Source organism: Macrosteles quadrilineatus, unplaced genomic scaffold (genome assembly GCF_028750875.1).
Source record: "Macrosteles quadrilineatus isolate MER2022 unplaced genomic scaffold, UCM_ALF_1.0 Scaffold_3__2_contigs__length_128488019, whole genome shotgun sequence".
NCBI lineage: Eukaryota > Metazoa > Arthropoda > Insecta > Hemiptera > Cicadellidae > Macrosteles > Macrosteles quadrilineatus.
Window position 1 is genome coordinate 96665135 of NW_026542596.1, and position 288358 is coordinate 96953492.

The 288358-nt window shown below is 35.4% G+C and overlaps 10 protein-coding genes across 14 annotated transcripts; 4 read left to right on the forward strand and 6 right to left on the reverse strand.

The window, feature by feature from the left end:
- Positions 1–12198: 12198 nt before the first annotated feature.
- LOC128989810 (invertebrate-type lysozyme 3-like) lies at positions 12199–26798 on the forward strand. The gene is made up of 4 exons (XM_054411866.1): positions 12199–12321; positions 25195–25383; positions 26155–26228; positions 26494–26798. The coding sequence occupies exons 1-4, from the start codon at positions 12243–12245 to the stop codon at positions 26647–26649; spliced, it is 498 nt and encodes a 165-aa protein (XP_054267841.1). The 5' UTR covers positions 12199–12242; the 3' UTR covers positions 26650–26798.
- Positions 26799–28734: 1936 nt separating this feature from the next.
- On the reverse strand, positions 28735–35188 carry LOC128989590 (elongation factor 1-beta'-like). Its single transcript, XM_054411508.1, has 4 exons — positions 35018–35188; positions 32377–32632; positions 30042–30231; positions 28735–28911 (listed from the first exon to the last, which is right to left on the reverse strand). The coding sequence occupies exons 1-4, from the start codon at positions 35098–35100 to the stop codon at positions 28757–28759; spliced, it is 684 nt and encodes a 227-aa protein (XP_054267483.1). The 5' UTR covers positions 35101–35188; the 3' UTR covers positions 28735–28756.
- A 736-nt stretch (positions 35189–35924) lies between these two features.
- LOC128988547 (syndetin-like) lies at positions 35925–66141 on the forward strand. Its single transcript, XM_054409932.1, has 18 exons — positions 35925–36205; positions 37414–37608; positions 38675–38811; positions 40071–40248; positions 51031–51219; positions 52649–52840; positions 53768–53894; positions 55223–55397; positions 56177–56366; positions 57035–57235; positions 58392–58465; positions 59110–59302; positions 59770–59877; positions 60439–60621; positions 62275–62433; positions 63502–63623; positions 65268–65457; positions 65877–66141. Exons 1-18 carry the CDS (start codon positions 36161–36163, stop codon positions 65991–65993), a joined length of 2775 nt encoding a protein of 924 aa, XP_054265907.1. The 5' UTR covers positions 35925–36160; the 3' UTR covers positions 65994–66141.
- A 4265-nt stretch (positions 66142–70406) lies between these two features.
- Positions 70407–75953, reverse strand: LOC128989930 (stress-associated endoplasmic reticulum protein 2-like). The gene is made up of 3 exons (XM_054412083.1): positions 75748–75953; positions 72465–72537; positions 70407–70950 (listed from the first exon to the last, which is right to left on the reverse strand). The coding sequence occupies exons 1-3, from the start codon at positions 75829–75831 to the stop codon at positions 70913–70915; spliced, it is 195 nt and encodes a 64-aa protein (XP_054268058.1). The 5' UTR covers positions 75832–75953; the 3' UTR covers positions 70407–70912.
- Positions 75954–79765: 3812 nt separating this feature from the next.
- On the reverse strand, positions 79766–98511 carry LOC128990717 (protein quick-to-court-like). 3 transcript variants are annotated; one of them, XM_054413250.1, is made up of 9 exons: positions 98418–98511; positions 95382–95543; positions 91591–91848; positions 90815–90990; positions 90030–90254; positions 88776–89577; positions 87795–87893; positions 85764–85838; positions 79766–82198 (listed from the first exon to the last, which is right to left on the reverse strand). In XM_054413250.1, exons 2-9 carry the CDS (start codon positions 95529–95531, stop codon positions 81995–81997), a joined length of 1989 nt encoding a protein of 662 aa, XP_054269225.1. In that variant the 5' UTR covers positions 95532–95543; positions 98418–98511; the 3' UTR covers positions 79766–81994. The 3 variants fall into 3 exon arrangements, with proteins under 3 accessions (XP_054269225.1, XP_054269224.1, XP_054269226.1); XM_054413249.1 differs by having other exon boundaries at positions 95382–95532; positions 98418–98510; XM_054413251.1 differs by lacking the exon at positions 85764–85838 and having other exon boundaries at positions 95382–95532; positions 98418–98510.
- Positions 98512–100547: 2036 nt separating this feature from the next.
- LOC128988658 (BOS complex subunit NOMO3-like) lies at positions 100548–156097 on the forward strand. Its single transcript, XM_054410153.1, has 20 exons — positions 100548–100745; positions 101341–101440; positions 102204–102332; positions 103833–103999; positions 104494–104662; positions 105089–105143; positions 132884–133092; positions 134280–134448; positions 136214–136490; positions 138241–138413; positions 138913–139091; positions 139529–139803; positions 140590–140794; positions 141064–141215; positions 146038–146161; positions 147047–147240; positions 148417–148591; positions 150188–150271; positions 154951–155182; positions 155679–156097. The coding sequence occupies exons 1-20, from the start codon at positions 100600–100602 to the stop codon at positions 156026–156028; spliced, it is 3564 nt and encodes a 1187-aa protein (XP_054266128.1). The 5' UTR covers positions 100548–100599; the 3' UTR covers positions 156029–156097.
- Positions 156098–157937: 1840 nt separating this feature from the next.
- LOC128989389 (DNA mismatch repair protein Mlh1-like) lies at positions 157938–177016 on the reverse strand. The gene is made up of 26 exons (XM_054411279.1): positions 176576–177016; positions 170742–170805; positions 170363–170562; positions 169063–169219; positions 168447–168586; positions 167708–167841; positions 166733–166959; positions 163977–164149; positions 163312–163404; positions 163181–163273; positions 163050–163142; positions 162919–163011; positions 162788–162880; positions 162657–162749; positions 162526–162618; positions 162395–162487; positions 162262–162354; positions 162129–162221; positions 161996–162088; positions 161865–161957; positions 161734–161826; positions 161520–161693; positions 161021–161084; positions 159277–159475; positions 158594–158742; positions 157938–158186 (listed from the first exon to the last, which is right to left on the reverse strand). Exons 1-26 carry the CDS (start codon positions 176686–176688, stop codon positions 158028–158030), a joined length of 3162 nt encoding a protein of 1053 aa, XP_054267254.1. The 5' UTR covers positions 176689–177016; the 3' UTR covers positions 157938–158027.
- Positions 177017–178228: 1212 nt separating this feature from the next.
- LOC128988802 (bone morphogenetic protein receptor type-1B-like) lies at positions 178229–201523 on the forward strand. The gene is made up of 10 exons (XM_054410457.1): positions 178229–178601; positions 187017–187201; positions 188077–188297; positions 189904–190030; positions 190520–190712; positions 192612–192716; positions 193249–193441; positions 194816–194974; positions 197742–197910; positions 198411–201523. The coding sequence occupies exons 1-10, from the start codon at positions 178517–178519 to the stop codon at positions 198543–198545; spliced, it is 1572 nt and encodes a 523-aa protein (XP_054266432.1). The 5' UTR covers positions 178229–178516; the 3' UTR covers positions 198546–201523.
- A 2630-nt stretch (positions 201524–204153) lies between these two features.
- On the reverse strand, positions 204154–217599 carry LOC128990155 (SET domain-containing protein SmydA-8-like). Of its 3 annotated transcripts, none has more exons than XR_008490494.1 (5): positions 217531–217599; positions 210831–212101; positions 205722–205906; positions 205070–205252; positions 204154–204408 (listed from the first exon to the last, which is right to left on the reverse strand). XR_008490494.1 is itself a non-coding variant. In XM_054412427.1 (5 exons), exons 2-4 carry the CDS (start codon positions 212086–212088, stop codon positions 205130–205132), a joined length of 1566 nt encoding a protein of 521 aa, XP_054268402.1. In that variant the 5' UTR covers positions 212089–212101; positions 217531–217599; the 3' UTR covers positions 204155–204408; positions 205082–205129. The 3 variants fall into 3 exon arrangements, 2 of the variants coding, with proteins under 2 accessions (XP_054268402.1, XP_054268403.1); XM_054412427.1 differs by having other exon boundaries at positions 204155–204408; positions 205082–205252; XM_054412428.1 differs by lacking the exon at positions 204154–204408 and having other exon boundaries at positions 205038–205252.
- A 31787-nt stretch (positions 217600–249386) lies between these two features.
- On the reverse strand, positions 249387–249915 carry LOC128990691 (nuclear cap-binding protein subunit 2-like). Its single transcript, XM_054413211.1, has one exon. It carries the CDS (start codon positions 249871–249873, stop codon positions 249388–249390), a length of 486 nt encoding a protein of 161 aa, XP_054269186.1. The 5' UTR covers positions 249874–249915; the 3' UTR covers position 249387.
- Positions 249916–288358: the final 38443 nt, after the last annotated feature.

Below are 288358 nucleotides of genomic sequence, written 5' to 3' on the forward strand. Positions count from 1 at the left end.
AGAAATGACACAACTAGCCCGCATCTTATAAGCCTAAGGCTACGGCCACACACCAGATTGGAATGATTTTTAACATCAATCATAATAATACAAACGTGTTTGCTTTCGGGCCAGTGGCGTCATTTGTTTGTGTTTATAAACCATAGAGTTTTTGTTCTAATATCCATGGTTCCATCAAACATAAAATACAACTCGGAATAGTATTATTTCATCACCGGAGTAAGTGACTCTTTTCGATCCGATCTTCGGAAATGAGCGAGGGTTGAAAAGGCACTTTTGCCCGTGTGATGAACTATATTTTTCGTCATATTGCACAATTTTGAACAAACTATGTTACAAAACTAAAATAGTTTTCATTTAAAGATAACCTCTCAAAACTACTTCTAACTTGTTTCAAATTTAATTTGCTAATGGAAACAGCTGTTTGGTAAGTGATTCAATAGTTTCGTTTATTACGACTGTGTTATTTCTTGTACGTTATATTATCGATAATACGTATATGGCAACAATAAGCTACAACCGATACATACTCTCGATACATGTGATTTTTTATAATCGAAATTTACAACAGCTGATTTTTAAAAACGCAGAGAGTAAAAATGCTACTTTAGACCCACATGCATGAATAAAACGGCTGTTTTTCCTGCGGTATGACGAAACCCCCATTTTTTATCAATCCACTTCCCAGAGAAATGTTGGGATAGCATCATCAATATATCAAATTCTTGGACATGAAATAATCCCGAAAAAAACTTGGAAACACCAATTTTTATACGGTTTTTAGAGTTGTGTTTAAGTGTCGAAATTAAACGAGATGGGGACGCCACCTAGGTTCATATTTTAACCAAAAAAATATGAGTGAACGATGAGTGTAGAATGGTGAGAGCTGTGTAGCTTTGTTACTGACAGAGATCAACTGTTTCATCAGCCAGGATCATTTATTAAGAGCCCAATGATCAGGATCAGCTGGTTCCAGTTTTGAGCCACCAAAAAGCTACTGTTTTTTTTTTATCAGGATCAGTAATGGTAAGCTTTTCTTGGTGACATGTAGCTGGAACGAAATAATTTATCGCTTGGAAGTGTGTAACATTTCAATAGAAAAATTAAGCAGGACAATCCTTTCGTACAGGCCAAACCTAACCTTATCTGGCAGTTATAGTACGACCAATTTAGTCCACAATAAGTTACTTAATAGAGCCAGAGCATCATCCAGGATGTAATAAAACACATTCTAAACAGAAAAACATGTTGAAGAAAAATTAAAACCACAAACGCTGTATTTGTATTGGGTCATACATTCTTCCCACTATCATTTTATTGTTCGTGTCCTCGTCATATATTTTATCCTTTTCCTCTGGTCTGCAGTATAGCCAGGTTCAAGGCAAACGCCAAGGACGTTTTCCTTTGTAGAAGATGCGTTCATAAATTTGATAGTATCTAGAAAAGCAAACAGATAAAATCCAAGATTTATGCAGACAAACCAGCTGAATAGACTAGAGATGATATAATCAAGTAGGCTCGTGCCAGCAAAAGAAACTACATTATCGGAAAGCAGACTTTTATATCGACTACAACTAGAGTTTGTCGTGGAATTTTTTGACTGTTTATTTTACCCGTGATTGTAGAATCTCAATTTTGTCAATATTTAAAAACATAACATTTGCTTTATTTCATTCAGCTATTTTTTGTCAAGTTATTTAACAATCATCCCCATGTAAGTGCTACTTTTTATACATCTTTGTATAAACTAAACAAGTGGTTATTTACTTTTTTTATGCATTAAAGCAAAATTGTTCTTCTTTTTATTTTTGGTCCTTCTCTGTACATTGTTTCAATGAGTTGCACTTGGATTATAATATATTTTGCTTCATCCATATGCCTTATAGGGTGTCATGATCCCCCCCCCCCCAAAACAAAAAGAATTAGGTGCCTTGTGGTTTATTAATTTTTCATATTTTAGCGAATTTCCCTATAGGGAAGTAGCTATTACCGTAGGTCTCATGGTAAGACCTAGGCCCGGGACCGATTTACTTTTTCATTTTGATGTCCCCAGAGGCCAAAAACACCATTCGTTCAAATTTTTATATATCTATATATAGAAATATATATATATATATGTGTGTGTGTCCATCCGCACGATAACTTGAGTAGTTTTTGTCCGATTTTGTTAAAATTTGGTTTGAAGGTGTAAGGCGGGATAAACTTGAATGAGTTCGCGAACCAGCATGATCGGACTATGGGAACGGGGGTTTATGGGGGGGTTTTATGGGGTAAAAATAGGTTTTTCCCATTTTTGACCCTAAAAACACAAAATTTCACAATTTCTTTCTAAACCATTTTGTAGAGCTTAAAAAAACAAATAATTTAGTATATTGAAGCGTTATTATGCGCCTAATTGTTACGGAGAAAATTTAAAAAAATTGTAATTTTAAAATTCCCATGTTATTCTTATGGAGAATAAGTCAACTGTTGTAGTTTGCTTGTTTATGAACATATTTTGATCAAATTTGGAAAATACATTAATTTCTTACTAAACTACAGTACCTTTTAAAATTCACATTAAAAAAAACTTTTTTACTCTCCCTGTTGCAGCAAACCTAAGTACTCGTTAAACTAATTCTGTTTAAAATTCTGTTAAATTCTGTCTAATTCTGTTAAATAGGGAATAAATGTGATATTTTAAAGGAGGCATTTTAGTGTAAATCCAATCAGGCAAATGGAAATTCGATAAGTCTGCAGGTTTGCTGCGGCGGGGGTATTGTTAATGTATTATTGTCGTTCGTTGTTAGTGTTGTCTATTGTTTTAACTGTTTGTTGAAGTTGAACGAGAAGAGATATTTTAGAATTGAAATCAAATAATACATAATAGGTCAGTTCAAAGATCGCTTGATGTGTAAAACTGGACGTGAGCAATTTACATTGCAGAGTTACTGTAACAAATAACTATTAGCGACTTTGCACAGCAGCCAGCAACAATAGCAGGCGTACCATCCTGTCAACTGGGCAGTGAATAGATTTGGGAACGGCTGGCTGCACGAGCTAGTAGTATACATTAGATACAGGAAACACAAACTGTGACTCTATTACTACAGGACATGTGGTGGATAAAATTAGAACGCATTTAAATTTAACACAGGTAGTAAAATCCACGAAATGTGATGTAACGTTCCACTTTTATAAAAGGCCAAGTGGTAGGACTTGACTTATTTATTTTGACATATTTGTACCCATAAATAATAGGCTATGTTAGGATTAGGCAAAGTTTGATTGATTGTAATAAAAGAAGGCCCAATTTCACATTTTCACACTTTAATATCGCTTAATATCCTTTTATTAAATTATTGGTGTAATAAAGAGTTTTTAAACGTTTATTTAGTCCATAATAGTGGTAACTAAGAATAGGTCTACCCACATTCCGTATCTAGGTTAGGTTATCCATTGTACGTATTTCAGCAACACAATAAAAATTATAAAGTTTCATTACTATTTTATTTTACAAACAAAAGGATAAACATGTAAATATAACACAACAGTCATAACCTAAACCACAACAACAGTAACGTAAATCTGACAAAATATAATCAGCTGTATAATTTAATTGTTGTAAATATTTTAGTTGAAATTTAAGGAAAAGTGTGCTACAAACATTTACTGACTTGGTTGAAATGAAGTATTTAAGATAGGCTATTTACAAGAAATGTTGATTATGTTATATCGAACTTTTATGTAAATCGTGAGTATTTTGCATAATCTTTGAGTCGACTCTTTTAAAGTTATCGGAAATTATAACTGTTGTTCGTTTTAAAATAACGCCTTTAGCAGTAATATTTCACAACTGCTCGAATTCGAGCAACAGGTACATTAGTGTTATTTAAATTGAACATAAATATGCCTTATTTATGGAAATATTTGACTAAAAATGTAATCAGACAAGTTGAAATTAGCTTAGTCTGCAGGTTTGCTGCGGTGGAGGTATTTTAATAAAGAGTGTTCTTATCATTTCATCTCAGAGATCCTTGGCAACAGCCTTTGAAGGTATCAAGTAATAAGATTTATGATGGAGTATATAGCCAATAAACTATTTATACTCGTTTTAAAACATAGTCAAAACTAACAAAGGCGTTCAGATTATAGTCGATTGATAAGATATAGTATTGGATAACGATAGATTTTCTATCAAAATTGATCAAAGAGTATAACAGAAATTTTGAAAAGTAGTAAAAAATAAAGCCTTTGTCGTAAAAGACAAATCCAACCATGCTAGGACGTTCAACTTTCTGCTAATGACAAAATAATGTCCACATCTTTATCTCTGTGCCTTTCAATGAAATAACTATCTAAATGAATCAGGATGTTGAAATGGCACACAGAAAATTTGGATTGTTGAAACTTTTTTTCAACAGAAGAAGAAACTGGTGTACGAATAAACATCTTTCAAAACAATTTATAATTTAACAAGCAAGATGTCCGTATTTTTAATTCAATGTAAAACCATGTATGCTGTATCAAGTATCAGCAAACTGACACATACATTCTCCAATCAGCTTGTCAAAACTCCTTGTAATGAGCAAACGTTGGGAGTAACTATAATACTTTATAGGGGAAATCAGAAAATTTGCAAAACTTTAGAACCGTAATTTTACAGCAATGGGTATTGTACATTTTGTTTAGAGTTTAAAGGAATGTAAAATCTTCAATTTTAATAAAACTCGTTTGAGCCGTTTATGTGAATATCCTATTTTCCTTAATAATACATAGAGTTTCAAAGGGAAATCAACATTAAAAAACAATATTTTAAAAAGATTAAAGGAATATCATGGAGACTCAATTAAAAACTCATGTTTAGGGTTCAGAAGGACCCAAAAAGTATTTCCACCCAAAATTAAAACTAAAAAATGTTTACGAAAACAATACTTCCTCCATCTCCGTGTGGAGGGAGAAAACACAAGTAATTTCGTCCAATTAATCCATTGACAAAGACAGAGTGTGCTGAACTAGGTACTGTACACCGTTACCAGTACTTTATCATATTACGAGTATTAAACTATTTTTTTATCTTTATTCTGTGTTTATGTTAAGCAATACAGTATAGTATTTATATTTCTATCAGCATAATTCAATGATAATAAGTCAATAAATACTAGTGTACTTACATACTACACTACTACTTAGTGTACTTAGTGTACTAGTGTACTAGTGTACTTTGTGTGTAGTGTACTAGTGTACTTCTGTATCATGACAACTAACAGTGAAAATATAACTTTGCAGCAAACTCTATAAGTGACTAATTTTAACTATGTTCTAGATGATCCATCCATTAATTCTGGTGTCTTCAGTATCCAATATCAATGATTTAACCCCTACAAGTCCTATACAGTTAATAATTTGAATGTTTACAAGCCAACAATCAAAATCAGCTGGTTTTGTAAACAAAGTTTAACACCCATCTGATCAGATGTTAGCTCTGATTAAAAGATAACAAAGAAAATTGTAACAGACTGGTTCAATGTTTTGATTCCCAAAACTCTGACCTAGACGCAGTTTTGACCAAATTTTTCGAACTTTTAATACAGCAATTTATATAATTTTAAAGGGCATGAAATTCAAATATTTTACATAATTTGACCAAACATCACATTAGTGTTAATATTTGTAACAGCACATTGAAGTTGTAAAGAAGTAATTTACAAACTTCTTTATTTATGTTATGTGAGACATACATAGGTGGCAATATGGTTGTATGTTAAAGGCGTTGCAATGATTTAGTAGGAAATTTAACGCTCTTTTCTTTGGTGTAGGTTTTAATGCTGTGCGTGTATTGGTTTAATTTATATGCTCGTTTTAGTAAAGCTACTACAGGTAATTTTAAAAATACACATAATCGGCCATTACAGCTTAACGGGTGGGGATGGAAAAGTTTTGTTTGACATTTTTCGTTTCTTTTAGTGAGTAGAATAACAGGTAAAAATTAACGCACTTAGTAGAAACATGCCATGTATTTTATGAAAAAATTCATGTTTATCTCTTTTGAAATAGCTGAAGGCATACTACCACAGCCATAATAGACCAATAATAGCCTATTGTCTGTGGTAGTACCATAGACTAAGCAACACGATTTATCTATGGTAGTACGTACTCGAGATTGCCTACTTCTCACTTATGCCTACCTTAAACCATAGCCAAAAATTATAGTTATTGAAATCATTAATGTTACTATATAGGTATATATAACTACATTACAATAAATGCATGTTATGGTTGCATTAAATTTTATTGTAGTTCATACTTATACAGTACTTTGTTATACTAATAATCGTTGACACGTACCGACTCCTACAAATAATTATGCTCGGAGTTTGCAGTTGTGTTGAGCAAAGAGTGTTCAAACGTATGAAGGCGCAAATAAATTATGGCTGTTGCCTATTTATGCGTTTAGAACAATTATAAAAAAATACGAGAAATAATGCATTTTATATTTTATCTGGTCATATCTTGTAAAAAGTGTTTTACCCTTTAAACACGTACATGTCACTATTTTCAATAAAAGGTCAAGATCAATAGGCCTAGTATTACCAATTAAAAAATATCAGGTTGGGTACTTTTTTGCCCTAATCCATGTACCGGTATTTCGCTTATGAATTAACAAGCCATTCATCCGACAGACACAGTACTGGAAAATCATACTACCAATTGCTAGAAAACATGTTGTCTTTATACAGAACTAGGGCTCGGGCCTTCAAAGTGACTATGTTAAGCTATTCTATTAATTTGTTTGAATGAAAACAGTAAGGAGTCTTAAACTCATATATGATCAATGTTTGCTTGTATGTATGTACCTATGTACCTATGATTTCTTGCACAAATATTTCAAAATGGTTTCGACTATTTCCGTCAAATGTTGTAAATAATTAATTTATGGCCTAAAAACGTGTTTCACGTAGTTAAAACTGCCAACAAACCCCTAATACCCCTTCTGTGTTACTAATCGTCCTTTGGCAAATCTGCAAACATCAACAAAATAAAATAAATAAATATAACAGCTGATTAAAATATATAAACCTTACAACTGGAGTTAGCGCGTAAGGTAAACAGTACTGTAGTAAGCCGGCGGCACCGTTGATTTTATTGGGCTGGAAAGCCGAGCAACAATCGCCCCCTGGTACTAAATAAATAATGAAATTTAAATGTTTTTGTGGCAGCTTCTAAATGCTTATTTAAATTATAGCTACTGAGCAATTATCAATGAGCAATTAATTTGGCCGTTTAATTACATCAAGCCCAGTTGCTTACGGATATTCAAAAGTATTTGATGATTTCAAATTAAATACATACATACACATCCTCTCCCGTTTCGGTTATCTTCGGGTCTGGGTGTTCACTATGCCTCTCCATCTTCTTCTGTCCCTCCACAATTCCTCTTCTTCCACAAACTGCCACTGCACTCCTCTTGCTTCCACATCTCATCTCACCTCGTCAAATCCACCTTCTTCAAGGTCTTCTTCTTGACCTTCTTCCATTCTTGTGAAGCTCGCTCATTTTTCTGGGGGTTCTATCATTTCCATTCTTCTTAAGTGACCAAATCTTCTCAATCTCGATTAATCTTCTCGTTATCTCAAAACTTCTTCAACTATTCCTCTTTTCAACTCTGCATTTCTAATTCTATCATATCTTGTTTTTCATTTAATACCACTTACAAACTTCATTTTCCCTGCCTGAACCCTACTCCATGCCCTCTCTGTTATACATTCCAAACTTATGCTCCATAGGTATATAATGAGTTTTATACAAATAAAATATTATACAAACTAAATACAAATTAAAAACTCAATAGCTCGTAGAAAATTTACTACTAAAATATAGAACATTTAATGACATCAATGTACCGTGTCACCACGAATGTCCTGGGAACCGTATAGGTACGTCAGCATAGTATATCTCTCATAATGAAAATGAGACTGTACAGTTTAGTGGGCTGTACCGTGATGTCATTAGTGTGGTTGGGCTAGTTTAGCGACGTCACGTGTTAATGAGGACCGGTATGTGACGTCATTATATATGTACCGCTTGCTAGTACTGTGTTGTTCTGCAAACTCATGAATGTGTTTGGCTAAGTTAAATGATGTCATGGGTACCTCCATACTGAGCGTGTTAGCTCTGTACTATGACGGCACAAGTTCGGACTCGACGTAATGGGGACCAATATGTGACGTCATGTTCTATGGACTTTTCATGCTCAAAGTAGTGGTGTGCCTGGGTGAGCTGATCTGGGACGGCACACTTGAGTTTAATGACGTAGGGACTTCTCGTTCTTGCAGAGAGTGCGGGACCTCCCGGATTATGACGGCACGAGTGTGGGCGGTCTATGTCTGTGACGTAATAGGGGCTATGCGACGCCATGCTAGACGGACTTTTCGTAGTGGAAGATGAAGATGAGAGTGTACCGGTAATATGTGTTGGACTGAACCATCACGTCGTGATTATGTTTGGTTTACGTTTGTCACATAAACACCAGTATGTGACCTCATGCTCGATGTGTTTTGTACTTGTTGTAACATTATGATGGTTTATGCCATCACGAGTAAATTTGGTAGCGACATGGGTACTTCTGGTAATAGAATGTGATGGTTTGAGGGTACTGTACTGTATTGTGATTGGTTTAGCGTCATGTTGTTATGAAGACCAAGAAGAACTTTCCGTCATGTTCGATGTGATTTTCGTAGTAGTGTTTGACAAGTCGGTGATATCACGACTGAGTTTTTCATAGTAAGGTTGACCTCATTAGAACCAGTTGATTCTATTCTTGTACTAGAAAATAAGAGTGTGTACTGAGTGGGCTGTACCATGACGTCTTGTTTGAGACAGTAATGTGGCGTCATAGGGTCGACTCCCTGATGTGGATTAACGTCCGCACGGGTGAGTACTACGACTATCCGCAGTACTATCCTGTTAATTAGACCAATTCGTATATACCAAGGGAAAAAAGTGGTTCGGATTCCACTATAAACTGTAGGTCCCTTAGTCGCCATTAGCTGTATGGGCTATTAATTAACAGCTGTGTCAAAGAAATATGTCGACCTAGTCACTAACAAGACTACAAGATCGCGCCACTCATCATACACTCATCTCCATTCATACTTGGCTTAAAATACCTACTTTGAATGGTTGCCATTTCAAAGAAAAGTATAAAGTTTAAAGTTTTGATGCGAGAACGTTGGTTGCAGCTCTTAAAATGGCCATTGGCAATAAAGACATCATCCGATCAAATATCACATCAGGGAAGTTAATTGTCCCGTGGGTTGTGGTTGTGTCCGGCAGTCCATATAGGGTGTCCGGTGATTCATGTCCTCCTACTAGAGCGGTTAATCTGGCAGAACCTGGTCAAGAGACTATCTGGGAACTTGTGAAGTTCAAGGAGACGAGATCAATAGCAGCTCATAGACTTTGAGTTAAAATCATCTTTCAGAATTGTCGAATATAGCTTGTTGTGGTTTATACCTGAAATTTTTGAGTACGGTTGAACATATTGAATAAAATATTGAATTCTACCAAACGTGTACGTAAATTTAATATATGATGTTTTATTTAGCTTGTAAGTGCTCATAGTAAACTTACTACAGAATCCCCTGCCTTGGTAAGAGCCTATCCAAGATGATAAGAAGAGATCTAGTATTTTAGTTAACAACGATCAGCATATCCAGTCGATTGTTGCTCTGTGATCAAGTAGAGACATTTAGGTATCGCTGTTGAAAACTGTATAAAATAAAATCCATACTACATATGTTTAAAGGCAAGATTACTAAGTGTCTCCTATATAAATTTCTACTCATGATAGGGAGGCAACTAGACGTATTTCTACCCGAATGAAGGGTGCAAATAGAATGGAGTGAGACGCCTTGTAGCTTTGTTGATGACCAAGCCCAGCTGTTTCTTTTGCCAAAACCATTAGAATGGAACAAGTTTCACGAAATTCCCAGATGATCCTGGGATTTTGCCAACGATGTTGTCACATTTACTGGATTCTTCTGCGGCATCTGCATACTCCTGCAACAATGAAACCTTTGAAGACCTGTTGTGAATTTAAGTAGGTAGTAATTTTATATTGTATTAGAACTCAGTATTTCAAAAGGTGATTTTTCTATAAGAAGTGTTTAAACAATATAGAAATGAAATAAAAATAAATTTCTGTTCATTTTTCTTCATTAAAGCTGGTAAAATCTATACAGAACAATGGCAAATTTTGTGTACAATATTCAAAAAATTTGAAATATAACTTTACACACTGATTATAAATATACTTAAAGCTACAGGGGAATTTTCCCAGCTTTTACTTATTTTCTACAGAGTTGAGTTAAGAGGAGACTCTTACTACGTTCGTTCATCCAATTAAACATAATTATCTACCTCACTGCCAATAATTGTCCACACCTTGAAGTAGCCACGAAATTACTGTCACGAAGGACTGTTGTTTCGATAGTTTTCACATAACAAATCGAGATGTTGTTGTTCATGCAACCTCCTTAACAAGTTGTGTGGTACAAGTCATACTATAATACTATATGAGAACAAATATAATCGTGCTAAGATGCAAATCGGTGTTCTTGGATTTCAAAAGTTAAGTTTTTATTTCTGATTGAAAAAGTATATAGCTGGATAAGAATAGTAATGTAGGTTGACGAAAGTGAACAAAAAGAGGAATAAAATAAAAATGTCATCAAAAAGAGTATACTTTACTTTTATCATCATTATCAATTGAGATGGGGACGCCACCTAGGTGCGTATTTTAACCCACATTTGAGTAAAGAACGAGTGTAGAATGGAGTGGGTAAATCTGTGTATCTTTGTAACTAAGGTCAGCTGACTCAATTGTTAGGATCATTTATTAAAATCCCAATTATCTGGGACAGCTGGGTCCAGTCACAATTTTGAACCATTAAAAATCTACTGATTTCATGACAGTTTACAGATTCAAAAATATCTGAAAAGTTTTGCAAGTACCTAAATGTATGACTAGTTACTAAATAGAAATGTGGATTCCTTTGTAATTAAGTCTTAGCAAACTGAAGATTTCTTAAATGCGTTTTCCCCTAGGTTTATCTGGTGAACCCAAGATTAGAAGGTGAATGTGTGAGTCACGATTCGTCGCTTCAACAAAGTAAGTAGAGTTTGTATAGAATAATCTAAAACTGCTTCTATTGCTTTTGTTGCTCCACACAGGGATTTTGTGAAAAATAAATTATTTTTAGCGGCAAAATATTTTATCAGCATTTTATTATTTAGCAGAATAAAGTGTGTTTTAAAGATCTGCCTACTTAGCTGAATGTCATTAGTTGATGTGTATTTTAGATTACACTCATCTCCATTCATACTTGGCTTAAAATACCTACTTGAAATACATTTTGATGGTAATTATTAAGTATTTAATATTATACTCGTATTTTTCTATAGGAGGATTGCTTCCTAACATATTTCTCAGAAATTATTAATAATTTAATTTAATTTGATATACAGTTCAATAAAATATGTGTCTTAGATATTTTATGTATAACGCATTTATAACTTGCCTACACGAATCAATACAAAGTCTGATTGCGGTAAGTCGCGTAAAAAGTCAATTTCTATGCGTAAGCTACTATGTAGAGTTTCCTCCGATGCTCATGACTTCCTCCCTAAAAGCGTCTTGGACGATAATTAAAACTTTAATTCATTTCTTAAAAAGCGTACATTGGTCAGAGATAAATTCAGAGATTTTTATTCTCAAGTAGACGTCTCGTCCACAATTCTTTTTTGACCCAACTGTATAAAAATTTTTTTGTCTCAAACAGAACACAGTTGATTGAGCATTTTGCTAGTATCAAAGTACTATTATTATATTTTTTAAGCTCTTAAAATTCTTAATACTTTGATGCTTTAGTTCACGTTGACAATACCGTAGTGAATATTCTCTTCAGATTTGCATGAGTAAGAAAAAAATTTAACTTACAGTAGCTCAGTCGAACTGAGATCCAGTCAGAAAAACACAGTCATATTGTACAATCTATGAAGTGGTAGTTCAATTGTGCATCCTTATGTTTCATCGTCTTGCTCCACTTGTGGTTGATATGGGGAAAGACTAGTCACTCTTGGATCGGCACCTATGGGTATTCCAAAGGAGATGGGATATCTACAACGCCGGTACAGTGGTGGTGGTAGTAGGTGTGATATACGCACACTAGTGTAGTCAGCTCAGTACTCCGTCCACCACCATGGCGTCAACACACTGCTGTATCTGTGTGTTAGTGTGTGTCGTTGTTAGTGTGTCAGCACTACTGTTGGAACAGCCAGGTAAACAATGTTGAGTAATAACAGTGAAAAGACAATTTAAACCATAAACAAAATAACTTATTAATTTGATACTGCAGTAATTCAATTCAAATTTGTTAGAGGACGTAATTAATTTAATTTGTAAAATTTAATTAATTGTCAATAATAATCGATGGAATGGAATACAAGTTACTATAGTGTTACTGTGCACTTCATGTAATTAAAATGTATCTATTTCCGTGCGTGCCCTGTGTGACAATTGGGAACTTTTTATTGCATGAATGCAGAATTTTGAAGCCTGAACTTGAATTTTAGAAATAAAAGAATGTTATAAATGTAAGAATCACATATTTCCAATACGATTATAACAAAAAATACTGCGATTCTAATAGGCATTGTTCCATTACTAATTCAACAAGTTTATTTCATCTCCAATACAATTTGTGTGTTAATGTTGTAAAATGAATACTGGAAACGTAACTTAATAATGATCTAAAAATATAGACTAACTTTTAACTTAATGCTAATTTTTTAGCGAATTTCCCATATAGGGAATAAGCTATTACCGTAGTACTCATGGTAAGACCTGGACCCGAGACCGATCTAATTTTTCATTTTGAGGTCTCTAGAGGCCAAAAACACAATCCATTCAAATTCATATATATATATATATATATATATATGTGTCCGTTAGCGCGATAACTCGAGCAAAAATGATCCGATTTTGATGAAATTTGGTACAAACGTGTAAACCTACGTTTATTCGAACGAGTTCGCGATCCAGCATAATCGGACCATGGGAACGGGGGATTATGGGGGGTTTTATGGGGTAAAAATGGGTTTTTCCTATTTTTCAACCTAAAAACAAAAAAATTTGCGATTTATTTCTAAAAGTTTTGTAGAGCTTAAAAAAAGAAATAATTTAGTATATTGAAGCGCTGTTGTATGCCTAACGGTGACGGAGAAAATTCAAAAATAGTGTAATTAAAAATTCCCATGTTATTCATATGGAGAAAATGAAAATTGTTGTAGTTTACTTGTTTATGGGTATATATTGATACAATTTGGCCAATTTATTTATTTCATCCTAGATACTATTGATGTATGGTCAAAAAACACTTTTTACCTTCCTCGTAGCAGCAAACCTAAGCACTTGTTAAATCTAATGTTATTTAAATAGGGAATAATATGTCTTATTTATTGAAATATTTTAGTAAAAATGTAATCAGACAAGTTGAAATTCGCTTAGTCTGCAGGTTTGCTGCTGCGGGGGTATTTTATGAATCGCAAAGAAGCGCTATTTGAAGGCCCATATTGGCCATGGACCGCGGAAGACACGATTAAACAATATTACCATAGTGGCGTTATTGAAGTTGTTACCGGCACCGTACACTATTATAAATGCATTGATTTATTCTAAACGTAAACGTAGATTTTTAGGTAAAGAGCTAATTATTTAAAATTAAATTATTAGATACGAGGTGTTAGCCCGTCCTACGTACGGGAGTAGTCAGTTAAAACTGTGTATAAATCAGAACAGCTAGCTTACACGTATAAAGACAAATTGTATAGCAGCCTACAGTAGAAAGAGTAATTATCAATTGAGAAAGTGTATAGGCCTAGTCAACGATATCACCTTCCAATTACATCGCATACCTGCCTCTTCCATAATCAATATCACCACAATACAATTACTCATACTATACACAATTTCCAGTAGGTATGAATAGAAACACCCTAAAATAAAACAAAAACATCCAATAAAATTCACAGTACACATAATTATAACGTTGGTGTCCTGACATCATTAAACGAATCGTCCACACATATCCTTTATATCAATTTCACTGCATCAATTGCTAAATGAAAAAGTAGAGAAAGACCAAAATAAAGCATAATTTGCGTTTCTTTCATCCTTCATTGATTTGAAAAGTTTGTATTAAAAATACATTTTGCATCAATTTTTGTTTTTGGATTTTCCTTCAAAAAATCAACTAAACATTTATATTTAATACTTTTACAAGAAACAATATTTAGTAAACAATTGACTTTACTAAGAATTTAAATTAGTTTTATGTATAGCTATTAATTTGTTTAGGATCTACGAATGAATGCAATTTTATTCAATAAATCATTTCAAGAAATAAACAAACAAATTATAATGACCACTTATAAATACAGTGCAATGTATTAAGCCACTCTAAATAGTTTCTTGACATTGTTCAGTATATCACATAAAACTAATATCAGAAGAACGGAAATTATTGTAATCGGATCTTCCTGGTCAGTTGAAACTTTGTAGCTTTAATATCAAAGTAGGCCATTTAATCGTTTAAAAAGTTGATTTCTTAGGAATCCAGCGATTACATATCTCTTCGCAGCTTGTTTTGACCAACAAACTGTTTGGAAACGATCAAGGTTTGATGTTGCTGAACATTGTAGAGTTGTAGTAAAGCATTTCAACAATTACACGGCAGTTTCATGCAAATTGCAATTGAATTATTTATTTCTTTGTTTTAACAATATTTAATACTTCCAGAATTCTTTTTGAACGTTAGAATCGGTTAAGTGCTTTTATCTTGTTAAAAAACAACTATGTCCATTAAAAATTACCCTTATACACGCTGTAAAACAGCTATCATATCTCATAAACTTGCGTATAAAAAAGTAAATACAGTACTATTAATTAATTGTGATTTTAAATCCAGCAACGGTGTGTTTTTATTTAATACCTTAAATAAAAACACACCGTATACCACCGTCCTCGTACTTGTTTTTATTAATTTTTTTTCTATTTACAACAAAACTATATATTAGTTAAATAATTATATTGGACGAAACATATTACCTGTACATTGTGCCGTTACACAAATTACAATAAATTTACAATGTCCATACAAATACAGTTAAAGTTGGTTGTAAAAGCGGGCATGCTATTTAATAAAACCGCGATAGTTTGATGATTTCATTTAATGTACATTAAGTACTTTTTTATGGCAAATATTTTTTTTTTAATCCCTTTGCCACACCAAACTATTCTGATAATACACTCTCCCAATGCTATGTCTCATGTATAAAAAAGAATTTGTAAGAGTCAAGTTTCATGAAAATGTAGCGTTTTACGAAATGTATGTCAACGTCAACGTTTGGTTTTCCTCCGTGATGAAATGCACGTGTAGGACTTCCAGGACATGAGAAAACGCAATATATTCGTATCAAGGTCAAATACAATATTTGTTACCGTACTGTAATTAATTTTTTAATTTAGTTTTTTACAAAAAGTAAAACGTTCGTGATTTTAACGAAAGAATATGATTACTTGATTGGTGTAAATTAATTGCAACGTTCAAAATAAACACAGATATGTGATTTCCGTACCCACTAATGCTTGGAAATTCCTCAACATAACACAACTTTTAAAAACCTTATTTTTTTACATTTAAACTCCTTACCCTAATCTTCAGCATGTGACCGATGTTGACATTATAAGGAAACCGGCAAAAGATTTTTTTCTGGGGAAATACAATAGCCTAGTGTTTAGAGTACTCAATCAACTAGAGTCAATTTTTGTCGAATTAGCTGCACGATTGAAATGTAACATATTTGATTTTTACCGGTCTAAAGATTTGTTTTGATTTTACCGGCCACATTGTCTGGGAGTTGTTAGTGCTATGTGAAGTAGTTGCATGACAATAAAGATTAAATGATTTCAAATTATACAGAAAGGTGAAAGAGTTGGTTTAGTAATGGTTAGTAGTACCGGTAATGTTCTTTTCTCATTTTACTTAGGTTCGATTATTTTTGTGAAATGAAATGTCATTTTCTTTTAATGATTAATAACTACACACCTACCGTTGCACCCTTTTTTAAACTAAAATCTATTAAGTATAACTTTTGTAAGCAACTAAAAATCCGTCTGATCCTCAATCACTTAAAATCTGGTGATTAATCAAAGTTAAATTTACATGAATGGAGCTTGAACAAGATGACAAAAATTCGATCACATAAAGGTAAAAATGTTTAGTCTGAATAATAACTAAGGAAGTTTTATTGTCGGTCTTTTCGCTGACGATGCGTTTCTGAACCAGCTGACTCAGGAATCATGCATGTCAAACCACTCAAGTCAAATCAACTTTTGGCAATACTCATGTAAACAGTGAAATAACAAAATACCTCGCGTACGTTCTATGGTTGACAAAAACAAAAATACTGTAAAACTGTATCCAGTGTTACTATGATAATACTAAAACGAGGAAATCACGGCAAACATACATAAATAAGTTAATATTCAGATTATTTATTACTAAGCGGAAAGGAAATGAAATCTATTGTATTCTATGTACTATATTATACGTGATTCGCTAATTTAAACAATATGCAGCCAATGCGTTGAAAAAAAAACATCAACACCAGTAAAAACGCGTTTATTCGTGCGGAGATATTTTAGCACTTGTAGTTACAAATTATATCTTATCGCTATTTATTTCTATTGCGCTTGACATTTTATTCATGGTCAAATTGTGACAATAACACCACAGCCAAAGGTGGGTACCACCACTGCCCTATGATCCAATTACGGACTTGTATGAACTTTGATGACAAACACTAATAAAACACACCAGGGACCCTGACATTACGGAAGCCACGACTATGACAACACACGCATGACATGTGCAATGACATACACTGACATCTTATGGGGCATATGATACACGCCTTCGTGAAACATTTCAACATACCGCCATTTATATGGGTCTAGTTCTTGCTGATTAGCTTAGGAGGTGATTAGTTTATGTTCTAAATTTATCTACATTATTTGTGTTATAATGACTCGTGTTATATATCTGTTTATGTGGTTTGAGGAAAAATCTTTTACACCAGTTTTTTTTTTTAATTTTTATTTTTACCTAATGTATGTTGCAGCTGACCAACGTTTTGGTAAACCTCAGCTGTTAGGCTATTGTTTTAAAAGGTATATTACTGTACTACCTAATATTAAGTCTACTCGTCAACGCAAAGAAACAATATACTATGGTGTCATACAAAATGTCGTGTACCAAAAGAACTCTAACATGTTCTGTATTTGAGTATGCATACGATAATACGAAAAGAAATCATTTGAATATATAAAGTTTAACGCACGAATGTTCGTCTTCAGTCTTGTAGATTATCTAGTGGATTACTAGTTTCAGCTCAATTTATCCACTATCAAATTATCAAATCTGAGAGAGTTTATATAAAAAAAAGTCTTCGTCAATACACACATATCGACTCGAAACAAACATTCTAACATTTTAAACGACATCAAAACACAAGGCTGGCCACACTTAAATTCGGAACAGATAAACCGACGGACGCTTTGCTTGTTGGTTATATCAATTTGATATCTGAAAGTGAACTGAACACTGAGAGAGATTGAATAAGGACAATGTAGGCCTACATCTAATTTCTTCACATCTAAACAGTTACAGGATCGTCCAGGACAGGACCAGCACATACAAACTATTGTGCGTACGTATATCTTATGCTAACTTTATTTCGTTTCTTGTTATTCAAAGTAATCTTGACAAATTTTTACTCTGAAAAGTGTCAAAAAAATGTTTGCAAATATGTATACTTTACCGCATTGTTTTGCCGAAAAAAAATTACCGGAACTTTAGGTATACAACAGCTGTGATGGTGTTACATGATATAGGCTAGTTCTTTCTCAAACACGGGTTAATTTTGTGCTAACCTTGCAAACAAACGTTCACTCCACTTTTAGACAATTGCAATGAAGAGTGTTTGAAACGACATATTCAGTTTTATTTTAATTATAATGCTATCCCGTATTCATTTCTCGCTGAGAACAAAGAGGACGGACTTCAAAATCTTCTCTTGTTGCGGAATTGGGGTTGCCCTCGACGCAATAACTAGTGACTTGTTGGGATTTACGTCTTATGTATCCTCGCGGAACCAAAAACTATCTCCAGGATGTCTTTGATTCTTCAGAACCCACTCTCTGCCATGGTTCAACTGGACTGGGATGGTTGGCGAAGAACAGATAGCTGACTAATAAGCTGTTTTGTAATTCCTCGAAGTTGACGACGTCATGCATTTTTTGGACTTTATGGTGTACTCAGGAAGAAATATTCGCAGTCACTTCAAACTAGACGGAATTTTCTGACCGTCAAATGTATCATTTCCCTCAAATTTGTTATTATAACGACCCATAATAAATTTCACCAGAGGAGGTTGTCAACATTATTCTTGCGCCCAGTATAAATTTTGAATGTGGATATAAAGCCTATAAGATTTTTGAATGACTAAAACTGAACATTGAACATTAGGCTTATAATCATAGTTTTACCTGAAAATCATATGGTGTTGGTAGTAGCATTGTCGTAGCAACAAAGAAAAAATACGTCTTGCTCAATTCTACACTCCCCCTGTATTTATTTCTTTAGGGTTTACACAAAGTTTGTTTCAATCACTGGCACAATATAAAATGACACAATCGTATGGGGTTTGAAAAATACGTTAATTATCGTGTATTATACATTTTAGACCTTTTAAAAATATACGGCAAATAATATAAGTAAGTAACTAAAGATCGTAAGATCAATAATTATCAGCAGACCTTGACCGCTGAGTGCATGGACCACTTAGTTCGGATGTACGGGAATTATCGTATTTGTCTGAGTATTTACAATAATCATTCTATTAGCACAAGCCATATTTACTATAATTCCCGTAAATTTGAACTGGTGTCGGCACCGACGGTCAAGGCTGCATGCCCAGAGTATGAGCCAATCTACAATTGGTCCACCCGCGACAATGGGTTTGTATCCGTATGTGGGCAATCCCAAGGCCAATTCAATTTATGATGTTTGTTTTCTTGAGTGGAATGCACATCTACCATCAATACGGCCTACGATAGGAATCTGCAGGTAAAAGAAGAGTGGGAATTCTGTAGAAGGTTTTGTCATTGTTCTTCGCACCGGGTTGTATGATTTTAGGAATGTGAAATGAACTATATCAGTATCTCTTAGCTTAATTGAAGTTGCGAAGTTATTTTGTGGCAGTTACCGGTAATAGAATATTATGGAATCTTTCTACACTACTTACTCTTCACGTCTTGTAAGTGTTTAAACTCCAGATTTAACTGGTTTAAAACCTGTTGGATTTCTTTACGTAAACCCATTACGATGAATACTGAGTTTGTGCTATTATCTTTAGTAAACAGCGATTGTATTCTAAATGAATTCAAATCAGTAGTGGAAAAATTCCATTGTTAATCAAACAGTTTGAAAATTAAATAAAGCTGCTGTGCTGAACATGTTTTATACACCACATACACATAGGAAAAAAGGTTATCATGCATAATAAGTAATTTTAGTTATAACCTACTATCACGCAAGATTGAAATATTGTTATTAAACGATTTACCATACATACTCTATTACGAGGTAAAGAAAACCCATAATCAAAGCAGAGAAGCGTTACAAAAGCTATTTAAACTTTTTGTCAATAACGTCCAACGATAGCAATAGGCTCACCCCGATACGGTACAGCATATTTTACTTTTTACGAGGTCCTTGCTGCCTATAAAACGAGCGAACGAGATCGCGCACACGTATCAGAGATGAACCCAGGTGATAAGCAGGAGATATATGTTGAGGATACGCGTGTGCCAAGCTTACAATTATTTTTAGATCCATAAAAGACGGTGGAAGACATATTAAAGTGGTTTTATTTATAATAGAAGGTCGTCATATTGGAAAAAGGCTTCTAGTTATCAGTTTGGTTACTGATTGGTAACAAAGTGATTCAATTCATTTATCGCCATCGATTCATCTTTGGATTAATCAACGTCCAACTACCAGCTTTGATTTTGGATCCTACTAGTAAGCCTATTGTATAATCGGAAGTCTTTAATTTTGTTTGAAGTCTTCACTTTTGTACGCTAGACGACAAAATGTTTCCTAATATTTAAGTTAGAATAACATTCGCTTGCTGTAGTGCTGTAGTTGTGTGCATTGCTTGCTTTTGTGTTACGTGCTGATAGCTAAACTTGGAAGGTTGGATATAAGTTGTAATAATTACGATGGTTATGCGTGTATAGCTTAATAGGCAGTTAAGATGGGTTGATTTCGATTTTAGCGAATTTCCCATATAGGGAATAAGCTATTACCGTAGTACTCATGGTAAGACCTGGACCCGGGACAGATTTTTTTTTCGTTTTGAGGTCCCTAGAGGCCAAAAACACCATCCGTTCAAATTCATATATATATATATATATATTTATATATATATTTATTAAGGAACGCGGCAGCGTTCCGCCCCGCCAAGTCCCCCAGCGGTACACAGCTGCTGCAGTGTATATATACATGACGTGACAAAGTGGCTTTTTTACTCGTCTATAGCTCTGAAGAAACAAAAGCTATTAAAATAATTGTTCATCCACTGGATAGGGGCAATCATTCTTGGCAAAATAAAAAAAAGAATTTAAAAAAAGGTTGTGTTTGAGCCAAGAAAAACTAGTTTGAAAATTCACAAATTTTCCGTGTTCTCCTTCTTCTCCTTAAATGTTGACGGACCTACAGCCCAAACCACTGGCTCAATTTTAATGTTTTTTATGTTGTTTGAAAGCCCTTAGCGTGTAGATGTGCCTTTTGAGGTCACAAGTCGGTGCGTTGACCCATAAACCCTTGGCAAGCCCTCAAAGTACGATTTTGGCCCATTTAAATAACATGGGATTAAAATCAAAACAAAAGAAGGATCAGCTGCGATTGAATCTCAATTAATTTAAAATGTTAGAGAAATTCATAGGATCAGCTGAAAAATTATTTTAAAACTTTTATTAAGTATTTTTTTCAGGTATACCGAATGATTTGAGCTACTTACTATATAAAATTACTTAGAGCAGTGATATTCCCCGATACTTTCCATTGAAAAATGCAGTGTACCGATGGTACACTGGTACAGCAGCTCGTCATTTTTAACAGTTTAATACTACTTATCAAAACATATGAAACCTAGGAACTTGAAACTTAGTACTAGTACTAAGGTTAGTTTTAACATTGTTTCTTCATAATATTGCCAAAATTTATTTAACTAAATAAGGTTAGTTTTATGTTTTGATACACTAAAACAAATAAAACAATCGGGAAAATTCGTCTACGTATGTTAAACAAGCAAAAAAGTGAATGTAAAAAGTGACATGTAAATTTAGGATAAAAATGAGTTTTTCAATATTTGTTTTGCCTTATGCTATTTCTAACAAACCTAATCTGTTTGATTACATTTTTACTTCTCTAATAAGGGCTCAATTTACACTAGTCTTTAGATATACGGGTTTAATTATCGGAACACTTATGTAACACCAATGCATTTTATGTGTAGTTGTGCCCTGGTCTATATAAGAGAAAAGAGGATTTTTATTTTAACTGTTAATTTTCTACAAAAATAAATACAATCTAACAAAAAACCACTAAGTGGTAACACTTCCCCCGCCAAGTCAGCAACCCAAAAAAGACAATAAATCACCACTTTTCCGCCAAGTAAAACAATGTAATGTATGTAAGTTTGGCCACTTGGCGGCAGACTTTTGCTTGATCACTTTAAAAAATACCATAAAATTAGTTTCATTGAGCAAGTATCTCTCCCAATAGTACATTGCTAGATGAGAGCTTATTTTACAAAATTTTACCTTATTTGTGTCACATTTCATAAAATCATAATAGTGATGGTTTTATATTTACTGATTACCTCGAAATTATTATACTTAGTTGGACTAATTAATTAGAGAAGTTGATTTGTGAAATTATCCACCAACGTAACTTTAATGAAAAAAAAACAAGCAAAAGTCTGCCGCCAAGTTGCCAAACTTACATACATTACATTGTTTTACTTGGCGGAAAAGTGGTGATTTATTGTCTTTTTTGGGTTGCTGACTTGGCGGGGGAAGTGTTACCACTTAGTGGTTTTTTGTTAGATATATATATTGTATGTGTCCGTTAGCGCGATAACTCGAGCAAAAATGATCCGATTTTGATTAAATTTGGTACAAACGTGTAAACCTACGTTTATTCGAACGAGTTCGCGAACCAGCATGATCGGACCATGGGAACGGGGGTTTATGGGGGGTTTTATGGGGTAAAAATGGGTTTTTCCCATTTTTGACCCAAAAAACATCAAATTTTGCAATTTCTTTCTAAACTATTTTGTAGAGCTTACAAAAAAAAATAATTTAGTATATTGAAGCGTTATAATGCGCCTAATGGTTACGGAGAAAATTCCAAAAAATTGCAAATTTAAAATTCCCATGTTATTCTTATGGAGAATAAGTAAACTGTTGTAGTTTGCTTGTTTATTAACATATTTTACCCAAATTTGGAACATGTTTTTATTTCTTAATAACAATTAACATTTTACATAAAAAAACACTTTTACCCTCCCTGTTGCAGCAAACCTAAGTATGTGTTAAACTGATTCTATTTAAATAGGGATAAATGTGATATTTTTAAGGAGACATTTTAGTGTAAATCCAATCAGGCAAATGGAAATTCGCTTAGTCTGCAGGTTTGCTGCGGCGGGGGTATTATTCTTTTAATTACCGTATTTAGTGTGTGCTTGACTCCTTTTGTTAAAAATATTAGATGACAGCTTACGAAATCGTTCTAACAGTTTTAAAGTTTGTAAAACAAGGATTCAATATCATAGCCAACATTAATCACCCTTAACAGTCATAAATATACCTTAAACTGTTTTCAGGGCTCAGTTTCATAATAAACTACAAGTTACAAGCTGTAACTTGTAGTTTCCATTTAGATCTGCATTGGACAATCGCCAATCAGCTGATTTACTAATAATATTAGTTTGTAGTTTATTATGAAACAGGCCCCAGCTGATCCACGAATATGTGTGTTTTATCATTGGCTTTTGGATATTGAAGGTTTCTATGGCAACGGTGCGTCATGGTTTTAACGGATACAGGTGTACCAACTAAACAAGACTGGGTCAGACGTCGGCGGAAGTAGTGGGCAGAACAGTGATGCAACACCGAAGATCACTGTCAGTGATGCAACAAACAAAACTCATTGTTGTGATCGCCTCTTCAAACTTGACGAAACAAGACATCTAAGTGGCTGTGAAGGGTTTAGAATCTTTGACTATGAATGTAACTAGTCTCACCCATGTTGCAGCTGGTTTTAGAATCAACATGTGCACAATTGAATTGACAAGGTGGGCTGATGAAAATTACTGATTTCTGTAGATTGTTTTGATTGTTCTGAATGTTTAACCAAGTCAAATTGAAAGAACTTGTTGTAAGTTATACTATATTATCTTTTATGTCACAAACTATGACAAACCAAAACAGAGATACAAAATGGAATTTTAGACTCTCTATTTCATGATGTCTTGTAAAATAAAACCATAGCTACAGTTGGTCTAGATGGGATGTCCACTTCCAGTACAAAAGCCAATTAAATGGGGGATTTTTAGTTACTCACGACCAGTTTATAGAGCTAGGACAACTATGTTAACGCCCAATGACAGCTGAATACAGTTCAAAAGTGCCATAAACCATTCTCAGGGTTGAACCATAGATTAAACATAGGTACTCAAGTAGTACTCCTACATTGTGAGTATGTTTAATCTATGGTTGAACCATAGGTAGGATTGGTAGAATGGTAGGTAATTGGAGCACCATACACTGGAATGTTATAACCTTTCGTAATTCAATCTCAATGTGACATGACATCATACACCAACAGCGCTATGATTCCTAGGAGCGAAAGCAAGCCCGAAAGTCCCGGGGGTCGTATTGTTTGAGACTGTCGGGAGTCATTAAATTCATTGTTACAAGACAATATCATTCTGAAGAAGGCATCACAGCAGGTGTCAAGGACAGAAATGTCATTAGAAATACATCATTCTTTTCCTAAGACAAATGAAAAGAAATGAATGACAGCTAAGAAACAATGCTAGTGGATCTTGCAAGAATTGTAGATTAATTAATTTCTGAAGTAATGGCGAAAGGGATAAGTTATTTATGCTCCTACCTGATAGGACTAGGTAACATCACAGAGCTTATGTGGTAACATGCACAAAATAGCAGCTACAAGTTCTGATTCATCTCAATAAATTGATAAAATTGATATTGGAATGGCTTATGAACAAGTCAACAAAAGTAAATACACTGAGAACTAAAAATAGGAAGGTTGGTTACATCATGCAATGCTACTGAGCATATAATTACATACATTGTGTAGTCAATATTGGTTGCATAGTGTATACTTTGCATAAGTAATCTTGGGTTTTACAATGAGACAGTCCTGTGTATAATTCCTTACTGGCTAGTATAATCAGCACTTCATAAACAACAGTGTTATTAGCTTTTGTTCTTTCTTTTTATTTTCTAGTTTTAGGTGGGAAGATTAAAAATTTAAAGGCTTTTAAAAGATTAATCAATTGTAAAGTACTGTAGCGTTAATTTAGCATTGAAGTAGAGACCTATAAAAGATTTTACACATAACTTTGTCTAAATTTTGATTAGATAAAAGTAAAATGTTGATAATTTAGTGTAGTAAAAATTTTTATGTTTTTATAATAGGAACAATACAGTATACGATCATATATTTTTATCAGGACCAATTTCTACGGCTAATCCAGCAGTAAAATTTTTTAAAGACAGAAACATTAATTTACAAATGATGTCATTGACTCCAGTAGATTCATTTTGCCTTCGTGGTAAATAAAATCTAAAAACTACACGTAGCGCTGTACACATGTATTGAATATGCCTTCTCTACCTACTGCCTAATAGCTTTAATGCTACTGCTAAACTAAAATATTGAAAACGGCTGTTTTCACTTGCAGTATGTTAAATAATTCTTGATTTGGTTTCAGATGCTCGTAACGTGTTCCTGCCAGACTTCACAGAAGACTGTGTGGCTTGTATCTGCGATGCCTCGTCTGCATGTAACCTGACCATAGGCTGCTTTGCTGGTCTATGCGGCCCCTTCCTAATCGGCCGTCAGTACTGGCTCGACGCCGGCGCCCCAGTCCTACCTGGCGCCACATGGCAGTCCAAGAATGGTAATAACAAAAATGTATACCTTAATCATGTAAAATGTATAACTATTTAATCATTTTTGTAGAACACATTTTTCTGCACAGTTTGACATGTCTAACGTATTCATATGACTCTTGGTTATCGAGATACAAGTAATTTTGATTTTGTGTGCGGTGCCTAGCTAGAGCAATCACCGCGACGCGTGTTACGCCTTCGCCTTGTACTGTACTGTATTAGGTTTATTAATTTCTGGTTAAACTTATCGTTAAATTCAAAAAATGTAATTTTCACTAATATCTCGTTGTTTTCCGTCAAACTACTACACATATAAGCTATTTTGTGCGCGGCAGCCCCCCCCAACTTCACCCCCTCCCCTTATGTTATTAACCACCTAGGTATGCGACAACATTGATTTTCTTCATCTACTAGGTGGGTATAACCACAATCAAAAGTCAAATTTCGGTACACTTTTATGCATGCTCAAACCACCTCAGCACCTTAAACCCTCAACTAAATGATGAGGAACAGCTGGGTTTAGTTTCAAACCATCAAAAAGCTACTAACTTTTCTCAGGATATATCCGGCAACCTTTTGATTGCTAAGCGACCACTCAGCTACTCAGCCAGCAGTCTTACTAGATCGTACTTTGGCAACATCTTGTTGACCTTGTAACTTTAATAGTGTACTGCTCTTTTCTCCAAGGAAGGTTAGGTTAACCCAATAAAAATAGCTATATCAAAGAACAAATAACACAGATCAGAAATACAGTTATTAAGTTATAACTATGATTTCAGCATACGAGTCTTGTACAATGGACCCCAACTGTGCAACAAGCACCATCTTCAACTATATGACTCGTTTTGCACGGGTAAGAAATTAATTTATAGTACAGTATGTAATTAGTTGAAAAATTAAAAATTACCTATACAGCAAGAATCTTCCAAGATATAAAATATTATTTATTATTTCAAAATATGTAAACATGTTGAATTTTCATCGCATTTACTGCTGGGGGTTAAGCCAAGACAAATCAATTGATTTAAAGCCCGACATAATCGAGGATAGCTGGAAGTCTATTGTATTTTCTCAGTATATTTAGGATTCCTTTATAACGTAATTTTTCTCCGCAACAGGACTGCAACGGTGATGGCCAAATATCGTGTGACGACTACGCAAGAATCCATTACCTCGGGGGCAACCAATGCTCTGTGCCGATCAAGAACTACGCTTACTACAGAATATTCCAACAATGCAACTCCAGGCAGCCTCCACAAGCTCCCCCTCTGTAAACTACCGGACCGTCAGTCAGTGCCGAGTCTAACGATTCAGTGAAAAATCATCTTCTGTAGACAATTTACTTCATTGATCACTATTAAATAATAAGTTAGTGGAAGTAAAAGCCAAGATGATTATATTGTAAATAAATTTTATTTAAATACTTAGTACTCCGCAGCTTATTATACTATAAACTGAATTATTGGAAAAGTAATTGATATTGTATTGGTAAGGGACTACTTACTAGCTTTGCAGTAAGCTATATAGTTTGATATTTTTATAAAATAAATATTTTTGGTGGTTAAGGGACCACCAGGACTTTGCAGTTTGAAGTGCTCAATAAGTCTTGCACATACGATCATTTTCACAACATTACAGAGTTAAAAATAATTTAGGAAGTGGTTTGTGAATCACTTCCTCTGCTTTTCTTTCAAACAACAATGGTGTAGACACATCCAATTCAGTTGGTGAAACGATAAAAACCATACCGAAGGTTAAGTTGTTAAAGGAGGAAAATTGTCCAATGCAAAAAATGTTACTTTTCACTGTAAATAAAATAGACTGCTAGGGTCTATATGTAAATGTAATGTTTCGTAGGATGAACAAAATATCGAAAACAGCTGAATTCAAAGTAGGCCTAGTTAAGTGAAAAATTAATTTTTTGTGAGGATAGCAGGCTTAATGCACAAATAGTTCTAAAAGCCTAGGTCCCATATTAAATCAGATGAAATTGAGTTATATTTGAAGTTTTCAAGCTCTTTATTTTGAAATTAAATTAAATTATCTTACTTTTGGTACTTCAGTTATGTTATGTTGAATTAAAATTTACCAGTAGGAGCCTTCCTAACTACCCTAGTTGTAAAATTAATTATAATATGTTTACTTAATATTTATATATTCAACTGTGTAAATAAAGCATAAAGATTTATACTTAAGTATTGACTGACCTGTGGTATTCAGTGATTAATCTAATATTATTAGTTACCTACCTAAGTGTAAAATATGGCGATGAAAAGACAAGCATTACACTCTTTACCTAAATCTTACAGAATTGTAAGGAACAGAGCAACTTAGTTTCAGTAATATCAGTATCTTTTCCCCTGAGGCAATAGCCAATAGAAAAACAGATCACTATAACTAATCTTGTTTTGTCACTGACTTATATAGTCTGTTCACGAAATTTAGGTGGTTTGAGGGTGAAGTTCCCCCACTACTTTTTTTGTTAATGTATATGTTGCAGCTGATTGACCTTTTGGAATACCTCAGCTGTTGCCTCCTTTTTTAAGGTAAGTTCAAGTTGAGGAGATAGATTTCTTCGCCTATAACCACCTAAATTTTGTTTATAGTTTTGTACTGTATAATATCAATAACATTTGTTCGGTAAACCATTAATCATCCATTGTTTTCTTATTTTGTGGCTTTATAGTGTTCCTTGTAAATAATAGAATAGTTATAATCAAACAGAAATGGACGCCAAAGAAATTAGGGAAATCATTATTTTAGCACTTGTATAATTACATCACTACAGTTACCATGTTATCAAAGTCTTATTAAAATCAAAAATGTTGAGCAACCATGCTTGTAAAAGATGAAACAGATTGACCCAAAAATCATTTTGCGGGTCCTGATATCCTATCTCAGCTAAGTTGAGGCAAACTACTTGACCAAAGGGTAGTAACTTTGACTATTTGATACTGAAGGTATTAGTGACACCTCGCAGAGCAAACTTCTTGGAGGAGGTGGAAATGTAATGAATAATTTGCAGAGAAACAGATAGATAGTGTATTGATAGTTAAAATAAAACAACATCTGTTTATTTCATGTAAATAAGCCGAATTATAGAAACTTCCTGGATTTTTTAATAACTTTAACAAATTATAGTTCAATTAATTAAATTAATCAATATTTTATGATCATATAAAATACCCCAGAAAACTACGAATATAATTTGTCTTAACTCATTTGTAAATAAGAATGAAACAATCAATTAATAAATATTTTATTAATAAAACTTTACACCAACGTCAGATACAAACATTTTATATTAGTTCTGACCCTGTAGTTTAATTGGGTTCAAAGGTTTTATTAAATGGACAGTCTTTCAAAAACAAACATTTTTAATTAGATCTTGTTAAACGCAGCAATATCAACGGATTGTACGAAGTCTTCGAAGTTGGTGATATCTTCTGTCAGCTCATCAACAGAAACTTTGTCATCTTCAACGACACACATGATTTGGAGTTTCTTAATACCGTAACCAACCGGAACAAGTTTTGCTGGAAAGATAGATCAAAATAATAATCACTCTAAACTGACAGGAATACAGAAAATAAAATGCAAATATTGTGTACTGGCAGAACCAAATATTAAATAAACCACTTTCTTAAACTGCAAATTCCTCATCCTTTCTTTAAATGAATTTCAACAAAGATGTATCTTAAAGTGAATAGGCCGATACCTAGATATATATATTTTTAAATATTTAAAATCCTCAGGAAATAAATCCTTTCCATTCTATCAATCATAAACTCTTTGAGACAGCGACACAAACTTGAGTGCATATTTCAAGCTAAATAATAATATGAACGCAAGGAGAGTGTAGAATGGAGTGAAACGATCAGTGTAGCCTTGTTACTGATGTAAGACCAGCTGTTTCATCAGTAAAGTTGACTATCATTTCCTCAAACACTAACAAGAAAAATTAAAGACAAAATTAAAATAGGCAGAGGCTATTCGTATGTCAGACGTGGGCCGCTACCGCGCACGTCTGATCCAAATGACGCCACATTACGTTCCTAATCCAGTTACTTTTATAACTGTTTGAGAACAGATTGCACACAAAGAAAACCTAGTATTAGGAACGGTAGTATACCTCTAAACCTCATTGGCCGAAATGGATGGAATCAACTTCACGTTATCTAAGTTACCCGCAACTATATATGGATTGAAATGAAAGTGTTCTAAACTAACCTAACCTAGCCAAACTTGCTGTAACATTTCAAAATTCCATTTGGTCTGAAATGAAACTGTTCTTTACTAACCTAGCCAATTTTTTTGGAACATTTCAAAAATTACTTTCGATAGCAGAAATGGCTTCCATGCTCCATCGACTGTTCTAGAACGTTTAATCCTTAACAGAATATGCTCGCCTTTTTCTTTTTAAGAAATAAATTCTTTTAACACTCAAAATAGCAAAATTTAAAAGGAACCTCCATCTTTGCCGAAATTTAATGTGAGTGAGTAAGTAATTCAAAATGGCTTCTAGAGGTAACTGTTTCCTTTGCATTATTTTGCAATACTGGAACCGGAACTGGAACGTTTGACGTTTGAACGTTCATTTTGACGTTTGAATAGTCACTTTGATTATCCTAAAACAATGAGTTTTAGTCCGTTGACAACTACTTACATGCTCCCCAAACAAGGCCCTCCTTCACGATGGTTCTGACTTTAGCTTCCATCTCCTTCATGTCGGTCTCGTCGTCCCAAGGCTTGACATCCAGGACGATGCTGGACTTGGCAATGAGTGCAGGTTTCTTGGACTTCTTCTCTGAATATGCCTTCAGCCTCTCTTCTCTCAGCTTTGCTGCCTCTGCGTCCTGAACAAAAGCGATAATAACGATTAGAAAGAAGGGGGTCGCTCACAGGGAAGTAAAAGATTAATGTAAGATGACCAAATGGTTGAGGACGTGTGGGGACTAGGACAAGTAGAAATGGTGGAGGACAGACACGTCTGGAGGTCACTAAACGTCTAGATCAAAATTCAACATTGGGATTGGAGTGGCCACAGGACAAAAAAGAGATGTATTACCACCCTAGAATGTCCACATGGAGAAAATTTTACCCAGGCTCATTTTAAATTAAAAAGGAAGTACGTGACAGGCGCCTCAGTGCTTCCTCCCCCTGAGTACCTTCCAGGTGACTCCATTACTGGATGATCTTGAAGTCTAATTTGATAAAGGGCCAGTTTTGTAATGGTAGATTTAATATCAAGTCAGCGCAGTATACTGTCAGGAGACTTTATCCCACGCGGGCATTGGGGTTAGTTATCATGTTATGTATGCAGTGAACAATAGAGTCTACTATTGAGATGTAATATAGTAATTATACTGAGTGAATAAAAAGTCAAGACCCCCCTTCTAATATTTTTCTAAGTAAATATACAGAGCTATCTTTTTGGTGGTCGTGCAATATGTCCAAAATGGTAGCCAATATTACAATTTTGAACCAATATTACCATTGATTTTCCATAACATTTGACAGACTAACATTTTGGATAGAGATGAAATAGCAAACTCTGGTTTTTGCCATTCTTTAAGTTTTTTGTAAACACTTTAAAATGAGGTGTCACTTGAAGGGGGTTTACATTTAAAATTTTTAAGTTGCCCCCAAAATCCCCCCTTTTCAGGGGACATTTAAAAATTTCAAAATCATAAAATGAAACTTCCTGCGTAGATCGCACAACCACCAAAAGGATACCTCTGTATATTTACTTAGAATAGAATAATATTAGAGAGGTGGGGTCTTGACTTTTTATTCACCCTGTATGCTACTTTGATTTTAAGAACATTTGTGTTGTATTCTAATAAGAATATGTATTATTAGTGAAGGCGACTTTGTTTGGAAACATTTCACCCCGTGAAAACTGTGGTGACCAAAATCATTCAATATGAACATTTCTAATCGATAGTGAACACTACTTACTGAGTTAGTGAGTTTATATTTGTATATGAATATTTATTTATATTGCAATAGCCAGTTCCAGTAACCAACGTTCTTTTGAACAAATTTAACAGGTTCTTGAAGGATACAGGAAAAGATATTGAAACTTAACAATTCTAAAGAAATTGCAACAAGATAGCGTACATAGAATTTGAATATATAGCCAATAATGTTTCAGACCACTGTGCTTTTGGTTTGGGGGGGGGGGGGATGGGCAGGAATGTTGAAGCCGAGAATGGAGAAACGGGGACTTTTGGGAAAATACACGTCTTAAGTGAGTTCTATCACATAAAACCAGCTTTCCACCATTTAGTTTTTAACACTTCACGGCAAGTATTGTAGAAAAAGCATGGTACTTAGGCTTAAGCAGCTTAAGACATATTGTGTGTAGGCCTAGACTCTGGCGCTATCCCCACTGCTACACTAAGATAAGTTGTTTGTTTAATGCTAGACAGTTCTGATACATTTAAACTTTAAAATACATTTTGGTGTGTTGTTAGCCCAGTGGTTAGGGTTTCATACTTTGATGCAAGAGGAACGGATTCGATTCCCAGACCAAAAACATATGAGTTTGAGTTAGGACCTCTCACGTTTTAAGTGTTAAAGTATTCTGTACACTCCTGTATAAAGGCCAACAAAGTAGGCAAGGGGGAAAAACGTTGAGCCTGTAATCTAGACAAATTATGTTTCTATGTGTACAGTAAAAGTAGTGATTATTAAATAATTAATATGAAAATAAAATATTGACTTATGAGCAGCATGTAAAAGGTTAAGAAATAATCATAAGTTACTGAATCCGAATATATAATTCGGTGTGAGTTCCCAGTGTACAGGCCTATTAAAATCATTAAAATCTATTGAAAAATACTGTAACCAATGTAAAATATGACGAAAAAGAACATTTTATTTGTTAATTTGATAGCCAACTTAAATTATCACCTATCATCATGATCCAAAAATCAAACATGCTATAGGCTAGGCCTACTACCTATCAGATGAAATAATTAGTGATATATATTTACCTCTTCGTCATCTGAGCCAAAAAGATCGACATCGTCATCATCATCAGCTTTCGCGGCGGGCTTGGCAGCGGCTGGTGCAGATGCAGCTCCAGCACCTAATGTTGTTGGGATTTTCTTATCACCGGTAAACTTCTTCTTTTCATCTGCAGTAAAGGATTTGATGTGATTGTACCATCTTAGAGCATGAGGGGTAGAAGAAGTTGGAGCCTTGGAAAACGCCTCAAAAACAGCAACATCAGCATTGGTTGGTTGGTATCTAAAATTTAAAAATAGGCAAGTTAAGGAAAATTTTTACAACCAACAACTCATAACTTAATAATATGTTAAATAAACTGAAGAGAAAAGCAACCTTTTAATGATAAAATCTGCAAAAACTTCAAGAAACCAATGAGCCCATGGGCTATGTTCATTCAAGAGCTCGCTTGCGAAAATCGGAAAAAAAGGAATCTCATAGGTCTATGCAAAATGTCTAAAAGTTATAAATCATTCAACCGCAGATAGCAAAATGGTGAGATTTTTCAGGTAGGCCTACTTAGACTAGTATAATAAGGTGTTGCTTATAATGGGTGTGTTGCTAGACTTGTGACTAGAAAGACAAGTTTGATTCCCTGAAACGCTCACAAACCATATGAGGGGCACAGTTCTGCAGAGAACCCGCGATAAAGCTTTTTCTTTATTTCATCCTTAGTTTTTTTCTTGAATATTTTATTTAGAATAAAAGTGGAAGAAACCTTGAATTTTGGATTTGTAGCCTATAAGGTTGGGACCACACATATCAACAGTATTAAAAATTGAATATGTTTTTGTGAAGTACGGTATTGTTATTAGTTTTATTAATTTACTAGCAGTTACTATTGCTGCTGCGCTAACAACTATTATTGAGCTTTCTTTGAAAGTGCATCAGAATGTAATGGCTTGACCAATTGATATGAAATTTGGCCAACAGCTAAAGAATACTGAGCACAATGTTTATGGTAAAAAATATTTGCAAATTTCCTTCTGGATTTTATTTTACGGGTCACGCAATTTCGCTTGTTATTTTAATGTAAATTGAAAGAAAAATTATATTGGGTTTATGACATAAGGGATTATCTCGTTTCATTCAAATAAGATAAACATAATATGTTATTTGTTTGTAACTGTTTTGTTTACATTTCAATGTTTACTTTCATCCTAGGTTAAAGTTGGAATGTAACAGTTTATCAATGGAAGTAACAGTTTTGCTATATTTGTTTTGAGCATGCCTCAAAGGCCACGTCATAATATTGGTCGTCGCACCAATAATGCAAATGTGGACATTGGATTTTCAGAATATGGCTTAGGTTTGTCCTACGTAGGCCTATCAAGAGTTAAGACATTTGAAGGCCTGCTTCTGGATCCACCATTTTCACTAGACCGATTGATGTCCATTAACAGACATGGATCTTGGGCAAAGAAGAAAGAAGCTCTTGACCGTTTAAGCGAAATGTCAAATACATATGTCTAATAACCTTTTATCAATTCTTATTCTTAACTAAATTAAAAAACATCAGATAAATTTGTCATTATTTAGAAAATAATATCGGGCAAACGAACGGTGAATCTGTTGAAAGGGAACATATTGTAGGTTGTTAGCTGCTTTAACCATTGACAATCTTTAAATAAAGCTTCACATTTATGCGTCTACAGTATAACGGCAGACCACCCTAGTTTTAAATGGTAATTTGTTCTTTAGGATTTAAATAATAAAAATGTATACCAAAAACACAAATAGAAAACGGTATTTTACTTAATTTGCCAGTGGATAAACAATGTTTTTTTTTTTCGTTAGGTGTAAGCCTGTAGGTATATATATAGAAGTTTTTAGGTGTATCTACCACCACGTGAGCACGTAACATACAGCTGTCCGAGTGAAAAGCATGCATTTTTTAACCGGCGGTAAACAGGGACTACACTTGAGCCTTACAATTGTGATTTCGAAAGCAAAACGCAAAGGAAATTGTAGCCGCTTGAATTCAAAGGGTAGCCTAGGCCTAATTCAGATGAAATCATCAATATTCTCGGGATTAAAGCTAGGCCTCTTGTAAACTTTGATGATTGTTGCTTCGATCAAGATTTGTGTCTTTATTAACACGTTCGCTACCAAGCGTCGCATATATTTGACACCACAATCATTGCCACGGACCGAGGCATGCAATTTATGTAATCTTACACATAGACCGGCTGTCATTTGCTTTACAAAGTACCGTAGCTTTGTATAGCCTAACTTATTTTCAAAATTTGCAATCTTTCCGCCCCTCAAAAAATGTTTTACTTAAAGATTTTACTTAAAGACCCTTTCAAACTTTAGGGTACCACATAATTAGGCATAGGGTCCTAAAAATAGGGGTTGAGTTCCACCTTCAAAACACAAAACAAATTGAGTCATACAGAGGAACGGTGACCATATTTTATTTTAAATAGAGGCCTATACCTAATTTAAGATTTGTGAAAGATAGCGTAACACTGTTCACTGTATGATTACTTTTTTTGAACCCAGTTTAATATAACAACACACCCGACACAATTCTTACAAAATTTTATCCACTTTTGGGCTATTATAGTAGGCTATATAACCTAAATACGTCCACGTGGAGGTTAGGTTATTATATTCTCAGCTCACCCTTGAATGTAGCTGCGTTCACTTAGATACGCATCTAAATCCTTCACGCCCTTCTCTGAGCTCACGGAAATTGCAACAGTCATTTTATAATTTTTGATAATTTAATAAATATTGTAAAATAACTACAGGAAACTCCGAGTCGAGGGCGATCAGGGAGAATTGGAGGAGTTTGGAGAGAGAGAAAAGAAGAAAGAAAAATGAGATGGAGGAGGACGAGGAATAGGAATTTGCAGGCTGACAAACATAAAACTAATTTCATATCTGAGTGTATCAGAGTCTCATACTATAATATGTTGGTGATTTTTGTTGACAATTAATTATTGTTTCAATTTCAAGAATTAGCAGGAAAGATTTAAAACTCAATTTACTTTTATGTTTATGATTAAACCAAAGAAATAACATTTACATGAATTGAATGAATTATCTCTTCTAGATAGATACATGTACTACATATCATTGATTAGACCGTGATTGATTATGTTTACTCAATAATGCAGGATATATAGCCAATTCAAATAGTATAAATATATAAAAGACACACACAAAACGCATTAAGTCTACACATACACACGTAGGCTTAGTCAAGTGTTTTTGAATATATTTTTCATTTTCAGAATAAATTCATACTTAATAACAGGTCCAGGGGCCCTATTTATTAATGCTACATTGCTGGTATCATAGATAAAACATACTTATTTTCTGTTGGTTAGTCTATGCTAGTATCAATCAATAGCAAATTAAGCACACGACTAACGTATGGAATGTGTGCAAAATCTGTGCCTCTTCGATGTACAATCCTGTTGCTTAGTATCTAATTTTAAACCGCTGTGACTCTTTTGTCCGATCCTTTTTTACATTGCTGTGCTGTCTGTTCGTTGTCTGTCAAAATTGTCTTGTCAAACTTCAACTCCTACTTTGTATGACAACTGTGAATAGTAGAAAACGATTTTTAGCAATTAAATTAATCTACCCTAGATGGTCCGTGTATATGCATCGTAATCTGAATTTATGTTTAACATTTACAAAATATATAGTTTTGATTTCTTCTAGTATTGCCTCCCTATTCGCTTTTCATGTGTGTTGTCAAAATATTTGGTTAAGTAAGTTAACTTACATAGGCTAGTCCTGTTTTGAAGAATCGTTATGGATGATATCAAACACAAGATTTTTGAATTTATTTCCAAGCAAGTATGTATATAATATATTTTTTTAATTCACTCCGACTGTAGACCTTACATTTAGCTATGCCTAGTCTAATTAGCTGCATGCAAACCACATCTAAGTTACCTATGTTAGTTGTAAGGCCCAAGTCTAATTAAACTTATTGATTGATGAACTGATACAACTTTTTATGGCCAACATCTGATCACTTCACCATACATACTCCTAGTTAAAATCTAGGCCTAGTGTAAACATTTCTAGCTCATTAGTTCATCTAGGCTATATACGGTATTAAAAGTGTGTCATTGTTTTCTGTATATATTATGTGGAAATAAATAAACATTTATTCATTCATATATAAAATCCAATATGTATGTTTGTTTGTTTGTCCTTTATGGACTCCGAAACTGCTCGACAGATTGTAATGAAACTTTCAGGCATTATTAAACATTATTCAAGGATGGTTTGTGTGAAGTTTGGTGCAGATCCGTCAAAAGGGCTCCGCCCCAGTGGCTCTGGAGTTTCCCATGTTAACGTTATGAGTACTCATATTTAAATGGAATTAAAGAATCTTAACAGCTGGTTCAACTAAACAATTTGATTCTATGGTGTTCAATAGCATTAAAAAGTTAATAGGTTTACCAACAGGGTGCAGCACTATTATTTTTTTTAATTTATGACAACAGCTAATTATTTGCAACTAAAAGGTGAGTGAGTGCAGCGAACGAGCTCCAACCTAAAGGTGAGTGAGCGTGGCGAACAAACTTCAACCAGGACGTGATGGAGCCATGCGAACGAGCTCATCTTGGAAATGAACGAGCATTTGACATAAAACCACATTAGGACAGGACGTTGTCTGTCGGGCCAGCTTGTGGTTTATAAGACTGGACCATAAATTTGCATTGGGACCATTGCATTATGCATTAATTAATTGAAATAAAAACTTAATAAAATTAATAAACTTTGATTTTGTTTAGGACACTCAGGGGGTAACTTATCGCAACAAAAAACAAACTGGAATTGGATTTTCCAATTTGAAATTGGATCCAACATGCTTAGAAATGTTTATTAGAAACCCATTAAATAAAATGTAAATGCGTCAACATTTACCCCAATTCATCAGGTAACTGTACAACCAGTAGGCTATTACTAAGTATTGTAAGTTGTTACATATTTGGAATCTTAGTTAATCTCTGAGCAAGATGTTGTAAGTTATAACTAGGTACTTTTTTCAGAGCAATCCTGGTAAAGTCCCAATAGTTGCAAGATCATTTGAAACAAACCATAGCAAACCTGATGCAACAGAAGATAAACCTACTGTAACACTTGAAGATAACAAGAATGCACCATCAGACAGTGAAATCTTGGAGACAATTCAACCAGAGTATTTCCAAGAAAATGAATTTGATTCTTCTTTGTTTGAACTTAAGGTAAACCTTCAGACATTACACAAATTAGCCTACTTTTTTTTGTCCTTGGACGCTAGGCATGAGCCCGAGATTGTTTTTCACATTACTTCAGGTTAGACTGGGTGGTTGCAGCATTATCACTTGGATAAAATCCATTGGTGATTTGGAGGGATTTAAACCTGGGACCTTTGGGACAAAAGTCCCTCGCTCTAACTACTAGACCAGCTGGCTCCCCCATTAAAATTACAATGGAACAAATGGATTCTTAAAAGTGTACTAACACTCAGGCACTCAACAACCTTTCACCCAAATTTATGTTGTTTAAAAGTATAAAAAAGATGCTTGTTTTAAACATTAGGGTATCTGATAAACTGTGATGAACAGTTAATTATTTTAATTTTATTTATTGACTTTAAGTCTTAAATCCTTTCTTAAGAGTCCTTAGAGGCTAGCGGCCATCTTCGATAGTTTTAAACAGCTGCTGAAGAGTTATCTATCGTCAAAAAATATTTTTTTCAAATACCAAAGTGATTTGAATTTAAATATATAGTAAACCGTGATATTAGAAATGTTCTTTATAGTTTTTAATTGTTCTTAAAGGGAGTCCATGGAAGCTAATGGCCATCTTGGATTTCCCCGATATAAGAGCAATGCTATTTAGGTACTTAATTTCAAACAGCCGCTGAAGAGTTATATTTACCATCTCAGAATATTTGTTTAAACACCAGAGTGATTTTAATTTGAAAATCTAGTAGGTAGGCTAGACTGTAGGTAGTAGGTAGTAGGTAGACTGTGAGATTAGAAATTTCCTTTGCTTTTTTTTATATTTATTTAAAAGCTAGAACATCTAGGCTCCAAGGAATCTTATAGCTAATATTTTAAGACCATCAAACAACTTTGAAGCAGTTTTAATCCTTACCTTTTGGATAATATTTGTGGATTACGGGCAGAAATAACATTACGCTTAGCAGCCGATGACACTAAAATCATGAAGATAGGTGAACAATTCCCCAGGGACTCCAGTTACAAAAAAATCTCAGCATATTGCATGGGTATGGATGGATTACTAATCTGAATTTTGTTTCAGAAACTTCCAGATGAACTGTTTAGTGAAGTACTGGAAAAGGACTTGGCTCAACTCAAAAAACAACAAGTTGTTGTATCAAATCAGGTCCTTCAGTTAATACTTGAAAAACAGTCAGCATGTGAACAAGAATTTAACCGGTAGGACATTTAAAGACAATTTAGGCCTAAAGTAAATATCTTCAACAGTTTCACGCTTAAGGTAGTCTACTGTATATCATTACTAGTCTCATAAGTAACATATTCCGAGGTAATATTTCACTTTTGTAATTAAGTCAAAACTCAACGGTAGTATGGGATCAAGCTTTGGATATGCAGACTTTCATAACAAGCTATTGGCTAGGTTATACGCTCTTTATTTGTATGCCAAAATTGTGTTATTTTGGTGAATTTTGAAGTCTTAAAAGATTTGTTTTGATCACTGGTCTCAAACTCAACTGAAATTAATGTTACCATAGCTAATTTTAATCAATATCAAACAGCCAAAGAAATAGTCCTACTGCATTTTCATTCCAGTTTATAAATTTGTAATATTTAATAAAGAGTGCTGCTTACCTCTGGGGGCCGTAACTAACATGTAACTTATCAGAGTCTGGAAAGAAAAGCTAGACACAAATAAATAATCTTACTTTCTGGTACATGTAGGATAAAGAGTCAAGTTTCCATATTCCAGCTGGAATAGAAAGTAGCCACCCTTGGCACAGAATAATGTAAATCATGTAAAAGCAATAGAATTATATCAAGTTAAGTAAAGTTGGATAAGATCAAGAACAATTTGTGCTGTTTTAAGGGCAACCAGTATGTGTTTGAGGCGAACATGAAAGAAATGGCGGTCAGCGAGAGAATTTGATGATGGAGCTGGGATTCCAAATTTTTTTGTGTAAAAATTAATTGTCAATTTCTAATTTTTTTTTAAATTTCTATTATAATTTCTATTAAACAGGCTAATAAAAATAAATAAATAAAAATTACATCAAATTGGGCCTATTATGCCATTTATTATTCTATTAAAGAAATGTTGATTGTAGCTGTACCGCATAGCATTCCGTCTGCACATTCTGAACCAACTCTTAACTTAACCTTCAGAACCAAACAGCAGTAGATCACAATGTGTTGCAGTTAATTCAAAATGAAGTTGCCTGGTAGCTCCATTTGACCACATGTGTGAAGTTTATGTATTTTGGTTAATGAAACCAAAATGCCACATAATTTAGAAGTAGACCAATTCTGTTTAATGGTGGGATATTTTTTAATTTATGAAACCCTTATAAACCAAAAGACACTCTCATAGTATAATTTCCTTTCATTTATGATTTTACATTTCGATAGAGATGGTATGACGTTTTATGTGCTTTGGTATGATATTTTTTACTGTATGATGTTTTGGTTTACTGTTAAAGGATCGTAGAGGTGCAGTCGTTGGTTGGAGAGACTCTGGAAGTCGTGCAGCGTGGTAGGCAGGATCTAGAAATAGCTCGGAAGCATTTCACAACCGCAAGCTTAGGTATCCTGGCAAACTATCGGAAGCGAACTATTATCCAGGATCTTCTTAGATCTTTGAATTCCATCAAAACAATAGTAAGTAGTACATATTAAGAACTGCAGGTATATACAAATTCTCTTCCTTGCTGATCAATTTATTTTTTAACAAAGTAACTGCTATAATCTATAGGCCTATATTGATATTAATTATTAATAATTTTTTTTCTAATCTAATAAAAAAACCTTAAATTTATTACGAGGTGCAGCAAAGTAGTTTACACTTTAGTGTGAAAATAAAACCATCAAAATATATTTTTCCTACAGCCACCCACAAAGTGGGCTTCCTTTCACAGATTATAGTACAGACAATACCGTCATATCCACTTACCATAGATTAGCATTTTATGAATAAAAACCTTCATATATTGGATCAAAGTTCTTACATAGACTTCCAAATACGTTAAAAACTGAAAATAACATCAATAAATTTAAGAATAAGTTAAAAAATTACCTTTTTCACAAACCAATATATACATACTTGTTTAAGGATTTTAAAGTTTTTTAGTACTGTATTAAGTTTTTCATTTGACACTATTCTCATGTACTGTGTGTGCATATTGTGAAGAAAGATGAGTTGACTTGACTTGACTTGAAAGCCTTACTTTGGCGCACAGTTTTTATTTTGGGGCACACCAGTATTCCAACCTAACAACACAAAACAGCGTTCTTTTATTATGCACATAACGGATTATGTGCAAGCGTACACGGATGTACTGAGCCGACCCCTCGCACCGCCCCCAGACGAACAACTATTGGAAGCATGCCCCCCATAGTGACAGTGCGAGTGGCCGCCCCACATCCCTAACAAAATGAAAGGCCGTGGGTGAATATCAAAAAACAAACAGTTGTCAACAAAGCCTATATTAATTCCAAAATTCAACAAATAACAATAATCAACAATGTCAGCCATCCAAAGAATTCATTTAAAAATCTTTCAAAAAATTTACCCTTCTGAATTACAAACTGGTACCAGTAACAAATTAGGCCTAACAAGAAATAATTAAAGATGGTAACTGTAAATATACTTTAAACTTTGAAAAAATTAACAATTAAATAAATAACAATACTATAAAAATAAATAACGAAGAATCAATCATTTTGCGGGGCCCCCTTCAAATATAAAGTTTTTTTTAAAATGTTCGTAATTTCAAAGTATAACTTGCGTATTGCGTGGCACAACTATTATCCTTGCTGGTGGCAGGCGGTGGTGGTGGGTGACGATGAGTAGCTTAATGGTCCCCGGAGAAACTGGGCCATTGGCAGACCCAGGAGGTGGAAGATGGAGTGTCCCCCCCGGGCGACCCTCTCCGAGGACAGCAGCAAATCCAAGCCTCCCATCCGGGACCCTTTGAACACATTCCAGGCCTAACTAATAAAAGTCCATATAAACTTGAGAACATTAGGCCTACCAAGCTTTTCAAGAAAAATTCCATAAACAATTTCCGCACCACTCGTTCACTAACCAAAACTATTACAAATGAGATTTTTATTAAAAATATTTTTCTTTTAATAGGCTTTCCTTTATTTAAAACAGTCTTTAAGAGTTATAAAGAGAAAAATGACTAGACAAAATTAATTCAGATAAATAAAGCTTTAAAAACATAACAATAAATAGACTTTTAAATATTACTAACTTTAACAACACATTCTGACAGTAAAATTTTATAAAGATTGGAGTTAACAATAAAAAATATGAATTATCTGGTCCAGAAGGGTAAAACACATTAATCAAACACAAAACAATTATATAAATACTACAATAAACACTTCAAAAAACAGTTCTCACAAAATTTTAAAAATTCTTTGGCTGGAGGTGCATTTTTGGGTAAAACCGGTAATAACTCCGGTTATTACCAACCAAATTTGCTCAAATTGCTTTTAAAAGCTGTGGCACAGGTGCCCGCAGCTTTTAAAAGACAAACCCATGCCTACCAACTAGCCTGAGGCTAGGTAGGGGGTCAGTTACCTACGGTCACTCAGCAAACAGAAATGCGCTAAACTAAAACTTAAATAACTCGGTCATTTATTATCCAAACTTAATGAAAATTGCAGGGGACAAGTAAGAGCACTAATACTAACTAATTATGACCGAGCTTGGCCCCCAGGAGGCGCCATTACTTAACTAAAAAAAATTAGGCTGAGTGACATGGCCTACAATACAAATAACAAAAAAACACTATTACAGGGGACAAAGGGACAAAATTTACATTAAATAAGCTGTAGGCCACAATAACAAAACAAAATTGAGCACAAACTAGGCCTTAGGCCTAATAATAAATTAACAGGGACACAGAACAAACGGACCATAGCCCACACAAAAGAGAGTTTCAAAGTGAGTTTTCTTGGGTAATATCTGGCCTAGAGCCTCGGGGAAAGCTTTGAAAACTTGGCAACAACAAAAACTACTAAACTAACCAGAAAAACTTGTGGTTTGACCACACAAAGCTTGGCCAAAGGCCCAACAAAACTCTGTTCAATTCCAGCCTCAGAAATGGGTCTAGCGCCTTGAAAAACAAGTAATTGGTAATTAAAAGTAATACCAATGCACAGAAGGTGCTTAATACTTGTCTTTCACTAGCCAAAACCCACTCAAAGTCTGCACAACATGTGGCTGAAGGCCAAAACTAATTCAGAAACTTTCTAACCTAAACAAATCAAAATAATCAAACAACTTACTCATCTGACGACTGGCAAAACACTAACTACATGACTTGAGTAGACGATGAACAGAAGAACAAAATTAACAGTGACATTGAAGGATGAACACTGATATTCATCGAAGATAACCAAGTCTTGACAAATCGACAATCGCCGGCCTTCTGGTGAAAATGTGACAGAAGGCGGACATTGACTCTGGGTTGCAGGATTGCTGCCCGACCCAAACCGACTGAGTTCCGGCGCAAAGCCAGTACTCACACTATACAAAAAACACTGAGGCGTGACATTGGTGGGACGCTTGGTGGACATGTCACGGCTCAACCTCCCCCCCCAAAGGAGGACTTCCTCTCCAAAAAAAAAGAAAAAATAACCTCTCCCAATTCTAGAAGATCTCAACACCAACAGATCAACTCAAGTGTCTGAAGTGGGGAACGCCAAAAAGTCTTTCAACTGGAGGGACTACTCACCCCCAGGGTTTGCACTGGCCAGTGCTGGAAAATTTACTAGGGAAAAATCTTCAGCAGCGCACAAGGGACAGAAGAGGTGATCAAGCTCTCTGGCCCAGTGCACTTCCCACTCAGACACAAGAGTAATGAAAGATGACCTACGGAATTGTTCCCCGGAAAGGCTTCAGATGAGAAATGTGAGCCCTCCGGAAAACTTCTCCAGTCTGCGGATTTCCAAGCCGCACGGAGACAGGAGTCAAGAACTTCAAGATGCGGTGGGGACCTGACCACCGATGAGACAACTTAGCGGCTCTCTTGTCCACGGCCGAACTGACCGGATGAGCCTTACAGAAAACCAAATCCCCCACCTGGAAAGGATTGTCCAACCGACCTCGATTGTGCTTCCTCCGGACCAACTCCCTAGCTCGGATCAAGTTCCTCCTAGCCGCCTGCCAAGTTGCCTTGACATTGGCAGCACCAGGGGGTGGCAGAAGGTCGCCAATTTTCCACACATTTGCCAAAGGATTATTGGGTGGATAGCCCAACAACAGCTCGAAAGGGACCGCCTTGTGACTCTCATGGTGTGCAGTATTGAAAGCAAATTGAATCCAAGGAAGTTCCTGATCCCAGGTGGTCTGCTTGTCAGCATGAAAAGCTATGAGAGCGGATCGAAGATTTCTGTTGAACCTCTCAGCATGGGAAGGCTGTGGATAGTAAGGGGAAGTGGTCACATGGCGGATACCGTGCCCAAAGCACATTCTTTTGAAAAGGTGAGAAACAAACTGAGTTCCGTTGTCGGAAACAATGGTGGCGGGTATTCCAAAGTGTTGGAACAAATGGGTACGAAGTGCCTGCACGGTGAGCTGTGCAGTGGCGTTCCTCAAAGGAAAAAGCCAACAAAACTTGGAGAAGGCATCCACACAAACAAGCAAGAATTTGTTTCCTGACTTGCTACGTGGGAGAGGCCCCACATAGTCTATGAAAACCTTCTCCAAAGGTCTCTCCGCCACCTCAGATGACAACAACCCATACTTGGTATTCTGAGCAGGCTTGCTTAGCGAGCATGTTTGACAAGAACGTACTCGTGCCGCAATGTCCCTGTCCATACCCTTCCAGATGAACATGTCCCTAACCTTCGCAATGGTCTTGTGAATCCCTAAGTGCCCACCCACAGGGGAAGAGTGAAAGTACGCAAAGACCATGGGTACAAGAAGACTAGGCAGCACAACCTTAGGTTTACCTCGCTGTCGGTCTCGACAACAAAGGGCACCCTGGGACAGAAAATATGGGGGGTAGGCTCCCCCATTTTGAAGCTCACCAATGATCTTAGCCAGCTCGGGATCTTTTAGCTGATGTGGGATGAACTCAGAGAAGGCAAGGGGAAACTCCAGGAGCACGGCACACCCTGTGTGCTCCTCCTGATCAGAAGGTTGGTCGTCAGGTGAATGATACATCCTTGATAAAGTGTCAGCAATCACATTCTGCGTGCCTCGAACATGTTGCACTTGGAATTTGAGGGAAGATATCTGGACAACCCAACGACCAATTTTCCCAAGCTGGCGAGGATGTGCAAGGAGCCACGAGAGCGCTTGGTTGTCGGTTTCCAGCAAAAACTCTTTATGTTCCAAAAAACGTCTGAACTTGTTCACTCCAAACACGACAGCCAAACACTCTAACTCATACACAGAAGAGCTTTTCTTTTCGCATGGGTTCAAAGTGCGTGAGGCATACGCAATTGGCTGCCTAACACCATCTACCTCTTGAGACAACACAGCCGCAATTGCGACGGAGGAAGCATCGGTTTGCAAAACAAACTTTCGACTGAAATCTGGCATCGCCAAAACTGGAGGTTGCATGATAGCTTCTTTCAGAAGAACAAAAGACATCTGTTGTGCTTCACCCCAAACAAACTTGGCGCCCTTCTTCCGAAGCTCATTGAGAGGAGCCGCCAACTCAGCCACATTGGGGATGAAGCGCCGGTAGAAACCCACCATGCCAATGAAACGGGCAATGCCTTTGACATCTCGGGGAGGAGGAAAATCCCTGATACCCTGGGTTCTAGCCGGATCGATACAGACACCTCGAGAAGATACTAGATGACCTAGGAAAGAAATCTCAGCCTGAGCAAAACTAACTTTCTCCGGATTTACGGTAAGGCCAGCCCTAAGCAACCTATTCATGACTTCCTCAAGATGAACCAGATGGTCTTCAAAGCTCTCACTGTACACCAAAAGATCGTCAAGATAGTTGAACACAAATTTGAACTTGACGTCATGAAAGATGGAGTCCAGAAGTCTGGTGAGGGTCTGGGCCCCCACAGCTAGGCCCATGGGAACACGTGTGAACTGGTACAAGTTCCACGGAACGCAGAAGGCAGTGAGAGGTCGAGATTCAGGTTTCAAGGGAATCTGATGGTAAGCCTGGTTCAAATCAAAGACGGAAAAATACTTGGCCTTACCGAACCAATCGAACGCCGAGTGCAAATCAGGGAGAGGGACAGAGTCAATTTCAATCTGAGCATTCAACTTGCGATAATCTAGAACCATTCGAGACTTGCCATTTGGCTTTGGAACTAGAAAAGCTGGACTTGCGTAACTTGAGCAAGAAGGCTCAATTACCCCATTTTCAAGAAGCTCATTGATGATTCCACGGAGTGTTTCCATTTTGGGTGGAGCAAGCTTGTAAGGATGGGAACGAACTGGACGGGTGTCAGTCAAACGGATTTCGTACTCCAAAAGATTGGCGACTCCAAGCTTTGGCGTTAGCACCTCAGGAAAACGAGAACACAATGTTCTGATTGCTTCAGCCTCGCCAGGAGTCAGATGCCCTAATGGATCAACCTTTGGTTTGCTGGGTGTCTCAGGCTCTACCACAGCTGCACCATCCACAATTTCATCTGCGAAAGGAATGAGCACCCGTCTTGCGAAACGAAAGAAGCACTGGCCTCTGCCTAAATCCAAAATCAGGCCACAATGCTTGATGAAATCCGCTCCCAAAATGACAGGAATGCAAAGGTCCTTGGCTACCCAAAAACTCCACACCCAAGAAAAATGTTCAATCTTGAATTTCAAACGGGCTTCATAGATGATTGGAAGTGGGGATTTCGAGGCAGTCCAGCAGATGTGGGTACTTCGCTCAACTTGCTTGATTAGCCCAGAAGATTTTAGATTTTCAAACAGGGAAAGGGAAATGAGACAACGGGCTGACCCAGAATCCACAAGGGCCTTCTGCACCGTTTTACCTAAGAAGATGTTGAGTCGGGGGCAAGTTGAGCGCGCCGCTTTCACTCCCATGCATGCAAGCTCCCTCATTCCCCGCGACAGAGGCTCCCCAAAACCAGCACTCCCAGAAGGGGCAGTACTCACAGAAACCAAATTCCTGCTGACTTTCTCCAAAACAGCTTTCTCACAGGGCGGTTTAGGCAAACTTTCCCCTTGTGAGCTACTTAGGTTTTTGGACAAAGTCCCAAGATTAACCCTCTGACGACACTCTCGTCTCAAGTGACCTGTTAGACCACAGCCAAAGCAAACAATAGGACGCCTCTGTCTCTGCGGTGTTTCAGGACCTCGACACACGGATGCTACAGCGGGATGGGGACCAGTCCGGGGAAGATGCCCCGCAACGTGCTCCCTTTGACAATCAGCGTCTTGAACGCTCCGTGAAAGGATGACCAACCTATCCAGGTCTGCAAAAGAAGAAGGCTTTGGAGCAAAAATCAGTCTGGACCGCTCCTCAGGCTTCAATCCCTGCAAGACAATGTCCACCAGTTGGGGTTCAGGGATGTCCAGCCGTAGGACACGCCACACGCCACAAATGTCACCCACATACTGACTGAGAGTTTCATCCAATTTTTGAGGTCGAAACACTCTCTCAACCTTCAATCTCTCCATGACCCTGAAGGGGACAAAGAGCTCAAGCACTTCACTGTGAAAATTGTCAAAATTTACTCCCCGTTTCAAACAATCTAACAATTTGTCACCAAGAGGTCTCAGGCAGAGTGGAACCAGCAGTTCCAACACTACTGAGTCCTCCATGCCTGGGAACTCCTTCAGGTGCAACACCTTTCCCAAAAACTCTAACAAAGGTTCCACCTCTAAACCATCAACTGGGCGAATGTCGCTCAAAACCCCAGCAATGGGATTGGGCAGTGGAGCAAACAAACCCATTTTGCTCTCAGTCAGTCGGCTTACCTTCAAAACACACACAAAAATTTTACAACGAACAATTCACAAAATTAACTAACTAAAGGCTCTGGACTGAAATGCCTACAGTCAGATGAGGTCCCAAACAGAAGAACCTGCCCATACACACCGCCTAAGCCACCAAAACAAAAACACGGACTTACACTCACGACATACACACAACATACATACACTAAACAACAACACCTAACATTTGTGTGATGAGGTAAACACACACACACAGTTTCAATTTTGGGTTTGGCCATGCTTTTGACACTCTTGCTCCCAAAGGATGCAAGTCATTAACCAGATTCCACCCGGTGACTCGGCCAAGGGCGAGCTCCTAATAAAAAACTACAACAACAGTGTGCTTACCCCAACACGACAACATTTCTTCAAAAAATTCCTAAGACTGCCAGACCAGCATCACCCAAAAATCAAATCCAACCACCGCCCTTCGTGGATAGAGCACAAGAAACCACGCTCTGCTACCATCTGAGCCGACCCCTCGCACCGCCCCCAGACGAACAACTATTGGAAGCATGCCCCCCATAGTGACAGTGCGAGTGGCCGCCCCACATCCCTAACAAAATGAAAGGCCGTGGGTGAATATCAAAAAACAAACAGTTGTCAACAAAGCCTATATTAATTCCAAAATTCAACAAATAACAATAATCAACAATGTCAGCCATCCAAAGAATTCATTTAAAAATCTTTCAAAAAATTTACCCTTCTGAATTACAAACTGGTACCAGTAACAAATTAGGCCTAACAAGAAATAATTAAAGATGGTAACTGTAAATATACTTTAAACTTTGAAAAAATTAACAATTAAATAAATAACAATACTATAAAAATAAATAACGAAGAATCAATCATTTTGCGGGGCCCCCTTCAAATATAAAGTTTTTTTTAAAATGTTCGTAATTTCAAAGTATAACTTGCGTATTGCGTGGCACAACTATTATCCTTGCTGGTGGCAGGCGGTGGTGGTGGGTGACGATGAGTAGCTTAATGGTCTCCGGAGAAACTGGGCCATTGGCAGACCCAGGAGGTGGAAGATGGAGTGTCCCCCCCGGGCGACCCTCTCCGAGGACAGCAGCAAATCCAAGCCTCCCATCCGGGACCCTTTGAACACATTCCAGGCCTAACTAATAAAAGTCCATATAAACTTGAGAACATTAGGCCTACCAAGCTTTTCAAGAAAAATTCCATAAACAATTTCCGCACCACTCGTTCACTAACCAAAACTATTACAAATGAGATTTTTATTAAAAATATTTTTCTTTTAATAGGCTTTCCTTTATTTAAAACAGTCTTTAAGAGTTATAAAGAGAAAAATGACTAGACAAAATTAATTCAGATAAATAAAGCTTTAAAAACATAACAATAAATAGACTTTTAAATATTACTAACTTTAACAACACATTCTGACAGTAAAATTTTATAAAGATTGGAGTTAACAATAAAAAATATGAATTATCTGGTCCAGAAGGGTAAAACACATTAATCAAACACAAAACAATTATATAAATACTACAATAAACACTTCAAAAAACAGTTCTCACAAAATTTTAAAAATTCTTTGGCTGGAGGTGCATTTTTGGGTAAAACCGGTAATAACTCCGGTTATTACCAACCAAATTTGCTCAAATTGCTTTTAAAAGCTGTGGCACAGGTGCCCGCAGCTTTTAAAAGACAAACCCATGCCTACCAACTAGCCTGAGGCTAGGTAGGGGGTCAGTTACCTACGGTCACTCAGCAAACAGAAATGCGCTAAACTAAAACTTAAATAACTCGGTCATTTATTATCCAAACTTAATGAAAATTGCAGGGGACAAGTAAGAGCACTAATACTAACTAATTATGACCGAGCTTGGCCCCCAGGAGGCGCCATTACTTAACTAAAAAAAATTAGGCTGAGTGACATGGCCTACAATACAAATAACAAAAAAACACTATTACAGGGGACAAAGGGACAAAATTTACATTAAATAAGCTGTAGGCCACAATAACAAAACAAAATTGAGCACAAACTAGGCCTTAGGCCTAATAATAAATTAACAGGGACACAGAACAAACGGACCATAGCCCACACAAAAGAGAGTTTCAAAGTGAGTTTTCTTGGGTAATATCTGGCCTAGAGCCTCGGGGAAAGCTTTGAAAACTTGGCAACAACAAAAACTACTAAACTAACCAGAAAAACTTGTGGTTTGACCACACAAAGCTTGGCCAAAGGCCCAACAAAACTCTGTTCAATTCCAGCCTCAGAAATGGGTCTAGCGCCTTGAAAAACAAGTAATTGGTAATTAAAAGTAATACCAATGCACAGAAGGTGCTTAATACTTGTCTTTCACTAGCCAAAACCCACTCAAAGTCTGCACAACATGTGGCTGAAGGCCAAAACTAATTCAGAAACTTTCTAACCTAAACAAATCAAAATAATCAAACAACTTACTCATCTGACGACTGGCAAAACACTAACTACATGACTTGAGTAGACGATGAACAGAAGAACAAAATTAACAGTGACATTGAAGGATGAACACTGATATTCATCGAAGATAACCAAGTCTTGACAAATCGACAATCGCCGGCCTTCTGGTGAAAATGTGACAGAAGGCGGACATTGACTCTGGGTTGCAGGATTGCTGCCCGACCCAAACCGACTGAGTTCCGGCGCAAAGCCAGTACTCACACTATACAAAAAACACTGAGGCGTGACATTGGTGGGACGCTTGGTGGACATGTCACGGCTCAGTACGCTTGAAAAAAAGTTGGCAACACTTAAAGATATTATGACTACGATCAGCTGGTTTAGCGTTTCCCATTTCGTTCAATGTTTGGATTTAACCTTACCTAAAAACGTGTTGTACAGTGTTTGAAAGACAAATTATTTATATGATTTAAAGTAACTGTAGAAAAAATAATATGTGTAACAAGAGTGCAATCTGCCTTTGCTGCACTAGAGAAACTTTCCACTTTCGCCTATGGCTCATGCGTAGACATTTCCCTCGTGTGCAGCAAAGTGCCACTTTGCCCACTAGTTACACAAATAACTATTTTTAGTCAAAAGTGTTTAACAAAAGTATAGTATAGGTTAACTTTCTATATGAATTAGTTCTAAGATACTGTACTATTGTTGGTCATAATTATATTGGCTCTATTGGCTAGTAATTCTCAGCTGTGTCTAAGGAATATGTTCGCCTAACAACTATTCACTAACAAGAGTTGTCACTAACAAGACTACAAGATTGTGCCACTCATCTTATAATCATCTCCATTCATACTTGGCTTAAAATAAAATACCTACATTCTTATGGTCGCCATTTAGAAGTAAAGTCTTAACTATAGCACACTCCGCGTATGACTCATTCAACTACCGTACACTCTATTTTAACAAAAAGTTGGCTACAGTTGGTCCTTTTGGAGGGGATATCTACATCGTTCCAAAAGGAACGATGGTTTGAAGTAGACTTAATTCAAACCAAGAAATTACACATACAGTACCAGTGATGTTGTTGTGTTGTCAGCAACTGACGGAGAGTAGGATGCAGGAGATGCTGGCTGCTGGAGACTTTGCTGGAGCCATCTCTCTGCTGGTCGAGTGTCAGAGTGCGACGGCCTTGTATCGTCACTTCAGCTGTGTGGCTGCGCTCAGTGGCAAACTGCAAGACACTCTCGTCATGGCTGAGGAGCAGCTAGACCAGGCGTTGTCCGGGGTGAGACCAGTAGCCAAATAGAATCGTAAATTACATTGAATTCTTAAAAGTTGTGTATTTGATCTTGAGAAGTCAGCTGATCTTCATCATAAGGCTTTTAGTAAACGATACTGAGTAAAGAAACAGCTGATCGTAGTCAATAAAGCTACATAAGACATCTTACTTTAATTCTATACACTCATACTTCACTCATGTTTGGGTCAAGTCAAAATGTGCTCAGATTTGTTTCTCCATCTCAATTAATGATATAGCAGTACAGTAGAACTTTTTCTAATCAGTTAAGCAACACCGTACCACATTCGGATAGTAAAAAGTTCAGGTAATTGGATTTTTATTTATTATTGAAATTTGGGGTGTTTTATAGAAAGTAGGCTACTTCAACCTAATAGCGAATAAAACTAGAAAACACTACAAGTTATATGAGTGGTTTAGTAGAGTCGTGCGAGCACCTTGATTCCTGAGCTGAGCTGAATCAAGCCAAGCTCATGTGATCGAGCACCAAGTACACAAATTGAGCCGTAGTGTTACTGTATAGAACGCATCTGCAAATATTTTGCAATCGAAAAATCCACACTTCTGACACCATTGTGAAGGTTAATGATAAGGGTTTTGTGACCACAAGAGACGATGTTTGATATCTGCTCGATTACGGGAGAAGTTCAGGATTTTCCACGATCACAGGCCATGGCTATTAGGTTGAAGTAGCCTTCTTTAAAATCTATTCTTATTACTAAAGTTTATAAATAACTGAGGTTTTTAAAATTTGTTCTTTAAGCGATCCGAATAATCGGTGATTTGTATAGTTGTAGTTTGGACAATTGGAGCTCTACTGTAGTATAGTTTGTTTGAGAAAAATTATTAGGCTATGGAATGAACTTAACTTACGTTAAAAGCGAGTTTCAGACAGTTTTGGATACACAAAAAATTCACTAATCTGAAGAAGTCTGTGGAGGGAAAAATTTAGGTTTTTATCCTTAATGAAAATGTGTCCCTACTACTTACTATTTACCCTACAGTGGATTCGCAATAAAAGTTTCGCAATTGCAAGAATCCCTTTAACAAAACACTTAGCCTACTTAATTAATTGTCATAATGTGCTTAGGTGTGTTTTAACATGTACAGTTATTGAAACATGAGTAACAATGGTTGATAAACTTGAGTAACTCAACCACTAACCTCCTAATATACTAATAACAAGGGATGTTTAACAGGATATTTTAGGCCTAAACCAGAGGGATTCAAGCTTCTCTTATAATGAAACCAAATACTTTTGGATCATTTTTAAAAATAACTAACAGTATATTCAGCTCTACCTAATTTTTGTAATAGTACAACGCATAACAAAAATATTCTCAATTTCAATATTTCACCCATCAAAATCATATTTCTGTAATATTTTCACTTTCATTCTACAATCTTATTGTTATAGGTATGTTACAATTTTGACGAGTCCATCTACAGCAAGTTGCAGGCAGCTTACGCTTTATTGGGCAAAACACAGATAGCTATGGATCAGCTGCACATGCACTTCACTTCGGCTGTGCACAACTCTGCATACAAAGTTGTGCATGCGCACACACAGCAAGACAGCAGCAAGAAACAGTATGCAGCTCTGTGCAAGGTAAGGATAGAGTTTGTGATTTGTAGGGTTGGGTGTGACTGGATGATAATTTTGATATAGGATTGAGATTAAATTTTAATATGATAAATAGGTTACATACCTTATAAATCCGACAAACAGCTCAATTTGACAGAATGTTGTTTACTTCTTTCGGCTTGTAAAAACCCAACCTAGGCTGGGCGCACACTGATGCACCATTCCACATGAAGCAAAATGTTGCACAACGATTTGCTTGAAGCATTTTGTTTCTTTGCTTCTCCAGTGTGTGGGTGTTTCGAGCATGATTCAGCATTTTGTTTAAAGCAAAAATAAGAAAAAAAATAAAGGTAATTCTTACTAGTCCTCTACTACACTATAGTATTGTTTTTACATGTGTGACGAGGAAGTCAACGTAGCTATTGATGTATGTCAGTTTTTGCAAAATGATGGACTAGAAAGTAAACATTGGGTTCACACAATCAATCTGCTGATAGACAGTAAGGCTTTTCTCTCAGAAATTAAATCAGAACCAGGGAAAAATTTTACAATTATTGTCGAATATTGCTATACTATTTTATTGGAAGGGTTTTAAATACTGTAAGTGATAGTGTAAGAAATTATTATTAGATAATGTCGTGATGGTTATAAATAACCTTGGTAATTTCTTAACTATTTTACTACTTTGCATGGGCTGTATGACTATCCAAGTGGTAGGAAGAAAAATGTAACAACAATTTTTCCCTCTTCAACCTACTCCCTGAAATTTTCCTATTCCAGTAAAAAATATCAGTCTTGTTTTGTTTTCAATTACTCCTGATTTGGAGAGACTTCTTCAGTAATGTGTTATCGCAATCAAGAATCCCTGGCCAATTTTTAACTATATTTTTAATCCTTTGCCTTTTAAAAGAGTAGTAGGACTTGGTTGAAATGACTTAAACTTTGTTACAGAGTGTTCCAGAAGACAAATTCATCGTCTGCTTGGTGGAACTATGTAAAGCCCTGTGGGGAATCGTGCTGAGTTACCATCAAGTGGTAAACTGGCATCAGCAACACAACACTCAAACTCATGTTGGAGGTTCGTACCTACTATCTTAATTGTTGTGTCGTGTATTTATTTAGTACCGTATTGTTAAGTAACTAAAACTTGGTTCTCATATAAAATTTTTTATTTTTATTTACCTAACTCTCTTGGCTATTGAGACTAAGCAGGTTTTTCACCTTGCCAATGATGCCTCTTGATTATTCTCTATCCTCCACTGATTCAGTTGTGGTCCACATTATAGAAAGATAAAGTGGAGCAGATGTAAAGAATATCGCTTATTTTACTCTCTTTGAATATCATTTGGGATACGGTATAGAGGTCTGGGAGAACCACTGCATTCAATCTAGAACATACATCCAAGAAGAGGGAAATTTGTTGCCTATTTGCCATTGCGCAAAAGCAAGACAGCTGTTGTGGGCTTTTCTAAGAACAAAAATATGCTAATAGCCTCCTAACAAAGCAGACATATTGAATTACACCATCACAACACCAGACATACATCAGAAATCATCCTTTCAATCATTAAGTCAACACTCACAGAAAGAAAACCGTCCTAAAAAGAAGCTGCATATTTCAACCTCGTTCCAGAACACCTTAAGCAAGAAATTAACTCATCCATATTCAAGAACAAACAGACTGGCTACTGGTTCACCCAAACAGATAACATGATCTGTTTCCGTACAACGTTGCACTAAATAAGTAAATATACTATACTATTAGGCTGTAGGCCTACTGTTCCCAATGAACATATGAATAAAGTATACAGTACAGTGTCAACTATCCGAATCAATTGGGGCAGAAGGGTGTTCGTATAGTGGTTTTTCTTTTTGATAATTGGGCATCAACGTAAAATGGGCGTATTTATTTGTTAAGGGTAATTAGAATCCCTCAATCTTAGCATAAAGTGTATAATTTGAGCTACAATCTACATTATTGCGATTGTTATAGAAGCTTTAATTTACTGTAATACTACTGTGAACATCAACACAGGTAGTGATATCGCTGAGATCTTTGGCTAACCTGACCATATCAACATGATCGTCATTAATTAATTAATTGTTAATAGAACAATAAATCATAGCACACTCAGCATTACATATAAGCAAAGCATTGAGCCTAGTATACTATGCTAGTGTACTGTGCAGGCTTCCGCCCTCACTGTCCAGCACAGACGCAAACATTGTATAATATATGCACTGTTCTTGTTAATATCAGTGGTTGTCGAGTTCCCAACACCAACATAACAAGCTAAGTTTGAACCAAATGCACCGTTTTTCAGCCAATCTAATACATATTTTAAGTTTGTCAGACAATGTACAAGACGTTCACTTTTTAAGGTGTTTCATAATCTTGTTGTGCAGAGGGGGACAACTTTGAGTCGTCGCTGTATGAGCAGTACGTCCATCAGAAGCTTGAGGCTGGACTGAAGCGGTTGTGGCATGACACTCAGACCAGGGTCTCGCCTCTGTTCCTGGCCGCACAGCTCACTCACTACAAGTTTGACGAGTTTCTACAACTGTTGGCTATAGTGCATCGGTGAGTAGCCTACAGCATAAAGTGAGAGTATTTGGATGGCTGTGACATTGAACATTATTTTGTGTGTGTTTCAACATCATTGACCTTATTTTTAAATTTTTAGTAAGGGAATGGCCTTAACTCTGGCCTTTTTGCTTTCTAAAGTCGTACTTTTGTTAGATTTGTTTATAAAGAAGTTAGCTGTTTTTTTTTTACCTTGCATTTTCCCACAAACATGGGCCACAGAGGTGTGTGTGTGTGGAAAGTATCCAGCAAAGCAAGAGGTGAGCCAGTAAAGTACATGGATGAACTGTACTGCTAAAAAGTAGTGGCAGGTACCAGTACTCAAACCTAAGGCAGCGATGTTGTAGCCTTAGGGCCGAATTCCATGGCGCTATTGACTGATCACCGACTTGCCATTAAGAAACCTTATTAGTTATCACCAGCAGTTAATTAGATTAGATAGCAAAATTAGTTGATAGCTTAAAGACAATAATTAATATTTGAGTCGATTAATATTAGAGTGCTTGACACCATTCACACACTTTACCTTGACCACTTTTAACGACTCGGCTACCCAGCAAAATAGGATAAAGAGTTTATTTTCCGTCCATTTAGTATGCCTAGACCTTTGCTTTACTATTCCAACTCCTAACATCAGGCTCAAAAATTAGTTTTTAAATTAACTTTTACTACTATGTAAATCATGATTAAAACATGCTCTATTTAATTATTTTTATTTGGCTTATTAAACGCCACTTATAAATAATCTTTTATATTGTGACCTAATTATGTATCAGGTTAGAACAAATAGGGGAAGAGTTTTGTGGAAGTGAGTCAGAAGAGTTGCAGAACTGTGTTCAGGCTCAAAGCAGCAACTACTTCCGACAGTACCACACCACTAGGCTGGACGAGCTGAGGATATTTCTAGAAAACGAAACCTGGACTCCGTGTCCTGTTAGGGATGACTTCAGTCTCCTTCATCTACAGGTTACAATTCAAGCTTACTTTCCTTACGTTGATCATCAAAATTTGTTAAAACTGTTGGTATTTCAACAATAAGATACATATACAATAATAGTAATTAAGAATGGTGATTGCATTCCACTTTTTCAATTTTTACACTACTATTATTACCATGTATTATGCTTTTTCTAAACGAACGAAAAACTCCGATCCAAAGCAGGGAATGCTATATATACGTTGACCTTTTAGAAAGCATTACTACTTATAACTCAATGACAAATGGTGACTTGGTCCAGAAATTATTCTTATGGAGATTGAACCGACATATTTAAGATTTTAAGGCTATAGTATCCAATAGTCAATTGCTATATTTTAACCATTTGGCTTCACAGACAATTTTAATTGCGGCCATGAATATTTGTAAAAAAATTTAATTGCTTAAAAAATTAAATATTCTAATATAGGTACATTGTAATTTGTTCAATAAGTAGAACAAGTTATATAACTTTGTTGTGTTTTCCAGTGTGGTCTTGATTCTGCATCCAATATAACTCTTTTTTATTGTTTTTTGTTTACTTATAATACCAAATAGACACGTCATAATGGTTTGTATTCTTTCTCATCAAAATAAGATAATGCGTACAACACAAACTAAGTGTGAATGAACTTAAACGTTTTTGTCTGCTGTGCAGGAGTTCCGTGGAGTGCGAGGTACGTTGCAGCAGCTGGCAGGTGGAGGGGGAGCTGTTTCCCGTGGCAGTGGCTCTCTAGATGGCAGCTCTGTCGGTGGCAGTTTCTTCACTCGGTACGCCAAGCCCGGCAGTGGCACTCCGTTTGACTCTTGTCCTGACGTTGGCGATCTGTCTCAAGACGAGAACATTTTGGATGTTACTGTGAGTTTCCTTAGTCATTAATTACATTGGAACAAATATGATAGCTTTTAGATTTGGACGATATATTATAGCTGGATAGCTCAATGGTTATAGTGCTCACCCAGTAAATAGTAATGAAAAGGTTACTGGTTTGATCTTGAGATAAGTGGTAGCTTTTTGATGGTTCGAAGCTGGTCCCAGCTGTCCTTGATTATTGGTCTCTTAAATGTTGCAGACTAATGAAACATCTGGTCGTAGTCAGTAACAAAGCTACACAAGGCATCACACTCCATTCTACACTCATATTTGAGTAAAAATACGCAAATAGTTAATACGTCCCCATCTCAAACGATAATAATATAATAATGATAATATAGCTTCTCATATGTATTATTTTCAATCAAATTAATTAAGCCATGCATGTTGCTTATTTGTATCAAACATCAAGATACTCTCAATGTAAAATGGTGTATTGCCGTGCATAAACAAATAAATAATCAAACCAAACAAGTATACAGTTTGATGTTAAGGATGTAACATAGAGGGTCTAGATTTTAGGATTTTTGTGAGGATAGCAGCTTACCTGATTGGAAAAAGAGTTCAAACTGGCACAAGAGACACATTACTTTACACTATTATACACAAAACAATTGTTTTTTGAGTCGTAGTCACTAAGAGCATTTTCAACTAAGAAAGAGTTTTTTTTAATTTTTTTTAAATTGAATAGCCTAGTGAAAAAAATACTTGTGGATCCCTAACAAATCTTAATAAAGTTCATTAGTTAAAACTGACTGACTAAGAATTCAAGAGGTATTCGACATTCCCAACCAAACCTTAAAACACAGCTGACCTACAAAGTATAGCTTGAAAAGTCCTACAAATCATTTAGGGGAGTAAAAAATACTATTTGGGAAATATCTTTTAAAGTGGGTCGCACATGCGGTGTTAACCAAGTGATTCAAGACTAGTGTATTCATCTACTCATTTGACGAACATTAGTGTGTGTTATTTTTAGCTCAGTGTCGAATGAATACTCGCTTTCCCGTAGAATAATTGCTCGGAGAGTGACAAATGTGTTAACACCTCTGCTCGGTAATTGGCAAATTTTAACCAATTGACTTCTTGTGGATCTTATTTATACTTTTTACGTTTTTGATCTTCGCATTAAATGTTGCAGGATCCATCGGGATACTTCAGTGAAGAAAGTGACGATGACCATGCTGAGATGAACGGTGACTCAAGTAGCAGCAGGTACTTACAACATTTCTAAAATACCAATGAAATTAAATAACTATAAATTTAACCATTAATTCACTTAAACAAATTTTATCCATCTAAATGCATTGGCAGTCAAAGTCACAAATAAGGAAAATCTAATCCTCATAGCAAGTAGTTTTGTTAATGAAATCAGTTAATAATTACAAACAATGATTTACAAACAATTAAGAATTATCCTTAAAATTTACAAAAAAAAAATTAAGAAAATCATTACTTAAAAGAATTTTCCACCAGCAATGGATTCACACAAGCAATGTTCTCAGTTGTCTTGTGCCTTCTAAATGTGGTAGGGTTTGACTTGAATTTTTAAATGTTTAGAAAAAATAAGTTTGGTCTTGTTGTATAACAGGTGTGTTTTTCTTTTTTTTAATGTGGTTGAATGATTTGAAACCTGAAGGTGCCTACCGTCCTCAAGGTTTTTGTGGTTTGGTCCTGGTGGTGGTATATGGGGAGTGGATCCTTTAAAGCCACTTTCTTAAATTAGAGGGGAAAATGTGTTGTTTTTCAAATTTATTTTTTGTTAAAGAAGAGATACTTTTAAAATTCTTTATTGACAGAACATTATTTTATGACTTTTAAAAATACATAAATTAACTTTATTTACTATTTTTAAACAGAAATAGGAGAAGACAAGAGAGTTCGGGACCTCTGCTTACCAACACCACCCTGACTGTGCTCAGACATTGTGGCAAATATCTCCACATGAGCAAGCTGCTGCGCTCCAACTCCAACGATGTTGTCATCTGTCTCAGTCAGCTTTTCGATTATTACTTGTACGCCATCTTTTCGTTCTTCGCTTCTGATCTACCAGTGAGTTTTAAAATAACTTTCGGCCATGCTCTGTTGGTACATCTAGAAGGTTTAAACTGCATAAGAAATTAACCTGACCAACGCCATAGCCTCCTGTAATACAAGGCGGTGGCGAAGTGACGAAAGACAAAAGTGGCAGTGCAACAGACCCAGCATATTGATACAGCTGTTGCACTAATTTATAGTGGAGCGTAGGTGCAATGTTCATGTTTACAAATTTGTTATTCCTGTTATTACAATGGCCGGTGCGACGTTGCAACGTACCAACGCCACGGCCTTGTTTTATAGGAGCTATTCTAATGCACATTTACTTCAGCATTTAGATGATGTGTAAATACGTAGAAGTGGATTTACTAAAAGAAGGATCTGGGTTTAGTTGAATGCAATAATTTGTATTCAACCAATTATAAGAAAATAGTTTCCAAGTCTTTTAAGATATTTAAGTTAACACTTAATTTGTGTTTCAGTCCATGGCTCCTAGTGGCATTTTGTCCCTAAAACTGCAATCAACATTGAAACGCATAAGGGAATCTTTAACTCACAATGAAAGAGAAACTAACGCATGTGAATTCAGGGTGAGTTTATTATTGAAGTACCTTAAGATACATACATATTTGCTTATTTGTGTAAGACTATGCATATGTTTGTAAAATTGTCCTCTGGAAATGGAGAAGATGGAATGATGGGGGGGGGGGAGAAGAGAACGGTGTTCCTTTAATTTAAAATATAAACTAAAATGAAGTACTCCGTACTAAAACAGTCATCAGAACAGTTTTGCTGTAATCTTTCTATGCTCACCCCGCCTGTTCCTACAACCCATTCGATTCAGTACTAAATGTCACGTTTTATGTTTGTTGTGTTCTATGTGGTTTTTATCATTTTGTCAATCTCTAACATCAGGGATTCCAATCCAAAGATTAATTTTCCGCAGCACCTAACAGCTGTAGTTGATTTATACTAAGAACAAAAAGGAATGTTCTGACAACAACACAAGTAATCTAAACCCCTATTTGTTTATTATGTCATTCCAAAGGTCAATCCATCGTGAAATTGAATTTTCACTTTCTTATTCTTTGTAACATTTAATTATGCTATTATTGTGCTAAATCAAAAGTCATGACTTAGTGTTGTTGTAGGTAGGAGAGCCCAGCATGTCTATGGTGGTAGACCTATCCAGTACGGAGACACTACATGGGCTGGCAGAGAGGGTGGTGGCTGTGGAATCTCTAGTCTTCCTTGCTAAACAGTTCACTTCCCTCAAGCCGTACTTGGAACACCTCCAACCTCAAAGTCACACCCTCCATGTCCTCTACAATCAGGTATAATTATTTTCTTTTTTCATAGTGTGATTTTTTGCCAATCAATATTTTGCTTTTTTAGTTTGTTAGTGACATCAACACAGTTTTGAAAATATAATTCTTGAAGAATTTTAATTTCAAAATCTTTATAATTGTTTGAATTTGTATACAGCTAATGTTCGTTTTGGGAGTGAAAACCCAAACAAATAGATGCACAGTAGCAAAAGATAGTATGCTTTGTAAACATACTTATATATACATGCGCTAGCTGGTTTTTCATTCGCAAACCGAACTGCACCATTGATATTTGGGCATTTAAAATTATCTTGACCAAAGTACCAGCTGATCTTAATCAGTAACAAATATGCCGTCTCATTAATTAAACACTCATTGTCCACTATCATCTTAGAAAATATACCTGTCTGTGTCGGTGTCATAAAAAATAAAATCCATCATCATTGCGCTATGACCAATGATTTTTTTCCAGTATTTATTGATTGTAGGTCTACTGGGTTCATAATAACAAATAGTTACACCACTAAGTAATAAGACTCTGTTTAGACTTTGCAAGCTTAGTGGTTTTTCAATCGGGTATTTTTATATTTATAACCATCCAAGCTATATGTCCATAATTTAATAAGAAAACATACACACTTTCACTGAAAAAGGAAACAGTTATACTTGATAACATTGTCAATACTATTCATCAACTCATTATTTAATACAGTAATATTAATCATCGCCAAGTTGAGACGTATAAGATGCAGGATTGTGTTGTCTGGCTTCAATTAAATGTCATCAACAATCAAATGTGTCAACACAGATGGTGTCTGCGCAAATGCTGTATGTGTTGTGCGCATATAACGGTTCTGCTTCACAAAGTTGTAAAGCTTCTAATATTTCTAACTAAAATTGTTAGAAAAATAAGTTGAACGAGGGCACCCGAGCACAAATTGTGCATTACCGTATTCAAAACAAACACAAACAAAACGTATTGTTTTGATTCAAAACTTTTTTCCAGGTAAAACAAACAACGCAATACCCTCTTACTTTTCAAAGATTATGTTTGTTTAAGACAGTAATTGTTTAGTGGATTAAAACTACTAGGTAATTTATAGTAAAATAAATTTGCTGATGACATGATATTTATAGGGACAATCATAAAAGTTGCAATAGCTTTTGAACCATATTTGTACAGCATTTGTGGGTTGTACTATTTTGTTTTCAATCACAAGGACCATAACATAGTGACCAAATTTTAATAAAAACCGGTTGAATCTTTTTTTCCGATTTTTGGTTATTTTATGATTCTTTATGGGGAAAACAACACAAGCTGCAATAACTTTTGAACCGTAATTTTTATAGAAATGAGATTCGTGCCATTTTGTTCAGTTTTGAGGACTTCAACTTATCATAATAAATTTTTATCAAAATCGTTCAGGCCATTTTTGAGAAAATCCTATTCTCCTAAACTACTCGGCATTTAGAAAGGATTCGTCTCATGACTAGAGAGGTTAGTAAATATTTTTGGTACTGTAGCCAACACATGCTAGAGGAATGCATTACTCTTTCAAGTGACTTGCTTTGTCTTTCGCTAACTCATACATAAAACTAAACCAAAGTGTTCTGGTAACAAACCAAAGACAGTAACCACATTCTGATTGTCGTGTTCAGTCAGTGAGTATAGCAGAGGAGGTGCGCAGGCCAGTGTATGCCTGTGTCGCATGGAGAGCCGTGGACGTGAAGCAGACTTTGTCACTCATGGCTCGTGTCAACTGGGAGGTCAAGGACGTCATGAGTCAGCACAGCGGCTATGTGGACTTGATACTGAGGGTGAGTATAAGTTTCTACTAGCGTCTTTCTGTACTCTTTTTAGACCAGAAAGTCGTTTACTGAAAGGGACGGTAAAATCAGCTGGAGTACAATAAAGAAAACAGGAATATGGTATTGCTCAGTTTTGCAATAGACTACAACAATGTTATGCTGATGTCCATGATGCTACCTCCCCCTCCTCAGTGCATATGGACTAGTCCACCACAGTATTGTGTTAGTGTGAATCAGTTTTTTTGTCAAGTGCCATCTTGTAGAGTCTTGTGATAATGTACTAATTAACCCAAAATGGATTACAATGGAGAATAATGTGGAATTCCACTTGATATAATAGTTAAGTTAAAAAATAGCTCAAATCTGCTGCCTGGTATGTAAAAACAGGTATGAGCTAGAGTATTCCATGTTTACAAGAGGTATAAGATGGTAATATTAGTAATGTCAAGTCAAGTTAGTCTACTGTCTAAATTAGAAAAAAAACATGTAGTATGGCGAAATTATTACAACTTACCCGGGAAGGTTGATTCCATCCCGGGAACCCAGGAACCGTAGTCCCGCGCTCTAACCACTAAACCAGCTCGCTCCCCACCCGGGAAGGTGTTTAGGTTTACAGTATCCGAATGAAATCCTGCGCTTAGTAAACTTCTTCCATAATCAACAGAAAAAAGTAATTTACCGTTTTCCATAAAGATTTGGCTATAGCTGGTGTGTATGGGATGCCTACACAAAGGTTGACTCACACACATCAGTTCCGGGACGTTACTGTGAAAATTCCGCAGTATATTGTATTTATTTTAGTCCACTGAGTGTGCCTTTGCTAAATTATTTTATCTCTTTCACTTTATACTTTTATGTTCTGAAAGTGACAGAAATAAGGTAGATCTACTCAAAGGTTCTTTGTTTTGGAATGAAACAAACCAAGTCAGTAATAAGTTTCAATAGTAGAAGTAGAAGTAGAAGTTTCAATAAGTCATTGAAACTTCTTTTCTTAGTATTTTAGAAAAGTAGTGGCTACAACCTTTACTTAACGAATGCATTGTGTGGTTGTAATATTGTAATTTATAAATTTTTCAGGATTTGCAAATTTTTAGCATGAGACTAGAGGAAATATCCAAACACATAAAGATACCTGCAGCAGTCACAGACAGTTTGTGGGGCAACATCGCTTATCAGCTTGCAGATGTGTTTGTCGAAGGGTGAGTGTAACTATTGTCGTTATCTTACCATAATCAAAGTAAATCAGCCTCTGAGAAGAGTCTTTGTTGACTTTAACAGTTTTTGAATTGTTTTCTCACTAAATTACAACATAAGGCAAACTGTAGATCGAAACCTAAGTTTATCTCCCTAAACAAAAAATGTCTAAGACTGAATTGAATATAAATTCTGTTGACCGTGATGGTTAAGTTTCGATCTAGAAGCATACTTTTAGTAAAGTAGCATTTTTGAGAGTCACACTGTTTAAAATCTACCTAATTACAGTAGACTCCCTCTAGTTCGGCTTCGGTTGGATCGGCCGCCGGATGGTCCGGCCCGGTCTCAGGGGGACAAGTCATATGTCACCGGCGAATGACCTTCGACAGGATTGAACGTGAATGTTTAGTTTCCGGCCATAGAAGTAAACAATTCATGTCAGTTTAGTTTACGGGTGCTTCTATGGGTGAATTGTTGCATATTACAGATATTACCTATGTAAAACTATGTTACATAACCTCAAAAATACCAAGAACATTTTTTATAAATAATTTTTCTTCAGTCGAATATGTTGAAATGCAGTGTGTAATTAAATATTTCGGACCACTTTTTTATGCAGTAGGTTCCCCCATTATTGTTTTTGAAACACTACGGTTTATTTGACAAAAATAAATTAAAGCAAAACAAAGAAATAGCCATCGTTAGCTTCAAGGTCAAGCTATCCGCTTGCACTGACAATCATCTGCTCACACAAACTGATGTCTGCTGTGCACTTGCTTGCAGTTTGTGATTGGGTGATTAGTAACTATGGCAACTTGTTGAATGTGTGGATGAAGAGAAACCAAAGAGGCAAAGAAAGAATAGAAGAATAAAGAAGAAAGAATAAGCGGTGTTTTACGTCATCCATTGTTATCTTTATCATATTTTACGACTGTCCTTATTATCTTTAAGACTAAGTACTATGATTTTATGCTGTTTTATAAACTGTCTAATGTTTTTATTGACGTTCTTATGCTCTGAAACAACATTTAGTAGTAGCCTATGCTGACTACGGTAGCTTGCAGTACTAGACTTTCTATTGTTCTGTTCTTTACGTGATTTATTGCTGTACGTACAGTGTTGTGTAATTTTTGTTTTGATTGAGTAAGCAAGATTTTAAACGTTTCAGTTTTTATTACTGAACCAAGGTTATTGACTTAACATATCACGATTGCGCAATACTATCATTTGTATTTTGATTATGTAAAATGCACTAAATCCGGTTAGTCCGGCCGTTTTGTAGTTCGGCCAGTGGTCCGGTCCCGAGGTGGCCGAACTAGAGGGAGTCTACTGTACCAAGCTATTCTTTTCCCTACCCATAAAGACCTAATAAGTAGGTAGCCTAAATAACCTGGGTAGTGTTTATAGTGCTTGACTTCAAATCCCTTGTCGATTCCAAGGGACCACAGATTTCATGGGCACAGATTCCATTAATTGCTAGGCTGTCAATTAATGACACTATCCAACCTTAGAAAGTAACAAGGTCAGGGATTGTACCCATACCCTTACAAAAAACATAATATGTCAAAGGCATAGAAAACAAATGAAAATATAATAACTAGTTACAAATTAACAAACAGATTCTGAGTGAAACTATTTTGCTATCTTAGGTTTGCAAGTGCGAAGAAGTGTTCGAATGGTGGCCGAGGCTTGATGCAGCTTGACTGGACTCAGCTAGTTTCTCAGGTAGAGAAGATGTGCTCACTGCGGCCCATACCTCATAGAGAGCTGGTGGACGCATATGTCAAGGCGTACTACCTACCCGAGTCTGCTCTGGAGACCTTCGTGCGTGAACATAACGTAAGTCAAGTGACCGAGGAGTTTTTTGCATCACCAGGACCACGAATAGGATGTTCAACTCGCACTCATAAAGCTCCAGATTACCTTAAAGACTATGTTACAAGATGGGTTCAAAATAAGTGGGGGATATTGTAGTGTTCTTTATACTGTATATGATCAGCTGTCATTAATTAAGAAACAATGTTTTCTTTTTTCAATTTGCAGTTTGTAAAAAGAGTTCAAATGTGTGCTTCAAATATTATTAACTCTAATTCAGAGTCACAACACTCGTCTGATGAGAGCTGTTGTATCATCTGCATAAAGGGTAAAGTTACAGATTTGACTTGAAAAATGAAAAGGTAAATCAATATATGTGAGGAGTAAGAGAGGAGCTAGGATTGAAGCTTGTGGAATACTAACAAATGTTTATTATTTTTTAGGAGTACTCTAGCAAACAGATGTTGGCACTGATCAGCTGTGCTTGCCAGACGAATAAGAAGCTCCGCCAGAAGCTGACTGCGTTAATCGAGGATCAGGAGCGTGTCAACACCAGATGACAAGACTGATGTAGGGTAGAACATTGTAAATATCCATGTATTATAATTATGCTTCGTGTATTATTTGTAAAAAATATGTCAGACATATTAATTTTTTATTATAGCACTATATGTAGTATAAATGTACCATATACAATAAAAATGTACTTATGAAACAAATGAGTTGTCTCCTTTCAATCAGATTTATTAAGTGCTAAACCTTGAAATGAAGGTAGATATCTAACGTTTATATAAGCTCTCTTCAACTAGGGGTGTGTACTTTAGAGAAAGACCTTTGTGATTGTGTCAGAGCCAAACTAATCTCAAAACAAAAAAAATTTGGAAAAGTTTCGGATTTGAGATTTGGTTGACGAGTTTAAGTTTCTGTTTTGAAATTTGATCAGTCACAAAGCCTTCTGTTTTTGTTGTCTCTATTATTCATTTCTTTTAACCAGTCTGATCTCAGTAATCTCAAAATAATGTGCAATATCCATTAATGTTCTCACAAGGAAACACATTCTCTATAATGCACATTTTGACGTCACAACAGAACGCCCTACTGTTATTAAATTTAAAAATCTGTTAAAGGAATTTGGAATGACATATATTAACACTCTTCCAACTCGAGAAGATGCGTGTCTAGACAATGTCATAACAACCCACCGAACTCAAGATTACAATATGGATGTAGTAAATTGTTTTTTCTCTGACCATTCGAGTATTACTGTGACCCTAAACGTGGAACGACGTGCAGATACGCCCAACTCCAAAGTTTCCTATGGAAGAAATTTATCTAAAAAAAGACTCGATGTTTTAAAACAACACTTGTTTATGGTTGATTGGATGCAAATTCTACATGGAGAGGAAGAAGCTGAGTCCGCTTTTAATAAGTTTTTTAAGGTTTTTTATGGTATTTTTGATGAAGTGTGTCCTCGTAAACCTTTGAGAAAACCTACTATTAACCGAAACGTGCCTAAATTGAACTGGTATACACCTCAGCTGGAACATCTAAAAAATACCATGATGGCCTTCAGAACTATGCTCCTTGTTCAGCGAAGCAACTTAACCGAACTGGCATATAAGAAAAGCAAGCAAGTTTACAAGGAGGCGGTTAATAAAGCTAAACTTAATTACAATGTTGAATACATAGAATCGTCTGACAACAAGTCAATGGCTGCTTGGACACTTGTAAATAATCTACGGAGCAAGAGCGTCAAGTCACCAGAGATCCAGATTCCCCCAGAGGAGTTTAACTCGTACTACCTTTCAGCTGTTCAGGAGGCCAGAGACAGCATCATTCAACCCCAGACTACTGCGCTTGACTTCATGGAAAATTCACCTTTGCCTGAAGAAAACTTCAAATGGGAGGAAGTGTCATGTGCAAATGTGCTCAGTGTCGTGAAAAAAATGAAAAAATCTAAAAGTAAAGATATCTTTGATCTTTCTAATCATCTAGTCAAATGTGTAATCGAGTCCATTTTGCTTCCTCTAACCTTTTGTATTAATTTGTGTCTTAAACAGGGTATTTTTCCCTCTAAGCTTAAAATATCAAGAGTGGTCCCCCTGTATAAAAAAGTGGTGAAAAATCTGTGCCAAAGAGTTACCGACCGATTTCTATAGTACCAGTTTTAGGCAAGGTTGTTGAACAAGTTGTAAAACTCCAGGTATGTACCTACTTTAATCAGCTGAGCCTAATTAGTGCTTCACAATTTGGCTATCAGATGGGTAAGAGCACTACGAGTGCAGTTCTATCAATTGTTGATGATTTAATCAGTTGTTTTGAGGATCGAAGCCTTGCTCAGATCACTGCCTGCGACCTGAGCAAGGCATTTGATTGTGTCGACCATTTAATTCTTTGTCAAAAGCTACAGTGTCTGGGTTTTCATGGCGTTCAGCTTGATTTCTTTAAGTCGTACCTGGAAGGGAGATTCCAAATTATAGATGTTGCTGGTAAAAAGTCATCTGCTTCTCATGTCAAATTTGGTGTACCACAAGGTTCTGTGTTAGGGCCTATTTTATTCCTTGTCATGGTAAATGATCTGCCGTCTACTATTAAGCCATCGAAAACCATCATGTTTGCTGACGACACATCTTTCCTTACAGTAAGTAAAGATTTGCCAACTGTGAATGGTATTGCTGATGAAACTCTTAATCAGGCTGTTACATGGTTCAGAGCTAATGGTTTTAAACTTAATGAATCAAAAACACAAAAGGCAATATACTCCTTAAATAGTAGACTTGCTTATTCAGTTGAATTTGTTAAGTGCATTAAGTTACTAGGGGTGCAAATGGATTGTAACTTAACTTGGAATAGCCAAATAGATTTAGTTTGCAGTAAATTGTCAAAAGTTGTATATTTGTTAAAAACTTTAAAATTTTACGTTCCTGTTACTTATTTATTGTCTGTTTATTATGCTTTGTTTCATTCTTTGTTAGACTATGGTATTATTTTATGGGGAAACTCTGGCAGGATAACTGATGTTTTGTTGTTGCAAAAGAAAGCTATTAGGATAGTAACAAACTCAAAGAAAAAAGCTCACTGTAAACCTCTTTTTACTGAAACTGGTGTTATGACTGTTACCTATCTGTTTGTACATTTTTAGGTTATTGTTATTTATAAAATCAAATGAATCAAGTCTTGTTTTCAATAATGACATCCATTCCTATAACACTGGAAGTAGTAGAAATGTTCATATTGATCAAGCTAGGTTAGCTAAAACTTTAAGAAGCCATTCATGTGTAGGTGTTAGACTTTTTAACCATTTGCCTTTAGATATAAGATGTTTGCCTTTTCCTAGTTTTAAAAAAGCCATTCACCTTTTGCTAGTCAACAATCCTTCCTACTGTATTAAGGAGTATGAAAGATGTTTGAATCTGTGATACTGTTAATTGTTTTTGTAGGTAGCTGTGTTATTGTTATTCATATAGGCTAAATCTGTGATATTTAATTTTATTATTTTAATAATTGTACTTGACAAGGTCGTATGCACTGTAATATTTTGTGTTCTTAGACCAATAAATCTCTTGACTCTTGAAACAAATCAAACTGGTTTGGTGTGTTACTCACAAATAAGTTAACAATAATGCCAATTATATTATTAGATTCTCAATTAAAAATTTTAAGCTGTCCATATATCTACAGTATTAACACTGATGCTAAAACAAATAATTTATATTCTGAACTGCAACAGGCATCATAAGAACTAATATAATTGACCTGTATTTTTTGTAACCTTAACCAAACTGCTAAAAAGGATTCACATTTGTCTGCAGTTGATGGAGGAGCCTATTTACCATGTGACTTTGAAGGAGCCAATGAGGACAGTAGGTTGTTGCCAAATCTAGTAATAATACCAGCTGATTTGAAAATATTGTTTAGTATATTTTAATTAGTGTTGAAAAGTAGTAAACGGGGGACGTTGCAACGTCGCGCTAGTCCAGTATTGGTATTGGCTGCGGCAAACTGCAGACTCTCATGTCCCCTAGTATAGGTTGACATTCAGATTTAAATTTTTTATGTTTCTAATTTCAAATTTCTGGTTTTGACCATCGCTACTATGCCCTCCACCATTAGTTATACTCTAGATATGTGTGTAATTAAAGTTATTACACATTTTCATTCTGAAAGGCAAAAAGGTAAAAATAAAGGTGTATCGATAAGTGTAATGAATAATAGTATATTACGTTACTAGTCCTGAAAATAGGTGTTAACCGTACAAGTGTGGTCTCCCGTGCGAGACGAAGTCGACTACTAAATCTGTTAAAATCCTTATATTATATTACTACCAACTAAAGGACTAACAATCACTGGTCATAAGGTTATGTTTTTGTTTATTACCACTCATCGCCATATACAGTATAATCAGCTGGTTGGTGTCCGGTAAAAATCATTAAAGTACAGTAGTACGTAATGAAACCCCAATTGATTAAGCTGATGGCAAACAGCTGTTTTCTGGACTAAATCCTTGCGTGGGAAGTTCATTAAAACAGTGTAGTGTGGCATAAAAATATTTATGTGATAATAGGAATGGACAACACTGTCCATCAACACTGACTGTGTTTTTGTGGTATAGCTATTGTGGTATTAAAATAGAAAATAAAATCTGATAAATTATGTTTCTGTGTCCAACGGCTTTGTATGAGCTATAAAACTACTCAAACCCTACTTTTATAATACATGTACAGTACCTTGACGACAAGTCTTTCATGGGGATGATCAAATATGACTTCTTATCAAGATTAACTCCTCATTGAGGTTTATTTAATATGCAATTAAGGGTAACATAAAATCAAGAAGCAGTGAAAATGACACTTATTATCAAGGGCCACTTTTTATCGAGGGTCTTCTTATTGAGGTTCCAATGTAGGTAGTAGTGATTTAGAATTTTAATTACATGATGCGCAATACATGGAGCTGGTAAATAATTACTACTGTTAAATATATAACTTTTTTATTAAGTTTACATCTCTAAAATATACTTTCAATTCAAAAAGAAATCATTAAACCTTGTATAAAATAAATAAATATTCAAAACGAAATACAAGTAAAAAACCTAAGTCTGGAATGGTATCCAATTCATCGCCAGCAGTCACTTGGCGTACACTGTACAAATTAATTGTGTTAATGGTATTTATTTACAATATTTATATCCCCTATTAAAATTTGTCCACAACAACCTTGAGCGATGACACGTCTAAATGTGATTCTAAATCGGAAATAGTGTGTTCTGTCTTTGTAAAATAAATAATAAGTAAGTAGTACAGTTAACAACAAACATCTTTAATTCAAAAAAAAGAATAACCAGTTACATTTTTTCCAAAAAGAAAAAATATAAATGAGTTCAGCAAAATGTGTTGTGCGCCAATATTTTTATGACATTTGAGACAAGGAAATTCTTGAATTTACCCAATGATGGTGCGGTGAGCTGCATGTTTGAGCGCTACGCTGCTCGAATGCTTTGGATGATCTGGAAAACAGCTGCAACAGACAAATATTATATAGAAAACTATATTTCTATGTCACCTTTGATTAAATAACCATACATGTTATCATGTTGGTACATCATATCATATTTCCTCACGAAAGCACACTAAATTAAGTAAAGGAATAACAAAAACAGCTGATTTGAACAATTAAAAGCGCATAAACATGTAAATTGGAAAATAATTCTTTCAGATGCACCTAAATCTGTCCAAGCATAAGTGAAAAATTTACTTTACGTATCACAGGTCAACCGCTCATCTGCTCCAAAAAAGGTTTAGGTACAGTATTTATTTATGAACTAGCTGTGTGCCTGTCTACGGACAGGGATCTTGTAGTCAGTTGCAACCTTATTAGGCCTATATTCAGAACAACAGTTCGTTTGCGTATTAAGTGTGCATTTTTCTAGATATGAACCAAAGTAGCGGGTACCGAAAACCGACGTCGAATTAATTGTGGTTACGGACGATTGGGTAGGCCTGTGTACCAATAGGAAATGGGCCATAGGCCTATTGGCATTATGGTCCAGCAATGCAGCCAGTGAAAACACAAAGTGACAATTAGAAAAGCTAGCTTAGCAGCATCCGTAAACCTCTGTTACGATTACAACGAAATCGTTAAGATCTTCCGAGATCACAGCAACATTCACGATATCCCATTGTAGTTAGGTTATTTTTAATTGACACAACAGCCATTGAAACACTTTTAAAAAATGGAAACCTCAAGTTTGTAGGCTTTTGGCGACTACGATTTGAAAAATAAAACGCAAGATACCCAGTTTTATAAACCTGATTCAGGGTATTTTTCCCGGTTTCCAAAACTTGATAAAATTTTATAAACACAGAACCCCCAGTAAAATACGCACCTAGGTGGTGTCCCCATCTCAATAATTGATAAACTTTATCTTATCTAACCTAACCTGACATAACCCATGCTTAAGTTAACGAATGTAATGAACAAACAAACAACTAATGTAGGAACAAATACATGAACAAATTAATGATCTCTATAGCACAAGTAGCTTATTAGGTTATCAGCATCGCCCAGTTCGTACACTATTTATTTTTCAAATGAAACTTGAATTAATATAAGACATTCATTAGCTAACACTAACGTATCGGTTTGATTAACATAAATAGTTTATTCAGGCCAACTATCAGTTCTATTTCATGTAAAAAAATAAGCAGCCCCTAAATAAAATTCAAAGATTAACAGTGTTTGTTATGTCTTTTATTGCTGACAATATTCCAGTGGGGGAGCACGGTCACTTAACTAGTTCCTTAATAAATCAAGGAAAAAAATTATCAAGTTACTCTTTAACAGGAAAGTACCATAAATATTGTTTTTCAAAAATTCGTTAGAAATCCCTAAAGTAAACAAATACCTCCACAGAAATGGTCAGATAACACAAAAGGTTGTGTAGGCCTATTCGAGACACAAGGAAAAAAGGTTCTAAGGGAAACACTGTCTATAGGTACTGTATCTCAAATAAACTAAACTTGTTTACGAACCTGATCCACAAACCACAAAGACAAAGAGAGCAAGCAGCCATGGTCCAACAGGGTATTTTTCATCTACTGGTTTCTGTGAAACATACGACACATTGTACTTAGCAAAAATAAATAGAAAGAGGGCAAAATTGTGGTTAGAAATCACCTTAAAGTAATTCGATATTAACGTTGGGGCATCCGTGTGCAATTTTCTTTGCGTAGAGGAAAGGCCTAACCTAAATTAGGTCTTTCCATTCTTTAACACGTTCACTGCTGAAAACCTTTACAGGCGCTCCTAAACTGCGGCGAGGCCCGGGCGGAGCCCCGGCACGCTAACTGAATCAGCGATCGCTGTTAGCATTGAAATATCCAGTAAGACAAATCACAAAAGAGCAGTGGTGATTGTTCTGCGTTACTCCGAAAGTGGACGTAGTTCACTGAAACACCCAAAGGTAGCAGCACTGCATGGATCAATAACCAGAGTCTTTGTAATATGGCTCGAACAGAGAAAATCCCCGAAAACGGGACAAAAGCATTACCAGATGGGATTTTACAGGAATGTTAAGTACCAACCTACACCAAAATAAAGCTCACATTCTACGCTAAGTTACAGGCTAGCAACAATTACAACGTTCCCCGGCAATGGCTGAGCTCACATTGAAGCAAAGTTGTTGGCATTGGTGAAGGACGTGATTTCCGCCCCGCACCAGTGGCGCCGGGACCGCGGGGCGTGAATTCCCGCCCCTTGCACTGAACGTGTTAATGTTGGATATGCACAAATATTTGCTTGATAGCTAACTTATTGGAATTCAGATAGAATAATATTAGAAATAGTGATGGGGCATTCAAATACAGAATCGAATACTTATTCAAATACAACCAAGGTATTCAAAGATTCGAATACTTCTGGCTGTATTCGAATACTGAAATCCGGCCGTGTTCGAATACTTTGAATTCATTCAAACCAATCTAGTTTGAATACTCAGAATGAATGAATTCGAATTCGGCCGATGTGTTACGAGTTCGAATGCACTGAATACTAGTGTTATGAATACCTTTAGTTTGCTTAATCCACAACAACAAATTATAGGCTAAGTTTTCTTACTTGGAATGGAATCTTCACTGTACCCGACTCAGGAATGATCAGTTTATTGTCTCATTAAAATGTGAAATTTGGACACTACCGGCATTTATTAATTATTAGATAAAATAAATCAATTAACCTAGTAATGAATCACAATGTTTTAAAGTTGAAATTAACATCTCACTAAATCTGTTATAATGAATACTTTTGTCTAGTTATTTCACAATATTAAATTATTCATTACCTAAGTTAACTGAATGAATGTGAACAATAATCTATTTCATTTGGGTTTCAGTTATTTTGAAATGTAACCTAATTATTGTAGAGGAGAACTGAACTACTTTTATTTTCATTTATATGTATTTATTTATACACTAGTGTCCCTGTTGCTCGAATTCGAGCAATTGCTAAGTATTAAAGGCGTTATATTAAAATGAATAACAGTCATAATTTCTGATGACTTTAAAAGATTCAACTCAAAGATTTTGGAAATACTCATGATGTAGGTACATAACAGATCGATATAATCACAATTTCTTGTCAGATATCTTATCTGACACATAAATATCACAAAATCACAATATCACAAAAATCACAAATATCTTATCATTTTTTTTTTAAAGCTGATCTTATTTTTTAGCGTTTTCTACAAATAGCCTTACTCGTAGCCGCATTAGGTTACCCATAATAACATTAAAATATAAAAAAATTCTATTTCTTCTCCTTGGTGGTGTTCTATGACTTTCCTTTGGTTCCATAGTTTGCAAATGGGCTCTTTCAATGATTAATAAGAAATGCAGCACAGTGTTAATTCAGTTTTCTTTTTAAGATATCAATTTATCCAGGCTCTCTCACTTTTTTCCATTGTAATATTTACGCCAACCCAAATTCAAATAGTAAACATTTCATTTCAACCAAGTCAGTAAATGTTTGTAGCAAACTTTTAAATTAGCAAACTTATTAACGGTTTACAACATATGTTCTTCTTCTCACTTTTAATTTCTGACAACAGCTGGAGTTTCATAACAATTTTTGTTTCCCATGTTAATCTTATGGAGAAATATGAAACTTTAAAGGGCCCCATGGCCTCACTCCAGTGTTTCCATTCGCGGGATTATTATCCCGAAAACGGGATTTTTAGACCTTGAGCGGGATTAAAACGGGATGCGGGATAAAACGGGATTTTTGGCTGTGACGACTATTTTTATTTTTTTTCTACTCAATTTTAGAGAAAAACTAACTCAAATTGTTTAAATACTGTATCAAAATATAATAGTGATGTTTAAACAACTTATAAAAATGATACGTAAAGTCTAATACTAGGAATCGTGCCAAAAAAATCATGCGGGATAAAACGGGATTTTTCACCGATTTAAAAGCGGGATAAAACGGGATTTTTCGACCCAGTAAGCGGGATTATTCTTTTGGTCGTGTGGAAACACTGCCTCACTCTCTAATTATTTCCCTAAAAAGAAAGTTTCCTGCACAACTTCACGTTATGCTCTTTCCAATGAGACCAAAAACATGTCAATCGGTTCAGTAGTTTCGGAGGAGTAATTGTCACAAAAATCCTGCTTGCGTATTAAATAAGTATAGATGAATGGCAACAAAGCTTTGATTTACTAAACTAGACTTGGGAAAATTGAAACTGCCATATTGGTTTGCTGTATTTATGTACATGTTGCTATGGAGAAACAAAATGTTTGTTTAGATTTTCGGGATTGAGTCTACAAAAGTATTCAATTATCTAGTCACTAGAGCGCCAGCGCCATGCCGTCAGGGATCATGGGTGCCAATTGCAAAAGTATTTGAATACAAGTATTCAAATACTTGTTTGAATACTTCTAAGTATTTGAATACATGTAAGTATTCTCAGTGAGATAAAAGGCCAAAACTGTTAACTTAAGTTAGTTGTCAAAACTTCGTTTTCGTTTCAGGTTGGCAAATTGTAGCTTATTGCAACTTATGTAATAAATGGGCTAAAGGCTCACAAAACATATGGCAGAATCCTCAGGCTACAAATTAGCCTACTAACTAAGGAACCTAATGGCATTAAATATTAAAACAGGAAAAACTATCATATAGTTTTGCTTTAGGACTACTTCATCTAATTTCATTAGGAAATCTGGACAGTGTATTTCACTAAACTGATATTGGTTTACCTAACTTAATTGTAGGCCTAAAGACTTATTACTAGCATAGCCTAGTTCGAAAACTCACCGATGATTTAGGGACATTTCCACGAATTAATACGTTTTTACTGGCCTTTTCATTAGCAATACGCATCCTCTGCTTGGGGGCCATGTTAATTAAGCTGTGTTTAAATAATAAAATATCTTCCACAACAAATAACTTGTAAAACGCCCAAAACAGCGCACTCTCAACCACCTCCTGGGTAAAAAGATGCAATGGAAAGAGAGGAGAGAACTCAGGGAATGTTGACGTTGACGTTTGGCGATGATAATCACACGGTTGCCAACACGACTACACTACAGCAGTTACGTCTACAAGCATTCGTGTACTGAAGCCTACTTGATATTGGTGCGATACAGTAACTGACTCATACTATACAAAGTACTCACGCGATAAAAATATGTAAGGATTTATATTTTTATCGCTCTTGATCTGTTTTGCTACTATTTGTACAATTTGTACATAACCGTCTTCTGTATGACATTACAATGTTCACTGTTCGGTGTCCAGGAAGTCCAAGGCCCTTGGCTGTGTTGATGCATTATTTTGTACTTTGAATAAAATTGAAAATTCTGGATATCAACTGCATAGTAAAAATTATTGGTCTAAAATCACTCTTGGGACTTTGTTAACTCGAATATTCCACCTCACATACTCAAAATTATCAAGGGTAACCCAAACCAATTAAAATTATAAAGGTAATTTGCGACTACGAAGAACACCAACACGTGTTTTTCGTCAATGTTTAAACCATTCATTGTAATTTGATGAAAGATATGAAGCTATCCATAAAAAGTCAGTATGATGTACAATTTTTAATTCTTTGCATTGATAATAAGAAAGACAATGTACGATATTTTGCACTGGTTAGGAAAGGTAGGAAAATGCATGCACCAGGTGACCAGCCTGTAGTTTGCGGCTCATACCAGGAATTACCAGGCGTGATCCATGAGAGGATGGGAAATGGAGTTTTCCATGACATCAAGGTTCTGGGTAGCTCGCATGGTCTGAAAAACTACGTTCCCCATTCGTATAGTGAGACGTTGGTATTGATCTGTTTCTTTGTAAGAAAATGACTATCTCCAATCTCCGTTATTTGTTCAGTGAGCGACAGACCTCGACCTTGATCAAGCATTCAGGCATTGATAACCATATAACCATATTTACTCTCAGTTCAAACCGAATCAAAAAGGTCTCCCCTACAAATATTTTCATCTTTGAAAAATATAGTGTGTATCACTATATCACATGAAAATGTGTTTTCAAGCTGGATTAAACCCCGAAAACCTAGTTTTGGTGTAACCATAGACAAAAATAGAATTATTTAATTCTATATTTGTCTAGTGTAGCTTAACTTATCCCTAAATAATATTACTCCCATGGTTGCGTATTATGATCTCAATAAAATCATCATTTGGACGTAAAAACTTACCTTTCTTATCTTGTTAGATTTCGAACAAGTTGAAAGAGTTTATGCCAAACCTAGCTCTCTCTTGCCAATCACCCATGGCTTTCAGCTTTGTGATAATGCCATGAATGGTTCAGATCGTAAGTTTTAGGTCCACCTGCTCCGCTAATGAAGAAAATGAAAATGGATTGGAAGCAAGTTCTGTCTGTGTTTTGGAGACCGACCTCCATTAAAAGCAAAAGCCATATATTATAATAATAAATTGATCTTTTGTTGATGGTAAAGTCTTTGAAAAGAGGGACTTTGTCTCCTCTGACCATAACAGCCTAAAAATAAGTAGTACAACGTTCTGAATCAAAATATTCTCCTCTATAAATTCATCATCCTTTTTTGGTCGAATGACAACAATAATTAAGCTACCAGGTATATATCACAAACAAAACAAGCTTAATTTTTTATATTAAAGGGTGGTCATAAATTATTGTACACATTTTAATATAAAATAAATAAATAACCAAGCAACCTAGAAACATGGGAATTGTTTCATTAAATAGCAAATTTAAAACAGTTTTATACAGTAACTGCAAAAAAACAATTATAAAATGTCAGCAATTATGAAAAGTAGTTATAAAAAGACCATAAAAATCACCTAAACTGTTATCGTAAGTTATGTTCATCTGAGGTCCACCCCTACTATATATTGGACACTTTCCAGTCATTCTAATTGTCTGTACCACCATTTTATAGAATTTCTACACAGAGAATTACGGCCACATACACTCTAAACGATGCCTTCTTTGAGCAGTTATTAGGTACAGATTTGCTTTCATGAAACCAAAGACGTTGCTTTTTATTGCATTAATTTTCTTACTTGATTCGGTTCAAGGTTTTATTACCAAATGTCATACACAGCTGGTGTAGAAAGGTCTATTGTTGGTTTTGCTATACTATGCCATGCGGTGGGGCACACGGAAGATTTCTCAGGTGACGTTTGACGTCACTAACTGCTGCGTCTGAAGAAACAATTTTATAATTTTCTATTATTAAATTAAACTGTCATAACCTAACCAAACTAACCCAACGTGCTGATAATGGAAAAATCGAATAAAGGTTTACTAATCTAAAAAATAGTTTTGTTCATAAAATAAAATTATCATTGCCTAAAATTCAATTTTATAATTTTTTAATTATAAAATTAAACTGTCATAACCTAACCAAACCAACCAAACTTGCTGATATGAAAAAAATGTTGATAAAAAGTTAGTGCCACCGGCAGGATTCGAACCCGGAACATACGGATTATCAGCCCGCAACGCTATCCACTGCACCACCGAGGCCGATGGCTCTATCCGTATCGTTGCGGTATTGGTGTTCCCTCAAAGTGACGTCAGCAGTTAGTGACGTCAAACGGGACCTGAGAAATCTTCCGTGTGCCGTTTCGCTATGCCATGCTATCTATGCTGACTAGGCCACAACACAAGTCATAACAAAAACAAATTACATTCACTGTTTGAGTGATTTTTGCACATTTCTTATAACCACTTTTTCCAATTACTGACATTTATATAATTACTAGCTATACCCGCGGGCTTTGCCCCGTTTTACTTCATAAGTGAGCTCGTTCGCATGGCTCAATCACGTCCTGGTTGAAGTTCGTTCGCTACGCTCACTCACCTTTAGGTTGGAGCTCGTTCGCTGCGCTCACTTTCCTTCAGGTTAGCTCGTTCGCTACGCTAACTGGCCTCCAGGTTGAAGTTCGTTCGCTACGCTCACTCACCTTTTGGTTGCAAATTAGCTGTTGTCATAAAAAAAAATAATAATAGTGCAGCACCCTGTTGGTAATCCTTGTAACTTTAATGCTATTGAACATCATAGATCAGAACCAACTTGTTTAATTGAAACAGCTGTTAAGATTCATTAATTCCATTTAAATATGAGTACTCATAAGGTTAACATGGGAAACTCCAGAGCCACTGGGGCGGAACCCGAGAGTTGATAAGAATAAAAACAACTTAGTTTTCCTATTTAATGCCTAAAGAATCAGTGTACCAAATTTCAGCCTCCTAGGTAAATGGGAAGTGGGAGAATTAGTGATGAGTGAGTGAGTGAGGGCTTTGCCTTTTATATATATAGATTGTTTTGCAGTTGCTGTATAAAACTGTTTTAAATTTGCTACTCAATGAAACAATTCCCATGTTTCTAAGTTGCTTGGTTATTTGTTTATATAATCTTAAAATGTGTCCAATAATTTATGACCACCCTGTGGAACAAGCACTCTATACTTGCTGAACCCAGCAAATTGACTTAAAGATACCAGTAGTATGAGTTTTAAAACCCCTAATGAGGTACCAGTTTTATGAAACCAACATTAAACATAAAACAGTCAATCTTTAAAATTGTTGTCAGATGGAAATGTTTAATAATGAACAAATAAATGACACAATGTGATGATTCAATTCTTTAGATGTATGTGTCTGATTAATTTGATTAAGATACAGATTTTGTTGATTTTAATCACTGAAAATCTCAATGATGCACAAAGATACTAAGAGAAGGATAAATCCACCTCTATTTGTGTCATAGTGTTGGATTCCCAATTTCCCACTGCTAAAGATGGAGGTTGAAAATAAAAAAATCTTTGAAACAAGTAACAAATGATAATTTATTTAGTGTGATTACAATCACTGTTGCCTTGCAGGAGGAACTATTGCAAAAGTAGATCAGCTTTGGTTCAGGCTTACGTACACAAATAAAACTACAAATCACATAGCAGATGAAAGACTAACAATATACTATTTCAAAGATTAGTTGCAAAGTTTATTTTAGCATGCGACTAAGGTCTCTGCTTCGTGAAGCATTTCATGTAACCACATTTGCCACACTTGAACTTAATGCTATGACTTATGATCCTTATGTCTTGTAGACAAACACATTATTGAATGCAGTTAAAGTTATTAAGTTAAAGGACGCAAGACTTTCACACTCATTCAGCAGCTATGTTTTTAGAATCTTCCACAAAAAACTGTCTCCAATATTGCCACATAGCTTATTTAATTGTTTATTTCACTAAATCTACATTTTATTCTCAGGACATTTTATAAAATACAAGAGTAATGGAAACAGTTAAGGAAGGATAAATAAACAAATTGACTTTTTCTATTAGGGCGGAAAAGTAGCTTACTTAAAAACTACAACTTTCAAGAGAGATATGTAAGAGTATAATTTAAAACACAACTAAAAACTAATAATAAATGAGGCAAACCTTTTCTAAATTATTATAACTTATTAAATTCAATGTGTTGAACATTGAACAAATATCAAAATAAAGGCTTATAAACTGATTATATTTTATGTGGACAGATATGAAAATTTGTATTGTTTGAGTGAATAGGGAATGTTTTTAGTGAAAAAAATGTTTTAAAGACAATGTAAAAATGTGTCAAGAGAGAGTTTTGCTAAAAGAACACAAATTAAGGTTGGCACATTTAGTAAAACATAAAAAAATTACATCTAACCCGGGAAGGTATGAATTGAATGTTTTGAATTGGAAAATACTTTCAAGAAGCAATGTCGTTAGGATTTTGAACTGACTTGCAAAATTTAACACATTGGATTTACAATAGTCTTGCAAAACAGAGTTTGAATCCATAATTTCATACAACAAATTACCCTCTAAGATGTAAATTCTACTAAATGTCAATAAAATCTACCCAAAACTATTTTAGTCTTTTAATGACGATACCAAAATAATCGCAAATCTCCCAACCCGTATCCCTTCACCCGGTAAAAATTGAATAGCTAAATTGAACGCTTCCACTTTTAAGAGCTATTTACAAAAGTCTGCAACCAAATTTACTGACTAGCTTTACCTGTATTGCCTAAGACTAAAACTCTTAGTGCCTATTTACTTCTGTCTGAGACATTTTGTAATAATGTCATAATTTGTCAAGACCTCACTAGGATTAAATGCACTATATTACAATCACTTAAAAGCTCTACATTAATATCAATACATTTTAAATTGTGGTATATGAAACATTTGAACTAAAGCTAAATTATTATAGCTACTTTAAACTAAAGAAAAACACAATAATTAAATCTTATGTGATTGTTCTAAACTGCTGAAAATTAAGCTGTATTTTGTCATATTTTATGCTTGAAATAGTTTTAACTAAATTCAATTGCACAAATACTTCAAAGAAATTAAATATTCAATCTAAGCCATTACATCACTGCATTCACCTCTAATGATTGTTGGTAACATTTAAATTATCACAATAACTTACTCTAACAGTCTATAATACTGCAATGTACTTATCTGCACTAAATACTGCATAGCTTCTTATTAACTTATGTTTACAAAACATAACACACCGAACACAATTCACAAACAATTATGGATATGATGACAAAAAAACAACAAAAACACTTGTATGTGGAAAAACTCAGTGTCTTTTACTAAAAGTATTAAAATTGTGATGGGAAACGTGATAAAAACAACCTTGTCTTGGTTAAACCATGATGAAAATCTATTTAAAATGTAAAACAATAAGTTTGATCAAATTTGCAGCATAAAATACAACCTTTAAGCACCAATCGATATTAAGACACATTTTTAAAGTCTTCCGTTTACTGCTTGCGTAAAATCTGCGTTAAAAAACAATACACAAAAGTTACGATAAATTTTAACCAATATCGGACAGTTAAAATCATTTTAAATCAAACAAGGCAAGTATTTTTCAACTAATTACTAATTATGAACACACTTAAACATATAGTAAACTAAATATTGAACAAAGATACGATTACGTTATTGGTATGCTTAAACGTATTGAGGTATCTTAAATAGGTAAAGTGTTATATAAATTATCTCCAAAGAAAAGCTCGTTCGATATTCAATTTCTCATTGTCCGAGAAGCCGAGGATACTTTCGATGGCCGCAAGGTGGCCTGATGCGTTCTCCCGGTCTGTGAGGAAGTAGTAGAAAGCAGACTTAAGGAACTGTAGCGTCATTTCTGGGTCGTGTTTTGGCGCTTCCTTCCTACTTTCCAACAGTCTACGGTACATTGCCTGAAAAAAATACAATTTCCTTATCATACAGATACTCACTGAAACATACATAAAACAAATGTTTCGATTGTGTAAATTACATTTCATACCATAAGTATAAACCCAGAAACAATGCTTGTAAAAAGCTGAGTATTTTCACCAACTATTTAACATACTAACTAGTATTGTATCTTAGGTCTTAACAAAATCATTGTCTGAATATTACTTAGCTTGATCAAAGCTGAACAGAAATACCTATGGTGTTTCCTTTAAGTTACTTCTTTAAATTTAAGAAATATATTTCAGAGGATGGGCGAGACTGCATTTCAAGTTTTTTTTTGGATCGGCTTAAAAAATGTAGGACTATTTGAGCAAATTTAAATTCTTTGATCTCAAGTAATGATACATTTTTTCATTTTGAGGGAAAATCACAAAGAAATAACAACTAAAAGATAGTTAATAATCTAGCAGCATATTAAGAAGGTTAATAATATTTATAAAAAGATATAGTAGAGAAAAAAAATAAAAACAAAAAAAATATTTGAGTGTGAAAGTTATGTGGATAGTTATGGTGACTGCATTGACATCATAATCTACCCTTTTCAAGTTTATCATATCAAAATTCACTGTTGCAATAGGCCTAACATTGTAAAGTTAAGTTTCTGTCTCAAGTTAATTAAATCTCTTTTCAATGTGTGAAAAACCATCAATACAAATTCCCTAAAAGTTAAAAGATTTATTAATAATTTATCTGTAATAATATTTCAAATTGAATTGAGGATTATAGATTGCAACACTCCTCAGAAAGCCTGAAGTCAATACTTGAGGTTTTGTTCAGTAGTTTTTCATGTCAAAAGATTGAATTAAATCCTCCAAGAGGAAACTGCAAAAATCTACTTCCTAAGTGAAAGTAAATATTTACAAGTGAACGAGAAAGTAACCATAGATAGGATAGTAACTATTATTCGAGAGACACCAATAAAGAAACAAGGGTGATATAATGTATAGAAACATTCAAAAATGAAAATAAGTAGAAAATGAAAAGCCAAATATAAGTAGAAATAGTAACAATAAATTGCTCAAACTTGTATCAGGACATGCTGGAAATTACATATAATTTCTGGTAATTTAAACATGCAGTATTCAATAACTGCACAATGCAATAAAAACAAATAATTAAGGTTTCCACAATTCTAGCAAAGCAAAAACTCCAGAACAATTTTATGCTACTCAAATGATCAAATTTGAATAGACCAGAAAACTATATTTTTGAAATCTTTAAAATCATATTATAGAGTACACATATTGAGAAATGTTATAAAAATTATAAAAATTAAGAATTAAGTAGGACATATTATTCAATAAAATACTTAGCTAAAAATGCTGGTAAAAAATTACACAATCAATTGTGATCAGGACAAAATTCAAACTAAATGGATGAATGGAATTTCTCTCAGGCCTCTTTGTTATTTCAAATCAATTTAACACTTAAGTGAAAAATTTAAAAATATTTGTAAAGAGTTTAAAACTGCGATAAAATAGGTTAAGTCATAAGGTATTGATGAATATAAGCTGAAAGTAAGAATTATTAAGTTATATAGCATTCAGGAACAATTATGTGCTTGTCTGTACACTGTGTTTTGGAGCAGTCTACGAATGAAAGGAGTTTAAGTTTAGTTTACAAGCGAGAAGCAGTGTAGGGTAGTTGACTGGGGTCCACAAATAGATAAGATATTAGATCACAGGAAAAGTAGGCAGACGTTTTGTAAACACTTAAAATTTCACAACACAGGTTGAAGGAAAAGTCAAGATAACAAGTATGACAAATTACCATGACTCCTCGTCTAATCAAATGTTGAACATAGTTTACTATATTTTTCTTGGATATGCTTCCACCGTCACTTATTGTAGAATAGTGGTCTTCTGGAAGACCTTGTCAAAATCAATGAATCACTATCACTAACCGACGTTTTGGCCTCGATGTAGAGTGCCATCCTCAGTGCGGAGTCAACTCGCCAAGTGATAGTGATTTGTTGTTTTTGACACGGTCGTCACCAGAAGACCGTGATTCTACAACAGTTTACTATAGTGTAGACAAGCTGACGTGGATCCAAGCCTGTGTCCTAAGCTGACTATAGTTAACGGTGCTATGGCTACTCCCTTAATACTGCCGCTTGTCTTAACTGTCAATAATACAATGTATAAATAGTACTAGGGAGCCCAATGGTAACAAGTAATATTTTTTTATATACAATGCAATATTATTATATCTCTGAAAACTTCAGTTAAATTGATTCCGAATGTCACACGAAACTTCACATATTTTTATTTGCAACAAGAATGGGTTCTATAATTTGTAATATTATAAAAAACTACTTGTTGCTAATAGCCTTTGTAATTTCCTTTATTGCGAGTTTAGTCAATCAGCCGAAATAAGGGGATAGCAGCCACATCAGTTAACAATAGTTGGATCCACTTGAGCTTGTACACGACTATCTGAACACCCCTTATCACCTTCATGGCTGGTTTGTTTCAGTTTTACAAATGCAATTAATTGTGTTACTTTTAGGGCCCTTGTCCCAAATCATCCAACAATGGAATTTGTGTTTCTTATACAGTTTTTTTTTTAAATAAGATAGCTAAATTACAGTACTGTTTTCAAGTGTAAATGTCTGCCCACCAGTCCTGTATACGATTATCTTATCACCCATTCAGTAGGCAACCAATTTACTAAAAACACATTGTAAGAGGACGAGACATCATACATGAAGATGGCAAAAGTAATGGTCTATCTACAGTTTCTACACCTACAATAAACTAACGATTCAATGAACTAGATACCTTGGGACACCATAGAAAGTGATTCTTTTTTCTATTTGGTTAATGTGTTTAGCTTCAAGGCTTGGGCTATGTATGCATTTATAATCTCCGATCACTTTTGCCTTCAAATGCATCATGAATCCTCTTCTCACATCGTGTACAGTCAGAGGCTATTTTTTACATGATTTTAGCACTCCTAGAGCAAATCCAGATGTTCAACGTAATGTTTATAAATGTTGTAGTATAAAAATAAATAAAAGAGAAATACTGTGCTTTGTACATAAGCCATTAAAAAAAAATTCAAATCCTATTCCCTCTTGAGTTAAAAAATGATTAAATGCTAATATTATTGTTGAATATAATTTAATTGGCTGAATTCAGATTAATTGTAGGTACAAATTTTTGAAAATCCAGTTTCAGACAACTTGTTTTGACATAAATATATATTAAATAAAAAAAAAAAACTGTGTTTCCATAAATTATTTTTTTACAAATAGTTAATGAAACAAAAATCCTGAATGTCACTTTCGGTAATAATAAAGAAATACACTACACTTTTTCTCTGTTAAAACAATATTATATTTCCACAACTAAAAAAAAACACCAATCAAAATTTACCACACTGTCAAACATCTGGATTAGCCAAGGTTGGTACGAGGACGCTACCGCTACATTCACCGCAATGTGATCAGCAGCTTCAGTCCAGGGATACGAACATCTACATCCAACACCGACGGACCAGCATGCAGACAAGTCACATACAAACCTTCCGAACAAGCTGCCAAAGCGATATCGCCTCCTTGGCGGACAGTAAATTGTACGGAGAAACAAAATCCTTATCCTGACAATCATGTTAAATGGTTAATAACAACTGATCGTTACAAGATAAATATCACAGGTCAAATGAAGCATGCAATGGTTTTTTGGAAAAAGTGTTAAAACGTGTTGTTTTTATTAGTTGTGTTAATATGAGTAAGGAAAGTGTAAAGAAGAAAAAGATATCCTGATACTTTTCCTTGTGAGTGAATCAGAATGTTTAGAATACATTTTGTGACATCAGTTTTGATCAGAGGTGGCAACTGCTATTCAAACTCGTAAGAAAAACAGTATTTTTATGGGGTACTTTGTTATTTTCCGGAGACCACCCTTATACAGCGCGCTGTGACGGTTATGTTAGTTTTGGTTATCATAAATATGTGTGTAGGAATTTTGTTGTTTCTTTATGAATCAACGATACCAGATGAGTCATACTTTTACCTAATTCCCTCCAAGTATGCCAAGGTAACGAGTAAAGTCCTAAAACATATTTATGATAACCCAACCTAACATAACTGCCGCAGCGTGTTGTATACCTACTTGGCGGAGTACATGTGGCAGCTAGCAGCGCCGATGCATTCAACTCAATCCTCGCCGACATCGCTGCCTTCTGGAAGGCAGAACTTAAAGGCCGCTAATCGTAATCGTGTCAAGTTTGGACAGTAAGTCAATTAAAAGTATGTATTTTCCAATTATGTCATTATTTTTGGTCTCCGGTAAAAAAATTCCTCTAAAATAAGTGGCCTCCGGATAATACCAAAGTACCTTTTATGGTATACAGAAAAAGTATGGCCGATTTATGCTTTTTGTGTTTTTATTCTAAACTAAAACCCTTATGAAAATAATTATAAAGTCTAAAAGTAATTGACTTATATCGATCTTTGAGATAAGTAAAACGCCTGAGAGAAAAAATGGGTGTGGAAAACTATGAGGGAAAGTGATGAGCTTGAGATAATTTAGTGAAAAATACTTTACAATATGATTATACACTTTTAGAGGTATGCAAGCTCCAATTTTAGATCAAGGGGCATTTTTTTAGATGAGCTTCTTTGGTAGGTATACAGAAAAGTGTTGCTATGTCATATACAAAATTGATTTGTCAAAATGCATTACAAAATATACATTTTTTAACCTGGGTAGGGATTAATAAAGACGAGAGCACGCCCCGTGGTCGAAAATCGACCAAAAGTATGTTTTGTACAAACTTCTCTATTTTCACCCCACACTGTAAATAAAACATGTGATTGGAATGTCTTCCATTTGTTTTGATTTTCTGTTTATATTGTGTTGTTATTTCGTCATCACCATAACAACCCATAAGACCCATGTTAATTTTTTAAAATTTCAAATTCATTTTTTGTGCTTATTTTTGAGCCTATTTTAATTTATAAAGGGATTCTGCACACCTACAGGAAAATAGCTTTCTAACGGTATGCGTAGATTTTCCCTACGATACACACGAGCTGAGAAAAAAGGTTTTAAAGAAACATGCTTGCCTATTAATATATAGATAGATAGATTTAATTCAAGAAGAAAATTATATCTTCTCAAGAAAGAAATTAATAAATAAAAGTAATAAAGTAGGCTTGGCTTTAATTTTTAAGTACGTACAAGCATTATAAGAGGTGGCACTGAGTTTAAAACAAATGGCTAATTGAAAGCTATTGCTATCGTCAAAGAGAACTTGCCTCGATTTCTGACTTGGTAACTGTCAACTGATCACGTGAGCTTGTATTCTAGGCTTGACTCAGCTAAAGCTGCTTGCACACCTCTAAAACGTAATCTGATTTAAAAAATAAATGAATTTGTCTGTTTGAAATGTAATAGAAAACTTCTGTGAACTCATAGCATGCAATTGAGTCACTATTTTCAATTCTTTCAAAACATAAACTATGAATTCTTTCAGGCTAAACTTATGAGGGCCAAATAAAGGTTACGTCATGAGACTTGAGAATATCTAGGTTAGGTTGTTGAACATTACCTTTAAGTTGTCGAGTTCATCTTGTTTGATTCTCAACTTTTGCAGAAGATCAGGTACTAGAGAACTCTGGGAGTCGTCCTTGTGGACACTCTGAACATCCTGTTAACAATTTAAAATATTTCAATTACCAAATTGAATTGTTCAAAATAGTCTACTATAGAACCTGAATATTTTTGGTAGCTGAAACCCCTTAAAACACAGGGATTTTTAAATTAACTTGAATTTTCTAGCCCACTGGATACATGTACTGTACGGTACAAACCTCGATAGGTTTTAATTTATGAATTTTTGAAGTGTAGTCTAATGATGATAATAATAACCTTTTCTAATGTTAATGCCACTGACCAAAGAGAATTTACTGGCTGAATTGGCTTTTACAAAATATTTTATCAATGTTTATCTGAATACTTTTGTGTTCGAGCTTAATTACAAGAGTATAAAAATGAAATCTCTACAGTAAAGTTTGTTAACTTTAACAATGCAACAAAACGTCTAAGAAAAATCCACCATTTAACACGTTTGCTACCACAATAGCACAACATTTTTCATTCTTATAAACCAGCAACGCACATATGCGACAGCCTAGTCACATTAAAATAGACTGACGTCGCATATTTGCGTTACGTATGATAGTTGGCGTCATATGATGATTTACTATTGTAATAAAACGTTATTAGCCTACATTGATTTTTGATTTGTTTCATTATAAGCGTTGTACACTACAATTCAAGAAAAGGCATTTTTGTGCAATTAATTTTATTTTTTGACAATTTACCATTGTATCAAAACGTCATTATCCTATGTAGCATTTATATTTGTTCAATTATAAACTATTTTTGAAAAATCTATATGTTGGTCCGTGGCAATGACCGGGGCGGCGCATATATGCGACACTTGGTAGCGAATGTGTTAAAAGTAGGCTACTAATCAGTTCTGTTAATACAAAGCCAAAAATCAACCCCTAAATAAATATTTACTTACATCACTATCCAACATTTTTGCAGCCTGTATTCCTTTCTGGTAGAGTTGCACATAAATGTCTTTTTCTTTCTGCTGTTGCTCTTCCATCTGTCTGAATTTTTCTGCGTAAGCTTCAATTTGTTTTTTCAGTTCAGCATTTTCTGCCAAGACGTTGGTTTGGTCAGCTCGTTTGCTGCTCTCTGCCTCTATAGTCTCTTGTATAATTCCGTTGCACAAACTTTCTGTGTGAATAATGCCATCTACATGGTCTCCATTGAGATTATTGCAGTCTTTGTACATACTCTCCTGCATATTGGCCAATACCCTGGTCAATTCCTCCTGCTTGTTTCGTAACTGTATATTTTCTTCACTCAACTCTTGCATATTGGCCAATACTTTAGTTAATTCCTCGTGCTTATTTCTTAACTGTGTGTTTTCTCCACTCATCTCCTGCACTTTGACCAATAACCTAGCTAATTCCTCTTGCTGGTTTCCAAACTGTGTATTTTCTTCACTCTTCTCCTGCATATTGGCCAATACTTTGGTCAATTCCTCTTTCTTGTTATGTAACTGTGTATTTTCTTCCCTCAACTGGTCAAGATTCACCTTTGTCGCCACCAACTCTTCCTTGACATTATTCAAACTGGCTAATTCGGCGACCAAAAATTGTTTATCACAAGACAGAGTTTGGTTTAGGTTTTCTAGTTCCGTTATTCTCGCTACGTAATTGTGATTAGATCCGTTCTCGAGATTATCATTCAGTTTTTCAAGCTCGTGAAGTTTTTCTTTACAGTCTTCATAAAGGGGCCTCAGAGCGTAGTACCTAAACAATCATAAATATTATTGTCTATTCTTCTTTGAAACTAATAAATATTTTTCAACTTTTGTTTCAGAGACTTAATTTACTATAGGTTAACAAATTTGCTAAACCTAAACTACCATTACATCACTTTTTTCTTTTAAATCTAAATGTATATTATTAATAAGCCAGATGGCTGATGCCAGAATCCATAGAATAATATTGGAATGAAAAGCAGTGCTTGATAAAACAGTCTTTTCCACCCAAATGAAAAATGTCTTACCATAGGATAGCACTATACCATTCACCACTAAAACCACTGCTGCTAGAGTTGATTACAAGATATGTAAAAAAATGTATTTTATATTCAATCGTATTAGTTGTAGGCCTAACAAGACCTGCAAAATTTGTGAAAATTATGAGGAATGTCTAAAAACATAAATGGTGGTCAAGTAGTAAAATTTATCAACATTTACCTATCATTCACATCAGTTATACGCTGTAGAAGAGAGTCGACTTTGTCGTTGTGTTTCTCCTTCAATTCTCTAATCTCGTCTTGATGTTGCCGATGTAGAGATTCCAGGGTGGACTCCAGAGTCTTTATCTGATTGATGTAAGTCTGCAGATTTTGGGACGAGTTGAGATCTTCAAAATGTCCCGAGTCTGTCAACGACGGGATCAGAGGCGGCGAGGAAGAATACCTGTGAATCAGAATGTCTACTAATTTAACGAATCTTTCCACGTGAATACTAAAAGGCAAATACACAGATTTTAGTTTAAAATGTTTTAGTACAAATCTGACACTTACATATAGGACAATTTGGTAGTTTTTAAGTAAAATAAATATTCTCTCATAACATGGAACAAAAAGTTAAATGTAGGTATCCTCTTAGTCAGCAAGCAGTGGTGGGGCGGGAACTTGTGGGAACCGTTCCCAATCGGCTTTTTCCAACAAAACTAAATTGTAATAGGATTTTTGTTTTCTCTGAGACAATGGTAAGTGTTGCTGTACTGGAAAGTGTAGGAATACAGTTACACCACTGCTTGTGAATTTTAATAGTCACAACTTTTGCTAATCTTATCAAAGTGGGTGTGTGAGGGAATTCTCACTTCTTCAATGACAAAATATTTCAAGGCTTATAACATTTATACTAAAATGTTATCATTAGTAGCTACTTATGAATGCATCTCCACTCAGTAGATCTTGGTTGGAATGTTATAAGTTATTTTAACAACTGCACCAGCAAGGAAGGCAGCTTACCCAGGTGTCCGTGGTTGCTGAGCGTCTCCCCCTCCGCTACTTGGTTCCACCGCCACCTCCTCCCCCTCGCCACCACTGTCAGCCTTCAGTAGTTTCAACTCCAACACCTCCTTGGTCAGCCGCTGAATCTCTCTGTCTTTGTCTGCTAGCTCTTCTTGTGCCTCTTTCAACAGGTTCTATAAAGCACAGGGGAAATTTAAAATGAGTCAAGCAGGATTTAAATCTATCATGAGTTTTCTTACACAAAAAGTAAACAAAAGACACAATAATATTCTTCTTCAGTTTTTTTGACGATAACTCTAGATAGACTAATAATAAACTAATCAATATGAAAGGTGTGAGTTCATAATAATGCTATCAAATATTGCAAAAGCTTTGTATAGTTAATAATAACAAATTTACTATTCCATACTTTCTCAACATGTGTAAAGGCAGGGTTTAAGGCAAAGGAATTGGTCGATGGTCACCCAAGAGATAGTTTTTAAGCTATTTAAACATTGTTTTTTAGAAGAATTTTCAAGTAAATGCTGATACTGAATTTTATTCAACTGATTTTGTCCAACTAAAGCACAATAGTCTATTGATTAGAGGGAATCAAAGAGGACGTATGGAGTGGAGAAATCATAGCTTTTGCTAGATTTCAATTCTGGTATCTCAAATTCTAGAAATCAAGCACAGTGTAGAGACAAAGCCTGAAATTTCTTCTCAAACATTTTCCAACAAAGAAAGCTCAGTAGATAAGTAAACTTAAAGATCCACCAGCTAAATGCACCTACTCTGAGTTTGCGGATGGTGCGGTTGGTCCGCTGCGTAGGTGTGAGGTAGTCGTCAGTCTCCATGGAGTGAGGGGAGCAGTGGTACACGTAGCGTTTGCTGCGGCCGCTGTACGTGGTGCCGTTGCGTGCAAAGTGTGCATGATCACACTGAGACATATTGCTGCACACACTCGCCCCGCTGACACTGCTGAAGCTCTGCACGGAGGCAGCATCGTCCTCCAGGTCATGACTGAAGGACGTCGCAGTGTTAAGCGATTGCTACAATCAAACATTACTATAACAGTTGGATTTAATATATTCTATTTAATTATCTTTCATGAGTAAGATAACTTGTAAATTTTTTTATTTAAATTGATTTTAGAAGATTGCCATTTAAGTCTCTTTTAAGACAGTACAGTAGAACCTCTTTAATCCGAACCCCTGTAATCCGAACGTCCACTAATCCGAAGCCCTCATTGCTGTATACACAGAACAGTAGTTCTTCATTGGATACTGTATTTATAGGTATACGCACCGTAATTGTTTCTATTGTAATGTACCACAATATTTATTCCCTATGTTTACTACTGTATTAAATAAACATTGTATTTTACTTTATAAAGCATTTTTCACTTTTCCCTGGCAATTGTTATGTAAAAACAACAACATGTTCTGTGATCCGAACTATTCAATAGTCCGAACTACCCCCGGTCCCAATTAGTTCGGATTAAAGAGGTTCTACTGTAGTATATTTCATCACTATAGCCTCAAGAAAAGGTTTTTGATACAACATGTTTGACTAAAACATCTTTGCCACCTATCTACGCAGGAAACAGGCAGACTGAATAATCTTTTTCTGGATATTTTATCAGTAAGGGGATTTAGGATTTTATATTTAAAATATGATAGGAATTACATGCCTTAAGATCCTATCTATTGAACCAATATGTATAAAAAACACATCTCCACTCTTTCCATCAGAACAAGGTTTATTAATCTATACTATTATAAAGAAGAGGTGGTGTCTGTGTGTGTGTTTGTATGAGCTAATCTAAAAAACTACTGAACCTACTGGTCTCAAATTGCACACAAATGAAGCTACAGCTCTGAGGATACATATAGAACTATTCCCGCTTCGATATTGACCTCGGGCTCTGTCCCATGGGCTTTCAAAATTCGGAGGTGAGAGATTAAAAAGTAAATATTGATTGATGGTATCCATGGTAACAAAGAACAAACCTAGAAAGTTAAAAAATGTAAACAAGCAGAACTAACTATCAAATGAATTTTGATTTCACAATTGCACACAGCTGGTTCAAATATTTATTTAAATACTGCACGAATATTAGAACAGAGAGGGTAAGGATCATATTTAAAATAATGATGTCACTAGCCTGAATGTAAACATTAGGCCTATTTAACATTTACTTAAATGGAGCTGTCAAACCATATGTAATTTCATTATAATAGGATTCTTTCAGTTACATCATTTGTTTATGTTTATAATCTATTGTAATGAGTCTGTTCTAACATTTGTGATATGTTGTAATAATATTTTACAGTGAATATTTCATTGTAAAAAGAAATCATTCATGGATATAGGAAATAATTAAGATTCTACAATCATTGCCGTATCAACCTAGGCCCTTATCCTGAGTTGTATGAAATTACAGTTTTAGATTTATTTTTGTGTAAACAGTAATTTAATATCTCTGCTGCAGCAAACCTATAGACTAGCGAGTTTCCATTTGCCTGATTGTAATTTTCCTAAAATATGTTAGAAAACTACACTATTTACAGGTTTGGAACTACAGTATTGTGATAGATTTTCGTTTAAAGTCCAAACTATTAATCAGGTTCTTTCATTATACCTTAAAATATATCATTATGGTTTTGTATACTAGGTAGCCTAAAATAAGTATTCACAGTATGAGTAAACAAAAAAGTACTAGACCTATTACTATTAGGCTAATACAGTTCAATTTCGTTTATAAAATAAATGGTAGGGAGTGAAACCATTTGGCATTTTCAAAGAACCAGCATTCATTTTTTCATACTGACCCCGTTGCAAGGCAAGGGTATAGCTGCTAGCAAATACGAATAGTAGCGCTGGTTGCAGTACCACCAGTCCGACTAGCAATAAAAAGCTGTGGTACACAATGAGACCTTTACTTTTTTCTATGGTTCAGGGGCAGTGGTAGAACATAAGAACCGCACTTTCTTAAACCATGTCCTCACCCATAACTGCAATAAGCATTTTATACTTATATCCCAACCCCGTACGAAGGACGGGTACTCTGCTAGTTCAATACAAATCTTAGATTAAAACAATATTTTGAAATTTGTACAAGAGTAATAGACATAGCCTATTTATTTATTTACACAATTATTTTGAGTAAAAGCGCAAGTTGTTTGAATAGTTACAGAAAATCTACAGGAAGTGAAATCAGAATGCAACTAACTGCAGAATTATCAGTAATCCACTTCTTAATTAGCATGTTTCTCCTCCTGCGTCCGGTTTATGAGGTTGGATGCCTTTGAATAATGAACGATCTATTCAACAGAGCATGAAAAATTCCGCAGCACTCTCCTTACTAGTGTGGCTTTTATAATTGAAACTGATTGGAATTTTATCCTATCAACCTCATAAATTAATGTTGACTATAGTACAAGATCAATAAAGAATTTAGGAATTTTATTTCTAACACATATTTAAATAGTTACCTAATTCAGGTTATTTCTTAGGTCGTAATATATTATATTAAATACCCAATTGATATAAGACAAAATTTAGATTTTAAGATTAATCAGTTTGAAAAGTTTCCTACAAGAAGAATGAATGCAGTAGTTTTCTATGAAGGGCTTTTTTTCATTCATTGTAAAAAAAGAAGACCAGTATCTTTTTCCAACTGTAAAAATACAGTTGCTGTAAAAATACAAAGGACTGATCCGACCATCAAAAACCAACAGTAAACCTAATTTGAATTGCAAATTAATCCAATTCACTTTTAAAAACTTCATCCTTGCCCACAGTTTACGAACAATGAACTTGTTTGAAGCGTTGCAAATTTGTGAATCTAAATTCCACTTGCAACAATAGGCTACATTGAAATGAAATAATATTTATTTCCCATTGATTTTATACATACATTGTATTTTTTTACTCACAAATAATACAGCAAAAGCAAACACGGATGAAAGTATATGACTTTTGTTCTCCACACAGCTTATGTAGCTAACAAAAGTCATATACTGTAGAAATAAAGTGAACAAAAATGTAAAAAAAAAACTCCTATAACCAAGGAAGAAGTGTGCAGTTACTCGAGTTGTGATAATTAATTATTAATTTATGGGAACTGGGAAGTCAAAAAATTTGTAAGGAAAATAAATTAAATAATTTGTGAAAAGTTTCCTAGATTTTTAAAATTTTGTCGTTCTTGGAACTTAATTTTCAGCGTTCGAGACTAAAAGGAATGATAAAAAACACTCGTTATATAAACTGAAGTAATTAATAAAAATCTGGTGAAAAATTGATGGTCAGTGAAGGTTGTGTATCAGTGATTATGTAGGCCTAGTGTATTGGCACTGGCAGGGCTACTAAAAAAGCCAAGGGCGTCAGATCATAAAGAGTTATTTTCATATTCCTTTCTCTGATTTAGACCATAGTTTAACCTTAAGTTTGTCATCAAATTAAGCTAGAAATTTTGCTCCTAATAAATTTAAGTCTACTACTATTAACTTATATTTGGAAAGAACTATTATCCTATTCACCAACAAAGATTTTGCTTTCTAAACTATAGAACACCACTTACTAAACTGCGGTGCCTGTTCAACACGGGTCTGTGGCTGGTATTGCTCCGATGTTCTTGAATGGGAGGGCAGCCGCCCAGCCGCATAGAGCCTGAGCGTCGAAGGGGAGACGGGCTCATCACTGGTATTCGACTTTCTGACTTACTGTTCATTCTGAAACGTACCTACCAACGCAATTGGATCTCTAGCACGGTATTTTAAGATAACTTTTCACTAAACCTTAGACCATTAAACATTAGTTCAGTTACATTGCAGTTAACCTTCCATCGGGCGCATCACAGAAGTTACCTCCGGGTCACTACATTTTTCGTTATAAAAAACCATCATTTTTGTTTGGCAGGGCTGTAGCCTGCCGCACCTCACGCACCTCTTTCAGGGATCGGTTTGGGCTACTCTTACCCCTTTCCCAGTTGTCAGTCGAACTTGGTGAGTGGTTCGCGTCACTACTGGAAGTAGCTTCCGTGAGCGCCCTATGATGTAACAGGTTTCCTGCAGCCTAGTTCCGTATGCGCCCTTGTGTTTGACTTTATTTTGTGATATTATAGAATGGATGAAGAAGAATAAATTGCATGATTGTTGGCTAGAGTTGAAGGGGAGGACAGGGAACAGCATTTAGTGGAAAGCCCTGCGGGTGAGTTACTTCAGGACCTTTTTTCTCGAGAAAAAGAGCTTTGACAAAATAGAAATGATTTTTTTCATAAGACCATAAGGGTTTTTATGTCATACAATAATGCAATTTTTGTCAAAGAGCTTTGACAAAATGAGTTGTCCTTGTAACAAATGATTTTTTTTGTTTGTGTTTTTATGTCATATACACTATACCGGTAGCAATTTTTTTCTAATTTTATACCGGATAGTAAGTTACTACTGTATCCAGGCCTATGTACAAAAAGTAAGTCTTTTTTATCCAAAGAACTTACGAATTCTTATTGTTTATAGGCTAACATTTTCTATTTTTTTGCGAATTTCCCATATAGGGAATTAAGCTATTACCGTAGGTCTCATGGTAAGACCTGGATCCAGGACCGATTTACTTTTTCGTTTTGATGTCCCCAGAGGCTAAAAACATCATCCGTTCAAATTCATAGGACTTTTACCTATATATTAATATAGGTAGGCTATATCCCTATGTGTCCGTTAGCATGATAAAGCAAAAGTGATCTGATTTTAATGAAATTTGGTACAAACGTGTAAACCTACATTTATACAAACAAGTTCGCCAACCAGCATGATCGGACCATGGGAACGTGGTTTTATGGGGGGATTTATGGGTTAAAAAATGAGTTTTTCTCATTTTTCACCCTCAAAACATTAAATTTCCCAATTTCTCTCTAGACCATTTTGAAAGGTTAAATAGCCAAATAATTTAGTATATTGAAGTGTTTTTGTATAGTTATTGGTTACGGAGAAAAAAATTTTAAATTTTAAATTTTGATGTTATTTTTATGGAGAATAAATAAACTGTTGTAGTTTGCTTCTTTATGAATATCTTTTGATCAAACTTGGCAAGTTTATTTATTATATATTTATACTAAGCTATTACCGTTTAATGTTTTACTAAAAGACACACTTTATTACCCTCCCTGTAGCAGCATACCTAGGTAGCCTACTCATTAAGCCTAATGATATTGAAATAGATTTAATTGAAAATTAAACCAGGCAAATGGAAATTCGCTTATTCAGGTTTACTGTGGCGGGGGTATATATACAACTTAATTAATAAACTTAGTGTAATAACTTATAAAAAAATGTTTTCCTACATTTTTATTGATAGCCTACCTATTAAAATGTTTTTTACTCGTCATTGTATAGTTTGTTTACTCCCGTAGGTAACTTTCATGAGCGTCCTTTGTTGTTTGCAAATACGGGGAAGGTAACTTAAAAAATGTTTTTTGTCCAAATGGTAATAGTATGGGATAAAATAAATAAATAGCAGCCTAAACTTATGCCAAATTTGATCAACATAACTTATAAACAAGCAAATACAAAAGTGTTCTTTTTTAAAAAAAATAATAACTTAACATAGTTGAATGTTTTAGGCCTACAGGGGTAGACTTTCATAAGTGGGGCCAAAAACAACCAAATGAAAATATCGTATAGATTATTTCATTCATTAGGGTACCTAACCTAACTAAGTTAAGTTATCCAAACTTGATACAACTTATTGAATGAAATAATCGATATATCGATCGATAAGTTTTTGATTCGGTTGTTTTTGGCCCAATTAAGTTATAAAAGTCTAGGCCTACCTATGTACCCGCCTACAGTATTTTTTAATTTTCTCTGTAGCCTTTAATCTTAAAACAACCCTTTAATGTACAAAATTCTTTCTTAAAATTACTCGAGTTAAAAGTTATCGTGTTCACAGACACATCCCTCTTGGGCCTTTGCCTACATATAAATTTGAACGAATAATGTTTTTAAATTAAATAGCCTTTGAGGACATTAAAACGTACAGTACACTTCCGTATCCGTCGTCAAAAACAAAAATGAAAGACTATTTCAAAACTCTTTATTTGAATGTAAGTAACTTCGGCCTAATAATAATTATTTACTAGGCTACGGTACCTAATGAGAATGTGGAAATTGTTACAGTCAAAAGAGAATTGAAGAATAAAACAATTTTTAGCAAAAAGAGCATTCTCATTATAGCCAAGGCCTAGTAACTTAGTAAATGTAGCCTAAATCTCTTGAAGACTAACTTAGGTATGGGTAAAATAAACTCTTCCATTGGAAGAATTATTAGACTAGGCTACTAATTTAAAAACAGACATGACTTTTAAAACTGAAAATTGTTCTTAATTAAAGACATCATTCTAAAATTAAAATTTAACAAAACTAGTGTGAATTTTTAAAAGTGAATGTGCAGTCAATAAATTGCATTAGTCCCCTATTGCTATTATAAACAAACCCCTTGACAGTGCTGTCTTTACTGTAAGTCTACCCTTATGAAAACATGACAGAAATTTCATTATTAATATGAACGTTTCTTGTGGTATATTCGTTAAAAAATGTATTCTTGGAAAAATGTAACTTACCTGATTACATAAATGTATGAACCTTATTGAAAAGAGATTTCGATTTCGCAAATAACTCTAGGTACACAACAAAACTAAAAATATTCTTATTTCCATGGTCTACTTTCCAAGTCCAAGCTGCCGTGGCACAGTTAATTTATCAGCTGACCTGGACAGGAGACAGGATAAAAACAAAAACAAAACACAACACAACAAAACTACTATACTCGGAAATATGGTCGACGCCTGATATATCAGTTATACTTTGTACGGGTTATTAGTAGCATACTATAGATAGTGTTTTAATTCTTCGGTAAACAAATCATTCGCAATTTATAAATTAAAAAGATGATTTAAAACCAAATGTGCATGTGCTCAATCGCATCCAAATTTCACTGAAATAATATGTACAGTTGTTGTCGTTGTTGACTCTGCATTTTTAACCACTTCCTTTACACTGCTTTGTTTGTAAGTAGGGTAAACCACTGGATAGTTGGTAAAGTGGCAACGCAAGAGAGAACATTGTAATAATTGCGTTGAAGAAAAAGGCCATAAAACATATCGATTATGGAAAATACGTCCAATTCGTACCAACTTAGTCTATAGTTACGTAAAAAGTACAGTAAAACCATAGATAAAACATACTCCCTTAGTAGATTTCTCATCCTTATGGAACAGCTGAAGACAAGTTTATTGTTAGTTCATGTACGGTTTATAGAGAGGTCGTGTTTTGTTTACAATTTGTTTCCCGTTATTACAGCCATTTAAAACCTCGTTTAACCAAATAATACGATCTAATCATAAACAATAACTTGTCCCCTAGTTATATAACCAAACAGTAAAGCACTAATCAAGAAATTAACCCTAAAATAATGGAAACAAAGTTTCATCGACACTAGCGCCTTTGTGTCACGTACATGAACTAGACACGAAAAACGTGCTTCAAAATTTACAATGGGATGAGAAGTCTACGTAAAACCTCAATAGAAGACCATCGATGACAAGTCACCCTAGATTACAAGTGTCATGTTCAAATCCCCTATGGAATTTAGTTTACCCCTAATCTAATCACACGTTGTAAAAAACCTCGATAGTAAGTCAACCTTGGTAAACATAAGTCTTATTTATCCTCATGAGAGTAATTCTTATCAAGGTTCTACCATATAAACAACACATCCCTGTCCCTGTCAGAAATGTCAAAGTTGAATTTGAAGTACACGCTTTGACTACCTATATAACAATTTCTACATTCACCTTTCATTAATATATTGGTGTGAAAATACCCACCAAATTGTGTGTTCCTACACTCATCACTCATCTCCATTCATACTGACTTGGCTACAAATACCTACTTTGTATGGTCGCCATTTAATTGAAAAGTATAAAAGAATAAAAAGTGTCGCTGTCATAAAGAATTTAGATGAAATTAAGGAGGAACGGAACTTTATCCAGCTGAGCAAATCTGACGTCACAAACCAAGGGGTAAAATTCCGGCCGTGAAAATTTGAGTTGCACAACATCAGTTTAATAAATTGGAGGTGGAACAAACGTATATTTTCAAGGTTGTGAATTTAATCAGAACACATCAAATTATAAAACCTAGAGTTTACGGGCCAGGATTTTACCCCCGGACTTTTACCCCCTTCATGAGATCAATGTAAAATGTACGGCCCGGATTTATACCCCCGGAATTTTACCCCCCGGATTTTTATCCCCCGGATTTTTACCCCTGGAATTTCACCTCCTGTGGTCATATATAGAAATTAGTGAGAATAATTAATTTTCTTCGAAATAAATTGTTTTTCACGGTCGTATAACAAATCGCTTAAGAAATTTTCACCCAATTATCATTCAAATGGGTACTCAGTTTGTTAACATACATATTGATTGATATAACAGTTGGTCCCAAAAGTCAAATTCCGAAACTCGAATATCATAATTCATAATTACAATTAAACAACGAAAGCGGTTTACTTACTTTGAGATTACAAATAAATTTAAGATAGACTTCTTAATAATAACATGTTTACTACTTATAATGTTTAATCTTTGGCATACTCCGCAGTTCCATGGAGTATCATCAGCTGCCATAGTTATTGATTGAGATCACAAGAAAAGGGGTGGATGAAAAACAATTTGTCATAGACATAACCTATAAATACATCGGTTTCACCTTAGTTACCAATGCATAATTTGTAATAAAATGTTTTTTACAGATATTTTTCTGTTCTTAACTATTCTGAATGTGATATTTTTGCCTCAGATATTGGCAGATGAAGTCTGGGGATGCAATGGTTTTGTTAAAAGCAATGTGGGTCCTATCGATTTTGGAAAGGTTGAGGTTAAAATGTAAGTAGGCCTAGGCCTTCATTGTCAACAATTTACTACATGCTTAGTGTAGCCTATATGTCTATTTATGATAAAGTATAAGTTTCAATTGTGCGTCTAGAAGAACACTAGAGATTTTTTTTATATTTTTAGTTTGGTAGGATAGGTTAACCTAACTAACTAAACTTGATATAAGTTATCGAATGAAATAATTGATATATCGATCGATATATTCATTCGGATGAGTGTAGGACAGATATTAAAGTGTAGCCCTTTAATATTTGATGAAACAATGGTTTAGGGACTATATTTTAAGACAGTCTGTACCTATACAACTTTCCCAACTGTCAAAAATAAAGATGTTTGAGTAACTTATACAGCTTTCCCATTTATTTGTGTTCAGTTAACTTAATTATGCTTATAGGCTAAGGTAGTTTGAGTATAGTCAGTGAAGTCTCGGCTATGTTACTCATGGTGGCCAATTTGTAGACCAATATAGGATGACTTATGATATTTGTAACTGATTGTGTCTTTTAATTAATGAATATTTAGTATTTAGGCCTACTACAAATATTAAATCGTTTTCCTAATTTATCTGTGATGTATCAATTTGCAGGTTTACTAAACAAGGAAGTTTAAAGTATGAAACAGAGTGTGCTCCCAATAACGGGTACTACTTCTTACCACTTCATGACAAAGGGGAATATGTCCTTAAGGTATTTATTTATCAAGGGGAATAAGATTGGTTAGTGCTGATAGGTTACATTAAAACTGAATAGGCTAAATAAGAATATTTTACCAAACATGGTTTCAAGGTAGAAACATGTTTTGTTGATGATTTAAATGTTGTCTTAACTGTTTGTAATTTGTCAAATTGGTCATACGTACCTTTAAAAATGTGTAATTTTTTTAATTGTTCTGTAAAGTTTTAAATAGATTTACTAGGTGACATTGTAGGGTTTTAACCGACTTTACACCTTAAGATTGAAATCTAAAATGTTATTATTATTCCATTTTTACGTTATTTTTTATTAGTTTCCAAAAATACAAATTTACAAACGCATACAATTTAGCTACAATGCCATTTATGGCTTGTCTGCAACAATTATTACAATTTTTGTTATTTCAAATGTGAGCTAATACCCTAAAATTTGTATAGGCTAGTCTTTAAAATATTGGCCTAGCTGCCTTTGTTCACCAGGCTTTGATTAATGGTCGTCGTCAGAAAGTTAGCTGGTCTTCTTCAACATCAAGAAGAGAACAATTTTTTTCAACAACAACTTCAATCTGTGCATGTCTTAATACAGAACACACATAAAATGTCTATTTTTTATTGGCAAATATTCCATGATCCTTTCTAACAGTCTCAAAATATCACCTGATAGGGAACTTATTTCGTCAAATTCATTTACCGTAGTTTATTAGACTGAACCCAAATAAGAATTGATCCCTGGCTCACGTGTGTCTTGATGATTTCAGGTTTCTTCCCCCATGGGTTGGAATTTTGAACCTTCAGAAGTTGCAGTCAGTGTCGACGGAACCAGTGATTCTTGCAGTCTCGGTGTCGATATCAACTTTGTGCTTCAGGGCTTTGCTGTTACCGGACAGGTAATATTGGGACACAAAAAACATTGGTTTGTCTGTTATCATTTGAATGCTGATGCAACATTAGCTTTAGATTTAAATTCAACAAAGATATAGGACTAGGCCTATTCCAAATTTATCTCAGTTGTTAACTGTCCATTGTTCTACAGTTAAACAAATTCTTATTGTTTCCTGATTGTGGAAGGGTAGGCCTATTTTTATGTTTTGTAATTGATACAACTATTCATTTGTTGTTTAAATGTGGCTTTTAAAGTTAGAATAGGACTCTGCAGGGTCTCCAAAACCACAGGTTTGGGTTAAAACTATCCTCTACAAGCTGTAGAGGTTTTTTATATTTCTATGAACAGTGGCATAGCGACGGCAGAGCGAGTGGAGCAGTCGCTCCAGGGCAGAATGGTTTGGTTTGGAGTGTGGTACTTCTCCAAGAACATAATATTATTTTTTTTCCTAATATTGGACATATTTATAAAACTAAATTTGACATGTCTCTAAAACTCTTTCTATTTTGTGAACTAAATATCATTACTGTAGGCTATTTATTATAAATTGTCATATACTGTGTTGAAGTATAATTTGTAACTAAATTCCAACCTAAAAGTATATGAATGTACCTGGTCAGAGTAGCTTGCGCTGCAGTTCGGTGGCACATATACGTTAGTTTTTCAGCATTGGTTATACCAAGATAGCCTACCAAGATATACCAAGATGGACTATACAAAGATTTATTAAGAACTTGCTAGGCCTAGTTGAAAACCAGTAGGCCTACTGTATTAGCTTTAGTAATCATAAATTTTGCATTATGTGCATTTATCATACGGTAATATCATCATAACTATAGCTTCTGATCACGGCAGTATTGTGATCATCTTTCGCTAGTGTGGCAAAATCTGTAACATCTCCTGCAATCGTGAGGACATCGTCATCGTCCTCCACAGTCATAAAACAATCTTCAACAAGACCGCGAAGGGTGAAAACATCGTCATCGTATCAGATCCTATGAAATGTTGACCATCTTTCATGATCGTGAAGACATAATTATCGGCGTATGTGATCAGGGCAACATTATCAACATATCCCATAATTGTGCATAATCCTGAACATCTCCCGCGATTGTCAAGACATCATCAGATCGCAACAGAATTTTTAAGGTCCCGGGTAGTCCCAGACACATCATTATTATTCTGCGGCAAAAGCATTGCATAATAACTATAAACCGAAACCGAGTGTTTACCATCGATTATTTTTTTGTTTTTTGAGACTGAAAAAAATTTACAAATGACTGCCGACTTAAAAACGAACCCACCTCTTTAAGAAGATATTTAGGTAAAGCAGGTTTATGTTTGATGTTTTGAGGGGGCGGCTTCAGCCTTTTCTGCTCCAGGACACTCTAAACCTAGCTACGCCATTGTCCAAGAATTAGTTGAGTACTTGAGCTGCAGACACTCTCATAGTAAATTTTTTTAAAGTTTTTGAAAGTGTATATGACCCACAACTGTTTTGCAGGTGACAAGTTTTGGTGAGCCCGTTGGCCCAGCTGGGGTTAAAGTGAGTTTATTGTCTGCGTCTCCGTCTGCAGAAGAGTTGTTATCCACCATGACTGGGGAAGACGGAAACTTCCTCTTAACTCCTGTCAAGCCAGGACAGTATTTTGTGGAGGCTTCACATGAGAGGTCAGTTGTAACTCGATAGGAGTTTAACTATTTGTAGGTTCTCTTGTACAAATCCTTAGAATTAGATTATTAGGCCACTAGATACAGATTTTGGTTGGTTAGTTATGGATCTACCTCTCTTAACCTTCAAATGTTGGTCTCTATTGGAAAGTAGGGAATCATGCTCTGTTTAGATCATCAATAGTGAGTTACAATGATGAACACTATGTGGGGTTCCCATCTCAGTGATAGGCCGCTGACCACGTCAATCTTTTGTTTAAATTAACAGAGAAGTAGTAATTTACAAATAAAAGCGTTCTGCATGGTCTTACTAGTTTTAAAACTGGTAAAATTACAAGAATTTATAGTAACAATCAAAACACTTTAATTATACCAGAGAGAAACATACTTTAAATTATCTGTTGCTGATAAGGGTGATATTTACAAAGGAGTGTGTTTAATCTTTGGCTACATGTTCAACATTGACCTGCTGATTATAATATTGTTGACTACAGATGGCACCTGAGCAAGAAGCGGTCGCAGGTGACTGTGAAGGGTGGCAACACTGTGGTGCCGGCCGGCAGTCTGCAGGTATCCGGTTACGATGTGTCCGGCTCGGTAACCAGCGACAGTGAACCGATCAGAGGCGTCAGCTTTGTACTGTTCCAGCCAGCAAGTGCCAAGGTAAATTACTACAATAACATTTGTTGACAGTTCTCAGCTTGGTTGATGAACCCAAAGAAAATTGCTCTCCATTAGGCCTAGTACACATGTGGCATTGTTTTAGAAAACCTTAAGTTGTGTTTATAGGTGTGACCTAAAGGATGTTATAGTTTTTCTATACCGTACTCTATAACAAGCCTCCATGAGTTTGCCTTTTACCTTTGCTTAAACCATTCTCTAAAATTTTGTGTCTTAATCAACACTTTAAAAGACTGCCATTTATTTCAAAACACTGGCCATATTGCCAGGTGAATTTGAAACTGGTTTGGTTATAGAATTAGTTTTTTTGTGCCAAACACTTGAAGTAAAAGTTAAGGTTAATAAGTCCTCTGTAGACTCTTTAATATTAGTCATAAATAAATCTCATTGTTACCTAATCTGTTTCAGCGTGTAAACGTGATTGGTTGTGACTCAACAACTTTGACTGGCTTTTCTCCTTCAGGTAATGGGAATAATCTTATTTTTGTAAAAATATTTATCAACAAAGCCCATCCCTCAATTTTGGCCTCTGGGGACACCAAAATGAAAAAGTAAATTGGTCCCGGGCCTAGGTTTTCATGCCACCTATGGTAATAGCTACTTCCCTATAGGGAAATTCGCTAAAATCAGAGAATTGAAGATAATATCAGAACATAATGTTTTCCACTTAATACAATATCAACCTACTACACCTAAACTTTATATAATTTCAGGAAAAGATTTGTTACAGATTATTGCCGTCTAAAACAGATATCTATTGAAATGGAATAAAAATCCTAGTTGTGGCCGCACCACGACGGTGATAATACCCCCGTCGCAGCAAACCTGCATCCTAAGCGAATTTCCATTTACCCGGCTTGATTTCTACTAAAATATTCCCTATAAATTTTCAGATTTATTTCCTATTTAAATTTAAATAACATTAATTTTAGTGAGTAGTTAGGTTTGCTGCTACGGGGAAGATGTTGAGACGTGTTTTTTCAATTGAAATATTGATAGCTTAGTATGAAATAAACCAAATTGCCAAATTGGATTAAAATATATCCATAAACAAGCAAACTAGAACAGTTTATTTATTCTCCATAAGAATAACATGGGAATTTTAAATTTACAATTTTTTAAATTTTTTCCGTAGTCAATGAACATTCAAAAACACTTCAATATACTAAATTATTTGTTTTTTTAAGCTCTTCAAAATGGTCTAGAGAGAAATTTAGAAATTTTAAGTTTTTAGGGTCAAAAATGAGAAAAACCCATTTTTACCCCATAAAACCCCCCATAAACCCCTGATCCCACGGTCCGATTATACTGGTTCGCGAACTCGTTCGAATAAATGTAGGTTTACACGTTTGTACCAAATTTCATCAAAATCGGATCAATTTTGCTCGAGTTATCGCGCTAACGGACACATATATAAATATATATATATATATATATATATATATACACGGCCGCGCCCGGGAAGCCAGTCTCATGAAATATACACTGGAAGTCAGTCAGTTGCACCCCCCAATATATTTCAAGACTATGATATATATATAATATATGTTGGTAAATATCTTAAGCCTAGACATATCTGAACGTATATATCTCTTTTTTTCTTAAAAATACTAAAATATAATTACGTAAAAAATGCTATGCTAATGCAGTCACCACCGCATTTGCATGGGAAAGCCAGTCACGTAAAATTTGTGCTGCTAAGCCAGTCACTATATATTTTACCGCATACCACTGGAATCCAGTCACTGAAAATCCACCCGGGTATCGCGTCACTTCAGTCACTTTCACCCCTGCCCTTCTACTTTGTGATATTTATTTGTTCTACAAGCTTGAAAATCCGCACCTCAAACAAATGGATTATGCTTCAGGCATTGAGCACTCTCATAACCCATCTTTCGCACATCATTTTAATTAGTTGTCTTCCAGATTACTTAACAATTACTATTCTACAGATTAAATACCTAAATGTCAATGTAATCTTTGGTCGTCTTAATAGTCGTCCTGGCAACTGTGGATACAAATATGTACCGTACTAATTCGCAAGCGTAAGGTGGGAAGTTATTGCTTTATAGTCGCACAATTAGGCCTATTGTTGAGTCCTTGGAGGCAAGTGGCCATCTTGGATGATTTCAAAAAGCTGCAAAATTTATCGTCCAAAAATATTTTTCAAACACCAAAGTGTTTATAATTTAAATAGCTAGTATACTGTGGGATTAGAAATGTTCTTTGTAGTTTTGAATTATTCTCCAAGGGAGTCCATAAAATAAGTTAACGGTCACGGTCATCTTGGAAAAAGGCCAACTAATACGAAAACAATATCCTGTGTTGCGCGGGCCGTAGCACACAAATAGTTTTCCCGCCTCAAACAATCAAAGGCGTGTGGAACAAGGCAAAATTCTTGTCTCTTTTGTGGCGAGAGGTAGGGGCGAGCCTAACGGGTTCCATTGATGGGCTACCCGGCTACCGACCGACATGGGGTAGCGACTAGCGAGCCAGTGGATGGTTAAAGGTTCTGCCGGTTATTTCCATCTTATTGCTGGTTCTCGAGCTTTTTGAGCTCGTTGTACAGTGAAATATTACTTCCCTATTTTATATAGCCACAATCAAAGCGATTTTTACAAGAAAGAATGAAGATATAGACTCAGTGATGTGTGGTTACTTAATTAAATCATGTTCCTTGATTGTTTACCCTTTTGTAAGAGCCAATAATCAATCAACTTATATTTCTTTATTTTTCGATTTATTATCTATATCAATTCAAGAGGTAGCCCTGTACCTGGTTAACAAATATACCGATTACATTTAACTTGTTTTCTTTGAGTTACGCCCCATGGGATTCCAAAGTTTCACAATGTTTACATTTTTGAAGAATGTAGATAACAGAATGTTTAACGAAGTCAGCTTTAAATGCTGTCAATAAAGTTCTTTGATTTTGCGGTCCAAAAGGTAGAAACGATTCGATTTGTGAAACTTTTAACTTTTGCTACGGGCCTGTTAATTGGAGATTGTGACATTCTTAATTTAAGGAAGTAAACGTATTAACATGACGTGTTTGGAGTGGGATTTGAAATATGTGACGTGTATCAAACTTTTTCTCTTCAAAATCCTCTCCGATGTAAAACACAGGTACGGCAGCTAGGTTTATTAGAATTCAAAAGTTTTTTAATCGTCCTCCAATGTTTAGAAATTATTTTTCGATCAAGTTGTTTAATGAATAAATAATTGTTTTGCCAAATTATGTTTCGAAAACAGGAACTAAAAATAGATCAGGAAATAGATATTTTAGTTCAGAAAACAAAGCCAATCAAATAGGCCTACGTACTTTTTAAATAAAAACACTGGTCAGATGGTTTTTAACTTTGCTGTTTATTTACTTCAATAAATTTCTAATAAAAATCACCACAGGTACTATTCTATATAAATAAAATTAGAGTTTTGTCTGTACATTGCTCAGAATCATCAACTTTTAGATTATTTTTACGTTTTAAACATTCAAGAATCCGAAAAAAGTTTCATCTCAATTCCGTTATTATCTGAATCATCAATTATTATCTCAATTCCGTTGTTGTCTATCTTCCGTCTGTCACAGTCCAAAGGCCATTTTACGCGGCCTTCTCCTGAAAACGAGAGTACCTATCAAGATCCTCGAATCATTTTAATGTATTCACTGGATTGGTGAAAGTGTCTTTAGCTATTAAAATATGGCCTCGCTACTTTGTAAAAAAAACTTACGGACGTTTAAAACCCAATTTTGTGCGATTTTTGTTAAGTTTTCTCACAATGTTTATCACATAATCATCATATGAAATAGCGAACAGCTGTTCGGATCAAGATTATTTTTCTCTAGCTGTCACTGATATGTTTAAATTGAATATTGTTTACAAATACCGCATCATTTCAGATCAAGTTTCAAAAGCAAATCCAAACCAAGTTGGATTAAAACCGTTTTTCCTTACATAACGGATTTAATTAATCGCTAGTGCAATAATGTGTAGGGTAACCGTAAATGAAAATAGAGCTTCTTTGTGTATAGAATTTCTATCGAGTTTTGGGTTTATAACCGGGGAAAAGACTTTGACTCAGTGTTCTATATGCCTGGGAAACTTACATTTTTTACATAAGCGTTACCAATAGCTTACATATAAGGTTTCAACTCGTTGACGGCACTTCAATGGTGGTTGTGTAAAGTGTTTAGAGACAACTGCAGTGGGTGATTGTAACAGAGGTTTACGGATTATGCTCAAATCGTATTTCTAATGTGTCTTCTCAACGCTATGTGCTGCTCGCTGGACCATACGTCCAACAGACCAATTATCCATCTCTTGGGTTCGTAGGCTTAAACAATTATTCATAAGTTGGCAGCGCATATAACTCAGTGTTCCGTACGGACAGGCCAAGAGCACCTTTGATAGTGAAATTTCCAACCTGAATGTTTAATGGCGAGGTTGAGGTATAGTATTTTAACTATATATCGTTTGGTTAGTTAGGTAAGGTTAACCTAACCTAACTAACCAAACGATATATGGAATTAAACAATCGAATAATCAATATTACTAATTTAGTTGTTTGTGCCAACAGATATGGAAGTGTACCCCTCATAGATCTATTACGCATTTTTTTTTACTTGAAACTGTCAGATACTGTATTTGTTTGTATATAATAGTTTGGCTAGCATATCTGAAAATATGCAAACCAATAGTTTTTCTTTATTTAGGAAGGTTTCAACTGACCACTAGAGGATCCCCGTGCGTAGAACGGGCACACAGCTAGTAATTAATATTTAATTAATACATCTTATCTTACTAATATTATAAATGTGAAAGTTTGTGTGTTTGTTGTTTGTTTGTTTGAAGTTCAATCACGCATTAACTACTGGCACAGAAGATATACTGTTTTTAATTTATAAATAATTTGTCATATTGTGCGAATCTTGGTGATTTGAATTTGGTGATTTGCTTTTTTCTGCTGTTTAGGTGCAGTGGTAGAACATTGTTATGGATATGGTAGATGTTTTATACTATATTATACCGTAAATTAAAGAAACGACACGACGAGTGTCGTTGTCAATAATGTCGTCTGATTCTGACTGATGTCAGATGTTACACTGAATCGGTCACAGGGATAATAATTAGTTGTAACCTACCACTAGCTTACCTAACTAAGTTTGAGTGTTGCTATTTGCAGTGTGGGATGATTGCACTGGACAGTTTAGCTATCTATTTCAGAAAAATAAAGTTTAAAATAAATCAAATTCTAGGATCTGTTCTTAAGTTGTGGCCGTTTTGAGATGGATGCTTTCAGAGTTCAGTTTAGCCTAGCCTGAACAACTGGATTAGTAGCTTGACTTAGTGGTTCATCCATGTTTAGTTTATAAACACTAATCAATGCCTAATCTAGATTATAGGTGCCTTATTCTACTCTGTTTTAAAACTAATATACATAGGCATAAGCTTTAATTTTTGTATTAAATACTGGGTGCATCATTAAGGTAACTCCGTTAGGTTGCTTTTTATAAATAAATAATTTCATAAATCACTGATACCCTATATCATCTAAGTGTGCTCAGTACATAATGACACTCTCTCAAAAAAGTACTAATCCTAACCCAAAAAAATATAGATAGGTAGCTTTAGGCCTACAGAGGATGAGTGTTTATATTTATATCACTTATATTTATATGTCTGTGGTTAGGTTTTGGTTATGTTTGCCTTAAGTTGGCTATAAGCTTAGGACTAGATATCAAATAAACTCCCAATTAACTTATAGTGCAGCCTAGCCCTAATTTGTCAGTGTCAATGAAATAGTGCAATATCAAGGACAACCAAACTTGGATATACAACCATGTTTATACCTAAGGTTCCTTTTTGGTACTCACCAACAAGGATCTACCGTAATTATTTTCAGTCAGAAAGTGTCCTGAGTTTCCAGAAAATTGTAACTTATTACATTTTAAAAATTGAGGGTAAATTAAACGTTTCGGTTCTGGTTTTGGAGCGAGTCCAAGTTCTTGTAGTGACTAATACTTCAAAGGAAGGAAGGTGGGAAGATTTTCATACTACTAATAGCCTTCTTTGAATTCAGCGTGAAAAATACTGGGTAATTTCTATAGTTTCGGCCATTTAGGGGAACCAAACAAATTTTTAAAAACTCTTCTATCTCATCATTTCAGTAAACTATGATATTATTATTTGAATAGAAGTTAAATGTCAAGAAAAAAAATACCGCAAATTATTATTTTTGGGATAGCATTACATTGACCAAGGAATACTCTCAAAGTGTAAAGTTTCCCGAACAAAGCTCGGTCCCCAGCTACTTGTCAAACAACGCAATAATGTAGGTTATTTCATAAAATTTGTACCTGAGAAATGTAAAAATGGAAAATGCATTTCTCGTAAGTGTAAGCAAATCTTAAAATGATAGGATTTGTAATGATACGATCTTAAAACGAGCAATTCAGTATTCTTATTCAAAACACCAAACACCCGCCACTGGATCAAAATATGCCCGCACGGCGCAATCCGGCACGGTGGGAAGCCCCTCTCGTACAATTTAAATTACGTACATAAGCCAAAAATAAAAAAATATGATTTAGAACATTTCACTTTTTGTATACAGAATCCACTGTTTTTAAACTAACCTGACCAAAAAATAAAATAAAGTAGTAGCCGACAAAAAAAGTTCCGTGGAAATTTGCTATGTCACGTTTCATAAAACATTAAAAATAATCGACTTTATTTGAATATTTAAAATGAAAAGTACCGGGGGACCGAGCCGTGGCTCAGTATGTATATTTCGATTGTAAAAGCAATATAAAGGAAACTCGTGTTTTCTTTATAACTAATTTCGGCTTTTATTGTTTAAGTTTCAGTGGAATTTCAATTTACTATGATGTAACTTTAAATGGACAATGCAACACATTACTTTATTTTAATCTTACACATTTCTGTTATTGTAAATAAATCATAGAAATTTAAAAAAAATAAAAGTAGTATTTTTTTAAATACGTTCTTAATGAATGAATTAATATGCGATCACAGGTTAATACAGTAGCAATCAACTACACAGCATTAAAACAGCACAGTGTATGTAAGGGGTGTGATTTATTTCTTGGTACTAAATTAAGTCATTCTTCAAGTATAAGTAAAACTTCAGCATGGGCATACTCTCTAACGTACTATCATATGATGGATTAGCTGAAGGCAGATAAGTCCGATTCAAGCTTATATTGCTTACTATAAAGATTGTTGTAATACAATTAACTTTAACTAGTGGTCGTCCAGTGGTCGAAAACTCGACCAAAAATATGTAATGTACAGGTTTCAAATGATTTAGGCCTAAAACTTTTTTTCCCCGTGTGAGTAACTAAGGACTTCTGGATAATTTAAATATGATATTTATAGGTTTCTTACTCAGGAACAATGCCGTTCCGGGACACTATATAAATGGATGTTAACAAGATTATAAATTTGCATTTTACATAGTCAAAATACAATAGGTATTGCGCAACCGTGATATGTGAAGTCATTAACCTTGGTTTACTAATAAAAACTACACCGTATGCTTACTCAAACAAAACAAAACTTGCTTACTGTACAGCAATAAATCACGTAAAGAACAAAACAAAATGAAAATGTAGACTAGAAGACTACTGATACCGTAGTCATCCTAGGCTACTACTACATGATGTTTCAGAACAGAAGTATGGGGATAAAAATATTAAATAACTCATAAAACACCATAAAATCATAGTACTGTACTTAAGTCTTTCTGGTAATAATAACAATGATAAAAATAAGATAAAGATAAAAATGACACCTCTTTATTTCTCTTTGTTCTATTCTTTCTTTGGTTTCTCTACATCCACAAGTTGTCATGGTTACTAATCACCCAACGACCAGTGTTTCCATCCGCAGGAAAAAAATATCCCTGGACCAACGTCAAAAAATCCCTAGTTATCCCTAGTCCGTGTTCTAATAATCCCTCCAATTAGGGTCTGACTGAAGGGAGGTACAAATGAGGCAAATTTAGTTCAAATTTCCTCCGTGAACAGCGCTGTATTAGAGAGCACAGCAGGCCATGACGTCATCGTTGATTCGGTCGAGTACTCGAGTCGTCAGTCACCAACTATCGATATAATCGATAGATCCTACTACAATCGATATTTGCCCATCGTAGTCGTACAAAAAAAATGTACGTTTACGTCATCGTAATCGGACTGGTTGGTTTGTGGTTATGTTACGACAGACACTTGAAAAAAATTGACAAGTGTGTTGTGTAAGGTAAATGCACCAGTAGCTGACAGTGCTCCAGAAGCTGACAGTTTGAGTTTCTTAACATTATAATGTGGTCTCTTAAAAATATTTACACATGATTGCATTGTTATAAGAACATATGTTTATTCTTGATTTGTTTACAAAAAATTCAGTGAAATTTAGCCCATACTCGCCTAATGGTGGTGGTTTGAAAGCGACCCTGTCTGTACATATCACATTAAGTCGATTCCCTTAATAAAATTGTTAAGAAAGTAAGTTTGATTTTTTGTCATTTTGCTAAATTTCTTAAATAGTACTAATGATTAGGCTCATTATTTTTATCAATTATACCTTTGTTGACAATTTCATGATAAAATTGGGGTGTTAGGGGTTTTGGATTTAAAATTATATCAACTAGTGTACCTGTTGCTCGAATTCGAGCAATTGCATTACAGGCGACTCAAAGATTATGGAAATACTCACAATCTACACAACAGTTAGATATAATCAAAATATTTTGTAAATATCTTATCTTTTTTTAAAAAGCTGATCTTGTTTTTTTAGTGTTTTCTACAAATTTTTCCCTCTCATAGTCGCATTAGGTTGTCTATGATAACGATTATAAATGAAAAAAAAAAAACATTATTTCCATTTTTTCTACTTGGTTGTGTTCTATGACTTTTTCTATGTTTCCATTGTTTGCAAATCGGTTATTTCAATGATTGTTCAAGAAATGTAGAACAGTGTTAATTCAGTTTTATTTTTAGCCTATATCAAATTGTCCAGGATTTTTCACTCTTTTCCATTCTATACACCAACCCAAGTTTCGTCTACAGATGCAATATGCTAACGAATATCACCTACGTACAATCTCCAAGAAGTGGTAAAAAAGGAAGAAACCAACCCATACAATAACTCCAAAAGAAAAGAGTTACTGTGATAATAGGATTTTCCACTGATTTGGTAATAGAACATTATATTGCAAAACATGACACGATGCAGAAGAAAATCCATTTTAAAATCAGAAAACCCCATTGCAAATACTGTACTTCATTTTGACAAATTCAATAAATCACAATTTAAATATTAACAGCTGTTTCATTAAAAAGTAGTGTAGAATTATGCATATGGTCGTAATGTAAACAAATCTGGAGGCAACTTTAAAGGCTTCTGGGGCAGAGCCCCAAGGGAATTGACCATGTTTCTCTTTTGATGGCTCATCTACAGACCAAGACCTTTCTTTAGACACCTCTACCGAGTTTCTACGCCCAGCCGTTCACTCAAAATAGCTGTGACAAAGAAAAACAGTTTCAAATTAATATATAGATGTCAGGCTTTGGTACACAAAAGCCATACAAGTTCCACTAGCTGACAGGGGGATATTTGCTGCTTGCACAATATTAAATTGGTTTTACCCATCGAAATTTGCATGCTATTTATAATTTATGCGATCTCATATTTTTATAAAATGATTTAAATTTTTTAATTAATAAGCCAAATTATCTTAAAAAAATATTTTTTGTTAAATATATATATTTTTTAATGTAAATATTTTTTATTTTAAAATATATCAAATAAATTTTCTTAATAAAGTTTTACATAATTTTATAATTTAATTATTAAGTTAGATTTTATTCGTCTTATAAATTATAAAACCCTTAGGTTTAGCAGCTATAGTAGGCCCTATATAGTGCATTTATAGTTCCAGTGTCAGCTACTGGGACAACTGACAGTCAGCTACTGGTACAAGCACTTTTTTCACTGTCAGCCACTGGAACACGTACAAAGGTTGAATTAAGTTTAAAAATGTTATAAAATATATTTAAAAACCCCTTTTTGTATGAAAAATTTGAAAACTACACTAAATTTAGAATCACATAAAATCCGTAATATCTCTTTAGTTCCTTTTTATTCAAAACCACGGATTATTAAGTGCGTATAGTTTCTTATACTGTCAGCTACTGGTGCGTTTACCTTATATGGAATATACCGCGAAATCCCAAATCCCTCACTATGGGAACATACTCATACTGTATTAACATAAATAAAAATTAATCAGTTTGAGTGTTCTTTATCCAAGGTATTAACGTATACCATGCTTATACTCTATTTACAAAAACATTGCCAAACTTAGACTCAGGGGCTTCCATGAAATAATATCAATAATTTATCAATTATGTTAAATATACCGGTTGAAATAGAAATCTTTAGCTTGAAATGATTGGTTAACTTGGCAAAAAATGGTTTATTTAGGTCCCTTTTTCGTTTAGCTTTTAAAGACTGGTTCAAGTTCAAAGGCATTCATTTTCATTACGGTTCCAAAGCCAATTTATATTAACTTAGGCCAGTTTCTGTCTTGGAGTTAATTTTTAAGAATGCCATTAATAAATCAGCACTATTGATAATTTAAAGTGGACAAGTCTTGCTTTTTTTATTAAGTTGTATCCTCCCAATAAAGAATTTTGAATAATGTATAGGTAGGCTACACCTAACGTACCTTATCGAATATAGGCAAGCTATAACGGGTAGGCTAAGTTACTATAATATTCCTGTACAAATAATTTCATTTGGTCAAAGATGGTGTCAAGATTTACCCAGGGATGTAAATCTCACCAACCTTTCCACCAGAATAATGATATAGGCCTAGTGCAAGATAACAACAATCCTAAATTGAAAACAATAATAGACCTCAACTAATTTGTATGAGTCACAATAGATCCAAAAAACTTACCTTAACTTTGAAAATAAATTTGGCATAAAAAAGTTTCAAACTGTAGTTTTTGGAATAAAAAGGATCAACGAAATTGCAGGAAAAGATACGGCACTTACACAACATATCATCCTCTCTTCGCTTCTCACGTCAGATTTGACATTACCGGTACATTACTTTGTTAGATAAAATATATTATTAAGTCTAAGAAAACTGCTATTAACAATATAAGAGGTTCTACCCGCAAATTCACGGGTGTACAGAAGCCACCATTAAATTAATTTAATCAACTTTGACTTTATATTTCATTTAAAGGGCCCAAGTTCGAGAAATTGTCATCTGAAAGGATGGTAAAAAAGCATTGGAGCCTTCAAACCTTACGTCCTAAGGTGGGTAGGGTTGTACCTGAACTCGCCGCTCTCTTTCACGTCTTTAATACTTTACTTACTTGTCAATGAAATGGCGACCTGTTAAAAATCGGTTACAACCTCTTGGAACGAACGACATACATGGTTTGTTAATCTCATATTCATCGTGTTTCGAACACCTTTAACCACTCACTTGTATCAAACGGCTAGAAATAGCTTCACTGTCTATTCACCGCACCTCTTTTAAGAACATAAACCAACAAACTATATTGTAAATTGCATTGGCCAGCTGTTGTTCACTAAATTACTCAAATAACGTTAACTTCCAAAACATGCAAGGCGTAGCCCTTTGGAAATCAGTCTCTGGGGCAGACCTCTTAGGGAGTTTGTCCATATCAAAACTTTTCAGAAAATCTACACACTCTAAGCTTCATTTTGATATTCCATATGTCTATATTTTTATTTGGTAAATGGCCTTAACCGTTTACATAACATTTGTTTGCATCACTTTAATATGTTCCTACCCATATAACACATGTACATCAATTGAACATTAAATTGATGTTCAAGAATGTTCAACTGAACATCGTATGCACATTCATGTTTGTACAAATTACGACTTTAACGTTCAATTATTGTACAAACGTCACAAACATCGATATACATATGATGTGCGTATCTCGATCAATTGATGATCAATTTTACATCAAATTGTTATTCAATTTAGGTTAAATTAAGATTCAATTGGACATCTAGTGAACATCATATGCACATTCATGTTTGTACAAATTGAGACTATTTAATGTTCAATGAATGTACAAACGTCACAAACATTGATGTGTATATTTAGTCCAATTGATGATCAATTTGATATAAAACTGTAATTCGATTTATGTACAATTGGACATTACGATTATTTGACTAAAACAGTGAAAAGCCGCAATCTTTGGTGACACACAAAGTGTCTGGTTCAGTTATCTATTTCAACTATAAATTTTACATTAAAAGATTTTTCAACTTTTGGTGGATAAAAACTCAAAGTTTAGACAAAACTATTTATTATATTCTATGCAAGTTAAAACCAAATTATGTAAAGAAATTACAAAAACTTATAAAATCAAATAAAATGGAAATAAATGTTTCTTCGTCCACTCCAATCCTAATCATTGATGGTTGCGACAGCAGCACTTTTTGCCCTGAAACAAATATAATAGATTAACTTAATTATCGGTATGATTGTAGTCAATATTAATCATGGTGGGGTCTTGAATGATCAGGACTGCTTGTCAAAGAGTAGAGTTTAACATTATTCATTTTATTTAAATATTTGCATAGGCCTAAGGCATTATTTCAAAATATTCTAATAAGAACGTGTAATAAATTGACGTGACAACAAATCAGCTAAGTTATTAAAAACACACATTATCTTCGAATGTAAATGTTCCGGGCTCCTGCATGTGCTGACAGTTTAATCGGTTAGTATGAAAAACACAAAATGTGAACACATCGACAGTTTGATTGCCGATACACATTGAAGTAGCCTACACAAAATTTAGTCTATAAGTAAGTTAGGCCTACTTTGTTCTTACTAATCAATCTTAGTCGTTCTTATTTATAATTTGTCGATTGGATTTGATTCTACGACTAATAACATAATATAACACATAATATACGAATAATAACACTTTTGAATAATTTAAAACAATGATATTATTGCATTGTGGTTGGGTTGGGTTAGATAAGGACTCAGGGTCTCGGCGCGTCAACCATAGCGTATTATGCATTACATTCTTACTTTTGTTTTACATTAAATAGGCCTAGGTCTACTCAATGAATGTACCATTATTGCTATATGATTACCGTAACTAATTGAAGGTGAAATAACTTAGGTACCGGTAATCAATAGATTGACTTGTTTGTAAACACCAATAGTAATATGAGGCGATGAATTTGAATATCAAAGTTTTAACTCAATTAGCCTACACTATGTATTGGCTAAATCTTAGAGGGTTATAGATAGTATTAACTTAGGCCTATTATTATTTGAAATTGGTTAAGTTCACTTTGGTTTTTTTTTTCAATTTGTTTGGTTATAACTTTTATAAGTAAATAAGGCCTATTGCTTTATAAAAAAAAACAAAAAAAAAACGCAGATTAGAGGATACGCGTCTGGTTACTGAATGTGGATTACTTAGGCACCCGGCATTGACGTCACCGGGTTGTGGGGGACCGGAACACCATTTCCACAACGATACGATATTTAGCCATTGGTGTTCGTGGTGTGTAGATAAAGTACATGGCTGATGTACATGAGGTATCTAGATCGAATCACATCGGTGATAGGCCCTAGAGGTTACTAACTTTTTGTCAAAGATTTTGCTTAGAATCCCATTTCTTCTTAACTGTACATCTTTGGTTAGAATTTTTGGCATTTATTTTTATTTTATGAACAGAATTTAACCTTCATTTGATTTGTTCATTATCAGCAAGTTTGGTTGGTTAGGTTAGGTTATGACTGTAGGCATAACTGCCGGACGCATAATCCACGTCCACGGTCCCGGTTGCGTATCCTCTGCGAAAAGGATAACTTAACCTAATGTTATTCTTAAGCAAGTGAGCAAGTTATTCTTAGAACAAAACAGAAAACATTTTTTTAGTTTATTATGAATTTCTGTAATTTATAAGTTAACTGTAGGCCTAAGTTTATTCCCAGCATACAAATTAACGATAACAAAATTAAATTTAAGATGCTCATGATACTTAAAATCAATAACTTAGTTTCTTAACTGGGCTATGCTGATATCGATTCGATTAGTAAACCTTCATGCGATTTTTTCACCGTCAGCAAGTTTGGTTGGTTAGGTTAGGTTATGATAGTTTAATTTTACATTATAATAAGATACATTTTAAAATATCGATTACTAACCAATATTTCCAATTCGATAGTTTCAATCGATATTAGCATAGCCCAGTTAAGAAACTACCTGTAATAAATCTTGTAATAAGATCTGGGTACAGTTTCTTAACTGGGCTATGCTTATATCAATTGAAACTATCGAATTGTAAATATTGATTAATAATCGATATTTTTAAAATATATATCTTTTTTTTAATATATTTTAAATATTTTTAAATATATCTATTATAAAATTAAACTATCATAACCTAACCTAACCAACCAAACTTGCTGATGGTGAAAAAATCGCATGAAAGTTTGCTAATCGAATCGATAGTTTCAATCGATATTAGCATAGCCCAGTTAAGAAACTGTACCCTAAGATCTAAAACCCTTAAAAATTTTGTTGGATTATTTTATTCTCAGTTGGCCTATGTGGTGATTCACAAAAGTAAGTTATTTACCTTGCCTAGCCCCTAGCTGCATGCCATTAATGTATTTTTAAAACAACTAAGTTATGACAATCGTGTGATGTGTAAATAAGTTTTAATGAAAAATTAGATTAGGTAAGTTTACTGGTCTAAAAGCTTAAAAACAGGTTGATAAAAGGGCCTAAACGTACTTGATTTCTATCTCAACAACACAGTAGAGTCCCGCAAACTCGGCACTCGATAACCCGGCAGTCTGGATAACTCGGCCATCACCTGGCTCAGAAAATTAGTGATTTTTTGAGTCCGAGTTAAACATGGGCTCAAGTCAAAGCATTTGCAACTCGTGACAAGGATTTGTTGTACTATATCTGATGACTTAATACCTACTTGTAAAATAAATGTAAATAAATAAGGCAGCTAAAAGGAATAAAAATTGTATTGTTCTTATTTTTAACCCTAGTTCCCGATAACCCGGCATTTCACAAACTCGGCACCCTTCCAGTCCACATTGCGCCGAGTTTGTGGGACTACTGCATTAGCAAATAAGAGACCCTCTGTGTAATTTAATTAGACACTCAGGTGTGTGTTGTAAGTTACGGGGGAGGCCGAGATTTTGAATGTCCTGTTTTTATTCTGAAACAACCTGGTCATCCTACTCTGGGCCTGACTTTTACAAACACAAATCAATGACTAGCCTATGCCTAGCCTATATTAACTAAGCAAATCAGGTTAAGATTAGGTTTTTCTGGGTTTGGACTATCATGTGGTCCATAATACAAATTAAAAATAGCCATAACTTAAGCCTAATTATTAATACCTCAAAAGTTAATTAGGAATAATTACTTACCTTTAACTTTAAACTGTATGTAAGCCTATAAATAAATAGTAAACTTAAACTTAGTTGAAGTGAAGGAGGAGAGTGATGAGGAAAGCACATAAACATAAACAAACGGCAGCCGACAGCCATACAATAACGAAAGTCGAAACGATACGATAGTGATAAACTTAGTACGAGTACGATGGTACGATATTCCACCTTCAACAGATCAACAGATCGCTCAATCGATTACGTCAACAACTTTTTTTCTGACAGCTGACGTCATCGAATCCTCTTCTGTACCTCCCTTGAGTAAATCCCCTCCAATTATCCCTCTTCATCAAATCTAGATAACTTATTATTTTTGCAGCAATACCTTACCAATGAATATCATGTATAGCCACCTAAAATATGGTAACTGGTTACCCCATATTATTTATAAAGTAATACTATATAAAAAAACATGTTTGTACCATTAAAACCACGGCCATCTTTAACTCCAGGCAGGCTGCGGCCTGGTAGAATTGGCAACGTTGCAAGTACCGGTACCATAGTATTGCATGGAGTATGTTTTATCTATGGTATTGTTTAGCGCAAGACGTCCTATAAGTTAACATGGAAATAAAACATATACTATAGAATCGAAAACCAAAGCAATATAAATTGAAAATCTATTTCTGTACATTCAATGTGGAGTCAACATTTTCATAGCCCAGTAACCAAGCTTTCGTATTCTTAAAAAAATACATAAATATCATATCATTAGCTTAGCGTTCTCCAAACAAACACCTTTTACAACACTATACTTGCAACGTTGCCACTTCGAAGGCCGCCTCCGGCCTGGAATTGAAGGTTGCCGTGACTAAAAACTGTGTATGTTGTACAAAACAAGATTTATTAACTAAAAAATGAAACAAATAGTTATTTTTAAAATTTTATAAACTAATAACTCAATTTGTATTCATAAGTATAATTAAAACTGTTTCAAAAATATTATTCAAGTGTCCAAATTTCAAACTTAATTGTCTTTTTCAAACATGGCCACCATGCCTTGGTGAAAAGGTTACACCAAGTTACTTAGGCCTACTAAGCAAAAAACATCACAGAAATCACCGGTAAACAAAATCAAAACGTAAACAAACATTCGACATTGACACAGGGCATAGGGCTACTGAAAGAAACAAATTACAGTAATCTAGATCCACGATCCACCATTCCATTCCACCGACCGACTCCAGCCCTTTGCTTGTTTCGTGCAGTGTTAGCTGTTACCTTGAGGAGTATCTTTTATCTGTGCTACAATCGATTTGTTACCAAAACCTAGGGAAAAAATAGTATAATCAATGTGTTATCAATACCTTGCAAAATTATCCAAAATACGTCCTTAACGTTGTTGAAATACAGCCATAATGTATTATTTTATCAATATTTCAATTTTATAATGTCAAAGGCCTGAAATCCCTAGAAAATCTAAAAAATCATTCAATTTCGCTGATTATCCCTAGTTATCCCTCAATCCCTTTTCAATCCCTCGAAGGCCCTAAATATCCCTAGAAAGGGATTTTTATCCCTCAAATGGAAACACTGCCAACGACCCAACCACAAAATATTGGATAGCGCTGGGTTCACAACGATATGGTAGGCATTCGAATAAGAATCGACCTTGTTTTCTACCGGATGATAGACATCGACTTTTTATAATCGGATCCGGCTATCTCATGGTGGAAGATCGAAGTAAATTATTGCCAATGCCTTGGTGCCTTCTGCTGCTGCTTCTAACTCCTCTCCTATGCCTGTCGTCACAAACGTCATAATGTGGCCTTTACGGGAAGACCATAATTTAATTCACAATATTACAGTGAATGCAAATAAATAAATAAGTACAACATATTATCTGAACCTGGCATAACATTTGCTAATGAAAATGTTTAATCCTACATTAAGTTACAGTATAAGTAGCCTACGGCTGATAACCAGCATGATGAATATAAGAGCTTAGATAGAAGAATATCACGGAGGAATTTAAAAAATATTCCAGTAAACTTGCGCAATTTTGGCGTAGATTAGCCTAACTTGTCTAATTCAATAACAAATTGAGCTGTCTTGGGAATACACATTTCTCAAACAGCCCGTTTCTATGGCTCAGATATTGCAAGGAAAGAAATATTTGAATTTTGAATTCTCAAACTGAGCAGAGGGCATATTTCATGAGTTGAGTACTGGGTTGTTGTATTAATAGTCAAAGGTAGGCCCTACTCCCCTACTGGCTATTAAAACAAGCTTAAGTTTAATCCTCATAAGTTATAAAACAGCCATCCTAGGCAATGGAACTGATCAAAAGGAACAAAGTTGAAATAAATTAAATAACTAAATACTAAATTAAAAATAATAAAAGAAATATTATCCTCTTCGAAGGCTAGTGCTAGTTCTTAGTTTTTGTTGTCTCTCTGTCTGTCTTCTCTTTCTCTCTCTTCTCTCTTTGTGTGTCGAGTCGAGTCGGCTCGGCTGCTCGGCTCTAGCGCTCTAGGAGGCAATCGATTTACGATGTTCGATAGTAGTTCATTTCATACTACGACGATCGATACTTATCCGAATGCCTACCATATCGTTGTGAACCCAGCGCTATCCCAAAATATTGTAGTGTTGTGACAGCAGACAGAAGCAGACGATTGTCAGTATGTCAGTGTCAGTGCAAGATTGTCAGTGTGTAGGTGCGAGCGTATAGGTTGACCTTGACGATACTGATCGATATTTCTCCGTTTTGCTTCCATCTTATTTTTGTTAAATGATCTGTAATATTTCAATAATTGGGAACCTACTGCACATAAAAATTACCGTAAATAGTTAAATATATCGTTCATATCGAAATATTAGACTGAAAAACACAGTTAATAAAACATTTTCTTGGGATTTGTGAGGTTATATAATATATAGGCATCATGATGATGCGACTCCAGTTAAGCGAGGTTCTACTGTATTTGCAAGTTAAAGTTACAAATAGAAAACCCATTATGGTTTGTATTCAATGACCGATGTATTATACAAAATAAATTATAACTTATTTTGATATTAATCAGCAGCATTTATTACAGCTTGCAGCACTTATTGGCATATATAAATATCCCAGTTACTATTACAGTAAAAAAAAATAAAACACAAAATTGTGTGGCCATTCAATTTTTATAAACACAGTGTTAAACATTTGACTCTGCAGAATACGGGATGGTAAAGAGTGTTTGGTTTCAAGAAAATAAAATAAAAAATAGTTTAACCTGCTTTACTATTTATTTTGAAAAATAATAGATAGGAAACCATAAGGATAGGTATGGGATTGAACTGAAATAATTGCAGGAAAACTTAAATCGTAAAGTCCACAATCTGTACATTGTTAGAGAGCGAGAGAGAGAGAGAGAGAGGGAGAGAGAGAGAGAGAGTTCTATTATCTGGTCACTTATGCGGCTATACGCTCGTCCTGAAGTATACTTGTGGGGCTATTGGTCCTTGTGGGGATATCCCCATAAGGACCAGGTCTTTTTTTTGGCTGAAATGGATTATTCGTTCAAAATAATGCATAAATTGCCCACTTTCAGCGCCAAACGAAAATATCCCCACATGGCACCTTATGATCCTTACACTTAGTTCGCTTTTGCGGCCACCAGAGCTGCGCTGATGCCGGTTTTCTCTCTCCGAAAAGAGAGTAAAGCTTTGGTCCTTATGGGGATACGAGGCCTGATTGGTCCTTTTTGAATTTAGAGAGAGAACTGTACCTCATGATCATTTGTGGGGATATATGAGAATATCTGCGGTCCCTATGAGGATGTCAATTCTGATTGGTTCGTTTAAATTTTAGAGAGAGAATTTTTCCAAATGGTACATTGTGGGGATGGTTTGTGTCTTCAGTGCTAGACATGACACTCTTTGAGAAGCACGTGGTTGTAATTTTGTACAGTTATTGTTCTCTGAGTTCGTTGTGCTGCTGCTGAACAGACATCATGAAGCGTGGCGTGGCGCAAAAATCCAAATTTTTACGCATAATTACTATTTTATTAAACCTTTTATATAACTGAAAAACTGAATGGATAATATATTTCTGTCCTTTAAAATCATTATTGGTATATACTTAGAGTTTAAAGAATAACGTCCAATCTATCTAAAATCTATATAAAAAATTAGAGTTTTGTCTGTACATTGCTCAGAATAATATATTTTTAGGTTATTTTTACGTTTTATACATAATGAAATGAAAAACTAAATAAAAAACGTTTATTTATCCCAAGAATAATAAACTAAAACAGAGAATAGCTATACAACATTAGAGTACAACATTTTTAAGATAAAATTTGCCTTACTTTGCCTAAATTTGACTAATGGGCAGGTGCCTGTGCGTAAGCCTGGCTGTTATCAGTCTAAAGAAATTGAGGGCACACACTAAAATTGGGAAGATTAAAAAAGCAGAAACGAGTCTTATCTCTTTATTTCTGTCCGTCTGTCTGCTGTCCGTCTGTAACACTCAAGATGGCATTTTACGCGATGGAAAACGAGAGTACCTATCAAGATCCAAGTCATTTTAATGTATTCACTGGATTGGCGAGAGTGTCTTTAGCCATTAATATATGGCCTCACTACTTTGTAAATAAAATTACTGACGTTCAAAAATGCAGTTTTGTGCGATTTTTAAGTTTTCGTCCAATTTTTATCACATAATCATCTATTAAATAACGAACAGCTGTTCGGATCAAGATTATTTTTTCTAGCTGTCACTAATATGTTTACAAATGTTGTTTACAAATACCGTAACCATTTTCGATTACATTTTAAAAGCAAATCCCAACCAAGTGAGATTAAAAACGTTTTTCTTGCATAACGGATTTAATTAATCGCAAGTGCAATAAAATAGTGTAACCACGTAAATGAAATTATAACTAGGCATCATCCAGTTCAGGAACCAGAGATTCTTTTTGTAAAAGATTGTTCTTGAGTTTTGATAACCAGAAAGAAGACCTTGAATCAGTTTTGTATACGGCTGGGAAACTTAAATTTATGAATGATCAACACCAATAAATTAGAAACAAGGTTTCCACTCATTGACGGCGCTTCAATAAGTGTAAAGTAAAAAATCACAACTGCAGTTGGTGATTGTAACTGAGGTTTACGGATGATGCTAAACTCGATTTTCCAATGTGTCACTTTTTGTTCCTATACCATTGACTTTAATAGTCAATAGTTCATACTCACCGTGTGATGCAATCGCTGGACCATACAGCCAATAGGCCCTTAGCCCATCTCTTGGGTACGTACGCCTACCCAATTATTCATAACAAACTTTTTGACGACGATCCTTGATAACCGGTACTTTTCCCTAGAATACACGGCCTACCTACTTTCTACTTAAGAAATAAAATTGCAAACGTCCAAAAACCCAACGTTGTGTGATTTTTGTCACGTTTCCTTATAATGTTAATAAATATACCAATCATTGTTTAGAGAATACGTAATCTAAATGACAAAAAGTTGTTTGTATAAGGTTGTTTTTTTTTTTTTTTAACTAACACCGATAAGTTTACATTAAAAGTTGTTTACAAATAAAGCAATTAATGTGAAATAACATTGATTGCCGATAACTTTTTACGAGAAAATCCAAAACCAATAAGAGATCAATAACCTTGATTAACCTTGATCAATAATTGGTCTATTTACTATTATTTTTTTACTGTAAACGTTAGTTTTTGGTTCTGGTTCTTTTGCCTTAGACGCGTTGGTAGCTGAATTATGCAAATATTTGTTATGCAGATATCTGAAACTATGCAAAACAACTGCTGTTCTAAATATAAGAAGGTTTCAAGTGACTAAGATAAGATCCCCGTACGTAGAACGGGCACAAAGCTAGTAAAACATAAACGGAGCAATGTTTTTATTTTTAAAAGTATTTGAACTTCATTGAATCTCCAACACAACACAATTTTACAAGCTACATTCTACGTTGGGACAAGAGTTTTATATGTATTGTATTTTTTGCCACAAGCACGAGGCCTCTATCAGGCCTCGATCAGCCTTAGCCTATTGTAGTAAACAAAAACCAGCATTAAATTACTTCTAATGCTATTCTTATGGAGAACATTTTACGTTATATGTAATTTTGTGTTAAAATTTTGGGAATTTCACTATTTTTCCGCCGTCTCGGTATTGTGACCTTTCCCTTTAATTTGAGCCCTCTCCCGTCATTCTAGGACTTCTCAGTCGCCTACAATTTTGACGCAAATAATCGGCTTACGTAGTAATAGTTATTTACATTACAAGTGTAGTAAGAGCGTTTTTACATCACGCAGGTGAATGTTGTGCAACGAGCGAAGGCGAGTTGCATAATTCACCGAAGTGATGTAAACACGCTCTTACTACACTTGTAACGTATAAAATTTTACCTGACCCGACAATATTAAGGAGGTTACGAGCAATATACTTCATTATCAATTTCACTCATCTTCTAACAGTAACGTCCATTTACAAACAAAAGCTAGGTTAGGAAAATTGTTCAACGCATAACAATAAAATTCAAGCACACAGCTGATTTCTAGCGTTGAACGTCGTTGGCTCCATGGAGGTATATTTTTTAAGTTATCCACTCAATGTTATTTAAATGGGTTTCATTACATCACCGAGTGAGTTTTTTTCAACTTTACATCACTCGAGAAGTAAGGAAGTTGTATACATCACGCTTGGGATAGGGAAGTTTAACATGGCGGGTTAGGTAAATATATTGACTAGAGCATTTTTCAATAGGCACAACCATTGTAATGTTGATATTTATTTAACGTCATATTTTTGTTATTTTCGTTATCAAATTTGTTATGTAATGTACACTGCAATCGGAGTGTCGTTATTACCGCGAGTCACGACGGACGATGTAATGACAATTCGGAATTTGGTCAACTCGAGTCGTGAACATCATTGTGCGCTGTGATCGGTGGGCGGGGGAGGAATGACCTTCACAGACCGCGCACCTGCTTACTGGCCACACCCCAGCGCAATGGGTCCAAATCATCGATATGTCCAAATGTATGTAATAAACATAAAGGAATCAGCTTTGAAACTTCAAAAAACTCACACAGAATATTTTGAGTTGTTTTTTGCTGAAGAAATAATACTGGGCAGACCTCCAACAAAAAAAAAAGTGCGAAGAACGTTTAAAGAGATTTCCTGAGCTGCAAGGAATAGGAAATTACCTGAAGATCAAATGAAAGGTAAACGCAATAGTACAGGAAAGAACACAGAAAAACCTGAACAAATTATCACATTAGTTGTTTTTACTGTGTTGTATCATTTTTAACTTATCCATAATGCCAGTTTAAACATGTTGGTATTATCTGTCGTTTTTCATAGTCCTCCAATGTATGATTCGTTTATGAATTTAAACACCAACAGTAATGTTTAAACTATCACATTAGTTGTTTTTTCTGTGTTGTTTTATTTGTAATGCCAGTTTTAAAATGTTGGTATTATCTGTCGTTTTTCGTGGTGCTGCATTGTATGAGTTGAATTTGTTTATGAATTTAAACACCCAATGTAATGTTTACTGTTATTTACAAAGGTTTTCAATGGCTTATAAGCCTTAGGGTTTTATGATTTATATGTTTTATGTTTGTACGACCATTTTCTACCACTACCATTTTAGGTTTTATTCTAAACGTGTCTTTTAGAGGAGAGAATTATTTTCTTCTTACATTAAGCAATAATTGCCTCGGTCCTTAAGATGTTTTTGGGGCTTGTCAAACGATGAAATATACAAACAGTTCACAACAAACATGCGTAACGTTTTACTAACCCCAAAAGACATCTGAATAATTAATGTGAGCGTTGCACAATACAGACAAGAAACACTACGTTATTAAAATTATTGTTTTGTGCCCTTAGATCTTTTGAAAGTTATTATTTATACAGTTTAATAGTTGAAACTTAATACTTCTGTTAAATTTCTACCGGTACATTCTATAGTTACTTTCTGAAGGGCTACACCGAAAATTTTTACTTATTTTTACTATAGTAAGATGATTATACTTTATTCCCAATTTTTAGGTTAAGTTCAATTTACATTACTGTATTGTTTGTCAGTATATTTTTATGCCACAGTGTTTTAGCAATTTATTTAATAATATACTACACTATTTGTATATATTATACTTAATTAATAATGTAATTTTTAAAAAAACAATAATGATTTTTGAAAGAAAATGTTTTATTTTAATCCTTAGAGAGTAATCTGGTAATAACTCAAACATTATTAACATGTTTTCAGACGGTTTGAATAAACAGTCTAGTTACCTTGTATTTTTCATGATGTCGTATTTGTCCATGCAGTTTAACAAATTACTTCAATAACACAAGAATTTAACGACATAAACCAGTAAATTACATAAGTATAAAAAGTAGTTGATGATTATTATTTTAATATTAAAAACGTAATTATATTCCAAAATATGACATAAAATATGAAAAATGTATGACGTAGTATAAATATTTATTATTAAATCCAGTTTTTTTATGTTTATTGAATGTTGCAATATTAATTATAAAAACTGTTATAACTCTAGTTACAACTACTACTATACACTCCAGTAATAAAAAAAGGTCATTCTTTGCTATACTGGAAAAAATAGACACTTACATTGATTAGAAACAAGAATAGATAAATCAAGTAATGTTACTTTTGAAGCCATAACAAATGGACTTTTAGGCTTTCACGCCATCTAGAATTAGCAACACCACAAAAGTTTTTTTTGGCTGGTTCGATGTGAGTTTCCTGCAAAAATATCTACAGAAATATGTGTTGCAGAAAAAAGCACCTGATGGTGTCATGATGGTGTCATGATGGGGTGACTGGGATTGCAGTATTGCAAGCTCAAAGACCACATTGCCTTCTTTGGAGGCGGCCATGCTTGAATGCAAGCCTATTGTAATCGTTTAATTACAACAAGTAAAGATCGTCCAAAGTATGATTTTCAAAGATATTATATCAAGTTTATTATTAAGTTAGTTTTGGAAGTACGATATCATCAACAAGTTAAGCTCAACACCACAATGAATGATAACACCATGTTGCGGTATCAACTTGAAGTGACGACTTTTATGAATAGCATTATAACACTATCTGAGACAGGGATCTCAGATGGTGCGTATTTAACCTGCATATGAAATTATATAATATCAACATAAAAATAATGAAAATATGTTACTATTGAAAAAATTGTATGCACATTAAAATACATTTATCCGAAATTTTATAAAACTTATAATTAAATCTTCAGTTATAACGTTGTCTAAGGAATATAAGAATATATTCCAGGTAAAGTGGTGTCAACATTTGCCTCACATACATAATATTAATGACGGGGGTACGGACATGAATATTCATGTATGTATACATGGTAATTTTTTTATATATTTATTTAAACCATTGCTTATACTTATACAAAGTCAAAGTCATCTTTATTGACACATAACGTTTTTTTCAAATGCTCTGGCACAGCCGACATTGTCAAACTATACTAAGATAAACTAGCTAATTGGTAAAAATAAATACATAGTAAAAAAAAAACAATTCACATAGATTTGTCTTCGAGAAACAGATCTATACTAAAATAATTATTTTCCAACAAAAACTAAACAATGTTTCCTTAAAAGATACTAATCCTATGATTGATTCGTTGAACCCAGGCAAATAGTAAACACATCTTTTACCCATATAAGAAGGTGTCCTCTCCACAAGATTTAATCTGTGTATAGGATATTGAAAATCTTTATTAAATCTAGTGTTATAATTGTGCCGATTATTTTCACTGAGGAGTTTTTCGAAATTTGATTTCACATACAATAAACATTTAAGAATATACAAATTAGGGACGGTTAGAATTTTTAGTTCTTTAAAAAGTTGTTTGCAAGAATGTTTTACGGGTTTGAAAACATTATTCTATGTATTACTTTTTTGAAGTTTAAAAAGTTGATACGAACCAGAGGTGACGCCCCAAAGCTTGAATTTTTCCATACTGTTCCATACTGTAAAATTGATGAAAATAAAGCGTGATAAATCATTAGTCTAGTGTTTAAATCATTTCTTAAGACCATTCAATTAATTATATTACCCTTAAACATTTAGCATTAACTGTTTTTACGTGTCCTCCTAATTTCATTCTCATACCTCCACAAAACCCTCTGAGATATCGCCGTAAAGTCCTCTCTTACAGTCCCACAAATCCCTCTCTTATATCCATTGAAAGTTACTTGGTATCCTATTTCACCGTCTAACATTCTCAAAAACTATTTATAGGCCTACATAACCCCACAAATATCTATCTTGTATATCTCCACAAGATCCGCTCTCATATCCTCATAACGCCCTCTCTTGTGTCTCCTGGATAATCATCATCGCACAAACCCAAGTAACTGTAGAACTATCAACTCTTTTCTCATATCGCCATAAAGTCCTCTCTTATATTCCCACAAGTCCCCCTCATATATCCTCACAAAACCCTCTCATTTATCCCCACATGCCCCTCTCTCATATCCTTATAAATTCCTCTCTTATATCCCCACATGCTCCTCTCTTATATCCTTATAAATTCCTCTCTTATATCCCCACATATCCCTCTCACATATCCTCACTATGCCCTCTCTTACAATGACCGTTATATCCTCTGAATGTTCTCTCTTATATCCCCACTAATTCCTCTCACATATCCTCGTAAATCCCTCTCTCATAGTGACCGTTATAGCCCCACAAGGACAAAAATCGGCACTTGGTAAATGGACGAATTTTTGAGAGAGGGCCACAAAAAACAACTGCTAAAATTTTATCTAACAATCCTCTCTCACTAGATTCTTTCTAACACTAAAAATGGCAGAGTTCCCACAAGTGACCATACAAACAAGTATCCCCGCAAAGCACCAGATGCTGGACAGAGAGAGAGAGAGAGAGAGAGAGAGAGAGAGATTTGATAAGGAATCTGAAAAGTAAACAAATAATCGTTTCTGGCGTTCGTTATATTGTACCCCCCTCCCCCCCCCCCCGTATTTGCACTCGTGACCACTTTTTGTTGCTTCCTTATCATTCATCCGTCCCAAAATATAATTCCTGTAATAGTTTGTTTGTAAAATTGAAATTATTATAAAAATATTTTATCTTTCGAGTGTAGTTTCATGGTTATTCTTATCAGATAGAATAATATCGTTGTCATATGTAATAGTTACTCCTTCGCGTTACGCAATTGCGTAAAAAACAGTTCCAGTATCTCGGACAAGATTCACGTATATTTCTCGAGATAAAGAAAATCCGTATAGTTCCCGGTCCGTGGAAACACTGTAAATACTAGGATAAAAAATATTGTATAAAGGAGAAGTTGCCTAAAATTTCAACTGAAGGTAAAAAAAATCAAAATAACTTAAAATATGAGATGATGAACGGGTAGGATCAAGATTCAACCAATTATAATTAATTAATATTCGACGATCCTTATTAGAGGTGCATCATATTTATTTGGAGTATGAACATGTTTAAACATTAACACGTAGTTAATCACTATCCCAACACAAATAGTAACAAGGAGTAAACGAAGATTACAGACCGCTGGGTTTTACCGCTACAAAGTAGGGTAGGGTGCCGTACTGGCTACACTACTCCACGATAGAACACACGATGAGACAGTCTCCGCATTGGTATTGCAGTTACGCTTATCGACACAGGCAGCAGCACCGGTTTGCTGTTTTCATACGTATAAAGTGCACGGGAAGCCATACCTGACTGGCTTATGGGAGAGCTGACTGGCTTTCGGGCGGGTGACTGCCACACCGAGTAAATTACCAGCGCACTGACTGCCAAACCGGGTGGGCACAAAAGTATATATATATGAATTTGAACGGATGGTGTTTTTGGCCTCTGGGGACCTCAAAACAAAAAAGTAAATCGGTCCCGGGTCTAGGTCTTACCATGAGACCTACGGTAATAGCTTATTCCCTATATGGGAAATTCGCTAAAAGAGGCAGAAGGTGCGACTATTTAATGTTTGAGACACTCAACGTCCAAAGTCATGTTGTTTGACTGGCCAGTACTATAATAAATTCTTTAGGGATGGACGAGTCCTGAAATTTCGGGAAATTTTACAGGATGGGATTACATTTGATTCGGGAATTTTTCGGGACGGGATTTGATCCGATCGTGGCGATTTTGCCGCTTCGCGAGTGACGATGACTCGTCGCTATCGCGAGAGATGTTCACGATAGTTCCGCGAACGCTGGAGGCCAAGTCCAGTCCATTAAGGATTTAAATGATAAATCCTCATTTAAAAAAATGTTCATATTGATTTACAAAATAGTCAGTCATGATTCTGTGTAAATATAGGCCTAGTTAATTGATTTTTTTTATTTATTTGTTAACATTTAATGACCAACATGGGACACATTTAAGTTATTCTAATGAGAAGAGTTCTTCTTTTTTTTGTGTCTCTCAGTACTTATTCATCGACATCCAACCAGACCGTGTTGCCCAAAACCACTTTTACTATCCTTAGTTTATTTACTTTGATTTGTTGTGTTGCGTGTTTGTCTTTTAGTGATTCATTATTAAATAATCAACTTTTTTTACTGGAGTATAATACCTTCTAACAAAACCATTATTTTTAACATGTTAATTTGTTTAAGTTGTTTGTCACTTCAATAGATTGTATAAGACATTCCATTGTTCAGGTGTGGAGTTGAAGGACTGGGTGCCCATTTGTCACGTGTCGTCAGACACCAAAGGACATTTTGTGTTCCCCTCTCTGTCTCCCGGCCAGTACTCCGTTGTTCCTCACTACCAGGGCACCACTCAGAACAACATCAAGTTTGACGTTCACCCTCAACAGCTAACTTTCCAAGTGAAACACAGCAGTCTTCAACTTACCACTGTCTTCCAGGTGCTTCATTCAGATTGATGTAGTTTTAGCAAATTTTACAGAATTTAAGAGATGCCAGTGGTGTTTTGGAGGGGTTAAACATTCTTAATACATCCCCATTTTTCAGTAGAGTTACTTTTTGGAAGAAAAATCACTAGGCTTCGTGATACCTTAACAGGTTCACTGTGCATGCCTCCGATCGAGACATTAGTCTTGGACATTGCAATGCGATTATATTTCGTCTAGCTATTTAGAAGGAAACACATATTGTGCCTTAACGTGCATGTTCTAGTGGGTTTTTAATTTCATTTTGGTGAAGTTTACCCCCAGTATTTATATTTTCTACAGGGCTTTATTTTCCCGTTTTTTGGCGTTGTTCAAGTTTGTGGAATAGCTGTAGCATTGTGGAAGGTGCTTAACCTCAAAATTGTGCTTTATCCCTTTTTTGGTATATATTTTTATTATATATCCGGGTACTTCTACCCTGATTTTCCCCTCCATTTGGCATATACTGAGGGCCGGCTTGCAGTAATTTTAGTGCTACTATCTATCTATCTCTCTACTATCTATTTATTGGGTTTTGTAAAAATACGTCCACAACGATTGGGACATGCTATAATATGCCTCTCCTATTGGATGAAACTAAATTAAAATATTTTCACACACTCATCCACACAGCGCATTAGCTGTCCGCGCTCCCTGCAGAGGCCGGCCATCACACAGCCCCAGTAAACGTGCTAATGAAGAAGGAACGAATACACAACTAACTTACCCAAGAAAAGAATTCCAGGCATTTGATAGCACATAAAATAAGCTCAATTAATTTGACATTTCGACCCTTCAAGGTCAACTTATTACTTCCTTTTGAAGGAGCACACTTAAAGGGGTGAAATGTCGAATTAATTGTGTTTTAAATTAATTGTTTTGTGCTATCTACTACCAGGAACTCTTTTCTTGGGTAAGTTAGTTCTTTATCCATTTGATTTATCTTACAACTTTGAAAACGCTTATAGTGATACTGATTTAGTTGTGGCCATTGATATCAAGGAAGGGTTGTTCTTACTGCTGCAGAAAAACAACAACTAATGTTGTTATGTTATAAAATGTGTTCAAATAAGTAGAAAAGAGAATTTAGAAACAACATTATTTTAGAAACAAGTAAAAGTAAAGAGTCTAGATTCTGAACTAATAAACTGAATATTTGACAGGTTAAGGGGTTCAGTGTAGATGGGAAAGTGTCGTGGAGTCCCAATGGACGTCCTTTAGAAGGTGCTTCTGTGCTGATTGATTCCAAGGTTGTAACTAAAACAGGAAAAGATGGAGTCTTCCGTCTGGATAGTATGACTCCTGGCATCTACAAACTTCATGTTCAGGCTCGTAAGTTGCTCATTTGTCAAAAAAATACTAAAAAAAATGGAGATCTGCTCAAGAATTTGAAGATGGAGCCAGGCATCCAACATATATATTGAAAGAATCAAAATTTTTTAGTAATATCTGTAAATTTATATTTATTTGTTTTGTAATTATCTATAAAAAAAATATTTTTGTTCGTTTCTATTTGAGCTTAATAGTTTATATTTTTTATTTTTTGTTAAAATATGCTAAAACCTTTGCTCCCATGTCCACTTTTTGCTTGAAGAGGAACGGCGCTCCGCTAGCTTCCAAGATCAGAGAAGACCCTGGTCTGTTTGTACAATTAATCAAGCAAGATCTATTTGTGGTGCATTCCAAAAATTGTTTAGACTTTTGTGATATGATAATGACAAGGTCCACAACCTTCCTTGTGTAATTTTTATAGTTTGCCTCTAAGTATAATAGGAGCCTAAGGCTCTGTACAGGAGGGTTTTCATTGTTTGTCAAACTGTTACATCAAGGTACATGTCAGGTTCCTAGAACTTCCCGAGTGGCAAGAAAGGAGAGTGAAAGTATTAAAATCAATATTTTCTAGCCTCTCAGCTGATCCTTAGTCTAAATCAATAAATTACCTTCATCAACCAGCAAAAATGTCAACTACCGTACTTGCTCGAGTGCGGGAATGTGCACTCCTCAACACCGTTTTTACTATGTGTTTGTTGTGTGTGGCATTTTTATGTTTTTTTTTTGTTTTAATATAGCCTTATGGCTGAACTTTAATGCCTGAACATGGCAAAGTGATGCTGAAACGGCAGTAACATTTGTTTTTGTTATACATTTTTGAAGATGGTTGACGAAGGTAATTTACTGTTTTAGAGTGAATGTATCTTATATATAGTCTATCAGCTTCAGGTTTTGTTATTTATTGGCCCTGATATGTTTCAATATTTTGAAAGAGGCTGGTTTTAACTGTGGCATTAAACGTCAACTGTTGCTAGAAACTATCTTATTTAAATGACTAAGGCCCGGTTCACACGAACGACATACCTAGCAGACTATGCTTGTACTAGGTAAGCACGACTGGGTAGCGGACCACAGGATCACACCGGTTCAGACGAACGACATGTCCACGGACTATGTGAAAACTGAAAATATCGATATTAATGCCACTCGGATCCATCACTGGCGAAGGAAGACAAAGAGAAGAAAGCGAGCTGCAGCGCGACTACCCGATCGCTTGTGTGAACGCTCCCAAAAGGCTACATGTACTGCTACGCAGTTCGACTGGGTAGTTGCCACGACGGACTGGGAAGCGGGGCCCGACTAGGTTTTGGGACATCAAGCTCGAACATGACTAGCTAGTCGTCGCCCTAGGCTCGTGTGAACGGCTCCATTTGATCTTGTGGTCTGCTACCCAGTCGTGCTTACCTAGTCCAAGCCTAGTCTGCTAGGCTTGTCGTTCGTGTGAACCGGGCCTAAGGATAAAAGTAACATGTGACTGAAATTCTATAGACTTTCCAACTACAATAAAAACACTTATTACTAAACTACTGGTACTCTACCATTTCTACTGTACCTTCACATCCTAGGATACTAGGTTCTTAATTAATTGAGCCCAGGATTGTTTTTCACATAATTTCAGGCTAGGCCTAGAGGTTGTGGCATTATCATATGGATAAAATTGATAAACGGGATAAGTCCCACGGTCTAACCACTAGACAAACTTGCTTCCCTCTAGTGTAGATTAACCATACACACCTACGTTAGCCTACACTTACTCTTTGTGCAGCGGATGTACAGTTTGAACAGCAACACGTGAAGGTGACACCCAACACGCCGCACCTAGGGGAGCTGGTGCCATCTGCGTACCGAGTGTGTGGTCAAGTGTCCGTTAGTCAGCCAGGCTCTTCATCAGCTGCGCGGGTGGTACACCTGGAGACGGAGGGAGAGCAGGTTGGCTACACTGCCACCACAGACAATGCAGGACTCTACTGCACGTTCCTACCTGTCGCTACCTACTCTGTCACACTGCCTGTCACTGACGACGAACGGACCAAGGGACTGCAGTGAGTTAAATTTCGTAGATAGATGTTAATGTTTTTCTAATCAGCTAGGCTATTGCTAGTTACCACAGGAACATAAGTGAAGGCAGTGCCGGATTTCCCTTAAGGCCCATGCCCATGGGCACAAGCCCCAAGGGGGTGCACGGCGAAGTGGAAAAAATTAATGGGACAAGCTATTATTTATGATTGGGTTGTTTTATTTTATTAAACTAGGTTTTAAATAAATGAAATAAGTTAACTAGAATTGTTTTCAGTAGGGATGGACATTTTCGAGGATGGCTTCGAAAATGTCAATCTCTTGACTCTAGGTATAAATTTGTTTATGAACCAGTCAATGAAAATGTATGAATCCATCCACTCTGAATTCTGGGCACGACAAACCACAGCAAGAGAATAAACATTGATGTTCTAAAATGCTCAAGGTTTATGGGATTTACCGATGATCAAAAGTGGAAGTTTATGCTCCCCAGATGTAGTGGAACACAACACAGGGCAACTGTTGCACGCTCTTTGTTTGACTTAAAACCTGGAGCTCAACTCAAATCTTCAACAGAGATCGCTTTAAGTTTTTGTTCCACTATCACCACGTTACGTTTACATTTTGACGCATTCATTATTTCATTAAAAATATTGTAGTGTACAACACAATATAAATCACTTGATGAAAAAACACAAAAATTATACAGTACTGTACTATTTGCACTGAAAATAATCGTCTAACTGTTTACAAGTTGGATCTACTAGCTCAACTGAGTAGAGAACCCGATAAAAATGTATTGGAACAGGAAACAGATAAACCGTGAGAACGCTCAAACCATGGAGATTTTGTGTACAGCCGTGGGAAATAATTTTGATATCAATTCCGGGAAGTGACCGGATAAACCAAGGACCAGAAATTCAGAAATTCTGAGGCCGGATATGAGGGGTTCTATTGTAAATAAATTTTTCCAAGTTTGATAATAATACATCCATAAACAAGCAAACTACTATACAACAGTTTACAATATTCTCCATAAGAATAACATGGGAAATTTTATATTTACAATATTTTGAATTTTCTTCGTAACCAATAAGCATACAAGAAACCTTAACATACTAACTTTAACATACTAAATGATTTGTTTTTCCAGCTCTTCAAATTGGTCTTGAGAGAAATTGGGAAAATTTTTGTTTTGAGGATCAAAAATGAGAAAACCCAATTTTGACCCCATAAAACCCCATTCCCATGGTCCAAATTTATCATGCTTTAAGCGAAATTTAATCAAAATAGAAAAAAAATTACTCAAGTTATTGTGTTAATAGACACATATATTTATATATGTCAGCAACACAACATATGTTACATATGTTTATGTATGTCATATGTTATAGATATGTATATACTATAATTTTCCCGATTTAGATGATTTTTCATACATAAACGGATGGTGTTTTGGCTTCTGGGGTCATCAAAATTAAAAAGTAAATCGGTCCCGGGCCTAGGTCTTACCATGAGACCTACTCTAATATCTACTTCCCTATAGTGAAATCCGCTAAAACAAATCAGGGCTTATTAGTGATGACAGATAGTGTAATAAGTTTTTGAAAACTCAAGATTGTTACGCAAATTGTCCTTAGAAAACGTGAAAATGCCAATAGTGTAAAACAACACACTAAAGAAAACAAGGTAGGTAATTAAATAAAATAACAATTTATTTGCCGTGAGCCACTAGGCTATATCTTGTAAACACATGTTCTTATTATCCCTGGTCAGGTTCGCCCCTCTCAAGAGGACTGTGAGGGTAGTGGATGGTCCAGTGACAGGGGTAGACTTCTCGCAACTACAAGCTACAGTGAGAGGTGCTATCAAATGTCTCACTTCCCCTTGCCCTGACATCACTGTTACACTACAGTCTGGGCCAGACTCCACCACTGCTGTGGCCAAAGGTACACAATAGTGTGGTTGGTTATGTTTGGCTGTGTACATACAACACCTGTGGTTTGATTTTGATGAAATTTGGTATGCGGTTACTGGTTATATGGTATCTCCAGGCCGTTTTTTAAATTTTTTTTGGATATTTGGCTTTATAATGGTGATTTTCCATTCCCGTAAAAACTCCCAAAAAAACTAAAAGAAAAACAGATTTTCCCAAAAATTGCTCGGACAATTTTGATTGAAATTTAGTATTTTACGGTCCTTTAACTCTAAACAAACCCATACTACCCCTCATGCTGTTAAAATTACAGTTTACAAGTTATTGCAACTTTTGGGATTTTTCTCACAAATATAGTTACTCCCACCGCTTGCCAATGATAAGAGCTGTTGACAAGCTAATGGGAGGAAGCATGACATTTCATCTACTGCAAACAGTTAGATCTTGAACTAATGCATGTGGTATTGTCGTCTTTTGATCTCTTTTGTCATTATTTGTCATGTTTATGACAGGAGGTGTGTACGTGTTTGACAATGTGTTGCCCGGAGAATACACAGTCTCTGTGCCGTCACAAGACTGGTGCTGGGAGAGAGAGGAGATCTCACTGTCTGTGTCTACGGAGAAAGTCATTGGACCTACGTTTGTACAGACTGGACTGCCTATACACTTTGTCTCATCTCACTTCACAAAGGTTAGCCTTAGGTATCACAGGGGAGGTGTAAACAACTCACTAAAAGCGTAAGCTATAATTGTGGACACTTTTATCATTGGATCATCGGCTGTAGCTTCAATTTCAGAAGATTTATTAAAAATAATAAGAATAAGTTACATTACAGAAGAAAATTAATTTCAAGGAACGCGACTAGTCACAATGTGTATTCAAACACCTTCAATTATTTCTACTTTTGGAGCCACTGAATCACATATTTTTGGATCTTCTAGAATTGGAATTTCAATTTCAATTTGTATCAAACATTCTCATGCATGAGCAAAACAGTTGGTAACATAGTATGTGGCTGTGCCTTAAACATGTTGTTCTTTGTGTTAGTTATTCAGCATTAATCACTGTAGTAGTTCATTCATTTACCTACATTGTAACACCATTCACTATTATCATCTTCACTGCAGGTACATTACAAGCTGGAGGGGGATGTGAACGGGACATCACAGGTGATGGAAGTTCCTGCGGGTGAGAGTCGGGTGTGTGTCCCAAGCACGGGTGTGTGGGTGCTGGAGCCAGTCGGGTGTCACGGGTATGCGGGTACAGTTATCCGTTGGACGGGTGGTACTATATCACTCACTGCACTCACACATCTATACACAGGACGGGTCACATCATTGGAGACTGTTAGTGACCTTATAGTCAACGTCATTCCCTCTGAAGACAACGCAAGCCCTTCTAGGTACGATGAGATGAAGAAGTTGGAATAGAGTATCTTAAGTGTATTAAGTCACAAAACCTAACCTAACCTTTGTGTATCAGTGTGTCGTGTGTGCAAGCTAAATCCACTACTCCCATTTCTCAAGTATGCTGGAGGTGCAGAGAACATTGTGTGTACATTTTGTTATGTACTTTCTATACCCAAGAACACACCTTGATGAAATTTATAATCTAAACTATGTATGTAAGACAAAGCATGAGGACCTTAGTTTTAAGGATTTTCACTAGGTAGGCTTACCTAAATAAGAAAGACTCCTTTCTGGCACTAGGAACACAAAAACCTGAAGGACACAACAACACAAGGACCTGAAGACGTCCCTCCTCCCAACTAAAACCTTCCTTGGTTGAAAATGCCGTTGGTGACAGTCAAATTTTCCAATTTTTGTGTTTATGTCAAAGTGTTTGTGTTTTTTGTTTATAGTGGACTCTTTCCCATTCATTAAGCTATAAATATCCTCATAATCTAAACTAACTGTGCATTGTGTCTGCAAACCAAGATTATTGCGCATTATGTGTTAACCTGGAATCAGAAAAATTAGGTTAAGTGTATATAAAAATACATTTTTATTCATTAGCTCCAGTAATTCAACCATAAGTATTTGTCCAATACATCCCAAAAACATTTTTGCAGAAATTGTGTTTATTTTTTAATTGCTGTTTTATTTGTTGTCTGTCACACCGTGACCTGAAGCTGAAGAAATGAAATACACTGTTTCTACATACAACCCTAACCTCACTTATTTTTCAGTGTTCGCAAGCTAGGCCCTATCACTGCTACGCCTCAGTCTGGTGCCCCTGGGGTAGACTATGTGTTCAGTCTTCCTCTAGCCCCTGGGGAGTCTGTCACTCTCGTACCCTCCGCCAGCTCTCTGCTGTTCACCCCTTTGAGTGCAGTAGTGGTGGGAGCCAACGACTGTGTACAGGGTGTCGTCTTCAAGGCTGAAAGAGGCCAGGTGAGTCACAACAGCCGATGTTTGTGTTTGAAACTTCAATCTAAAATTTTTGCTTTGAATTGTTAGTGACAAAGGTATTTTTGTTTTGAATACATAAAAAAATCGTAATTTGGTTTCAATGTTGACAATGTTGAGAAATAACTACTTATTTGAAACACAACTTCTAAGCGAGCAGTTTGTTGTGAGAGTAGATATGAGATAGCACACTATCATTGTGAGATAGAATAGCAGGTCAGTAATGTATGGTATACAATACATCAAACATACAGGTAGTGGAGGGGAGAGTGCTGGGAGGAGGACAGCCTGTGATTGGAGCCTCAGTAACAATCTACAACACAGCTGGTGAGCTGGTCGGCACACAGATCACTGATAACGAGGGACGTTATATCTTCGGACCTCTCAGTGCAAACACCAAGTACAAGTAAGAATGATGAGTTGTTTGTTTTACCTTCGTTACTGAAGTGAAAGGTAAAACTCACACCACAGTTAAACATAGATACTTTATTAGCCAAGATCCCAAAAGTAAATCTTCAAGCTTAAAACAACAATACAATAAAAACAAACATCAAATATGCAACATATGATAGCAATTATAAAAATACCAAACAGCACATCTTCTCTTTTCTCTTTTTTTTTAGTTTATTTGTAAAAATCTGAATCACTGTATCTAAGAGGTGGTTTTATACTTCTTTTAGGTCTGTCATTTTCATTGCTATTGTAATTATGTCCAGCATCAGTTTCAGTTCCTTGGTCTTCTTGGTATTGGTGTTCAAATCTATTTCCACCATTTTCAATAGGCCTATGCACAGCTATTATATGTCTCCTGTTCCTTCTGATCTTCCTTGCCTGTGTATTTATCAGGTAGGACCGAGGATGATTTGATTTATTCTCAACATGTCCATAACGTTTTAAATCTGGAATCCAAACTTTGTCATTTTGATCAAGCTGTGAGAGATCTCTTACACCTTTCCTTACATCGTAGTTTCTCTTATTTCTTTCCTTGATTGAAAAATCCTTCTCTTTAAACTTTTGCAATCTTTCCCTTGTTACCTGTCTGAAGTTATTTATTGACGGTAATGTTGATCGGAGCTTCCGTGAATAAAGTAACTCTGCAGGTGAAAGACCAGACTCTAAGGGTGTATTTCTATATTCTAACAATCCAAGATTTGGATCACTACATTTCGTTAGAATCCGCTTCGCTATGTCAACTGCTTTTTCTGCTTCTCCGTTTGATTGTGGATACCTTGGGCTTGATGTCACTATACGGAAACCATATTCTTCAGCAAAATTTTTAAAATCCTTAGAAGTAAATTGCGGACCTCCATCAGCTCTTACCACATATGGTACTCCATGTCGAGCAAATATATTTTTCAATCTAGCAACCACAGCTCCAGTAGTCAATGCATCCACATAAACCAGTTCAAGAAATCTAGAATAGTAATCTTGCACAACTAAATACCATTTTGCATTACATTTCAAAAGGTCAATACCTAAAGACTCCCAGGGATTTTTTGGTAGTTCAGTCAACAGTACTGGTTCTGATTTGTTACTTCTTTGCTCCAAGCAAACTGGACAATTTGTTACAAGTGTAGCAATATCTGTTGAGCAGCCAGGCCACCACACCGATTCATACACTCGCCTTCGACATTTGACAATTCCCATGTGACCTTCATGTATTTTACTCAGTATTTCCTTTCTCAACGATTTTGGAATAAACAGTCTTGTGCCTAAAAGGAGGAATCCTTTACTGATGTTTAGATCAGTCCTGTACTTCCAATACACCGAATTTTTATTCCAATTGTTATTCACAATCCAGGATTTAATTCTTCCGCATTCCTCATCAGTATCCTGAGCTTCTTTGATTTCCTTGAGCCTTTTGTCAGAACAAGGAATAGCATCTAAAATACTCTGAACAAACAAATCTTGTTCCAATATGTCTTCATGTTCTTCATTTGACTTAATGGGGTTCCTAGACAAAACATCTGGTACATAAAATTCCTTTCCTTTCACATATGTTACTTTATATCTAAAACAAGCCATTCTCATTCTTAACCGCTGAAGTCTTGCCGATAAACTAGCGATTTGTTTACTTCCAAGCACCTGAACTAAAGGTTTATGGTCAGTCATAAGTTCAAACTCGGTTCCTAAAACATACTGTGAAAATCTCTCACATGCCCAAGTCAGTGCCAGTGCCTCCTTTTCTATCTGAGCATAACGCATCTCTGTCGGTGATAAAGATCTCGATGCATAGGTGATTGGTTTCCACTTTCCATCCACAAATTGTTCAATCACCCCTCCTAGGCCAAATGACGAGGCATCAGCTGCAACTCTGGTTTTACGATTTTTGTTGTAAGACACCAGAACTGGATTTGAAGAAATTAGGGATTTAATTTTATCCCAAGCACTCTTTTGAACGTCAGACCAAACCCACTGATAACCTTTCTTAAGTAAAATTCGCAATGGAGCTGTAACTTCAGCCAAGTTAGGAATAAACTTCATCAAATAATTAACCATGCCAAGAAATTGCCGAAGCTTGTTAACATTATTTGGGGTTTGCATTTTCATAATGGCCTCCACTTTCTCAGGATCAGGCTTTATCAATCCATTTTCAATCAAATGTCCTAGAAATTTAACTCTGTTCACATTAATGTTACATTTATCTTTATTAAGTGTAACATTGTGTTCTCTCAATCTTTGTAATACATTTGCTAGTCGATGGTCATGTTCTTCCTGTGTTCTACCGACCACAAGTATATCATCTGCTTGGTTTACTACCCCATCCAGTCCATCCAAAACTTGGTATATCCTCTTCTGGTAAACCTCTGGGCCAGAATTAATACCGAATGGTAACCTCTTGAAAAAGAATCGCCCAAAAGGAGTTATAAAAGTCGTAAGCTTGTAACTTTCATGATGTAAGGGAACTTGAAGAAATCCATTTGTAGCGTCTAGTAATGAAAATATTTGTCCGCCTTCTAATTTACTTAGACTTTCTTCCACAGTTGGTAGTTGCCACCTTTCTCTCTGAATGCTTTTGTTGAGTTCGGTATAATCAACACATAGCCTCACTCTATCACCTGTCTTACGCGGTACAACAACAATTGGTGCACACCAGTCTGTTGGTTCTACCACTGGCTCAATTATTCCCTCAGAATGCAGTCGATCCAATTCTTCTTTGACTTTGCTCAATAATGGAGCGGACACTCTACGAGGGGCTGCCACAGCAAAGGGACGAGCATTTTGTGTTAGTGCAATTCTGTAGTTTTCCCCTTTCATTTCACCAATAGAACCAAAAACATCAGAAAACTGAGAAAATATTTGGTTAGAGAAAATCGAATCTATGTTGAACTGAATTAGGTTTAATTTCAACATTGCATTTCTACTTAAAAGTGGAGTAGGTTGTTGCTCAATGACGTAAATATCTTCTACAATAGATTTATTTCTAAAAACCAAAGTAGCAACGATCTTACCAACCACTTTCAACCTAGTTTTCCCCGGACCAAATAATATTTTACTTGTTTCACTCGTTTCCAGTTTTAATTCCTTGCAAAGATCATATCCAATTATAGAAACATCTGCTCCAGTGTCTAACTTAAAATAAATATCATGCCCCTTGACATTAAGTTTTACTTTACAAGGATTTTGTCCTCCAACCTCTTCTATGGTCAATTCCCCTAAATAGGTTTTAGGTTTTTCTAATGGTTCATTACTTTTATTAATTTCTCTCACTTCAAATCCTTTGGTACAACATCTCACATAGTGTCCCTTTATTCCACATCTGAAACATGTAGACTGATTGGCAGGACAATCATTGCTATTGTGATGACCAACAAATCCACATTTGTTACATTTACCTTTCTTTGAAAAGCTTTGATCTTGACTTTTATTGCAAGAACTGTCCCTAAACCGATGTTTAGTGGATTGATTAATCCCCTTATTGACAAACTCAATTTCTGGTGATTCCCTCACTACTTTTTGTTGTTGTTTTAAACTCTCTGCTTGTCTTGCTTTCAAAATTGCTGTACTTAAAGTTAATTTTTCATCCAACTGTAAATTTTGAGAAAGTTTATCATCATTTACCCTAATTACTATCAAATCTCTAATTAGTTCATCTTTTAATTCCCCAAGTTTACATCGCTCTGCCAGTTTGTGTAAACTATTTATAAAAGAATCAACAGGTTCCCCCTCAGACTGACGTCTTTTTAGAAATTTAGCTCTCTCATATACAATATTGATTTTGAAACCTAAGTAAGACTCAAATCTACCCTTGACAGTGTCATAACTCTGTAATTCTTCATCTTTTAATCCGAAAGATGTTAGAAGGTCTTCTCCTTCATCTCCTAGACAGTATAAAAGCATATTAACCTGATTTTCCCCACTCTTACTGTCTAATCCTGAAGCTAATCTAAACCTTTCAAATTTTCTTATCCATCTAGGCCATTCAGAAGGTTCCCTGAAATTGAAAGGTTCAGGTTTGACAAGTTGGTATTGAACTGTACTAATTGTACTACTCACTGCTTCAGCCATGCTTAGTTCTTTCTTCTCCACAAAAGTTTATTTAACCTGACACCATGAAGTGAAAGGTAAAACTCACACCACAGTTAAACATAGATACTTTATTAGCCAAGATCCCAAAAGTAAATCTTCAAGCTTAAAACAACAATACAATAAAAACAAACATCAAATATGCAACATATGATAGCAATTATAAAAATACCAAACAGCACAGTTACTTTAAAGGCATGGTTCTAATGTGCAAATGTCTAAATGCCATAAGGCTAGTAGAATACCTAAAGTAGGCTAGAACATAAAACCAGTTAATATATGCCGCTCATCGGTGACATTTGATCACATTGATGGATTTAAGGTATTTTAACCTCTAGATTAATTTAAAACCAGTGCTTTAATTTGCAATAAAATAGTTTTAGCAGTTTCAATATGTAAAATTGTAATATCTGTTGAGTTAGTTTTCAAGAGCGGTGGTGATCGAAAAACTATTAAAACGAGAAACGTCTATTATGTATCCAAGCGCCACTTTACAAGGTCCAAAAATAAAAAGATTATTTATTTAAAAGGTTTATCTAAAATAATAAAATAAGTTGAGATAAAAACAACAATTTTTTTATTCCAGCTTCCATGTATTTCTAACTCCATTCTTATCCCCAAAAAAGCTTAGGTCCAAGCTACAGGGTTGGAATAGTAGGTATCAGAGTTTTTCTGATATTGTGTATTGTTTGCTCGTCCAGTGTGACTGCGGAGAAGGAGGGATATGTGATGAGTGGACCCAACAACAAGGGAGAGTTCAGTGCTCACAAGCTGGCCGAGATCATTGTCACAGTCAGGGACAAAGCTGATGGGAGTCCTCTTCAGGTAATGGGAAAAATATGGAATTCCTCAAGTACCCAAAACACTGTCCATACCTCACATTTGTTGTTGAAAAATTACTGGTAGTTTATTTGTTTTTGGAGAAATAGCCGTTTGGCTTAGGAATACATTAAAGAAGAAAGAATGGATACTTCACAAGATTATCCAAGAAGAAAGTTCTGGCAGTTGACAGCATGCAAAACGTTGATAGCATAATTAATTTCATATTTAATCCCTACAAGAGGGGCTTGGAAAGAAATATCTTCACATCTTCAGAAGTTATCTTGGCTACTTTTTGTATGCTGCCAACTACCGTAATTCTTTTAAAGAAACAAGGTTTAACATTTTTTCTTTCAAACCTTTTCTTTGTGATTAAGAAAGTGGTTAGTCACTGTAAAATATTTCAATTTTTGTGAGTGTTGTGTTTCCTGTTGAGGGGACTCCCCACTGTTCAGGTTTTAGCCTGTTTTTCCTATCAAACACAAAATCAATCTTATTCTGGCCTAGAACACATTACCAAGAAAACCTAACCTCAAACATTAAGATTGGTGATAAGTAGGCTAACTTTTGAATTCTAGGTCATTTGTAAAATTAAAATTGTAGTCTGAGTTTAAGTGTGTGGTAAATATAATATATGAAAATTAAATTAAGACAATCTAGATCTATAAAATATTATATCTATTTATTCTCTATCAGTATTTTTTCTATAGTTATAACTCCATCCTAAAAGTACAATATCATCAATTGCTGTAAAAAAATAAAATAACTAATTTAAGAAGTGTTCTTAACATACCTGTTTTCAGCATTATAAATGCTCTCAAGTGGGAAACCTCAATTCTCCATGTTGTAACCTGACAGTTTGTTTCCTATAGTTATGTATGTTACTGCCAGGGTGTGCTGCTCTCTCTCTCCGGAGGTGAGAACTATCGCCGCAACAGTCAGACCAGTGAGGACGGGACAATGGCGTTCCTCTCCCTCTCCCCTGGCGAGTACTTCCTCCGACCCATGATGAAGGAGTACAAGTTTGATCCTCCGTCGAAGATGACAGCCATCAAAGAGGGAGTGACAGTCGAGGTTACGCTCAGGTTAGTGTTAAAAAATTCTGTGAGGTAAAAAAACGTAAATTAAATCGATTATGTTGAACACCTCTTGGTTTGGAAACAGTTTTGTTTCTTCAACACCAAATATATTTAGAGCATTTTATTTGTGGGAAGTTGATGCGTGCTCAGTTTTCTTTTTTGTTTTGATTTACAGTATATTATGTGGTAGAATTTAATTCAGTGGAAAAGTGAAGCTCTTATGCATCCGATATTATGAAGTTCTTTGTACACAAACTCGTATTCGGGATTTTTTGAGAGGATAGTAGGCTTACCTGAATGGGAAAGAGTCCAAACTGGCACAGGAAACAAAACAGCGTTCCCTGTGTTTCCTGTTCCAGTTTGGACTCTTTCCCATTCAGGTAAGCCTGCTATCCTCTCAAAAAAATCCTAAAATACTAGGCCTTTGTGCTCTATGTTACACCTCCATCCCCATGTTAAATTTGTAGCCAGATTTTTTATCAAAGTCGTCGTAGTTGATGTGAGCCACCCACAGATTGCTCTGATCTAAATTACTAAATTCTGTCAAATACACATACTTTTTTGCCAAGTCAAACTTAGGGAGTGACTTATGGTGAGCTATAGCAACTGTTACGACCCATCAAATTGGTCAGCAACCAAAAATAAGGTAGTTAAACCCTTAAACTCTTATTTGGTTAGAGCAAACATTTTAAGATTTTGTATGGAGTTGGAGATCGAGCCGATGAGTTCAACATTTCTACAGATCCATGAGATAGTACCCAGAATGCCGCTCCACAGGGCCAGCACCATAACACTTAATACCCAACTATCTTCAAATTCTTGAACCTCAAATGGTGAAAAAATTCATTATGTTTGATGGTGACTGTGTCTTTTCCAATAAACTATCTTGATAGCTCCGCTCAATTTTTAATGCGCTACTTTTTTATCCCCCTTTTTTAAGGGTGTTTTTTTCAACCCTAACTATACTCCATTGCACTTTCTCCGTACATTATTGAGTGTCCATAAGCCATTTTTGCAAATGACAGTTTCAGCAAAACTAGCAAACCCTAAAAATATCAGGACCCACCAGGTTTTTTCTCACTCTTTTTACAAACACATTTTACAATTAAATAAACCAGGCAAGACACAATGGATAAGTAGTAAGGAGAACAAAGTAACGTATAACGTAAGTGTGGTGTGTAGTGGTGAGAGAGTGGCGTACAGTGCGCTGGGCACTGTGACATCTCTCAGTGGTGACCCAGAGCCTGGCGTGGTGGTGGAGGCTGTAGGGCAAGGGTCACAACAGTGCAGCCAACTGCAAGAGGAGAGCTCCACTGAGACCAGCGGACAGTTCAGGATAAGAGGGCTCAACCCTCAGGTAGGTCAAAGTACATCAGCAGGTCACTCAGTTAAACTTTGACATTTACCAAAGACTAAACAGTAGATACTGTAGTGGGATTTTGACTCATTTTAGCGAATTTCCCTATAGGGAAGTAGCTATTACCGTAGGTGGCACGGTAAGACCTAGACTCGGGACCGATTTACTTTTTCATTTTGATGTCCCCAGAGGCCAAAAACACTATTCGTTCAAATTTTTATATATATATAGACTTATATATATATATATATATATACGTCCGTGAACGCAATAACTTGAGTAATTTTTGTCCGATTTTGATGAAATTTGGTTTAAAGGTGTAAAGCGGGATAAACTTGAATGAGTTCGCGAACCAGCATGATCGGTCCATGGGAACGGGGCTTTACGGGGGGTTTTATGGGGTAAAAATTGGTTTTTCTCACTTTTGACCCTCAAAACACAAAATTTCCCAATTTCTCTTTAGACCTTTTTAAAGAGCTTAAAAAAACAAATAATTTAGTATATAAAAGTATTTTTGTTTGATTATTAGTAACGGAGAAAATTAAAAAATTGTAAATTTAAAATTCCCATGTTATTCTAATGGAGAATATTGTCAAATGTTGTAGTTTGTTTGTTTATGAATATATTTTGATCAAACTTGGCAAATTTATTTATTTTGTACTAAGCTATCAATATTTTACTCAAAAACACACTTTATTAGTTTCCTTGTAGCAGCAAACCTAGGTAGCCTACTCGTTAAACCTAATGTTATTAAAATATATTTAACTGAAAATCAATTCAGACAAATGGAAATTCGCTTAGTCGGCAGGTTTGCTGCGGCGGGGGTATTAAGAGAAAAACACTTTCTAAAACGTTATTTAAAATACCTGAATGGGAAAGAGGATCTGGCACAAGAAACACTACACTTTATACTATACACACAAAACAATTTATAGGATATTTTACTGTTACTGACAGCAATTTTAACTAAGGAAGGTATTAAAGAGAGACCTAAAGACAAGACCAATGAAGCTAATGTTTATTCAAGCCCCATTAGGGCTGAAGACACTTCAATTTTCTAAAGAGTGAAAATATTTTATAGTTGTGTGTTTCTTGAGCCAGTTTGGACTCTTTCCCATTCAGGTAAGCCTGCTTCTATCCTCAAAGATAATCCTAAAATACTTGACTCTTATGCTGTACATCTTTAAAAAAAATTAAAGTTTGGGTAGCCTAGTGGTCATAGTGCTCGCCTTTAAATATGAAGATTGCTGGTTCTATCCAAGCAGGGTTATTTCTCATTTCTAGACCTAGAGGCCATTTGTCACCAGGTTATAAACTAATGATGCTTTCTAACAAAAGTTAAACTTTAGAGAGTTATAAGACTATGGTTTGGACCGATCTCCTACAGAAACACAAAAAAATTTTAAAGGCATTGACTCATTCAAAATAAACAAGCATACCCATATTGTTGTCCTCATGTAACCGCTGTCAACCAAATCACAAAAATAAAATACATTTATGTGCAAAAGTAGGTTCAAGCTTGAATTATTGTTGACATGATTTTATTTTAAAATAGTTATTATGAGTTAAAATTGGGAGCAATATTTTGTTTTGCAGTGTGAGTACTCGGTAAGGGTAAAGCAAGGACCACAAGTGAACCAACACATACAGCGAGCCACTCCGGACGGCATCCTGGTGAAGGTACGTCTTGTTTTCTTCTGTGGTAGTGAAACGTGGTTAGAAAGTGGATTTTGGAACCATCCAGAGATTGATAATTGAGTCCCTCTAAAATTAAAATATATGTAAAATTGACAAACAAATTATATACGATCAGAATGAAATCAACCTGACTTAGTAGGGTATAAAGCTTTTAAAGACAAAGATATTATGGTACATTTTAAAATCTAAAAGTGATTTATTTTTTCAAAATTGCAGTGATTAATAATTTTTGCGGAAACTTAAAAATTGCTTCAAAAGAGATTTTCAATATTTTAGTTCTTTTCATCAAGGTATTTGTAAAACTTTATCCACCAAATTACAATACTCAGGGTGTCTAGTAGTCGGGAAAATCGGGAAAGTCGGGAATTAGTATTGAATTTCAAAATGGTCTCGAAAAGTCGGGTTTTAGTCTTAAATTTGATTTCAAAGTCAAGAATTTCATTATTTTGCCGCGTTCGTCGTCTGGCGTTTACGTAACAGCGAAAGCCAATGATGATGATGTCTACACGGCCTCGGGAAATGTTCACGATTTTGCCACGATAGTGGACGACGACGATGACGTTTCCGAAACCGCGGGAGACGACGATGACCTTTCCGTGACCGCTGGGGACGACAATTACGTTACCGTGACCACGTGAGACGACGATGACGTTTCCGTGGCCGATGTTTTTGCCGCGATCGCGGAGGACGACGATGACGTTTCTGTGACCGCGGTAGATGACGATGACGTTTCCGTGACCGCGGGAGACGACGATGATGTCTACACGGCCGCGGGAAATGTTCATGATTTTGCCATGATCGCGGACGACGACAATAACGTTTCCGTGACCGCGGGAGATGACGGTGATGTCTAAACAGCCGCGGGAAATGTTCATCATTTTGCCGCGATCCCGGACGACGACGATGACGTTTCTGTGAACGTGGGAGATGACGATGATGTTTCCGTGACCGCGGGAGATGACGATGACGTTTCCGTGACCGCGGGAGACGACGATGATGTCTACACGTCCGCGGGAAATTTTCATGATTTTGCCGCGATCCCGGACGACGACGATGACGTTTCTGTGAACGTGGGAGATGACGGTGGTGTCCAAACAGCTGCGGGAAATGTTCATGATTTTGCCGTGATCGCGGACGACGACGATCACGTTTCTGTAACCCCTGCAGTCAATGATGATGTCTAAATGTACGGTATGTGGAAGATTTCATGATAAAAAAAAACAAATTTGTTAGTTCGAATTTTTTATTGCTGCATTATTTCTTTACTTGAAAACACCACATTATCATAATACTACTTTATGACAAAGACGGGGGTTGGTGTAGTATTATTTAGAAAATTTGGTTAAGCTATAAAAATTGGTATTGGTATCAAGAATCGAGAATCTATACATTTTGGTATCAACACCCACTAATTGTTGAAAAAACTAGTCTTGAAAAATCTGGAATTCGTCTTGAAAAGTCTGGAATTAGTCTTGAATTTTATAATGGAAATAAACTAGACACCCTGAGTACTGCTTGTTATCAAAATGTGATCAATTTGATTTCTAGTCTTTCCGTCTGGCAATACCCATGTTTCTTTATGGATGTTTTTCCTAGGGAATGAAGTGCTTGCAATTGTAAAATTTGTGGCACACCAGGCTAATGGGCTTAGTTCCCTTGTTACTGTTACTATGCAAACTCTCTTTTTCACAATAGCCCTTCCACAATTAATTATGTATTCTCTCTCAACTCTCAACCAACTTTAGCATCTCCTAGTATAATATTTACATCATAGTTAGGTGTTTGACTCACTGACTGTTCTAATTGACCATAAAAATCTCCTTTCTCGTCATCACTCTTATCCTCAATTGCAACATAAATGTTTATCACGCATGGGTTTTTAAATTTTCCTTTTAATCTTACATAACACAGTACAATATTTTTATTCATGGCTATTCCCATTCCTGCTCGATGTATGCCATCATTTCTATCACTGTAGTGTAACGTAAATTTCCAGCGTTAATGATTCCATTAAATGGCCACCTATTTTCCTGCAGGGCTACCACATCCATTTTGTACTTTTCCAGTTCTCTGCTAATGATGTCCACAGCAACTGTCACAGCCAGAGAGCGAACGTTCCACCTTCAAATCTCAAGTCCTTATGACGCATCTAAGGTCGTTGTCCGATGTGTTCCATGCAGTCCGAGGCATTCTGTAGGTGATATTTAACCAGGGTTGTTTTACAAGGGAGGGTGGTTAGCCCGTCACCTCAACCCCCAATATGAATGGAGGACCTCACCTACTTCTGGTCAGCGGGTCCATTGGACCTAGCCGGGAGGACTGACAAGCAGATCCACCGACCTTCCCCCTATCCGCCACCCAGGGGACGCTCCGTATACGCTGAAGTAAAAAAACCCACGGATACTTTATTACAAGATACATAAAATACTAACACTAGGTACAAAAGATACTTAATACTAGATAGATACATTGCATACTTAACACTAACAAGTTGGTTCTAACTCATCTGTTCCATCTTCTGGACTTGTCCTTCAACGTCCACGGTGTTGTTGTAGAACTCTTCAGTTTCTTCCTCTTGAAGTTTCTCCTCAGATATTCAATCTCCTCATCCATGGTTGCTTTCATCTCCTACATTTCATCATGTTTCTCAAACATTTTTCCATGGCAAATCCTTTAGCATTTTACTCTAAACAATCCTTTCATGGTTTCAACTATGTGGATAGGTACTTTTTGTTTACTGAATCAATACAACATCAGGTCTCCGTGAAGTTCTATAACCTCCTACTTCCCCCCAGAAGTTGCTACTTGCTTGTTTACTATAGTGATCCTCTTCTAGTTCTTATCAGTAGTGACAAGAACGGAAGAATTCTGCCAATTTTTTAGTGATTTCTCATCTCCCAGACCTGCTCTACATAGTGACCCTCTGGAATGGAGCAAATATACTTAGCTTTCTTGAATCTGTATTCTTCCTCAAATAATTTTGACAGGAGGAAAAATTTCATCCTGCATTCATTTTCTGCATCAGGAAATTAATTAAATAAGTAGTTTCTATGGAAACATTAACATTGTCAGTAGGTCATTGTTCAAGATCCTTTATAACTAAGCCAAGCAGAAAGGTCTACTTGTTGTAAACTATAGGCTATAGGTTGTAGGGGATAAGCATCTAGACTGCCAGTGCAACTCCTAGGATCGGTAGGATCGTGGATCAGATCGAAAAACCCCCCACCACCGCTCAGTGCCGATGGCGTGACGTCAACCATTACTGCAACGATACGGAACTGAGTCATGAGCCTTTGTGGTGAAGTGAATAGCGTGTCGGGCTGATAATCTGAAGGTGCCGGGTTCGAATCCCACCGGGAGCACTAACTTTTTGTCAACAATTTTTTTCATATCAGCAAGTTTGGTTGGTTTGGTTAGGTTATGACAGTTTAATTTTATAATTAAAATTTGTAAAATTGAATTTGAGACATTTATAATTTTATTTTTAGAACAGAGCTATTTTTCGATTAGTAAACCTTCATTCGAGTTTATCATTATAAGCAAGTTTGGTTAGTTTGGTTAGGTTATGATAGTATAATTAGATTTAATTCAAATTTAATCTACAAATTATACTTGTTGACAGCGACAGTGATACAGATAACAATTTTCCGCGAACAGTTAGATAAGCTATGCTGATGCGCCGGTATGATTCGGAAGCGTACGACATGGTGCGGTGGTGGGGGGTGATCCACTGATCTGATCCACGATCCTGATCTGAGTCCGATCCTCGGACTTGCACTGGCAGTCTAGACGCTAGTTAGGCCTAAGGGGTTTTGTTACGATAGCATTTTTACCTAGGTGGGTCCACCATGGCTTAAGAAACACAAAAACATACAGTATTCCTTGAATGCTAAGACATCTCTCTTCCAAAATCAAACATCCTTTGGTTGAAAATACCATCAATCAGATAATAAAATTCTAATTTTGCCTGATGTGTAAATTTTTGGGATTTTTGTGGAGATAGTCGGCTAAACTGAATGGTAGAGTCCAAACTGGCACAAGAGACATAAAACACTATGTACACAAAACAATAGAATATATCACTGCCACTGACAGCATTTTCATCCTTAGTTGAGAATGCTGTCAGTGGCATTGAAATATTCTAAGTTTTGTGTACGTAGTGTAAAGTTTTGTGTCTCTTGTGCCAGGACTCTTTCCCATTCAGGTAAGCCTGCTATCCTCACAAACAAATCTTAAAATCCTATTGTGCTCTATGTTACATGGGCCTTAACCTCACAAATGTAAAGTTTTAGTGATTCTTGTGCACAGATGGACACTTTTACATTCGGGGTAAGCCTGTTATACAAAAATTATAGCAATTTATAGCACCAATCAAAATTTTAATGTTGGTTCCACTCCATACTAAATAACTAATTTTCACACTCCGTTTCGTTATGACATTTATTACTTCATCCTATTGCTTTATTTACTATTGACAAATTAAAAATCATTGAATACAGATGCTTATGTAGATACAGATGCAGATGACTAAACACGATGTTGTTTGTATGGATTTCCTAGTTTATTATTTAATCTACTGTACTTCATAAAATCATAAGTAACACTTTCAGTCTGAGTAAATTGAACTAAATAACAACCATATATTAATTATTTCCCTCCAGGTATCAAAGGAAGATGTCCATGGTCTGAACATGATAGTGTTCCGCCCAATATCTCGTACAGACGTGTCGGTGTATGTGACCACAGAGAGTGCTGAACATTTACGCAGCCTCAAGGTCAAGATGTTTAGAGACGACACGACGGTTCACACCATCAGACTGTCTTCGCTCAAACCTACAGCTTCGTTTGCGTTAACCTCTACAGCTCTGGTGTTCCCACCAGTACCTGCTGATGGTATGTGACTTTACGTAGAGTTTTCACTTAAATTAATTGCTACAATTTATCCTTAACCCTTGGACTCCTTTATGGCTCTCTTACCTTTGTTTATGGTCCAAATTTTGTTGGAGCAACAAAACGTTGCTGCATTGTTTTGTTGAGATTGAAACAGTGCAAAATTGTTTAAGCTTACATGTCAAAAAATAAGAATAATAACATTAAACATGACACAAAACAAACAAAGATAGTGCTATCATACTGAACGGTCTCAGCGGCAGCAGCAGACTGCAGGTAAGGAAGCCTATTGCGCCTTTATTACTATTTCAAAGGGGTTTTGTAACTGTCAGTTTTATCTTAACAGAAATTTATTGAAATAAATATCCTTGTTGATATGAGGTAACAACATTACAAAACAATCCCATTATCCTCCTTTTAGATCGAAGTAAATCTAGTTACAATAATTAGTTATATTAAAATGGTAAACACTGTCTTAATCTTAACAATCTTTGCACAGGTCGCACATACTCGATACAACTTGAGTCGACACTTTCACCAAAGACACACAACTACAAGACTCATCCCGTCTACTTCAAGGCCAACTCATCATTCCAGCTGGTGCGGCTCAACTTTGCGACTAGTCCTCGCGCCAGTGACAGCGAACTCTCACACACCTCATACTTCGCTCTGCCTCTCGTGTTGGTAGTCCTGCTGATCATCTACCATCGAGACACTGCCAAAACTCTAGTCACTAAAGTCATGGAGAGCAGACTGACCACTGTGGACAACCAGACAGACGATTCCTCCACAGAAACGCTCATCAGCGACGTCTCCATCAAGCGAAAACTCAAAGCGAGAAAGACATAGGTTAAGTAGGTGTTTGCCAAAGTAGTTATAGGATTGTGGTTGTGTTTGAATACATTTTCTACATGAGTCCATATGTGTTGTTATTTCAACCTGGTTGTTTTGAATTAGCAATTTTTTCATGAAGTGGAATGGTTTTTTCCTAGGACACTAGGCGCTAGCTCAGGATCGATTTTCACATTACTTCAATCTAGACCTGGGGGTTGCGGTAGATATTGAAGTCTCAGGCTCTACCCCTAAACTAGCTCGCTCCCCTTCATGAAGAGTAATAATAACCCCCTTAAGCTGTGTCACGCTTAGTTACTAAGGTTTTAGAATTTTAAAGTGTTGAATATAATTATAGTTGTTGGACAATCATCATGTTTTCTTACTGAAGTGTATAAGATAGGATTTATTATAAAACTAAAATACTGGGTAAAAAAAACCAATAGGCTTAAAACAATGCTCAATTTGTGTAATATTGCCACATTCATTGGAACAATAGTTATTTGTGTAACTAATGTGGTAGAGAAATGTTTCTCGAGTGCAGCAAAGGCAGTTTGCACTCGTTTTACACCTTATATTTTTCCTACAGTTAGTATAAAGCAAAACTACTAGTAATTACAACTACTATAGCAAGTTACTATAATAATTAGTCTTTCAAACACTGTACAGCACGTTTTTAGGTAAGGTTAAATCCAAACATTGAACGAAATGGGAAACGCTGCACCAGCTGATTGTAATTGTAATATCTTTAAGTATTGCCAACTTATTTTCAAGCGTACACGTATTAAGTGTCTAATAAAAGCACGCTGTTTTGTGTTGTTTAGTTGGAGTACTGGTGTGTGGCAAAAAATAAAAATAGTGCGGCAAAAGTAAGTAAATGCAGCAATTAACAACTTTCTGTGCTATAATCAGTGTAAGGAAGGCCACTTTGTCAGGTGACTGTACGAAAAATATATGGTATTTTTAGGACAGAATTACCACCCACAAAAATAACAATAATTACTGTAACTGTAACATTTTCAAAAATGTATCTATTATCAGAAATGTTAAATATTTGAAACTTTTATTCTCTTTCTTAATATATGACTGTAGTATTTAGAAAATTAAAAAGTACCATTTGTAATTATGTTTATACAGTAGACTCCCTCTTTCCGGGCACCTTTTAACCGGACTACACTCGGCGGAAATGACATCTCTTTAACCGGACAATTTATATCAGCACATTGGTTTAACCGGACTAGATTGGCAGGAAGTGGGCGGTACTGAAACGACTGTTCTCGTAGGAAAGATTTGAGACCAGTGATCACGTGTCTAAATACATTGCTTTTCTAAATTTAAGTTGAATATTACAGTAAACGGTCCGTTTTAAACATGTTTTTGGGGACATCTGTTTAACCGGAAAACTCATTATCCGGACTGGCCTCGGTCCCGAGGAGTCCGGATAAGAGGGAGTCTACTGTACAGTAAACAAGATAAATCAGTTAACTAGTAAACAAACAACTGAACTCTTGACATTTTAACTCAACTTAAAAATTGGGAATAAGGCAAAAACTATTTACCATACTTTTTTAAAGCATTTATTAAAAAAATAAATACTGTACAATAATGTTACCCAACGAACTATACATTTGTACATAATAACAAAAATTAAGATTATAACTACAACCTCATAACACTCTTCATCATGAAAAATCATTTTAACAATATAAGAGCTATACGTCTTAAAAGTATTTTTTGAGCTTGATCTTTTAACACAAATTTCTTATATCACTGTTTTATTAATAACTACGAGTTTAATCCAACACACCAGTAAAATCTTTTGTAAAAATTATATTAAAACAAGCTTGTCAGTTTGTCACACTATTTTTAAGAAAAACTATACTTCATTGAAGACTGGCAAACAAGTCCTTTTTGCTTATATAGATTTTTTACATGATATTTATTTCGGACATCACATTTAATTTTTTTTAAGTGCATTTACTGTAGCCATTAACTTAAGAGATCAGATTCCGATATTTTAACATCTTTCAAACACTTTATACAGTTCTGGTAGGGAAGCGACCTGCATGATGGTTTTATCTTCTGCAAACTTCCTTGGAGGCAGAAAACTTGACTTGAGTGTTGGATATATAACATGTTCTACAGTCCACGCCCAGTCATCACCCTTAGACTTCTCCTGGAATTTTAAAGATTCTAATATTATGAAAATTTAACTCCTTAAAGTGAAGTTGAAAGCAGTGTTAAACGTAGCAAATTTATTTCTGTTCAAGACACAAGGAAAGAAACTAAGGGAGTATGTTTTTATGATTATACTAATTGAATAATTTGTTTGTGAACAATTTAAAAAATGTAAAATTTGTTTGTTGACTTTTATAATAAATAAAAATAAATTATATAGTGAAATTATTTACAATTGAATGCAATTACCTAGACCACTTTTATTCCATTGACTAAAGATAATACTGTGACAATAATAAAATAATAATAATTTAATATTTGTTTAGAAATTTAAATTATAGTTAAACATTTTTAGCAAAATACTTGTAGTTGATGGATTTATCGTATAAGGGATAGTTCACTTACATCCAAGGGTGCTTGTGGTAGTTTGCTGTAGAATTTTGCCGTTTGTCTACAGAATGTTTTGAAACAAAGTTGTTCATCGTTCCAGTTGACATCACAAGCAAGTTTCAACACGTACATTGGCAACTGCCCCAAGTCTGGGATATAGTTCACTAGAAGGAATCAACACAACAACACAATTAAAAAAGGCAAAAAATGGTGAGTGAAGAATATTTAAATTGCAATAATCCAACTACTGAAACAAAATATTGCCGTTCTTCAGTTTTAATATTACTGAATTAAAAACATTTTGGGGCATTATCAAACATGTCAGTAGACATATTGAATGTGATATTCACAATATTTTTTGTCAATAACATGCAACTCAAAAGTGTTGAAGTTGCAATGAAGACCTAGAAGATTGTGGATAGATGAGATCAGGTATATGGAGAAGGGAGGAGTGAGACGGCAGATGGTGGAGGAGGCAGAACTATGATAGATTGGAGAAGATGGAGAGGCTTAATTGACACCCAAACCTGAGAATAAGCAGAACGGAAGAGGATGTGAATGTTACAGTAATGATTATTCCTGTTAGATAGACCCAGTACCACTAATGTGATGCGTAATCATATCTATTCAAATATACCTCAAACTCCATACCAAGCCAAATATAAGGGGGAAACAGACGTGAAAAGACTGTGACTTACCCAACAGCATGGGTATAGCGCACAGTGCAGCATTGCTGTTGATGTCCAGTGAGAAGTAGTCCTGCAGCATGTCAGAGCGTGATGACAGCAAAGTGGCGGCCTCCGAGGCCAGCTGAGACTTGTCACCATGACTCGGCTCCCAGCCTGCCTGGGGGCTGTCTAGGGCCAGCTGACACAACTCCTGCAGAGGTAGAGGCTCCTGTGACAGGGTAATGTCTGTGTAGTCTCATGCTACAACATGCACTTACAACAGCCGTTGTAGTTCACTACATTGATTTTAAAATACCTATATTACTGTCAGGTGGTTCTGTAACCTCCATTAGACAACTAGTTTCAAACCTAAAAATTTATTTTCAAATCGAACCCAAAGAAAGTGAAAATTAACCTTTAGGTTTGAATCCAGTGGTCGTCTAACACAAATATCGGGTTGGGGAGGGAGTTTTCCTAGTGCTAGTGGTAGAGCTCGGGACTTCGGTCCTTAGAAAAGTCATTGAACATATTATTCATGTAACAGTGTTTGGTACATGAAGTACTTTTGGAGGTAATACTGCTTAAATGAAATGTACAGGGAGGAGAATTGAGTAGAATAAAAGCTGGGGAAAGACAATTTTAAAGAAGTTTTAAGACTAATACGAAATATGAAGGATAGAGTTAGGAATGAATAGAACAGATCAGATGGGGGGGGGGGGGGTAGTTAAAGTCAGGGAGACCGATTGGAAAACGAAGAAGTTGGATAAGTAAGGTGATGAGAAATTAAAAAGATAGAGGGACCTGGACCTCGACTCAGGAATAACCGTAAGGATAGGATGTGTACATAATCTGTACTGTTCAAAGTCTTTATGGTAAAGATGTTTTTTTTTAGTTAAGCCTTTGAATCACTGATCAATACGTGTACTGGTGCAATTACCTACCGTCAAGTGATCTTTATGACCTTGAAAGGCGACAGGTTATGATCCTCACGGAATCATCTTCAGGTGGACGAATGAACGAAATGAAGATAAAGACGTTCGCCTCGAAACCGGTCGCCTTTCAAGGTCATAAGTATCCCTTGACAGCAGGTAATTGCACCAGTCCACGTAAAAATGTTTAGTATAACAAGTAATTTAAGACGTTGAGTGCTGACTACATCAATTGATGTAGTCGCGCCACGAGCACTCCTATAGGCCTACATCTATTGATGTAGTTGCGCCACGAGCGCTCCTATCGGCCTACATAAATTGATGTAGTCGCGCCACCCCCACTAGTTCAGTATGAGCTCAGCCATTGACGGAGAACGTTATAATCGTTGCTAGCCTGTAGCTTAGAATGTGAGCTTTACTTTGGTGTAGGTTGGTACTAAAACTTCCCATAAAATCCCGTCTGACAATGCTTTGGTCCTGGTTTCAAGCCACATTACAAAGATACTGATCCCGGCAATGCTGCTACCTTTTGGTGTTTCAGTGAACTACGTCTACTCTCGGGGTAACGCAGTACAATCATCGCTGCTCTTTTGTTATTTGTCAGATTGAAATATTTGAATGCCAGTTGCGTTCGCTGTTTCGGTGCCGCGCCGGGCCTTGCCGCCATTGGTGAGTGCCTGTGTGAATGCATGCCAACTCAAAGTGTTAATTAGCTGCACAAGTAACAAAGTTGATCTTTTTCTTGATAACAATGAATGATATAAAGAGTTTTATTTTTACTACAGTTTAGTCACAAACTTTTTATCACAAACTAGAGTAGGCCTAATATTAACTATAAAAGTTACCTTGAATTTAATCACGCCAAAATTAGCAAATTCGTAAAGCATAATTTGGTAAAACATCTCTTCCCTGAAACAAATCTAAAGTTAGATACAAAATGAAAAATGATTTATCTTAAGTATAAATATACGTCTGTGATTGGGAAAAATTTTGGTAGAACGTAAATATTCAGTCAGTATCACTAAATCGTTAAAAGTAAACTTTTAAAATAAATCAAACGCAAGGGGGGCAAAGCTATAAATAATGAAGAATGAAGAAGCTTTAAAATGACACCTAAATCGTAAACATTTGTTAAGTAGGACAACCAGAAAAGGGATATTATAATGAAACTCCTTACTGTTTAATGTATATATAGATAATGAAAAGAACATTAAAAAATAATTTAGCTTATAGAACAAAACAACTCAGCTTATAATGGGACATCAGATGAAATTATGTCTACAGAAAAATGTTCAATATTAAACGTGGCAGAGAAAAATACTTGTTGCACATAATAATACTTACGCAAGAGATCTGGTGTTGCTCATGTACAGACTGGTCTCGTGCTGTAACAGCGCTCTCTCACGGTCTACACAGCCCACAAACGTGTGGTTGGACATGATCTCCCTCAAACCCATGTGTACTCCTTCCTCCACCTCCCTCCTCAGACTCAACACACTGGTCAACTGAATGTCTCTCCTGCAATGTTAGATTATATGATAGTATCTGTATAACAAACGTGTGGTTGGACATGATCTCCCTCAGACCCATGTGTACTCCTTCCTCCACCACCCTCCTCAGACTCAACACACTGGTCAACTGAATGTCTCTCCTGCAATGTTAGATTATGATAGTATCTGCATAACAAACGTGTGGTTGGACATGATCTCCCTCAGACCCATGTGTACTCCTTCCTCCACCACCCTCCTCAGACTCAACACACTGGTCAACTGAATGTCTCTCCTGCAATGTTAGATTATGATAGTATCTGCATAACAAACGTGTGGTTGGACATGATCTCCCTCAGACCCATGTGTACTCCTTCCTCCACCACCCTCCTCAGACTCAACACACTGGTCAACTGAATGTCTCTCCTGCAATGTTAGATTATATGATAGTATCTGCATAACAAACGTGTGGTTGGACATGATCTCCCTCAGACCCATGTGTACTCCTTCCTCCACCTCCCTCCTCAGACTCAACACACTGGTCAACTGAATGTCTCTCCTGCAATGTTAGATTATATGATAGTATCTGCATAACAAACGTGTGGTTGGACATGATCTCCCTCAGACCCATGTGTACTCCTTCCTCCACCACCCTCCTCAGACTCAACACACTGGTCAACTGAATGTCTCTCCTGCAATGTTAGATTATATGATAGTATCTGCATAACAAACGTGTGGTTGGACATGATCTCCCTCAGACCCATGTGTACTCCATCCACCACCACCCTCCTCAGAATCAACACACTGGTCAACTGAATGTCTCTCCTGTAATGTTAGATTATGATAGTATCTGCATAACAAACGTGTGGTTGGACATGATCTCCCTCAGACCCATGTGTACTCCATCCACCACCACCCTCCTCAGAATCAACACACTGGTCAACTGAATGTCTCTCCTGTAATGTTAGATTATGATAGTATCTGCATAACAAACGTGTGGTTGGACATGATCTCCCTCAGACCAATGTGTACTCCATCCTCCACCTCCCTCCTCAGACTCAACACACTGGTCAACTGAATGTCTCTCCTGTAATGTTAGATTATGATAGTATCTGCATAACAAACGTGTGGTTGGACATGATCTCCCTCAGACCCATGTGTACTCCATCCACCACCACCCTCCTCAGAATCAACACACTGGTCAACTGAATGTCTCTCCTGTAATGTTAGATTATGATAGTATCTGCATAACAAACGTGTGGTTGGACATGATCTCCCTCAGACCAATGTGTACTCCATCCTCCACCTCCCTCCTCAGACTCAACACACTGGTCAACTGAATGTCTCTCCTGTAATGTTAGATTATGATAGTATCTGCATAACAAACGTGTGGTTGGACATGATCTCCCTCAGACCCATGTGTACTCCATCCACCACCACCCTCCTCAGAATCAACACACTGGTCAACTGAATGTCTCTCCTGTAATGTTAGATTATGATAGTATCTGCATAACAAACGTGTGGTTGGACATGATCTCCCTCAGACCCATGTGTACTCCTTCCTCCACCTCCCTCCTCAGACTCAACACAATGGTCAACTGAATGTCTCTCCTGTAATGTTAGATTATGATAGTATCTGCATAACAAACGTGTGGTTGGACATGATCTCCCTCAGACCCATATGTACTCCTTCCTCCACCTCCCTCCTCAGACTCAACACACTGGTCAACTGAATGTCTCTCCTGTAATGTTAGATTATATGATAGTTATATGTAAGGAACAGTTCTAGTCTACAGTCAATTCTTTGTTCACCGATGTACACAACGTACCGTATAAAGCCAAAAGATATCTTCATAAGATGTTTGTGACACTACAGTAGAACGTCAATAATCCAAATTTGTTGTGACTGGACCAGTGTGGGCCTCATTATAAAACTATCCGAATCATCGAAATTACCTTTATAAAAAGACCAGCCACACACTATCTGAATAAACATTTTTTTAAATCATTTATTTTCTATTATGTTTTCTGGATAAGGTCTAAAGGAGAGATGAATTTGAAACAATTTTTAAGTGCAAGCATGCTGTATCATATTTAACTCATAGGGACTCTTAATTGTAGTTTTAACTGTACAGAACTAACATCTGGCACGGTGAAAATAGATGGAGAAACTAGAGTTGTACCATAGAAATTAAATAAATAGATTGTAGAATATAAGGAAGAGACCCTGGAAATAGTCACAATATGTAGCAAAATATGCATAGACTGCTATAAATTTGACTAAAAGACTATTCAAGTAAAGATATAAATCTACCTGTTAGCAGAACTGGTAGGGGTGTCAGGGCTCTTGACAGTTTTAGCACTCTGGCTCGGAAAGAATTTGTCTAGTTTCTGAGCGGTACTGTCTGTCCTCACCAGCTTGTTGGCCGAGACAGTTGGAGCTTTGTCATTAGCCTTTATAACTTCAGGCAGATCAGGCAATCTAGCCTACGACAGATAAATTAAAACATTCAGCCAAGGTTAAATTATATTTTCTTTTAATCATAGCTCACAGTCGAAAACTCTAAAAACATATTCTAAGGGTTAAACAAGAGTCATTATTTAAAAGAAAAAGAAGGATTTAACTCTGTATTCAATCACCTAGTAGAAGGTTTACTTCTGTTACATATTATTTACTCGTAAACATTTTTGAGTTTTTTCATGTGTAATCTCTAAGAACACTGGTAAAAACTTTTACAGATTTAACAGGTTGCACTATCTTGAAGGTGTTTAGCAAGATTTGAGCCCTGGCCATCTATAGGGTAAGCTTCTGTGTCCCAAGTAGTAGAAAACCATGACCCAAAAACCTTAACAAGCGAAGGCTTGGGCGTATGCTTTTAGTTAACAGTAAGTTAGCCTACCATTTCAGTAATCTTTTTTTATAACAAGTATTTATTTACAATCTGTTCTTAGACTAGAACATGAAATTAAATTGTATGACGATTTAACATGAGTTAGTTACACTCCAAATAGTGTACTAACAAAACAAAACAAAAGATAAAAAAAAAAAAAAATTGGAAGGTCGATTGGATGAATTATTATGAACCTTATTTACCTTCGTGCTATCAAAAAGGTTAACTTCCATGAAATTCGGATGGTTTTTTTTTTATTTATTCCCTAATGAAAGGCAATATTGTATCCTGATAAATAACATTATTTGATGCCAAGGTGCTTGTAAGATTGAAATCTATGAATTACCGGTATTTCTATGTTTAAGTTTTAAGTGGTTCATCAGAGCTGGAAAACGTAGGCCTAATAGGTTTCAATGTTTCAATAAAATCTATAAGTATAAAAGAGGATGTTTGTATATACAGGGTGACAAAAAAGTCTGGAAACGGTTTAATATCTTTTTAACTAAATTCGTTAGAAAATTCAAACCTTTTACATCAACTTATATGTATGAAAACTACTTTTTGCAATCATTGCCATTATTTGACCTTCACCATGGGACGGCCCACGAGGAGTAGGTACATAATCTTTAATGTAAGCATAGGTTGATATGCACATCATTTTAAAGGTTTGGTCAAGTGGAGTTCATTGCCGGAAACCGCGTCCAAAAAGGTTCATCCGTTACAAAATGGCGGCAGTTCAAAGTTGTTGCGGAATATACCTGCAGAGGCCTTAGTATTGGTAAATACTCATAGTCAACATTAGCAGGGAAATCTGAAACCCGGTTAAATTTGTTTTGAAGATTGAATACTATTATTCTATGAGCTAGTTGACTTTAAAATACAGTTTAAGCTCTCAAACTAATGTTTAATACGAGTATTTGCCCAAACTAAGGCCTGTGCAGGTATATTTCACAAGAACTTTGGACAGCTGCCATTTTGTAACGGATGAACCTTTTTGGACGCGGTTTCCGGCAATGAACTCCACTTGACCAAACCTTTAAAATGATGTGCATATCAACCTATGCTTACATTAAAGATTATGTACCTACTCCTCGTGGGCCGTCCCCTGGTGAAGATCAAATAATGGCAATGATTGCAAATAGTAGTTTTCATACATATAAGTTGATGTAAAATGTTTGAATTTTCTAACGAATTTAGTTAAAAAGATATTAAACCGTTTCCAGACTTTTTTGTCACCCTGTATATATATTTGGCAGTGATAAACTCAGACACCGCTGAACCGATTGCCATGAAACTTGGTACATACGTGTAGAATTTCATGGAATTGTTTTATACACCATCAATTTCGTGATCCGTCCAATCGGCTCCGCCCCAGTGGCTCTGGAGTTTCCCATGTTAACCTTATGAGAAATGGAATTAATGAATCTTAACAGCTGTTTCAATTAAACAAGTTGGTTCTGTTCTATGATGTTCAATAGCATTAAAGTTACAAGGATTACCAACAGGGTGCAGCACTATTATTTCTTTTACATTTATGACAACAGCTAATTTGCAACCAAAAGGTGAGTGAGCGTAGCGAACGAACTTCAACCTGGAGGCGAGTTAGCGTAGTGAACGAGCTAACCCGAAGGCAAGTGAGCGTAGCGAACGAGCTAACCTGAAGGCATGTGAGCGCAGCGAACGAGCTCCAGCCTAAAGGTGAGTGAGCGTAGCGAACAAGCTCCAACCTAAAGGTGAGTGAGCGTAGTGAACGAACTTCAACCAGGACGTGATTGAGCCATGCGAACGAGATCATCTTGAAAATTAAGAAGTTAAACGGGGCAAAGTCCGCGGGTTACAGCTAGTTTTTTTTAAAAGTAATCTGTTTCCAACAGATAATTTTGAATTTTGACCGAAAAGCCAATCTAGGTTAAATTTGTAAAATACATACTTATAGGAAAGAAAAAAAATATATCTAACAGCAGCACACTATTGGTGGGTTAATTAAACTGGGTTATTGATACATTCTAAGACAATACAACTTTAATATGTTAATTCAGCATAAATTCCAGTAGTGTGACAAAATCAAATGTGGAAATCAAATAGTAACCTTGAATATAGTTCTACATCATCTTATCAAACAAATGTTCACTTATAATAATTACATTTATGGTTAATTTTTGTTTACTTTGTTCAATACCTGAGTAAAGAATGTCCGAGATGTGTTAGCACCCAAGAGCATTTTCTCCACTTCTTTTTTGATTCTTTCAATAACTGCTTCCTCATGCAGAAAATTAACTTCATGCTTTGTCGGATGAACATTCACGTCTAAGTTTCGAGGATTCATAAATAAACTTAAGTAAATGAAAGGGTGTGAGCCTTTGGGTAAGTAAAGTCCGTAAACCGAATCCAACGATTTGCGGATTGCTAGAAACAATAATACAATCTCAGACAATAACTCAACAAAAATTATTCAACTAACATTTTATAAAAACAATCTCTGTTTCAAAAGAAAAAAACTCAAATGGGAAATTTATTTAATTTGTTGAATGGGATGGACGTGGAACTGAATTTGTTGGTTCCAATTCCAAAACCAGGTACTGTATCATGCCATTGTATTGGTTGTGAATTGTGATATTTAATTTAACAAATTGGGGAAATTATCAAAATTTATTTTTATATTGCAGAAATAGGCCTACACTTTTAAATTTCTCATTTATTAAAAATTTCTTTGTTTATATTTGAATTTTACAGGTAGATAACGTAAAATTAACTCAACATTGAACTTTACCTTTTCTAAATTGTAGAAAACGGAGAATAGCAGCTAGCTTACCTAGAAAGTGTGGGTAGGCCATAGAACAAGTAGAAAAACATTTTGCACACAATATTGCGTCCCCTAAGGGACTTTGTCAAGTGTAGAGAGAGTTTATAAATTACAAGATGGCTGCTGTCATGGCTGATGGCTGTTGTCAACTTTACCTTTTCTAAAAATGACTAATATTTAAGTCGGCCGTCAGGTGCATTGGCCTCTTTAAAGGCTTTAGAATTGCAACTTTAATGAAAATGGTAGCTTGTAACAAACCCAACGTTCTTAACAAACCCAACGTTCCTAAAAACCCACCACTTCTTGAGTTGAAAACATTCCAATAAATCAACCAACTAAACATTTAATTACCTGATGAGTCTACTAGTCTGTTGTTGATAAAGAGTAGAAATATTGGTTTCTTTGTTGAGAAATTAACATTGGAAATGTATCCACTGACTTTCAGTTGGAGACCTTCGTCTTCTGTATTGATCTCTAGAAGCTCTCTAAAACAGAACAACAGGCAAATAATAACAACCATGAAAGATAGACTAGAGAATCATCTTGCGGGACTATAAGCTAACAGATTGCTGTAGCAGTGGCAGTAAACATTACCAATCCTGATCATATCCTGGGCTCAAAATTTGATTGGGAGTGATTAGCGGAACTATAATAATAATCACTAATTTTGACTTCTGGTTAAGTGCAATAAATAGGTTAAGTGGATCTGATTTTATATAATGTAAGGAAAGAATCACTTATAAACAGAGGGAGTATAACAAGGTCTTATTCATGCACCACGTCCAATTCATTTCTAAGGAAGTATTTTCAAGACCAAAACAGCTGCTTGATGCCTGACTTGTTATTGGGAGTTAGAATAACAACCTTCCACACAAGCTTGAACAAGATGTTGCTTTGTAATTTTCTTACTGAGGTAAAAGGATAACTAATGGCAATTGAAATGGGGAAAACATAGGCAGCCTGTGATTTAGATGTGTTTAGAGGAGTTTCAGACTAATCCTGGCAGACATTTAAAACTGTTAGGAACCATAAAAACAAATTAAGGTTTGTATGAATTCCTAATATTAGACTACTTGAATGACAAAATTACCTTGTGATATTGTTTCCATAGATGATCCGAATGTTGTCCTTGTGGGTAGAGTCTGGTTCCGTTCTTAAGTCAACCAACCCTTCTCCCTGCTTTTTAAGGGTGAATCCCACTTTTGGATTGTGCACTGCATAACGGCTTACCTAAGGGAGGAAATTGTTGAAATATGTTCATATGGAAGTACATTTAATATCAGTGCCTTGTTTAAGGGCCTAATTATAAAGAGTAAGTGTCCAGAATACTAGCTGGTGGGTAAAAAAGCAGGCTTGTTTGAGGGTAAGAGATACAACTCTCTATTAATGTATCCCTCCGACATCATCAAGTTTATTTTCTCTTACCGCTTGTCCCAATCAACTTTAAGTCTAAAGAACATGTCAGCCTTAGTCACTAACAAGACAATAAGATCGCGCCACTCATCCTACACTCATCTCCATTCATACTTTTCTTAAAATACCTACATTCACATGGTTGCCATTTCAGAATAAGGTAAAACTTAGGTATTAATGATAAATACTCTATATAAAACTCTATATTAATCCAAATGAATTTTGCGCTAATGAGTAGTTTAAGCTATGCTATAACTAGCATTTATTGGTCAAATAAATTATCAGTGACTTACCACATCCAAAACTCTAGCATGCTCTTCAGAAGGGCTTTTTAAAGCTTTCCGTCGAGTTGAAACGTTGAAAAACAAGTCTTCTACTGTTATTTGAGTGCCTTGGTTTCCAGCACAGGCTTTCACAGCTCCTTTTAGCTTTCCATCTTCATATGAAGCTCTGAAAAAATCAAATACAACTAGATAAGCTCTACATATCCTTATTTGGTCCTTACTGTATTTTAAACCGTAGGCCTACCATATGGATTAAAGAACATTTTTGTACTCTAAATATCCTAAATATATTATTATGGGCTAATAATAATATAATACTTCAATTAGTTCTCATAACTTTTGATAACATTATTGATTTTAAGTTTAGGGTTCTCAGTTTCAATAACAAATTATCTTATAAAGGCTTACCTTATGGTTGCCAGGTTCTTGGATAATTAGGGGAACTCAATGTACATATTGTCACTTGTGTGGTATCATAAGGAGCAATGTTTTTATTTATACACTAATTACTATCATTGCTATGGAAAAATCAATCATGAAAGTGGCCAATGAATGATGTGAGCCAAAACTGAGTGCGAAAGTGTGAGTGCGTGATGTCTTATTGTCAAGACCGTTGAATCTTTCTATCGAACTCTTATGCTTGTGTTGTCTTTTATCCCCTTCCCTTGTTTCCGTCTTAAAACCATGGAAGGCCTAAATAAATAGTATAGGCATAGTGTTAGTGTTAGAATTTTAACAACAACTTTGATCTTGATGATTCCACAAAAGTGACAATATGTACAGCGGGCTCCATCATTCTTCAAGAAGGAACCGTGCAATCATAAAATAACTTAAAAGTTTTAAAATAGGCCTAATACGGTTTTTTACAAAAAGTTTTTTGTTCAATTTATTATTGACTGATTTTGAGCCTAGTATGCTAAAGAAAGATTGAACAATATTTTACCCAAATTTATGAACAAACAATAAAAAGATTATGGTCCAACGTTCAACATTTATTTGTATAAGAGTAACCTATGTTTCCTAATAGGAGTAGGATCCTGAGAAAAGTCCGTAGCTTTTTGATGGTTCGAAACTGGACCCAGCTGTTCCTGATCATTGGGCTTTAAATAAATGATCCTGGCTAATGAAACAGCTGATCTTAGTCAGTAACAAAGCTACACAGATCATCACACACCATTCTACACTCATCCTTCACTCATATTTGGGTTAAAATACGCACCTAAGTGGCGTCCCCATCTTAATGATTGATAATTGATAAATAGGTACCCTAAAAAATATATATATTTAAGTATTTTGCAAGCTATCATACTTGTAAGCACAAGGCTGGTCTTCAGTCTTTGTGATGATGGTAAGATGAGCAACATGACTGACACTGGCCAATGCTTCTCCTCGGAAACCAAATGTTGCGATGGAGTTAAGGTCTTCAAACTGGACCAGTTTACTGGTGGTGAAACGTTCACAAACAATCTCCATGTCTTCCTTTCTGATCCCGCATCCATTGTCTTGAATCTGAGGGAGGGAACGATAATAAAATTTACTTTTGTGTAAATTGAGAGAGTAGGCCTAGGGTATGTGATGCAATCAGGCTAGAGCCTATATCAAAATGCTGATCCATAGTCAGGTTATACGGTGGAACATGCATGGTTTTATACATGTAGAAATAATTACTATATTAAGTTCAAACGTACCTGCAGTAATTTCAGCCCACCCCCTTTGAGAGTAATTTGAATATTGGTTGATTTTGCATCCAAGCTGAAAGGTGACAACACAAACTTTAAAATAAACAACAGCAAGTTCACTGCCAGAAAAATACTTATACTTAAGTTTACTTATTAAGCTTTACTCCTGTTTATCACATCAATAAACTAGGATTAACTTGGTTAGCTAAAGCTAACTTAGTTTGTTGGATTTGATTCACTCATTTAACTTATGTAATTAGCCTAAAATTTAAATTCAGAGAGATACAGGTAGCCTACGGTATTTTAACTTACTGTGGTAATATACAGAGGCCACTTATTTTGGGACCGCATCTCGTCCCGCCGTCTAGTCTACTTGTACCTCGAGGCCTAGGGACAACTAGTCGTAGTACAACTAGACGTAGGTAAAAGTAGACGGTGGCACACCCGACTAGATGTAGGCTACCTGCAGATTTTTAGGAGGTACAACTAGACGTAGGTGCAAGTAGACGTGTACAACTTGACGTGTATCCCACCGACAAGTAGTATCACCTAGCTTGTTGTCCCTACGACTAGTGGTCCCTACGTTTAGTTGTACCTACTACTTCTATACCAGCTCACATCCGAAAAGAAACAAAATTTAATAAATTCAAGCAGCTCTTAAAGGAATATTTTTTAAGAACTCCCTGCTACTCAGTAACAGAATTCTTTAGTATAAGTAAAAAACAGTTAGGCCTAACTTAATTTGAATTCCAAACACTGTTATCCTTAAAGTCATGGTTTTGTTAAAAGTTAAAGTAAAGTAATTTTAGTACTCTTTTTATGTATTTAATTAGCAGAAAGCAATTTTGAATTTAGCTTATGACTCTATTCAAGTTCATGTAATGTGAAACTATAATGAATAAAGAATGTTTTGACTTTGACTTTGACTAGTTGTACCTACGCGTATTTTGCGTCCTTATAGTCTAGTTGTATCTATCCTTCAATTCGTTACTCCGTTTAATTGATTACTGCTTGAGTACTTTTTAATAATACCCTTCATTAAATCAGAAACTGCAGTGTTCCGAGTCAATTGAGTATGATTGGCAAATATTTTTCACCGCACTACGATGTTTTAGTAGTTTTACAGACGTTAATTGGAGGCTGAAAGCTACGCATTGCTGTCCAGGGTCGAAATGGCAGCTATAGTTGTAATTAAAATTTTACAGCCCAAGTACCGAAAATCGCTTATTTAATTAAAACATTTATGTATATATTATTAAATATACAAGCAGTAGGCCTATATCCTTAATGAATTTCATATTTCATACTTGTTAAAATATTTAATTATTGATCGCACTAACTATCAATCTCAACTCAACTCTCCTGTAAAATGGCGTTTGCCGTGTATGCAATAAATAAAAATAAATAAAAATAAAATAAAAATAAAATTGCAATAGACCACTGCCTAGCAATTATGTATGACTATTTTTGCTGATTCCTTTAAATATTTTTTCACATAACCTTAAAGTATTTGCATTGATTAGTGTGCATTTCTTATAGTTTACAATGGATTTTCCAGTGAACAATGAACAATGAAGTGTACAATGAAGTTGAGGTCCAGTGGTTGAAAACTCGACCAACAATATGCAATGTACAGACTTCTCTATTTAACGCACACTGTAAATAATACATGTGATTGGAATTTTGTCCATTTCAAACAAACTAGAGAAGCTAGTTAAACTATAGGCTATAAACTAAATTTGATACTGAGCTAGGTACCGTATGTGTACACTGGCTATGTAGTCTGCAACTGAACCAAGATTAGTTTTACTAGGACTAATAAGCGCGCGCAAAAAAGTCATACCTGGGTTATTTTTTCAATGGTATTTCAATAGTGAGCTTTCATTACATTTGCGTAGAAGGTAATTAAGATGTGTTTTTGAGAAAAGTTAGTAGTTATACTCCGCTTAAACAGCCGTGGCACCTGACGGATTAGGAGAACCCATAGAAACCCTTGGGGCCTTCTAATCCCTCAGGTGCCACGGCTGTTTGAACGGAGTATAAGTGTGAAATAACTTAAACTTATTTGTCAAAGTATATGCATCAACAACCAAACTACGCCAGTTTATGTAATATCCATAAGAATAACATATACATTTTTTATTTGAACTTGTTGTAATATTCTCCGTGACTAATACCATACAAAAACACTTCATTATACTCAATTACTTGTTTTTGTAAACTCTGAATTTATTTATTTAAGATAATTGTTTTAAGTTGTTGATAAAGCTAGTTAATATTAGTTTTCTAGAGAAAGGTAGAGTTTAAATGTGGAAAAAACAATGATAGCAGATCTTGACAAGAAATAAGGAAAACCAAAGTGTAATATGGATAAGGACTGACCAAGGGGCACAGTACATTGTTATCAAGAACAGGGTTTTCTCAATGAGCTGCAAACAAGCCAAATTTTCCTGGCTTTTGTAGCAAGTTGTTTATAAAAAATTTTTGTAAGATTGTAAGATTTTTAAAGAAATGAAATAAATCCCTTAAACTGGTGACAAGTTGAAGGGGAGATACAACTAGCCGTAGATACAACTAGACGTAGGTACAAGTAGGCGTAGGTACAATTAGTCGTAGGAACAAGTAGTCGTAGGTACAAGTAGTCGTAGGTACAACTAGTCGTCGGCACATATAGACGCAGACGTATGAGGTACAAGTAGACGGTGGCGTACTCGACTAGTTGTACCTGCAGATTTTTAAGAGGTACAACTAACTTAGACGTAGAGACAACTATGTTTAGACGTAGGTACAACTAGACGTCCGCACCATCGTCAAGTTGTACCTACAGCTTTGGACGAGGTACAACTAGAGACGCCTGTCACCAAAATGCAGCAGGTACAACTAGACGCCGGTGCAAGTAGACATCGACCCCTTATTTTACAGCGCGCTGCGGCGGTTAAGTTTGGTTGTGTTATCATAAATATGTTTGTAGGACTTTCCTTTTTCCGTCATGAATCGAACGTTACCAGATACTTAAGTCATACTTTTAATTTATGATAACCCAACCTAACACAACCTCCGCAGCATGCTGTATAAGGAGATGCAATACCAATAACAAGGCTAGTACCTACTTGGAATTTGAAAAATGTAAGATCGACAACCTTAGCTTTGGTATAAGAGGTTTCCCTATATCCTCAAAAATTTGATGTGTTTTGACCAATTTCCTATAAATGTGATTATGATTCCTAAACTTAAAATGCCACTAAGTAAGATACTTAGGGGCGGTTCACGAGTTCGGGACTTCATAGTCCGCGACCAGACGCTGGTCCCGGACTATATAAGCGACGACCAAAAAATGGGTTCACGAGTCAGAGCCTAATGATGTGAAAGCCGGGCCCATTGTAGGTCGAGACCAAATCCGTAGCGGAGCCTAATGACAGGGATTCGCAGGGAATTTTTGTTGAGACGTTGGTAACAACCAGTAACAACAGTCTGGAAACACATGTGAAGTCACTGCTGCTGACATACACACTTCCATACAATACTACTAGGATGATCGTGAAAAAGGCTGAACCAAAACGTCCAAAACGATTATTTTTCCCGTATTTCATTGTCCCAATGCTCGCCTATGATAATCTATCTAAGTGTATCTAAATTGATTTATAAACACAACAATCCACGTTTGTATGAAATCAGAAAATGGAAGTCTTTAGTGAAATATATTTTTCTGTGTGCATTATTATAATTCAATTAAGATGCATGACATAAAATAACCGGGTAGGCCTATTTTTATAATAGGATGATCGTGAAAAAGGCTGAACCAAAACGTCCAAAACGATTATTTTTCCCGTATTTTATTGTCCCAATGCTCGCCTATGATAATTTATCTAAGTGTATCTAAATTGATTTATAAACACAACAATCCACGTTTGTATGAAATCAGAAAATGGAAGTCTTTAGTGAAATATATTTTTCTGTGTGCATTATTATAATTCAATTAAGATGCATGACATAAAATAACCGGGTAGGCCTATTTATAACCGGATGAATGCCTATTTTGCATAAATGCCCGATAATTAAGGATGGTGATTTTTGGATAGGATAATTTTAACTAAACTTATTTAAATGGTACAATTATTGAAACTAAAATGTATTTAGAGGTACTGATTATTAGATATACAAATCGTATGTGTGTGCTGGATTTAATCGTGGCTGTAAACGAAGAATATTCTTTCCGTTATTCTTCCACTCTATAATAATCTAACTGTAAAATGTTGAAAATAATATTCTGCAATTAGCTCGTAATATTATTTATGTTAACAGCTATGGTTTTTAATTGACATTTTGTGGTGTTGCGATTTTTAAAATCAGTTTCATTACAATGCGTTTATATTTAGGCCTACTAGGTAGGAAGGATTTACTAGTATTATATTATATTTACTAGTAGGAAAACATAGTTTTTTTTATTTGGGCATAGTTTCGAACTGGAAATTTGATTTGTTCTGCTTTCATTACCAAACAAATAGCTACCATCCAAACTTTACTAACATCCAATAAATCACCAGTTTCTCGATGAAAAGTGCCATTAGCCAAAAATATTAGTGCAACTGACTTTTTTTTCAATTTAGAATACTGTAATGGATTTTGCTGTCGGGAAATCCGTGCCTTGGAGTGAACGCCTCAAATGACTCATTGACGGTATCTTTGGAACATTTTAATCTATTTTTAAATTCATCAAGTCATAAAAGGGTTTTAGTCATGATAACGAGCTGGTCTTATGCGAGGAGGTGGAGTGATTGTACATAATTGTTAACATAATACAGTATAGATATTTCATAGTTATATTCAATACACACGGCGACCAGTGAGTACAACACAAGACAGTGATATCACCGCGAACCGTACCCAACGACTGATGGTTTGCTTGATGTTTCCCACGGCAAAAAAACTATTTCTGATAATTATGTTGGAACTGTGGCTGATTAGTTATATTTATATTCTACGCATAATTTTGTCGTTAAAATTGTAATAACATGGGGTTTACCAGTAAAATATCTTTGTTATGATACTACTTTGTTACGTGCATAATTTATCTGTCGTTTTAAGTTGTTTGATGTTTTTTTTCATGTTTTATGAGCCTTTTTACCATTTTTACATATTTTTTAAATATGGTGTTGTGGGTAATGAAACTGTTCGGAATTTAATGAAGAACCATATTTAAACATTAGTTTTTAACAAATAATAAAAATAAAGGAGCTAATTAGATAAAACCGGCATCATGTCACGTTAAACCTGCCTCCTACCAGGTCGAGTTGGACACCAAACACCATTGTTCTTTTGGGCCCGAACCATCTCATTTGGGCTTGGACTTGACTCGTGAACCCACCGGGACTAATGATCAGAGCCAGGACTATCTGTAATTGGACTCGTGAACCCAACTTTTAAAACCGGGTTTTATCCCTGCACTAATTGTGTGCCGCCTATCAGTTTGGTCCGCGGCTTATATAGTCTCGAGCTTGTGAACCCGATTTTTTAAGTCGCGGCCCAAATACCGGTTATTTCCGGATTCTGGGCTCGGACTACGATAGTCCCGAGCTCGTGAACCGCCCCTTAAAATGATAGGTTCAAACCACAGATAAGTTTACTGAGAAAGTCATTACACAGCTACTGATTTTAGGCTATTAGTTCTTACCATAACTTAACTTTGTATTCAGCAAGGAAAACTAAACAATAGGCTAAGCACAAATCTGTGATGGGCACTCGTTTGATTTTTTTCACGTATTGAATAATGTGACATGACAAGGCAAAAATGGAGTAGGGTTAGGTTGTAGTTAGTTTGAACCAAATGATACAATTATACAAACCTGTTTTCAAGTAATTCTTTAACTGCGTTGGCAGGTCTTTGTATTACTTCTCCAGCTGCAATTCTATTGACAACCGTTTCATCCAATTTCTTGATTACAGGCCTTGAAGACATTTTTGTGCAACAGCTAGGCTTATCAGTGGTACATAAAAGTAATACAATGAAGCATAGGAAATATAAAGGTCTTTATGTTACTAAAATAATGTTTCCCTGAGAAAATGTGTTTGAGTTAAAATAGTTGAGTATTTATTTCTCATACTAGGCCTAGGTCATCTTCATGAAGAACTGGTTTAATAACTTAATGGTTTTAACAAATTGTAAAATTTATTTAGGCTTAAGTCTGAATAAGGTAAACAGACGGAAAACTGTAAAAAAGAATAATCAAGGTCTGGAATAAAATTATAATGTAAAATAACCAAAGCAAACTGTATTTACGAACACGATCCCGTCCTGCCAACCAGTGAGTTGTCTCGCTCGGTTTGTTTTTGTTATTGTTATTATTTAAAAAAAGATGTTTACGAATTCCCGCCGGGTTGGTCAGCAGGGTTGCCATTTCACGAACTATCCAGTCTTTTAACTGTAAAACCATTGATTAATAGTATTGGGGAATGACCATGACGCAACTGGCATTGAAATTAAATAAATATTATACCATCCCAGAGGTTTTAAGCTTAAAATGTGAATTCAGGTCCCAAAAAATCCATAATAACATGCCTGTGTTATTGAAAAATTGTTTCTCTTCACTAAGAAACAATTTTGTAATCTTCCTAAAAAATACCCGGCCTCAAAATTTTCCCTATATGAAATTGTAGGTAAAATGATTTTGAAGCTTTATGGTGAAGGACAACGGCTTATTCGTTGATGGGTTTCCATTCAATGTTATGTTGTGGACGCGTCTGCGAACGCCATCAAGTTTATTTTTATTAATTCACAATTTTACAAGAATTACAATCATGTTTGTAGACACAAGAGCAGAGTGAAGGAATAGTGTTAATTAATTTCTGACAACAATTTATTATTAATTCTGAGCAATATTTCTCAGTTCAGATACCCGCTTTCTTTTTTTTTCTTTGTGCCGTGTGCTTCGCTTCGTTGGTTCAGTTTGGTTCAGTTCGTTCATAGATAAAACCACTGAGCTAAAATTATAACTGGAGGTAGCACTGCCATGGCAGAAGTCTGTCAAAAGCGAGTCGCTGATTTTGTTAGGTTGGTATAGCAGTAAGTTTTCTTACCATAGCAATAACATGGCTTCTTATAACTAGGTTGGTATAGCAGTGAGTATTTTTGTCATACTTGAATACTTTTAATACTTTAATAATTTTCTTTGAAATGGCGAACATACAAAGTAGGTATTTTAAGCCAAGTATAATAATAGTTATAGCAATAATATGGCTTCTTATGGACACCCACCTCACGCAAACATGGCGGCTGGCGACACGCATCTTTGACATTCAGTGCTACCTCCAGTTAGAATTATAGCTCAGTGGATAAAACCGATAAAACATGTAAAACATACTCCCGTTCGTTCTTTCTTTATTGTTCTTTTTCTCCTCCCTTCAGCCGAGCCTCGTCAGTCGTCACATTCACGCACAGACACAGATTGTCTATTTTCCATTTCAATCCGCTTCGAAATTCTATTTTCGGACAAGAAGAAAATGGCGTCTCTTCTGTAAAGGATCGGTGATCTTGTGCTGATTGTTATGGTGTCTGATTATTAATAACAATTCATTTAACGTTGTGTAAATAACTACAATAATTGATCTTCATTGACAACTTCGTAGATTAATTAAACACAATTTTGATTGTTTAGACCTTTGTTTAGTTCTAAAGTGTGAAGAAGAAATGTTAGTGAAGTATAGGGCTATCCAAGACGATTTTCTTCCAAAGAATAACAATGTCAGGCCAACTAATCTTTAAGAATGGTACCAATTGACAGAGTAAAATGGCATACTCTTTGTTTAATTATTTGGACAGCAAATCGCCGTATATTGTTGGCTTGGGAATTATTATAAGCCATAGTAATACAGGTAGGCCTAAGCTTATTATTAACTTAGTAGGTAGGCCCTAAGTTTACTAACCTATCCTAATTATTACAATTAGGCCAGTGTTACCGAGCCTTGAGCCTTACCAATAAGGAATCTCTCCTGTCAAAGCAACAAAGAAGGTAGATGATGGATCTAACCCTGAGTCAGTTAACCCTTAACTTAGGACTGCCCTGATGGTTTGGACGAATGTCCGGCTGTCATTTTTGTAATCTCACAAGGTTGTTTTTTTTAATTTGCAGTGTCTAAACTACTTACGATAACTTAGAAATATACATGCTCATTTTGTAGACAAGAAGGAAATTTTGAATAAAATTACTTAACTTAGGCCTAAGTTAATTAGCCTAAGTCCCTAATTGGTAAATTCCCAGGGTACAGTTTCTTAACTGGGCTATGCTAATATTGATTGAAACTATCAATTCGATTAGTCCTTCATGCGATTTTTTCACCATCAGCAAGTTTGGTTGGTTAGGTTAGGTTATGATGGTTTAATTTTTAGCCTAGTTTTATTTTATAATAGATATAACTTTTGTTAAAAATATTGATTATTAATCAATATTTCCAATTCGATAGTTTCAATCAATATGAGCATAGCCCAGTTAAGAAGCTGTACCCAATTCCCAAGTTAGTTTACGGACATAACTTAGGCCTAACTTATGGGATATTTAACCCTAGCAGTGGCCAACCGTCACTGGGTGACGGTTTGCCAATGATGCTTAGAATGGCCACCGTCACCGGGTGACGGTAGGCCTATGGGCAGAAATTATTTTAACGGTAAAGAAATCACTTAGGTATAATCAACTCAGATGAGAACAATAGGCCTTATAGGCTATACCATTCTCTGAACTTTCATTTTATTACATAAACAAACCCTGTAGCAGGTAGGACCTATATAACAATGTCACGACGATTAGAAATCAAATAAATTTTTGGCGCGGCACGACTTTTGCAGCCGACACTTCGGAACTGGCAAAACACGTCTTGTTTGGCAGTACCCTGCTTGGGTAATTTTCGTCTTGGGATGTTGCGGGTGGTACCACTGGATAGCCATTGATTTTATCTTCATTGTGGTACAGTAGTGAAATTTAGAACTAAATATTGATTGGACAACCGGTACGATTTTATGAAAACAGCTGTTTTAGAAATTTATAACAAATGGCCTATACCATCACAAGGTGACGATATGAAAAAAAAAGAATTACATACAGTGTAAGTTATTATTACCTACTCTAGTCATATATTATGTTATTTTGAAGAGGAAGAAATGTAGCTTGTGATAGTGGCAGCCCTGCGCTCAGGGTTATTCCCGTTTTCTCTCACTAAGACGACAAAAGTGTGTCACTACTGTCAAGGTCTCATACACAAAGTGTCTTGTATTCACCATTGCGTGTTGTTGCCAGTGAGTTTTTGCTCTCGTTTTATCCGCGATTGATTACTAAATTCGTTACTATTTGGTTCGTATTTTTTGAGAAATGTGCATGTGTACCGTAGGTATATAACAGTAGTAACTTAACCCTAGCAGTGGCCAATGTTAGAAGTGGGGAATGGCCAACCCATTTTGGCGATTTTGCAGACCATTTTTTGAAAATTCGTAAAAATTCAACCGTACAAGTAAACTTAGCCAACCTCATATTCATTTTGTTCGGAAAGAACAGGAGAATCTAGAAATAGTAATATCATAATGATTGAGACAGTGTATTTTATCGGTAAAGTGAAAAAAATAAAAAAATTTGAATTTGAAGAAATTTCAAAAGCGGCCTCTGCTTTTTTTTCTACGGATTTTTTATGGGAAATTCATTATATAGGCCTACATTTTGTAGACAATCTAATTCCCTACATAGAAATATATGGGGAAAATATTTTTTTTAATAAGTTTTTGGGGCGAAATATAATGACAAACGGAGAACCGAAAAAATTGAAAACCGTACAGTGTTAGTTTATGTTGTAAAAAGTTCTATAATATATGTGTATACTAATAATGATATATACATGTTTGTAAAGCCAATGAAGTAAGGAATCAAAAAAAGTCATAAAGTTTAGGGTAAAAATAATTTTTTACCTATAAACATAGCCTACGGATATAAAATAATGTTTTTATATTTTAGCGATTTCTCGAGAAAAAAATTCACAGTACTTAGTATACAACTTTTGTACCAAATTTGTTTAACTCAAACCAACATAATAATCTTGTAGTGTATTCAATTACCTACATAAAAATGTACCTATAACATGTTAGAAATATTTTTTTTGTAGGTACGTAATAGGGACATAATAATACAATAACCGCAAAACCGCAAATAAGTGTAAACTATAGCCTACAGTGTTTGCTTGTGTTGTGAAACATTATGTAGGCTGATGATATGTAGCCTACATATTTGTAAAGCTAATGAAGTAAGGAATCCAAAAAAGTCATAAGTATGATGGTAAAAAGTTATTTTCACCTATGATTATATATCAATTTGAGAACGTTTTGAATTTTTTGTGCATTTCGAGAAAATGGAGTGTACAGTATTTAGTAGCCTATATAATTTTTTTACCAAATTTTTTACACCCAAACCAATATAAACATGGTTTAGTGTATTCATTTACCATTATAAAAATGTATAACACCTTGGGTAAATCATTATATAGCATATATAGCACCTCTGAATGTCAGAATCGTCATTTTTGGACATGATGCTAACAAAATACAGTAGTAGGCCTATTTAGTATAGGTAGGCTATAACTTTTTTACAAAATTTTTTACCCCCAAACCATTATAAACATGTTGTAGTGTATTCATTTACCTTTATAATAATGTATAACACCTTGGGTATATCATTATATAGGTAGGTACAACAATCTCTGAATGTCAGAATCGTCATTTTAGGACATGATGCTAACAAAATACAACCTTTTATGAACACTATTTCACACAATTCAGTAATATTTATGCATGAAGATTACTGTTATACACACACACAACACTTCACTAACACTAACACTATGAACTAATAACATATTTAGTAATAAATCGCGGATAAAACTATTACCGGCAACAACACAAACAAACAATGGCAATACAAGACAGCTGACAGACTGTAGCAGTAATGACTCACTTCCGTCGTCTACATGCGAGCATACAGAAATCACCCTGAGTGCAGGGCTGCCACTCTCTGAATCTAAATTTCTTCCTCTTCAAAATGATATACTATATGACTAGTAATAATAACTTTCACTGTATATAATTCGTATTTTCCATACTGTCACCAGACGACTGTTGGCCATTTGCTAGAAATTTCGAAAACAGCTGTTTTCATAAAATCGTACCGATTGTGCAATCAATATTTAGTTATAAATATCACTACCACAATGAAGATAAAATCAATGGCTATCCAGTGGTACCACCCGCAACATCCCAAGACGAAAATTACCCGAGCAGGGTAATGCCAAACAAGACGTGTTTTGCCAGTTCCCAAGTGTCGGCTGCAAAAGTCGTACCGCGCCAAAATTTCATTTGATTTCTAATCGTCGTGACATTGTTATATACCTGCTACAGGGTTTGTTTATGTAATCAAATGAAAGTTCAGAATGTGATCTTTCGAATGGTATATACTCATCTGAGTTGATTGTAAGTGTTTTTTTTACCGTTAAAAAAATTTCGGCCCATACCGTAACCAGACGACATTGGCCATTCTAAGCATCAACGTCATACCGTCACCAGGCGACAGTTGGCCACTGCTAGGGTTAATCTTAGTGCATTTTATTATGCATGAATATTTACTGAATAGTGTCAAATTGTGTTTATAAAAGGTTGGATTTTTCTTGCGGTTGTATTTTGCAGTTTTCCGTTTATTTATATTATTATGCCCCTAGCTCGTAAAAACAAAAATTGTTAACCAACGTGTTACCGGTATACATTTTTATGTACCGGTAGGTAATTGAATACGGACTACAAGATGTTAAGGCTATGTTGGTTTGAAGTAAGAACATTTGGTACAAAAGTTTTATACTAAATACTAGCCTATGAATTTTTTTTTCTCACAAAATCGCTAAATTATAAAAACATTATTTTATTTATAAATAAAAAATCATTATAAACTTTATGATTCTTTTTTTATTCCTTACCGTACTTCATTAGATTTACAAACATGTAGGCCTATATATCATTATTACTATTCACATATATTATAGGCCTATAACTTTTTACAACACAAACTAGCACTGTACGGTTTTCAATTTTTTCGGTTCTCCGTTTGTTATTATATTTCTTTATAGTCTTACCTCCGTCAGTAGTCCAAAATTGTGTCTTATTTCAACTAGGCCTAGGTAATGTTGATCAAAGCTGACATGTTTCATTGCACTACAACATCGTCGGAGCTTTACGTCAAAAACATCAAATAATTTTTTAAACATAAAATACAACACGGGACACAGTCTAACATTTAAACACGAAATAACACGATAGCGTTATCATGACATGGCACGGCAGCGGTTGTAGGTAGACTGGACACGGGTTATGTAACTTCGTCTCGTCCTTCTCTGTTATCAGCTCGGTGGTCAGCTGTTCCAGATTAGATAACAGTGTTGAAGAGGGAGTGGCACTTGAACTGTAGTTTATCATTGAAGATGTATTCCTTATGTTCTCAGTTTATGTTCATTTTATATATTTCATACTCCTCAAGTGTGTCCAACTTATTACCTTTCCCACGATAATGTAAAACTTCCAAGCCGGTCATAATTTCACTCATAGAGTGATTACAATCAGCAAGGTGTTGAGCAAATGCAGATTTTTGTTTATGGTGTTTAGGATCTGGTCGGTGTTCTTTATATCGTGTTTGAAAGGCACAGCCTGTTTGGCCTATGTATTTACTTGGGCAATCCGGACAAGATATCCTATACACGCCGGTTTTATCTATTTTGTCACCTATCTTATTTTTATTCGCCAACACGTTTCTGGTATGGTTTGTAGTTCTGAAGGCTAGTTCAATGCCTTGTTTAGCGAGTTCTTTCTTTAATGCTTGTTGGATACTTGATACTTGATGTGTTGCCACTGGAAGTGCTGCTGCGCCGTGGACGTCAGTTTTTTTTTTCTTTTTATTTCTTTTCTATGGATCTACCATAAAGTCTTCAATTTTATATAACGGGGATTCCGTTAATATATTCTTCAATTTTTCTTTGAAGGATTCCATCGAAGGTTCTTCCTTAATCTCATTTGGTAGTCTATCTATCGATAGTGTGACTATATTCCTTGCAGACATATTTTTTCTTCTCTGAGCTGTCAATCTTTACACCTTGTTTGTTTTTATTGTTATGTTTTGTGATGAGCCTATCTACTAAACCGCTTTTATAACCATTTACTGTAGCTATAGGATATATGTTTTATAGTTTTGTATTCAATTTCATAATTTACTGCGTTTAACGGAACTGTTAACATCCTATGGACCAATGAATTAAATAAAATGCTGACATTTTTTGAGAATATGGTTGGTATGAGGTGTTGTGGATTGTTTGTACAGATGTGGTTGGTTTCCTGTATATGCTATAATTGAAACTGTCGACAGTCTTCTTTATGTTTAAATCTAAAAAATGTATGCAGTCTGATTCTTCTGTTTCAAGTGTGAATTCTAATTTTGGTGCTATTTGATTTAAATATTTGAAGAGGAGGTTTAATTGTCTCTTGTTGCCACCAAACTTTAATACAATGGTGTCATCCACCACATATCCATAGTACATCAGTATATCTTATCTTTGTATTTGTTTTTATCTGAAAATATCCCATAGCAAGGCCGTCGTTCTGTAAATAATATTTACCATTGAAAGTAAAATAGTTCTGAGGGAGTACTTCAGTTAGTAGTTGTAAAATTTCATTTATTGCTTCAGGTAGTAAGTTTGAATGTTTATTTAGGTTGTCATAAACAATGTCCAGTGTGGTTTTCAATGGGACATTGGTATATAGGTTTACAATGTCAAATGAGGCGAGAGATTGGTGCATTTTTATTTTAAAGTCTTTAGTTTTATTTATGAAATCATAGGGGTTTTTTAGGCTATGATTGTTTTCAAGGACAATATTTTCTTTCAATAAACATTCTAATTTCTTGGCTATTTTATAAGTAGGAGCGCTTGTATAGTCTCCCAAAACTTGGTAAATAACTTAGGGCAAGTTTAATGAAGTAATAAACGCTGAAATCAAATCTATCGTTACCGTAATGAAGATGACAGAAACGAGGCTAGGTTAATAATTTCACACAAATTAAATAGAAAACACAGGTTAGGCAATATAATCTTACTTCCGTAACAAAAACTGCAGTTAAAAGCACTACAAAACATTAAAACTAAGTTAAATGATCATAATGCTATTCTATGTAAAGCTGACAAAGGCAATACAACTGTAATAATGTATAAAACTGATTACAATATCAAAGTACAAAGTTTCATTTCTAAAAACGACATAATTGAAATAGACAAGGATCCCACGAAATCATTTCACACCAAAATAAAGAAATTGGTTAACCAGAGTAAAGTGCTATTTACTGAAGATGACATAAAATATCTAGACGTGTCATGAACCCATCTCCGCCCATTTTACATGGCCTACCTAAAGTCCATAAGGAGGGTATTCCCATCAGACCCCTAGTAGACTATACAAGCGCACCTACTTATTAAATAGCCAAGAAATTAGAATGTTTATTGAAAGAAAATATTGTCCTTCAAAACAATCATAGAAAAATATGTCTGCAAAGAATATAGTCACACTATCCAACACGCATTAAAGAAAGAACTCGCTAAACAAGGCATTGAACTAGCCTTCAGAACTACAAACCATACTAGAAACGTGTTGACGAATAAAATTGAGATAGGTGACAAAATAGATAAACCCGGCGTGTATAGGATATCTTGTCCGGATTGCCCAAGTAAATACATAGGGCAAACAGGCCGTGCCTTCCAAACACGATATAAAAAACACCGACCAGATCCTAAACACCATAAACAAAAATCTGCGTTTGCTCAACACCTTGCTGATTGTAATAATCACTCTATGAGTGATATTATGACCGGCTTGGAATTTTTACATTATTGCGGGAAAGGTAATACCTAAGTTGGACACACTTGAGGAGTATGAAATATATAAAATGAACATAAACAATGAATACAAGGAATACATCCTCAACGATAAACTACAGTTCAAGTGCCACTCCCTCTTCAACACTGTTATCTCATCTGGAACAGCTGACCACCGAGCTGATAACAGAGAAGGACGAGACGAAGTTACATAACCCGTGTCCAGTCTACCTACAACCGCTGCCGTGCCATGTCATGATAACGCTATCGTGTTATTTCGTGTTTAAATGTTCCTTGTCTCGTGTTGTATTTTATGTTTAAATTATTTGATGTTTTTGACGTAAAGCTCTGACGATGTTGCAGTGCAACGAAACATGTCAGCTTTGATCAATATTAGTTGAAATAAGACACAATTTTGTACTACTGACGGAGGTAAGTCATTTTTAGTAGTCTAGGGGCTATCAGAATGACTACAAAATGTATATAATGAATTTCCCATAAGAAATTCGTAGAAAAAAATACTGAGGCTGCTTTTGAAATTAAAAAAAAATCTATTTTTTTATCTTTTTCACTTTACCGAAAAAAAATACACTGTCTAAATCATTATTATATTACTATTTCTAGATTCTCCTGTTCTTTCCGAACATAATGAATATGAGGTTGGCTAGGTTTACTTGTACGGTTGAATTGTCACGAATTTTCAAAAAAATGTCTGCAATATCGCCAAAATGGGTTGGCCATTCCCCACTTCTAACATTGGCCACTGCTAGGGTTAAGTAATATTGTCATGAGGTTGTTCAGAATGACGTCTAGATCACCACTGTAATGTTTTTTTCCTTTGTCGATTGACAGATCTCCAAAATATTTGATCAGCTAACTTATAAGTTAGTACCGAATATTAATTTGCGTATAAAATTATTAACAAAGAGTAACTTATCTTAAAAAAAAAAAAAAAAAAAAAAAAAATACTAGGCCTAGACTTGTGTAAATGGGCTAAAGTTAGGCCTATAAGAAATTAATTTTAAGACCTAAGTTTTAAGAAATTAAGGATAATATGGTTTACATCAACGATTAAACATAATGCAATTAATTGGTGAAATAGTAGCTTTGGCCTAATCCTAGTGTGAATAACATCACCCATTATGTAGGTATGTTTAAGTTATAAGTTAGCATATCTAGGCCTAATCTCAGCCTATTCAATGAACACGAGGTAAAAATTACACATCAAGTGAAAAATAATCTCAGAGAAAATATGTAGTTGTATTGGAAAAGGCATTCAATGGCTTTTTGTATATAAAATTTGAGCCTAGGTAACTAGCGGAAAAATAATTTTTGATCAAAATATTGGTTGTATTTCAGTGTCTGGAATTTTGTGCTACTGTGAGGGACATTGTCCCGATGGACTGCACAATGGAACCTGTGAGGCAAAACCAGGCTCACAATGCTTCAGTGCTGTGGAAGACGTATACAATTTGGAAACTGGTAACTATGAAGAAGAAAGAACCTACGGATGTCTTCCTCCTGATGAACAGGGATTCATGCAGGTGAGAAAAGGAAAAACTGACTTACTGTTAAGAAATAGGCCTAAATTTGCTTAAAATACTAAATTATACTGCATAAAGTAGGCTATATTTTGTGTGTTTGAGAGAAATCACTGAACATCTCACTTAGGAAGTTAAATACTATTGCATGACACAGCTTAATCAGTCATATAGTTATTATTAATTTAATTTAGGTAGGTAATTTTACAGTTTGGGTCAAGAAGAACACGTGACAAGATTTTAATGAACTAACCCAACTTCTGTATCACATAGACGAATACAAATCTTGAAATCACTTAAGACTCATAAGTCATAATAAGGAACACTGTGTTGAACCATTGACTATTAGATACTGCAGTATACGTCCCATCTATGGACCAGTTGTAGCCAATTTGTTGTTACAAAAGAACGTAGTTGTGTGAGCCAGTCACAGAATGCGCTAGTGATTAAAAAACTCTTTATTTTCTAGCCTACCTTATTTTTGTTGTTGGTCGAGTTGATGGGTCTTAAAAGTTGCTAAAGCTCACAAAAAGTAATTTCATTATTTTAAATTGTTAAAAAAGATTGTGTATTCAACAGAAATCAGTAATTTAGATCAGCACAATCTATCGGTGGCTCATATCAACAACGACAATTTTGGTTAAAAAACTGGCTACAAGTTTCATGGAGATGGATTGTCTAGTTTTATTAATTAATAGTCAAAGGTTCAACTTTAAACCATCCGCATTTTCATGGTAGAAATTATTGTACCATGGATTAAAAGCTGAATAGATAATCTTAGACATAGTTATTAAACTCAAGCTTCTTTTTCAGTGGAATTGTTTGAAATCATCACCTTCTCCATGTTTGGTCATTTATGCTCTTTTGTTTCATTTCAGTGTAAAGGAAACCTGGTCCCTCATCAAATGCCCAAAGCCATTCAGTGCTGCAACTTCACAGACATGTGCAACCGAGACTTGCGACCGACGTTTGCGCCTCGGCCGACGGAGGCACCCCTTGATACTCCCCTCATGGAGGTTATCCCATACATCGCTCTTCTCATCTCCGTCACTGTCTGCCTCATAGCCTTCCTCATTGTTATAGCTTGCGTCTACCTCAGGTAAGCCTGTCAGTTAGTGCTCATTAGTGTCTAAGTCTATATTATTTGCCAATTTTATCTCTGAATTATCTACACTAGGACTATAACCACTTGCCTACCCAGAAATTCGTTTGGTCATTGTTTATTTGTCATTATTCTCAGATATGAAGGGTTAGGCTTATGTCACTAACTTGTAATATGTTGACGATAGTTTTTTCCCTATTCGGTAAAAAATTCCCAGGTTTAACTGTCACCCTGTATTATACAGGGTGGAGCGCGGTAATTTGCTTATTTGGGAGTGGAATAAAAAAATTATGAACATGTAGAAACTTAATTTTATATTTCACTTACATTGAACAGTAATGGAATTTACAAATTATTTTGTTTTAAATATTATATCTGGCAAATGTTGACCTTCCCGATCCACACACTGCTGCATACGTTTTCTGAAGTTCTCATGCACTTTTTCAAGCATGTCGACTGGTATTCTGGCAATCTCAGCAGCAATATTGTTCCTTAGGTCTTCCAGGGTTTTGGGACGGTTGCAATACACCTTGGACTTCAGGTAACCCCAAAGGAAAAAATCGCATGGAGCTAAGTCTGGTGAGCGTGCCGGCCAGTTCAGATCACCATTGCGAGAGATGAGCCGTTCAGGAAACATTTGCCTCAAAAGATCAATGGTAACTCTCGCTGTATGTGCAGTGGCACCATCTTGTTGAAACCATGTATCCTCTAATTGCATTGCCTCAAGTGCTGGATGGAAAAAATCCTGCAGCATAGTTAGGTAACGTTCGGCATTCACAGTTGCCGGAAAAAAGTAAGGGCCAATGATGCCTACTCGTGATAAGGCGCACCACACAGTGACGCGGTCCGAATGCAGAGGTCTCTGATGAACTTCTCTGGGGTTTGTGTCACTCCAGTACCGCATGTTTTGCTTGTTTACACACCCACTGAGATGAAAATGTGCCTCATCAGAAAAGAACACAATTGCGTCACGAGGTATGGTTGCAAGCATGTCTTCACAAGATGTTCGTCGTGTCAAATAATCCCGTGCTGACAATTGTTGGACCACACACATTTTATATGGGTGGAAATGCTGTTCACTATGGAGAATCCGGTGGAGAGAACGCCTTGAAATGCCAAGAGCAAGTGCTTGCTTCCGAGCAGAGCGTTTTGGAGATTGCAATACTGCTGCTCTAACTCGTTCGATATTTTGTGGTGTTGTAACACTCCTCGCAGGTCCTCTTCGTACAGATGACACATTCCCTGCTGTCCTGAATGCATTCACCCAATTCACAACTGATTGCCGTCCAGGAACACGTCCGCGTGGGGAAACAGCGAAACGCAAACGGAAAGCACGTTGCACTGCAATTATCGAGTAGTTATTTGAAAAATATGCTTCAACACAAAATGAACGCTCCTCACGTGTCCACTCCATGATGGCAACTCAAAATGAGCTGAAGACAAACTTCCGGTCAGTCACAACAATCATCGCCCACTTCCGCCTCTTTTTACTAACAGTGCTGCCAACCACCTGCAACTCAAAATAGCAATTTCCCGCGCTCCACCCTTTACATAGGCTTCTCCTCATCTCGTCCTGGATTAACAATTTTGAACTTATTTACAGATATAAGAAAAAAGAAGAAAGTCGACAATTTTACCTGCCAGAAAATAGAGATTACCTGTCATCATCACACACATTAAAGCATTTAATAGATCAGAGTTCTGGTTCAGGATCTGGTCTGCCATTGCTGGTAAGTATTGTTTTCAATAATTGTAGAGAGTGTATTTTTGTGACATGATACTCTATTCAGTAGGCCAGGCCTACTTTAACTTACATTACTGATAAAAATTTAAGTAAAGTACACAGATGTTAATATATTTTTGTCAGTAAGGTTAGCTTGTTGTCTCTAAAAACCAGTTTCAAAGCCATCTTCACTTAAAACATTCAGGTAACTACTATACATAGGAGTGTTTTTAGTAAACTATTTAGCTGTTATTGGGTTTTTTTAAGTGTCTCATGAGAGATGATAATAAATATATGGTGTAGGCCTGCATTACTTAGTTACATTACGGGTGGACTTGTGCTTTTAGGTGTCAAACAAAATAACTTAATGAAAAATCCTTTTCATTTTAGAGATATTAAAAAAAGAAAATTAGTAAAAACAGGTAAATAACGTAATATTTACTTGTAAATTTTATTGGTGCGAAGCTAAGTTTCTCATGGAAGATTCATTGTCCAGGTTCAGAGAACGATTGCCAAGCAGATCCAGATGGTGCAGTCTGTAGGCAAGGGAAGGTACGGAGAAGTGTGGCTGGCGCGGTGGAGAGGAGAGAAGGTGGCTGTCAAGGTTTTCTTCACTACAGAGGAGGCGAGTTGGTTCAGAGAAACTGAGATATACCAGACAGTACTCATGAGACATGAGAATATTTTGGGTAAGTAAGATGGTTGTGTAAGCTAGTGTTTCTCAACCACTGCGGTGGTATGTGGTGATATTCCAAGTACGAGTTTTATATATCAGGGTTGTTTGGGCTTCAGAATGAATTTACAGACCAGTTGCAACAGCAGGGTTCCCACGGACCTGGAAAGTCAGGGAAGATTAGGGAAAGTCAGGAAAACAGGTATAGGGTCAGGGAAAGTTTTTAAAAATAATTTTAAGCCAGGGAAATTTACTAAACACTGTTATAGATTGCGTTAATTTTTTTGATGATTAATTGATTAGGTTATTTTGAAATGAGTTAGTTGCTGAAAGATTACTTAAGTTATAAAAAAATCTGTGGTGTACATATGTAATTTTTATTAAAAGTCTTTTTGTTTTATTTACAGCTGTAAGTATTTTGAATTTGATTTCTTATTTGGTATTGTATTAATAAATACCCCCGCCACAGCAAATCTGCAGACTAAGCAAATTTTTTATTTAACTGGCTGGATTTCTACTAAATTATCCCCTTAAAATAGTTCCTATTCAAATAAGATTAATTTTAATAAGTTAGGTTTGCTACACAGAATATGATAAAGAGTGTTTTTATTAAATTTGTGATAGCTTACTGTTAAATAAATAAATTTGCTAAAACAAAAAAAAAAAATAATTCGGTTCTGGGTCTAAGTCATACCTTGTGACCTGCGTAATAGCTTGTTCCCTATATGTGAAATTCACTAAAAGGAGTTGGAAGGGTGGCTATGGGGATGATGGAGGCCATATTAAATTTCAAAAGTTTTTAAGCTATAAATACTTAAAGAAAACTCTGTACCTAAAATATGGTGTGGTCAGGGAAATTAACAGATAACGGTCAGGGAATTCACTTGAGATATTTTTGTGGGAACCCTGCCAGGTAATAGTGCACTAGATGTAACAGGACAGTATTATTTTATTAGTAGGCTATATACCGGTAAAATCTAGTTTATGTGACTGACTTAAAATAATGAGCTTGGTGCTCAGTACTTCACCCTGGGGATTTCCATTAGTTGCAAAAATTGAACAATCTCGAGAGTAGTTCATACTCATACCAAAATAATAAATAATAAACCTAATCAATTGATGATTACCTGCACGTGTAAGTGGAACATGGTGTGTGGGCATAGTTCACAGAATTTTGTCGTCTTGTGAATTGGTAATCCAGAATAATGTTTGGGAAAATTCGTATAACTTTTACAATACTATAGTCTGTTCAATAAATATTTATTTAACCCAAGCTAAATGCTTTTTCCTAAAAATATAGTCTGTTCAAAAAATTTAAGCGGTTTGAGGGGAAGTTCCCCCATTACTTTCTTGCTTAAATTTTATATTTCAGCTTATTGACATTTTAGCAAACCTCTGGTGTTGTTTTAAAGGTAGGATCAAGACGAGGGGATAGATTTCTTACCCTAAAACAGCCTAAATTTTTTGAACGGAGTGTAGTGCTAGGGTTGTAATAGTCAGTACACCAATGAAGACAATTTCAAAATGGCCATAATATTGCCCTCAGGGCATCCGAAAATAACTGGAAAATTTATGTGAATTATGATGAGTGAGATAAGTCTGTGAATTGTTTTTGATGGAGCTAGAATCGCCAATCATTTTTGGCGAGCGTATATGCATTTACAGAGTTAGGATGTATTTTATTATCTTTGTGTATAGCATCAATGAAACAGAGGTGTCAAATATAACCCGAGGGCTTGGATAATCGGGAGTGTACTGTAAACCTGTTTTAACAATTTTTGCATGATCCATGCTTGTAAAGTGTTATTAGAATAATCATGTATAGGTCTACGTATGTGTTTTCATATCTAGAATAGTAGACCTGATTAAATAAAGATAATTCTGTTTTTTTTTCTTCAAATGTCTTTTGTTTTAGGTTTCATTGCGGCTGATATAAAGGGTACAGGTTCGTGGACTCAGATGCTTCTCATCACCGACTACCATGAGTATGGGTCTCTGTACGATTATCTCCAAAATACAGGTAAGCTTAAGTTGTTTTATTGTTTTAACTGATCCAACTAAAAACACCATATTTTATATCTAGGCCCGCATTTAAAAGTGTGAATGAAAAAATACGCTGTACTCCTGATTACCTGGGATAAAGTAAAGTTGCTGAGGCTTCCTGTAAAAATACGTAAAATTGCGGTTAATCTAATTGGGCTGATCTAATTTTTGTTATGAAGAAAATTAAATCTGATTTGACGGATATATCTGTCTTATGCCCACAAAAAATGTAAGGTGGACGGATACATCCGTCTGCCGCCCATAGCAATAATCACAAAATATGAACACTGCATTATTTCTTTTTAACTTGAAAGACACCCCATTACCTCAAAAATACTTTATGGAAGGATGTATAAAAACAGGGGTTGGTGTAGTATAACGAACCCATTCTGAAAATTTGGCAAACTATAGAAAAATGTTATTGGGATAGATATTTCAAGTAGCTGTATCAAGAATCCATAAATTTTGGCATCAACACACATTACTACTTGAGATGTATTGTTGAATAGTGCTCGAGCCCAGCGGGCTGCTACGACTGGCCAAGAGTGCGTCGGGAGGCATCGCCCACCTGCACACAGAGATATTTGGCACCCACGGCAAACCTGCCATTGCCCACCGCGACATCAAGAGCCGCAACATTCTTGTCAAGAAGAACGGAGAATGTGCCATCGCAGACTTTGGTCTAGCTGTTAGATTTCTCAGGTGATCATCACATTAATTATAATTCTTAATAGTTGGCCTACTATAGGCCTAGTTCGGCCGCTTAGATAGCGACCTCCTCTAGCATTGGTTAGCATTAGCGTGCAGGACGCTATCTAAGCGGCCGAACTAAAGCAATCATCTTGTTTTTGACAGTGTTGAGTCTGTTAATGTTATGTTGTGCTTTTTGGATGTCCAATTAAAAAAAAGTACATTTAGAAATTCAAATTAAATCTTTAGTGTTATTATTTAGGTTAAATACTGTGGAAAACATAAAAAATAGTTTAAAAAGACTAATGTGAGCTACTGCAACGCTATGATGGGTGCAGCAAAAAAGAATGTAAAGTTACATGTTAATTGAGTGTATAACCACCGAACATGTTGAGTGTGCAGCAGCTGTGTCAACAGCTGTACACAGCTGAGTGCATTTCTCAACAACAATTGACAAAATATGCGCGTAGTAACATTTCGGTTTTATTTGACATTTGTATTGAATTTTTTTACCTCATGAATAATAATTTTTATTTTTTACCTCATGAATAATAATTTTTATTTAGTATAAAATTTACTTAGTGTTTAATAATGGATACCTATTAAAATGTCACCAGATTGGTTCGGAGATGAATGTGAAAATGTAGAATACAATTAAGATCCCATTTCTATTTGTCGTTGAAATAGGAATTCATTTGTACCACACATAAAATAAATAATAAAACTGGAATTTAAATTTTGAAATTGATTAGAAAATCTCACTGCTAATGCATTAAATAAAATCTGATGATGATGATGGATAGAATTGCAAATTTTATTCCTAGGTTAAAAGTTGCTGCTAGCTTTAGAATAAGCCACAGACAGAGTATATACTAATATAAATTACTGACTTTTTGTTGAATATATTGACTTTTTACCGAGGAAGTCAATTTGAAAGGTCAACTTAGTATAAGCTATGCATCTTTTATATCACATCATGACGTTAACAAAAATTATGGGAGAAAATATAGTTTTGATTTTAGATCTCTCAGGGTGTGGCTCATTCAATTATGTTTGATTAAAAATAAAAAAAATTGCTACACATGGTCCATATAGATTGGATGTTTTCTTCAGTTTCCAAAATTCAACAGTAAAATAATATGCAATATATTATATACCTTTTTCCTTAGGTTGGCCCATTCCTTTATCTATTCAATTTTACAAATTTTGTATTCCTTAATTAAATTATTTATACTGTTATAACATAACAGATAGATTCTAGATTGAATCAAGAGTATATTAGTCTACTGAAATACGTAATCACCACTGCTATCAATAAAATACATATTTATCAAACATTGTTGCTTTGAAGTATTGCCTTGGTCCAACCAATATTCTTGCTTGCAGTGATTCCAACGAGATAGACATTGCAGCCAACACCAGAGTAGGCACTCGGCGCTACATGGCTCCTGAAGTTCTGGACGAGACTCTCGACTCCAAGTCATTTGATGCTTTTAAAATGGCCGACATGTACTCACTAGGCCTTGTCTTTTGGGAGATGTGTCGGTAAGTCAAGTTAATGATACAGTATAAAGTATAAAATTGGAATTAATCTTTTTTACTTATTTATTTTTTCAGCGCAACTTGATCATTGTTGAAAAATGTTATAGTCCCTTAGTGTTTAAATCTTTATATTTATTAAACTGTTCTAGACTTCCTTTCTTGATACCTCGAGACTGGACTTGTTTAAACTTTAGGTCTGATTCATCAGTAATAAAAAATTTAAAATAAAATGAATAGGTACAGTATGTTTAAAAATCACAAATTGTCTGTGCACGGTTATAATACTAACTGTTTTAAAGTTTTGTTTTGTATTACTAAACATGTAGACTAAACATTAAGAACAAAACCAAACTGAACATGAATATTTAACATGGTTGACCGCTGAATAAAAGATAAAATTTACTCATCTCTAAAGTCTAGTCACTCATCTAGTTACGGTAACAAACAACTTGGTGTTAGTATATGTATAAACAATCAAGGCACCCTTATTAATAGAGAGGTGCCATGTACATGCATAATGACTAACTACATAATACATAACGGCAACTGAGGTACATGTATAACTAAACCAAATATTAACCTAAAAATGGAGGATGGGTTGCTTGACGTAGTAAAGTAAGAGGGTTTGTTTGAGATATTGCTTCACTTTAAAAACAGCAAAGAGTGTTTTGGCGCTTGCCCACATTTCAACCATACTTGTCTTTTGTAAAAATCTCGGACATTTTTCACATTTCATTTATGGAAACAACATAATACATTTTTTGTCCGTAAATGGTACATTCAATATCAAAATGGCCAAACTAAACCTTCCAAAGTTTGGTCGTAGCAAAACAAAAACCTACATCACTTGTAAAACCACATTCTAAGCAGAGTGTCTAGTAGTCGGGAAAATCGGGAAGGTCGGGAATTAGTATTGAATTTCAAAATGGTCTTGAAAAGTCGGGATTTAGTCTTAAATTTGATTTCAAAGTCGGGAATTTTCATGATTTTGCCGCGATCGTCGTCTTGCGTTTACGTAACCGCAAAAGCCAATGATGATGTCTACACGGCCTCAGGAAATGTTCACGATTTTTCCGCGATAGTGGACGACGACGATGACGTTTCCGAAACCACGAGAGACCACGATGACGTTTCTGTGACAGCGGGAGACTACGATGACGTTTCCGTGACCGCGGGAGACGACGATGACGTTTCCTTGAACGCGGGAGACGACAATGATGCCTACACGGCCGCGGGAAAGGTTCATGATTTTGCCGTGATCGCGGACGACGACGATACCGTTCCCGTGACCGCGGGAGATGACGGTGACGTTTCCGTGACCGCGGGAGATGACGGTGATGTCTAAACAGCCACGGGAAATGTTCACGATTTTGCCGCGATCGCGGTCGACGACGATGACGTTTCCGTGACTGCGGGAGACGACGATAATATCTGCTCGGCCGCGGGAAATGTTAATGATTTTGCCGCGATCGTGGACGACGACGATGACGATTCCGTGACCGCGGGAGACGACGATGATATCTGCTCGGCCGCGGGAAATGTTCATGATTTTGTCACGATCGCGGACGACGACGATGACGTTTCTGTGACCGCGGGAGATGACGATGACGTTTCTGTGACCGCGGGAGACGAGGATGATGTCTACACGGCCGCGGGAAATGTCCATGATTTTGCCGTGACCGCGGGAGATGACGGTGATCTCTAAACAGCCGCGGGAAATGTTCATGATTTTGCCGCGATCGTGGACGACGACGATGACGTTTCCGTGACCGCGGTTGATGACGATGACGTTTCCGTGACCGCGGGAGACGACGATGACGTTTCCGTGACCACGGGAGACGACGATGATGTCTACACGGCCGTGGGAAATGTTCATGATTTTGCCGCGATCGCGGACGATGACGATGACGTTTCTGAGTCCTCGGGAGACGACGATGATGTCATTGATGTCTACAAGGCCGCGGGAAATGTTCATGATTTTGCCGTGATCGCGGACGACAACGATCAAGTTTCTGTAACCGCTGTAGTCAATGATGATGTCTAAACGTACGGTACGTGGAAGATTTCATGATAAAAAAAAACCAAATTTGCTAGTTAGAACTTTTTATTGCTGCATTATTTCTTTACTTGAAAACACCACATTATCATAATACTACTTTATGACAAAGACAGGGGTTGGTGTAGTATTATTCAGAAAATTTGGTTAAGCTATAAAAATTGGTATTGGTATCAAGAATCGTGAATCGATACATTTTGGTATCAACACCCACTAATTGTTGAAAAAACTAGTCTTGAGAAATCTGGAATTAGTCTTGAATTTTATAATGGAAATAAACTAGACACCCTGTCTAAGTCTCCTTTAATCTTAAAATGGGAGATTTTCACTCCACCACTCTACAAGTCACACCTGGTTCCGAGTAACTTTGACTTGTTTTGGGCACCAAAACAAAGACTAGTTCAGGCCCACAGCGCTTTGATCACGACAAAGACCTTCAATTGTGTCTCATCGGGGGACTGAGCTCGTAAGCGGAGGAGTTTTACGACAAAGGAATTTTAAACACGACCATCTCTTGATGAATGCATAAATTTGTTTACCTTTACATGCTTACGTTGATTTATTTTCTTGTGCTAACTTTTCATTTTGTTCCAAAACCTTCCTTACATCCTGAACAGCCCTTCTACTTCTCTTTAGGTGCAAAGCTTATGCTGTGAAATGTTTTTGATGATCACCTCACACGGATTTGATATTTAATTAACTGTGTCACTGTAGGAGATGTGCCACCAAGGGAGGAAGTGACAAATGGAACCTGCAGGTGGAAGATTTTGCTGTGCCTTACTACGATGTTGTACCCAACGACCCCTCGTTTGAAGATATGCTGGAGGTAGTTTGTGTCCAGAAACTTCGCCCGCCTGTCCCTCTTCGCTGGCATTCCCATGAGGTAAGATTGTTACTTTTTCACTTAGCTTTTCACCAAAACATGAATATAGCGCTCATTATCATCGTATACCACGATAATGGCCAAATTCTGAATATCTCCTGTTATCTTGTTGACATCAACATCGTATCCCACAATCACAGAAGTGTTGCTACTGTCCTCCCCCCATCACGAAAAAAGCGTGTATTTTATGCAAAGACTTTTATCATTGTAGTGCGGGAATGGGAGCTGTGAAGACGTTGCAATAATGTGACACAATCGCAGGAAGATGTGTTAAAAAAGAAGACTGCTAAAAAGTGGTAAAACCAAAACCAACTTTAAAAACCAACCCTCTTGATACATTGTGTTGTGTTGAAGGTACTGAATGATCATGCAGGAGTGTTGGCACCAGAACCCTCTCGTCAGACTCACCTCACTGAGAGTCAAGAAGACATTGTGGAGGCTCAATTCTGACTGTGACAGTGACACGTTGTATTGTATCTAAACATTGTGTTGTGTTGAAGGTGCTGAGGACACTGGCCATGATCATGCAGGAGTGTTGGCACCAGAACCCTCACGTCAGACTCACCTCACTGAGAGTCAAGAAGACATTGTGGAGGCTCAATTCTGACTCTGATCCCAATATCAAAATTATTTAGTATATCAGGTTTATTTTGAAAAAAAGGTACTTCTATTATTTTTAAGAATTTAGTATTAACACGGTCATTGTAATGTCCCTAACCATATCTGGTGTATTAACAATAACAATGTAAATTAAGGTTATTTTTTGTATCGATACAAGGCCTATTCCAGATCATCGGGTGTGTGATACCTATGGTCCAGTGGGGTTGTCTATTGTTTTATAAAACTACGGTAACTGACTCTGTGATAAATGGAAGCACATTTTGAAATAGCGGTTGATCTGCATATTTATTCTGTTGTAAGAATACGGCACAAGTTGTTACAGCACAAAGATCTTGTTTTATATTTGCATTGTTGTTCAATTCTGTATATTGCTATCAGCTTTAGAAAATGTAGAAAGCAAACCCTACGATAATGAAAATCCTCTTTTGTAATTAATTTAACTGTGTTATTTGTATATTTGACTATTGAAAAAAGTTTTGAAGAATTTTGTTTACTGAATGAAGGGAAGGTAAATTAAAAAATATAGATTTGTTAATATTTCAGAATGTAGTTTTTCAACAATGGTGATCATATTTTAAAATTTAATTTTTAAGGGATGGAAAAGCAAGAATAAACTCTTTTGCTATTATTTTCTTTGCTATAGCATAAATGAATATACTTAGGTTGGGGAAAATGCTTTAAGAAAATTTTAAATCTGTTAATCAGGTTTTCAGTTTTCAACTTAGACCATTGTAATTTAAGATTGGAAATAAAATTAATAAGGTAGTTCATGGTGATGAATGATGTACTATTTTTAGTATTGGTTTTGGTATCTAAAATTATTTTCTGATAGCCTTTATCTGCACAACACTATTCTTGATTACCTAATGGTTTTGTATGAAAAAGTCACATGTTAACCATTCTATCAATCTCAGAGGGCAATCAATTTTATTCTTTTTTCTCTTGTTAGCCCTAGGTATTACTTTTTTTTACTTTACTTACTTTCTTATTGCAATAAAACAAACAGTTGAACTCTGGGTCCCGATGCATCAACTCAGGCTTATTGTGCTTAAAAAAAAACGAACGGTAAAAGAACTGTTGATTAAGAAATTCCAAACGAATAGTTCATCAATCATATAAACATCGTAACATTCCAAGCATTGCCAAATGCGTTATCTGAATATCATTCAGTCCAGTTCAGCCAATAATCTCCTGTCTTACGAGTCTGCGACTCAGAGGGGTGATAATAAAGAATCCTTTGACCCAACGATCATGTGTGACAATGGTGTGATTTCATTTTTGTACCGGAACAACAGGGTGCCAAAAAGCAGATGGAACTGCCATTTATGCCACAAGCACGACCATTGCTGTAGGTATGAAATCCATGCTTGATTTGGAAAAGCACAAGCTGCGAAATGAAAGAAAAAATATATGTCTGTGTCTGCGGGAACATCCTGTGGGAAACCAAGTCAGCCTGGTCCTAGTGGATCATCCTAAGGCTCAATGGACACAGGTATTCTTCTGGTTGTTTCTGGCTGGTGCTTGGTGGAACAACATGCTTTGAGATGATCTGGGGATTGCTCCTCTTTAAACATCAGCTGATACAGTAATAATAATTAAAAATACCCCATCCAGACATATAGTTTTCATTCCAAGGCTTCATTGCTTTTCCAAATCAAGCAGGGATTTCACAATTTTGCAGCATAAATGGCAGTACCACATGCCCTCTGGTACCTTGATACGTAACACAAGCACAATAAAAATAAAGCCAACACCATGGTATATAGGTGACTGTAACACATTATCTTTGGACCACATAACAACAATTTTTAGGCTCATCAGGCCTTGGAGAACAGGCTGGGATCATAGGATGGAGCTTTGGAACTGGCACCATTTCACAATTGGTCTCAGAACTATTCTAGAGATGCAGCCTCCTCTATACCTTCCTTTACTCTTCTTTCTTTCAAACTTTTAGATGATTTGAGAATTGCTCCTCTTCTTTAAATATAGCAGCTTGCATTTTATATTTATTAGAAAGGTCTTAATCGACAGTAGATTTATAAAGTAACTAAAGTCTCTAAAAAATTAAAACCACCAAATTTTAATCTATTTTTGCCATGGATAATATAATAATACATTTTGTTTAGTTTTCAATTGAAAACATTTTAAAATGTACTTCTACATATTGTATCTATTTAGTCCCAGTTAAATTAGTAAGAGTCAAAACTTAATTTTGACTGTGCAGATGAGCAATAACATGTAAAAGCATAAAAAAATAAAAATGCATGACTTTCAAGTATTTAATTAAACCAATATCAAACTATTTTTTCTTCGACCAAATCATGTAGATTTAAGTTTTTTTTTATTACCAGACATATTTTTTTACTTTAATACCAGGTTTTATAGAAAACAAAATCAATCCTCTGTAGATTATATAAACAAATATTGGCTACGTTCCAAAAGCAGCATAATACTTTAATAACCAAGGATTTTATAAGGCTATTGACTAGTAAATATACATGTGTATTATTCCCATATTTTAAATTAGAATAAGTTTTCAACTGTGAGAGAAAATGTTTTATATTTTCTGCTATGTGCAGCAGGGTATCACATATTGTAATAATTGAAAACATAATCAAATATCATATCTGTGTATTCCAAGAATTGTATGGAAATGTACAACTATCATAGGTTTACTTTGAAGTTTTGTTATTATTCAATAAATAGTTTAGAGTTTATGTAATAAACGACGATGAGAACCGACATTTCGTTTGCTATGCATATCAGAAGTCAATGGTATCAAGTTTTAAGGTGCCTTACAAGGCACACTGTTTTGTTTACGAAATGGGTAGTAAATTTATTACATTATTTTATATTTATAACTTTGCTCAATCTGCTTTATGTATAAAATAGATTTATAGCAATATATAGTTCTGAAAACAGTATTTGTTATTTTAAAGGTTATAGATAATGTTAAACATGTATATATATATTAAAATCAGTGTCCTTTTAATTTTGAACTTTTCTTTAGTCCTTATACGTCCAGGATTAAGGGGGTTGGTTGCTTTCAAGAAATGCATGGGGTACAGTTAGATTCACAACATAACTTGGATATTTTACTCATGATGGGTAAACAGTTGAAGCTACATTTATCTATGGATGGCTGGACATAACTATTGGCAACCAAAGACAAATGAGTTAACATTAACACTGTCTTGACCAAGCCAGTGTTGTATCTGGACACCGTGTCTCTAGTTGGGCTCAAAGTAGACTTACCACTTTGCACTAGAAACTCCTCAGCACCGAGCATCGCTCTTTCTCACTCAACTCTGTTCTCCGTGATTGTTTTTAAATAAATCGTCACAGCCTTCTGGTACTCTACTTTTTTACTAGTGACTTGTATACATGCATCTAGGTAGGGCTGGCATCAGATAGGCGAGGGATCAGTTAAAGCTGAAATGTGTTGGAGTGAGAAACACGGGTTTAAGGTCATTCAGCTCCCAATCTAGTCGCCATCATGCCGCTGTAGACGAAAGATCATTGCATGTTGACATACGATGCTTTTTTAAAAAGTGGTGAGTCAACTGTGAAACTCAACATGGTGGATCTAAAGTGAAAACTCAACAATATTTTAGACATTACTTTCGTATTGGTCGTCATGGTGAACTTCCGAGTCAGAATACTTTTTTAAGGTGGGCTTCTTATTTAGAACTAAAGGGTCAGTTGCGAAAACAAAAATAAAAGGAACACAGTTTAGTGTGTTCTAGGAAAATGAGGATTGTATGTGCCATCAATCTTTGAAGAAAAGGAACTCTTGTCATTGTTAATTCTTCTGCACGATACATGAACATGATAAGAGACTTTTTCATTCCCGAACTTAAAGGGTAGAAAATCTACATCAAGAACATATATTTTCAACAAGATGGGGCAACTGCTTACACAGCCAGTGCTTCTATGACAGCATTTTGAATGTTATTTCCTGGGCAAGAGATGTCATGGTTTGGTGATGTGTGACTACCGCGTTCACCGGACTTGTCAATGAATGACTTTTCCCTATGGAGTCACATGAAGACAGAAAAAGAAAAACCATGTACTCTGGAAGAATTTAAGGCCGCAATCAGGAGCTAAATTAAACTTATCAATCAATAGTTACTGAACAATGTGGAACGTTTTTCGCAAGGCTTGAAAATATGTGTCGGTTTCAACGGCCGAAGTTTGAATGAGGTAATTTTCAAAACTTAAAATAAGGTATTTTATTTTGTAAATGGTATAACTTTTGCTTCATTTCTATGTCAATAAAACTTAAAGAGCAATCGCTTTTTTAAATATATCCGTTTCCCATGGACCACCCTCTACTAACTTGAAAAATAAAATATAACAGTGGTACTGTAGCTAGCTGTCTTGTCTATATAAGTAATACAATAAGGGCATTTTCTGTATCATCCCTTTTTCAGTCCTCCTACAAACAGATTTTTATGATTAAGATGTCATTTTAATCTCACTAGAGGTCGGCCCGAGGTCTTGACCAAAAATATGTACTGTGTAAACTTTTCTATTTTCACCCCACACTGTAAATAAAGCATGTGATTGGAATTTCTCCCATTTGTTTTGTTTTTCTGTTTATATTTCGTCACCAGCATGGCAACCCATAAAACCCATGTTAATTTTTTTTAATTACAATTCATTTTTTGTGCTTATTTTTGAGCCCATTTTAAATTTATAAAGGGATTATGCTCATCCACTGGAAAATATCTTTCTAACAGTATGGGTAGATTTTCCCTGCGATGCACACGAGCCAAGAAAAAAGGTTTTCAAGAAACATCGCCTATTAATATATCTTCTATATATATAAAATCCAATGTTTGTATGTTTGTTGTTTGTTTGTCCTTTATGGACTCCAAAACCGCTCGACAGATTGTAATGAAACTTTCAGGCATTATTAAGCGTTATTCAAGGATGGTTTGTGTGAAGTTTGGTGCAGATCCGTCAAAAGGGCTCCGCCCAAGTGGCTCTGGAGTTTCCCATGTTAACCTTGTGAGTACTCATATTTGAATGGAATTAAACAATCTTAACAGCTGGTTCAACTAAACAATTTGATTCTGTGATGTTCAATAGCATTAAAAAAATAATAGGTTTACCAACAGGGTGCAGCATTATTATTATTTTTTTTTAAATTTATTACAACAGCTAATTTGCAACCAAAAGGTGAGTGAGCGTAGCGAACGAACTTCAACCTGGAGGCGAGTTAGCGTAGCGAACGAGCTAACCTGAAGGCAAGTGAGCACAGCGAACCAGCTCCAACCTAAAGGTGAGTGAGCGTAGCGATCGAACTTCAACCAGGACGTGATTGAGCCATGCGAAAGAGCTCATCTTGAAAATGAACGAGCATTTGACATAAAACCACATTAGGACAGGACGACGTCTGTCGGGCCAGCTAGTAGATGATACAGCAATGTGACGAATGGTAACAAAAAGGGTAATTTCCTTTAATAGAACTTCGACCCCCTAGCGTTTATTTACTTCATAATGTTTACTTCCAATGATCCAGTGATGCTGATAAGCTTCCACAGTAATGGTTTGTCAGTTAAATGCTAAATCACTGTCAGATTTTAAACAAAAGTCAAAACAGTGAATGAAAATAATGGATTTTAAATAGCCGAGGCTACTGTCAGTGATTACTAATTAATCGTAACCCGATTTTAAGTAAATTACTAGTATATATATGTCTACTCTCAAAAAATTTATTTTTTTGTAAAATAATAATTTTGTTCACTTAAAACTTAAGCTGTGTCTTCCTAGGTGCGGAGTGCAGGGAAGGGATTTTCTGCTGGTCCAGTGGTAGTCCGCTCTAGGCTTCTTCTTTGAGACAAGAAGAGAGGATGAACTCCGTTACTGCGCCTAAGTAAGAAAACCTACTTTTACTTTTCAAATCTAATCTTATAGTATTCTTTAAAATGTAAAAGGGTACCGGTATTGCATTATTCGATTTACCTAAGAAAAAAGTTCTGAACTGTAATACAAATTTGCAATTTGCTCACGTTTCCCCCTTTAATTAATTATACAGGGAGTCCCGGAACTCTCCAATAATTAGGGCATTTCTCCTAAGTAAAGAAACATATCTAAATATCATATTTAAATTGTTCGGAAGTCCTTAGTTACTCACACAGCCGCCATTTTGGGTTTTCACTTATTAATTTTTTTCTAAAAAGTGTTTAAAGGTATGAAATTGAAACTTTGCACAAATATTTATGACAACTAGACAAATCCACAAGAAAATTATGAACATTTTCCAAATTCATAAAACAAAATGGTGGCCATTTAAAAAACTTGTTTCTTAAATAACTCAAAAACTGTTGAGTTTTTATTTTAACTACAAAAATTACTCAAGTTATCGCGTCTACGCACGTATATATCAAAATAAAAAACAATATCGGTCCCAGGTCTAGGTCTTAAAGTGCTCTATAGGGAAATTCGCTAAAAATTTAATTTCTCATGTCTAGTAAGGTTGTTCAACACTTATTTACAGTTATGATTTATTAACGATAACACTTGACATTGCCATTACACATACACTAGACACAGAGGAACTTGAGTTTGATCACAGAAGTTGTCCTACTGGTCACGTAGAACAGAGTTGGTTCAGCTCTTTGACTCGCTCTTCTAGTAGAGTTATCATGTCTGGTTCATGTTTCAGAATCTTGGTTGCCTCTTGTAGCAACTCGGTTACTTCTTTTAGGAGCTCCTGAAAAATAATCTGCATGAGCCATAGTAAGTAATATACTTGGTGTAGTTTGTGAAGAATTTAATCTTAGTTTTAACATGAACTTTATAAATAAGATATTCCTAAGGAAAAAGATAAGTTGTAGATTTAAAAGTTATCTCATTTTGTTGGAAAAATACATTTAGTTTGTCTAAGAATATTTGAGTACCCAGATGAATTGACAAACAATGGTCTTTTTGCATACCAGTATTAAATCCTCTAGTGCACCCTCATAGTCTTCTTATGTCTTCTGAATATTTTTGTATTTTTCTTTAGTATTCAATAATTTATACAAACCACTTCTTAGTTTCATAATGCACAGAATCAAAGAGTTGGACACTTTTTATATTTCGGGTTTCCTTGTGACCTGATTATGTTGGGACTTAACTGTACTGTAGTGTACTGTTATTGTTAATAAAAAAACACAATCATGATTAATAATATCACAAACCTGAGCTTTGTCTTTGGTGATAAGGTCTTTCTCAAACTCCGCCTTGACCTTGACGACCTTTATTGCTTGAAGATCGTACAGCAAGGTGCCTCGGAACCTGGTCATTCCTGGGTCTAGTTTATCAGCCAACTCCAGCAAGTCATTGCAAATAGACTCTGCGTAGTCCAGCTGTTCTGATGATAACTCTGTAAAAAGAAATGTTTACATTTGAATGGTAAAAAGATAGGAATTTCAATTAGTTTTGTTAGAAAAAATCCAACTTGAAGAGAGTGACGTCTTGTGGTTTCAAGACTATTATTTCAAAAGGTATCCAAGCTACTTGTCATGTATTGTTTTAGAATCTTCTTACAGAGTTTCACAAGAATTCATGGAGTATAATACTCCTGTGCAAAATTATCAGTAGGGCTATATGTTAACACGTTCACTGCGGCATACACCAAACAGGTGCTCGCCAATGGCGCCGATGCACGGGCAAAGCCCCGGCACGTCACCGAATCAGCGATCGCAATTGGCATTAAAATATTTCAGTATGAAGAATCACAAAAGAGCAGCAGTGATTGTGCTGCGTTGCCGTGAGAGTAGATGTAGTTCACAGAAACTCCCAAAGGAAGCTGCACTGACAGGATCCGTAGCCAGTGTCTTTGTAATGTGGCTTGAAAAGAGAATATTCCCAAAACCGGGACTAAAGCATTGGCAGACGGGATTTCACAGGAAATTTTAGTATCAACCTACATCAAAATAAAGCTTGCTTCCAAGCTACAGGCTGGCAACAATTATAACGTTCCTCTGGCAACAACGGAGCTCAAAATGAACCAATGTATTGGAAGGGACCCAATGACAGGTAAACCCTTCACGCGCAAACAAGAGTAGTTTCGCATGACGTGTTTCCGCAGTGAACGTGTTAAGAGAAGACAAATATTATTTTCTTAAGAAGTTGTATATTCAAATTCTATGAGTAAATCAATGATAAGATTAGATTAGAGTATAGGGCTATTTCATTGGCTTGGTGGAACTGTTTATGTTAGGAGAGGTTGATGAGAGAATGGGTGTCTGTTACCAGGAGTCGTTGAAAAATTCCTGAAGAGTGTAATATGCTTTTTCTACTAAAACTGTTTTGATTTTGTCTGTAAATTTTGCTAAGTTTAATTGCTTTAAGGAGTTTGGAATTTTATTGTAAATTTTTAACCCCATATAGAGAGGACTTGTTTCATATTTTTTAAATTATGAGTGGGGTATTGAAAAATGTCTTGTCTTCACCCATTATATGAGTGATTACTAAGATAATTTTGAAACATACCAGGATTTCCATGAACCATTTTTAAAATTTCAAAAACATATATTGAAGTTAGAGTTAAAATTTAAAAATGTCGAAACAATTGTCTACATGATGTTTTTTTTGGGCAATTTGCAAGAGTTCTGATAATTGACTTTTGTTTTTTAAAAACTTTGTGGACATCTGTGGCCGTCCCCCATAATGTAATACTATAGCTTAAAATAGAGTACACATAAGCATAATAAACATTTTTACATACTTCCAAGGAGGTAACCTGAATTAAAACACTTAAAGCATATCTTGTTGGACTTTTGTTGGAAGTTTTTTGTTTAGAAAATGAATATGCTCTGTCCATTGTACTGTAGTTTACTATCCAAATATATTCCTAAAAACTTTACTACATTTGTGGGCCAGGCAGTAGTTTCTGTTCCAGTGGTTGAATTTCTCAATTTGAAAATTAAAACACTAGTTTTATCTTAATTCAAAAGTAAGCCATTTTTTAAAAACCAATATGCTATTTCTCCAATTTTTTCTTTGACATAATCATGTAACATTTTAACAGTACTTCGTCGGATGAGAGCTGTTGTATCATCTGCATAAAGGGTAAAGTTACAGATTTGACTTGAAAAATGAAAAGGTAAATCATTAATATATGTGAGGAATAAGAGAGGACCTAGGATTGAACCTTGCGGAACTCCATAGTTATTATTTGCCCAAGAAGAGTATTGGTTCCCAGAGGCGGTTTTAATTACTGTTCTTTGTTTTCTATCGCTTAAAGATTTCAAAAGTTCAATTATTTGTCCATGAAAACCAATTGCTGTAAGTTTTTTAGTAAGAATTTTGTGATTAACACAGATTTGTCGATTTTGACATTATGGTAGTCACCAAAAAACCACGATTCCACAAAGTGACTGTGGAAGCCTATCCAGGATGGAATGATACATTTAAAAAAATCACACTAGACACCACAGTAATCATACTAGACACCACAGTAATCATACTAGACACCACAGTACATCAGATTTCTATTGAATACATTCACAAAACTTAATGACATAATTACACAATGCTTCAACAATACATTTAAATACTTCACCATAATATCTACCTCTTACATTTAATTAATTGTACACAAGTAAACACTACGATTATACATCAACACAGCTAACACCACCAAAATATAAACATTCTCCACATAATGGTGATTTGTACATACTTAAATAACTTACCATTACAATATTGTTTGGTCATAATGTATCCGATTGTTCTGGAAGAAAAATCATACTTTAAATTGATCTGTAGATTTTTACCAGACAAAACAACCAATCATGAGTTGTGCTTGTGCACTTTTAACCACCAGGAATTTAAAAACAACCAATCATGAGTTGTGCTTGTGCACTTTTAACCACCAGGAATTTAAATAATTAGGTTGTACGAGTACTTAAGTTTGCAGATTTGACAAATCAAACTTGTTTCTAACTTGAATTAAGTATTTTTTGCTATCTGGGTTAGGTTTGCTGCTAAAAAAAGGAAAAATAATAATAAGGCATGTTTTTTGGTAGAATTTTAGTGTAGATTAGGATGAAAAAACCAATTTGACAATTTAACCAAACTATATCCATAAACATCCATAAACAAGCCATGGGAATTTTTAATTAACAATTTTTTTTAACTTTCTCAGTAATCTTTAAACTCTACACCTCAAGATACTAATTTATTTGTTTTAGAGCTATTCAAAATGGAATAGGGAAAACTTTGAAAATTCTACGTTTTGAGATAAAATGAGAAAAATCTATTTTCACTCCATAAAACCCGGTTCACATAGTCCGATCGTGCTGGTTTGTGAACTTGTTCAAATAAATAAAGGTATACACGTTTGAACCCAAGTTCATTGAAATATCATAATTTTTACTCCAGTAACGGTAGTTATGCTAATGTACACACAGACATATATGAACATGCCCTCAGGCATTATGGCATTATTATGGAGGCATTATATGGTGCCTTTGGGGACATATAAAATAATGAAAAAAGTAAATCCTCCGGGTCCAGGTCTTACCATGAGACATACGTAAAAGCTTATTCCCTATATGGGAAATTTGCTAAAAACTAAAACCTAACAGGTATGACTTATTTTGCATTGATACATATTTTAGTATTCATGTTTTAGTATCATTATTAGATTTTTAAGGTTGCTTGTAAATCCCAGTGTCATATTCCAGCCATTGAAAACCACAATTCGGTTAGCAGTAAAGCTGTAAGCTCCACCAAACGAACAAGTATAAGGATACATTTGCTGCTGTTATGAACCCATGTAGCACAAATGGTTGGGCCAACGTTGGCCAACTGTGGGACAGTTGGTCGATGGTTGGTTGGAGCTTCCACAACCAACCAACCGTTGTCCAACTGTATATCTCGTAGTTGGGCCAACCAATATTTACAACTGTGGACCAACATTGGTTCATTGTTAATGAAATACATTAATATGCATTGCTGGGTATCATACATCAAGCCAACCGTTGTCCAACCGTTTTTCACTCCGTTGGACCAACAAAATATACTTTTGTTGGACCAACAATGGTCCATATAGTTGAGTTTACACGACTTTCATTCTCTGGGTCTAGCTTTCACAACATAATTATAATAAAATATCTGGTTTTACAACTTTTGGAAACTTTTGGAACTGATAAAGGTATTGTAAAACCAGATATTTTATATATTACAGTTCCGGCGCTACAACAATGAATTTTAATAATTTTAATAATGCAAATATTTTTTAAATTAATATTCTTTAACTTATTTGCAACAATTTAAGGGGAAAGAGTAATTAATCATATAACAGGCAATTATAATAGCATTAACAATCTAACGGTAATTAATTAATCATTCAAATACCAGTATCCTCTCTAACTCAAAAAAAAAAAAACTACTTATGATGCCTTAACAGATTAACAGAATCATATTATACTGTGTAGTATCAAAAATGTTTGAAGTATTGCGACCATTGCAACTGTCGGCTACTCTTTCACCACTTGAAAACTCTCTATTTCAGCAATCACAGATAGCTCAGTGGTAAAGTAAGAGGCTCATAAGTCGAAGGACCCGGGTTCGAGACCCGTCTGGGCCAAAAAAATTTTGTTCTAGTTTTTTTTCAAAATTTGTTTTTATGAACTATTTAATAAATTTACTCAACTAATAATTATGCTTTTCGTACTAAATCTTTATTATTTTGTGTGAAATAAAACGGTTGGGCCATTGTTGGACAATGGTTGGCTGGAAAACAGTTTAAAGAGGTGACATTTCTACCGTTGGCCAACTGTGTGGCTCCACAATTTACCAACGTTGGCCCAACCATCTGTGCTACATGGGAACAATCGTTCCACCAAGGGTTCTCTTAAGAGTATAAGTTATCAGGATTCCCAGGCCTAGGTAGACACATATTTCTGCTACATAAACTCAAAAGGGGGGGGGGGGGAATAAACCTTCCGAGCAAACAAAGGATACTACTAAAGCTCTTTTACACTATCGTTGTATATCTTAAATTATGGAGAGTCAGATTATGAATTATTAATTTTTTCACACATACACTTGAGGAGATTTTTTGTATATTTAGAAATATGCTAGACATTTGTCACTAATCGTTGATCTGTTGTTAGAAATCATAAAAAATAATAGTTCAAGATGAAACACAAAATATTAAAACTTTTAGCTAATTCTGACCCAAAGTAAAAACATATTGTATTTTGTCCCAAGGAACCAAAGTTCCTTATTGAGTAAACTGCACATCAAATAAAAGAAATAACTAACTCTAATTTAAGCATTGCTGGTAAACTTACCCGAAAGGTGAACTCCATAAAGCTGAATGAGAGCGTGTTTTGCTTGAATAATGTGACAGTTTGTCGGGTGCAGCACTGATCCCTCGTCTTTCAAATATTTATTCACAAGAGCTTCAAGAGTTGGAATGGTTTTGCCCGTGTTTTCTAGTTCCCTCTTCAGAGCTTCATTGCCGAAAGCCATTTGCTTGGCGTTAATCAAATGTGAACACTTGTGACATTTCCATCTTGAGCTGGGGTCTAGAGGATCTTCACACAACATGTATCCTTTACACTTTGAACACAAGATGCAGCTGATGAAAGTGTTAAACTCTGTGGGATCAACACATCTTTCACAGTCACAGTCGAAACACTTTGAAATCTTTAGATGTTGTCTTCTCTCCTGGGTGCTCCACAAAGTTTGTGTGTAAGTCGCATTGATTATCTCACCTTTTTTTATGTCGGTCGTTGCCATGACCACCATCGTAAAGTCATCTCCTAAGAAGAAATGTTTAGTGTTGGGTTTGCAACTGTGAGACATCATCGCTGCTTTCGGGTACAACCCTCTTATCCTGACGTTTCCTTTGTCTCTCCTTATTTCAAATGAGTTAGTATCCAACACTGCAGCCACCTTCAATATTGTCTCCTCATTGTATTGAGTCAAACCTAGAGCTTTATGTAAATACCCTACAATATTGATCCTGAAAACATTGTAAAGAGGTGTGTTTATCAAAACTTCCAAATTTGATTCTAAAGAAAGTAATTCATTGAGTTTTTCAGGCGGAAGAAGCAAACACCTAAGAGGCACAATAGCACAGTACGCTGGAACCTTTTGTTCTTCGTCTTGGTATTTGATCACAGTTTTGTGCTTACTCTTTGCTAAAACTGCACATTCTGCTTGGTGCACAGGACTCTTTTCACATTTGGTGGAACACAAAGGCCAATTACACTTTCTGCAGTAGTAGAAACTTTTGAGCATTTCATTGTCAACGGAAGAGCCGGTTAGTTTGCAATGGCAGCCGAGACATTGAGCGAATGCTAGGACTTTGGGGCCACACACCAATGGTGACTCTTTGAGAATAACTTCTCCTGCTGCTATGTTCCTTAGAGCCACCATGTGTCGGCCCAGTTTGATGGATGTGGCGACCTCGAAGCATTTACATTCATTCTTGTGTATCTTCCAGTGCTGCTTCTGGTGGTTCTTGTTGCAGTAGTTCACTGATTTACAAACAGCACAGCGTTGACTCGCTGGTTTGCTGCAGACTGCACATGAACCAGCCATGTTTGTGTATTAACTGAAACAAATGTTCAAGTACAGTAATACTGAAGAGGACATATGTGGATGAATTTTTGTCACTCTTTATTTATAGTGGGGAGGCAAATTTAGTAAAATATGTAAAATAACAAAGTTGGCTCACCCCGAAAGGTAACCGGTGAACACTATGCTAGATGATATTGTATAGTAGTAGAGATGATATTTTGACCGGTGTTCACTCTGTATGAGTGGGACCCTCTTTTCTGGACGCCATTTTCCAAAATGGCGGATGTCACTGTTTGATCTTTGTATAACTCGAGCAAAAATGAACCGATTTTGATGAAATTTGGTATTAACGTTTAAACTTACATTCATTCGAACGGGTTCACGAACCAGCATGATCTGATCATGGGAGCGGGGGTTTATGGGGGTTTTATGGGGGGTTATATGGGGTAAAGATGGGATTTTCTAATTCTTTGCCCCCAAAGTACAAAATCTACCAATTTTTCTCTAAGCCATTTTAAAGAACTTAAAAAAACAAATAATTTAGTATATTAATGTATTTTTGTACCCTTATTGGTTACGGAGAAAATTCAAAAAAGTTTTAATTTAAAATTCCCATGTTATTCTTATGGAGGATATTGTCAACTCTTGTAGTTTGCTTGTTTATGGATATATTTTGATCATACTTGGTAAACTTATTTATTTATACTAAGATATTAATATTCTACTAACATTCACACTTTATTAGCCTCCCTGTGGCAGCAAACCTAGGTACTCGTTAAACCTAATTTTATTTAAATTGAATTAATTTAAAAACAAATCAGGCAATTGGAAATCCACTTAGTCTGCAGGTTCGCTGTGACGGGGGTATTTTATTCTTGACATTTCTTCCTATACCTAGTGGTTCAGGAGAAATAAGCAGTTAAAGTTGGGGTTTCCTCCTGTTAATTAGATTGGTCCGTTTTAACTGACAACCTAATCCTAATGTATTTCCTGTGCTATTTCGTTACACTTTTGACTTGACATATAACAAACCTAGATTATCAGGCACATCTCAGATTCGCCCGATGCGTTAAAATACTTGGTATGCGGCCTCTCGTCTGCCAATTGAGTGGAGTGAGCATTGATATAAACAAATAACCTTATTTACAAATACATTTTTTTATAAAAAAATATTATAGATTACGAAATAAAAACATGAGTAAATGTTATTGATCAATAAACCTCATGAATTTAACCCATCGTTATAAGCAATTGCCATCTCTTTTTTCTTTACTTACCATTTGCTTCTCTTATTTATGCTTTTCACTCTCTCTATAGAAAATAGCTCAACATACAAGCCCTAAATTATTCTTAATCTTGACAATTCTACGTAATAGCCTTGACAAGTCTACCTCAGCCTGATTTACAGTACATTCTTGACTGCAATGTACCGAAATCGATAGATAAGATTCATTGGATATTGCCTTTGAGAACGTTTTACACCATACTGGTGGATAGGCAACAAACAACCCGTTGTACAATGTTGGTCCAATTTATTTTTCAAAAAATAAATGTGTGGGTCAAATTGTACTAAAATGCATATTTGGAAATCTTTTAGTTAATTTTCTGTTTCGGTAAATTTGTACATGAAGCTACCATACCTATGCTAACACATTGCATATGCCTGTAGTCCAAAGATTACTCTGAAGTGTCACACGACAACCTTTTTAAATGAAGATGTGTTTGTTAAGGGCTTGGCATATAAATTACAACATGAATAAATCATATACATTAATATTAAAATACAAGAAAATTATCAAAACCGATATAAAATTAGTTTCTGTATTAGGTTACACCATTTAATTTGAGTTGTAGAGACTGCACTGTGTTAGTGTAAAACCTATAGAATTGGATTGTAGTAAATTAACCTGACATAAAAATTTCAACATGCGGTTCTGTTGGCTGTAACAATTCTTCTAATTACGTGAAAGTAGAAGGAATATCATATCAGAGGGGTATAAGCTTAGTTATGACCATCGATGTATAAAACTATAACAATAGTTAGTTTTATATGTCGATGGTTATGACTGGACTTCAGTACGAATGCGATGCTACGACAGCCGCGGGTGGCTAGCACCCGCCGAACCCTTCAAATGAGCATTTGCCGCTCTGTTCAATCCGAAATTTTTACAAAACTAAACACGATAGAATAAAGTTAAATACAAACAGTAAAGAATTTATGTTTAAAGAAATATTATTGTAATAACTGATAATAATTAAATAAAAGTTAATTTAATGTCTCATTGTATTGAGGTCCATTATTTTAAAAATAGAAGATAATTTGTGTATATAGAAAAGTGCGGAGGCCCAACGGGATACATTAGGGTGACAGTTAAAACGGATCAATCTAATTAACATGGAGGAAACCCCAGCTTTAACTGCTTATATCTCCTGAACCACTAGGTATAGGAAGAAATGTCAAGAATAAAATACCCTCGTCGCAGCGAACCTGCAGACTGAGTGGATTTCCAATTGCCTGATTCGTTTTTAAATTAATTCAATTTAAATAACATTAGGTTTAACGAGTACCTAGGTTTGCTGTTACAGGGAGGCTAATAAAGCGTGAATGTTAGTAGAATATTAATATCATAGTATAAATAAATAAGTTTACCAAGTATGATAAAAATATATCCCTAAACAAGCAAACTACAAGAGTTGACGATATCCTCCATAAGAATAACATGGGAATTTTAAATTAAAACTTTTTGAATTTTCTCCGTAACCAATAAGGGTACAAAAATACGTTAATATACTAAATTATTTGTTTTTTTAAGTTCTTTAAAATGGTTTAGAGAAAAATTGGAAAATTTTGTGCTTTGGGGGCAAAAGATAAAAAAATTCCATTTTTACCCCATAAAACCCCCCATAAAACCCCCATAAACCCCCGTTCCCATGATCAGATCATGCTGGTTCGTGAACCCGTTCGAATAAATGTAAGTTTAAACGTTTATACCAAATTTAATCAAAATTGGTTCATTTTTGCTCGAGTTATACTAAGATCAAACAGTGACATCCGCCATTTTGAAAAATGGCGTCCAGAAAAGAGGGTCCCACTCATACAGAGTGAACACCGGTCAAAATATCATCTCTACTACTATACAATATCATCTAGCATAGTGTTCACCGGTTACCTTTCGGGGTGAGCCAACTTTGGAATTTTGGCCATTCGCCTCCCCATTATTACAGGTACCAGAAAATATGACATTCTTCTATTTTTGTGTCATTTACTACCAATTTTTTTTTAATCTCAATGGTTTTAGTATTTTTATTTTTACTTTTTTGAATGTTATACCGGTAAACGTTAAGAGGTCAGGTTTCATAATATTTTTACAAAAGGACTAGAGCTCGCCCCATGGTCAAAAACTCGATCAAAAGTATGTGTGCTATAATAAAACATGTGATTGGAGTTTCTTCTATTTGTTTTGATTTTCTGTTTATATTTTGTTGTTATTTCGTCTCCAACATGGCAACCTATAAGGCCCATGTTAATTATTTTTTATTTCAAATTTTTTTGTGTGCATATTTTTGAGCCTATTTCAATTTATAAAGGGATTCTACACATATACAGGCAAATATCTTCTAACTGTATGCGTAGATTTTTCCTGCGATGCACAGGAGCTGAGGAAAAGGTTTTCAATAAACATGCTTGTCTATTAAGATATAGAATTAGTCCCATGTTAAATCTCCGTAAGAAAATTTGAATTTAATTTTTGACCCAATTACCATAAATATTCACAAAATACAAATAAAACCTGCACATATAGGACTGATAACCTTTCTTTTGGTACAACCAGATTGTAAATCGGTCCAGTACTATGATCAGGGTGACTATCGTAAGCTTAAAAATTTGGCCCCATGTTAAATCTCCATAAGAAAGGTTTGATTTCTATTTTTGACCCAATTAACATAAACATTTTCAAAATACAAATAAAACTTGCACATATAGGACTGATAACATTTGATTTGGTACAACCTGCATGTAATTCGGTCCAGTTAGTATGGCCAGGCTAGCTGTCATAAGTTTTGTTGAGGTTTTTTAATATATAAGATGTTCCAAATCCTGGTCCATTCTAACATGAAGTACCTTAATTTAATTCATTTTTGAAATTACATTAGCAGCTTAATCTATGAGAGAGCCTTAACAGTTTCGGTATATGGTCATTTTCATCTAACCGTGTCTATCATTCCATACCTAGGGAATCATGAAGGAGTTTACTGCCATATAAAAATGAAACATAAATATCTCTTTAATATCAATAATAAGCATATTTTGCAATTAATAATTGAGATCATGAAGATTCACAGGGAAATCAACACCTGAATCCAACATCCTACTTTATATTGTGGATACTCTTAAAAAAAAAAAGTAAAAGGACTCAATTTGTAATGAGGAAGTTGGAAAGAAAATGTTAGAGTAAAGTAACTTTTTATTTGAACGATTTTGGGCATAACAACAAATAAAATATAACACCATCAAGTGTTAAGAGATGATTATATATTGCTTTTCACTGCTAACCTGAGATTTTGATTAGACTATAATAATTAATTGTAACCAGTAAAAAAAAATAATCTAACAGCTTACAGTAAAAATGTTAAAAAAGTTCAAGGTAAACTCCAAACAAAACTGTTTCAAATAAACTAGCCTCAATTGCATAACAATTAATAATGTACACTATATAATATGGTTGAACACAAACCCTCCTTAAACACATCCACGATCCTAAAACTATACATTGGGAACACAAAGATGAAAACTCACAAGTCCCGTAAATAAAATAATGATGGGGTATTTGGCTATAAATTTGTATTGACGGGGTGCTTCTTTAGATTGAAGCAGGGTACTTTTTACTTCTCTAACAATATCCTAAGCTCTTCTATATGCATAATACACAAATAAAGTTAGTATACATATATTTTAATCTGTGTTAACACAATTGTTAAGAAGAGAAATATTTGATTTGTGCTCATGCAAATGTAAAGTAATTAAAAATACACATATTCTAAAATTTCCTGTAGGTACTAGTCTTATGTAAATTTTTTTAGCGATTTTATTCAATATATATGTACCAGTTGTGAAGAAATATTTGATTGTATTCTATATTGTGGAGCAAACACGGTTTAAATAATCATGTAAACAAAAATGGTAAATATTAGAAATTATCACACTGTTTAGAAAATATTCAAGTAAAATTAAAATTTAAAACCAGTTTAATTTTGTATCCAAATGAAGTAAATTTCTGGGTGGTACTTGTTTAAAACTAAGTGTTTTCTAATTAAAAAAAGTTTAACAATAGGCTAACATAAAAAAACATCAGTTACCATGCAATAAACGTGTTTAAACGAGTGGACAAACCTGAACAAAGTACAAACTATATCCTGGACAAATAAAAAACACATACACACAACAAATTGCAATTCACCTACCTTTTCTAAACTAAAAGTGACTCATACCAAGCGAGCCTGAGCAAAGTCCAACATGAGGTTAGAATGTCGGGGTGACCAGACTAAATTCTGAATACACTGGGTATATTTAGCCTGGCACGGATTTCTCAACAGCTGATCCCTGGGCAGGAAATAAATTTTAGCCATTTGGGAACAATAAAACAATATTACTTATTTTGGGATGTAAACAGTTTTTTTGCTTTGCTTTGCTTTGCTTTTCCCTCCAAATCAAGCTGTGTACTTTAAAATAAAGAAAATACAATGAAATAAACGTAATGCAGAGAAATATTTGTTGAAACTTCATACATTGATTCCAATAAGAGTTTTACCGATTAGCAACTCCCTTTTTTAGTAATAAATATAATTCAAACTGTACACCATTTGTACACGGAGACCAGAAAAAAATCATCAGAAGTGATAATGAATTTTACATTGCACTTTTCTAATAAATATACAAAATAATCTGTGTTAATCTTGTTGTAGAATCCTGCAATTTAGTGGGTTTACGTTTACAACTGTTGGCAGTTCCCAAGAAAATTTAACTCTTGGTCCCTTTTATTCTTCTTGGTCTGTAAAAATAAAAGTTGAAAACTCCAAAGGCCTCAACAAGATTTTAGAGTTGGCCTGGACACTAAATCTGTTGATTATTAGTGTTTTCCTTCTAAAACCAATACAATTATAGTTAATGGAAAAAGTAATAAACCTTATATTTGACCCATGAAAATAGTAAAGATTCTTTACATAACTATTTTTTGCTTCTTCAATTACTAGTATAAAATTCAATTGGAAGTATCAGTTAATATGTGATTACAAACTATTATTACATTATATAAAAATAACTAGAGATAGGCCTAGCAAGAAAGCATTGTTAAAATTATTTATTTTTTGCCTCAGATTTCGTTGTAGTCCATAGAGTAGGCTTAGGGAGCTGAGTCCGGAAATTCGATTAAGTCACAAAAAACATTTTAGGACGAGCTATGACTAATATTTTTCATTTCATTGTCTTATATTATAGCAGAAAATACAAAATAGCTACATAGTAACACTGAATGAATTAGGTTATGTAAGAAACAAACGCAGTTTATTTATTGTTGAAGTATTTTAAAGGATCAGAACAGCTGGGCCCTTGACATAAGCATACGATTCGAGTCCATAACATTTTACGGAGTCCGCAAAAAGCTATCTAGGGACTCAAAACGATCCGTTAGACAGCTGTTTTTGAGACAGTGTAATGAAAATCGTTGAAATGTATGCAGTAAAATAAATAATACTCGTATAATTCATTTGATCAAAAGAGTATGAAAATAAACTGTAGAGAACTCAAAGCAGAGATTTCTATTACCTGTACACGTTTGTGATTCCTTATAGTTTTTCACCAATGCAAGATATGAATTGTATGCTTTCAGCTACTGACACTGAAACTTTACCAAAATATACAATATATGAAAAGTTGAACTTACATTCAAAAAGATTTACTTGAACTTAGATATTGTTAAATTGTATCCCGCTCCAATGACAAAATACTAGTACCAAATTAGTTCAGTTATGTCAGGCAGTAATTTTCTCAGTAAACATTAATAAAACATAATTTCTTTTATTAATTTTTGTAACCTTTACGATCCGATACAAGACAATATCATAGATAAAACATACTCCCTTAGTAGATTTCTCATCCTTATGGAACAGCTGAAGACAATTTTATTGTTAGTTCATGTACGGTTTATGTAGAGTTCGTGTTTTGTTTACAATTTGTTTCCCGTTATTACAGCCATTTAAAACCTCGTTTAAACAAATAATACGATCTAATCATGAACAATAACTTAACCCCTAGTTATAACAATATGCTGCAAAGAATTGCAACGTAAACTAGTTTAGCGAACCGCCAACAGACTGCAGCACTCTGGAGTTTCCAGGATTCTGTCCATGAGAATTCTTGTGAGCCAAGTACAGTACTGAAGTTTTATTTAAACCATTAGGAGTGCCACAATAAATGACTAAACATGTTTTTGTTGTCACTAAACCAAGAACTGTGTCTGAATCTGACTCATGGTTACTTCCTTAGTCTCTAAATACTTCTACAAGACCGAAATAGCATTTTTGTTTTCACATTTACAGGTAAAACACACGTCTAATAGCCAATTAGGATACAACAATAAATAAAATTACAGTAGGTATTGATATTTTGAATGTTTGTTTCACTAGATGTTGGTATTTTCCATAAACAATAATCCCAGAACACTTAAGCTCGATGAAATATGGATAGTGTAATTTTATTGAATTGTACCTGTAACTAAATAAAGTGTTGTTTTATTGTTCCTGAGTTTTATATTTTATTAGTGATTTTACAGAACCAAAAATAATTGTGTATTCCCTTACCTGTATACTATAAAAATATGATTGAAATAGTTAGAGATGTTTATAGTTGGATTTTTCCGTCATAATGATTCCTTACTATTTATCATATCACATAATATATCACTTTTTTATGTGTGAATACCAACTTGTTGGGCTCAGAGCGGACCAAATTTATCAAAATAAATACTCTTTTTTGTTTTATTTCAACTAAAAAATTCAAAAAGAAAAAGATGATTTCTCCCTACATCAACAAAATGGTAAGGGAATAAACAATTATTTTGTGGTTCTGTAAAATCACTAATCTATCTATATATTAATAGGCAAGCATGTTTCTTTAAAACCTTTTTTCTCAGCTCGTGTGAATCGTAGGGAAAATCTACGCATACCGTTGGAAAGCTATTTTCCTGTAGGTGTGCAGAATCCCTTTATAAATTTAAATAGGCTCAAAGATAAGCACAAAAAATGAGTTTAAAAATTTGAAAAAATTAAAATGGATCTTATGCGTTGCTATGCTGGTTACGAAATAACAACGAAATATAAACAGAAAATCAAAACAAATGGAGGAAACTCCAATCACATGTTTTATTTACAGTGTGGGGTGAAAATAGATAAGTGAGTACATTACATATTTTTGGTCGAGTTTCGACCACTGGACGACCTCTCGTAAAATATAAAAACTCATGAACATTAAAACAACATTGTATTTAGTTCAACATCAGAAAAAAAACAACAAAAAAACAATAATAACAAACAAACTATTTAAAAGTCAGCTGATTTACAAAGAGTAATCAAAGACATTACACGTCTTCCCCTAAAAAAACTCACATGCTCTTCTTTATTTGTAATGTCTTTGATTACTCTTTGTAAATCAGCTGACTTTTAAATAAGTCTGTTCGTTATTATTGTATTTAGTTCAGCATACATTACAGGTTCCGTAGGTAATGAAGAAACATAATTTGGAAAAAGGCTGGATACACAATTTAGAGGAAAGAAAACTATCAATCAAAATAGCTTCGGTACTTTACGAATATAACAATCAAACGAATGCACGAGTTTTTAATTTGAGTTCACAGTAAGGGCAAATTACTTTGGTCACTTGATAAAAAAATAACTTCAAAAATGTTTTCATGTAAAAAACAAAATTCTGTCATGACTCATCTGCACGATTCCACCACGCGACAGTTTTTCAGTGTTCCAAATTTTGCAGATTTTTTTGTTAAATGTTTTCGTGTTCGGGTAAGTGTTAAATGTATTTGGCGACTTTCACAACCCCTGTGACGAAGAGGATTTTCTTAACCACTTGGTATACGGCTTTAATATTAACCTTTAGGTTAGAAACAGAAACAATGGACTCGGACAAAACAAAAAGGGATAATTGACAGTACATCAACCGTGATCCAGAGGCTAAAAAAGTAAAAAATATATCGTGTTATTGCCATTGAATATATAAACACTAGTGCTATATATTCAATGTAATTGCACACCTACTTTATTTTTTGGTTCCTTAAGCCCTACAAACCCTAAAGGTTTTTAGTCAATGGGCGTATAAGAAACTTTTGGGCCATAAGTCAATGCTCTTGGTTCGGCTGTTTAAACAACGCGTTAACCCGTTTAGTTTGAAGATACTTTCGTCAAGTGTACTAGATGAATATCTAAACTGGTATACAGGGATGTGCCTTCAAATGGCGGTAATGTATTTTTGTATATGTTAAGATCTATTTTTTTAATTGACATTAGTAAGAGATCGAAATTCCCATGGTCCAAGGGCATAAACTTATCGTTGCGTTTCTTTGCCAAACTTCCGAAGCATATGCACGTTGAAATTGCTATTACTTTTATCTGACAAAAGCAGAATTTCAAATTTCAACACTCATTATGTTTTACTCCAACCATTACTACTTTGTTAATTAGTCATATACGCTTACTGTTTACAAAATGAAGTGATGCTTACAAATAGTTCAACTCGTATGAACCAGAAAAGATTACTCCAAAAATAGTGGTGATATATGAATAAATTATGGAAAATATTGAAGACAAATCAATGAATAGTTAAACTCAGACTGTGATAAACGAGTTGAAAAATCCTAATTTGTTAAAATAACTATTTGGTCCTCCTTGATCCGCACAGTTAGTACGAACATTTACAACTAAACAAATGTTGATGAAACTAGCTTTTTGCACATATACTGTTAGCATGGCTTTGAACAATAATTTTAAAAATAGCTAAATTATTCGGAATTATTTGAATTACTCGTACAGTATGCATTTACAATTTTAGAGAAGATGACACATATACAAACTTTACTATATCTCAACTACGTATATTCATGTTTGTTATTGCTATATCAATGTCATCCCCATAGTAGTACGTTTTACTTCAAATCTCGAAGTGAGGGGAAGTGGCTTACACAGTTGGGGGAACTGTTTTGTGGATGTTTAGAATTCCGAATTCCACTTGTGTGTCTACAAGTGATTTCGGTGACACACATAACGTTGAGGTAGGCTGCGCTAAATCTATCTCAACTTTTTATGCGTATGAATCAGGGAGAATTTTCTGTTTTAATTTTAACATGAAGTTATAGGAGAAGATAATAATTTGCTTGGTAAAAACCAGGAAAAGTGTGAAAGTGCAAATTTGTAGGCCTACTTTTCGCTAAAAAAAACTTGTATTGGTAAACACCATGTGCTGGTTTAGTATACAGAATAAACTAACTGTAAATTAGTTTTCCCGCGACGTCTATCTTTGTAATAATATTTATAATGTTTTTAGTAGTCTTAAATTATTACAATTTTCACCTGGTGGCTTAATTTTTCGACCGAATACTCCCTCACTTTTAATATATTGTTGCCTTCAACTATGGCTGAAAATATTTTTCCTTCTACACTTCTCAGAAGTGTTGTAGAATCTCATAATAAAATACTTCATGAAAGACAATGAAATAGCCTGTGCAATTTAAGATAAAACACATAAAGCCAACATTTGAAATCGATGTAACTTTAATATGTGCAATTAGTTAACAACGTAAATTAAGCCCGAACAATAAAAACATCTTGTATAATAAATGCTTGGCGCATATTAATTTATTATCTCAAAATTATGGGAACTACAAAACTCATAACAGTAATTCAAACAAAAAATATGTAAATAAAAGACGAGTCTTAATTTTTAAACTATTTGTGTACAAATCTAGGACGGAACATAGGCAGAATGAAGAATGGTCATATGGACCAGCAGGCGCAGAGCCAGTTTGGTGCGGTTAGCTCTTGCGTACAGCGTTATTTATATGTCCCTATATAACTGTGCCTCAACTGCCTACAATAATAGTTTGGGACCAACCGAACTAGTTAGAGATACAATTCGCAAACCTCATGAAAAGTACTTTAATGTAATACTTTACTTTGAAATGGCCATACGAAAGTAGGCATTTTAAGCCAAGTATGGAGATGAGCCTAGGATGAGTGGTGCGATCTTGTAATCTTGTTAGTAACTAAGGCCGTAATATTCCATAGACACAGCTGTTACTACCTAGGATGTTAACACCAGAAAAAAATAACCTATGTTAACTGTATGCGTAAATAGTTAGTTCAAATGCTATCTGAAAGAGCGACTATTGTGTATACAAAACCTGTCCCGTGTGTCACATATGTGTATGTTGACACACGAGTGACGCCAAGACACAGGTAAGACGTTGCTGGACGGGTGTCACGCGGGGAGTAGTTAGTTCAAATGATGTACGACAGAGCGACTATTGTGTCATACAACACCTGTCCCGTGTGTCACATATGTATATGTTGACACAGGTAAGACGTTGCCGGACGGGTGTCACGCGGGGAGTAGTTAGTTCTGTTTTTTCCTTTCACCATGAGTTAGTTCAAATGATGTCTGACAGAGCGACTAATGTGTATACAACACCTGTCCCGTGTGTCACATGTGTACATGTTGACACACGAGTGACGTCAAGACACAGGTAAGACGTTGCTGGACGGGTATCACGCGGGGAGTAGTTAGTTCAAATGATGTCCGACAGAGCGACTATTGTGTATACATCAACTGTCCCGTGTGTCACATATGTGTATGTTGACACACGAGTGACGTCAAGACACAGGTAAGACGTTGCTGGACGGGTATCACGCGGGGAGTAGTTAGTTCAAATGATGTCCGACAGAGCAACTATTGTGTATACAACACCTGTCCCGTCATATGTGTATGTTGACACACGAGTGGCGTCAAGACACAGGTAAGACGTTGCCGGACAGGTGTCACGCGGGGAGTAGTTAGTTCAAATTGTGTCTGACAGAGCGACTATTGTGTATACAACACCTGGCCCGTGTGTCACATATGTATGTTGACACACGAGTGGCGTCAAGACACAGGTAAGACGTTGCCGGACAGGTGTCACGCGGGGAGTAGTTAGTTCAAATTATGTCCGACAGAGCGACTATTGTGTATACATCACCTGTCCCGTGTGTCACATATGTATGTTGACACACGAGTGACGCCAAGACACAGGTAAGACGTTGCTGGACGGGTGTCACGCGGGGAGTAGTTAGTTCAAATTGTGTCTGACAGAGCGACTATTGTGTATACAACACCTGGCCCGTGTGTCACATATGTATGTTGACACACGAGTGGCGTCAAGACACAGGTAAGACGTTGCCGGACGGGTGTCACGCGGGGAGTAGTTAGTTCAAATTGTGTCTGACAGAGCGACTATTGTGTATACAACACCTGTCCCGTGTGTCACATATGTGTATGTTGACACACGAGTGACGTCAAGACACAGGTAAGACGTTGCTGGACGGGTGTCACGCGGGGAGTAGTTAGTTCAAATGATGTCCGACAGAGCGACTATTGTTCTCCCCTCTTAGGGGTCCCATAAGTAATTTCGAGATGGTCGCCCCCTCCCCCTCTCGCGCTCTCTCTCAAACAATAATTATCTTCTCCGAGGCATTTCTACGTTTCCTCCTCCAAGACTCGAATCAATACTCGCTTGTAATTTGCATTTGACTTCTTCTTGTTGGGCCCGTGTCCATATATCCCTAGGCTCGGGGGAGGGTGTCCAACGTCTTGGCCCCTACGCATCATGAATATTAACGCCATTTCCACTTACTGCCCGGAATGACAAGAGGGCGAGTTTCACATATTACAGCGGCAAATTATTCTTGAGATGATAAGAAAGATTAATAGCCACCGGATAAGAACTTTAGGAGGATTTGCTTGTAACACATTGCTGGCTTAAAATATAATTTTTGGTTATTTCTCGTTTGAGATGGGTTTATGACCTAACTGAATTTATTAATATTAATTTTAATCATATTTATATTAACTTTTACTTTCTTAAAAATGTTATCATATTCAAGAAATTTACTATTAAATTTCAATTATAATATTAAGTGACCACTTATTTGTGAGTTATGTCATGATTATAAAATATGTGTGTTTAGATTATGTATACCAGACCAAATCATGAATATCATGATATCACGAAGAAATACCCAGTCAATGACAAATATTTTTGCATTTATTAAGGAAAACAGCTACGTCTAAAACAACCATTTACATAATATTGATATTCGACAACTTATGATGCTAAAACTACCTTACCAATAAACCCTATTTGAGGAAACATTTTGAAAAAATAACGAATCAAAAACTGCCATGTGCGTTTCAGAAAATGAAATTGCATAAAAAATGTTTGACCAATTGTTTTTTACCTAAAATTGTCTACACTGTTTACATGAGTTAAAATTATCAACTAAAAAGACATGCTGAATTACTACGTCAATCTTAAGGAGCCAATCTTAATACTTAAGGAGTTATCTAAAATTACTAAAACTGTTTAACTTTTTACGGAATGTTGAAAAAAGTTATGTAAGTCAACATTCTATCGACAGAAAACAGAAGATAATCTCATTTTATATACTGATCTAATTTTACAACGCCTCATACTTATTTAATTTGATGGATCAGTTACAATCAAACAACAGTCACTTGAGTGTCTTTTGTACAACATGGTACAACTTAAAATTAACGTACAGTAGTTGCATTGTGCTACCGATAGAGTAAGCTAATATAAAAGTGCGGATTTCTATCAGATTCGCCGACTTTACCAAACTAAAATGGCTGCATTGTAAATTGCCTTATTGTAACGTTATTTTATGCCACATCAACTATCACAGTAGTCACAAAACTATAGAAGATAATAGGACCCCCCCCCCTTGATAAGGTGGACTGTAGCACAATCTGTGATTGACTCATTCACTCAAAAGCCCTTACAAAACCTACACCTGGGCCATATAGATGGTATACCAACTCGAGTTTCCAAGAGTCGATGATTTTATTCATGACGCCTACCTAAATGTTTTTCAGCAGGTTATGACTTCTTCCATTCATCAAAAACACAACTCATAGAAGAAGCGGCTCAAGACTAAACCATGAAATGAAGTCTTCATTGAACGATCACCAGCTCCAGAAGTCCACGGTCAGTGAAGCGACTCGGTGCAGCACTCGGGAAATTGAAAATCTACTTCTGAGAATGTAATTTATAATTTTATGTGCGAGGCTGGGTGGGCAACGGTCGTCATTGGTTCTGAGTCACCGGAAACGACTTGAACTGCACTGCAATCTGCGACATAGAGTACAGAGTACTGACCGTGGCGCACAGAGTAATGAGTCAGAGGCCGTTAGATGTGCGCCGATGTATATGAAATTTAATTACATGTGTAGACTATTTCATACGAAATGTGGTCAAAGTTATTTTTTACGTGATTATTATAATTAATCATAGTGTAGAGCAGTGGCTTTACAGAGGAAATATTGTTATGAAATTCATATTTCGTAGTATTAATATATCGCCTAACCTTATATTTAACCTATTTAACCTAGGCCTCCTCAATTATATCACAACTATTCCTTTACAGTTTGCTTGTGTGTTTAATGACACACTGACTCTCACCGGTTAATTGTAATCTATATTTACTTATTTAATACGCAAGCACGATTTTTGTGACAATTACTCCTCCGAAACTACTGGACCGATTGACATGTTTTTGGTGTCATTGGAAAGAGCGTAACGTGAAGTTGTGCAGGAAACTTTCTTTTTAGGTAAATAATTAGAGAGTGAGGCCCTGGGGCCCTTTAAAGTTTTGTATTTCTCCATAAGATTAACATGGGAAACAAACATTGTTTTGAAACTCCAGCTGTTGTCAGAAATTAAATATTAAATAATTGGTCTCCATGGAAGCATGAGAAAATTCACAATGTTTATATTTGCTTTGACATTTTATTGTAAACAACCAGAACTGTCAAATGTCTATTTCACAAATTCCGACAGCTGATAAAAAAAAAATGTATCTTCCTTCCACCATGTAAAACAACTATGTGGTAGGTTTATTTAATCTTAAACTTTATTATAGATTATTTATTATAAATCTATTTCAATGATTATGAAACAGATTTTTCCCGTTGCGAAGCAAAAATTAATAATGAGAAGAAGAACATATGTAAAACTGTCAATGTGTAAATTATCTATGTTGTATTAAAAATGTGTTTAGTTTTGGATGTTGGTTTGTGTTAAATGATATCGGTTATTAGTTATTGCATTTTTATTCTAAGGATTAGGCATATGAGTAAGCCTATGATAAATAACACCATTTCAGAGTTCTGCCAGTTTTTGCCTAACTCTATCCTGTAGAGTTTAAAGTAGCCTACACCTTATTGTCTACATATTGGCTAAACAACTTAGGTACGGTACTTTATAAAAGCTGACAGCCTTTTTACGTTGACTTAAATTGTAAGCTTACCTTTTCCCGTATATGGGCAGATTGATTGTTAAAAATTAACCCTTTAAACTGGAATAGGACTGTCATGTAAATTGTGAATATTTCCTTTAGTTAATAATCTTTTAGTTCACTCTTTTATAGTCAACAGAAATTATGACTGTTATTAGTTTTTAAACAAGTTATTTGTTTATAAAAAGCTCCTGTACTTCTTTATAATTGCTCGAATTCGAGCAACATGTGCACTAGTTTAGTATTCAATTTGTATATTATATAACGTCAATGCCGATTGATATAGTGTTCGACTTCAAATATGAAGATCGCTTGTTTGATTCAGAGTGACATCGATTCTAGACTAATGAAACCAGATACCAATGGAGTGCAGGGCCGAGTGCCGTTTACCTAACAACTTAGACGAGGACGATTTTGCAGCCTGAGGCTTGGCGGGGCGAGTGCCAGCCAGGTATCAGTGACCAGTTCCACGGTGCGGCGGGTATGGGGGTGGAAAGATCGAGCAGGGGGGCAGGATGAGCAAAAATTGTTGGAGAGATAAAATGAAACTGCCATAACCTAACCTAACTAAACTTACTGATTATGAAAAAAATGAATGAAAGTTTACGAATTAAATCAATACCTGGTCTCAGTTACATTCTACCAACTACACCCCCATCAATATATAAACCCTTCCACTAAAAACTCTTCCCCTGAATCACTCTTACGCTCTGGGGAGTCAAGGCACTCGGGCCTACCTGCGTGTTTTGACAGTTGATGACCACCACGGCAAAGAATAGAACGGCACCCGCTCCGCTTCCCATTCCGATGATCTTTGGTATCGGGCTATCAATTAATGGTCGATATCTAAGAAAAGGACGACAATATCCGGGTTAAAATACAAAAAATGTCAATGGCGTATATAAACACAGATATAAACACTGTTTCTAATGATTGTGTAAATAGTTTAGAGTATTATCAATTGAACAGCTCCATCCAAATATTACACGATACACAAAGTATCAAGAGTCTGGGCAAAATAAACAGATTTAGTATACAGCCGTCCATTTCTTTACTAGTTACTCTATAACAACTGCTTAACACGTAAATCTTTCTGTAGCACAATATAGTTTACATGCATGCTATAATATTTAGAATTACACCTCCAAAACTTATCAATGTCAATTTACCAAACATATTCCAATTATTCTAAAACAACGCTATTATTTAACCATGTCTGGCAAAATGCGGACATTTAATGAGGCAGAAAATCAAAGATGAAACAAATGTAAAGCTACGGGAGGCTCGAGTAGTCTACGTCATGTTAACATATGAGTCAGTGTTGTGCCGTGAGTTGTCAGGTTATATACAGCTGGTACTTAGTCTTCTGTTATATGATACTGAGATTGTGAGGGTCGTGCATGCTTCTCTTCGTCTACTGTATTAAATATGTCCCTACAACGAAGCCTAAAGTAGGCATAACTATTGTAAATTTAAGTTTATTATTACTAGTTTTAAATGTCCACTGAGAGTATTAATTTATTATTTAGCTATCTAGGTATCAACAAAAGTAGGAATCCAATTCTTATAAAGTTGTCACTAGTTTAGAATTAAAATGAAATCAACGTAGATAAATAGAGCCACGATGAGTGTTGATGCAAATTACTGGTTTCTGTCGAATATACTATCCCAAACCAAAGATGAGCACATTTAATTGGTGGTTCACATCAACTACGACACCTTTGATATTAAAAAAAAAACTTTAAAATGGGGATGTAATGTATGTCTATGTTCTAAGGAAGAAATCAAACAACACGTTTGTATAGTGGACATTCTACATCTGGACCATTGATTATATTATCACAGTATCAGCGGTTTATATAGGTTGGGGGGAGTATAATAAATTTTAATGTCTTCCTGTTACTCTCTCCCCCCAATCTCCCACCCCTAACACTCTCTTCTCTTCCATTGGTTTTTGTTTGCAAAACTTGTGATGTCATTGTTTACTTATCAATTTCTATGCTGTGTGTGTAGATTAAAACTGGCAAATTATGCGTAGGTGCAACATTGATTTTCCTAATTGGGATAGTTTGTTTATAGAAACACTCTGTTAAATTATAGATGTGCAATCCAAACCACTAATTTTGTGAGTGTGCACATAAACTAATCAACCACAAGTAGACTTCTCATCCAATTGTACATTTTGAAGCCAGTTTTCGTGACTAGTTCATGTCCGGTGACACTGGGTGTTAGTGTCGAGAAAATTTTGTTTCTATTATTTTAGGGTTAATTCCATGATTTGTGTTTGACTGTTAACTTATATAACTAAGATAAGAGTAATTGTTTATGATTACTGTATATAGTTTTATTTGGTTAAACGAGTTTTTAAATGACTGAATTAACAAGAAACAAATTGATAACAAAATACGACTTCTACAGTGCACCTGACAGAGCTAACAATAAAATTGGCTTCAGCTGTTCCATTAGGATGAGAAATCTACTAAGGGAGTATGATGTTATCTATGGTATGCATTAACATACTAGATGTCGACCAGTGGTCGAAAACTCGACCGAAAATATGTAATGTACTACAGACTTCTCTATTTTCACACCTCACTGTAAATAATAAATGTGATGGGAATTTCTTTCATTCGTTTTCGATTATATGTTTATATTAGTTGTTATTTCGTCACCAGCATAGCAACCCATAAGGCCCATCTTAGTAAAAAAAAAAAATAATTTAATTTTTTTTTTTAAATTTTCTGTGCTTATTTCTTGCCTTGTTTAACTTATAATGGGATTCTGCACATAAACAGGAAAATATCTTTCTGCGTATTTTTTATTGGGAATAAATCTGTAGGCGTAGATTTTCCTGCGATGCACACGAGCTAAGAAAAAAGGTTTTCAAGAAACACGCTTGCCTATTAATATATAGGATACATTTTTAAATATATGACAATTACGATAGAATATTGCTAACATCATATTGCTAATTGGTTTACCTTGTCAATAACACGTTTAAATTCGTGCAACATTTGTTATCAGTTTTGTAATCTTATGGAAACTGTGAACATTGTATTATATGTATTGGATCTGAACATTTAAAAAATCCTCATTAAGGTAACACCTTTGACTATTAATGGTAACACATTAACATTCTATTATTACGACAGTGAGACTATGCATAGATAGGCTGTCATATTTATAAGTTAGATTAGGTGAAACTGGATTAGCAGCTACTCGTAAGCTACAAAATCAAGGAATCGAACGATATTAAGAAAAATAGCAATATGATACAGTTAGTTTTAACAGTTTTTCCATTACAAGAAATGTTGGAAAACACAAGTCCTAGAGTTGGTTTTCAGTTCCAAACTTAAAAGCAGATAACCTCCGATCAGTTAAAGCACGCGAACAGTTAATTTTTCATTCAAGATAAAAGCCAAACTGGAGTCGGTGTTTGCTGATAAGTCTATTGTTTACCAACGGATAATAGCTCTACATTTGAATGATTGAGAATCTATAAGGAATCCTAAAATATACAGTATTGCCAGGGGAGAACTTTAGTGTTGACAACGTTCGTGTAAGATGAAAGCTTACTTTCGTCAATGCTTACTCTTACAAAACGAACTAGAAATTTAGATTGTAATTCAATGTGCAAATTAAACGATTGGACAATACCACATTTTGGCTAAAAATGTAGCCCGGGCAAGTGTTAATTGGTTTTTGTGCCTGAGTAAAATACTATTTTTACATATCAAAAGGTAGGCAATATAAATAATGTTAAAAATTAGTTAAGTAGGTTATCACAAATGACTCAGTAAATAGTGGTGAGGTCAAAACGAGCGTTTTTAAAATAAAAAATGCCAGATTGATGAAAATGAATTTACTTTGAACGAACTTGTCAATGAAATTTAATATGAAATGCTTTCCCCCCACGGTTACATGGCATGGCATTTGTTATGGTATTTGATGTTAAAAAAAACTCCCTACTGACAAACGAAACATGAACTACTTACCTAAGGTATTATTAAATAAGGCACTTCAACGAAAATTAAACAAAACAGTAAGAATAGGTGTGTACGAAGACTGAGTTGTGATAATTACTTTGTGTGATTTGTTTCCAAGACACACGAATAATATAATAATACAAATATATTATTTGTATAATGAAATTGGTTATTGTGGTGTGAAGTATTCTGCATATTTTAAATAGGTTTGTTGGCATAAAAAGTGGATATATAGTTGACATTACGCAGGGCATGGAAAAATATTAAAATTTAACAAGGAGCCGACCCGGGTAGATTGGCCGATTAGATAAGCGACGCATGCAAAGCGAACCAATCGTCAGATACAAGACAATTAGCGCTCGCGTGTTTACAGAGACGTGCGCGCGGCCGCGGGAACTGACCCTCTATATTTCATCATCGAGATTTCATGTATCTGAGAAATCGGACGGCCCGCCCTCCAGCATGCGTGATAACCCGATAAAACGGAGAAGAATAGAGCGGATTTGTAGTGCACACGATTTGTGGTGGCACGACACCGGTCTCACGACGGTACCGAGAGCACACATGCCGCCTCCGACTCCGCCACCAGCCCCACAACGTGCACCCATCACTCAGTGATCCATAACACACGATGATGACGTCATGCGAGCCTCAGCTGGGTGGCACACGGTGGGATCTGCAGAGATCTGAATGACTGCTCTCTGCGATCTACACAGAGGAAATAGATTAGAGGTGATGTCATGAGAGCTTGGCAGTGACCTGTAGGATCTGCAGAGATCTGAATGACTGCTCTCTGCGATCTACACAGAGGAAATAGATTAGAGGTGATGTCATGAGAGCTTGGCAGTGACCTGTAGGATCTGCAGAGATCTGAATGACTGCTCTCTGCCATCTCCACAGAGGAAATAAATTAGAGTGGGTGATGTCATAGGAGCTTGGCGGTGCCCTGTAGGATTTGCAGAGATGTCTACGGGGATGACGTACGTGACTGACTGCTCTCTTTCTTCTCTGAAGAAACGTATAAGGTTGAAGTCAATTTGGTTTGGTGGTACCTTGTAGCATCTCCAGAAAATGTAATACATGGATCAGTATGAAGAAGACTGATCTTTGCGATCTTCCCTGAAGAAAATACCAATCATGTTGGTGGTACAGTTTAGGAGATGCAATTATGTGACACGCTGATCAGTACCTGGATGACTACTCTTTGCCATATTCTCTGGGAACATGTTCAAGAGTGAAGATATTTTAGCTTGGCCTCTAGGATTTGCATGGATTTGGAAGAGGACACAAACGGAATACCTTGGCTTAATTATTGCTTTTTGCGTTATTTTACGGGAAACTTGCACTTGAGTGACGTTGATTCAAAATACGTACCTAGAGCGTTACAGCTTGAATCCTACGGAGATGTGAAAATACGTAAACACGGAAAAATGCGAAATCATGTAATAACGTGATATGTGACTGTAGTTTGTGATCTTCTCTGGGAAAACCCATGAGGTTGATGACATGCCCTATTGAGTCAGTGGCTGTTGAGATTGGTGTTAATCGGCTGGTGTCTTCGGGGCAGAATAAACAAACCTTGAGTACATTTCGGAAGATTTTCTAATTGAGTGTGAACCTTGAAATATATGGGTTTGTATGATGGGAGGGGTTTAAAATAATAGAATTTTTTATCGCTTTACCAAGAGGGGTTCTCCTCACCCAAATTCAACTCTTCTAATTACTTGTAGGTAATGTCGGACTATATCAAAGATATAATAGTTGCGTCAACACAACTAGTTTAAAAATTACACCTCCAGCTTACTCAGTATCTTAAAGGGTTTTGGGAGTCACAGTACGTTAAGTGCAGTGATTGCTATATCCCATTGCAATTAAGTGGTTGCATTAGAGCGAAAGAGGAGAGATTTACCCCTACCCGGTAGGGGTGTTTGGTTTCTGTAGGAGGCTAAACAATTTAAAATGTATCTATTTTTCAAAATTCTCTATGTTTTAAAATTCTAACTGTAGCTTCATCTGCGTATCGATAGCATAATGCTTACAGAACTTATTCCCACATAAAGTAGTATCGATTTGTTCCAAAACCCAAGTGAGCATTTCACAACAAAAGCAACATCGAGAGTGGACGAGACAACCACGGCTCGCATAAACTAGTGTTCGGACTAGACTTATCTCCGATGCTGACCGATTGCCATCGACAATACATAAAGTAAGAACAATAAAAATAAGAAATATTAAAATGCTAGTGAATTGCGGTATGTGAAGCGGAACGATTCACGCTGATCGTGCGCGACCGCGATTAACGTAATTTGTGGCCGGGGTCACGATACCTGATTGAAATGTTCTACACGTTTACGGTGACGAAACTGTACTGTGACACTAGACTGGAGCGAGATCTGGTATTGAAATGTTCTACGTATTAACGGTGATAAGACTGAACTGGAGCGAGATGAGATTTGGTGTAAGAATGTTCCACATGTTTACGGTGACGAAACTGGACTGTGACACTAGACTGGAGCGAGATGTAGTACTGAAATGGTCCACGCATTAACGGTGATAAGACTGAACTGGAGCGAGATTTGGTGTAAGAATGTTCTACATGTTTACAGTAACGAAACTGGACTGGAGCGGGATCTGATATTGAAATGTTCTACGCATTAACGGTTATAAGACTGAACTGGAGCGAGATTTGGTGTTAGAATGTTCCACATGTTTACGGTGACGAAACTGGACTGTGACACTAGACTGGAGCGAGATGTAGTACTGAAATGTCCTACGTATTACGGTGATAAGACTGAACTGGAGCGAGATGAGATTTGGTGTAAGAATGTTCTACATGTTTACGGTGACGAACCTGGACTGTGACACTGGACTGGAGCGAGATCTAGTATTGAAATGTTCTACGTAATAACGGTGATAAGACTGAACTGGAGCGAGATTTGGCGTAAGAATGTTCTACATGTTTACGGTGACGAAACTGGACTGTGACACTGGACTGGAGCGAGATCTGGTATTGAAATGTTCTACGTATTAACGGTGGTAAGACTGAACTGGAGCGAGATTTGGTGTAAGAATGTTCTACATGTTTACGGTGACGAAACTGGACTTTGACACTAGACTGGAGCTAGATCTGGTATTGAAATGTTCTACGTATTAATGTTGATAAGACTGGACTGGAGCGAGATTTGGTGTAAGAATGTTCTACATGTTTACGGTGACGAAACTGGACTTTGACACTAGACTGGAGCTAGATCTGGTATTGAAATGTTCTACGCATTAACGGTGATAAGATTGAACTGGAGCGAGATTTGGAGGAAGAATGTTCAACATTTTTACGGTGACGAAACTGGACTGTGACACTAGACTGGAATGAGATGTAGCACTGAAACGTTCTTCGTATTAACGTTGATAAGGATAGGACTGAACTGGAGCGAGCTTTGGTGAAAGAATTTTCTACATGTTTACGATGACGAAACTGGACTGCGACACTAGACTGGAGCGAGATGTAGTACTGAATTTTTTTAACGTTGATAGGACTGTACTGGAGCGAGATTTGGTGTAAGAATGTTCTATATGTTTACGGTGACGAAACTGGATTGAGAAACTGGACTATAGTGGATACTGTTAGGTTGATAAGTAATGACTGAGGGAGGGTTGGACTGGACCGACTTATCCCTAACTTACAGGAAAAACGTTCTATACATGTATAGAAAATGTTATTTTACTGGAGGAAGAACTGATAGGTGAGCGTTCTACTTGTTAAGATAAGTAAAATTATAAAACTCTACAAATAACTCAAACTGGAGTAAGAATTATTCTACAATAGATTCTAAACATGAATCTCGATAGTCCATTTACTAAACACCATTGCGTTTTGGCCTCGTTGAAATAATATTTGTGATTAAACTTTTCATGTGGGTAAGAAAACTTTGGTGCTTTATCCTCTTAAGCGTTTGACATCAAACTTTTAATTGTACGTATTTCTTGAAGGGTGTAAATATAACGAAACTGCAAACAAGCAAAGACTTACACAAACCCACAAAGTAATTGTGGTTCTTGTCCTTTGTATTCATGTCTCATTGAAGTACACGCAACGCGAACACACGCGTTTACGCACACATACGCATACTACACACGAACACACACACACGCACGCACACGTCCTTAACAATCCCAAACGCTTGTTCTTTAGCGCACACGAATTGCTTTTGTTAAAAAGATAAGGCTTTCTGGTTAGCCTTTGTTTACTCTTTAAGGATTTCGTAATTAGTTCAAAGTTCTTTAATTAGTAAAAACTCATATTATTTCAAGTTCTAATAAGAGGTCATATTCACATTTGATTCCAAAATATTAACCTCTTAAAGGCCGTGTAGATTAGATAAAAAATGAATTTACATTTTTTAAATTCTAAGAAGTATTTAAAAGAAGATATAATGGACTCGAGTAAATAACATTTTACTGATAATTTGGTTTCTATATAGAATAGATTTATTGATATGTGTAAAATCTTTTCTACAACAATTCACCTAACCTAGTCAATGAGTGTATAATAATAATGCAATTGTTTAATATGTAGCTAGTCATAGTAGTTTTGACTTTCCATTATTTTATTTCTTGGCAAAGGTTAATAAACTGGTGTCTTGAGTTCAACTTATAAAATCCTACCTGATATTAGAGCCATTTCAATATGAAATAAAAACAAAATTAACAACATATTAGGTTAACTTTGAAAATTAAATTTCAAGACAGTTATTCAACAATTAATCACCACTAATCCCGAAACGACAACCCAACCGCGGACCGGACAATAATTGTTTAATGAATTATCCTCCAATTCCTCAGTATTATTGTAAGCTTAAGTCGGCTGCTTATTAAAACACTTCACATTTTTCCCTCGGTCGTCGTCTTTTTTAAGATAATAAGATTCTGGCGGCGGAGGGGTGGTTCTTCATCAATATTCACATCCCCCATGCGTGTCTCTCCCTTCACTTTGTGTTTTTACCCCATCTTTTAAACACCCTCTCCCCCACTTTCTTTACTCGCGAGGCTTCAGCTCATTAAGCGACGGGATCGATCCAGGATCTCGCCACGGGTCCCGCAGGAGGCGGTTGGGAGACTCGGCCTTGGGCCGTGGCCTACTGACCCACCCTCGGACACTGGGGATCGCCACCCCTGCTGATAAATCATAAACTCCCCGTGAACATCATTGGACGGTGTAGATAAAACAACGGGTTAATTAAATCGGTTGATGAAACACACACTGTGTTGCTGGGTGGAATGAGACGATTGTGTAGGTCGGTTTAGAGGATCCGCAATAGCAAATCTTTTAAGAAAAATCATAGTAGAGTAAGTAAGTGTGTTATGAAATAATTTTATATCCGCAACTAAAAAGTTAATGTGTCAGAAAAATGATACGGTTTGTATTAAGTTTTTCCTCCAGTTTTTTAATTAAAATTTTAATCGTATGCATATACTCCAATGAAATATGAATCATCCTTTTAATATGAATCATATTAAAGTGATTTAGTAAATAACTATTTATTTCTGTCAATACGCTTTAGGTTAACAGGTTTTGGACTAGTTTTTGCTTTTTGATCAAGTAATTCAATAGTCCATCAACGACAGTGTGTCTATCAACTAAAAAAATGTTACTAGGGCTTAGCTTGTGATTTCCTCAAATTTGTATTGACATATTTTTTATGGCAATCGGTGTGGATTATGATGAATAACGCAGAAATATATATCCAAACTGTCTCAGGGAAATAAGCTTCAAGGCCTAGGCAGATGATTAGTTGTGCCCATTCAAATGCAAGGTTTTTACTGAAAGCGGAAACAGTAGTCTATGTGCCAAAATAAATGAATAAAATGTGACGTTTTTGCCAAGGGTTATTTTGGTACTAGCTCTAGTTTTTATCTAAATCTTACAATTTTGTCCTTAGACTATTTTTTACCCTCTAACAAAATATTGTCGCTTACAAACAAAATTTTGTATTCATCTAAAACCTATAATTTCTTCGGTTTTCCATATAGGTTTCATAAAGTTAAGCCATAATAACGTCACAGGTAGTATCGTAAGCTATGAAATGATTTTACTGGGTGATTACATAATCACTTAACAAGTTTCATTCGTGATTGGCACGATTTCAACTGAGGCCCTTAGGACAAAAGGTACTCACTCTATTCAAAAGATCAAATCTATAAAATTCAAATATGCCAACAACTATACTAACTGTTTATTTGGGCAGTCGCCATTCAAAAATTTGTATAAATGTTAACACTTGGTTAGGCATTTAAAACTGGTGAAAAATTCTAATAATTATACTCATAAAGTGTTTAGAAACATTTAGGCAATAATATAACAGCATTTAAAATAAATTTCCAGAAATAAAATAATCTAATAATCACCAACATAAACTTAGATAATAATAAATAAATGAATACTTGATGACTAGTCAATGTTTAAAGTAAAGTGTTTAGTTGACTGCAGTTGTCGGGCGCGCTCAGTAAAGAAGTAACATAAAACGCCAGTAAGGTAAATAAACAGTCTTGAAGCAGTAACTTCAGTAACGCACGTCGGGCTGTAGTCTTGGGGAAAAGTTAAATTGAAAACTAGTCTGAATACCGTGACAATGAATCATTTGATGAAACTGAAACACATTTCAAACGGTGACTAACATTTTGTATGTCGCTGTTCGAATAAATTGTGTTGGGTATGAGAACTGGAAGATTTCACAACAAAAAAAAAAAAAAAAAAAAAAAAAAAACAGTACGGTTGAAAATATTATACTCACCGAATACAGTTTTCTTTTCTTTAATATTCCATGAGGATTCCGTTTAATTTTATTAATTTTGTATACTTTACTGGATAAGTAAAAATAAAGATTGAAATTACAATCAGTGGCCCTTTTAGTTTTGCTTGATTAACAAGTAGGTTTATAAGGAAGTAAACTTTATTTTACAGCGAGGCGATTTGTTGTTAGCTCAATTCAATAAAGTTCTCTTTTGTTTGAAAACTGATTACACATTTTATATGGGAATAAAAATATTAAGTCTTAAGTGTAGTACTCGAATATCTTTATTCAAAGATAATATTAGATTTTAACCAATGAAAATAGTTAACAGTAAAAACTGGGGTTGTATAGTAAAAAGCAGTGTTTAGTTGTTAGCAGCAGATTCTTAATTTGAAGCTTAAGCAGTTTTTTGGCATCATTTTTTGGTTGAGCAGAATATTCATTAAATATCCTACAATCCTAGATTTGAACTATACAATTGCGATGGAATAATACTTCCGACTTCCATATTAATTCTCGAAACGCTAAGTGAAAATAATGTCCATAAACACATACAAACGCTACCTAGAGACCAAAATGATTCAGTTGATGCATTTTACTAAACAAGATAATTTGTAGCCTATTGTCAGCCGTTTATTTTCCCACCTTGTGTTTATAGAAGTACAAATGCCTATCACGATGTGCTTTATTACACCTATGACGTCAGCAAAACATTTGCAAGTCACTCACCGTCATTCTAGGTATTGTGTTTGCCTATACTAATCATGCCTAGATATTTTCTTGTCAAAGAACTTCCAAGTAACTGCCGTTACCTCTAATTGTAACTCGAACAGAAAAATTGGTCGATTCCATCTTTCAGTAAACACATTCGTTAAGAATGTTTTCAAAGGGGAAAGCTTTGGATAAACAATGAAACTGAGACTCGACAGCGGCTGCGGGACGGCGACGAATCGCTCGACATAAAGAAAGCACTCCGAGACAGATAAAATCGCGAAGTAAGACAAGCAATTATTTCTAATAAGGAAATTACAGATCGATCGTGCTCGCCCCTTGCATCTCTCCCTATTCTTTCTCAACCCTTTCTGTACGCCCCGCACAAGTGTATGTTAAAAACGTTAATTTATTTTCTCGTCTTAAGAAAGGGGAGCAAAGAATGTCAGATCCCGCTCAAAGCGTCTTCCGGAGCCCTTCCCCCGGGCTACGTGTAGCAGGGGTTATAGCCATAGATGTGTGGAAGGGGTTGGAAGCTGGAACTACGTAAAAATCGTTAATCACTGTTGGTTTCAATTCTGGAGTTTTGTGAGGTTTGAAATTAATGCGGGTTGTTTTAAAATGTGTTCTTGCGAGTGGAAGTTGATCTTACATGTGGGTCTATGTTGGTTTGATGTTTTATTTTTTGTTTTTAGATGAGTTTATAAAAGTGACAAAAGGCTTGACAGTATATCGAGTAGTGAGAGAAAAGATGCTTACAAACGAATACCGGAAGTTCATTTGCCTACAAACTGATCACTTTTATGAAACTGGACCCAGCTGTTCTTGATCATTGGGCGTTTAATAAAAAAAACTATCCTGATTGATAAACCAGCTGATCTTGGTCAGTAACAAAGCTAAAACATTATAGTCTATGGCTACACACACAGATCATCTCACAACATTCTACTCTCGTCCTTCAGTCTTATTTGGGTTAAAATACGCCGCACCTAGGGGGCGTCCCAATCTCAATTTATTGATAGTTAATCTAGAAATTTTGACTTTTAATCTCAAAATTTTGACTTTCATTCTCAAAGTTTTTGACTTTTAATCCCGAAATTTTGACTTTTATTTTCAAAATTTTAATTTTTATTCTCAAAATTTTTACTTTTAATCTCAAAACTTTGACTTTCATTCCAAAATTTTGACTTTTATTCTCAAAATTTTGACTTTTAATCTCAAAATTTTGACTTTTAATCTCAAAGTTTTGACTTTTCTATCCCAAAATTTCAACTTTTATTCAAAAAGGTTTGGACTTTTAATCTCAAAATGACTTTTAATCTCAAAGTTTTGACTTTTAATCCCAAAATTTTGACTTTCATTCTCAAAATATTGACTTTTATTCTCAAAATTTTGACTTTTAATCTCAAAGTTTTGACTTTTAATCTCAAAATTTTGACTTTAACTTAAATCCATTGCACTATTCTGCCATACTGAACCCATTTTTAGTTAATTATTATATCTCAAAATTTTGACTTCCAATCTAAAAAATTTGGATTTTTATCTAAAGTATGACACTGGACGCAGCTGTTCTTGATCATTGGGAGTTGACTTTAAAGCTCAAAATTTTGAATTTTAATATCAAAATATTGACTTTTAATTTTAAAATTTTGACTCTTAATCTCAAAATTTTGACTTTTAATCTCAAATTTTGACTTTTATTCTCAACAATTTTTACTTTAAATCTAACAATTTTTACTTTAAATCTCAACTGACTTTTCTGTAAAGCTTTATTTGTATTACACATCAGGTTAGTACTGTGGCTTAAGAATGAAGTTCAAACGAGTTATGCTACTTTAAGATGCTTAGCCATGTTATATTACATTTTAGATAACTTAGGATCAGTAAACAATATTTGATTTGCAATACCAAGAATGTATAGTAAGCTTTAATCTAAAATAAGCTTTGGGTTTTGTTCTTTGATAATCATTCATCACAAACTGCAATAACATTAGATCAATCATATCCTAAAGCATCCCAAAACTATAAACTGTTAAAATAACACTTACATCAAATTGAAAAGGAAGCCCTTATCACTACACTGAGACAATGGAACAAATGAAACCGAAACACAATCGCAGCGAAACAATTACTTGGGTATGAAATGGTGCGAAATATTCATGAACGGCGGGAAAAACGTGAGGGATGGCGCGGGGTTGTCTTCGGCCCCGGAAGATCCGGTCAGAGCATTGTCCAGCGCTGGACACGGGTTGGGTTTTAACGTTCAAAGGCCTTATAAATGGCCAGGGACTCGGTTAACAATGTATGCATGAGGATTGATATTAGGAGGTTTGTATGGACTGGCAGATCGGTGTTAGAAATTAAGTAGTATAGTATGTAAAGTGCTCAAAGTTAACTTTCAGAAAGGTTCAGTAGGGTAAATTGAAATCAATGGTATTCCTTAAATTATTAAATTATGCGTATTTCTGATTTTTATGCCCTTGGAATATCACGTTGGTGTTATAAACTGTGGGTAGTGTGTTAAGCTCTATTGTTTGTGCAATAAACCTTTAGAACGGTTTAGAAGAAGTATTATTGTAATGTGCTTTTGTTATATAGGCCTACTATGGGAGCTGATCAACAATCTCAGAGTATCTGTTGAGAAACGAAACTAAATAACAAAACAATAAAAGTCTTTCGACCTCATCCAACAATGAAGACTGTTAAAAATCTACCCGACTACTAAAATTACACTGTCAAACTACAGCTACTAACTTCCCCCATATTTAACAAAATACAATGTTATATACAACTTAAACTGGCTGGGTAGCTGAGTGGTTATAGTGCTCGCCTAGTAATTAAAAGGTTGCTGGATCGAAAATGAGAAAAGTCAGTAGCTTTTTGATTGTTCGAAACTGGATCCAGCTGTTCCTGCTGATCATTGGTCATCAAATAAATTACAATGAAACAGCTGATCTTAGTAAGTATCAATAAAGCTACGCAAATCATCTAACTTCATTCTACACTCTTCCTTTACTAATATTTGGGTTAAAAGACGCACCTAGGTGGAGTCCCCCCCTCAACTGATATTGATACCCTGATGATAATCTATATATTAATTTTAAACTGTTTTTCTTTGTCATAGCTAAATTGAGAGAACGGCTGGGCGTAGAAACTCGGTAGAGGTGTCTAAAGAAAGGTCTTGGTCTGTAGATGGGCCATCAAAAGAGAAACGTGGTAAATTCCCTTGGGGCTCTGCCCCAGTGGCCTTTGAATTCCCATCCCATGTTATTCTTATGGAGGAAAAACTGGGTTTTTGTCCCAGCTAATTTGAGAGAACGGCTGGGCGTAGAAACTTGGTAGGGGTCTCTAAAGAAAGGTCTTGGTCTATAGATGAGCTAACAAAAGAGGAACGAGGTAAATTCCCTCGGGGCTCTGCCCCAGAAGCCTTTAAAGTTGCCTCTTCAAATTTGTTTACCATATGCATAATTCTACCCTACTTTTTAATGAAACAGCTGTTAATATTTAAATTGTGATTTATTGAATTTTTCAAAATGAAGTACAGTTTTTGCAATGGGTTCTTCTGATTTTAAAATCGATTTTATTCTGCATCGTGTCATGTTTTGCAATATAATGTTCTATTACCAAATCAGTGGACAATCCTAATATCACAGTAACTCTTAAAATTATTTCTTAAGGAGTTAACATATATCTATTGTATGGCTTGGTTTCTGCCTTTTTTACCACTTCTTGGAGATTGTACGTAGGTGATATTCTGTGGCGTATTGCATCTGTCGACGAAACTTGGGTTGGTGAAATTATTACAATGGAAAAAAGCGAGAAATCCTGGACAATTTGACATAGGCTAAAAATTAAACTGAATTAACAATATGCTACATTTCTTGAGCAATCATTGAAACAACCGATTTGCAAACAATGGAATCATAGAAAAAGTCATAGAACACAACCAAGTAGAAGAAAAGAAATAATGTTTTTTTTTCATTTATAATCGTTATTATAGAACCTAATGCGGCTATGAGAGGGAAAAATTTGTAGAAACACTAAAAAACAAGATCAGCTTTTTGAGAAAAGATAAGACATTTACAAAAGATTTTCATTATATCTAACTGTTGTCTAGATCGTGAGTATTTCCATAATCTTCGTGAGTCGCCTGTAATCAATTGCAATTGCTCGAATTCGAGCAACAGGTACACTAGTAATAATGAACCAGAAAGAACAAAACTGAATAAAAACAGTCGAAATGTAAACACAACCACATATAAATACAGTGTGACAAAAAAGTCTGGAAACGGCTTAATATCTTTTTAACTAAATCCGTTAGAAAAGTCAAACTTTTAACATCAACTTACATGTATAAAAACTACTTTTTCAAAGCATTTTCACGTTTTTACATCCACCAGGGGACGACCCGTAAGGAGTAAGTACAAAATCTTTAATGTAAGCATAGGTTGATATGCACACCATTTTAAAGGTCTGGTCAAGTGGAGTTCATTGCCGGAAACCGCATCTCAAAAGGTTCATTCGTTACAAAATGGTGGCATTTCAAAGTTCTTGTGGAATATACCTTTACAGGCCTTAATATTGGTAAATACTCGTATTAAACATTATCTTGAGAGCTGAAATTGTATTTTAAAGTCAACTAGCCCATAGACTAAGTTTATTCAATTTTCAAAACAAATTTAAACGGGTTTCAGATTTCCCGGCTAATTTTGACTATGAGTATTTACCATTACTAAGGCCTGTGCAGGTATATTCCGCAAGAACTTTGAAATGCCGCCATTTTGTAACGAATGAACCTTTTTTGACGCGGTTTCCGGCAATAAACTCCACTTGACCAGACCTTTAAAATAATGTGCATATCAACCTATGCTTACATTAAAGGTTATGTACTTACTCCTAGTGGGCCGTCCCCTGGTGAAGGTAAAAAAATGGTAATACTTGCAAAAAGTAGTTTTCATACATATAAGTTGATGTGAAAGGTTTGAATTTTCTAACGAATTTAGTTAAAAAGATATCAAGCCGTTTCCAGACTTTTTTGTCACCCTGTATATAACAGTATGTCAGATGTTTAATCATATGATATACAAAAAGTATAAGGCAGGCAAGTTAAAAATTACAACATAATTGTGTTACGATAGTAAAACCTTGAACGGTATTTATGATCCCGAGCCGGGAGAATTTTCTTTGTACAAAAATAACTATGATAGTAACTTATGTATGGAGAAACATATTATTGGTTCATATTTTCCACTGTGGGTATCATTTCTTTGCACCTACTACAACAAACGTATTCATATTCCAATTTTTCGAAATTTCGCCCAAACCTACACAAATTAGATTGAGTGACCATAAAACCAGAAAGAATATAATCCGATCAAATGCAGCGTAAATGTTAGATTCGAAGCGGAATGCGAAGCTAAGTGGATTGCATTGGGGCATCAAAGGCAGAGTGTGTGTGAGGTTATGGCATGTTTGGGGAGGCGGGTGTGGGGTTGTGTGTGGGAGTATGTGGGGATATATCCAGCTGTTACGGTTATTTACCCTAGAAGCAACAGGTCTTTGCCGCCGCACACATCAAGAACACATTCAACACATTCTACGCTGATATATGGAAATCTCATCGTCGCATTTGTCAACCTTCTCGCTGTCGACAAGTGATAAATGTGTTTACGCTTTTGGTGGGGGCTTTGTAAATAATGTGTTTAGGTGTAAATATCTGTGAAGTATTGTGATTAATGGTATAAAAGGTGTAAGAAGTAAAAATACATTTTTATGTATTCATCCATTTTATTTAAACAAGCCTGGAAAACTGTTTAGTGAATGTAGTAAAACATGTGGCAGAAAATGTAGTAACTTTTGACAAATTTATTATTTTTAGCTTCCAATCTTTAATTGACACTGCTTGAGCGAGTGTGGGGAGCCAAACCAGCACTTTCATAGGATGAGAACCACTCTTAATATCTCTCTGTCAATTTAAACCATCATAAATCACATGTATTTATTTATTCACGGAAAATCCGTTTTTACAAGGTATACATTGTAATAATACTACTTACTCAAAATAAACACAAAAATTGAATTATGATTGAATATAATATGTCTCCGTTACCTATTACAGTATATTTATGCAGACGGATTTAAGAGCCAACTTTTCCCACTCAATATTTTTCTTGCCAAACTTGTAATTGTGATGTAATTTGTGTGTGTGGCTGTCATTTGAAATTTCAAGAGACAGTGTTTTTCGTTCTATATTTTGTAGTTTTTTATGTATTCAGTTTTTATGTAAAACAAAGTTATAGAAATTAAGTGTTAATGCTGAACCTGCAAGATTATACGTAGGCCTACTGTATCTGTTTTCCATAGTCGAGAGAAAAACTGAAACAAAAGTGTAACGTAGCAATTTGGTCGTGTGCTTTTATTGAATTAAATAGTCTCTGAGAGATACAACCACGAAGCAGGAATGTCCAGACTCCTCGAACCTATCAGAATGTATATTAAAAAACTATACACGAAATTTAAGGACAAAGTAGGCCTGCTGAATCTATGAAATAAAAGTTAATACAGACCTTTTAAGAGATTTTATTTGACTCAAAAGATCATTGGGACAAGTAAACATAAACTCATCTTTCATCTTCCACACAAATATTAAAATTAGCGTAAAGTAAAGGCTCTTTTAAAAGTTACCTAAATTAAACGAAATCCTGGTTCAAAAATCTTCCTTTCGGTTATTAATTTAAGTCCATAACGATCCTATTCAGACCAAATTCGAATAAAATGATCCAATTTGGACCGTGGTATTTAACAGGTACATAAAGGCTGGGCTAAACGCCTCAGTTTAATGAGATCTTCATGCAGTTCAAGAATCAACTAAGCTCCACTTACTAAACTTTTCAGTTTTGGATTTGTATTAGGTGAATTAGCCAAGTTTGTGAGTTTTCTAGGGTATTCATATATGTATTTTTCTAATATTTTAAATTTGTTAGCGTTAAAAATATTACAAACACAGAGGTTGGTGTTGTTTGGATAACCTTTCATGTCCTTTCATAATTCCCGTAATTTCCTAATTTCTTTAGGGACACATATTACTTTATCATAATTCATCTGTTTTTAGACATAGTAATATTAATTTCTTCCACCGTTGGACCACTTAAAAATTAAACCTTCACTAGTACCTACGGTAATTAAAATAAAGTACGTTAGATTGACCATGGGGTATGATTTTTTTCGTTTTACACGGTGTCGTCAAATCTAGAAGCATTGCATAACCTAACAAAATGTAAACGTGACGTAGAAAAATAAATACCTATTATTAAAGCAATTACGAGTACCCGAGATGAAGGGGAAATAAAAATTGCGTATGTCACATACACACTGAAGTATAAACAAGAGAATTCATAAACCATTTATACTAAAAATCCCCCCATGTAGTGGTTACAACTGCATATGGAAGATTTAAAATGCCAATAAGTTGCCAACAAGACTTAACTGAAAATCACACAAAAGATACATCCTCATACCAAGTTTGTTCTCCAAGATAGACTTGAATCTTATTATATTTTTTGGAAATATAAATAGCCTAATATTTAAAATAGATCACTAAAATAATTTTCAGCTCCATGCTTGAATCTTCAATCTTGCACGTGAACTTCCCACCGCAAATCACCAATATGAACTACTCTGACCCCAATGTCAACTTCTCAAGAAGCCGGGCCACGTCGCACAACAGAACACGTACTACAGTAGCTTCTGATAACAATATAATCGGTCAAGTTTCGCATGGATTATCAGTTGAGGGACAACTTGGATTGGACCGAGTTGGCAAGACTTGCTTGAGGCCTCGCTACAATTATAACTTGTCGTCTTGTCAATAGTAGAGCACTTATCACTTCTGCAGATGTGTCTGTAGTTTGCTGACTGCAAGGGTTGACCGTTGTCAGGGTAGAGAATGCCAAGTCAGATCGGAAGATTGATAGGCGAAAGTTTTTTTGTGGTTGTTCAATAAGTGAATCATAAATTGAATACTTACATTTTTGGGAAGGATAAAATCTGTTCTTTTCGCATAAACACCTCCTCTTTACACAATGAATAACCTAAGTTGAACCTAAAAGGCCTGAATTGGGAAATAATAAAATTACTGAAAAGTGAAAAAAAAATAGTCCGTTCATTTATTGATTTATTCATTGGATCATCGAGCCAAATATTTGTTGGAAAATATGGTCTAACATTGATTTGTAGAATACAATTTAAGTTACAGTGAGTTAAGTTTTTAAATTTTGTAAAATTTAAAAATGTTAAATTATTAAAATATTAAACGATTGAGTAATTGATTCGTTGAACAATTATCATCCTACAACAATTTACTTATGAAGTTATCAACTAATTGAACACATAAGTCCTATACTTGTTACATGGAATTTCCAATTTACTGAGTTTTCCAAACTAACACGACACACCATAGAGTGTAAATTGAAGCGAAGCAAAATGAAGATTAAACGTACAAATGAATAAGTTAATAGATTCGTTCACTAACCAAAACAAAAATTAAGGCGTTTAAAGATAGCCAACTCATGTAAAAATATGATTATTGTTATTAACTACTCGGCTAAGATTCAGAAATATAACTAAAATGTATATATTTTATTTCCAAAAGCTACATTGAAACATCAAAATCAGTTGTAAATTATGAATTAGCACTCTTTACAAACCGAGGAATCGTAACTACAGGTCAGTAATTTGAAGCTTTATGTAATTATTGGTAAATTTCAGGTACTAGTAGCTGAATAACACGGTTGCTTTAAACACCTCCTTTTAAATGTACTACCACGAATATTAGTTACGTCATGTGTGTTACAAATCAAATCAATCTTTATTATCGTATCAATTATTATCAATAATTGAGATGGGGACGCGACCTAGGTGCGTATTTTAACCCAAATATGAGTGGAGGATGAGTGTAGAATGGTGTGAGATGATCTGTGTAGCTTTGTTACTGGCTAAGATCAGCTTTTAAGTAGATTATTCATTTAAAGCACAATGATCAGGAACAGCTGGGTCCAGTTTCGAACCATAAAAAAGCTACACATTTTTCTCAGGTTTGAACTAGCGACCTTTTAGGCAAGCACTTTAACCACTCAGCTACCCACCCAGTGTACAGTATAACACAATAACCACAAATACAGTTATTTATACTGTCAAATGAGAGGCAGGGCAAAACGTCAGCAATACACATTAGTAGTAGACATGACAAACAATTCTTAGAATAAATAGACCTATTAAATATATGGTTCTCAGAGCATACATACGGCGAAACTGTCAGTTTGTTTAGTTTTATACCTAACAACATTCAACCTGATAACATGAGTTACGTTCTTATTTGTCTTTTATGCTCGATTTATGGTTTACTCAAAACCAAACAACAACAACAACTTAATTTATACTTTGATCAACTAAAACTACAGTTATCGATTCCCAATGACAACCAGCAATCTAAAACATCTTTGAATATTTTAATTATCAACAATTCAGGACTAGATCAGTTCGACCACTTCTCGCTACTGGAGTAATGAGCTGTTATGAATAATTTACCCTAGGAAATTTGAATAAATCAAAATTGTTTGGTAATCTTTCCTATTAAAATAAACTGTTCTTGCAACACTATGGTGAACGAAGTACTGTAGACGTTCAATTTATGTAAACAATTTGTAGTTTTCCTATTTTATATTGTCAGGTTAGCATTTTCAATTAAACTCATTAAACCAACAAACTTACTAAAGTTTGTATAGTAGATGTTTTGAAATCACAAAATACAACGAAGCATCTATCTTCAAACTGTATTTCTAAGTAATCCTGATAATTATTTTTCAGCATAAAGTAATGACCAGATCGTAACCGGGTACTTGCCAGATATAGTTCAGACCCCCCTTTTTATGTATAGGATTTGATTTTATAGTTTTCTCAAGTTAATCTACAACAGCTACACGGCCGTTCTTCATCTTAAACCTCGGAATAATGAGTAGGTTACTCTGTATACCAATTGTGAAATTGCCATTTATTTACAATGGTCTCAAATTCAACACAAGAACATACCCGATCTATTCTCTTACTTCATAAGCTGCATAATGACTCATAAATAAAAATAAATGTAAGCGATTAAAACCTTTATTCAACATCGAATCAAACCACTCCAGATAGTCAGCCATACGTCTATTCTACACAGTTCTTCGGGATAACTTCCTTGCCACAAGCTTTCCGAATCCTCCTCTGCCCTCGTCAAAGGTCTTCCTGAACTCATCCCTGATCTGACCTCCACTGCGACCTCTGCCGTACTGTCTACCCTCCTGGAACCCGACGTCCCAGTCAGTTCTGATCTGTCGTTCGTCCAACTTCGTACCGTTCACGTACCTCATGCAGTTCTCGGCGTCTCTTCGGCTGTAGTATTCCACGAAGCAGAAGCCGCAGGGGGTCATCTTGTGTCTGTCCAACCCCATGATCACCCTCCTGATGTCGCCACACCTAGAGAACAGCTCGTGGATCTGGTCCTCGGTCGTGTGGAAGGAGAGGTTGCCGACGTACAGGGTCGTGGAGTTCCGGAGAAGACGTTCCTGCTCCTGCAGAGGACCGTTGAATCTTCGGTCCCTGTAGGGGCTCAGGTCGATCGAGGAAGTTGAGGTGAGGGAACTTGTAGAAACAGACATTTCGACTTTAAGGAAAAGTCAGTGAATGTTTTGTTTGTTGTAAACAAAGTTGGCGATCATCTGTTTTCATTCTAATAGTAAATAGCATACAGTATGATTATCTAACTCAAGTTGCGCAGACCAACGGATACTTATAATGTGAAATACATTGGTTATGTTTTTATTACGTGGACTAAACCAAGTAGTTTGAGTTTATCTACAGCATTGACACCAAGTTTCTTTCTTTACTAGGTGGCGTTCGCAGAGGCATCCACAAAATTGAGCGGAGTCATCAAGGGTTCATATTATATTGTTTTTGTCATACTGCAGTAAAAAAACAGGCGTTTTTAATGCATGCGTTGCGGGTCTAAAGTAGCATTTATACTCTCTAGGGAGTAAAAATTTGGCCTCTATGGAGTAAAAATCAGTTGTTGTCAACTCAGTTGTAAATTTCGATTGTAAACGATTGCATGTATCGAAAATATCTAATATACTGATTCGTGCTTCGTAATCATTTTAACCTACACAGTCTACAGTCTCTTCCCATAGCATTTTAGTATTGCAGATACATTAATCCATTCCATCACTCAACGATGCTCACCTTCACTACTTCCTTCACCACCCCCTTTGTCGTGGTCTTGTTTCCCTCTCTTCTAGTAGCATTTTAGGATTGCAGATACATTAATGTAATTGCCAAAGACAGTTCCCACACTCTGCACTGCTAGCCTTACTAATTGCTTCACCATTTCCTACGTCATAGACCTGTTTCCTTCCCTTCTCATAGCATTTATGTGTTACAGATACATTTATCTAACTGCCCAAACGGTTCCTCACTCTGCACTGTCAGCCTTTAGTACTTCCTTCACCACTTCCTCCGTCGCGGGGCCTTTTTCCTTCCCTTCTCAGCATTTTAGGATTGAAGATACATTAATCTAAGACCACAGACGATTCTCACACTACGCTCATACTTTACTACTTCCTGAGCTACTTCCTACGTCGTGGACCTGTTTTCATCACTTTCCAAATCATTTAAGTATTTTAGATACGTTAATCTAATTGCCACAAACATTCCCCACACTCCGCACTGCTAGCCTTTACTACTTCTTTCACCATTTTTTATGTCGTGGGCATGCTTCCATTCCTTCTCATAGCATTTCAGCATTGCAGATACATTAATCTAGCTGCTACAAACGGTTTCCATTTCCCACACTGCTCACCTTACTACTTCCTTCACCTCTTCCTACGTCGCGGACCTGTTTACCTCTCTTCCCATAGCAATTTAAGATTGCAGATACCTTAATCAAGTCGTCATAAACAGTTCCCACACTCCGGACAGCTCGCCTCGACTACTTCCTACGTCTCGGACCTGATTTCCTCCCTTCCATTAGCATTTTAGGATTGCAGATCCCTTAATCTAATCGTCATAAACAGTTCCCACACTCCGGACAGCTCGCCTCAAGTACTTCCTTCACCACTTAATACATCGTGGACCTGTTTTCCTCCCTTCCCATAGCATTTTAGGATTGTAGATACCTTAATCTCATCTTCATAAACAGTTTCCACACTCTGGACAGCTCGCCGTGACTACTTCTTTCACCACTTCCTACGTCGCGGACCTGCATTCCTCCCTTCCCATGGCATTTTTGGATTACTGATACCTTAATCTAATCGTCACAAACAGCTCCCACAGTCCAGACTGCTTGCCTTTACTACTTCCTTCACCACTTCCTAAGTCACGGACCTGTTTCCCTCCCTTCCCTTAGCATTATTGGATTGCAAATACCTTAATCTATTAATCATAAACAGATCCCACATTCCGAACAACTCGCCTTTACTACTTCCTTCACCACTTCCTATGTCACGGACCTGTTTCCCTCCCTTTCCATAGCATTTTAGAATTGCAGATACCTTAATCTAATCGTCATAAACAGTTCCCACACCCCGGACAGCTCGCCTTGACTACTTCCGTCACCACTTCTTACGTCGGGGACCTGTTTTCATCCCTTCCGATAGAATTTTAGGAATGCAGATACCTCAATCTAATCGTCATATACAGTTTCCACACTCCAGACTGCTAACCTTTACTACTTCCTTTACCACTTCCTACGTCACGGACCTCAAGCTAGTGTCGTCATTTCATTATATTTATGATCCATACCGTTTCTGTTCTAATATCTGTGGAATAATGCTATCAGCTATTTCTTTATTTACTGCATTCAAAAGTCAACAGCTGATCATATGTCTTTGTTTATGTGTCAAATACTGCTTCCATAAGGATTACATTGAAACTTTGAGACCCAGTGGGGCGGATTCCTGAGAGATTTTTTTAACGCCATATAGATGTTGGCACTCACCGATATGGTCTTTATCACCATGCAAAATTTGAAAACGATTGATTCAGCCGTCTAGGAGGAGTTTGCGTATTACGAAATGCATAAGAGTCGACGTATAAGAGCTTCGCTCGCTCCGCTCAATTAGGCTAAGTCAGTGAAATTAGATTATGTACCAGTGTCAGTCCTGAGGTTTTTTAATGGCTGTTTTAAAACTATTTAGTAATCTTAGGCCCTTTTTGACGCCATTTTCATGGTTGACGAGGTCTATTGGTGACTTTGTTATTTAAAGACCAATAAATATTTTTACCTTTTGTTTACATTACTTTTTGTCTACTTTGTGTTTCATGTTTAGTTTCTCTAGATTGTTGCTGAGTGTACACTCTCTTATTTAAGGGTGGATATTATAATTTTTCTATTTACTTTTCAGTTATAATACCTAGAGCAAGCTGTATAATATACAACTAAGAATATTTGTTTAACTACGAGGATGTAGAAATGTGAGTTTGTTTAATCATTGACACATCCCATTGTTTTCAAATGGAAATCAACCACAAAACATAATTTTGTAAATTTCTGTAAGTAAGTTATAAGTAGAAACAACCTTTTTGACAATGTGTACATTAATTAGTGACAAAACTTGTTTTTGTTGTTATTTTAGAATACATTTATAATATATATTTAGCTACGGAATTACTTATCATTTTGTGTTGAAGTTTGACCATTAAAACGCATTGCAGAAAAAGGGATGCCACTAGAGTAATAGATATATACATTGACCTATGTGGAGGGAGATGGTTGAACTCAATGTATAACTATAGTTCGGCCGCTTAGAAAACGACCTGCGCGCTAATGCTAAACCAATGCTGGAGGAGGTCGCTTTCTAAGCGGCCGAACTATAGTATAACAACATTATAATTATAGCAGCCCACAAAAATCTATTTTCAAATATTACTGAAATTCAGGCAATAAACATAAGTTTAAGTATCATCATTTACCACTCGTATTTATTAAATTTAATTTGTTCTCTGTAAAGTAGTCTTAGTCACATAATCCTAGAGTGTTGTTACGGGTAAAAACCCTACTGTATTAAAACATTCACGCATGCTTGAAGTTTTTTATAAATTAAAAATGATATTTTCTAGAAAATGTTACCTCTCTGACGTTAATTCCGCTGGGAGATGGTCAGATTCAGTCTACAGGGGCTGCTAACACCTCGGTTGTTTAAAAATCAAATGTCTCTGGCTTTTTCAGATCAGTTACCGTTTGTTTTTAACTTAAAATGCATTGTTGTGTGTTTTAATTCGTGATGTGAGCAAATACTATGACAAAATATGATTAAAATGCTCATCAATGCTGTTTTAATAAACACCATCTCGTATATTTAGCTCAGTATAAAAAACGAACTGCTTGTAAATTTTTTAATACAATATTATTTGAAATATATATTTACAACCCTCGGGACAATAAATTAGCAGGAACATTTTTACCTTTAAAAACTCCTACATAAATCACATGTATGAGTAAAAGATTTGCAAATCGACGGAAATCATAATAATAATCGAAACCCCCCACTGTTATATTTTGCCTAACCAAACTACGTTTTAAACACGACTGCGGTGTATGTTTAGGTGGTATTTACTTTGTGGCAGTTGTCTATTTAACCCTACAATCGGAATTTAAGTTCAGGGTTTTCTTACCAATATGTTTCAATATACTAGATACGAATATACTAGATTCAAGCGTCATTATAGTTTTCTAGCTTAATAGTTGCAAGAAGATAGGCCATAAATAATTGCAACAAACAATAATAATTAGGACAAATAATTGCTTTATATTGAATTACCTGCTGTCAATTTAATCTATACTCCAAGAAATTATCAGCTTTTCAAAGAAAATGGTGTAAGTTACTGTTCTCTAAGAAGATATGTAGGTATTTCTACACTAGGAATACAATATCGGGATAAATACACTTGATGGAAAAAACACGTGCCGGATGAACGGGATAACACTTGAAAAGTTATCCTCTTGACTTTTTATTTAGTAGTAATAACACGTATAGTTGTATGAAATTGGAGGTCTAAGTATATTTTCGCGAAACCGATTCATATACAAGTTTGAACCACATGCGGGCATATCAAATCTCAATGTCATAACCCTCAGCCGGCTCGGCGCAGCAGCCATTGTAAGTCTTATATGGATTTACATTTCCTCGGATGACAATTTGGGGCTGCGACAATGAAGTCCGCGGGCAAGAAAATGAGAAAAGAAACCCAAAACTTGGCGGCCCATCTCACACCTACATGGAACACACGTAATTGGCAAATCGAAATCGAGAAACACAACGTTTCGTTCGCAATTTCCCGAGAGATGTTAAAAATGTATAATCCTCGATTTTTAAATACCCTCAGTCTTAGCGCGCCCCTCCGACGTACAACCCTTCTTTCTACCACCTCATTTTTTAATACCACCCACTACCCCCCAAGACGACCAGCGCTCACATTTTAATCGATTTCATTTGCGCGCATGTGAGACTGTAGCTTGTAGGAATAAGAAAAGAAAGAGCGAGAGAGAGCGTCGGGCGAGAGAGAAAAAATGTTTCCTATGTAAAATACGAAGACTCCCCCTTCTCCCGTCATACGCGGGAAGTCTTCTCTTTGTTTCTCCCTCACACACTTTTTCACTGCTTACGTCATTAAGAAGCACGGGAGGGGCAGTTACTTATGTATATACGTTAATCCCGGGACATACAGCGACCCCTCGTCTCCGTCTTCCCGGGCTTTTTAATTATACGTTTCGCGGGTTCTGTCTTGATAATAAACGGACGATTTTGAATTAATTACGATTAATTGCCTAGTTTAAATTCAGAGTAGGTGCACTTTGATGTGGAAAGTTGTGGTCGAAGGAAAGTTTTATTCGGCCAATAATGAAGGACGGTCGTTGAGTCCGCGCTTATCCCCGATATAAACGTAAACCCAACACTTGGCGGTGAAGTATCGTCTGTTATGTCTTCAGACATCTTCGCTGTTGACTTGATGTTACTACGTACTTGGCCCAGTGAACTGGCAATGTGTAACGGATGTTTTTGGTACAATAAACTTTGCAGATAGTTTTACATTGAATACATAATGTGCGATGACCCCCAAATGGGGGATATACATTGACATAGTATTCACCTCTGAATCTTAAGTTACTGCTTCGAACTTAGGAAAAATAAATTCTGGACCTAGCTGCATTTTTTCATTCAAAATATCAACACATAATTTGTCCTAAGGGCTACTTGAAATTACTTTACAACACTATTAATAAGTTCAGCGACTAGCCACGTCCTAGTAATAAGTACGTTGTTCTTAGTCTTATTTGTGTGGATAGCATTTCAAAACCATTATTCAAAAGCCTTATAAGGTCTTCATGAGTGTAGAAACAAGAGTCGTTATAACACATTAAAATGCGTTCATTTTCACTGAAAAGTGTTTAAAACTCTGCGACACAACACCCGCATAACGTACACAGGTAGGGCTTTAACGCCACTCGCGTAGAAACTTAAAGAAAGGTTTGTGTAAAGAATAAGTCATTCGTGGCGGTTTAATAAAATAAAATACTCACATCCATGCAATGTTTTCTAACCTTTATAGTGAAATAAAAAATCCAACACACATGGATTAGTAGAAACCACTAACAAATTAACTATTGTAATTTTTGAATTGGCAAATATCAATACAGCGCACTTTACTGCTATGTAAAGGAAGCAAGTGTATTACGGAAGCTATCAAGTTTAGACAAAGACGAACGATATAAAGACTTGATCGACTTTAAAGGGTGTGTTCCTTGAAAAACGAGATGAGACGCTGAACAACTCGATCGAACGGACAACGCGCTAAAATCACATTTAAATGTAGATTCGTCGGTACGGTCGAGTTACTATAGAATATTTAACACAAGATGATAATTGTTCTCAACATTTTGTTTAGATGTGCAAAGTAAACACAATTAAGACAGTATTTTCGTGAAAAATACAGAAATATATTACGTCTAATAACACTTGCAATAATATATTTACACTTATACTGTTGACTTACAAGACGGTATTTCCGTAGTATTTTCGTGGCACGATATATTCATAATGTAAAATAAGTTTGAAAATTGATTTTCTCTATGAACGGTGTCACAACTATGTTTACTGTCAATACAATTATTTTTATATTTTACTTGCTTGTAAATAATTTTACGCCATACTACACTGTTTTAACGAACTTCTCACGCAAGTATTTAGTCCAGAAAACAGCTGTTTGCCGCCAGCTTAATCAAATGGGGTTTCATTGCGTACTACTGTTATGCAATGAGTTTTACCGGACACCAATCAGCTGATTATACTGTTTTGGGTGGCAATGAGTGGTTGTAGACAAAAACATAACCTCGCTTAGAGGTTATGACTAGTGATTTTTAGTCCTTTAGTTGGTGGTAATATATAAGGATTTGTAGAGATTTAGTAGTATGGCGTAAACTATCGTACGTAACTCGTCCAAAATGTGTTTACCGGACTCATATGATAATCCCGTACTCGACTTCGTCTCGCTCGGGAACGACCACACTCGTCCGGTAAACACTTATTTTCAGGACTAGTAACGTAATATACTATAATACGTGGCTGTTTATTGAAAAGAAATTAACAAAAACTTAATTTTCGTCATACTCCAGTAAAAACTGCCGTTTTTAATGCATTGCGGGTCTAAAGTAGCATTTTTACTCTCTAGGGAGTAAAAATCATTTTCAGTCTCTTGGGAGTAAAAATCATTTTAGTCTCTAGGGAGTAAAAATCAGTTGTTGTAAACAGTTGTACATTTCGATTGGGGCAATCGTATCGATCGAAACTATTTATCGATTTATTAATTAGGTAATGTTTTAGCCTATTGTTGTCGATTGCTCGACATATCGATGGTAGTAACACAACAGACGAAATAAATGAATCACTTACTAAACAGCTGCTTATTTGCATTAGCAGAATTGAAAACAAGCTGGAAGTCGTTTTGAGAGGTTATCTTTATATACAAATTATTGTGTTTTCTAGCTTTGTTTTTTTTTTTATTAATTATGTTATATGACGAAAAATATAGTTTACCACACGGGCAAAAAGTGACTTTAACCCTCGCTCATTTTCCGACACCGGCTTCGCCTCGATCGTTAAAAATTAACCTCGGGTAAAAAAATTTACTTTAGGCCCTAGTGATGAAATATACTATTAGTCATGAGTCGTAAATTTAAGAATGGAGATATAGTTACAATTTTTAGTAATTCGTTTTTATAGCAAACTATTACAGCGAAAATTAACTTTAAAGGCATTAACATATATTTAACTCTTTGGCATGTAAAAGGGCGTGCCTTTTAAACCATACACTACTAAATATCAAACAACACAGTTAAAATAAGCGGAACGAACCCAAACAATAGTTTTTTACATGATTTGTGATCATATAATTTTAATGTTTAATATATCGTCCACCACAAATTATCATTTGTAAGTTTAAATTTAGTTTCCTGGTCTTTAACTGTATTAAATTAAGGAAAATCGCAAATTAATTCCAGTACCAATGAACACTATAAAACTATATAATATAAAATTAAAAAATGTTCAAGTTTGTCTGATTTATATTCAGAGAAGATATGCAGGGTTAGTTTCATGAGTCGGGTTTAAGAAAGGCTCCTTAACTCATGTAAAGTATGTCGCCCCTAAGGCCCGTATTATACCTCATGTCGCTGTGTTTAACAACTTTTTTATTTACATTCCCCGGCCATTTTTCTTCCAAATCTTTTGAATACTTGGCGTTTCAGTGCCTTGGGCTTTCTTGTTAAGTTACCAAGGAAATATTGCACTATTGTTAGCGGAAATTTGCTATTAAAGTGGCCTTTTTTAGAAAGTGAATATGGGGATTGGTTTTGATTTATCGTAAAAACGATTGTAATGAGACTAAATAAACTAAATAATTGTCCAACTGTATTTTAGCTTTATTGCTTGAATAAAAAAACATATTAAAATGAAATTTAGGTACTTTCCTGTTAAAGGGAACATTCATTGTTATCGATGATTTTTTTCTCGATATATCGATATTAACAAATTGAAACATATCAGCTGACAACTACGAAAAATATTGTTCAGCATCAACAAACATCAATGAAATGAAACTGTTCTAAAAAAATAACCTAACATAACTAACCAAACTTGCCGTAACATTTAAAAATTCCGTGTTTATAACTTGCCTTTTATATTCAAACCCAAACGAAATTGTTTAAACGGTACAGCAAGTTTGGTTGGTTATGTTAGGTTAGCTTAGAACAGTATTATTTCTTAATCCATATAACAGACTATTTTAGCCTAAACAAGATCAGTTAGTTGTTGTCAAATTGCAATGGATCGGAAAAAAACATCGATATATCGAGAGAAAAATCATCGATGATAATGAATGTTCCCTTTAACAGGAAAGTACCGAAATTTAAAAAGTAGTTTTTATTAACAAAACTATTTTTTTACTGCAAAGTCAAAAATAACAAACTATGTTGATGTTTGATCCTTTGATAAAATTAGTGGATATTTTCGCAAGAAAGCTTAGCCTATTAGGTATCGCTTTTATATGTTTTACTTTTGTTCTAAATTGCCAAAGAATAAGAAAATGTATGAGATAAATATCTTAAGCTAGTATCTCTGTTGGTATAATACAATCGGTTTAAATTGTGGTAGTTTATTGAACTATTAGCGTCTCAAACTATCAATTGTCTATACTTATCACCATATTAATCTTTTAATCAAACAATTTTCTTTTCAAATAAAAATGATTACTTTCTTGGAAAAAATTAAACCTTCCATAAAGCTCCAGAGTTTTTAACATTGATTGAAGTTTAAAAACCTTGTAATTTGAGGTGGTGAAATATAAAGCAACTATCACCAGCTGAAACTTAACATCTGTCGCTAGGAATGTGAACACACAATGATTCTGTGTAAACTATATGAAATAACTAATGTTTTATAATTATTCCATATTATTTTGTTTGCTGTACTCTATGGTATACCCGGTGAAGTAATAATTATCATTTACAGACCTGGACGCCAGACACTAACGTATTTTACAGCCCCTGTTACGACTATCAGGGCCAAATCGATAAAATATTAGGCCAGTCAAGAGATGGGATTTGTCCTTTAATGTCTACCTTGCCGCGCCTTGCGTCTTGGGCTCATTTGAGGCGTTCTAAATCTCCAATAAACTATCGTAGACAAAGAATTTTAAATATACACATTAATGACTTTTTTTATGAAGTTAATCTTTGTGTGAATCCACGTGATCACAGTGAATCTAGCGCACATTTTGGATCACGTTTAATAAATAAAGTTTTCATAGCAGATATAGTAGAATAAGACGGTAAAAAATTTCATTTTCACTATTTGTAGAGGAAAATTGCCGCAATATTTTTTTTGATAACGTATTAATTTGGATTGGATACATTCCTGTAGTAAAAGAGTGGTTAAAATGGTATAAGTGAAGTTTGTGTTGGAATGAAATAGTTATTGTGGTTGTTATATATTAATTAACATCAATTGATTTTATTGCAAAAAAGGAAACTGTGGTTCTAATTAGCTGCAACATTTTTTTGCTTGGTTATGATTGAGATAACATCGTTACTGTGGAATACCGGTTAATCCTAATTTGCGAAATAAACAAAAAAAATACTAGTCCCTTAGAAAATTGGGACAATACTATGTCACTCTCTTACAACTTCAACATTTTATCACAATTTTTTATAAATTTTTTTTGTTTACTCGGTCAATGTTTAACACGTGAAAATGATTTAACAATCTTGTTAATCATAAGAACTGATTTATTGAGGGCTAACTTAGTAACTTAACGATTTATTGAAACATACTGTATTTTAATTAATGCTGCATGAATGATTTCAAACGATTGAAACCGTTACATTATCTTTTGTAAATTGCTTGCAGTTTCTTAAATTCTTTGTTGTGTATAACTATCAATCCAGCTACAAGTTATTTACCCACAAATAAATGTATGTTATGAATAGCATGTGATTAACTTTTCATGGACCTTATATTTATAGCTCACATATAATTAAATTAAGTTTTCCCTGTGTAAGAATGAGAAAGCAGAGTGTATTCTTTGGAATTATAACAAAAGGTACAGAAAATGTAATCAAAGTGCTAATTAATTTGCAACTGATGTTTGTCAAGAAAATTTAATTGAATGTGATGCTAAACATTTTCAATCGCTGTAGTTTCAACTTGATTCATCGCTCAGTATTTTAAACATTTAAAATACAATTTCAATATAAATTATATTTTATAAAAAATTAACTTTGAGTATTTTCTTTGTTTAGATAAATGTTTCACATGGTAATTTAATTCGGACGAAACAAGTTTGCTTAAACGAGCCGCGCAGTTGATGCATAAACGAGTAAAAACGTTCGTTAATTACTGGCAGTATTCATTTTGCAAGTTTAATGAGCAATATACCTCGAACGCGGAACCGGGAAATGTCGGAAAGTTGTAAAAAGCGAGACGCGGCGGCGGCGGCGGAGTTCCGCACATCGTATGTCTCAGGACTTAAGAAACCGCTAACGAAGAAATTGATTTTTCATTCGGCTTGTTACGCCAAGACAGAAATGACGAAACAATAGCGACGAGGAGACCCATTGTTTAGACGTTCTGTTTAAAAATTCAGTTTCTGGAGGCTTAGAGCTTCTTCAGTCTTCCATCAATTCATCACTCGGTTAAAGAAAACAACTTATCACTAGGGAACCTCTTTTTTAATCCGAATCTTTGCAATTAGTAGAAGTATCCAGAGCCGGAACACACGCGGGGAGGGGGGTGCGAGAGGGGAGGGAATCTTTTTTCACCGTCTCAGCAGCGCTCTCGCTCGCGCCCTTCTCATTTATATTTTCTCTCATTTTGCCCGGCCAGATTTTAACGATTGCGCGAGACTTGTACACAGCCAGAGTAAAAGAATAGAATCAGACGCTCTCTGAGGATGAGGGGTGGCGGGGGGCGGGGGCGACTTGATGAGTGCGGGAGAGAGACGGAAAATGAAGAAATTCAAACTAAGACACATCCATACATTTTCTTGACTAAAATAGGGGTGGAATTTACCCCTCGGTCTTTCTCACTTGCGTACGTATGCAAAATAAGAAGTGACGGCTCCGAGGCGTAATTGTGCTGCCCGTCTATTGTAATTAGTTTTTGCCGGAATGGATGACTCGGCGAAAATAACGGAGGGCTCCAGACAATATGTTATTGACGTGCCTCCACTTCTTAGAATTTCATAACCTCTCCACTTGTGAGGAACAATTCCGCATGTAAGACTTGTGTGATTGTAGTATTTAGTGTGAGAGCACGAAGTGTTTCATTTTGAGTCGATACAAGTGAAGAGTTGTAATAACGAGTTATTTGAATATTTGAACGAGAGCATCGTTTAGTTTACATACCAAATTTATTGATTTTATCCAGACTTGGTTTTCATGTAGTCTGTGTTTAATACGTACATACGATGATGCACATATCCAATAACTTATAAGAACACAAATTTAACTAACGATTAATTAAAGTTGATGTGTCAACTGTTCAGAAAAACGAAAGTAATTGGGTTTCAAGACCAGCGTGCATATAGTGTCAGATTATATAATTTTTTTTGAAAAACAAATCTATTAGTAGCCTCATCATATTAAGCTGGCGTGTGCATCCACACCAACGATCCACACATTTTACAGGCGTAGTGTTTTCATGGATTCAAGTTAGTATTGGGACGTCACAACGATTCTTCATTTCAAACAACATAAATCAAATAAAAAGGATAATAATAAAATAATATTTTGTTCATTCAAATAAAGTGTTGTGATTGTCTTAAGTTGCTATTCCATACTTAAGTTTACAAATACAACATATACTTTGAATCAACAATGATAAAATTTCAAGACCAGCGTGCATATACTGTAGTTTGAGATTATATACATTTTCCCCAAAACAAATCCATTAGTAGCCTAATTAATTATTTAATAGCAAAATTGTATCACTGTTGGTTTTAGAAAGGAAAACGAGAAGTTATAGCGATTCACATTGGTGACATGGTATAAATATGCATAATCTGAAACCACTCCTAAAAATAAAAAAAATAAAAGAAACTAACAAACATAAGTTTATATGAACCAAAAGATACAGCTGGGATGCTTGGTTGTAGTTTAGGGGGGGGGGGGGATAAGTGGGTGTAGACCTCAGGCTGTATATTTCAATACCGCACTGTGGCCCACATTTTGCTTTTTGATTTGACTCCGTGCTCCCATATTGTCCTTTTTACCACAGGCTAACCAATAACGTCGTCAATTAGGTCTCAATGCGTTGGTTATGCAGTTGTACGACTTCAAAAACTCAAGAATTCGAACAATAGTTTTCCTTTTAAAATGGGGGTTAGGTTACACACTGAGGTCATGACTAGACTTCAAACATTAATCGAAACGGTTACATATGCGCTATTTTTTAAATTTTTTAGTACTCCCAGTCTATCATAGATAAAACACACTCCCTGGTTATTCAACTGTAGTATGTACATGAGTAGAAGTGCCCAATCTACGTGGTCGAATCAGGAGCAACATTTACAAACGTGCAGAGTTCAAGATTTTTTTTATTTGGGTATTTATTTATTGGAGGACGCAAAATAGTCACAGTTAACAGTGGTGCACTCAAACGTCTTCGGTACAAAAAGTTCGCTCTATTTCCCCCTATGTCGAGTAATCTTCAGTGTAATCTTTGCTCAATAGTTACAACAGATGTTTCCCCTTTGTACTGTATTTTTTTAATTTGCTAGTACCTATAGAGTGGGTGGCTTGGTGTTAACACATCTTAAAAGTATTTTGTTTACTTTTTCCTTGTTATTTTGTTCAACCAACATAGTTACTTAGAAGAAACTCATAAGGCCAATGTTTAATTTTCAAATTATGTGTGTAGCGAAATACGAATTTTCCTGAAGTAGTGGCTGTCACCAATCTCGTTTTTAGGGCTGTAAGTCCCTAATTCCAAATTTTAGTCAACGTCCTTCCGCAGATTTTGATATATATATTACAGACAAACAAAAAGACTTGGCTCGTACTATAGTGTAGGATAGGGTATATGTTTTTAAGGTTATTAGACTTATTTTTATTTACCTTCCGTAAATTTAATAACACGTACAATGCTGATCAAAAAATTCATTAGTGAAGTGTTAAACCTCTTTAGGGTGTTCCTAGAGATACAGAGTCGTTAAGCAAGAAACGTCGAGGGAAGATGTTTCACAAAGACTTAAAAAATCAGATAAAACCAGCGACTGGTGACAAGGGTGGATCAATCCAGTTAATAGACGGAACGTGCATTTTGCTCCACCAAACGTGGGTGTTTTGTAAAATCCAACACATCAGATGAGCTTCTGACACGACTTGAATCCTAACACCTGATCACGGTAAAAGGTTAATTTTTAAATTTGCTTTAGTGAGTTTGGAGTTTAGAATACTGTTTGGTTTACGGTGCTTTTAACTCAAGATAATTGGTAACTTATGTCATTTAGTAGTTTGTCAACTTCATTGAGTAATAATCTTGTATAGATAATGGAGAGTACACTCTTATTTATTAAGAAGGAGGAAGACTCAATTTGCATTGTAAAATAATTTATGGTGTGTTTATTAGTATTTGTAATACATTGTTGGTACGTCAAACATTTTTAAGAATAATTGTTGTAACGACTGTGTTTTGTGAGATATTCTATAATTTTTAGCACACTACTATGATTCGGGCGTTAATAAAAAGCTGCATTTCAAAACAATATTCAGTAAATTAGGAGATTCCATTTATACTGTATTTTATATTGTATTACACACTTTGGGAGCTAATTTTGACGACTTTTTTCTCATTTTGTTAACTTTTTCATCAATGAATAAACCACCTGAAAAAATCAGTCAGTGTTGACTCTTCAAGACTAAATAAAAGAAATATTATAGCATTAATTCATTACTTCCCAAAATTGTCACAATTACTTTATCCTTAGTGAATACTTTTTGGTCCTTCGAGCCGGATATATAGTCTGTGTCGGCTCTTGTACCATACTAAATGAAAGAAATATTATAGTATTAATTCTTTGTTTCCCAAAATTGTTACAATTACTTTACCCTTAGTGTATACCTTTTGGTCCTTCGAGCCGGATATAAACCTACTTTCTATGGATAAAACACTAGATAAGCTGCGATGCACATAAAATGAGCGTGCCTCAGCTTGCTAATATACTGTTTCATTGTGCACCGTATGTATTTGTTGTATACAATGTGTCGACTGCCGTGTGTCGGTGGCATTGTCGTGCCTCAGCTTGCTAATATACTGTTTCATTGTGCACCGTGTATATTTGTTGTATACAATGTGTCGACTGCCGTGTGTCGGTGGCATTGTCGTGCCTCAGCTTGCTAATATACTGTTGCATTGTGCACCGTATATATTTGTTGTATACAATGTGTCGACTGCCGTGTGTCAGTGGCGTTGTCGTGCCTCAGCTTGCTAATATACTGTTGCATTGTGCACCGTATATATTTGTTGTATACAATGTGTCGACTGCCGTGTGTCGGTGGCATTGTCGTGCCTCAGCTTGCTAATATACTGTTTCATTGTGCACCGTGTATATTTGTTGTATACAATGTGTCGACTGCCGTGTGTCGGTGGCATTGTCGTGCCTCAGCTTGCTAATATACTGTTGCATTGTGCACCGTGTATATTTGTTGTATACAATGTGTCGACTGCCGTGTGTCGGTGGCGTTGTCGTGCCTCAGCTTGCTAATATACTGTTGCATTGTGCACCGTGTATATTTATTGTATACAATGTGTCGACTGCCGTGTGTCGGTGGCATTGTCGTGCCTCAGCTTGCTAATATACTGTTGCATTGTGCACCGTATATATTTGTTGTATACAATGTGTCGACTGCCGTGTGTCAGTGGCGTTGTCGTGCCTCAGCTTGCTAATATACTGTTGCATTGTGCACCGTATATATTTGTTGTATACAATGTGTCGACTGCCGTGTGTCGGTGGCGTTGTCGTGTCTCAGCTTGCTAATATACTGTTTCATTGTGTACCGTGTATATTTGTTGTATACAATGTGTCGACTGCCGTGTGTCGGTGGCGTTGTCGTGCCTCAGCTTGCTAATATACTGTTTCATTGTGCACCGTATATATTTGTTGTATACAATGTGTCGACTGCCGTGTGTCGGTGGCGTTGTCGTGCCTCAGCTTGCTAATATACTGTTTCATTGTGCACCGTATATATTTGTTGTATACAATGTGTAGACTGCCGTGTGTCGGTGGCGTTGTCGTGCCTAAGCTTGCTAATATACTGTTTCATTGTGCACCGTATATATTTGTTGTATACAATGTGTCGACTGCCGTGTGTCGGTGGCGTTGTCGTGCCTCAGCTTGCTAATATACTGTTCCATTGTGCACCGTATATATTTGTTGTATACAATGTGTCGACTGCCGTGTGTCGGTGGCGTTGTCGTGTCTCAGCTTGCTAATATACTGTTGCATTGTGCACCGTATATATTTGTTGTATACAATGTGTCGACTGCCGTGTGTCGGTGGCGTTGTCGTGCCTCAGCTTGCTAATATACTGTTTCATTGTGCACCGTATATATTTGTTGTATACAATGTGTCGACTGCCGTGTGTCGGTGGCGTTGTCGTGCCTCAGCTTGCTAATATACTGTTTCATTGTGCACCGTATATATTTGTTGTATACAATGTGTAGACTGCCGTGTGTCGGTGGCGTTGTCGTGCCTCAGCTTGCTAATATACTGTTGCATTGTGCACCGTATATATTTGTTGTATACAATGTGTCGACTGCCGTGTGTCGGTGGCGTTGTCGTGTCTCAGCTTGCTAATATACTGTTCCATTGTGCACCGTATATATTTGTTGTATACAATGTGTCGACTGCCGTGTGTCAGTGGCGTTGTCGTGCCTCAGCTTGCTAATATACTGTTGCATTGTGCACCGTATATATTTGTTGTATACAATGTGTCGACTGCCGTGTGTCGGTGGCATTGTCGTGCCTCAGCTTGCTAATATACTGTTTCATTGTGCACCGTATATATTTGTTGTATACAATGTGTCGACTGCCGTGTGTCGGTGGCGTTGTCGTGTCTCAGCTTGCTAATATACTGTTTCATTGTGTACCGTGTATATTTGTTGTATACAATGTGTCGACTGCCGTGTGTCGGTGGCGTTGTCGTGCCTCAGCTTGCTAATATACTGTTTCATTGTGCACCGTATATATTTGTTGTATACAATGTGTCGACTGCCGTGTGTCGGTGGCGTTGTCGTGCCTCAGCTTGCTAATATACTGTTTCATTGTGCACCGTATATATTTGTTGTATACAATGTGTAGACTGCCGTGTGTCGGTGGCGTTGTCGTGCCTAAGCTTGCTAATATACTGTTTCATTGTGCACCGTATATATTTGTTGTATACAATGTGTCGACTGCCGTGTGTCGGTGGCGTTGTCGTGCCTCAGCTTGCTAATATACTGTTCCATTGTGCACCGTATATATTTGTTGTATACAATGTGTCGACTGCCGTGTGTCGGTGGCGTTGTCGTGTCTCAGCTTGCTAATATACTGTTCCATTGTGCACCGTATATATTTGTTGTATACAATGTGTCGACTGCCGTGTGTCGGTGGCGTTGTCGTGTCTCAGCTTGCTAATATACTGTTGCATTGTGCACCGTATATATTTGTTGTATACAATGTGTCGACTGCCGTGTGTCGGTGGCGTTGTCGTGTCTCAGCTTGCTAATATACTGTTGCATTGTGCACCGTATATATTTGTTGTATACAATGTGTCGACTGCCGTGTGTCGGTGGCGTTGTCGTGCCTCAGCTTGCTAATATACTGTTTCATTGTGCACCGTATATATTTGTTGTATACAATGTGTCGACTGCCGTGTGTCGGTGGCGTTGTCGTGTCTCAGCTTGCTAATATACTGTTTCATTGTGCACCGTATATATTTGTTGTATACAATGTGTCGACTGCCGTGTGTCGGTGGCGTTGTCGTGTCTCAGCTTGCTAATATACTGTTTCATTGTGCACCGTATATATTTGTTGTATACAATGTGTCGACTGCCGTGTGTCGGTGGCGTTGTCGTGTCTCAGCTTGCTAATATACTGTTTCATTGTGCACCGTATATATTTGTTGTATACAATGTGTCGACTGCCGTGTGTCGGTGGCGTTGTCATGTCTCAGCTTGCTAATATACTGTTTCATTGTGCACCGTATATATTTGTTGTATACAATGTGTCGACTGCCGTGTGTCGGTGGCGTTGTCGTGTCTCAGCTTGCTAATATACTGTTTCATTGTGTACCGTGTATATTTGTTGTATACAATGTGTCGACTGCCGTGTGTCGGTGGCGTTGTCGTGTCTCAGCTGATTATTATCCTGATGAGCTGCGGTGTCGCCGCCTCGTCTCACCACAGACTCCACTCGACTAACAGGCTCCCTAACCATGTTTACCAATCTATTACCCGCCGTCATTATCCTCAGTTTCATCATGAGTGTAGCATGATAAGTTTAATTCGTGACGTACGCCGCGTAGTGTCTCCGTTATGCGACCGCTTCCTGAGCCCGTGACACCCGGGTACGGCGCAGCTTCATGGGAACAGAGCGTGCCTAGTGTCAATGTACGAGTCGAACTGTCACTCCGACATGACATTACAAAAAGTGTTTCAAGCATGGAGTCGAACAACAAAATATACAAGTTCATTTTAACCTAAGGCAAATTACTAAAGTAGAGTTTAATATTTTATTTCAAAACACAAACTTTATTTGTTTTAGATGTAGTTATAGTTATAGATATTATACATTTACTTCATATGTCGGACGTATTCTGACATAACGTTTTCCCAATTCGACACCCTATACAACTGTTTTAGGCTACAATCTTAACAAGTTAGCACTATCGAGGAAATCAACCCGTTGGTCTCAGCTAGATCGTTACATTGTAGACATCACATTTTTCATAGAATGCAGTACTCCTTACATTTTTAACATAAAGGGTTTTTATACATTTCCGTAACCTAATTTAAAAACATTTCTGCCGTTCAGATCACCTTAAAAATATTTTACTCTTTCAATGCCTTTTAAATGGGAATGTAGTGTGTAAACGTAATACGTCACCTATCGTGTTATGCTTATTTACTATATAATAATAAATCTACAGTTCTGCTTCACTGATTTTATTAATTAATAGGTCAATGGAAAGCTTCATCCATAAATATTTGCAAATAATTAAATTATGAAGGAGTGATTTTATAAAAGATTTATGGAAGTAATGGGTTTGCCGGTATGCATAATCTGATCATATGAAACATGTGTTAATCATTCAACAGCTGATTGTTGTATTATTATTTCATTGTTACTTGTTGTTTACAACTTGCATTTGTGGTTAAAGTGTGTTCCATTTTATGTGTGGGTTCTAAAGTTATGTGCTTAATCAGTTCCAATTATTAGTGAGTAAAGTGGTGTATGGATTTCATAGCCATTATTTTCCTAGAGACCGTTGTATTTAACCACAATATGCTCTGTGGCTAGTGTGTTAATAACTCAACAGCTGATTGTTGTATTATTATTTCATTGATTGCTGATTGTGATTGTACAATTTGCATTTGTGGTTAAAGTGAGTTCCAAATATTTTGTGTGTTTCTAATGTTATATGCTTAATCCGTTCTAATAATTATTAGTGAGTAATGTGGATTTCATAAACACTTTTTTTCCTAGAGACCGTTGTATTTAACCTCAACAGGCTCTGTTGCTAGTTTAGAATAAATTAATAGGGGATATGGCAGTGAAAATGCTAACTTCCTTAACATTATCACTAGGTCTTTCAAACTTATACCATGTGTTTTATAGGCATAAAGAATAGGTATGAACATAGTTAAAAGTAAATGTTTTCGTTAAGTAGACTCTTAATATTTTTTTAAAGTTTTTTTTTTAGGTAATTAACTAATTTTGATATAACTTCAGTTCTAATTATTTTATTTTAATCATTAAACCATCAGTTTGCAGGGAATAATGCCCTATAAATATTTAGGTAGAATTATAACAGTTTCTTGATTTATTACTTTTTATGGGTCATTCTGTAATAAAAAAAAAGAAATTGGTTTTCTGTGGAAATAAAAAAATCTTTTTTTTTACTTTAGAATAGACATACATTTACAATTCTACCTAATTATTTAGATAATAACATTCTAAACACTTAATAAAAATTTGAATCATGTAGCAAAAAAAACGTTTTGAAGATATATCAAATTTAGTAGTTAAAAATGTAAAAAAAAACTGATTAGCGGGAATCGCACGCTAAAAGTTACACGTGGTAGTGTAACCATGGTGATACTTATTGTTGAATTATGGATCAATTTTTTGTTTATGCAAGCATTTTATTATTATTTATTATATTATTATGTAATTATTACTTAATTATTATATTATTACTAATAATAATTGTTATTATTATTTTTTATTACTGAAATAAGTCCATGGCCGGATATTTCAAACTATTTTCCGTATTTTTCTTAATGTAGCATAAGTACAAAAAACATTTTTTTTATTTTTGACCAATGTTTCTTATTTTTAGCATTATAAATAATAAATAATAGACAAATTTAAAAAATCACTTTTTTGAAAAAAAAATTCATTATTTCACTGCCATATCCCCTTTGTAGATTGCATCTATACAGTGATTGTGACATGTATACAAAGATTGAGGCGATACACGTCATTTTTCATCCCAAGAACTTTCACTTTCAGCCATTAAAGCTTGAGTTTTGTAGATGCAACGTTTTACTATACTAAGCGTAAATTACAGTGTAAATTAATTTTCATGCAACACCTTTTCAACAAAGCTATTCTTTATAAGTAAACTTGTAAATGAGGCAGTCCAAGTACTTTTCGGGGGTTTACAGTCGGGTGAAGCACGTTGTGGTGCACGTGGCAAGTTGGTTTCGTGTATGGCCAGAAGCTGACCAACTCGCAACTTGTCAGTTTCAACACAAGTTGGCAAGTTCTGCGAGCGGCACCAATCACAAACCGTGACAGAACCAATTCTCAATTCAGTCTTGCACTTTGTTGCTGACCGCTGTGTTAAGACGCACACCTGCTGCGGCCGCGGTTACCATTTACCATTTACCATCTACTGTTTACCAGTTTCAAACAAGCTGTAATGTCCAAGTTATACGTTGTGGGAAAGTTGTCAAGGGGACAGAGTTTGTGGGGTCGGTTTTATGTAGGTGGTCTTTGTGGTGGGTGACACTACTTGTAGTTCGGAGTTTTAATATTGTGATACATATAAAATATAAAATTCAGTGTTTATATTTAAAGTTATTAAATTCAAGAAATCTCATAAAAATGTTGGTCACAATAGATTGATACCCCTTAACACGAGGTACACTTGATCAAATCTCCCATAAGGAATAAGCTATCACCTGCGTTTATTTGAACGAGTTTGAGAACCAGAATGATCGGACATATGGATTTTTTTTTTTTTTTTTTTTGGAGGGGATGGGTTTTCTATATTTGACCTCTGAAACATAATATTAAGTTATATCTTTCTAAACCACTATGTAGAGGGGAGCGAGCTGGCGTAGTGGTTAGAGCGTCCCTGGTTAGAGCGAGGTGGTCCCTGAGGTCCCGGGTTCGATCCCCGCCAAGTCACCAAAGGATTTTATCTAAGTGATAATGCCGCAACCTCTAGGTCTAGCCTGAAGTAATGTGAAAAACAATCCCAGGCTCGTGCCTAGCGTCCTTAGGACAAAAAAAAAACTATGTAGAGCTTAATAACTAATAATTTAGTATACTAAATAATCTCCGCATGTCACTCTTCTGGAGAATAAATACAACGTTGCTGAAGGTTATTTAAAGGAAATTATTTTAGGAAATAATGTGGCAGTTATAAGGAAACATTTGGGTGATACAACTTGGCAAATGGAAATTCGCTTACTAGTCTGCTAGTAGTCTACAGGTTAGCTACAGCGTTTCTGTTATTATGGGCAATTGAATGGTTTACACTAAAATAGCATTCTAAGGAGTCAATGTTGTATCGGATTTTAATGGAAGAATCTGATAAACAGAGTCATTTTTCTCGCCTAAAAGATCCATATTGTTTACCACTTGACGACATAAAGTAAGATTTTATCCATCAACTCACGATATAATCCTATACGTAGCAAATTATCAATGGCGATTGAATGGATTTGATCCCAGGACCTTTCGATAGAACGCCTGTGCTGTAACCACTAGGTCTGCTCTTTCCTGGAAATGGTAGACCAGTATAATATTTTGACTATTGAGGTTTTAGAAGAAAAATCTAGGATATCCAGATAAAATATTTATTTTTCTTGAAAATTAAAACTTAGGTCACTCAGTGTGTGCATATGTTTATTATTAAAAATCAAGTGGTATTCAAAGTACTCGCATTATACGAGACATGTTTCTATGAAATAGAAAAACTTCAGTAACAACACTTCGGTAAGAAGCTTACCTGACTAAAGAAGATCATGCTATTGAGGCTGTATAGTAGACTGTAAGTAGGTGAAGTCTGTGCTTTTTAATGTCAGCATTTTTTTAAATCCATCTTGCTCATACACTTTTTCTAAAGCAATGGTTGAGAGTATAATGTATTTACCTCACATCACTATTTAACTTGGTTTGCAAATTATAAAAAAATCTTTACTGAGTTTGATTTATTGAGGTTAACTTACATACCATAAACATGTACCGTAACATAGGAGCTATTTATGGAGGCAAAACAACCACTATTTTATCAGTGGCCTCTTGAAATCAAGTTCTTGTTGTAGAAAATATATATCAACAAATTGTGAAGACTATGTCACCTTTGAGTGCTGCAGATAATTAAAAATAATTCCTAATAATTTAAGAATCAACTTAACACCATGAAACGTCTCAAGAATTACCAACGCCAGTAAAGATGTAACAAACCATGCAACAAAATCCTGGTTTTGTATCTCACACCAAATTAGACAACTGGGAAACGTCTTCAACGCCTAATCAAGCCATTGATTGTTTCAGACCACGTCTCTATTAGTACTCAAGGCGAGTTTAAGTAATCCAACCGGACGGTCCAGCTCTGAATGGTAATGTCACTAAACACTTTGTCAAGTTTTCAAAACTGTAATTAAGTCTGGAGACGGTCCGGTCAACAATTGTGTGTATCCAGGAGTTAGAGCTGTTGGCCGGAGCCAACTGTCGGATTATAAGTTGGTCCAACAGTCCAAGATACCAACTTCAGCGATCAACATGTATTTTACGTTCTACTGAACTTGGTCCTTCAAATTACTGGTCGCCAGCCTCTCTTGTTCTAAAGACGAGTTTTTGGAAGTAATTCAAGATTTGTGAAGAATGCGTTTTTGGTTATTACAACAATCTTGCGGTTTCTAATAATACTGGTCGAAAATAATTACAGGTGTAAATAATTTAAATGAAATAAATTGGAAAGGAATTTTGAATTTTTATTGAATAAAAAAAGTTAGGGAGACAGAATAGGTTTGTAATAATTAAATCTATACTTATTTAATACGCAAGCAGGATTTTTGTGACAATTACTCCTCCGAAACTACTGAACCGATTGACATGTTTTTGGTGTCATTGGAAAGAGCATAACGTGAAGTTGTGCAGGAAACTTTCTTTTTAGATAAATAATTAGAGAGTGAGGCCCTGGGGCCCTTTAAAGTTTCGTATTTCTCCATAAGATTAACATGGGAAACAAACATTGTTTTGAAACTCCAGCTGTTGTCAGAAATTAAATATTAATTGGTCTCCATGGAAGCATGAGAAAATTCACAATATTTACATTTGCTTTGACATTTAAAAGTAAACAACCAGAACTGTCAAATGCCTATTTCGCAATTTCAGACAGCTGATCCAAAAAAAATACAACAACTATGTGGTAGGTTTATTTAATCTTAAACTTGAGGATAGATTATTTATTATGAATCTATTTCAATTATTATGAAACCGATTTTTCCCGTTGTGAAGCAAAAATTAAAAGTGAGAAGAAGAACATGTTAATTGTAAACAGTAATGTGTAAATAATTATCTATGTTGTATTAAAAATGTGTATAGTTTTGGATGATGGTTTGTGTTTAATGATATAAGTTATTAATTATTGAATTTTTATTTTAAGAATTTGGCATATGAGTATGCCTATGATAAATAACACAATTTTAGAGCTCTGCCAGGTTTTGCCTAACTCTGTTCTGTAGAGTTTAAAGTAGCCTACACCTTATTGCCTACAAATTGGCTAAATAACTTAAGTACGGTACATTATAAAAGCTGACAGCTTTTTTATGTTGACTTAAATTGTAAGCTTACCTTTTCCATGAGCAGTTTGATAGTTAAAAAAATAACCCTTTAAACTGGAATAGGACTGTTATGTAAATTGTGAGTATTTCCATCAGTTAATAATCTTTTAGTCAACTCTTTTAAAATCATCGGAAATTATGGCTGTTATTATTAGTTTTTAAACAAGTCATTTGTTTATAAATAACTCCTGTACTTCTTCGCAATTGCTCGATTTCGAGCAACATGTACACTAGTTTAAAAATAATATTGACACTTGGGCATAATATTGACCGATTTGTTTTTGCATTTAGAGGTGTCCAAACATGGAAATACACAACTTTCAATACAACTATCGTGTAGAATTAAAAAACATATAATTGTGTATATTGAAGCGTTATTGTACACTTAAGGGATACGGAGAAAATAAAACCAGAAATTTTCTGTATGTGTAAAAAGATGAAAATTTTTAGTAACATTTAAAATCTCCACGAAATCCTTATAGAGAGAAAAAGAAAACTGCTGTAGTTGGCTTGTTTATGGATGAGTGTTGATCAAATTTGGCAAACTTATGTTTTTACCTTCCCCGTAGCAGCAAATCTAAGTACTCGCTTAATCCTATGTTAATTTAAAAGGGAAATAAATATGTCTTATAGAAATATTTAAGTATACATTTGATCAGACGGATTGAATTTCGCTTAGTCTGTAGGATTTCTGTGGCGGGGTAATTAGGCTAAAGGTGGCTCATATAAAATGGGATTTATACTTCAGTTTCCAAAAGTAAATAATTCAAGGCCATCATTATTACAATCACAGTTTCGAAATAAGCTTAGTTAAGCATTTTAGCCTACCTAATTATAATTTTTCGCCAAAACTTATCATTTTGCTTGTCAACAGGTCGTCGTGCGTCAGAATGCTGCACAAGTGATCATCGGAGGTGGCAAGTAGTAATGAGAAAGCCACGAGGAATGCCTTGTGCCACACGTCCCGGGTGTCATAGGTCATCACTCACACGCATGATGGTCACTCAGGGTCAAACACCGTCGTCTCCCCCGGGCTTTCTAATCCGCCACCTCGCCGCCTCCAGGAGGGCGAAGGAGTCCTTCGTACTCCCTCGTCAGTCCAGTCTGCAGTCCTGGCCCAGATTTAAACACAGTCAGACCCTAAGGGCTAATAACTATGTGATAATGCGTGACCCGGGGTTCGGAGCCTATACCATTGAATGGTCATCATTTCAATTAAAAGTATTAGGTAAAGTATAATGTATCCGAACCTGAAGCAGTAAGTCCGTAATATAGAACACAGAAAGGTCTTCAAGGCGAAGAAAATTTCTAAGAGACCACTCTTTATCCATGCGTTAATTTAAATATTTAATAATACTAGCTGTTACCCACGGGCTTCACCCCGTTTGACATCATAAGTATTAATAAAACTATTGATTGGTTAAGTTAACCTGAAATAAAACAAAATACAGTAATAGAAACAAATAACCACACCTGATCTTAATAAGGTAATAAATTGAAATAATAACAAACAAATAAGTATGTATACGAAAAGTTCCCTTTAGAAAGGAATTACGACCTTAAAGGGTCCAATTTATGAAATAATGGATAGTTTTGCGCAAGGTTTCTCGTCATGACGAACATTTTAAGTACATGGTTTATGGGGGTGTGACAGTGTGTGTAGTTTTCTCAAAAGTTCATGAGTACTTTGGGCTTTATATATAGATTTTTCTAACTGTAACATGATCACTGTGTATATTCTAAATTCAATATTGATTTATACATTTTGTCTAGAAACACGTGAAATTATGGCGCATGAGTCATTGAGGAACAACTTACAGATTTTGCTGATGTCACAATTCATATTTCCCTTTTTTTGCTAGTATGACATTTTATGTGACTTAAAAGTTTTATAGCTATAAGGATATAACTTAAAGTAGACTTATAAGCTCTCCTTCCAGTTCAGGACATTCCGTCGAAGGCTCAATTCAACTACAGTGCATGACCTATTTTAAAACTGGCTACAGCTTTTGCTTTAACAAAGGTAATGTTACACGCTATGGTCCATATAGGTGGAATGTATACTTGGAATGTATATAGAGTAAAACGATACTCCCTAAAGCAGAAATGCTTGCACAACTGAGTCATACAATCAACTGGCTGGGTAGCTAAGGGATTATAGTGCTCGCCTAAAATTTAAAAGGTCACCAGTTAATGCTGAGAAAAGTCAGTAGCTTTTTGATAGTTCGAAACTGGACCCAGCTGTCCCCCTGACTGATAAAACAGCTAGCTGATCTTAGTCAGGAACAAAGCTACACAGATCATCTCACTCCATTCTACACTCATCCTTCACTCATTTGTGAATACGCTAGGTGGCGTCTTCATCTCAATGATTGATAATTTCAAATATTTCAACTCCATCATTGTATACTCTACGCAACAATTGCAACAAACTACACAACCTTCATGTCAGAGTCGCAACCGTCGCAACTCACACAAGGTAAACACGGACAATTGTCGCAATTAAGCATGAAATGTGGGAGTACTTTCAACATGAGATTCATAGGCGGATCGTGGTCGACCGACTGTAAATAATGGACGGAATGATGAGATCAATCAGATTACTGGCCTGGTGGCGAACTATATGGCCGTCACGCGTTGCTACATATTTCATAACCTATGCTATCGAATTAGCGAGGGTCACGATGCCCACGGTTATCGGTCGGGATTGCATCTGCCCCGATCTCTTTATTTCTCCGTTTCCCCGGACATCGTCGTGGTCCGTTGGATCCGTGATTTGCTGTTCCGTGGGTTTTACAGTTTTCGGTCGGAATCGGTTTTAGAGTTTGAATATGTGGAGGTGAGTAGCCTTGGAAATCTAGCCTATCTGTCAAACAGATACATCCTTACATCCATGGATATTTTACAGTTTAAATTGAATTTCAATTCCAATTTTAAATAGTATCGTATGTTATTAAACAAAATTATACTAGCTGCTGAACCCGTGCTTCGCAACGCGAAGAAAAATCTGTTTCATAATCATTAAAATAGATCCAACATAAAGTTTTAGATTAAATAATCCTACCACATAGTTGTGTAAAATATTTTACATCATACTACACAGAAACAGGTATTTTTCCATCCGTATTAATAGGCTGGAAAGTTGCCCTTTGCCGTACCTAAACACGGAAAAGTAACGCTATGTACTTGTACCGTGCACTCCACGGTAAAAACATTTTACCGTGCACTTAGTCAGCTTATGAAATAAAAACCTAACTGCAACGGCCTATTTTATTTTCTTCATATAAAAATAGGATAATTTATGTTATGCCCTAAATAAATTGTGTTATGCGTTTAAAATATACTATTTCCTTGGTTTATTTTATTGAAGTTACGTTCGTGGATAATTTCACAAATCAACTTCTCTAATTAAATAAGTAGTCCAACTAAGTACAATAATTTCGGGGTAATCAGTAAATATAAAACCATCACTATTACGAGTTTATGAAATGTGGCACAAATAAGGTCAAATTTTGTATAATAAGCTCTCACCTAGCAATGTACTAATGGGGGAGATACTTGCCCAATGAAACTAGCTTTATGGTATTTTTTAAAGTGATCGAGCAAAAGTCTGCCGCCAAGTTGCCAATCTTACATACATTACATTGTTTTTCTTGGCGGAAAAAGTAATGATTTATTATCTTTTTTGGATTGCTGACTTGGCGGGGAAAGTTGTACCACTTAGTGGTTTTTTGTTATATTTCATTTATTTTTGTAGAAAATTAACAGTTAAAATAAAAATCCTCCTTTCGAATGGTAAGGAAAAATCCTCCTTTCCAGTGAATGGTAAGGTCTGATATATAGACCATGGAACAACTACATCTTATTTAATTTTAATAATATTGTTTGTGTAGAACTAAATTCTACATTTTTGGTCTTATCTGCTTTAAACCGATTAAAAACTTTTTGACACACGTACCAAAATTACTATTTAACAAACCCTTAAACTCAGTTTCAAATTTCATCAATGGTCATCTTGAACAACATGAAATGCGTTGGTGTTACATAAGTGTTCTGATAATTAAACCCGTACATCCAAAGACTAGTGTAAATTGAGCCCTTATTAGAGAAGTAAAAATGTAATCAAACAGATTAAGTTTGTTAGAAATAGCATAAACAAAACAAATATTGAAAAACTCATCTATCCTAAATTTAATTATCACTTTTTAATTGCTTGTTTAACATACGTAGAGTGATTTTTCCGATTGTTTTATTTGTTTTAGTGTATCAAAACATAAACCAAACCTTAGTAGCCTACTAGTACTAAGTTTCAAGTTCCTAGGTTTTATATGTTTTAATAAGTAGTATTAAACTGTTAAAAATGACGAGCTGTTGTACCGGTGTACCATCGGTACACTGCATTTTTCAATGGAAAGTATCGGGGAATATCACTGCTCTAAGTAATTTTATATAGTAAGTATTTCAAATCATTCGATATACCTGAAAAAAATACTTTATAAAAGTTTTAAAATAATTTTCAGCTGTTCCTATGAATTTCTCTAACATTTAAATTAAATGAGATTTAATTGCAGCTGGTCCTTCTTTTGTTTTTATTTTAATCCCATGTTATTTAAATGGGCCAAAATCATACTTTGAAGGCTTGCCAAGGGTTTATGGGTCAACGCACCAACTTGAGACCCTCAAAAGGCACATCTACACGTTAAGGGCTTTCAAACAACATAAAAAACATTAAAATTGAGCCAGTGGTTTGGGCTGTAGGTCCGTCAACATTCAAGGAGAAGAAGGAGAACACGGAAAATTTGTGAATTTTCAAACTAGTTTTTCTGGCTCAAACACAACCGTTTTTTAAATTCTTTTTTTAAAATTTGTTGAGAATGAGTGCCCCTATCCAGTAGATGAATAATTATTTTAATAGCTTTTGTTTCTTCAGAGCTATAGACGAGTAAAAAAGCCACTTTGTCACGTCATGTATATATACACTGCAGCAGCTGTGTACCGCTGGGGGACTTGGCGGGGCGGAACGCTGCCGCGTTCCTTAATACCGGGCTAGTAACGTGATATACTATTTAATTTGTTTTGATCAGCTGTCTGAAATTGTGAAGTAAGCATTTAGCAGTTCTGATTGTTTACATTTAAAAGTCAACGCAGAGGTAAAACATTGTGAATTTTCCCATGCTTCTTGGACGTCCAAGGAGCGTAGCCCGGGAGGAGCACAGAAAGTGAATTGGTCTATGGCATTCCTAGATATGTGGACCATCTTTGTTCTTCATTTTGGTCGTAACAGTTTAATTTTTAGTCGTGACAAGACTTTGATGAAATGTTTATTTTAAACTTTTTATTTTAAATAACTGAATAGTTATAATAAAAAAAATATGTTCTAAACCATTCTGGAAACTCAGTTATAAAAAATTCTCAAAATAACTATCACCAAGACCATAAACTATTTGTAGCTAAATTTATTTTTTGAAAATAAATAAATAGAACTTTTCAATATTGAAAACCATGCTTTGTTTTCAAAGCTTGTATAACACCTTTTTCCTTTTTTACAATGATCAGTGAATTTTTTATTGCTGTTTATAATTATTTGAGTGACAGTAAAAGGAAATTCTAATTATAGAAGTGTCTTCACTATAAATCTTAGGATAAAAACTTCAAATTATACTTGAAAATTGGCAATATGGTAGTCTATTCACTTTATTATGTTCTTTGTTATCTATATGTTTTATGAGGTCTTACTCAGATTATTTTACGATTTAATATCAAGGAACTTCATTATATTCATTACATTTTTTGTTGAACTGACTTTGAGTATCTTGAAGTAAGCATCGACCTGTTTTCGATTTACTTCCCACATGTAGTCCAACATTTTTCTTCTTCTTGTTCCTGCTCTCTCATATCAATGTCTGAATACTACTGGTAAAACCAGTGGTTAATATTAATGAACAGGTAATATAGAGAAATACCTAGATACGTAACCTTAAACCTACGTACCTGAATACCAACTCAACCAGGTCTTGGTTACAAGGTGCCTTCAATTAGTCTGTATTCTACTTTATCATGTTTCTTCCGTCCTTTTATTTATCTTTCCTTCCAAAAATTCCGTCTTGTCTCGCCGACAATGAGCCCAAAACACAAAAATTAGTTAATGAATATTATAGTGACATAAGTTGCTTATTGTTAAATTAATGTTAAAAGAATATTCGATATTGTTAACATGATACAACCATTATCAACATTACAGGATTAGTACATTTATTGTTGGTGTTTAATGATTTGAATGACAAAAAAATTGTTTCCAAATTTAAAGTTCCATTTTATAGGTATAAAGCCTAATTTGGAGTATTTACAGTTTTTCACAAAACCAGTAATATTGTTTTCACAAAACCAATGTAATAGTTAAACTACTCTCATACGTCAATCAATGTATCAACAAAATATTCAAAATATTTCAGAGCTATCTGTTGGTCATTTGTGGAACTTTTTGATTGATATACACTTACAGCACAAGGTTTTACTTACATTTGATGTGATATAAGAACGTGTTTTTCCCATAAATTTGAAAATAAACCCTTCAAATTTAAATTGAAAATGTTCAATAGTCTATTTCATTCTATTGTGTTCTATGTCACAGGGTTTATGAGGTCTTACTAACATTATTTTAAATATTTAATGTCAAGGTTCTCAACCTGTTTTTCAATTTACGTCTACTTTATGTAGTTCAATTTTTTCTGAGCACATTGGTCATCTCCTTGTAATATATTGTCTGACAACTGTTGGTTGTGCCTTTGGTACAACCGGCGGTTAATATTAACAGTTCGTTATGATTATTTTGTTTATACTTTAGGATATCTATTCAGCAATTTCGATGCAAGTGCGACAGTCAAGAGTTTCTATTACGTACCCTACTTATTTACCTTTGTACCGATTACATCAGGGCTTGACTCATCGGTTGCTTAACAGTCTTGAATGGTATAATGTCACTTAACAAGGGTAAGTGTATCAATCCTTTTTTATACTGATTATTTTACAAATTTATTTTACGTTTGAGACACAACTTGGATATAAAATTTCTGAAGATTAAGCTTAGGAATATACGTTTCCTAGATACCACAAAACCCCAAATTTGTTACGGTTATTGCAGTTTTAACTGTGCTTACAACATTATAATACCTTTATATTAAAAAACAAACTTAATTTTACCCTTCCTTTTGACAAAGTTAAGGATGTCGGAGAGTTGAGTTGAAACCAAGCCTTTTATCTGCAAAGTATTCGTGGGCATCATCTATAAAAAAAACAAAAAAAAAATTTCAACAAGTGCCATCGACGTCACCCACAAGCATTTCTTCCATCTGGATGGAACTCCTGTGATAATATGTAGCATTAGCATCGTTAATCTCACATTTCAATGTGATTATGTCAACAATGTGTCACATTACAGCAGGCCAGTCCACAATACAGAGTCCATTGTAGAAAAAAGTGTGAGTAGAAAAAGTTGTTCCTTTGCTACAACCAGCGGTTGATATTACGATGGTTTAAATCGTATTGATTTAGTAGAAACTGAGGTCATCACTGAGACTATTATGTCAATATCATTCGATTTAGACTTTTTCAAACACACTTTTCAAATTGCATTTAGTTGAGGTATAGCCATAACAATATCTTTTTGTGTTGCAATCAAGATTTGGTTTAATCAGTGGTTACCTGTTCAATACATTTTCTCACAAAAATGTTAAAATTGAATATTTATAATAAAATGGATCAATGAGATTCAGTACAGGTGTATGAAGGATTAAATTGCACAGAATATTAAAGCCATATTAACAAATACGTTCAGTTTCTAAATTAAGGTAAAACTGATGAATTGCCACAATAATCTTACTTAAAATAATGCTTACTTGAAAAACATACTCAGGTTACATGATTACCGTAGTACCTAACATAAAAACCTGCCTAAAGTTAGAAAAGGATTTCCATTTAAAAAACGTAACTTACTTGCCATTGCACTTACATCAGCACTTGACTTATCAGTTGCATTACAGTCTTGAATGGTGGCACTAAACGTTGTTCATGTTATAAATACTTTTATACAAATTATTTTTTATTTACCCTAAGTTTGAAACACTACTTGAAAATAACATTTTTGAAAAGTATGGAAAATAAGTTTCCTAGATAACCACAAAACTTAATTTGTTAACTATTATTATAGCATCACCCATGAATCTTATAAGAAAAATAACACAAAGGTATGTTAACCTGAGTCGTGGTTATGCGCTCCCAACGTTTACTTGAAATAATAACCTTTAAAACGCTGCACGTTGATATTGGTGCGGTGAAACGTCGGAAGTAGATAGCTTTAGTCTGTAATTTTATTTTTATTTTTGAATTTTTTATCAATGTGTGTGTATCAATGAACTGTGTTCTCTTGATTTAATAAGGTGAGTGATGCCCAAACATACTTATCTAACTGAATTATTGACTTCACCTAAAAAACCATGTCGTTTAGAAATACAAATAGATCATAGCCGAATGAGCAATTGACAGAGCATCTACTGTAAACATTTTAGTTTTTAAAATAAACGATACTATAATAGTTATATAATAGGTTGTAGTTATGTAACATGTAGAAGCTGGTCATGATGTTTTGAAAAAGGAGTTGACAATGGGTCTTTGTACCCGAAACTAGTCATCCATTGACTAAAATAAGACTGAAGACGGACCAAGGTACGTAACCTATTATATATTCGAATATCAGTCTTGGTGGCAAAGATGTTTAAACTATAATAGTTGACAGCAAGTTGCTCTTTTTAATTGATTAAAACGTCTGAGTATTTGACAGAAAACAGAAATTATTACAGCATCGTACTATTTGGGACTCAATTTACCACTAGAATGTCTACACTCTTCAACGTCATAGGTAACATTTATCTTGTTCTCACCCAACCATTGATACACTCCCTCAAGAATCCACCTAAAGTAGCCCCTGACTATAGGGTAATTACCTATGTTTATCACCTACACAGTGTTGCAACTGACTATATAAGTTTACGAGCTGTTGTGTGTGTATAACACAATGGCTGAGCCGGTGTTCTTGGAACCATTGCTTAACCTAAGTGTTCCTTAATAATCCTACTACATCCGCTTTGCAGGTGTTTCCCTCAACGAGGTATCCTTGAGTAAGTGACTGTGAAGGCGGTGATTGACGTGGTGATGAAATGAAACTATGTCATCTGTGAGCTAAATAATCATGTGGTCGTTTTAGACTGGTTTTCCAGTTTGCATTGTGAAGGCCAATGGAAGGATTCTTTCATACCTTAAAAATAACTACTCTTTTGGCTAGGTTATTGAGTTATCGTGCTCACCAGTGTAAACTTCCAGTCCTTATAAAACGCCATGAACCTTTTGATGGGTCGAATCCGGCCCAGCTTGTTCATTGGGTATTTCATGAAGGCTTGATAGATAATTAACCAGTTGGTCTCAGTCAGTAAAAAAGCTACGCAATGCATCTCACTCGTTTCTCCACTCATCCTACACTCAATATTTGGGTCGGAATATTCTCAATTATGACCCCCATATTAATTGGTTGTGAAACAAGAGATTTGTTTAATAATGTAAATCTTGAAGCTGGATGGATCAAAATGCCTTGAAAGTATATCAAATTCAGTTAACTATATAGAAGTAGTTTCTTCGAGAATTATCAAACGCAAGAGAGATCGTAAATCAAATAACTTGTTATTATTTATTAAATACAGAATATACCACGGAAAACTAGTACTTTTTTTTAAATGTCAGTGTTATTTTTTTCAAACCAAACTTTTTGTGCCTGTGACTTATTTTCGCCAACACTCATAATTTAAAGGTTTCAGAGATCAGATATTTTTTATATTGATTATTATTTCTCTATCTTTATCAATTTTTTCGATGAGAAAGCTTAATCACTTACATGTTTTAGGTGGAGGATTATTTGCTGACAGTAGTTTTTTGACCCGTAGTCATCATTTTGTTGATGTGCAACTTAAACAAATTCCCGAGGAAGATTATTTCAATCCAAGAAAACATATCCTGACCTCCCAGGTAATACTACCACTTTTTATCACCAGAATCAACAATTTAATTTTCCCCAGTTCCTTGAATGTAGTGTGAGCTGTTTAATATTTTTGAACAACATTGGACTACATACTTGCAACTAGCAGCGTGTAAGAGCCGCTGGCGTGTAAGCACGTCTTCTGGCAATATCAGGCCTATAATCAGCTGATCTCATCTCGATCACATGCTGACAACATCTTTCTCACATCGTGTAAGTTCACTGTTGGGTCACCCCGGTGGCCGGAACACCTTTTGTGTCGACAATGTGCAAAGTAATTGCAAATACTCGTACTAGGAATTAGCAATTACTCTACAATCTTCCTGACTTGTACATGGAAACTTTCTTGGCAAATTTTAATTGTAAAGTGATAGTTTTTGAAATTTTCTGCTTCCATTCCAAGATTTATTCAAAGAATTCTTTGACTTGGAGTATGCTGGGAGTATGATGGGATGTAATAAGAGAAGGTTTAAAAGTTTTGTTTTTTTTCTTGCCCATTATGCAAAATAATGTTGAAAACTTACATAATTTATAAAGTGAGTTATGAAATTATTCTGTGAAATTTTCAGCGGAAGACAAATACAATATTAGGAAAAATACGAGAGCTTGCCCCGTGGTCGAAAACACGACCAAAAGTATGTATTGTGCAAACTTCTCTATTTTCACCCTACGCTGTAAATACAATATGTGATTGAAATTTCTTCCGTTCGTTTTGATTTTTTCTTTATATTTTGTTGTTATTTTGTCACCAACGGCAACCCATAAGGCCCATGTTAATCTTTTTTAAATTTTAATTTATTATTTGTGCTTATTTTTTAGCCTATTTTAATTTATGAGGGATTCTGCACATATTCAGAAAGATATCTCTCATTTGGTGCCAACCGCGAGTAATTCGGTCCAGTAGTATGGCCAGGCTATCTGTCATAAGTTTTGCAAAAGACTTTTAGTATATAAAATTTGTAATAGAAAATGGTGCATGTTGAAAATTCTATAACATTTTGCTTTCTACGACAGTCAATTTATTGCAGATTTTTTCACTGCGTTGCAAGTTTTCACTCTTATTTTTGAACTGCTGCCAGGAAAAAAATATAGTCTTGAGTCATAAAAACATAACCTTGCACTAGCACTTTAACTGAAGATAAGTTCGAGGAACGAATTTTAATGTTGAAACATAAATTGTTGTGCGTCGTATATTGTTTTTTTAACGTTACAGAACAGTTAGACAGACAGTTTCAGGTAGCTCACCCTGGACTTGAACCACCTAGCAATTAAACAAAAATAATGTGGAAAATTCTACGTTAGAAACTTGAAGTGGCATGCACAATTGTCTAACTCTCACATCACTCATAATTTACAGTAGATCTTCAGTTTAGTTCTTCAAATAACACTCTGAACGTTGTATCGTATTCAATGTATCCTTGGTAGGTTATTTTCTGGTTTTAATTGACTAATATATTTCCATAAGGCAATTGACAACAAGCAATACCTCCCCCACAATACCAGGACTCGCTGGTCGAGTATTCTCGGGTTTACAGTTCCAGAGTCCAGCAATCTGATGTTTCCTCTTCATAAACCTCTGATTGATGACAGACTGATGACAGACTGTCACAGGTCCTCTGTTCCTCCATCGCCATTAACCTCCATTAAACCACTCATGTGCGACGCACTTTTTATGTTCTCTCTGAAGCTGTAATAAGTTCCTCTCCGGAACTTCAGGTAATCTGTAAGTTGTAGCTCTGTCGCGGCTGGAAGGATACGAACATTTATGATTTAATACTTGTTTGTATTGTTCTGCATGTAATTAAGGATTGTTGGAGGATGGGTTACATTTGGATTTTGTATTTTAGGTTAACTTTTTTTCTGAAAGATTATTCCAACGACGCTAACGGCAACAGCGTTCTGACTATACTCCTCAGACCTATTTGATTCTACCAGGTTTTTCGAATTTCGGAGAGCATTATCAATTCTGCTATAATACGTAAGTAATCCTTAAGTGTTGAATAGAGGAGAGATTATCATATACTGGTGCATTTGGTGACTAAATACTACTACTAATATTACAACACCGATATAAATGTAAACCTGTATTAATTCACAATCCTGTTATCCAATTGCGATGAGCAAGTCCGGTTTCTTAACATTTCCTTTCACGTCCAGTTAAATCTGACATTTCAAAACCTTTCAATAAACTTACTTACAACATTTTTTTCCTCTTTTGGCAAATCGTTCAGTTCACCTTAGGTCAAAGGAAAGAATGTAGCAGTGGGCGGAAGACAGCAGATTAACAATTGAATTGATCGTTACCAGCTGATAAGTTGGCGTTCAAAGCATTGCAACTCAACTTTTTTCTCTCAATCCTTTAACCCCTTTAGTCCATTACTTTACCAAACTAGTGCTGTAAAGTAAGCAAAAATTGTAAAGCGAATCTTTTCTATTTTAAAAATTCAATTGAAAATGCTAGCTTAAAAACTGACGTACATTAACTTTTTTACACCACCTTACGTCCAGGTGTAAATAATTCCAAGTGTTCTCTTGATTTGCATTTCGCAATTCCAAGTGGTAAGGCACACAAATCAAGCTGGAAGGCACGTAGGCGTCCAGGGCCCAACTAGTGGCCAAGTTAATGAAAAAGCAAATCAGTTGGTAAGCGAGTTAAGCGCAGTCCGCTCTGGATCTTGAATGCGCCAAAGTCCGTCTCCTGAGAAACGCGATTAGACCCAATTACGGTGGACTCGGACCGACGACGCAAATTTCTATGAAATCCAATTACACCATCTTGCTGGCAATACTTGTGCGGAATTACGCTTAATACAAACAATTACCGGACTTGTGTCCGGGAAAGTATAAGTCCGACGGAACGCCGATGTGTAGGTCCGACAAAGTTCAGTTCGACTTGTGATATTAATTGTTGTTTCTGAATACGCTCCCCAATCACCTGCTTTGAAACTGACGGTTCAATCGGTTCATCTGGTGTTCTGAACAATGTGCGATGGTCAAGTTTGGAAACTGTTTGGTATGGAAGTTCGTATCTTCTTTGGCCTCTATGTTATTAGTGCGTAAAGAGAACTTTGGAATTTCGCATAGAAGTTAAATAAGAACTTTAATTGACATGTTCAATTTCTATGGGTCTTAAGATATTGGTGCTGATAGGGTGATTTGGTGTTGGGATAGGGGTTGTTATAACATTTCATTGCACAACAAACCAATAATACAAGTAATAACTCAATATCCTTATATATAATACGTGAAGGCGATTTCTACGAAACACTACTCCCCCGTTAATAATTGACGGATTTTTACAAACGAGGTGTCAAAATTAAGTATTTTTTGGTAGACTCCCCCTTCCACCAATTCCTGTAATAAAAGTCCTCGGGCTTTGCCCCACAGGCCATCAAAATCCCAATGTATTTCTTATGAAGAAAATATTTTGTTCACTTAAACAGACGAGTAATTTGTATTAATTACAGCTGTTCATGGTAAACACATGATAAGTACACAAGAGTGTTCGTTTCCAGTTTCGATAACTAGAGTGGAGTGATGGATTACATTACCTTTAAGTTCACTCTTTTAAATCAACGGAAATTGTGACTGTTATTCTAAAAAAACCCCTTTAATATTTTGCAATTGCTCGAATTCGAGCAACAGGTGCACTAGTGTTATTTAAAAAGTGTGGTGCAACAAATACCAATTGTTTAACAATCAAACCAATTTCTTTAAAACTATCATCCACCAAAAATATTGCAAAATGCTTACACATTTCCGGCTTTTATATTTGAATAACCATCATTCGTAGTTTCTACAAATAAATTAACTGTATTAACTCAAAAATAGTTTAAACAAGTTATTCATCCTAAATTATTCCTAAGAAATAATTTTAAACAATTTAACCGGCAGTTAAGTTACAGTTGTGTGTAATTGAGTTTTTTACCTAATATTGTACCATGTCGCTAGCAATATGTTTACGAGTGTATGCTCTCTTAGCTACACAATTTCCTAATATTTGTTTAGGAAACATTTCCATTGAGAAATCCAACACTGATACTTATTGTCCAACCTAAAAAATACAAAGTGTCTCTCCCTACATTCTGTGATCGCAAGGAATGCACAAAGATTACTTCAACACCTGATCTCTTCATGTTATGAAGATTCTTCAAACGATTTCTCTCACCCGGTAGCAAGTCTGACCCTTAGATAACATCTTATCTCGTCCACTCATGTTCGCAAATTATCCTAATAATGAGACAGGTTGCAAGGTGCACTCTCTATCAATTAGTACACCAGTAATTGTGCGAAATAACAGGTGAAATTTCCGGCGTTCATTATACATGTGTTGAGCCCAGCTTCTGGAGGTTCTTTTAAACAATTACACAACAATTAGACTCGTCGAGGTCAGCGGTCATAAATCATTTAAGTTACTTGAGATTGTGGATGAGAATCCATATGTAAATGTGAGTCAGTTTGAGTAGACATGATCATAATATATTAATCATAACATAATCACAAACATGATTAGTAAGTTGTGTAAACGTGTAAATGTGATGAGTTGATTTTGTAAATGTGTGAGTACCCTACACTCTTATATGAGCAATGTTTGCTTGTATGCTTGCTCAAAGATCTCGAAAATGGCTTCAAAGATTTCTTTCAAATGGTTTAAATAATTTATTTCTGGCTTCA

Coding starts and splice junctions, on each gene's coding strand:
- LOC128990155 (XM_054412427.1), bottom strand. CDS start 212,088: ATGGCTGGTTCATGTGCAGTCTGCAGCAAACCAGCGAGTCAACGCTGT. Junction 205,907..210,830: donor TTATGGAGTTCACCTTTCGG/GTAAGTTTACCA, acceptor TTCTTTTTACAG/AGTTATCATCAGAACAGCTG. Junction 205,253..205,721: donor TCACCAAAGACAAAGCTCAG/GTTTGTGATATT, acceptor ATTATTTTTCAG/GAGCTCCTAAAAGAAGTAAC.
- LOC128988658 (XM_054410153.1), top strand. CDS start 100,600: ATGTTTTTTACAGATATTTTTCTGTTCTTAACTATTCTGAATGTGATA. Junction 136,491..138,240: donor GAACGGACCAAGGGACTGCA/GTGAGTTAAATT, acceptor ATCCCTGGTCAG/GTTCGCCCCTCTCAAGAGGA. Junction 138,414..138,912: donor CACCACTGCTGTGGCCAAAG/GTACACAATAGT, acceptor TGTTTATGACAG/GAGGTGTGTACGTGTTTGAC.
- LOC128989930 (XM_054412083.1), bottom strand. CDS start 75,831: ATGGCCCCCAAGCAGAGGATGCGTATTGCTAATGAAAAGGCCAGTAAA. Junction 72,538..75,747: donor GAAATGTCCCTAAATCATCG/GTGAGTTTTCGA, acceptor TATGTTTCACAG/AAACCAGTAGATGAAAAATA. Junction 70,951..72,464: donor CTTTGTGGTTTGTGGATCAG/GTTCGTAAACAA, acceptor TGTCTGTTGCAG/CTGTTTTCCAGATCATCCAA.
- LOC128989389 (XM_054411279.1), bottom strand. CDS start 176,688: ATGTCTTCAAGGCCTGTAATCAAGAAATTGGATGAAACGGTTGTCAAT. Junction 170,563..170,741: donor GTGGGCTGAAATTACTGCAG/GTACGTTTGAAC, acceptor TCCCTCCCTCAG/ATTCAAGACAATGGATGCGG. Junction 162,222..162,261: donor GAGATCATGTCCAACCACAC/GTTTGTTATGCA, acceptor CTAACATTGCAG/GAGAGACATTCAGTTGACCA.
- LOC128990717 (XM_054413250.1), bottom strand. CDS start 95,531: ATGAACAGTAAGTCAGAAAGTCGAATACCAGTGATGAGCCCGTCTCCC. Junction 90,991..91,590: donor GCACCATCCGCAAACTCAGA/GTAGGTGCATTT, acceptor TGTGCTTTATAG/AACCTGTTGAAAGAGGCACA. Junction 82,199..85,763: donor TTTGGCAGCTTGTTCGGAAG/GTTTGTATGTGA, acceptor TATTTTTTTCAG/GCAATGTACCGTAGACTGTT.
- LOC128989590 (XM_054411508.1), bottom strand. CDS start 35,100: ATGACTGTTGCAATTTCCGTGAGCTCAGAGAAGGGCGTGAAGGATTTA. Junction 30,232..32,376: donor TTGGCTCAGATGACGAAGAG/GTAAATATATAT, acceptor GCTTTTGTTCAG/GACGCAGAGGCAGCAAAGCT. Junction 28,912..30,041: donor GGGCCTTGTTTGGGGAGCAT/GTAAGTAGTTGT, acceptor CTATCTTTCCAG/CAAAACTTGTTCCGGTTGGT.
- LOC128990691 (XM_054413211.1), bottom strand. CDS start 249,873: ATGTCTGTTTCTACAAGTTCCCTCACCTCAACTTCCTCGATCGACCTG.
- LOC128988802 (XM_054410457.1), top strand. CDS start 178,517: ATGGCATACTCTTTGTTTAATTATTTGGACAGCAAATCGCCGTATATT. Junction 192,717..193,248: donor CGATTATCTCCAAAATACAG/GTAAGCTTAAGT, acceptor ATTGTTGAATAG/TGCTCGAGCCCAGCGGGCTG. Junction 193,442..194,815: donor CTAGCTGTTAGATTTCTCAG/GTGATCATCACA, acceptor TCTTGCTTGCAG/TGATTCCAACGAGATAGACA.
- LOC128988547 (XM_054409932.1), top strand. CDS start 36,161: ATGGATGATATCAAACACAAGATTTTTGAATTTATTTCCAAGCAA. Junction 58,466..59,109: donor GGTGACTCAAGTAGCAGCAG/GTACTTACAACA, acceptor ATTTTTAAACAG/AAATAGGAGAAGACAAGAGA. Junction 59,303..59,769: donor TCTTCGCTTCTGATCTACCA/GTGAGTTTTAAA, acceptor TTTGTGTTTCAG/TCCATGGCTCCTAGTGGCAT.
- LOC128989810 (XM_054411866.1), top strand. CDS start 12,243: ATGGCGTCAACACACTGCTGTATCTGTGTGTTAGTGTGTGTCGTTGTT. Junction 12,322..25,194: donor ACTACTGTTGGAACAGCCAG/GTAAACAATGTT, acceptor ATTTGGTTTCAG/ATGCTCGTAACGTGTTCCTG. Junction 26,229..26,493: donor ATATGACTCGTTTTGCACGG/GTAAGAAATTAA, acceptor TCTCCGCAACAG/GACTGCAACGGTGATGGCCA.